At 37.6% G+C, this 231422-nt stretch overlaps 2 protein-coding genes and 3 pseudogenes across 7 annotated transcripts; 3 read left to right on the forward strand and 2 right to left on the reverse strand.

Moving 5' to 3' along the window:
• Positions 1–19242: 19242 nt before the first annotated feature.
• On the reverse strand, positions 19243–20232 carry LOC306639523 (small ribosomal subunit protein uS2-like; annotated as a pseudogene). Its single transcript has one exon. The product of its transcript is annotated as a small ribosomal subunit protein uS2-like (transcript).
• Positions 20233–23395: 3163 nt separating this feature from the next.
• On the forward strand, positions 23396–202102 carry ACER3 (alkaline ceramidase 3). Of its 3 annotated transcripts, XM_079103995.1 has the most exons (12): positions 23448–23581; positions 47792–47901; positions 73513–73623; positions 112872–112924; positions 142274–142326; positions 150017–150098; positions 157127–157162; positions 173499–173557; positions 192199–192300; positions 195352–195456; positions 199122–199167; positions 199650–202102. In XM_079103995.1, the coding sequence occupies exons 3-12, from the start codon at positions 73536–73538 to the stop codon at positions 199701–199703; spliced, it is 678 nt and encodes a 225-aa protein (XP_078960121.1). In that variant the 5' UTR covers positions 23448–23581; positions 47792–47901; positions 73513–73535; the 3' UTR covers positions 199704–202102. The 3 variants fall into 3 exon arrangements, with proteins under 3 accessions (XP_078960120.1, XP_078960121.1, XP_078960122.1); XM_079103994.1 differs by lacking the exon at positions 47792–47901 and having other exon boundaries at positions 23396–23581; XM_079103996.1 differs by lacking the exons at positions 23448–23581; positions 47792–47901; positions 112872–112924.
• On the reverse strand, positions 50863–59941 carry LOC306638566 (transcription factor IIIA-like; annotated as a pseudogene). The gene is made up of 2 exons: positions 59930–59941; positions 50863–52942 (listed from the first exon to the last, which is right to left on the reverse strand). The product of its transcript is annotated as a transcription factor IIIA-like (transcript).
• Positions 127572–129754, forward strand: LOC306639524 (small integral membrane protein 15-like; annotated as a pseudogene). The gene has a single exon. The product of its transcript is annotated as a small integral membrane protein 15-like (transcript).
• Positions 202103–206052: 3950 nt separating the features above from the next.
• On the forward strand, positions 206053–213778 carry B3GNT6 (UDP-GlcNAc:betaGal beta-1,3-N-acetylglucosaminyltransferase 6). The gene is made up of 2 exons (XM_079103990.1): positions 206053–208991; positions 212368–213778. The coding sequence occupies exon 2, from the start codon at positions 212368–212370 to the stop codon at positions 213511–213513; it is 1146 nt and encodes a 381-aa protein (XP_078960116.1). The 5' UTR covers positions 206053–208991; the 3' UTR covers positions 213514–213778.
• The last annotated feature ends 17644 nt before the right edge of the window (positions 213779–231422 follow it).

Here is a 231422-nt window from a genome sequence, read left to right on the forward strand (position 1 = left end):
GAGAAATATGTTTTTGTTGCTTACAAGCCACCAAGTGTGCAAGTATATATATATAATATATAGCAACGAGAACTAAACTAAGACAAGGGCCTTGGAGTAGATTTTACCACTTGTTCAACAAACATGTTGGTCTTCTGGACCTGTGCAGATCCCACAGAGGAAAGGATAAAGACAAAGCTGCCCTCAGGAGGCCACAGCTGGGAGAGAGAAGCAGGCTCACTCCTTGGACAGGAGGACTTGGTCTCCTTTGAGCACCAGCTGCGCCCAGTCGCTTTATATCCAATGTCTAGTTTAATGCCTCCTCTAAGGTAAGTGTCATCACCCCACATCACTGCAGTGATGCTCCGCTCAAGAACTTAGGAATCTGCATCGCCTCCGCAGCTAGCAAGCAATGGGAGCTGGCATTCAGTCCAGGTCTGCCTGCCTCCAAGAACCAAGATGGTTTCCACTTAAACTTGACAGTTGCAACACCTTGATTTAATAATTTAAAGAAAGATTCATTCAGGAAAATACATGATCATTTCCTTCCTTAGAACTGGGCTTTTAGTAATTTAAATTTTAAAAAAACTTCAGGCTAAGGAAATGGATAAATCTTATTTCAGATTATCTATCCATAAAAAGCTGAAAGATGACTCACTCCTTCATTTATTATTTCATTCAACAAATACTCACTGGGTACCATCTACTATGACCTGACCACGCCATTCTTGGCACTGGATATGTCATGGTGCACAAAGACAAGGTCCCTGTCTTCATGGCACTGACATTGTATTAAGAAGACAAAAAGTATAAGCAACTAAATAAGATGATTTCAGTTTATTAATAAGATGATTATGATTTACTAAAGTTCTAGAAGAAATACAAACTAGCAGAAGTGATATGGTGTGATTGAAAGAAAGTCTATGCATCTTAACATTTTCAGAAACAATCTCCATGAGAAAGTGAAATTTAAGTGGAGACCAGAAGGTTGAAAAGAATCTGGTCATGGAATTATCTATGGAGAATGTGTCTTAGGTTGTAGGAATAACAGGTGCCAAGGCCTTGTGGTTGGAACAAGCTTGACTATTTGAGGGATGAAAAGGAGGTCAGTGTGTCTGGGGCAGATAAAAGAAAGGGAGAATAGCAGAAAATGATGTGGAAGGAGTGGGGATCATATGAGGCCATGACATGAAGTCAGACAGCAAAGTCATTGGGAAAAATGTAAGCGAGTAATGACCTCCATCTTTAGAGAGGAGAGAAAACTTAAAGACACTTGAGCCCAACCACCTCGTGTTGGCCTTGCTAAAGAGACATATCCAGAGACCCAACAGGGTCAGTTACTGCTGAAGTCAAGTGGAAAACCCTGGAATCCCAGCTCTTCAGAGGGTTACACAGAGCTCTGAATCACAACTGTGACAAACAGATGACAATGCAGCCAGGCCACCACCCTCTCTCCTGATCAACGACAGCAATCTTCATCTGCCCGGCTCTCACCCTCACCTTGCTGTGGTTCTGCTGTCTAACAGTGAGCAGAATGGTCATATGAAGCCAGAATTCAGATCACATTGCTGCTCTGATTAGCCCCCCGCCACATCCCCTACTTCTGCCGGGTGTCCCCTCCAGACCTGAGGGCAGGCCCTTGTGTTAGGGATCTTGGATTCTCTGTGTGTTCAATCTTGGATTTGGCATGTAGAAATAACTGCTGAAAGAATAACGTGGTTATGAACTTGACCTTGGACCATCAGAGCCTGCTTCCCTGCCCAAGGGATGAGGATAATCCTATCCCATTTGACTATAGCTTTGAGATCAAATGAGATCATACCTATCAGTTTCTGGTACAGTACCAGCACCTAATCCAAGGGCAACTAATCTTCTTCCTTTCTCTCTTCTCCCCTCTGGCTGTTGAGCTCACTAAGCTCAGGATCTTGTTAACTGTACTCAAATCTGCCCACACTGCCTGCGCCCCGCAGAGCCTGGTGAACAAACAAACATGCACATGCTCAAGGCTGCCTTTGCAATATGTCACATGGCTGTCCCTTCAGCTTCATTCTCTCTGCCAGACCCTCATCTAGAGCCCGATCATCTCACAGTGGCCATGCCAATAGCCACCTGCTGGTATTTCCATTCAGGGAGGCTTGTCCCTTCCAGCTGTACTGAACATGGTACAAGATTTGTCTTTGTAAAGCACAGCTCAGGCATGCCTCCACCTTGCTCAGGAGGCTTTGTGCCCCCTGTGTCTGAACCAGCTACCCCTGCTTCCCAGGCCGACATCTGAGGCTCACCACAGTCCACACCTGGTTGTCCTGGCCATGTGTCTCTCTGTCCCCCTCTAACCCTCTGTCGGTACCCCCAAACCACAGTTCCTGGGGTTTTCCATCGTTGTGTCCTTGCTCATGCTGTTCCCCTTGCCTGAGGTGGCCTCCCTAGAGCATGACACACCTCACAGTCCAAGGTCCCTCCTGCCCCTGGATTCCCATGGCACTGCACAAAAGTGCTCCTTGCACACTTGCTGCTTTGGGCATTGTGTCATATTTCCTGTGTGCATGAGCCAGGTGGACACTCAGTGAACACATGGTAAGGGATGCACGTCCACCCCTCCAGTCCCCTGCATCTCCATCCCTCTCCTCTCTCTCACACTCCCATCTGTGTTCTTGAACACAGCAGGAGCATAATACATATTTCACAGGTGAGTCACTCAGTCCTACCTGCGTTCTTTTGTAAAGCTATCTTGAATGGGTCTTCTGCTCCCCAATCCGCTGCTACTGACCAGGGCCAGACTCTATGATCTTGCACTTGGGCTGAGAGAACAGCTTGCTACAGGGTCCCTCCTGTCTAAACCCTACAACAGGGCAATCTTGGTCAAATTAAAATCTGATCATGCCTTTCCTTTGCTGAAAATCTTTCAGGAGCTCCCCATTGCCACAAGATAAAAACTTCAACTGCCTTCCTCTTCAGCGGAATCTTCCCCTCACCCATCAGCAACCCCCCACAAAACCTCCTCCCACTTCTCCCAAGCTTCTCATAATGCCAGGCGACCTGTGCTGTTTCTGACCGCTGGATCCTGCCCCATACTCTTTCCTCCTTTCCAAATGATACTCCCACCTCCTCCCCACCCATCATCTGATGCACAGCTGCACAGTCTTCAAATCCAGTTCTGAGTTCAGCTGCCTCTGTAAAAGAAGAGAAGTAGACCCCAGGAACCCAACCTCCAGCACTAACCAAGCCTTCTCCTCACAAACCGGCATCCCTGTGCGCGCTGTCCCTAGGCAGCACAGTATGGCCAGATTCCTGTGATTGCAGCCATCATCCCCCCGCTCCCGGGGACATGAACTGTGCTCCCACCTGCCTCGTTACCTGGCCTAGGAGCCTGGAGGACAAGGGCTGCTTCTGGCTCTCCTGAGTCCACACACAGTGCTCACACATTTGGGAGACCTTTCAGTGAACCTCAGTGCATGCAGGGGACAGGAAGGGAGGAGGTCCAGTCAGGACAAACACAGACATCTGTGAAGATTCCGTCAGGCGGATCTCTCTTGCATCTTATTTTAGAGCCCAGGATCTTAATGACCAATGGCAAGATGATACTCCAGCTCCAAGCTGTCCTGCGGCTCCGCCTTAGGCTCCACCAACTGGCTCTCGGTGGCAAAGTCCTCTGGAAATTCCTGCAGTCTCCCAATGCCAAGACAACAGACAGGTTATACAGGCTGCTGGGAGGCCAGCACGGCTCCAAAAGCAACTTTGTGACCCCTGTTCTGGCCCTGGTGTTGTGTTGGAACCCTCATGTGCCCATTCTTCTCTAACGAAGCTTTGAGGATGCCAACTTTGCGCTTGGCACTAGGGAAAAAGAGATAAACTAAAGCCATTCCTGCCCGGGAGGAGCCCTGCATGGGGAAGCAGGTCAGTGTGCTCAGACACTTCCCTGAAGGAGCAATGCTCCCAATTTACTTCTTTTAACTTTCTAAAATTTATGGAGATTTTTCAGGAGGTGGGATGACTTTAACAGCTTTTTAAGATTTCGATTTGCTTTTCGTTGACTGGTCTACTTTTGTCCTGGTAACAGTATTTTGCGGTGCATGCCCGTTGTCTCGCTTTGTCCTTGGTTCTGAGCTGCTGCGACTGGAGAGAGCTGAGGTACAGAAGGACCCTCTGTTAGGAGGAAGACCGAGAGGGGGTCAGTGCCAGCAGACAGCAGGAACACTGGGGGCCAGGGGAGAGAAGATTGAGGGTCAGAGAGAAAGAGGGGTCAGAGAACAGGGAAGCAACAGGACAAAGAGAGGTGGAGGTGGAGGAGCAGAAAAAGAATATAAAAAAATAAAGAATAAAAATTCCAATATTCCAGAACATATTCTTCTAACATACATATATTTATTAAGAATATATTCTTAGATATCAATGAAGAATATCTCCTTCTACACACACTTATGAATAAACTGTTCATAAATATTTTCAGGAACGTTAATTTCTTGTGAATATTATGAATATATCCTTCTGATGCCCTTTGGTCTCCTCTTTTCTCTGCATCATCACACCAGAATTAAAGAGATATGATGAATCATATTTTCATTAATGATAAAATGTTCAAATCAACAGAAGATAAACCTATTTTAAATTAGTATAACCCAGTAGCATGCATATATATTATATAAATGTTATTAATTTTATTTTACTTATCACTAAGCAATGAATTTCCTTTTTAAATTTTTTATTTTTATTTGTTCCAACTAGTTATACATGACAACAGAATGCATTTCGATTCATTGTACACAAATGGAGCCAACTTTTCATTTCTCTGGTTGTACACGATGTAGAGTCCCACAATTCATGTGATCATACATGGACATAGGGTAATGATGTCTGTCTCATTCCACCTTCTTTCCCATCCCTCCTCCCTCCCCTCCCCTCACTCCTCTCTGCCTGATCCAAAGTTCCTCCATTCTTTCTTTTTTTTTTTTTTTTTTTTTTTGCGGTGCTGAGGATCGAACCCAGGGCCTTAGTGCTTGCGAGGCAGGCACTCTACCAACTGAGCTCTATCCCCAGCCCCCTCCATTCTTTCTTTAAGCAATGAATTTCTGTAAGTAGTTGTTCCATAAATGCTTCCTAGAGCCATTACCCAAACTATTTTATGTTCACAATTCACATCTGTTATTTACAAACAGAATTTTCATCATTTACATAGCACAGCTATCATTGAAGACTTCACATTGAGATACAACCTAACAGCCATAATCTGATGATTTGCAGCAGCATTGTGGGAGAGAAGTATTTTTAATCACCTTTCATCTGAATGAACTTACGTTAAAAAAAAAAAAAAAATCAGTAAATTGTAAGTTCTAAGTCTCCAAAAGAGATTTTCAAATTTTACACATAGGAAAGGTCACAGTGAGATTTTTAAGAAACATTCTCCATGTCACATCCTGTTGTACATTGCCATACCATGTTTTCTTCCAGCTGCTTCCCTTTGCCGTCATGAGAACAAGATGGATGTTTTGCTTGACTCCTTTGATGTTCTGAACTTTCCTCAGCTCTTTATTTTCCTCCAACCTGTTAATTATGAATTTAGCACAGCGTTTCTGTGTAGTCTCTTAGGCTCTCTTCATTGCATGGGTAGTTCTATTCCATAGCTCCTGCTCGTCTTTGACAGGGTCATTTCTACATTTTTCAAATTCAAATGAGCAATCCACCATTGGCCCTTTACCAGTTGCTTTCCAGAATGCTTTTGTCCACCTGAACTTGCAAGGATTTCACTTCTTTTAAAAGTTTTATAACATTTGTGTTTATAGAACCAGAAGATCTTGCAATCCTTGCCGACAAATGTCCTCCTGTGGCCAAGATAGATGGCACCTGAACATAAATAACATTTTTTGTGTAACATGTTGAACCCACAAAAGACCACAGGGGCAAAAGTTAAGTTCAAGAATGGGATAGTTTTTTAAATTGTTTGTATTAGTACTAAGCAGGTGAAAAAAATACCTACAAAATATGTATAAGGCATAAAGAATAATGATGCAACAAAACTCATGCACCTAAAATTTTTTTTTTTTTTTTTTTTTTTTTGGTACCAGTGATTGAACTCAGGGGTGCTTAACCACTGAGCACATCCCCAGCCCTTTTTTGTATTTTATTTAGAGATAGGGTCTCACTGAGTTGCTAAGTGCCTCACTAAGTTGCTGAGGCTGACTTTGAACCCATGAACTTCCTTCCTCAGCCTCCAGGCCGCTGATATCACAGGCATGCAACACCACGCCCTGCTAAATTCAGATCTTTAAAAGTGAACATTACCAGGACCTTTGCCGTCACCTCAGTGACTTCTGACTCCATTACATCTCCTTCCTTCTCATCCAGAGGTAACTATATTTGTGAATTTTCTGTTTTGTTCCCTAGTTTTTCTCTATAGTTTTACCATATATTTAAATCCTCAAAGGGTATTTTTTTTTAGTTTTTCATGTTTTAAAATTTTAGATAAAAAGTGTTAAAGTATATATGCTTTTCTGTGACTGACTTTTTTCATTCAACACTATGTCCCTGAAATTCGTTTTTGTTGATAAAGTGGAATCCTAATTCATTCATTTTCTTGGCTGTAGAGTATTCTGTTTTAGAAATACATTACAATTATTAATCCATTGAGTTGAAGGGCACTTAAGATGGTTCCAGTGTTTCTGCATTATACACAGCATAGTTAGGAATGTTCTCTTATATGCTTCTTGAGGCACAAGTAAGCGTTGATCTAATTCATTCCTTAAAACCACCATATGATGTTCATACAGTTAGCATCAGTTTATGAAGTAACTGAAGTTCAGATGAAGAAAATCCAGTAAATAGCTAAAGATTGGGTCTAATAAAAGTTCAAGACTTAATGCTGAATCTCCCTGAAGTGTCCTAAAGTGGTCTATCAACAAGGAAACCTACTGCCTGGCCCATACCCTATGAAAAAGGAGCTCCTCTCTGGATAATTCCCTTTCCCCAATCTATCCCATTCCTCATAGCATCCCAGCAGTCTCTCTCCCAACATCATCCCTCCCCATCTCCTTTCTCTAGATCCCTCAACCCACCAAGGTCCATGTTTCAAATTGATGTTGATACCCACTGAGTTAGAATGAAGGGCCCTTGGCCTTAATCTCCCACCTGTTGTTTTCCATCTTTCCTACTCTCCCTCTCTTGCCCCCAAGCAGGCATCTTCCCTCCACCTCTGGCCATCCACAGCTCTCCCTACCTCTGTGAGGATGCAGATCACTGCCCTTTTCAGCTATTGGTTCAAGGGTCTTTCATCCTATTTCTACAGCAGTCCCAGAGAACCCCGTCATACATAGCACCCTCTATCTCATATTCTAGAGGACTTGTTTCCTTTTCCTTTATCTCCCCAGGGCCCACAGCAGGACTTTTCAGAGAGTGAGTGACAAATATTTAATGAAAGGATCAATTCTCACCCAAACCACTTCCCATGGAGTGTCTGGATTAATTTCAGTTAATGTTTACTGATTTGCTTTGAAGTACCAAATACTGTGCAAAACACTTCTGCTCCAGTGGCGCCTAGCCAATCCCTCCCTCTCCTCTCCCAGGTGCAAGCAGAGGACTGACCCTGCATCTCTTACCTTGCTGGGCACAGTCTCCTTCAGAGACATCTTCAAATTCAAGCTCCCAACAACCACCATGAACATTTACATAGCTCTCTGAAGTTGAAGCGGCACTTTCAGACCTATCTGATCTGTGTAAGCATCCAGTGCTACAGGGATCATAAAGTTCATTTTTCAGAAAAGAAAACCAAGGACACAGATCATTGATTTACCCTGAAAGAATTAAGTTCAGCTTTTCTAATTTCAGAGCCCTTGCTTTCCACTACCTTCAGCACTTCTTGCTAAACAATTTCTTCAAGGCAATGGGTTTGGCAGGCAGCTTGGTAAGTCAGTTTTTGAGTGGGAGATTCAGCTTCATCGCTTAGTAATGGTGTGACCATCAAGTCACTCTGTATACAAATGGGGCAGTAATTCCTACCTCAAAAAATTATAGGACTGGGGATACAGCTCAGTTCATAGAGTGCTGACTTGTCAAGCACAAGGCCCTGGGTTCAATCCCCAGCACCACCAAAAAAAAAAAAAAAAAAAAAAAAAAAAAAAAAATAGAGATGCAATAGAAAAAAATGTGTATAAATTGCCCCAAATATCATCAGGGTTCAGCAAATACTGGTCCCTTACCTGATCCCACTATGTCTTCCACCTGCCCCAATCCCTGTGAAGACAATCCAAGAGCTCCACATTCCTTGTCCTAAACCAAAGCATGAGTAAGCACACACACGCAGGAGACTGTTTACCCACAGAACACAAGGACACTAAGTTCAGCAGAGATGAGTGCACATTAGCTTCCTCATTCCTGGACCCAGCTCTTTATCTTCCTCTGGTTGGTGGAGGCATGCGTTTTCTGGGACTTTTCAGAGCAGATATATCTGGGTTTGCTCACAGCCTTATGTGGCCTGCTTTAGCTACAGAGCTTAATCTCAGCCCTTCACTGCATCCCCCAGTCACCCAGTGACAGAAGAATTTGTGATTCCTTAAAGTCCACATCACCTTCAAGGGAATTTTTTATACCTACTTTTCATCTCAGAAATTATCCCCTGCCAAGTAAATGGATGATCAGCCCAGTGTCTAACAGACATTTCTGAAAAGTGCCAGTTCCTGTGACACATACCTGTAATAATAATTACCAGAAAGACTGCAGCTGGCATTTACTAGGCATCTGCATTCATGCAATGGCACCAAGTGCTTTCTACATATTATCTCATCTAATCTTTTTTTCTGATTTCTTTTTTATTCACGAAAGCAATTTTCTATTTCAATAATTAGTAAGTTCAATGGTAATTGAAATATTTCTAACTCAGAATTTGAGTTTCACTCAAACCCACAGAATTACCAGATGTATTATCTCTTATTCTGTAGTCCTGTTCAAAACATTTTGTTTTGCTCAATACATTCAGAGAAACTATTCTGACAGATAACCAGTAGCAAATATCTTGAATGTTGCAGATTGGCACATATTCAGAGGACTCAGTTCAGATAACCATATGGAACTTGAAAAAATGCATAAATGTGAATACAGAGATATTCATAAGAGCTTGCCCATTCTCTGTAGATCCTTTTAGCCCTAGACCAAGAATCAAGTTTGAAGACCCAGGACATAGCAGGTATTACTGCATGGAACAGTGCCTAGGAGGCATGAGGTACCCTGTGTGCAGCCCCAGACTGGAAGCGGGCTTTAGGCATTCACTTTCACTTTAGTCCACTATGAAGAGGCTAGTCCCACCTGCTCCAAAAAGCAATCATGTAAATTTTTCCTCCTCGTTCCTGCTGTGCTGGGTACAGTCTCAGTCTGCCTTTGCAATTAGTTTTGCTTGGTATCCCCAATCTACTTGTTGATACATTGTCCTCGGTACTACCCAGCATCAAAATTGCTATTGCATTCAGGCAAGGCACTTCTGGAGGTCCCTATCTTTATATCTGGATCCAAAAAAATCTCCTCCTACTCTGGCCAGGTTTGGCTTATTCTAACTGAACTAAGTTCTGCCAGAAATAGCTCTCAAAAATTTGAAGACTACACCACTCTGCCTGCACATCAGGTACCTTTGCATTTCTCAGTTCAACGTCTCTCAGACCTGGTCCCAGCTTGTACTCAGGCATTAACAGAGATCCGGGTGAATTTATGTCTTGATCTGCAGTCCTCCAGTAGGAACTTTTCTTTCACTCAATACATTCAGGGAAGCTAGTTTGACACCTAAGAGACATGGCAGGAACACTTTCGTTTTAGTTAGCTTTTTCTTCACTGTACCCCAAGGGCTCCAAAATCCAAGTCCAAAATCTCCTCTGAAATTCAAGGCAAACCTTCAAGTGAGCCTGGTTTCAAAGGTTCAGTCCATGGTCAGCTGACTCCATAGCTCTGGGCTCAAGATGAGGCAGAACTTCATGGCAGAAGGGCATGGGGGAGAAAAGCAGCTCCGGACGTGCCAACCAGGAAGCAGAGAGCCATCTCATCGAATCTTCACAATAAAATATTGGGAAGAGTGACAACTTCCATTTTTAAGAAGAGACAACTGAGAATTAGAAAGTCTTGGTGGCTTGCTTAAGATCACACCTAGCCATGCCTCTGGGGTTGAAAACCCTGATTCCAAAGTTGACTTCCTCCCCTTATCCTAAAAATCTCCAGTCTCCAGTTAATGGAACAAACCCAGGAACAAACATTCTATTCATTTATATATCAAAATGCAAATGTCCTTTTGTTTCAGTATGAAAATCTTCTGCTGGGGAGGAAGTCACGGAAGGGGGCAAGAGGAAGACTGAGTTTCTTTTGAACTTGGTGAAGTTTTAAACCTGTGCATGTGTTAAAACGTAGCTGTTAAAACAGTAGAAAGTTTAGCAAGTACAATCAGTCATAAAAATAATTCCTAATTCCATTTTACATACATACTCATTTCTGGCTTTTTTTTTTCCTATATGCACATTACACATACTGTTTTATAACCTGCTTTATGTGCTTATCAATAATCAAGCCACGTTTCATCTTTTCACATCAGATCTTACAGTAATAATGGACCTCGGGAGGTTCACAAGTTCTTGATGTTATAAAAATGCTGAGGGACTGAGGGTGTAGCTCAGTGGTAGAGCGCTTGCCTAGTATATGCAAGACCCTGGGTTTAGTCTCCAGCACTGGAAAAAAAAAATTTTTTTTTTTTTTTTTTTTTTTTTAATTAAAACAGGAATTTGCAGCGTCCTGCGCACCCCCAGTTTTTGGCTGAGGTTTGCAACAGGGAGGCCGCATGGCACAACTGGCAGCGGGGCCTCCTGGACCCTGGAAAGCAGCCACCGGGAACTCACCAGGCGGGCCAATTGGGGTGGTGCCTGCTCTGCACACCAGGCTCCTGCCATTGCTCGCGTCAGCCTTGGCTGGAGCTGGGCAGGGCAATGGTCGAGATGCGGAGATTTCTGGCAGGGCGCAGCTCCAGCGGGTGGACCTTAATACTAACCCCATTCTGGACTGGAGCAGGTGTCCCGATTGGGGAGGGAGTTGTGGGGAGCTGCAGACCAGGTCATGCTAGCGCCCAAGGCTTGCTAGACTCCAAATGGGTGGGCGCCCGTAGGCCTGCGCCACCAGTCAGTCATCGGCACTGGCCAAAGAACTTGTAAGGGTAGACTCCCAGGAAGCCAAGAGGCTTAGGAAGGCAGCAGTGGGCAGGCTGCAGGTGGAAGGGATGGCCCAAAGGAGATCTGGAACGTTTCTGGACCCCAAAGTCCCTCTTAAACGTGTTCTTAATGAAGCCTTTACAAATTATTTAAAGCACACATGAAAATGGGTTAATGTAACTAACTTCTTTACAACCATTACCCAGCTCGGTCACCTCGGAGTATTTTGCTCTACAGTTTGAGGATACGCAATGCTTCAGAATCCGAAACTCTGAGCAACGATAGGATGCCTCAAGTGGCAAAGTCCACACCTGAGCTCATCAGAGGGGTTGCAGTCAAAATGTAGATGCACTAAAAGTATTGCATAAAATGACCCTCAGGTTATATGTACAAGGTATATATGACATACAAAGGAATTTTAGGTTTACACTTGGGCCCTGGGTGAGTACTTCATTGTGTATATGCAATCTTCCAAAATCTGAAATCTATAACACTTATGAACTCAGGGGCATTTGATCACTTAGCCACATTGCCAGCCCTATTTTGTATTTTATTTAGCAACAGGGTCTCACAGAGTTGCATAGCACCTCCCTTTTGCTGAGACTGGCTTTGAACTGGTGATCCTCCCGCCTCAGCCTCCCCAGCTGCTGGGATTACAGGTGGTGCCACCACACATAGGCAGCTCATTTGTTAAGAGACAAAGTATTAGATACACCCATGAACGTCTCTGTGGAAGTCTTCTTAATTCCACTCTTTTTTTTCCCTATAGATCACTATCTTTCTTTTGTTTGTTTTTGTGATACCATTGAGTTACATCCCCAGCCCTAGGTTGTTATCTTGAATTTGGAGTTAATGAATTCTATGTGTGTTTTTAAAATCGGTGTTGTTTTGCATATTTTAAACTTGATATAAATGGTATCCTACTGTGGCTATTTTGTTTTTTTCTCAATGTATTTTTGAGAGTCATTCATTATAACTGGTGTATAGTGTTGCATTTTTTTATTATACTCCAGTTCATTTAAATATAATTCTGTTCAATAAGAAATCATGTGATAAATATTCTTATACATGTCTCTTCATATATAGGCATGAGAATTTTTTAGAATTTATCCCTAAGAGTCTATTCATTGAATCATGCAGAATGCACATCTTCACCATTGACAGACATTACTCTCCAAGGAGAGCACATATCAATTTACATTCCCATCAGCAATATTGAAAGTTCATGTTGTTCCACCTGGTTGCCAAACTCGATTAATCTTAAGTTTCCTTATTAACTAAATTCGAACTTTATCCCTTCCACTTGCTCTCTCCTTTCCTAATATGAATTATTTTGCCTCTCAGGGCCTTGGTTGTCTTAATGGTAAAATGAGAATAGTGATTGCTAGGTGACAGTCACCTTTTATTGCTAGTTGACTGTGTGAATTAAATGAAATAATGCATATAAAAATGTTTACTCAAATGCCTGCCTGCAGTTTAACAACCCTTCCATAAATAGTTGTAGTAATAATAGAAATAATAATAAATGGCCAATGTGTCTCAAGTTCTCACTATTTGTTCAGGCATTGTTTTACTCTTAACTGTATGCTTTAAAGGAAGTATAAATATTATCTTAAATTTTTAGGTGAAAGAGCAAAGGCATATACAGTTCAAACAAATTGCTCAGAGTCTTAGAGATAATAAGAGGCAAATCCCAGGTGTGTCATGGAGTTTGGACTTCATGCAGATATGGAGAATCACAGAAAGAGACTGGTTAATCAATTGATTTATACCGGTTAGTCAATTGATTGACCTATTTACCTACCTGACATCAAAGTCTGTGCTACCCTGTAACCAGTAATCATTATTTTATTTGGGTAAGACAATGTAGAGGAGAGGAAGGAGGAGGGGGAGTAGAGAGCTGATCCACTTTGTGTCTGGCTCTGTGCTAGGCACTAGGGACAAACTGGGGACCAAGATGCATTGCTAGTGCTGAAGCTGTCCAGAACCTGGTTCAGTATTTCTCAAGATGTGGTTCTTGGACCACTTGACTCACAATGAACCAAGCTATTACTCAGTATGAAGACTCCATCGGGGCTCTAGAGATTCTTCCTCTTCAGGTTTGTAGTGGAACATAACAAGCAGCTATTCTGATGTGAAGTTTGAGAGCCACTGATCCTGCTGCTGAGAAAGAGGAGTAAACAGATGATCAGAGACAGAGTGATCGGAGTTGCAATGGGAGATGGGGAAAGGAGATTCTGGAATAAGCCTGGTCTGAGCAGAGACCTAAAAGATCAGAAAAAGTTAGTGATTGGGGCAGAAAGGAAAGGGGACTTTCAAGCTGAAAGAACAATGTTCACAAAAGCTCAGGATCAAGAGAAGCAACTGTCATAGGGAATAGAAAGTATTTTAGGAATATGGTAGCAAGGTCTAAGAGGTGGGCAGGACCAAGTCAAAGACTCTTGCTGGTTGAGTCAGTGAGTTTGGGCCTATGGTAATGGAAAATCACTGAAAATAATTTGTTTACTTGGAGGGGGACAGTGATAGTTTTCAGTTGAAGAAAGAGTCCTTTGGCAGCCACAGTACAAAAACAGGTTGTGAGATGGTAAGGGCAAGACTTTCCTCAGGGCCATCAGTTAGAGCACAGGCAATGAGTACCTGGACTGACACAGTGGCTGTGGGAGAAAGAGGGAAGTGGACAGAAGAACCCACAGGTGTTGATAACTGATCTGATATGCCTGGATGGGGAGAAGGAGGAGTCAAGTAACGTTAGCAAACTGGGTCAATGGTTGTACATTTCACCATAGTAAAGAAACTACTGAAAGAGAAATTAGTCTGGAGGGAAAATGATGAAATCACTTTAGAACATATTGAATTTGAGATCCTTATGAAATATCCAAGCAGAGGTATTCAGAAGATAACTGGAAAGGCAGATCTGTGGGAGATCCCGTCAGTTTCTCCCTATTTCTTTCCTGACAGAAGTCAGTTTTGGCTTAGATGGCCATATGCCCAGTGAAAATAGTCACTCTCCTAGACTCTCTTGCCAGTCTTCCCAGACTCTACGGTTGCTCCTGAGAACCCTCTTCTGACCAAAGGGCTCTAAATGGATATCACTGGGTAGAGATTCTGGAGGGACTATTGTTTTTCTGATAAAAACAAACAGGCCCAGCTGGCGTTATTTTTTTACCCTTGCCCTTTCCCCTTCCTCCTGCCTAAACAGGATTGGGATGCTTGGGACAAGAATGAGCCATGGTGTGACCATGAGGATGAAGACCATATGCTAAGAATAGAAAGACAGGATTCTGGCACTGTGCTGCTGAGTCGTGGTCCTGGCTGTCTACCACCTGAGAAAAACAAAACCCTTATCTGGTTAAGGTACTGGAACTGGTTTTCTGTCCCCTGTAGCAAAACATGATCCTAATTGATTCAAGACCGAAAGCTCTGGAGATCTGGGTTAGAGGCAGAGATTCAGGTCATCTAGAGGGTAATGACAGCCCTGGGGTGAATAGGAGAGAACCAGGCACCCCAACAGGGCACGTGTAAATGACTTTCATGAGTTAGAGGACAGAGAGAGCTCTGTAGGCCATGTTGAAAGGAGTTTCTGTTCCAAGGGCAATGTCCTTAGATGACTTTTGTTATCGTTGATGTTTCCATAACCTCATTCAAAACAAAACAATCAATTTCGGGCTATTTAGTGAATACTCAATCCCCATGAAATTTATTTTGTAACAACTTTCCAGGTGTTTAAGCAAGGGCTGGTGACTCTCGTCAAACATGTGTTGTCACCTCCCAGGGTGGTGTGTCTTGGTCTCCGGAGCTAACCTGGTAAACCTCAGCCCTCTTGTTTCCCACAAAACAAGGAAACCTGGTTCTCTCCAGGAGGGCTAGTGCCAGGCCTGCCCAAGATCTGCGTTGCAATTTAACCTGTCTGTTCTTGCCTTTGCCAAGATTATTTGCCACAACCTCCTAGTGGATTTGCCTGATCTTTCTTTTCCTTACCCTGCCCCACTTAAAAAAAAAAAAAAACCCTAAACCCCCAAACCCATTTTCCTTCACACGTGGATTTGGACATTTTATTTCCTTCTTTGAACACTCCTGCTGTCACTGGATAAACCCCAAAGGTCTCAGTACAGCACATGAGGCCCCAACCTTTCCGTCCTCAGTTGGAGAGTTGTGCTTAACCATCCCCCATCTCCGACACAAGTTCAGCTGCTCTGAATGTCTCATTCTGCCCATCTTTCTCCTGCCCTTTCAAGTCCTTGCAGGTTGTTTTTCTGCCCAGAAACGCTTTCTCCACTTCATGCCCTGACCAACTACCCCATCCACCACTGCCACCAGGTTAATTTTCTGGTCTTTCCAATGGCTGGGAATAGCTAGAAACCCATCTCCTCCTTCTCCCTCAACTCTGTGTCCAAGTTTCTCTCCAAATCCTATTGACTCTTCCTGCTAATCACCTGTAAATTTGCCCTTCCTCTTCATCAACACTGCTCCTCACAGGATCGCTGTAACAGTCCTCAGAAAGCCTCCAGTTCAATCATTCTGTCATCCCTTCTGCAAACTCACCTGTGTCCTCACTTTCCCAAAACACCTTTACTCTCCTAATGCTACTGTCCCTGCAGACTCCTCAAGCCTCGTTCTTACACTCCAGGTGTTGGCCCTTCAGTTCGCCCTGCTCAGCACGTCCCCCTTTCTCTGGGCTTCTGCAAGGCCAGCCTGGTGCAGGAGATATGAATAGGACCTTGGCACCACACTCCCTGGATTCCAGCCTTGGCTCAGACCCTTAACTTGTTAACCGTGGGTGAAATTTCTAACTCGCTCCATCCATTTTATTATTTGTAAATGAGGATTAAAGATAGTACTGAATTCATAGGACTGTTAGAAAGATGTCAAAAGATAATTCGAAAGGCAGGGCAGTGCCAGGAAGAGTAAATACTAATGTTAACCATTATAATTGTCAGTCCATTTTGACCCTTGAGATGTATCTGTTCTGTCCTCTTCCATTACCTAGAATAATTTCTAACATGCAGTTGGAGGTTGTTAAATAATTTTAATAAATAAAATTAGAAAATGAATTTGCTAAGCTTGCTTGGTGAGTTGTTTTGTCCTATTTCATTTTGCCAGGTAAATTATCAGCAGGTTCAAAAACAGGAGCTATGTTCTTCCATTATGTATTCCCAAAACTAGACTTAAGTCTTGGTCTATAGAGGATGTCAATTCATTTGCTGATTCTTATGTGAACTGACTTTTACTTATTCAAATTTTGTAAGTGTTGAGGGGCTTCCAAAACCATGCCCAGAGTTAAGAAAGGTCAAGAAATATGGGCTAATGATACAGTGGATAATGTATTTGATCATGGATCAGAAAAAAGGTCAAGAAGAAACTTGTAGATCATAAGATTATTTAACCTGTGATGAGTCTGCACATTTGGTTTTAGATTTTCCTTTGCAGTTGTGACATGGCACAACGTATCATGTGGAAAAATGTTTTATAGGTTGGAGTTTTTTTGTCATTTTGGGAACTAATAAAAATAGTTTTCAACAGGAATCTGGTTGAAAGCTTTCAAAATTCGGGTTCTTGTTTGTTAGTTGAAAAATAAGTACAGATGCTCCTTGACATTCTAAATTGAGAATACCATAAGTGAAAAAATGCATTTACTATCCCTAATCTACCAAACATCCTAGCTCAGCCTGTGCTCAGAACACTTACATTCGCCTACACCTGGGCAAATAATCAAAACAAAGCCTACTTTGTAATAAGGTGCTGAATATCTCATGGAATTTATTGAATACTGTATGAAATTGAAAAACAGAATGGTTGTATGGGTACTATTCACACTATGGTAAAATCAAACCACTGTAAGTTGGGGACCACCTATATAGACACTGGAAGTGCCTAAATTTTGGGATAGTAAAATAGATACAACATAATGAAGTACACTGTGGTATAACTTTAAAAATGACTATGATAGATCAATTAATGATATTCATGAGGATTTTTTGTGATTTAACTGACGATTTAAGGGGAGCATTTTGATTGATCTGGAAATAGAGTCAACTATGACAGAAGAAAAAAATCTAATGCATGCGCCATCCAAACAAATAGCAAAGTAAAAGAAGAAATGTGTGATGTGAGTCTACATTTTGTCAGTAAAATAGATGAAGTTACTAGCTCATCTCAGCTGTGTTCAATATATTATACATAATACCTTTTTAATCAATGCATAGAATAAAGAGTCTAGTCAAAAGGATCTTTGCACATTTTCATCACTTGGCTTCTAGGTTAATAGTATTTTCTGGTTTCCTTCTGTTACATAGGCCATATCTTATTTATTTATTTGTTCTAATGAGTTATACATGGCAGTAGAATGCATTTTGACACATCATACATAAATGGAGTATAACTTCTTGTTCTTCTGGTTATACGTGATGTAAAATCACATCAGTTGTGTAGTCATATATGCACATAGGGTAATAATGTCTGATTCATTCCACTGTCCTTCCTCCCGCAAACCACCTCCCCTTCTCTTCCCTCCTCTCCCCTCTTCCTAGTCCAAAGTACTTCTCTTCTTCCCTAGTCATTCTCTATTGTGAATTAGCATCCATATATCAGAGAAAACATTCAGTCTTTGGTTTTTTGGATGAGTTTATTTTGCTTAGCATGATATTCTCCAGCTCCATCCATTTACCAGAAAATGCCATAATTTCATTCTTCTTTAAGGCTGAGTAATACTCCATTGCGTATCCATACCACAATTTCTTTATCCATTCATCTGTTGAAGGGCACGTATGTTGGTTCCATAGTTTAGCTATTGTGAATCAAGTTGCCATAAACACTGATGTGGCTGTGTCACTATATAATGTTGATTTTAAGTCCTTTGGGTATAAACCAAGGAGTGGGATAGCTGGGTCAAATGGTGGTTCCATTCCAGGTTTTCTAAGGAACCTCGATACTGCTTTCCATAATGGTTGCACCAATTTGCAACTCCACCAGCAATGTATGAATGTCCCTTTTTCATGAGGATTTTTAATGGCATAAGAAATGCTTACGAGTGCTGGGTTTGTGGTTCAGTGGTAGAGCACTTGCCTAGCACTTGTGAGGCACTGGGTTTGATCCAGAGCACCTCATAAAATAAATAAATAAATAAATACTTGTGAAGGAACGTGAAATTTAAGGATATTAGATCTGTTATGTAAAAAAATATATAGACAAAGTACTGTGAGAAAAATGTACTTAAACATTGACAATGGTTATTGCCAGTTGGTGAGATTCTGAATGGTTTCTCTTTTTTTCCATTTTCTTATTCTAAATTTTCCAAGATGAAACTTCAGTTTTTAAAGATCTGGCTCTATTAAGATATAATTTAAGGGCTGGGGAGATAGCTCAGCTGGTAGAGTGCTTGCCTTGCAAGCACTAAGGCCCTGAGTTTGATCCCCAGTACCGCAAAAAAAAAAAAAAAAAAAAAATTTATATACCACACAGTTCAGTCATTTAGAGTGTACAATTCCATGTTTTTTTCCTTTTTTTCCCATTCAGAGTTATGCAACCATTACTACAACTTAATTTTAGAACACTTTCATCACCCCCAAAAGATACCTGAACCCATTAGCAGTCATTATCCATTCCTGCTCCCTTCTCAGTCCTAAGCAACCACTGATTTATTTTCTGTTTCTATAGATTTGCCTATTCTGGATATTTCAAAAAAATGGAGTCATAATATGTGCCCTTTAGTGTCTGACTTCTTTGACATAGCATAAGATTTTCAAGGCTTATCCATCTGTATCATGTATGCATATTTCATTTCTTTTTATTACAGAGAAATCATTCATTTCAAAGATATACCACACTCTAACCCACCCATCAGTTGATGGACACTGGCTTGTTTCCAATTCTTGGCTATTGTGAATAATGCTGCCGTGAACATTCTTGTTCAGATTTTTTGTAGACTTATGTTTTAAATTCTCCTAGTATATATCTAGGTGTATAGAATTGCCAGGACATATGATAAGTTAGTTTAGCCTTTTGAGGAACTTAAAAGTGTTTTCAAAGCTGTTAGCCATTTTACACACCAGTGATATATGAGGGTTCCAATTTTTCTATAGCCTTGCCATTATTTGTGTTTTGTGCCATTATCTGTGTTTTTGATTATAGCATCCTATGTGTGAAGTGATATCTCTTTTTTTCTTAAGAAACTGCTGTTTATTTTCCATAACCTTATTTCCATTTTGCTTAATAAGTTTCTGCAAAACATCTCAAGACTACTCCGTGTTCCTACCCACTCAGTAGCCTGAGCAGTGGGAGCTGCAGACCAGTCTTCAGTGGCTGGCTGGGCACTCCATTCTTTAGTAGGGAACTGCTGGATAGGAACAGAGGGCACCTGCGCACCTTCAGACCAGTCTGCAACCTCAGGTTGAGTAGCAGTGAACTCAGGAGCTGGAGCAGTCCATTCACCCTGAAATTCCTCTTTGGTCACAGCTTTTTCAGCAGCAGCCTGCTCTTCCTTTTCAATCTCTTCAGGATCTCTGTAGAAGTAGAGATCAGGCATGACCTCCCATGATGTTCACGGGAAATGGTGCCACGCATGAGCAGAACTTCTCGGGCCAGCATCCACCGCATCAGACCCACAGAACGAGCTCCCTTATTGTTGCATGGAATGGCAATGTCCACATAGCGCAGAGGAGAGTTTGTGTTACACAGAGCAATGGTAGGCAGATTGACATAAGATGCTTCTGTAAGAGGTGGGTGGTCAGCCCTGGGATCAGTAACCACCAGATGTGGCTCCGGGAAGGCTGCCTGGATCTGGTTAGTGAAGGTTCCAGGAGTGAAGCGGCCAGCAATAGGAGTGACACCGTGGCAGCAGCAAACTTCAGCACAGCCCGCTGGCTAGTATTCCTGGAGGATATGACACTGACATGGCCGAGTTTTCGATGGCAATGATGGCACGAGCTGCCAGCAGAAGCTTCTCCCAGGTTCTCTTCAGATTTATGATGTATATGCCATCGCTTTTCCTTTTGTAGATATATTGTTCCATCTGGTGCCCACCTAAGTGGGTTCCTGCTGCAAGGAATTTGAGGACATCCTCTTCCTTCATTTGCAGGACATCAAGGGCTCCTGACATTGTGACAGTTTCTCTTTTAAGTTATGACGGGAATCAAGAACATTGCCATATGGACCCCTCCCTGGGTAGCGCGGAAAGGCTGATATCTTGTTTTGATTTGGATTTCTCTAAGGGCTAATGATGTTGAACATGTGTTTATTGGCCATTTTTATATCTTCATTGGAGAAATATCTATGCAGATCCTTTGCCCATTCTTTGAGTTATTTGTCTTTTCATTTTTCAGTTGAGTTCTTCCTGTATTTTGAATACAAGTCTCTTATCAGGTATATGATTTGCAAACAATTTCTTCCATTCTGTGGGTTGTCCTTTTGTTTTCCTGATGCTGTCATTTGCAGCAAAAAAGTTGGTAATTCTGATGAAATCCAATTATCTATTTTTCTTTCATTGCTGTGCTTTTGAGTGTTTTATATTTAAAAAATCATTTGCCTAGTCCAAGGTTACAAATATTTACTGAGAATTTTGTAGTTTTAGCTTTTGCATTTTAGGTCTCTGATCTATTTTGAGTTGAATTTTGTTGTGGCAGGAAGGGAGGGGTTCTAATTTCATTCTATTGCATGTGGATATCCAGTTGTTTCAGCACCATTTGTTGAAAAGCCTATTCTTTTCCTATTGAATTGTCTTCACACCCTTGTTTAAAACCGGTTTACTATAAATGCAAGGATGTATTGCTGGAGTTTTGAATCTATTCCATTGAACTATATGCCCACTCTTATATGTCAGTATTGCAATGTCTTAATTATTGCAGTAAATGTTCATATTGAGAACTTCGTTATTTTTTGTCTGTTTGTTTTCAAGACAGCGTTGTCTATTCTGGGTCCCTTACATTTCCGTGCATTGCTTTTATACTCAGTGTGTGTGGTGGGGGGAGATTTTTAGAAAAAGAGAAGAAAGGAAGATAGACATTGCTGAAGGAACTGTGTAATTTACTTTGATTTCTGAGTGATTGTTCTGCAGCACTGCTTTTCTCCTGAGTGGGGGAATTTCTCTCAAATTCTGTCCTTGTTATGGCAGTTTTCTATTTGTTTGTTTGTTGCCCACAGTTGATGAACACTGCATGTGTGTGGACTCAGACAAGGTTTATCTCCTGCCTTGAGTCACTTCCTACTCAGGGTTTATTTCCAAAGGAACAGGGGTGGGGAGCTTGGATCTCACAAACCCCTATATACTCCAAGCAAAGTATTATCATATCCTATTGTTGTGGTTAATACAGTTGATACACTGTTTTGACTACATATCTCTTCAGCAAAACACTTTTTTGAGTACATATTTTTTGCACATTCAGTTTAAGTATACAATTATATGTACATTGACTCATTTATAAATTATATACACTTAGAATTAATATATATTAAAATCATACATGCCAACATGGTGGCACATGCCTATAATTCCAGCCACTATGAAGGCTGAGGCAGGAGGATCACAGGTTTGAAGCCAGCCTCAGCATCTAATCGAAGCTGTAAGCAACCTGGTGAGACCCTGTTTCAAAATAGAAAATAAAAGGGCTGGGGATATTTCTCAGGGGTTAGGTGTCCTTGGGTTCAATCCCTGGCACCAAAAAACAAACAAACAAAAAGCATACACAAAATCAATTTTTGGATAATGAGATTTAAAAATGCTTAGAAATAGAAGTCTCCCACACTTCAGTGGCTTTTATTTCTCTCACTGTAAACTGCCTTCTTGGATCTTACTTCTTTACCTCTTTGTGTTCCCAGCATCCAGTCAGTCAGGTCCCAGTAAATAGCAGAAGCTCAATGTCTTCAAAAGAAAAATTTCAGGTGTTCTACTATTTTTTATTAAAACACACTACCTCTATTTGTAGGTTTTGCACCAAGCAAGTAAATGTTCTGCATTTATCATCTGTTCGGATCACTTTGTGGAGAGGTTGTATGTTCCTCATCTCTCTGGTCTGGTCTTTTACATATAATTGCACCTCATCTGTTTTATTTAGAAAACAATGATTGTATCATCTTTAATGTATTCTCTTCTTTTCATACCATGTTGGTTAAGCAGAGTCCTGCATGTTACCATCATAAAGAATTGAAAGCAATGTGTCTACTCAGGGTGGCATCAAAGGAAGCTCTTGGGTGTCAAAGTCAGGGAGGGCTTCAGGGAGCTGGATTTTAAAGGACAGGTAGAGAGTTAGCCAAATGAAGAAAGGAAGGCCATTCCAGCTGACTTCAGAAGCAAAGGCAGGAATATGGGAGGTGAGGGGAGAATTCGGTGCAGCTGAACACAAAAGACACTGGTGAATGGGGACTGAACCCAGGGCCTTATGCATGCTCTCTGCAAGTGTTGCATCATTGACCTACATCCCCACTACTGTTTTTGAATTTTATTTTTTATAAGTTTCGCATGATGGCCTTGAACTTGAGATTCTCCTGTCTCAGCCTCCCAAGTGGCTGGGATTACAGGCAAGAGCCACCACCTCCAAAGCATGATTTTTCAATAGATCACTCTGGAGTATTTGGGTCTTGAAGTTGGAAATAGAGAGAGGTTGTTAGTTGCCTGGAGAGTAGGGCACAATTACAGATAACCAGAAGGCAGAAACTTCTGCACTTGGAAGCCCAAACTGAAGTTGGTAAACTACTTAAGCGCTTTATCTAGTATGTTCTCTTTAGGATTTTAGCACCTACTTTTTAAATTTTTTTATTCCTTCTTCTTTTCCTTTCAGTTTCAGGGGTTGTTGCCCTTTCCCTTTGTCCCCATGACACTTTATACCTTTATTAGATAATTACGGCTTATTTCGTGGGAATCACGGGGGCTGGTTAGGGATGCGGTTCCTGGATTTCCGTTTGAGGCCTGTGGCTGAAGTTAGACCCTGAGGTGCGTCGCCGCACAGGTTTACTCAAGCAGGGGCTTGATAGAGAAAGCTTCATCATCTCTGCCCCAATTAAATCAAACCGCCCCCACACAAATACAGGCTCGGACACATCCTGACAGAAAAAAGCCTCCGGGGTATCGGGAACCCCCAACCTAGCGCCACAGGGGTGTCCAGGCCGGCAGGACAGTTTCGGTCTCCACCTCCCTTCGGGATCACAGAAGAAACACAAACCAGGCCACTGGGCGCCCCCAGGGTGGGTCCTGCGACCGCCACGCCCTCAGTGGGCGTGGCTTCCCTAGGGCAGCCTTAGTGACGGCACAGGCCCCGCCCTCAGGGCGGGGCGCGAGCGCGCGCGCGAGCTGGGCCAGAGCTGGCCTGGGAGCCGCCGATCCGAGCGCAGCTAGGGTGGCGGCGGCGACGCGATGGCTCCGGCTGCTGACCGGGAGGGTTACTGGGGCCCCACGACCTCCACGCTGGACTGGTGCGAGGAGAACTATTTCGTGACCCAGTACATCGCCGAGTTCTGTGAGTGTGGCCTGAGGCGGGGGGCGAGGGAGTAAGGACGCCGGGCTGAGTGGAGACGCCGTGTGGAGAAGGCAGAGGGCGAACCTGGCCGCGAGGGGAGGCACCAGGCCTGGCGGCCGCGGCCGCAGACAAGTAGGGGAGTGGACAGGGGTGTCCGGTGTGTCGAGTGAGGACTGCCCGAGTCTGGTCCGGCTGGCCTTCATATGGGGGTAGGAAGGGAAGTGGGTATCCCTGCCCAACCTAAGGGGGACAGCCTGAGAAGCGAGGCTGGGAATGGGACTTCCTACCTGTCCGCGGGGTGGAGACAGGCAGGGGGCAGCTCCAGAAGAGGTCGGGAGAGTGGAGGTCTCTGCTTATAGGAATGAGGGCCCAGGACACCTGCTCTACTGTTGTCACCACCTCCTCAGCAGGAAGGGCACGGGAGAAGGGGACGCTTCCTAGCTTTGTCTTTCCCCAAGTCTGTGAAAACTCTAAGGTCTTTCCCGTCCTCTTTCTCATTTCTAATATGACCCGCTCACTTACCTCCAGAGAACAGTCTTATGATCTCAGAGATCCAACTCGCTCTCCCATATCTTCAGGTACCAGAAATTATCCGCGCTCTGAGTAGGACTCTTCAGCTATCATCTTGCACCAGAAGTAGAAGGCAGAGAACCTAATCTATACCTTTCTGCTTGTGCCAGCCTTCCAAGAGCAGGAGGGACCAAGTCATTGCTTCACTGTGAATCTCACCCGACTTCCTAGGGGTCATCTGAGAACACTGCTTCCACTAAATGCACCTTCTGAGAACTTAAGAAAGAGTCCTTCTCAAGCTGTTGCTCTAACAGGCATTGCTGTCCAGGTCTGGGTTGTTGTTGTTGGTGGTGTGTGTGTGTTTTCCTAGATGGTTATTCCTGCCAGGCTTGGCGAAATCTGCCACTTTTTCTATTGTTTATTTTGGTCCAGTTTTAAGAGCACGGAGTTTCTTCCTTTCAGGTACCTACCTCTGCAAGGTGCAGAGACTGTTCTTTGGCTGTTACTGCCTTATTTTAATTGGATTCACTTGCTCAGGACATGAAGCAAAACTCTTCTTAGCTAACCTTGTTGTTGAGTCCTTCTCCCAGGCATGTGTGTTAGGCTTTGTAGAAAAGAGGCAAGAGGCCAGGCCCGGTGGCAGGCCTGTAATCCCAGAATCCCAGCAACTTGGGAGACTGAGGTAGAAGGATTGTACGTTCACAACCAGTCTCAATAATTTAGCAAGGCCCTAAGAAAATTAGCAAAAAAAAAAAAACCAAAAACCAAAGAGGCAAGAGTTTCATACTAAATGATCCTTTACTCTGTTCTAGTAGTTGATTGTTGAAAAAAAGAAAACGATGTTTTTTGCAGCTTTTGAGACTTTCATACCCATTCCTTTTAGACCATGATTTGTCCTGGGTCATTTTTCCTGAACTACTAGTTTAATGACTTTTACATAACAATGGAGAAATATGGGCAAAGGGATCATTTGTAGTGCATTTACTTGGCAACTCCAATATAGGCAGAGGAAACATTTTAGCAAGTTGTTGTTAGATTGCTTTGGTGAGTCCATACCTGGTTCAGAGGACCATGGTCACAAGGGAGAGGACTTAAAGCCATGCTGTCTGAGCTGGAAATGTATAATTTTTTTTTTTTCCTTTTACTTGGAGATCTTCAAATATTGGATGGGCTCTCATATAAAATAGTTAACGTTCTCAATTTCGCTAGAATCTAGAATTGGGACAATGGATGGAGGAAACTAACATAAGGAATAATTTCAACATAAGGAAAATTTTTCTAATATCATCATGGAACAGGTTGGCTCAAGGGTAAGAGGACTTTCATTAAAGGTGTTAAAGCAGACATTGCTCAACTAACAAATGTGAGTATCCGAGGAGGAATTAATTACTAGAGGAAAGGAAACTTCATTGGCCATTAGAACCCTTACAGCCTTATTGGTCTACATAGTATAATGATTTTTAGTTTAGAACCAAGGCTTTGGATTAGAATCAAAAGACAATACTGGCAGTTGAGTCATGTGAATTATGAGAGAGCAAGATAATAACTAGTATTCTGGCAGAGAGCTCTGAGAAATAGGAAATAGCCAAAGTTCTCAATGTCCTCAGAAGAGGAAACTGAACAGACTGCAGGGAGGTTTTGACATAGGAATCGTAGGGGTTACAAGAAGAGGATGAGTGAATATGTTGGCAGCCCTTTGCGCATGTACCTTGGGAGAAAATGATCTGAAGGAAGTTGAGGTCAAGTTGTCTTACCACAGCAAGTGGTGGTTGTCTATTGTAACTTGAAGTAAGAGAAATGGATCTTTGAAAAATATACTGATTACTAATGTTTAAAATATGTGTTCAAAATAAATAAATGCCATTTTATCATTATATTAATGGCATAGTTATAGTTATCTGTGTTTGTTGTGCATAGTTATAGTTATCTGTATCATGTGCCACAACTCGCTAAGCACTTCATATAATTTCTCTTTTGATCTTTACAATAATTTCAAAAAGGAGGTATTATTGTCTCTATAACAGTTTAGAAAATTGAATCTCTGAGAACTAATTTATATACAGTCACAATAAATGGCGTAGAGGTAGTATTCATGCTGAGGTCTGCCTTTAAAACTTATGCTGTATTGCTTCCCCCATCATTATTTCCATCACACATCCAAGGGAGAGAGGACAGACAAGAAATCCTATACTATCACAAAAGATAAATTGAACAGTGATTCAAGTTATTCAGGTATCTTTTAACTATTCAACTGTGTTTCAGCATTAGGGTATATATTTTTGGGTTATAATGATGAGTTTGGGCAATTGCTTGTTCAGATATGGTTCTTAGTCACTTTCAGCACCTGAAAAACTATCGTTTTAGCATGACTCACATCAATTCAAATTCTTTTCATTTAAGCAGATTATAAGAACCTGGGAAAAGGGTAGCTGTCTCTATTTGTGAAATAAGAAGACAGTTAATGCCAGAACTTAGAGGTATAGGCAGTCCTCATTTTGTGTGGTAGTGTGGAACCATATAAATAACCATGCACAATAAAACCAGACAAAGCAATCTTCATAATCAATAGGAAAAGTTAGAATTATTCTGTAACCTTTAAATTTTTTTTGTCAAATGTTGTAAACCCTCTTACTGTTGGTTATAAATATGTAGGGGAATGAAAAGAGTAAAACTAATATTTATTTTGAACACTGTAACTTAAATAATTGAAAACATCAGGTATTAAAGTGTTTTATTTCTTTGTAAAATAGCTTATCAAGAGTAGTTTGTACAGTGCTTGTCTGCTCCTCACACAACTTATGGCTTGGAATAAGTATCTTTGCTGTGCCTCAGCGAATCCTTTCTTAATTTAAATTGGCTTTCAACATTTTATTCTTTTTGAATATTATTAACTATCTCCATGGGTTCCTTTAGTTTGAAGGTTTTGCTACTTTCACTTCTTCTGGGACATCTTCATTCTTTTCACCACAACTGTTGTGTTCATTTATGTTAAGTTAGCCTTTAAGTTTCTCAGGCTGCTTATCTAGTGTCATGTGTTAGCAGTATCAACATTTCCATGGTTAGCTATTTCTTCTGTAACTCTGTTTATGTTTAATAGAAATTTCACACACTTTGGGTTTCTCTGCTATTCTTTTCATCATTGTTGGCTCTTTATTTTATTCTTTTTTATAAAATAGAAGTTTATTGCCAAGAGACAGGAGGCAAGTTGACTACTTTCTCTCTGTACATGAACTGAATAACAGATCCACAGTGATTAATTAGCAGCAGACTTTGAAAGAAGTGACTTGGTCACTGATCATAATGTTCTTTTAGTGTTTATGTAATAATTTATGGAATGAAGATCTAGCAGCAAAGTTTGTACTATATTGTATTAATAAACAGTGATAATTGAAATTTAAATTGTTTTGTTGGGAGATGGACATTATTTAACTAAAATCTGGTAACTGAAATCTGTGCCTGTTGAAACCCTACACAGTAAAGATTGCCTATGTATTAAAAATCTTCAGAACATTCCTATTAAGTAGGTTAATGCTATATCCCCCACCCTCCCACTTTTTGGGCTTCTAGGAACTGAACCCACTGTAGCTTACTCTACCACTGAGCTACATCCCCAACCTTTTATTTTGAGATAGGGTCTTGGATAAGTTGCCAGGGCTAGTCTCAAACTTGACATCTGCCTGCTTCATCCTCCTGAGTAACTGGAATTATAGGTGTACAACACTGCTTCTGGCTGTTAGCCCATTTTAAGGAAGAGGAAATTGAGTCTCAGAGAAGTTAAATAACCTGCTTAGTGTCATACAGCTATTGAGTGGCAGAAATGGTATTCAAATTTAGGGTCTAACAAGTCTTTCTACCAGGACAAACAGTCTTTCCAAAGTGGAATTTCAAGTGCTATTGGCTTAATGAAAGAAATATTACCTAAAAGTAGATAAAGGGGAATTCTAATTACCTGGTTAAAATTATTTAGAATGTTTCATTTGCCTTTCCCAAGCTCACACCAAACCAGTTTTTAGACTCAGGTCTGTAGTTAGCAATTAGAGATAGTAGGCACTTGAAGATGGAGTATATTTTGAAGTCTTATCTTTACTTAGCATTTATCTAGATCTTCCAAAATATTAGCTAGGAAGAATTGTCGTTTGTTAGCATATGTTGGGAAAAGATTGATTTAAAAAAAATGGAGCAGTAATTGGCATGTGGGTAAATAAAAATAATAGAATGATTACTCAAATGGCAATTTGCGGAACTTCACTGAGATGGGATACATAGAATAATGGACATGAAAGTCTTTCCCAGTACATTATTTTAGGTTAAAATTTTAAGTTATTTCTTTGGTTTTTGAGTTCTGTCCTTTTCCTTTGCTAGGTGTTTCCTAGTCAATAGGGAAACTTAATGTGAAGAGTTTTAGGTATTGCAGAAGAGCAAAGGCATGAAGAAACATTTTAGAACCCAGCAAAATGATACAGCTCACTAGAGATAACAAAAGTAGTTTATGGTGGCACAAAAATTCTAGATGTTTTACTGTGGGACAAGTATAACAGAAAGGTTGCTGCCCTTCAAGTCAGAATCAAATTTCCTACCTGGACTTTGCTCCATTTAAGGCTTGTGACTTTGGGCAAATCACTTAATTGTACTCTGTATCAGTTTTCTATAAAATGAGAATTTTTTTTTCCCCTTTCTGTTGCTCAGGATTGAAACCAGGGCCTCAGGCATACTAGACAAGTGCTGCACCACAGAACTGTATCCCTAGCCCTTGATTGGCTTTTAGGTGAAACTCTTCACCCATACAACAAAGTTGGAAGAATTCTGCAGTGAATGTTCATTTACTCACTACCTAGATTATACTATTAAGATTTTGTTGTAGTTGTTTTATCTTGTACCTATTAATCTATCCCTTCCTGTCTCTATCAATTTATTTTTTGACACACTTCAAAGTAAATTGCAGACATCTGTATTCTTTCCCTTAAATTTATCAGCATTCGTATCATTAACTAAAGTTCAGTTCTTTATGTTCTTTTCTTTTGGTATAAAATTTACATTCAATGTAATGCTCAAATCTTAAGTTTTTATTTGCTGAATTTTGAGAAATGTGTACACCTATGTAACTGAACCTCTACCAAGGTATGATACTTTGGGCTGGGGGTACAGCTCAGTGGTAGAGCACATGCTTAACATGCTCAAGGTCCTGGATTTAGTCTCTAGCAGTAAAAAAAAAAAAAAAATAAATAAATAAATTTTAAAAATTAAAAAAGGTAAAATTGCTATTAATCGGGAATATTCCTCATGCCTCTTTTCTGTTAATTCTCACCTTCCCTTTCCCCTTCCCCTTTCTCTCCAGTATAACAGTTGTTTTCTGAAAATTTCCTCTACAATAGATTAGATTCACCTGTTCTAGACTGCATATAGGTGGAATCATCTTATTATTTTCTATTTGGTATAAGGCTTGTTTCAGAAGATTGTTTTTGAGATCCATCTGTGTTGCTATTTGATAGTATTCCATTGTATAAATCTAAAACAGTTTGATAATCCATTTTCCTATTGATGGAAAGCCACCTGACTTCAGGTTTTGGCAATTTTATAAATAGAACTGCTATGAAAGTTTTTGAACAAGTCTTTTTGTGGATATATATGTTCATTTCTCATAGGTAATGCCTGGGATTATAATAATTGGATCATAGGGTGGGTGTATTAGAAAAGGCCAAAGTGGTTGTATGGTTTTACACTCACAGCATTTGATCCACATCCTTGACAACACTTGATGTCAGTTGTTTTAATTTTGACCATTCTGGTGGATGTGTAATTATATCTCATCGTGGTATGTAGTTTATTCTTAATTCTTCAGTCTTTCTTCTTCCCTTTTCTTGCCCTACATTGTCTTCTTGTCAGAATAGCCTATTTATGTGTACATTATTACCCTGTGCCCCTTTCAGTGTTTGTATTGTACTCATGAGAGATTTAATAAACTTTTTTAAAAAATTGCGAAGTTTGGGGTAGTTATTCAGCAATAAATAACTGAAAACAGTGTCTTGAGTTCTAAGCAATTTTGATTTCTTGTTGTATAAACTCTGGGTACACCAAATTACACTATACCTTTTAGTCTTGGAAGATGAGGCTTTAAAAATAATAATAATAATATTACTTTTATAGACCCTTCCATCTGAAAATTTAAGGAATTTTACAAGCTGCTTCTGTTTTTTTTTTTTTTTTTTTTTGGGGGGGTGGTACTGGGGGTTGAATCCAGGGGCACTTTACCCCACTGGGCTACATCCCTAGTCCTTTTTAATTTTTGTTTTGAGACAATCTTGTTATGTTGCTGAGGCTAACCTCAGCCTCCTGAGTCACTGGGATTACAGGTGTGTACCACTATGCCCAGCAAACATCTTTTCACTTATCCTTATAATGTACTCATAAGGCTCAAAAGAGTATTTTATCCAGTGAAAACAAAGAAGTACCTCAAAGTTGAAGTAATTTTGTTGCAGAACTGGGAAAAAAATCTTTGGTCATGTATATGGACTCTTGCACTTATATATGTTCTTTGATTTTTCATAGTAAGTGGCTTTTTAGTTGTTGCTCTTGTTATTACTAGGGATTAAACCCAGAAGCACTTTACCACTGAGCTTTGTATCCCCAACCCTTTTTACTTTTTATTTTAAGGCTGGGTCTCAGTAAGTTGCTTAGAGCCTGACTGAGTTGCTAAGGCTGACCTCAAACTTCCAATCCTCCTGCCTTAGCCTCCCAAACTGCTGGGATTATAGGTGTGTGCCACTGCACGCAGCTTTAGAGCAAGCTGCTTTTAATAGCAAGTGGAATGACTGGATAGAGTCAGAAGACAAAAACCAAACTCCAGAATTATATGTATTAAAATAGTAGTATAAAAACTTTTTATGACTTCCATTATTTATACATACAAAATGATAGTCTAGATAAGATAATGCTCCTAAAATGAAGCCTTAACAGTTTCTAGACTACAGTTTTTCCTTTTTTTCCCCTCTCTTCTCTTTAAAAAGCGGACATGAGAATAGTCTAGCTTTGTCACTTGATAACCTTTTGCTCACTGAAGTTCATTCAATTAGTTTTGTCATTCCTAAGCTATCTCATTGTTATATGCAGATATTCCCAAATCTGAAAAAAATTTAAATGAAACACTTCTGGTCCCAAGCATTTCAGATAAAGGATACTCAATCTGTGTAATCTTAAACTATTGATGCTTTATTTCTGTGAAATGTCTTCCCTTTTCTCTGGTAGTGTTTTCACTTCTAAAGTCTGCTTTTCTGACATTAAAGTAGCCACTCAGCTTCCTCGGAGTTTGTATTTGTATGGTTCTTCTTTTCTACCCTTTTAATTTTAACTTATTTATGTCATTACATTTATTGTGCTTTTCTTGTAAAATCTGTGGTTGACTTTTTTTTTTGGTCCAGTCTGTGCCACTTAGCTGGCCTATATCATCTATTTTTAGATAATATAATGTCAGTATGATTGGGTTATTGTCTTACTATTTATCTTATATTTTTTATATCTCTTTTTTGTTTTTTTCCCTCACTCTTCTCTGGCCGCCTTTTAAGTTAATTTAGAAGAGTGTGTATGCCGCTAATGTTTTGATTTTTTTCCAGTACTGGGGTTTGAACCTAGGGTCTTCTGCATGTGCCCTCCCACTGAGCTACATCTCCAGTTCTTTTATTTTTTATTTTAAGACAGGGTCTTGCTAAGTTACAGGGCTGGCCTCAAATTTGCTATCCTCCTGCCTCAGCCTCCTGGGTAGCTGGAATTACAGGTATGCACCAACTCACCTGGCTGCATCTAATGTTTCATTTCATCTTGTCTAGTATATTCTCTGCTACCTCTTTCTTATTACTTTAGAGGTTGTTACAGAGTTGTATATATTTTAAATTTACTGTAGTATATTTTTAAATAATTACACTATTTCATGTATAATGCTAGAACCTGAAATAGTATACCTGAACTTATTATAGTTTTTCTAGTGATAAATCTTGTCAGTTGTTTGAAATACCTTTATTTTACCTCTGAAGCATCTTTTTGCTGGGTGTAGAATTCTTGTTGGACAGTGATTTTCTCTCAGCACTTAAAAACTTGCTCAATTGTCTCTTCTTGCAGCTTTTGTTTGGAAATTCATCATTTTTAATTATCTTTTACTCCCTTGCCTTTTTTTCTGTGCTCTTAAGATTTTATCTTTATCTTTGGTTTTGAGTAGTTTTATTGTGATGTTCCTTGGTGACAGGGTGGTAGTATATACATGAATATCTCCCTTAAATTTTCTTAATCTTTGATCTCTGGACTGATTTTTTATTAAAGAAATCAATCTGGAAGATTATAAGTAGGCTGTCTTCATTATTTATTCTACTTTGTTTTCTGTTTCCTCTTTTTTTCTGGTACTTCAGTTATACATGTATTAGCATGTGTTAAGTAGTCTGGTATTATCAAATCTGTCATTTTGTTCCCTGCCCCCTCACCTTATATCAGTGTGCTTAAGTTTGGATATTATCTGTTCCCTTGGGTTCAAGTTCATGGATCATCTTCTTTCTTCTTCTTCTTTTTTTTTTGTACCAGGGATTGAACCCAGGATTGCATAACCACGGAGCCCCATACCTCACCCTTTTTTATTTTGAGACAGGGTCTTGCTAAGTTGTTTAGGGCCTTGCTAAGTTGCTGAGGCTAACTTTGAACTTGTGATCCTCCTGCCTCAGCCTCCGAAGCACTGGGATTACGGGCATTTGTCACCATGCCCAGACATGGATCTTTTTCTTCTGAAGTGTCTAATCTACTGGTAAGCACATGCAGTAAAATTTTCATTTTAGATACTGCATTATTGAACTCTAGAAGTTTAATTTTTTTATTGTTTATATTTTTCTCTGTGTTGTATTCATGTTTTCCTTTAAAGCCATGAACATATTGATAAGAGTTTTTTAAAAATCATTATCTGTTAATTCCACCCTTTCACTCATTTCAAAATCTGATTTTTTTTCTTCTGGAAGTAGGTTACATTTTCCTGATTCTTTGCATGTAGTTTACATGAAAAGAATAGTTGTGGTACACTTCAAAAAATTTTTTCTGAATCATTTCAAAGTAAATTGCCAACATAATCTTCTGTTACGCTTAATACTTTATTATATATTTTCTTCAAACAAGAATATTGTCCTAGTGGGCTGGGGATATAGCTCAGTTGGTAGAATGCTTGCCTTGCATGTACTGGGTTCAATCCCCAGCACCGCAAAAAAAAAAAAAAAAAAAAAAAAAAAAAAAAAAAAAAAAAAAGAATATTGTCCTATATAACCACAATACAATCATTAAGATCAGGACAGTGATTGTATTATTACCACCTAATCCTAAAATTCCATTTAACTTTTCCTAAGGATTACATTATACATCTTTAATTTTTATAGTCTACTCATGGACCACTTCATGAAAAATATAGAAACTTGCAGGAAAAGGCAACAGTATATATCCTATCAACTTTGTTCTTGATGCTATGGTTGTTATATCTACATGTGTTATAAATTTCAAAACATTTATATAATAAAATGTTAGGGACTGGGGTTGTGGCTTAGTGGTAGATACATACCTAACATGTATGAGGCACTGGGTTTGATCCTTAGCACCACATAAAAATAAAGGTCCATTGGCAACTAAAAATTTTTTTAAAAAAGTAAATGTTATAAATAAGAGACAAAGTAATTGTCTTTTGCAGTTTATCAATTTTGATGCTTTTCACTGTTATCTGAGTATCTGAATTTCTCTCTGGTGTCATTTCCCTTCAGCAGGTTTAACATCTTGTATCTATACATTTATTTCATTTTGAAAAACTGGTCAGCATACATCTATTTTGCCTCATTTTGTTCCTCTTCTATTCTTCTGCTTCAGTTTCAGGGTGTTAGAAAGTTTTATATAATTTAATGGGTTCCTTAGGATCTGGTTTTTTTTGTTGTTGTTTGTTTGTTTTGGTTTCAGGGAATGAACTCAGGGACACTCACCATGGAGCCACATCCTCAGCCTTATTTTGTATTTTATTTAGAGATAGGGTCTCACTGAGTTGCTTAGCACCTCACTTTTGCTGAGGCTGGCTTTGAACTTGTAATCCTCCTTTCTCAACCTCCTGAGCCGCTGGAAATACAGGTGTGTGCCACCAGGTCCGGCTGATTTTTAAACAAAAAATTTCTCTTTCTCTCTTTCTGTACATGTACAGAATGGGCGGTTTTGATTGATCCGTCTCCAAGTTCACTTACTTTTTTTGCATTTGTCTAGTAAGTCCATCTAGTGGACACCATATTTCAGATATTATATTTTTCAGATCTAGAATTTCCTCTTAGTTCTTTTTTTATCATTTCTGTTTTTCTTCAGAGATTTTCTATCTTTTTATTATTGTTATCATATTTTGTTTTAATTCATTGAGGGTAGTTATAAAAACTTTAAAATTCTTATTTCCTTTTTTCCAACATCTGGGTGATCTTGTGATCAATCTTAGTTGATATTACCTATCTCTGGAGAATGTGTTTCATTTTCCTGGTTCTTCATGTGTTGGATATATTTAAGCTTTATTCTGGACATAATGAATGTTAATTTTGGAGATTCTATTTTTAGGTAAGCATTATTTATTTTGTTTTTACTGACAGTCATCCTGACTGACTCTATTTGACCTATAAACTTTCTTGGCCAGCATTTCTGATTCTAGCATCTCTTGGCCAGCTTCTCTTCTATCTTTAGCTGAACATCTTTCAGTCTAGACACATGTGTAGTTCAGGGTTCAATCAGGGATATGGGTAGACAGAATTTGGGGATCTCTTCTTTTCTTGTTGCCTTTCAGGATTTTTCCATTCTCTTCAGTAGCTATGTTTTTTCTGGCTTCACTTTTCTGGTTTCCTAGACCAGAAAGCCTGTGGTGTTACTTTTCCCTGCTTCTGTGCTGTCAGCTGCACTTGACCAAAGGCTACAAGTTGTGGAAATGGGAACTTTGTGCACCTAGGTGTACTCCTTATTAAGAGTCTGTCTGCTTCTATTTTACTCTCCAGTGCTTCTCAGTAACCTCTTTTTGTGTTTTTCAAGATTTTACCATTTTTTCAGAGAGGAAATTAGCAAGTATTATCTTATTACTGGAAGCAGAGGTGTGTTTGGTCCTTTGAAATAAATGTTCCATTTGTCTCCCTATTATGTTGATGTTTTCCTTTACATTCTTGATTGTAGTTAGAATAATTGATGTGAAATCTTTTCCAATTTCATCATCACTATCATTTCTGCAAGTTTCTTTTATTTTCTTGTTTTTTGGTACCTGGGATTAAACCCAGAGCACTTAACCACTGAGCCACGTCCCCAGCCCTTTTAATGTTTTATTTTGAGAAAAGATTTCACTAAATTGCTTAGAGCCTTGCTAACTTACTGAGGCCGGCTTTGAACTTGTGGTCCTCCTGCCTCAGCCTCCCAAGCTCTTGGAATTACAGGCATGTGCCACCATGCCTGGCTTTGCAAGTTTCTTTCAACTGATTTTCTTGCTTTTTAATTTGTTTGGTAATTTTTGTTTAGATGCCAGACATTGCAACCCCACATTGTTGAGTAACTGGATTTAATTATCTTCTTTTAAAGAGTTTTGGACTTTACTCTAGCCAGCTATTAAATTTCTCACCAGTGGATCCTTTCAAGGATTGTTGTGAAGCACATTTTTTGGGTGAGTCTAGAGTTGTTTTTACTTCTTTACTAGTTTTGCTTCTTTATTAAAACATGGTTTTTCTGGGTTCTCTACTGAATGCTCTAAGTGTTCAATATCATCTCTGTTCTGTGCAGTCATAACTTGAAGATCTCCAGGACTGTGTGCTATTATAATTGTTCAGTTTAGAGCTCAACTGCAGTTACTTTTTTTCCTCCAGTAGTTTTTTGTTTTTGTTTTGTGTTGGGGTTTGAACCCAGGGCCTCATGCATGCTAATCACAAATTTTATCACTGAGCAATACCCCCAGCCCTTCTCTAATAGTTCTTTTTCAGCCTAATGAAGTCTTAACTCTGATCATGTGCAATTTAGTGTTCAGCAATAGACTCAAGAGGATCCCTTGCAGATTTTCTGAAGCTTTCTCTGTATAGTTACCTCATTTGTATTCTTCCATCCTGTAATTCACTACTATTTCAAGCTTCTAAATCTAAATCTGCCTCCTCAATTTAGTGAGACTGTTCTGCTATAGATTCCTTTTCAATTTTTGGAAAGTGCCTCATCCAAAAAGCTGAAGTAATAATAGAGTTTAATTTGTTTCCTTTTCTCAGAGGTCACATTTCTCTGCTACCTAGTTGTTCAGTGTCTGTAAAGATGCACACACACACACACACACACACACACACACACACACATAATGAACATAATATATACAATATATGTACATACTCACACATTCATATATATGTATATGTATATAAATACATTTTGCCCTCTTTTCTACTATTAATGGAAGAGTCCAGTCTCAGTTAATCTATAATCTCTAGAAGTAAAAGTTCCTCAATTAAGTGTAGTGTTCTTGTATTTGTTTAGTTTTAATGTGTATTGGATCAAGCCAGTTGTGATGTTAAAATCTGTACCCACTGACTCATGAGATGGAGTGTGGGAAAGGTGCTTAATTTATCAGACATTAACATGGGCATGGCTATGTTAAAATCTTCCATTGTGGATTTATTTTGCCTATGTGATTGCTTGTCTTTGCTTTTGAAACTATGCAGTAAGGTGCAAATATATTTAGGATTATGAATTAGTGGTGAATTACATACTTATTTTATTTCCTCTGGTTAAATACTTAATAGCAGGTCTGTTAGATCATATGGTTCTCTTTTTAGTTTTTTAGGAACACCCATATTATTTTCATTTTGTTTAATTTTTATTTTTACAGACTGCATTTTGATTAATTGTACACAAATGGGGTACAGCTTTTCATATCTATGGTTGTACGCAATGTAGATTCACACCATTCATGTAATCATACATGTACATAGTGTTAGATACTTATTTATATAAAGAGTTTTCCTAATGTATTTAGGATTATGATATCTTCCTGGTGAATTAGATATTTATTTTATAACGTCAGACAAAATTCTTTTTATTTGATAGTATAATTGCTATACCACTTTTTCTCCATAGTACTGATATATTACAATTTTTCATTCTTTAACTTTTAGCCTTTCCACATTCTCAAATCTTAGTTGAAATGCTTATAAACAGAAAATAACTAATTTTTATTCTTCTTTGCATCCTTTGTACTTAGCTTGGTAGGTATAATTTATTGGGCAGAGAATATGTGTTTTATGAATTATTATATTAAAATCTATTGTGAAATGATATGAGTAAATACAGTCTATGCAAGAATTGAAGAGATAATTCTTCAGGTGATATATTCAACAGATGTTTGTTTAGCATGCTCTGTATGCTAGGCATGTATTTTAAAAGTATCTGGGATTTATTTTAATCAGGTATGGTAAGAGACACAGACACAGAAATGATTGACATAAAGGAAGAAGTTTTTTTTTTTTACTTTTTTTAAGACGTTGATACACCTTTATTTTATTCATTCATTTATATCTGGTGCTAAGAATCGAACCCAGTGCCCCACACGTGCTAGGCAAGCGCTCTACCACTGAGCCACAACCCCAAACTCAAGGAAGAAGTTTTTATACTCAGTTTCCTAAACAGAGGAGAGATATGACACACCATGCAGAGCCACATGGGGAAGCAGAAAAACACGGCAAATACCTTTATTGTGGTTTCTGCAGGACGGAATGGGTGAGGTGGCGTAAGGGTTAGGATTGGCTAGCTTGAGTAATTCCGTGAACTGGTGAGCTCACAGATAGGTGCTGTCTCTAATTGTCTGGTGCTTGGCCCTGGGGTGATTAAGGTTAGGAGAATAGTAGTCTGGACATAGGAGCTTGTTAAAGGGGTTAGGGAGTATGGTCTCTGGATTATTCCATTTCCATATGAAAAATAAAGTCTTTTCCTAAATAGGTGACCCCACCAGGGTCAGCAAAGCCCAGATATCAAAGCATCAAAAACTGAAACCAAAAAATGTGGTTATTTACAGCATTGTTCCAGGTCTTGTGATGTGGCAGTGAAGAAAACAAGCAAGAGTGCTATTATCATGAACTTGCATTCTAATGAGGGGAGATGACAAATAGTAAGCTAGTATATATAAATGATTCCTAACTGTAATAAATGCTACAAAGAAATAAAACAAAGCAATATGATACACAATGGCTAGAAGATTTTTATTTAGGTAGGGTAGTTAAGGACTGCTTTTCTAAGTTCATAGCATCTGGCATAAGTCCAAAAGAATGAGAAAGTATATGTGGTAATCGGGGCTAATGATGTTCCAGACAGTACTGCAAATGATCTTGAGGCTAGAATGGAGTTAGTTTCTTCTAGGAATATTAAGTAGCTTTGTGTTGATGGAATGAGTGGCAAGGACAGTAGTCAGAAGAGGTAGGCAGCATCTGCTTGTGTTAGCCTGGTAGACCATGGTAAAGAGTTTAGAGTTTATTTCCAATTGAAAGTCTTTGGTGAGTTTTAGCTAAGGGAATAAATCTTTTTATACTTATTTAGAACAGTGGAGTAGATATCAAAAGCTATAACATTTGGGGAGATATAGTACCATACTACAATTATATGATTTAAAAGGAAAATGTTGTTAAGTTGGGAAAGTTTTCATGAAACTCATGACTACCAAAGAGGATTTTGATCATAGTGGGAGACCAGGATTCATGATGAATGAGGGTGGAGAAGAATCCAACAAAGCAGACCTGTGCGCTCAGGTTAGGCATCATGGCCCTTTAAGTATAAGAACTTGCCATCAAGAAAAATCTAAAGTTTAAAATTTAAGAATGACCAGAATAAGAAAAAAGAGAAAGCATATAGATAATTAGCTAAAAGATCAGAGAAGGTTGTTCTCAACTTTCTAGAAAATACTTTGAGTAAGTGATTGGGGGACTAAAGTTAATTTGTTTTAATAGTGGGTAAATGTTAGAAGAATTGGTGATGAGAAACCAAAGAAAAATATAAAGAGATCACTTGAAATAAATTCATATGCCTTGCATCACATGGATTAAGAGAACCATCTTCATAAAGAAAATCATAATTGGTAGCTAGCATATTACAGCTTTAAACATTTAATCTGCCATAGACAGTGTATGCTTTTGTCAGTTAGAATTAACTTTTATTTCAGCAAAAGGAATAGGAATGATTTTTAGGATCCTGATTTCTATATATTTTTTAGATTATACCATTTCAAGAAAAGGATACTTATTTAGTGCCTTTAAAGATGAAGAGGAAAATTGTAAGTGAATTCAGAGGTATGACAGTAAGTTGATACATAAATTTTGCCTATATGAAATGCCCTTGTTACAAAAATCTTTAAGAGATTCAAGCCATTTGATTTGTCTACAAGTCTTCAGAAAAAGAATTAGTTAATGGGATTTCATCACTTGGTAAGTAATCTAAAAATTGTTATTCTTCAAAATCTTTCATGAAGAAAAAGCAGAAGTATTAATGTAGGAGTAAGAAAGTCTCTGGGATCTTAAGTCACTTTTTAAAAAAAGTGTTAGAAGCTGGGTGCCATGGTACACTCCTATAATCCCAGAGGCTGGAGAGGCTGAGATAGGAGGATCGCGAGTTCAGAGCCAGCCTCAGTGAAAGTGAGGCGCTAAGCAACTCAGTGAGACCCTGTCTCTAAATAAAACACAAAAAATGGGGCTGGGGATGTGACTCAGTGGTTGAGTGAATCTGAGTTCAATCCCTAGGACCCACCCCCCAAAAAAAAATGTTAGAAAAAAGACATAAAATATTTGTCCTGCCTTTGTAACAGGATTTTGTGAAGGTCAGTAAGGAAATTGATAAAAATTGATTTTATATTTCACAAGTGTTGTCACTTAGAAGTATATCTTAGTTTTTGGGATGCTTACACAAGTGTATACTTAATTGCAGAAAGCTTTTCCTGCATGTCTAGGCATTATCTAGTTAAGTGAAGCCATGTGGAGGCTAATTACTATTAGCAACATTTAAAACCTAAAAAAAAAATCCAGTAGTTTTCTGAGAGATAAACTTTTGATTTCTTGAAAATTAAAAATACTTCAAATGCTTCATATTTATGATCATCTAACTGGGAGAGTATGCCGATTGGTTTAAATATTTCTATCTTAAATATTAATTTAGTACTTCTGACTATATATTTATGGTCAAAATACTCATTGTATTATGCCATGACATTCTCCTGCAATTTTTTGCACCTGCAAAGAACTTTATGCTTTAAATGTGAGGGAGCTGTGGCACTTGCACATGCAAGTAAAATGATTTTCTCAAGTCATATAGTGAATCCTAACTTGGGGTTGGCAGGATACTCTGTACCAAGTACAGTGCTGTGCTCTGACAGTAAGGAGGTTGATGGTACAGTCTACTCTCAGGAAACAAGCAAAAAAACGTATTTATAAAGCAGTGAATGACAGTATGGTCAAAGTTATCAGAAAGTAGAAAAGAGAAAAATTGATTTGTCAGTCTTAGTGAAGTCTTCATTTAGGAGGTAACTTGAGCTGGGCTTTAAGAATTTGTAGAATTTTCTGAGTGCACAGGTATTATACACAATAAGCATAAAGGCAGAAAAGCATTGAAAATGGGAGATGAGTGGATCAGTCTTAAATAGAAGGTGTAATGGGAGGGTAGAAAGTGAAAATAGTGGGACATGAGATCTTGCCTAGCATGTATGAGGCCCTTTTGACCTTTGAATGTCATCTCTGTGCTTCTCCTAAATTTATAACACTGGTGAAGCCACTCTCTTTGTGAGAAAACCCTCTAGTGGTGTTTTGGAATCAGGCCTTAAACACCTTCCACACACTACACCTATACACCTATCCCCCAACACACACACGACTTTTTATGATTTCAGTTACTCTTGTTCAGTCTCAGCCTTCTAGAGCCCTCCTTAAATATTGCTTGCTCCTTGAAGCATTCACTGATTCTTCTAGATGGAAGCCCTTCTTGAGGGCTCCCTCAGTTCTTCATATATAATGTTTTATTTTCTGACTTGTTTGTGTTCCTAAGAATTTTTCAAAACTCTATTCATCTTTGTATTATCTTGTACCGACAGGCTTGACACACAGTAGGAATTCAATGAATATTTACTGAAAGATTATATGAATGTTTTTGCTTTGCATTTCTCAATTTATTTTAAAAACTTTGACATATAATAAACCATACACATTTAAAATATCATCTGATAATTTTTGATGCATGTATTCCCATGAAACTGTCACTAATCAAGATATTAACATCACTCCCATGAATCTTATTATTTCAATATTTTGTCTTTCTTGGATGTTTTAGGTTAGAGGTTGACAAGTAAATCTGGTTTCTGTTACTCCATTTTGGGTGGAAAGACTGTGCTTTACTTTTAATCCTGTCGTTTTTACAACCTACCTTGCTTTGTTATGGTCTTCTGTCGTCTTTATAAATGACATGGTAAGCATGCTATGTAGATATCTTCATTAAATTGCTTTACCAGCTGTGAGACAATTACAAAGCCATTGTGTATAATCAGTAAATGGTTTGCTTCTTCACCAAACATGGTATTAATTTAAGGAACTTCAAGCTAGCCAAGCAGGCATGGTGGCACATGCCTGTAATTCCAATAGTTTGGGAGGCTGAGGCAGGAGGACCACAAGTTCAAAGCCAGCCTCAGCAATTTAGCAAGGCCCTAATTTAGTGAGACCTTGTGTCAAAATAAAACATTAAAAGGACTGGAGATGTGGCTCAGTGGTTAAGAGCCCTTGAGTTCAATCCCTGGTACCAAAAAAAAAAAAAAAAAAAGAAAGAAAGAAAGAAAGAAAAAGGTAAGTTTAAGCTAACGACATCTTTAAACTTTATACCGAATTTATGCCTTAAAATTTTCAATTAAAATATATTTTTGGTACTAGGTATTGAACCCAGAGGCACTTAACCACTAAGTTATATCCCCATCCCTTTTAATTAATTAACTAGGACCATATTGGAACTAAAATTAATTGATTTTTGGTACCAAAGATTGAACCCAGGGACCCTTAACTCTACTGAGTCACATCCCCAGCCTTTTTTTTTTTTTTTTTTTTTTTTTTACATTTTTTTTATTTTGAGACAAGTTCTCACTAAATTGCTTAGGGCCTTGCTAAGTTGCTGAGCCTGTCTTTGAACTTGCCATCCTTCTGCCTAGACCTCTGGAGCTGCTGGAATACAGACATGTGCCACCACACCCAGTTTTTTTATTTTCTATTTTGAGACAGGGTCTCACTAAGTTGCTTAGGGCCTTGCTGAGGCTGGTTTTGAAATTGTATTCCTTTTGCCTCAGCCTCCCAGAGCTGCTGGGGTTATGGGCATGCACCACCTTGCCCAGCTTAATTTATAAATTTTTTCCCTAATCTCTTACCTTTAGCAATTAAAAAAAATTATATATTTTAAGTATTTCTTTTGTAAATAACATGAATTTGTTTTTTTCATCCAGTTTCATTTCTTTGACTTTCTATTACATTTACTGATTACAAATTTTTTATTTCTATCATTTGTAATGCTTTTATTTATCTTACATTTAGAAGAATTTTTCTTTCCTGTATTTTTTGCCTTCTTTTTGTATTGGTTAACTTTTCCTTCTATTACTTTTTTCTCTTGTGGTTTGGAAGCTACTGTTTTGTTCTAGTTCTAGTCTTTTAGTGGTTACTTTAAATTGGTTGATTGAGATGGGGGTCTTAATGTTTTGCCCAGTGAGCCCTGAGTTTTCAGTCCTTGCCTCAGCTTCCTAAGTGACTGGGATTACAGTGTACTACTGTGCCCGACTTTAGAAATTTTTAAAATGTATATTTGACTTAAAGCTTAAAGTTAGTATCTTTCCCCTTTATAAAAACAATTCAAGGAACCTACTTTAACCCTGATGACCCTCCTCCCAACTTCATGCTACTATCCAGTTTTTAGTTTTACCTTGTATTAGTCATCTTTGTTGCATAAGTTAACTACCCCAAACTTGGTGGTTTAAAGCAACAGACATTTATAATTTCAGTTTCTATGGATTAGGAATCTGGGTTTAGCTTAGTTATGTCCTTAGTTTAGAGTCTTAAAGGCCTGCTTTGCCATCAAGGTGTGGGGCTGTGGTCTCCTCTGAAACTTTAAGAGGGAGGACTATATTAGCAATGTTCAGTTTCCTGCAGTTGAAGGACTGAGGCTTCAGTTTTTTGCTGGCTTTTGGATGGAAATTGTCCTTAGCTTCTGGAGGTTGCCTCCAGTTCCTTCCCACTTGGAACCAGCAAGATGTACAGCCCACAATATGGTAGCTTGCTTCTTCCAAGCTAACAAAGGAGTGAGAGACCCCAGCAAGAAGGGTACTGTATTCTCAGTAGTATCATGTACACATAATCAGTTATGTCTTGTCACCTGCTGGATTCTTGCTTTCCCATATTTTTATTGGTGCATTATAGATGTATATAATGATGGGATTTATTGTTACATATTCACACAGGCACACAATATAACAATACAATTCTGCCAATATCACACCCCAGCACTTCCCCGTCCCCTCCTCCTACTCCCTTTCTTCTACTCAGCTCCCTTTGACTTCCATGAGATCCCCCCTCCACCTTTTCTCTATCTAGCTTCCACATATGACCTTCTGAGTTTGACTTATTTCACTTATCATATGGTCTATAGTACCATCCATTTTCCTGCAAATAATGTAATTTCATTTTTCTTTATGACTAAATAAAACTCCATTATGGGGCTGGGGATATAGCTCAGTCAGTAGAGTGCTTGCCTTGCATGCACAAGGCCCTGGGTTCAATCCCCAGCACCACAAACAAACAAACAAACAAAAAAACTCCATTGTGTATATATGCCATCTTTTCTTTATCCATTCATCCATTGATGGACACCTAGGCTGATTCCATAGTTTGGCTATTGTAAATTGTGCTGCTGTGAACATGGGTATGCATGTATCACTATATATAGTATGAGAACTTTAATTCTTAAATACCAAGGAGTGGTATAACTGGGTCATATAGTGAACCTTGTTGGATTCTGCTGGTTAGCAGAAAGTCACAGGTTTTGTTTATATCCACAAAAGGAAGGAATTACAGAATGTTATGGATACCAGGGTCAAGGAATATGAAGGCCACTTGAATCTGTTTGTTATATACCTTGTTTTAATATTCTCAAGTGAGATAATTATTGTCTTTATTTTTAATTGTTACCTGTAATCAGGTCAGTATAGACCAGTTTTCTTGTTTCTCTGTGCTAGTGAGTGGTTGCTTTTATATTTCATTTATCTGTTGAGTAAGTAGCACCAGAAGCATCTCAGCTTTCTCTCGGGGATTTCAGATCCAGCGTACATTCATGTTTGGTTCAAGGTCTCATCCCCCTGTGTGAAACCCAACCTGTGGTAGAGACAAGCAGTTTGCTGCTCTATTATTTGCCCTCTTTGGGGTAGTCATAACCCAATCACCATATTAATTTTCAATTTCCTCTGTTTCCTCCACACAAATCGTTAGTTTTTTTTAGAGCTAAGCTGTGCACTTAAAAATTAATTACATTTCCCCAGCATATCTAGGTATTTATAGTGAGAGGATTTAGGGGTTGTCTGTATATTGATAAATAACTTTATTTTCCTTTAACCAAAGATTTATATATTTCAGAATAGAAATATTTTTTACTACATATAAATATTTATTATTAAGGCTTAACTAGCCCTGGTTTAATCACCAGTACTGCCCCCCCCCAAAAAAAAAGTATGTTTTCTCCACTATTTTATCTCAAGATAAACAACTCTTTAATTTTAACTCTATATCCCTTGCATTTAACAGTATCTAATATAAATTGAGTTTTTAGTGAATGTTTGTTGACCAAACATCTTATTAAAGTAGAACTGTTTTGCAGACTAAACTCCAAAACAACTTTAAATTCAGTAGCATTGAAGACTAATCACATCAGCTATTCAAATACTTATGATTTCAAGGCATTGTGAGTATACAAAGTATTCAAATATGTACAAAACAGATATGTACTAAATACTTACTATATATATTTTTAGTGTTGTGCAATGGATTTTCTCCCTTGTGCTATCTAGGGTATAAACTTAAAAATACAAACAGGTAAATAGCGTAGAATATAAATGATTCAGTATGAGAGTGAAAGAATTGTCTTGAAATAGTATTTCCTTAATCATATAAAATACAAATGAATAAATTTTTGTAGAGGTTCAGATGAGTGCATTATAATTGCCAGAATTATATAGTTTTCTTGCGTCTTAGGAATTATTAATATAGACTAACACTCATGATTATGTCTTTTCTGTCCTGTTTCTTCTTTTTTTTTTCCTTCAATTTTTTAGCTGATGTGGTCAGAGGACACAGCTTATTGTCAAGGAGATAACGACAGGAGGTTAAATCCAGACATTCTCATTTAGGAGCTATATAGTACTGAGCAAATTCCTTAGTCTTGCTGGGCCTCAAGTTTCCCTATATGTAAAATGAGTATAACTCTCAGCTCACAGATGATATTTTATATGAAAAGACATTGTATGAATAAAGTCATCAGTCTGATTCCAAGTATATAAACTTAATAGATGTTAGTACCCTACTGTTTTATTCTTTTTCTTTTTACCTAACTTGTTTTTTCACTTTTCATTCTTTTTATTAAAAAAAAAATAGAATGACTATCAAGTTTTAAAATAACAAACTCATTATCTAGATTAAAGCTTAATGAGAAAAACCATAGAAGTATTCTAGATATATGTGTGTGGGGGCTTAACAATACTGCTGTTTCAGTTGGATCACAGAGAAACCTCTGTTTGGTACCATGACACACTTGTCTTGGCTGACCTATTCCATTTTTTCTGGTTTTCTTCAGAGCAGTCTCTGCCTGCCTGCCTGACTTTCTTTCTTTTTTTTTTCCCTCTTTCTTTCAGCCTTTAAAAGCTTACACTTGGGCAGTGAATACACTGGAAAAAAGTTATCTTGTTTCAGTGCAACTTAGCTTAAAGAATTTTGGTAGAACTAGCATAATTCATTTCGAAAAATGTGGGAGTTTTTTTAAAAACTTAAAACTTGAACTTTAGAGTCTTTCCTTTTTTTGCTTACTGCTTAGGAATTTGATTTAAATTAAACACTGTTAAAGAACTTAAATGAATTCATAAACCTATTTTTTATTTAATATATTCTTTATTTAACATATTTAATGTTGAAGAATGAAATACTGATAACCATAAACAAATAATTACACATTTGCAATAGGAATCCACAACTCAGATTTTATGTTTAAATATATCTAAATTATTTGTTTTCAGTATTCATATTGACCCAGAGACTGACTAGCAGAAATTACTGATTTTTATTTCATTTGCTAAAACACTCTTTGAAATATATTTGAAACTATAAGAAGGCTAATGATCTGTAATTCAATAAGTTTTTAAGAAATGTTTTTATCCATCAATTAAGAAGAAAGTAAAATCATCATTAAGACATTTAAGTGTTTAAAATTCTAAATTAGTAGTTATTATGATAACATAAGCAAATCTTTTACTGAAATTTTTTCATTTTCTGGATTTTTAACCACAAATTTTAAGATATTTAATCTAGATCAACATAAGAATAAGTAGCTTTTAAAATGGAAAGAAAATAGAGATTTTATAATCAATATCCTTGTATCCAAATCCTGACTTTACCTTGAGATCTTCCATATATAAAGATAAATTGCCTACTTTTTCTTTAGATGTCAAATTGGATTGAAAATAACTCATAGGTTTGTTTTGATAAATTAGATAAAGTAATGACTTCTAATTACTTTAGAATTAGAAAGTATTCAAACTTCTAACGTATTGCATAAATGCTTGTTAATGGCTTTCTTAGAATTTATAACATCAGATTATGCAATTAAATTAAAACTATCTTCCTTTTTCGTGAACTGAAAAGTTATTTTTCTGCTTTAAAATGTCTGGCTTTTTCACTAAAATTGTAAGCTTTACTTAACACAGTGCGTAAACCCTAAAACGTGCTTATATGGTTGTGGAGTGAAGGAACAAACATATTCAATCTATTGATCTCAACATATCGTATATTACTATTAAAAACAAATTGTCTCTTTGATAGATACGGATAACTTTGTGACTTTGTTTCCATCAACCTCATCAGAATGCAAAAATATTAACTTAAACCCTCAAAGTTATTGTAGAGATATCCTGGGCAAAATGTTGCAAATATTGGAGACAGCATAGTACAACTAATATGATTATAGCTAGATTTGAACCCAGTTCTGCCCTTTCTGGCTGAGCAACTATGGACAAGTCACTTAATCTTTTAAGCCTCAATTTCTCCAGTCAGTGGTGAAGGCTACCTTCTTTACAGGGTTATATTGGAAATTAAGTGTAAATGGATGTGACAGTATTTATAAATCATAAAGTAGTATGAAGTATAGATTTTTTAATTTTATTGACAAGAATTTGAGCTGGACATGGGACTGATTTTTACATTTATGAAAGTGTTTAGAAAATATTATTGTAATGATTTTACAGTTTGAGTATTTTAAAAGACTGGAGTCTCTTCCCAGAGCATATCTAAGAGTGAGTTTTATTTTAAAGGCAGAGAATTAGGTACAGCAAGAGAAAGACTAGACAGGCAAACATTGAAAATGTGAAAGACTTCAAGGGACAAACTTGCTCATAGCCTAATTTGTACACAGGCCTGCTTCATCTCTGAATGGAACCACCAGGATCTGTGCAGTAAATCTTGTCTCTACCAAGAACTTAAGGTGGAAATTCCTAGTGAGGTGTTTTATGTTGCTCTGATCAGGTAGTTTTTTTTCTCCTAGTATTTTTTAATATTTTATCCTTATACATTAAAAAAATATTTGGACTATAACATTGTGTTTGAAAAGTAGAGAAAGAATTCAATAAATTTTTTCCAAGATGGTTTTACCCAGTTGCCTCATTATCATTTACTAAATATTTCCTCTACTTCCAATGATTTGAAATGCCAGCACTATTATATACTAAATCCTATATGCAGTTGGGTATATAGCTGAACTTTCCAGCCTGTTGTATTAACTCTCTCATTTCAGTATCATATTGTTTTAATGATTGTGTATGTGTGATGGGGCTGCCAGGGATTGAACCCAGGCCCTCACTCATGCCAGGCAGCCATTCTACCTCTAAGCTACACTCCCAGCCTTATTTTAACAAATTCTTATATAACTTCATGATTCTTTATATGTGGTTCACTTTCTACACCTCTCCTGTACCCAGGTTCTCTATGTTACCATAGAGATTGAAGCCAGGGACTGTCTATCACTGAGCTACATCACCAGCTCTTTTTTTATTTTATTTTGAGGTGGGGTCTTGGGAAATTGTCCAGGCTGGTCTTGAAATTGTGATCTTCCTGCCTTACCTTCCTAAGTAGGTGGGATTACAGGCATGTACCCCACTGTGCCTGGCACTTGCAGTTTATCTTAAAAGCTTTATTTCCTAAAACAATTTGCCCCTAGGCATAATATAAATTAATTCTCATGATTTCCTAGGCACACCATGTTCCTTCTTGCTTTTGAACATGCTTACATGATCTCTGTTTTGAATACTATTTTCTGCTGTTGTCTAATTTCTAGTTACCCTCTAAGGCATATTCAGATATCTCCTCTGTGAAATTTTTACCAACTATACCAAATCAAGTGTTAATTATAATACCATTTTAAATTTTTATTGGTGCATTATAATTATGCATAATATTGGGAGTCATTGTGCCATATTTGTATGTATATGACATAATTTGATCAATCTCATTCCCCAGTATCTTCCCTTTTTCCCTCTCTTTTTTCTCCCTCCCCCTAATCAGCTTGCTCTACTTTACTGATCTTTCTTCTGATAATATCATTTTATGTCAATCTCAATTATGGTATGCTGTATTTTTTAACTGATGCTATATTTACATGGATTTCCTTTATGGTAATATAGCTTCTATTGTTTTTCTTATTTAAAAAAGTAATAACTTCTTTATTGTAAAGCACATTGAATTAGTCAGCAAATACTGATTGGTTGCCCTCAGTATGCCAGGCATAATTCTAAGCCTGTGAGACATAGGTAAAATCTTCATGGAGCTCATAGTTTAGACTTGAGGAAGTACTTAAGTAAATTTCATCTCTTGAGGTTGGGGAAGGAGAAATATAGAAAATATCCAAGAAGCAAAAAAGATAATGAAAATTGGTAGTATTTTGCCCATTATAAAATGCTTGTTTCTTAGATTTCCATTATAAAATGAAATTTGTAAAATTAGGACCTGGCCTGAGCAGGACTGTGAGGCATAATTAAATAGGACAGGCTGGTGGCTAGACTCCATGATACTGGCTCTTACTGTTCATTGCCTGTCCCTCCATCTACACCTGAAGCCTCATGGAAAATTCCTTATGAACAGTTAATTATTTTTTATATATACTCCAAACTGTCCTCTTGATATATACATCTAAATATACATATATTTTAAGTGAAAATGTGATTATGCATTATACAATATTTTGTGCTCTTTCTCAATGAACATAATAAACACTTCCATGTCTTTAAATGTAATTTAGAAGATAAACTTTTTATTGTATATGAACTTACCTTTAAATTAAAAATATATTGAATTTATCAAAAACATTTCTCTATTAAAAAATGAAACAATATCTCTTGACAACCCCTCATGTAAAATAATACATTTAGCATGCATTTTTGTTTTTTCTTCTTATTTACTTTTTATCATGCAAGTCAAGGTTGGAAAGATCTGTAGTAGGGCAGTAATAGTTGGATGAATTTAAGCAACATTACTCCAGTAAGTATTTCTGTCCCTTTTTGTTTGACCTTCTGCCTCCTGTGATAGCACAGATCACTTTTCATCTCTTATTCTTTTCCTTTCCTTCTCTAACTTAGGAATACTCTTTTATATGCATGCAAAGCAAGACACTTGTGTAAATGTACATAGAGACATATAAGCAAGGATGTTCACTGCAATATTGATTAACTGAAAAAAACATAGGAAATAATCTAGAATGTCCAGGAGTATAGGAATGGACAAATAAAATGTGTTTTATATTCCAGTGATAGCATAATATATGAAATGAAAAGGAATGAACCTAAAGTATCTATTTACCAAATGGATCTCTTAATTATAATTTTTATTGATAAAAGCTGTTTGCAGAATATGTGCAGAAGCTAAACTCATTTTTAAATGAATTATAGTGACATACACTGTATAAGTCTATCTCATGTTGCTATAATAGAATACCTGATACTGGGTAATTTATAAAGAAAGGAAGTTTATTTACCTCACAGTTAAGGAGGCTAGAAGTTCAAGATCATGTGTTCAGCTTCTGGTGTGGACCCCCTGGCTACGTAACAACATAACAGATAAGTAGAAAGGGAAATGGATGTGGGCAGAAGGGCCAAAAATGAGAGGTAAGCTTGCTTTATAACAACCCCCTCTTGCAATAACTCACTCACTCCTTGAGACTAGCATTGATCCCTTCTGAGGGCAGTACCCCCTTGATTTGATTACATTCCACTAGGCCTCATCTCTTTAAGGTTTCACCACTTCCACACCACCACACTGGAGACCAAGTTTCCAGCACATAAAACATATGGGGAATAAACCATATCCAAAATGGAACACACACAAATTAACACTATCACTTCTGGGTATGTATGAAGGGAAACTGGACTAGAAAGATGGATGACTTTGACTTTTTTATTTTTTTGGTACTGGGATTGAACTCAGGGGCACTCAACCACTAGACATATCCCCAGCCCTGTTTTGTATTTTATTTAGAGACAGGGTCTCACTGAGTTGCTTAGTGCCTTGCCTTTGCTGAGGCTGGCTTTGAACTTGCAATCTTCCTGCTTTACTTCCTGAATGAAAATAAGAAACTTGATCCAGACATGACAAAATGTAAACAATTATCAAATTCTAAAGTGCTGATGTATTTGCTACTTTTTTCTTTTTACTGAATTTTAGAGGTTCTCAAATGTTCATGTTGTATAGCAGCAAAAGCATATTTTAATGAATTCAGTTTTCTACTGTTTTTTTCCCATTTTCTACAGGAGTGGATCAGTAATTTATATTAGATAGCTAGTTAATACCCCAGTGATTTAAGACCTCCCTTAGCATTTAAAGTGACTCCACCGTAGGTACAAATTCAGGAAACAAACATTCTATATAATAGATAGATGATATATAGGGCCTTGAAACCCGTTCTTAATTCATTTTATCCCATAGTCCTAGATGTAGAATAGCTATAAACATTTTAATAATAACATAATTATATATTAATATGAGGTATAGATTATGATTTCCAATGTATTTTAGTGTATCTGTTGAAATATTTGCAGAATTGAACACTTGAGACTGAATGAGTTAAAAGGAATATCATTAACTCCTATCATTGCCATTTTCCACTGGTATTTGTGTTCTTACCTGATTATCATTTCTACGCTTGAAAGTCTTCTGTAGATTGCAACTCTGTAGGCATTATTTCAAATGAATTTATTGTGAAACCCGTGTTATTTAGCTAATTTGTTCTTAGTGGACATGCTATTGGTGTTATTATATCTGTTTCTGTGGTTCTTTCATATTCTTGGCAACAAGGATGACTATTAAACTCATATGGACATTAAATGATGTACATGTAGTGACTTTCTTGAATGGTTTTATTTTATTTTTTTCTGCATCAGTAATTTTAATAAAGACAAACAGGCTTCTGAGCAAGAAAAAACTCAGGGTCTAGTCCTTCAGCAAGGGTTCGGTAGGTGCCTAGTGGAGGGTAAGCACTGTGACTGTGGAGAGCACCTTGTCTTCCACACAGCTCCCCAACCCTCTGTGTTTAGGCAAAGATGAGTCTTGCTCTTGTTTTCCTTTTGGGAAGGATTTAGCCACTGAGGTGAGAGGCCAGACTCCGTTTTTCCCGAGATGGTTTTTACTTTAAGCTTCATTTCTTCTTGTTCACAGCACAACCAGCATGCCTCATGCAGCTTTGTTTCGTTTGCAAATGTTTGCCACAGCCAGTGTGTTCACACACAAACGGGCGCTTTACCTCACAGAAATAGAGAATATGGCTCTGGAGACTGAACACAGTTGTGTAGGTTCTACCACAGCCTTCTCTTGGGCATTGACATACATGCTGTTCTGGGGCATGAGTTTTCATGTGTTGCTTCAGGTAATCTTTGTGTTTAAATGTATTCTGACATACTTCACATGATATTTCCTCTTTGTGGGTTTCTCTCACGTGTTTTAGAAGTTCTGTCCATGTTTTTGCCACAAAGGAACATCCCTTTTGACATATATAGCCCTCATGGACCTTTCCGTGCCTTTTCAGCCTACTGGGACAGGTAAAGTGCTTCCCGCACCCTTCCTGGGGACACCCAAATGGAGGGTCATTGGTATGTTCGCACTGAGAGGCCTACTTGCAGCCTTTAAAATTACATACGTACTTTTTTGCTGATTTTCATGTTTGTGTTCAAAAATGTTAGTTTCTTTAAGTTTGATTTTATGTTGAATTTCTGATCACAACCATTAGCTGTACAAACAAACAGTTTTTCTCCAGTATGAATCAGGATGTGGCGACTCAGATGGTTGTCCTGGAGGAAGGCCGTGCCACAGCCTTGGTAGTCACAAAGCAAAACCGTCTTCCCCGTGCGCTTGCGGTGTGCTTACACAAGTGCGCATCTAGCTTCCAGGCCTTGTTGTAACTGGCGCTGCAGACGGGGAAGGAGCTGATGAACCGCCTAGGGAGCGCAGGGGACGGTGAGGGAGCGGGTGGGGCTGGCCGCTGGCCTCGTCCGGGCTGCAACCAAGGCCGACTGCTCCAGGGTGCCTGGGTCCCCCGCCCACGAGGTCAGGCTCACAGTAGACGCTCCCACCCGCTGCCTGGAGCCTTTAATGGTTTATTTGATTTCACCTTGATCTCTGTTAGAATCACCAGATTATTTTTGAATTGAATAAAATAAGCCAAGAGATTTCAATTTATGACACTATTGCTGCTTGTCTTGGTATACAAGGCCAAAATTTTCAGATCTTAGAGTAATTATTTCTTACTGCCTTTTTTAAAGACACAATTCCAAGGAAATCTGTTATATTTTGTAACAAATGATCCTAACTATGATATAATATATTTTTTCTAAAATATTTCACTTTATTAGACTGGAATAAAATCTTAAAAGAAATAACATTTATTATTCATTTGCTCAATTTACTTCTTTTAAGATTTCATCATCACAAAAATAGAGATTGTGTCTGATCTACACATGAGAATTCATGGCTCAAAGTTGCTAAATAACCTTAAAACATTCCATAAAACAGAATATACCATTAATACACACAAAGAAAAAATTAATAACCATAAAAATAGTTCAGTAACTGAAAAATATATAAATAAAATAATAATGATATATAATTTACCACCCTTTAAATAAGGCATTATATTTTGAGGTATGAACCAGTCAATAACCCTTATACACTGCTAATGGAGTATTATTGGTCTAGCCATTTGGGAAAGCAGTTTGGTTATATTACATAATGTACCCACAAATAAATGATTAAGTAAATTATTATTATATGGTGGAACATTACGCTGGCATCAAAATGTTATTTTCAAAGATTGTTAAATTACATGGATGAATACTTGAGATTACATTAAGTGGAAAGATCATTCATTGCTCTACATGTTAAAATATAATCCTAAATATTTTAAATACTAGGAGGAAAACTATGAGTGTATTAATGGTATTATGGAGGGCTAATGGATGACTTTGATTTTATATTTCTGTGTTTTCAAAATTTCTTTAATGAGTACATAGTGCTATTAAACTTATAAAAGCAAAGATGATTCTTAGATCTGGAAAATCATAATTATTAGTTACTCTCTACAGTCTCAGCTACCTACAGTGTTTCATGTCTGCCACTCTCTGCCCCATCTGGCTTTTTCTTCTTTCTCTGCAAAACAGCTTTCTCTGATTCAATATATAGTACACTTGGCCTAAATATGGATGCTTCAGCTTTATCATTGTACCACCTTCCAGTACAAGTATCCAAAGAGTGTTTTAAATTTGAGTCTTTTCAGACAAAGATTCTAGGATTAGTGTGAGAATTGGCACACTAATGTGGGAATGTGGAAGATCTTCTAACTTGCTACCCATTCCAGAGAAGGAGAAACTCTTTCAAAAAAATTTTTTGATTAGTGCATTATAGTTACACCTAATATTTGGGTTCATTTTGGCATAATTATACAAGCATGGAATATAATTTGCTCCAATTTCATCCCAGGTACTTCCCTTTCTTTCTCCCTATTCCCTTTCCTGTATCCTACCAGTCTTTCTTCTATTTATTTATAGTTTTAAAATTAGTAATAATTAATTTATAATAATATAAAGGTGGAATTCACTGTGGTATGTTCTTGAAGGTACATAGGATGGTTTGGTCAGTTCCACTCCACTGTTCCTCCCTTTTCTTATCCATTCTCCCTCCATATCAATTCTCTTCCTTTACTTCACTGAGCTCTTCTATTTTCATGGAATCCCCTGCTTTTTTTTTTTTTTTTTTTTTCCTTATTTACTCAAGCTTCTGCATATGAAAGAAAACATTCAGCCCTTGACATTTTGAGTCTGGCTTATTTCACTTAGCATGACGTTCTCTAGTTCCATCCATTTACCAGCAAATGCCATAATTTCATTCTTTTTTTATGACTGAGTAAAATCCCATTCTATAGATACAGCACATTTTCTTCATTCATATGTTGACAGGCATCTGGGCAGGTTCCATGAAAGCTATTGTGAAGTGTGCTGCTATGAACATTGAAGTGGCTGTATCCCAGTAGTATGCTGATTTTAGATCTTTTGGATACCTATCAAGGAGTAGGATAGCTGGGTCATATGGTGGTTCTATTCCTAGTTTTTTGAGAAATCTTAAGGAAGAAACTCTTAAAATTAAACTGTTGGGTAATTTTCCCAAGAGAAATTCTCTCAGAAATTCATCCTGTGAACTTAATAAAGTATATGAACAAAAAATTATGTCCACACATGTTGTAGTGATTGAATGTCTCTTCAAAGCCCATGTTCCACCTGAAACCTCAGAATGTCACCATATTTGAAAATAGGGTCTTTGCAGATATAATTAAAATCTTGAGATTAAGTCTGTAGAATCCAAATGACAGTAATCATTGAGGATCCTTGAGAGAATTTCTTTTGGACACAGGGTCTTGCTATGGTTGCTCAGGTTGTTCTCAAAATTTGCACAGGTTGTTCTCAAAATTTATGGGCTCAAATTGACTTCTGCCTCCACCTCCTAAAATAGCTAGAATCATTGGTGTTTGCCACTTCACTCAGCTAAATTTTTATTTTGCAGTGCTGAGGATCAAACCCAGGACCTGACACGAGACAAGTGCTCTACCACTGAGCTAAACCCACATCCCTGAAGAGTCTTGATTGGAGTAATTTAGAGGCAGTACTATAGTCAGAAACTTTTTTTTTCTCCTGTCTAAGAAAGAGCTCTTGGGCTGGGGATGTAGCTCAGTTGGTAGAGTGCTTGCCTAGCATGCACAAGGCCCTGGGTTCAATCCCCAGCACCACAAAAAAAGAAGAAAAAAAAAAAAAAAAAAAAAAAAAGAGCTCTTTAGTGCACTCCAGCTACTCAGTCTGGACAACTTAGCAAGACCCTGTCTCAAAAAGGTCTAGTAACTCCGTGCTTGTGCACCCGTAGGTTGGAGCCCCAGTACTACTCCCGCAAAAATAAGAAAAACCTCTTAGCTTTTAAATATCTTAACCATTTTGTAAATTTGCTACTAGTTTAATTTGCATGAGAGCAGTCTGTCTGATTTTCTTTTGTATTTCTTCATAGTGCTTTTCAGTAGAAGATGCTTAGTGTTTGTTATTGAATGAGTGAATGAATGCAAGCCCACTGCCCTAAATGAGGAGATGAAACATAAATATCTATTGACCTAATTTAGTGAAAAGAGAATTCTCTGTGCAAGGCCATCTGTGCTGAGTACCAGCAAGAGGTTCCAACAATAGTTTACTATAAGAAGAGTATCATTTTCAGTAGGGTGAGTAAGAAAATCTTCATCAAATATAAGTAGGATTTGAGTTGGGCCCTGAAAGGAAAGTTTCAGTTAAAAATGGAAAGGAAGTAGGGGTTATCGAAATAGTTTGTCATTTTAATACCTCTACATCCTGGGCATGGTTTGGAAAATTTTTTTTCCCTTTTTGCTGTTTGGATAAATCTGAAATCTTCATTTCATCAACTATTTCTCCAAGGAGTTCAGGACCATCTTATTTCCCTTGTTCTTTGACCCATGCATCTTTGTCATGCTTCTCTATTAAAAGACTGTTCAGTGCCTGTCTTTGGACCTTCAAAGCAGCATCCTACATCTGCAGTGCTCTTCTTTCTGAGACTTCCCTCTCCTATAATCTCCATCTTGTCAGAGTTAACCTGAGCTGTAAATGATTTGGAGTTCCCAAGCTCTTTTCTCTTTACCACCATGTACTTTCTTTGTACCCAAGTCTAAAATGTACTTCCTTTTGAATTTAGTGTGTGCATTTTCATTTTTACAATATGTGCTTTAAAAATATTTTTAGTTATAACTTACATGTAATAAGGTGAAAGTATAATGTATGTTTTTTAAACTAATTTTTAAGCTAATAAACAATATTTACTTTTAAGCTACTGAATGCACTCCAAAGAAAATACAATGACTCGTATTAGTAGTGAAGAAAATCCTGCATCTCTATCTTCAAGGCTCAGTTCAAGTGTTACCTTCTTTCTTATGACCATCTAGAGTTCCCTGGCTACCTCTCCCTTGAGTACTGTTGTTTATGCTCTTTAGACCTGTCCTCCTTCCTTGCTGGTTGTTTACCCATCTTTTATATACACTTTTCAGAATGAAAACCAATGTTATTCACTACTTAACTTCCAGCTTTGCTGCCCTTGTCTATAGAAAATGCTTAATAAATGTTTGTCAAATGAGCTGAATTTGTGTTTATCACTTTTAAAAGCAAGAAAGAAATACCTGTATTGGTTTCCTGTTTTTATTGTGATATTTGCCTTAATTAAAAGTTACTGTAAGGAGTACTTAGTATGGTAAAATGCATTTATAAGATGTTTGTTTCTTTTTAAATTTAAGGTGAAGCAGAGTATCCTACAGCTTTCTCTGCTACTGGTTTAGATAGAAAGGTAAATTACCTCTTCCTTTGTGATAAGTGTTTTTGAGCCTGTCCAAGTACCAAGACTATTCTCAGGAGTGCCTAATTCTTCACATAGCAAGATTGTACAAGTTCTGTATAATAATGGTTTTTTCTCATATCAAAAATTATCTAAGTATTGTTTGATCACATTTATTATTTTCACACTTAATATTTAAATAATTTCAATATTGCTTTTTCCCTTCTATGGTTGATAAACTTAAGTATAAATAAATTACCTACCACTAAAGAGTGATAATGAATATGAACAAAATGTGGCTTGATATAATTTCGGGTGATTAAATTAGATAATCTCCCTACTTCCAGCACTGAAGGCTCTGAAGTTCTGTGAATGTTTAACTGTTTGACCATTTGCATAGTCAGTAAAATAATCTGGCAAAATGAACTTTCTTTGGGAAAAGTGCTGGGTTACTTTCAGGCTCAAACTGTTATAACTTCTATCTAGCTCATTTGTTGTCCTGCAGGAGGCTCTTCACAGTGGCAATGAAGCAGCATAAATTAATTTTTCAGCTTCACCAAGTTTTAATGCTTCTATTTTGATCCTTAACTCTGGGTAGTGATTACATGGTTGTAAATACAACTGAACTCCAAATTGTTATCCAGTCACCTTAGGGTTCTACATATTCTGCCAAACTCCAGAGAACTGTTTAGACTGCTGCACATAATGGCTCCACCTGCTGCCATGCTGAGGCAAACATCTTCCTTCTGTATCTTCATTCCAAGTTCTTCTTAATTTTATCCATTTTTACATTGTGCTTTTCCCCGACTTTTCCATATTTTGATATTTGAGTTTGCATTTTTTGCCGAAAGATGATTTTACCTATTAGGAAATCTTGAAATCACTAGAATGTTATCAACATTGCCTGTCGTTTGTATTATATAAATATGAGAATGTGTTTGGGGAGTGTAAAAATGTTATACTTTTCAGATTTTTCAATCCCTTAAATCTATATTCAAATAGGATCACCCTCAAGGAAAAAATGCTTTACTTTTGTGGTGTATGGATTAATTTCTAGTTTTCATTTCCATAAAATCTGTTTTAATTAGATTTACTGAGAGCAGTTAATCCCAAATCCAATAAGTAAAAGTAAGTTTGCCCTTATTGCTTATCATTTATCTTTAAGATACTTCAATTATAAATTATAAAATAATAATAGAATACACAATGAAAAATTTGCACATCTAGTCATCTGATTGTTGACAAAATAACCAAAAACATACATTGGAGACAAGACATCCTCTTTCAAAAATACTGCTAGGAAAACTGTATATCCATATGTAGAAGAATGAAACTAGATATCTACCTCTCACCCTGTACAGAAGTCAACTCAAAATGGATCCAAGACCTAAATATGAGGGCAGAAACTTCACAACTGTTCCAAGGAAGCATAGGGGAAACACTTTGACTTACAGGCACAGGTAATGACTTCCTGACTATGACTTCTATAGTTCAAGAACTAATAACAAGAATTGATAAATGGGATGATATCAAATTAAAAACCTCGTGTACAACAAAGGGAACAACAGCGTGAAGAGAGAGTCTACAGAATTGGAGGAAATCTTTGCCAGCTACTCTTCCAACAGAGAATTAATATCCAGAATATATAAAAAACTAAAAAAAACTCAGTACCAAACAACAACAAATAATCCATTTACTAAGTGGGAAGATGAACTGAACAGTACAAATTGTAAACTATTATATGAAAAAATGTTCAATATCCGTAGCCATCAGGGAAATGCAAATTGAAACTACATTGAGATCCCATCTCACCCCAAAGTGGCAATCATCAAGAATACAAATGAGAATAAACAGTGGTAAGGATGTGGGGAAAAGGGACTCGGTATATACTGTTGGTAAGAATGTAAATAGGTATAGTCCTATGGAAATCAGTATGGTGGTCCCTCAAAAAACTAAAATTAGAACTAACATGATCCAGCTGTAATACAGCTTCTTGGCATTTATCTGAAAGAATTAAAGTCAGTATACTTTAAAGATACATGCATACCCATGTTTATTACAGCATAATTCACATAGCCAAGTTATGAAATTATCCTAGGTGTCCATCAGCAGATGAGTGAATAAAGAAAATGTGGCATATATATACGTAATGGAGTTTTATCTAGCCAAAAAGAATAAAATCATGTCCTTTGAAAGAAAATTGATGGAAGTGGTGGAGAATATCATGTTAGGCAAAGTAAGCCAGACACAGAAAGACAAGTATTGTATGTTTTATTTTATATGTGGAAACTAGAGGTGGGAAAAAGGACATCATGAAAGCATAAGGTAGACCATTAGGGAAGGGAGTTAGCCAGAGGCAGGAGGAGAGAGTAAAGGAAGGGGTTGAGGAATGAAATTGTTAAAATTACATTATATGCGTGTACAGATATGCCACTCTGAAACCCACTATTTATAATTAATATGCACAATAAAAATGCAAAAAACCCCAATATGACCACATTGTACAAAGTATGAAAAAAGAAAAAAAATTCACCATCTTAAACAATCATCATTATTTAGATGATTAGGGAACCTTCACCAGTCATAGTTTTGCCAAGTTATGATTGGTAAAAACATAGTCTTACAGTCGTGCTAGTTGTGAACTTATTACCTCTTTCCTCATAGTCACCATCATATAATACTCTGCCAAAATGGGTCTGTGACTTTTAATTTTTCCTTTGACAGCTAGCAGGATATTAAACCTTGTCGGTAGAGGGCACTAGAGAAACATTGCAAGAGGAAGGGGTTTTCCTTCCCGGTTCTGGTGTGCTAGCTGGGCAGCTTCTTGGGTGCCAGTTTCCATGTGGCTTAAGAGTGTATGACTCCTACAATGCACGAGGCTTTCCTAGCCCCCAACTCCTACAGTTTGGTCAGCAGCATCATACCTTTATGTGATCAGCTTTTTCTGGCACATTGGAGGGCAGAATTCTGACAAGTTCTGAAGTGTGGATTTTCAGCAAGCTCTGCAGGCATAGGAGCACAGCAGCTTCTCCACTGTTCAATGAATCATGAGTGATGTCCTTTCCAGCAAGGTCTGCATCTCAGTCCTGGGGGAACCTCCCTCTTCCTTTAGTCCTCTTTTCACAGTTTAGGAGGTAGTGACTTCCCTTCACACCTGCTATTCTTTTATTCCCTTTACTTTTTACTGGTTCCAGTTCCCTCTTCTTAGTTAATAATACTTCCTGTTCAGATGACTCTATGGCTTACCTCTTTTGATGGAAAACTATTTATACCAATTTAAGTCACTAATCATTTTATGTGTATTATTATTATTATTAGAGGTGCTAGGAGTTGAACCAAGGGCCCACACATGTAAGACAATCACTCTACCACTGAGCTGCATTTGCAGCCCTGTGTGTATAATATTATTTTTAAGTAAATTAGCTATTATTTATATTGCCCCTTAATTACAAAATAATTTTATATCTGTTCTTTAAATCAGCTTTTTAAAAACAGCTCTTTATTCTTTTTGACTTTCTATTCATAGCTAATTTATTTACTTATTTATTTTGGACCTTTTTGGTTAATCCTTTTCATATATTTAAAAAATCATTGCCATTCTGAGGTCAGGAAGATGTTTTCCAATATCTTCTTCTAAAAGTTTTATTTAACTTTTTATATTTAGATCTGTAGTACACCTGGAATTATTTTTGTGTAAGGAATAAGAACTTAGAGTCTAGATTCATTTTTTTCCCATGTAAACATCCAGTTCATCTAGTACCTTCTACTGAAAAGACCATCCTTTCCCTGCTACACTACAGGATCACATTTGTCATAAATAAGGTGATTGTGAATGTTAGTTTGTTCTGGGAATCTCATCTTTGCCTAATTTGTCTTGATAACCAGTAGTGTAATAGTCCTTTTTTTCTGTTGTTGTTGTTACTCAAGATTGGCTTGGCTTTTCATGGTCTTTTGCATTTTCATATAAACCTTAGAATCAACTTATTAATTTATACCCCAAAACCTGTTGAGAGTTTTGATATGTCTTGCATATGGGTTAGATTTATTCCTAGGCATGAGACATGCTTTGATATGTTGTAAATTATTTTTTCAGTTTTAGGTTCAAGTTGTCACCCTGACTCAAGAGTGAAAAAATGTTCTTAGAGTAATCCCATGTTAGAGAGACACAACCAGTGTAGCATTTCCATCTGATCTGGAAAGCCCATTAGCTACCCAAATATGTAGCATTAAGTATAAAGAAAGACCCAGAAAGAAAAGCAAGACATCCATCCAGAAGAGAAAATTCAGACTACTTCGGACTTTTCCTTAGTCACAATTAGTTTGGAAGAAACAGAACTTACAAGCTGTTGAAGGAAAGAGGGACCACAACATTCATAGCTAAGTCAATTTTTTAGCATAAAGGCAAAAGACAATAATTTTCTTGAGAACTCAGGGAATGTAGCACCTATAAATCCTTGAAAAAAACTATATAGCTTGATTGACAGGCTATCAAGTAGAATTTCTTTTTTAAAAACAACTAGAACAGGGAAAGAAAGCCATGGAGATAAAAACTGCTGGTAGGTACTCAATCCATGTAAAGTACAGAACTGAGGCTAAAAACAAGGATGAAATACTGAGGCACTATCTGATCCAAGAATTCTACCCTGAGGTATATACCCAAGAGAACTAAAAACATGTATCCACAACAAAATCAGTGTAGCTATACTGTGAACTTTTATCCTACAATAAAAAAGGGAATGAAGTTCTGGATATGTTCTACAGTATGGATAAACCTTGAAAATGTTGCACTAAGTGAAAGAAGCTTGAACACAAAAACTATGTATTGTATGCTTTCATTTATATGAAATGTCCAGAAGAGCCAAATCCACAGAGACAGAAAGTAAACCGGTAATTGCTGGGATGTGGAAAGGAGGGAATAGGCATTGACTGCTGATGGGTAAGAGGTTTCTTTTGGGACTGATAAAAATCTTCTGAAATTACAAACTGTTTCAAGATGGTTGTACAAGTCTCTTTGTTAAAAGTCACTGAATTGTAGCCATTAAAAGAGTGAACTTTATGATATGTGAATTATATGTTGATGAAGTTTTTTTAAAAAAATACAAAGATAGAAAATGTGATTTTTTTCAGAACAAAATCATCCTTGATGTGAAATATTTACTCTTCACTAACATAGAAATGATTGCTTTAGTCATCTTTTTTACAGCTCTGACCAAAAGACCTGACAAGAACAATTTTAGAGGAAAAGTTTTATTTGGCTATCTTGGTTTCAGAGGTCTCAGTCCATAGACGACTGACTCCAGTGCTCTGGGCACAAGGTGAGGCAGAACACCATGGTAGAAGGATGTGGAAGAGGATAGCAGCTCAGAAAATGGCAATCAGGAAGCAGAGAGCTCAAGGCATACTACCAGTGACCTGTCTCCTCCAGCCATACCCTACCTGCCTACAGTTATTGCCCACCGAAAGTTGGTCAGATTCATTCCATTGTTCTTCCCTTATACCAACCCCAACCCCCTTCATCTGTTCCACCCATCTTCCTTTTATTTTGACAGAATTCCCCCACCCCTTTTCTCTTTCTCTTTCTCTTTTTTTCCTTCCTTATTTTGGACTAGCTTCCATATATCATACCAAATACTTCTGAGTTTTTTTCTGAGATTCAGGTAAGCTACTTGGAAAGAGTTGATCCTTTTGATTTTGCCTATATGATTTGTTAGGTATGGCTGGAAGAGAGCTCAGGTAAGTGCTAATTAATTCTCTGTTACTGAGAGAAAGGCTATCTTGGTTATCCAATGCCAGGGAAATAAGAATTCTGCTATTCTGGCTTATGGCAATAGATGCTGTTTCTGCCCATGTGTGAGTACCATGTACTGTTCCCTCCAGTCTTTTCAGATTGTTCTTACTGGCTGTAGGGTAGTTTCCTCATATGTGTACGTTGATCAGTCTTCTGCTGAATAGGTAAGGGGTGCCTTTATAGATTTCTAGAGTTCTTTCTCCATGAATCTGTCTCTAAGCTACTGTCTCCTGTGAAATCCAGTCACCTTGATCTTTCTGAACTCTAGGCTCTTTTTCCTCAACTCTAGGAGTCTGCCAGGCTCCCTCCCCTTGGGTATTCCCTTCCTATGCTATGACCTGAATACTCTAGGCAGTGGGCTAGGGCAGTCATAAGAGTCACCATTTGTTTCTTGTTTCTCAGGAATGGTTGCCTTTAATGCATTTATGTTTGTTATCTTGAAAACTGTTTCATATATTTTGTCCTTTTTTGTCGTTATTTTACATGAGAAGTTATATCTGGTTCTTGTTTCTTTATCTTATGTGGAAATGGAAGTCGAGCAATATCTGTTTTTATTTGTTCTATTTAGTTATACATGACAGCAGAATGCATTTCAACTCATTGTACACAAATGGAGTACAACTTTTCATTTCTCTGTACACGATGTAGAGTTCCACCATTCATACAATCATACATGTATATAGGGTAATGATGTCCATCTCATTCCACCATCTTTCCCACCCCCCTGTCCCCACCCTTCCTCCCATTCCCCTCTGCCCAACCCAGAGTTCCTCCATTCTTTCTTTACCTGCCCCCCTCACTTGTTATGTGTCAGCATCCACTTATCAGAGAAAATACTTGGTCTTTTGTTTTTTTTGGATTGACTTATCTTGCTTAGCATCATCTTCTCCCACTCCATCCATTTACCTGAAAATGCCATAATTTTATTCTTCTTCAAGACTGAGTAATATTCCACTGTATATATATATATATATATATATATATATATATATATATATACCACAGTTTATCAATCTATTGAAGGGCATATAGGTTGGTTCTACAATTTAGCTATTGTGAATTGAGCTGCTGTAAACATTGATGTGACTGCATCACTGTAGTATGCTGATTTTAAGTCCTTTGGGTATAGGCCAAGGAGTGGGATTGCTGGGTCAAATGGTGGTTCCACTCCAAGTTTTCTAAGGATTCTTCATACTGCTTTCCACAATTGTTACACTGATTTGCACCCTCACCAGCAATGTATGAGTGTACCTTTTCCCCCACATCCTTGCCAACACTTATTGTTACTTGTATTTTTTATAATTGCCACTCTGACTGGAGTGAGATAAAATCTTAGAGTAGTTTTAATTTGCATTTCTCTAATTGCTAGAGTTGAACATTTTTCATATATTTGTTCATCAATTATATATTGTCTTCTGTGAAGTGTCTGTTCCATTCCTTAGCCCATATATTGATTGGGTTATTTGTATTTTTGGTGTTAAGTTTTTTGAGTTCTTTATAAATCCAGGAGATTAGTGCTCTGTCCGAAGTGTGTATGGTACAGATTTTTCCATCTTCTAAGGTTTTCTTTAATTTCTTTCTTTAGTGTTCTGTAGTTTTCATTGTAGAGGTCTTTCACCTCTTTTATTAGATTGATTCCTAAGGTGTTTTTTTTTTTTTTTTTTTTTTTTCCCCTGTAGGCTTTCCCTTCCCATTATTGTTTCCTTTGCTGAGAAAAAGCTTTTTAGTTTGAATTCATCTCATTTATTGATTCTTGGTTTTATTTCTTGCACTTTAGAAGTCTTGTTAAGGAAGTCTGAAATTAAGCCAACCTGATGAAGATTTGGGCCTATTTTTTCTTCTATTTGGTCCAGGGTCTCTGGTTTAATTCCTAGGTCCTTGATCCATTTTGAGTTGAATTTTGTGTAGGGTGAGAGATAGGGGTTTAATTTTATTTGCTGCATATGGATTTCCAGTTTTCTCAGCACCATTTTTTTCCATTGTACTTTTTTTGGCACCTTTGTTTAGTGTGAGATAACTATACTTATGTTGGTTTGTCTCTGTGTCTTCTATTCTGTACCATTGGTCTACCTGTCTATTTTGGTGCCAATACCATGTCATTTTTGTTACTGTAGCTCTGTAGTATAGTTTAAGGTCTGGTATTGTGATGCCTCCTGCTTTACTCTTCCTGCTAAGGATTTCTTTGGCTATTCTGGGTCTCTTATTCTTCCAAATGAATTTCTTGTGTGCTTCTCTATTTCTATGAGGAAAACATTGGGATTTTAATTGGAATTGCATTGAATCTGTAAAACACTTTTGGTAGTATGGCCATTTTGAAAATATTAATTCTGCCTATCCAAGAACATGGGAGATTTTTCCATCTTCTAAGGTTTTCTTTAATTTCTTTCTTTAGTGTTCTGTAGTTTTAATTGAAGAGGTCTTTCACCTCTTTTGTTAGATTGATTCCTAAGTCTTTTTTTTTTTTTTTTTTTTTGAGGCTATTGTGAATTTGGTAGTTTTCCTAATTTCTCTTTAGAGGATTCATCACTTATGAATAGAGATGTATTAGATTTATGGGTGCTGATTTTATATCCTGCTACTTTGCTGAATTCACTTATTAGTTCTAGATGTTTTCTGGTGGAATTTTTGGATCCTCTAAATATAGAATCATGTCATCGGCAAATGGTGATAGTTTGAATTCTTCTTTTCCTATTCATGTCCCTTTAATTTCTTTTTTTCTCTCTGATTGCTCTGGCGAGAGTTTCAAGGACTATGTTGAATTGAAATGGTAAAAGAGGGCATCCTTATCTTGTTCCAGTTTTTAGAGGGAATGCTTTCAATTTTCTCCATTTAGAATGGGCTTAGCATAGATAGCCTTTAAAATGCTGAGGTATGTTTCTACTATCCATATTATTTTTAGTTTTTTGAACACGAAGGGGTGCTGTATTTTGTCAAATACTTTTTCTGCATTTATTGAAATGATCAGAAGATTCTTAATTTTAAATCTGTTGATATGATGAATTACATTTATTGATTTCCGTATGTTGAACCAACCTTGCATCCCTGGGATGAACCCCACTTGATTATGGTTCACTATCTTTTTAATATGTTTTTGTATGTGATTTGCCAGAACTTTATTAAGAATTTTTGTATCTATGTTCATCAGGGATAATCATCTGAAGTTTTCTTTCCTTAATGTGTCTTTGTCTAATTTGGTATCAGGGTGATTTTAGCTTCATAGAATGAATTTGGAAGGGTACCCTCCTTTTCTATTTCATGGAATACTTTGAGGAGTATTGGTATTATTTTTTCTTTGAAGGTCTTGTAGAACTCAGCTGAGACTCCATCTGGTCCCAGGCTTTTCTTTGTTGGTAGGCTGTTGATGGCATCTTCAACTTCATTACTTGAAATTGATCTGTTTAAATTGTGTATGTCCTCCTACTTCAGTTTGAGTAGATTGTATGCCTCTAGAAATTTGTCAGTGTCTTTGAGATTTTCTATTTTATTTTGGAGTATAGATTTTAAAAATAGCTTCTAATTATCTTTTGTATTTCAGTAGTGTCTGTCATGATATTTCCTTTTTCATCACGAATTTTAGTAATTTGAGTTTTCTCCCTCTCTTTGTTGGTGTGGCTAAGGGTTTATCAATTTTGTTTATTTTTTTCAAATAACCAACTTTTTGTTTTGTCAATTTTTAAATTGTTTTTTTTGTTTCAATTTCATTGATTTCAGCTCTGATTTTAATTATTTCATGTCTTCTACTACCTTTGGTATTGATCTGTTCTTCTTTTTCTAGGTCTTTGAGATGTAATGTTAGGTCATTTATTGGTTGACTTTTCATTCTTTTAATGAATGAGCTCAATAAGCAGTGAACTTTCCTCTTAGTACTGCTTTCCTAGTGTCCCAGAGATTTTGATATGTTGTATTGATGTTCTCATTTACCTCTTAAGAATTTTTTTTTAATCTTCTTCCTGATGTCTTCTGCTGTCCATGTATCATTCAATAGCATATTATTTAGTCTCCAGGTGTTGGAGTAGCTTCTATTTTTATTGTATCATTGATTTCTAATTTCATTCCATTATGATCAGATAGAGTGCTGGGTATATCTCTCTCTTTTTTTATTTGCTGAGATTTACTTTTTGGCATAACATATGGTCTATTTTAGAGAAGGATTCATGCGCTGCTGAGAAAAAAGTGTATTTGCTCATTGATGGATGGAATATTCTACATATGTCTGTTAAGCCTAAATTATTGATTGTATTATTGCATTCTTTGTTGTTTTTGTTTGGAAGATCTATCCAGTGGTCAGAGAGATGTGTTGAAGTCACCCAGTATAATATTGTCTGTTTGATTCCTGAAATTGAGAAGGGTTTGTTTGATGTACATAGATACTCCAATGTTGGGGGCATAAACATTTACATTTGTTATGTCTTATTGATATGTGATTTCCTTAAGCTGTATGAAATGTCCTTCTTTATCCCTTCTGACTAACTTTGGCCTGAAGTCCACTTTATCTGATATGAGGTTGAAAATCCCTGCTTTTTTAGGCAGTCAGTGCATGACATGTTTTTTCCCCATCCTTTCACCTTCAGTCTGCGGATGTCTTTTAATATGAGATGAGTCTCTTGAAGGCAGCATATTGTTGGGTCTTTTTTTTTTTCTTTAATCCAATCTGCCAGTCTGTGTCTTTTTTTTTCTTTTTTTTTTCTTTGCAGTGCTGGGGATTGAACTCAGGGCCTTGTGCTTGAGAGGCAAGCACTCTACCAACAGCTATCTCCCCAACCCCAGTCTGTGTCTTTTGATTGATGAGTTTAGGCCATTAATACTCAGGGTTATTATTGAGATATGATTTGTATTCCTGGTCATTTTGGCTTATTTTTGGTTTTTAACTTGACTTGGTTTCTCCTTTGATTGACATTTCCTCTAGTGTAGTTCCTCCCTTTGCTGACTTTTATTGTTTTTCATTTCCTCCTCATGAAATTTTTGCTGAGAAGGTTCTGTAGTGCAGGCTTTCTATTTGTAAATTCTTTTAACTTTCATTTATCATGGGAGGTTTTTATTTCATCATCAAATCTGAAACTTAGTTTTGCTGGATATGATTCTTGGTTGGCATCCATTTTATTTCAGAGCTTGGTATATTTTGTTCCAGGACCCTACTAGCTTTTAGGGTCTGGATTGAGAAATCTGCTGATATCCAAATTGGTTTCCCCCAATATGTAATCAGATAATTTTCTCTTGTGCCTTGGTGTGGATATGTTGTAATTTTGTACATTTGGAGTCCTGTAACCCTCTTGTATTTGATTTTTTATTTCATTCTTCAGGTTTGGGAAATTTCTCATATTATTTCATTGAATGGATTGCTCACTCCTTTGGTTTGTATCTCTGTGCCTTCCGGTATTCTGATAATTCTTAAATTTTGTCTTTTCTTGTTATCCCATGATTCTTGGGAGTACTGATCATGATTTCTTACCATCTTCTCTGTGTGGTCAGCTTTATTTTCAGGGTTAAGTATTTTGTCTTCATTGTCTGAGGTTCTGTCTTCCAAGTAATCTCTTCTGTTGATGATGCTTTCTGTTGAGTTTTTAATTTGGTTTATTGTTTCCCTCATTTCAAGGATTTCTGTTTTTTTTTTTCCCCAGAGTCTCTTTCTCTTTAATGAAGTAATCTTTTGTTTCCCACTTTTGCTCTTTTAACTCTTTATTGAAGTGTTCTTTTGTTGCCTGCATTTGCTCTCTTATATCATCCTTTACTTTGCAGATCATTTTAATTATGTACATTCTGAACTCCTTCTCTGACATTTCTTCTACTGTGCTGTCAATGGATTCTTTTAATATAGCATCTTGGTTTGTTTGGAGTGCTTTCTTCCCTTGTGTTTTCATGTTGTTCATGTCTTCCCCTCTAGCAGTGCAGATCCAAGGTATTACAGTTTCCACCCTACAGATTTATAGAGTCCCTGTGGGTTTCCAATACCTTGCCTTTAAGGGGGAGATTAATATTAACAGCACCCAATGCAAATAATATGCAACCTTAAACCAAATAGCCCCTTTTAAGATGTCAACAGTTTTGTCAAAATAAAACAGAGATGATATGTTCAATTATTATACATAAATAACAGGTTTGCAATGAGGTCTACAATTTCTAATGGTAGACAGAGAGAACAGGGAAGGGTGTGAGATGTGATGTTAATAAGGTAGGAGGTGAGAATATAGAGGTACTAGATCATAGGAAGTGTGAAAGAGGAATCAAAAGAGGTTGATTGTTAGCAAGAGAAAAGGGAGAAAGAGACTCCAAGGAAACAGATAAATAGGAGGAAAATAGAGTGAGTAAAAAAAAAAAAACCAGAAAAGAAAAGAAAAAACATGTAAAAAAATAAAAGAATCTACAACAAAATTGTAATATATTATTTAAACCTCCCAGTCCTCAGTGGCCTGATGCATGAAAAGTACTTGATTTAAAAAATGTTGGGGTTGTGAGAACAGGAAATGAAAAAAGAAAAAATGAAGTAGGGGAAAAGTCTTGAAGGAAAATTGAACAATTGTTTCTATTGGAGTTCAATATTTTCTATGCTTCCCTTCTCATTTGATAGGTAAAGTTGTCTGGAGTTTGCTGCTAACTCCACGTGGAAGTTACTAAGGTTGGAGGATTAGACTTGGAGGAGGGACTCCTGGAGGCAGGGTATACCAATTTCCAGTCCCACTGGAAGACTGTGCCCCAGGACTCTCCTATGGGGTCTACTCATGTGACATAGGAACCTTGTCTTAGCCTCTTACCTTGCTTGTGGACCACACAATTTAGTCTCTAAATTATATATCTCCTGCCCCCACCCTTTCAACATCCTAGTCAGGAACTTCTCTCCCCAGAGGTCCTAAGGGCTGAGCATCAAGACATACAGCCTGTTGCAGAATACTGTTCTGTTTTTGGCAGATCAGGATCAGGCCTTGAGAGCTGTGAGCCAGCCTTGTAGCTGTAAGTACTGAACAGTGGTGGTTGGGAGAGTGGGAATTGAGGTGCCGGAGGTCCCTGTTGATTGCCAAACTGGGACAGACCAGGTGATCAGTGGATGCTCTATTTGGGAAGGAGTCATCTACCAGGCTGATGTTGGGTCCTGGCACGTGCTGCCTGAGTTGTCTTGGATCCCAATAGGTGCCAGACTGGTTGGCTGGATGAGCTGAGTTCAAGATACCCTTTCACCCTCTTCCAACCTACCCACCCCTTGCAAGATCTTTTCCTGCCTCTGCAGAAAGATGGTGGCTATTAGCACACCTAGCAGGGATATCTCAGATGTAACCAAACCTGCAGGGACATTGGTGAGTTCTGTCAGGTCCTAGCTGTTATCCCTAGATGGAAGTGACTATGTCCCTAGTTGTTGTTGGTGGTGGCGGCTAACCTGTAGGTACCTTGATATTGGGCTACTAGTCTCCGGCCAGTGCCAAGATGGAAGCTGTCCCAACTAAAGATGGTGGTGGTGGCAGCAGAAGTGTCCCAAGATGGAGACAAGGGCTTTCAGAGATAGGACAACTAGGACAGGCCATGCAGTGGCATTGGGCATCCTGTTTGGAGATACACTTCTGTGGCAGGAGGTACTGTGGCAGGTGTTTGTCTCCCAGCCCTGTCTGGTGTCCCACATTGGAGACTATCACATGGAGGGAGGTTTGGGGCGGCTTCAGTGTCCCAAGATGGAGGCTGCCACACATTGATACCTAGGGAGCTGCAGTGTGGCACTTCCACATGGGACTGTGGCAGTGGATCCATGGGGTGGGTGGGTGCAATAATCATTTAACACCTTTTTTTTAGAATTTGTCTCCAGATTTCTAAATAACTTGCACATTCTATTTCTGGATCTGTAAATTTAAGATATCGTCTGTTCATTTCTAGTAAATGGATGGATCTGGAGACCATCATGCTTAGTGAAATGTCAATTCTCCAAAATCAAAGGTGGAGTATTTTCCTTAATACTTGGAAGGTAAACCACAATAAGGGGGTGAGGGAAGAAAAGTGCAGTACATTAGACAAAGGGGAAGGAGTCCAACTAGAAATAGGAAAGACAATAGAATGAATCTGACATAATTTTCCTATTTACATATATGAAAAATCCTAAGTGAATCCCACCATTGCATACATCCACAAGAATGTATCCTAATTATAATAATATATAAATGCATGTATAATTTTATCAGAACTGATTCTACTGTCATCTATAAAAGAATCAATTAAAAAAAAAAAGATACTGACTCTTGTCTCCCAGTTATAGTGGTTGGGGATTTAGTTTTCCTATGCCATCTGCTTTATCCCACTACATTTTCTCATTAAAATCAAGGCATAACATTTTTATTAAATAAGTAGTTAGGATGTAACATCAATAATAACAGTGTGACTATGTAAATAATAGTGCACGTTGGTAACAATTCTTTATATGTAGGCATTTTTGTTCTTTATAGTTAACAATTACATCCTGTTGGCACAACTATGTAATCATTGGAAAAAGATACAGTTGAGTGATATTTCTACAGCATACTAGGAAAAAATTTTAAATTTAAATATTTAAAGACATGAAATCATAAAAGGAGAAGAAAATAAGGGTAAATTAATTTCTCTGTAGCCTTAGCGAAGGCCTTTCTAAAACCATAACTAAAAAAATCTAAAAGCAATGAGAGATTAATAAATTCTATTACATAAAACAATTAAAAATTATAGTACAAGATGTCATAAGTAAAAAAGAGAGTTTGCAACTCATAATGTAGGCTAATATTTCATTTACAAGAAGGGTTCCTTCTTATAGAAGAAGAAAAGACCAGTAAAGAAAGTGACAAATGACAGGAATATTCATTTCATAGGCAAAGAAATGTCCCTAAGCATATACAATGATCCCTATGCTCATTCATGAGAGAGAGGACAGTGCATTTATATATTCTTTTAATCCTTTTTTGCTCAATATATTGATTCACTTTGACTTGACAGTCTCATTTTTTGGGAGTCTGTTTTACAGATGAAACTATACATGTTTACACAAACACACAGACATGTATATACATAGTAGTTTTTGGTATTTAGGGAGATTGGATCCAAGACCTTGCCCCAGTGAATACTAAAATCTGCAGATGCTCAGTTTCCTTATTTAAGATGGCATGGTATATGCATATAATCTGTGATACTATAATCCCACATATTTCAATCATCTGTTACTTGCAATACCTAATATAAATTCTGTCTAAATAGTTGTTATATTGTACCGTTTGGGGAATAATGACAAGAAAAAAGTCTGTACATGTTTAGTACAGACACAAATTTTTTAAAATATTTTCAATCCTTGGTTGGTTGAATCTACCAATGCAGAGTTCATTAATATGGAGGACTAATACTATATGGTCATTCATTACAGTATTGAATGTAATGGTAAGAATTGAAAATAAACTATTCAGCAATAGAGGTCTGGTTCACTAAACTATAGTACAGATTTTCCAACACTTTTATACAGTACCCAACAACATTTTGTCGCAAACTTTTTAATATATAAAATTGCCTATCTTTTTTTGTCTTTTTCTTCCTATAAATTTCCTGCAGTTCTTGGTTCTCCTACTTTGGCTTGAACTGGGTGGTCTGTTTCTTTTGTACAGCAGTCATCTTGGTCCTTTTCTTTACTCTCTCCTTTTTGCAGCACGTGTTTCTTAGATCTTGTTGTCTTTACAAGTATAATTTTTTGATTTTTGTTTGTTTTAAAATGCCTTTATTATACTTTCAATTGTTAATTTGTCTTGATATTAGAACCTATGTTGAAAATCATTCACTTGGAATTTTGAAGGTATTATGCCACTTTATTCTACCAACAGTCAAATTTATAAAATACCCTTTAGCCATTTCTTTTCCCATTTTACCTACTTATTTCTGCCATTGGGGTTTATATTTTCCCTTTGCTGTTCATATTGAACTTTGTTTTTGCAAAGAAGAAAGTAAAAATCAAATAAGGTCCATTACCTTTCATGTTTTACTGGGAACTAAAAAAACTTACCAGAAAAATGAAATCTTAAAAAGTCATGAAAAAAATAGACTCCAGTTTGTTGCTTTTCAATTCCATATACAAAATTAGCTCAGGTCTGTGTATTTTCATATCACTTTCATGAACCACACTTTCAGCATCATTGATACAGGCTGCCTTCTCTAACTCATTTATTATTGTATCTTCTTTCTGAGATCCTTTTCTTGCTTACTCTTAGAATTTAGAATCTTTAGTGGATGTGCTATGGAAAATTCTTAGTTTCATTTGTCAGAAAGTATCTTTGTTTTACTTGAATTCTTGTAAGAAATTTTTGTTGAATACAGAATTATTATTTTTTGGTACCTTGAAAATAACCTTCCCACTGTCTTTTTGAGATGTTACCCATTTAATTATTGGTAAGGGCCAAATGAATGTGTCTTTCTTTAAGTGTTATTGATTAATCCATATATCCTCTTGTGTTTTTCTCTTCTAGGGAATACAGTGAGTAACCTGATTATGATCATACCTCCAATTTTGGGTGCAATTCAGAGTATTAGAGATGGACTGGAAAAGCGGTACATTGGTTCTTATTTAGCACTCACAGGTATGTATAACATTGCATCTGAAAAAAAATGTATAATGTGCAGGTGGGCTGTTTTTCATTTCTAAAAGCTGTTTTCAGCATTGTGTTATTACACAACATATCCTGAAACTTAAAAACTTAAAACTCCATAAACTTTGCCAGTGAATTGAACTACATGTTGAATGAACTTTTTTTTTAAATTACATAATATTTCAGGCAAACATCTCTTAAAACCCAACTTTGTCAGATCTTAACATTTTGTAATATTTGTTTCAAATCTGAACTTTTTCTATTTCAAGGGACTATATTAGAGCAGATAAAATTGGGACTTCTTTTGTATTTCTGCTTGATTCCCCCTTAGCCTCCCAACCCCACCCCCAAGAGCTAACCTCTATCCTGAATTCTATCCTTATAACTTTTTTTGATTCTTATAACTTTCTCAGATGCTTTTATGTACATACTACACACATGTATCCTTAAATGTATACATAATATTTTTAAAGTGCATATAGTATGGTTTTGCATAGTTGTATACTTTTGGAAATAATGCCCTACTATATTTAACCTTTTGCAATTTATTCATATTTCTCCACTTGCCTGTGAGGGAGACATTGTCTTAGTTATCTTTGTACCCCCATGGTCCTCAGTAAATGGTAGATGGATGGATGAATCAACTTTCCCAGGGCCTAAGGTGGGAAAATCACTTCTGTCATGTTCTTGCATCATCATGATAAAGAAAAAAAAAAGTGAAGGAAGGGGGTTCTAGTTTGTTTTATTAATATAACTCTCTAAACATTTGTTTTATATAACTCTAAACACAATTTTTTTTTGTTTTAGCTCACTTTGGGTATTATTAATACAAGGACAGAAAGGACTTCTAATTATCACAAAACAGTAAACTAGTATATCATGTCATATTCTACTGTAAATAAATTAATCATTGAATGTGAGAGACTTCAGAATCTTTTACTCATATGATGGAGTTTTTGATTTATCTCAAAAAGAAGACACCCATAAATAGGCCTTAACTTTGTATCTTGGTTTAAGAATGTTTATAAAATACAATCAAATCATATTAAAAACTTTATTAGTCTGACCAAAGGGAGCGGTCTTGAATTAGGAAACTTGTAAGCCACCCAAAATCTTTACTCTGTACATAAAATGGACAGGCAAAAAAAAAAAAAATCATACAAAATTACTCTAAATGGAAAACAGAATCAAAACCTTTTGGCCAATGCAAATTCTTTCCACAACTAACTGTGAAACAGAAGGAAACCATAACACAATCCTCCTAATTGAATTAAATAGCCTTAAGCAAAGAAACAAATAAAAAATTTAAAAGGTAGAGCTGCAAGATGATAGAATAAAAATGGTTACCCACTCATATGTCCCTATAACACCAAGAATTCTGCATCCACCTACAGACAAAAGTACCTTTGTGAGAGCCTCAGGATTCAAGTAGGAGATTTGAATGGGATCCTGGTGGAGCCTAAGACCCAGGAGAGTCTTTTGAGACTGAGTGCAGAACCAAACCCAGGTGGCAGATATACTAATTTTGCTCCTGAGTTTAAACCTAAAAAGAGCCCTGTTCCCCTAAGGGCTCGACTTAAGCCTTGAATCTACAATCAAAATCATCTGCCAAGGGGTCCAGGAGGAATAATACATACTAGTGCCTTGGCAGAGAAGTTCAGTTACCTGCTGACGTTGATCTTGGCAGTGGACCTGAAAGCTGCCCTGTTGTGTCCGGTCCCCCTCAATTGTGGTCCTAACTTAGTACTACTCACACAAGGACATAGAGGGAGACTTACCCATCTCTAACAGTGTATCACCTACCCATCTGTCAGAACCTCTGTCACATGCTTGCTAGTCTCCATCTCACAGCAGATACTGAGGTGGCCTGCTGTTAGCTCTGGTATATCTCATTACAGTCAGGGAAATCACTTGTCTCTGTTAGGAACTGCTGAGAGATGCATACCTTCTGCTCCACTAGGATGAGCTTAACAGCCTCTGTCCCATAGCAAATCCTGAAGGGCCATCAGCTCCATCCCCTGTTGCTGTAGTTGGGCATCTGTCACACCTATGTGGGGAACTGGAAAGCTTTCTGGACTTGAGTCCCTGGCAAGTCAACATAGCCCAGGCAACCTCCTTGGTTCTTCCATAGACCTAGGTGGCTGGGCTCTGTATAAACCTTAGGCAAACCTGGTCTTCAGGCACTCTCTAGTACTAAAATGGCTTCAGTGGTCACAGGCTTACAGAATCCCAATCAGTTTGCCTAGAACTTCTGGACAGGATCAGTGAAGAAGAATGGGTACAAACAAAGCCAAGACTATGAAGACTAAACTCCCAGTTTCTCAGTGTGGAAACATTACACATCCAAAAGCATTATAAACAAGCAGGAGAATATGACTCACCAAATAAAATAAAGTGTCAGTGACTGACCCCAATAAGATGGAGATATGTAACCTGTCAAACAAATAATTCAAAATAGTTTATTATAGCAAAATTCAGTAGACTAAGAAAATACAGAAACAATTCATAAATTTATCAGAGAAGTTTAACAGAAAGATTGAAATAGTATTTTAAAAATTCAAGAAATCCTGAAGTTGAAAAATACAATGAATGAAACGAAAAATGCAGTAGATCAATCAACAGCAGGATTGATCATGCAGAAGAATCTGTGGACTCAAAGACAGGTTATTTGAATATATATAGTCAGAGTAGAAAAACAGAATGAAAAAGAATGAAGAAACCTCAAGGAATTTATGGAATAACATCAAGAGTAAATATATGGCTCATAGGAATTCAGGAGACAGTAGAGAAAGATAAAGGGATAGAAAGTTAAAGAATTTATTATTTAAAGAAATAATAGCATAAAACTCCCAACCTGGTGAAAGGTATATCTTTCTAGTACAGGAAGATCTAAAGTCACCTTTCAGGTTAAATCTAAGTAAAAGTACTCCAGGAATAATTATAATCATATTATTAAAGGTCAAAGCCAAAGAAGGATCCTAAAAGCAGCAAGAGGGGACCAAAAATACCCCAAATAACATAAAAAGGACTCTCAATACACCTAATTTCAGACTTCTCAGCAGGAACCAAATAGACTGGGAGAGAGTGGAATAGTATATTCAAAGTACTAAAAGAAAAAAACCTGCCAAGAATATTGTACCCAGCAAACGTATCCTTAAGAAATGAATGAGAGAGAATGATTCACAGTCAAATAAAAGCTGAGAAATTTGTCATTACTAGGCCTTTTTTACAAGAAATCCTGAAGGGGTTTTCCAAACTGATAGAAAAGAATATCAATGAGTAACATGAAATTACCTGAAGGCATATAACACTAGTAAATAGTAAGTATGGAATCAAATGCAGAATGTGTTGGTAGAATGTATTGCTAAAGTAATGTAATGGTAGGGTATAAACATATGTTTAGAATGAAGGGTAAATGACAAAACCATTAAAATAGTATTAACTCATAGTTAAATAAATTATAAAATTATGTATACTGTGACAAATTCAAAAATATGTCAAGGAAAGGAGTAAAAGTATTAAGGTTTTTTGTTTTATGTTATCAAACTTAAGTTTATTATTTTCTTAATATAAACCTATAACTATAGAGTGCTTTTGGTAAACCTCATGGTAACCACAAAACAAAAACCTATACTTGATACCCTGAAAATAAAAAGCAAGGAATCAAAACATAATACTAGAGAAAAACAACCACAGAGGAAAACAGAGAAGAAGAAAGGATATACAAAACAACCCCAAAACATAACAATATGCAGTAGTAAGCCCTTACCTAACAATAATTATCTTGAATGTAAATGGATTTAAATTCTCTAATTAAAGGACGTAGAGTGGCTGAATAGATTAAAAAAACAAAACCCAACTATAGTGTGCCTTCGAGAGGCTCACCTCACTTTTAAGGACACACAGAATAAAAATGAGGAGATGCAGAGTGATATTCTAGTCAAATGGAAACCAAAAGAGAGTAGTATCAACTACAGTATGTCACATTAAAATAGACTTAAGTGCAAAACTTGTAAAAAGAGACAAAGGTGGTAATTATATAATGATAAAGGGGTCAATTCAGAAATTAAAAAATTGTAAAATATATGCACCCAACATCAAAGCAAATGTTATACATTTAAAGGAAGAGATATACTACAAGACAATAATAGGAGACTTCAAAACCCCACTTACAGCAATGGACAGATCATCCAGACAAAATCAACAAAAAAATAGCCGATTTAAACTGCACTCTAAACCAAATAGCCCTAACAGACTTTTTTACAGAGTATTCCCCAAAACAGGTGGACAATATACATTTATTTCAACAACATATGGAACATTCTCCCTGATAGTTTATGTCAAGCCACAAATCAAGTCTTAACAATTTAAGAAGATTTATATAATTTCAAGTATCTTTTCTGACCAACAAAATATAAAACTAGAATCAGTAACTGGAGGAACTTCGAAAACTGCAAATACATAGAAACTAAAGAACATGCTCTTGAACAACCAATGAGTTAATGAAGAAATCAAAAGGGAAATTTAAAATGTTCTTGATGTGAATGAAATTGGAAACACAATATACCAAAATTTTGGGGATACAAGGAAAGCAGTCAAAGAAGGAAGTTTATAATTCTAAATATCTACATCAGAGAGGAAGGATAATTGCAAATAAACAACCTAATATTGCAAAGAAATAGAAAAATAAGAACAAACTAAAAATAATAGAAGGAAGGAAATAATAAAGATCAAAGCAGAAATAAATGAACTAGAGACTAAAAAACACAAAAGATCAATGAAATGAAGAGTTGACTTTTTGAAAAGGTAAAAGAAGCTCAGAATCTGAAATGAAAAAAAAAAAAATACAGCTGATACCACAAGAATACAAAAGACATGAAGGACTACTGTAAACAATTATATGGCAACAAATTGGATGAGTTAGAAGAAATGGCATCAATTCCTGAATACAGTCAACTTACCAAATATTGATAAAGATAACACCTGCAGTCACTGGGGCAAAGGTGAAATATTTTAATAATTGACACTGGAATAAAAGAATGTGTGCCTTATATAATCAAAAGAATAAATTCAAAATTGATCAGAAACCTAAATGTAAAATCTAAAATATTACATGTACTGAAATAAAATAGATGTAATGTATTTATTTATTTATTTTTCAGGAGAGACCATTGTGATTGTTTATCAAGTGATTGATTCCATTTTCAAACCTAATCCTAAATTCTGTACAAATACATCCCTAGAACAAAACAGAATTACTATGGCAACTGTCTATTTGCTGTCGTATAACATTCGAGCAGCCTGATTGTTCATCAACCTAAATTAGGCGAACCACTGATGAGAAATGACAATCCTTTAGGAAATATGAATCTACATCAGAATCAGACATCAATTTGTGAGTTGTAAGTCCCATATTAATATGAGCTCTAAAGGACTCCACAGTGATTAGTAGTTCTCAAAATGTGATCCCTGGACCACCAGCAGTATCCCCTGGGAAATTATCAGGAATGCAGATTTTCAGGGCTCGCCTCTGATCTACTCAGAGACTCAATCTGTTTTGTATCCAGGTGAGCCTGATCCAACATCCTGGTGATGCTGATGTGTGCCCAAATTTGAGAACTACTGACTAATGTGTCACATTGATTGATTCAAAGATTGGTCCTACTCTGGTGGTAGTACAATGAAAAGAGGCATTCCTGGTATATCATAACAACTTTCTGGTCTCCTGTCCCCAAGCCCCCTGAAAACCTAGTCCTATGAATGTACTTACCATTTCCATGTGATAGATTTGTATATCCAGTGTTTGGGGAAAGACTTCCTGTGATTCAAAATCTAGATGTGTAAGGAGAGAAAAGGTTAGCCATGCATAGCAGCATATGCCTGTAATTCCAGCTCCTTGGGGGAGGCCAAAGCAGGAGGATCTGAAGTTCAAGGCCAGTCTGGACAAATTAGTGAGACCCTATATCAAAATAAAAAAATAAAAAGTACTGGGGATATAGCTCAGTGATGGAGCATCCTGGGTTCAATTCCCAGTATTACAAAAGAAAAGAAAAGGTTGACAGATTGAATTATATAAAAATAGAAATTTTTACATGATAAAAAATCATAAGCAAACTTAAAAGCAAAAGGCCAAATGGTAAAAGTATCTGTGATTCACCACAGTAAAATGTCTAATGTACAAGTAGAAACAACATGTATCCCATTTGTTTACAATAAAAATAAATTTTAAAAAAGACAAAAAGAAACTTTAAAAATAAAAAAGCCTAATATTCTTAACATAAAATGATTTTGAAATATTGAATATAAAAAGGACCAAATATCCAGTAGGAAAAAAATGGTCAAAGAAAATTCTCCAAGAGAAATATGAAAGTCACAAGTATAAGACAAAATACTTAGTGTACTCATAATAATGAAATTGCAAATGAAAACTACACTGATACATATTATTTCTCATTTATCAGATTGGCAATAAATCAAACACTTAACAAATGATCTTTTAAAAGGTGATGAGAAAAATAGGCATTCTTCATATCTCATCTTCAGTGAGGATGCAATATTTTTGTGGGTGAATTTGGCAATATTTAACAAAACTATATATGCATTTATCCTTTGACTCAGCATTCACACTTCCATGTAACTTTTGACATAGAATTCTAATTACATATCCCCAGTCTATACACAAAAGAAAATTCAAAGAAGTCATGAATTTAAATTTGCTGAGTTTACTTACTACATGTTTATTGGTAATAATAGAAGTACAGCAATTCTGAAGCTGCTATTATATGTATTTTAGGACTGAGAAAATGAGAAGCTATATTGATATTGTTAAGAGCTAAGGTTCTCACTGTGAAGGAGAAAGATTTGGGAGGGGATAGGCAAAGAACCCGTAGTATTGGGCTATAATGAGAAGTATCACCATAATTTCTTGAAACTATTTCAGATGCTCTATCTTTTGATAGAATCTGGAAGCAATGACTCTTTGATAGCAATGAACACACCTAATGCCCAGGTCTTGTTTATAAAACTCTTTCTCACTAAAAGAAATGAAAACTTTTTTGAGAAGTAGCTAATTTCTGAACTGAGGCAGGGAAAGTACAAAATGAATCTGGAACATCTTGTCCCAGAAAGTAAGAAAGTGCTTAAAAAAATAAGAAGGAATTAATGTCAAAATGGCATAGAAGGCAGTTTTGAAAAAATAAAACAATCTGCGCTTTAAAATGAAAAATTAAAGTAGTAGATTTTAACATGTAGTTTAAGAAAAGAATCTCTTAAGTTCAGGTGATTCTAAGAAACGAACAGCAAGAAATGAAAGCTTTAAAATAGATTGTCAGCTAATAAATGAGAACAGAATGATAGAATAATGGATAATAACTGACTCAGGCAAGTATCACAATCAATGTTAAAACTGTTGAGTGGATTAAGAAAATGTGGTATAGGCAAGACAGTGGTGCGTGCCCCTTATCCCAGCAGCTTGAGGCAGGAGGATTGAAAGTTCAAAGCCAGACTCAGCAATTTAGCAAGGCCCTTAGCAACTTAGCAAGACCCTATCTCAAAAGAAAAAATAAAAAGGGCTAGGGATGAAGCTCTATGGTAAAAGAGTAAAGTCCCCAATACCAAAAAAAAAAAAAAAAAAAAAAATGTGGTATATATACACAATGGAATTTTACTCAATCATAAAAAAGAATGAAATTATTGCATTTGCTGATAAAGGAATGGAAATGGAGAACATCATGCCAGTATAATAAGCCAGACTCAGAAAATCAAGGGTCACATTGTTTTTTTCTCATGGGTGGAAGCTAGAACAAAATAAGGGAAAGAAGGAGGAGAGAATCAGGTACACAAAAATACAGGGAAGATCAGTGGAGCAGGAGATTGAGAGGGAAAGAGGAGGGACAAAAAAGGGAAGGAAATGATAAATTAACAAAATCATATTATATGCACATGTAAATACACCACAGGGAATTTCACCTTCATTTCAAAAATAAATAAATGAGCAAAAGGAAGATCAGTAGAGTAAAGGAAGGAGGACAGGGGGAGGAAGAAAGGGTGGGAAAATGAGGGAAGAGAAACAAATCACATTCCATGCATGAATTATTTTGCCAAAATGAACCCAACTATGTATAACTATAATGCTCTAATTTAAAAAAATGAGTATGTACTTATAGTTGTGATAAATATGAAAAAGGAATTACCACAGGCTGGGGATGTAGTTTTGTGGTAAAGCATGTGTGAGGTCTTGAGTTCACTCCTCAGCACTGCACATGTGCGTACACACACACACTAAAATAAGCCATATTACCAAGTATACTGAAGGGGAATTGGGGAAATACTTTCTTGTAGTGTTTTCTCCTACATTGTATCCCTGAGAAAATGCCAAAATTTCAGGTAAGCCTGACTTCAGTTTAACTTACCATGCCAGTTATAGCTGCTTTGGAACTGATTCCTTTGTCTTAAAATTTATTTATTTGTTTGTTTGTTTATTTATTTATTTATTTATTTTTTGGGGGGGATGGGATACTGTGTTCCCCAGGCTAGCCTAGAACTCTTAGGCTCAAGTGATCCCCTCCCTACCTGCCACCTCAGCCCTCTGCAGGCATACCCACTGTACCCAGCTTCCTTTTGTCTGATATATTTCTCTTTCTCTTTACTTTTCTACTGTTTATATCCCAAGTGTACAAATTTTATGAAAATAATTCTCATAACAGGTCAATAGAAGAATCAAAGTTTTTGTCTTCACTGATTATTTTTCTAATTGGTATCTTAGTAAAAATCACTATTATTAACTTGAAGGGGGAATAAGAACCTATTATTTGTTTTAAGGAAACATTTCTAAATCAGCAATATTATTTCTGCTTGTATCATGAGAAAGACGATAGAGAATTCAGATGAGTTAAGTACTCCTTGTTCCATAGTAAAACTAAGAAAATAAATAGAAAACCAAGAACAAATTATTTGAAGCTAAATTCTGCCTGCCTATTTGGTTTTCAGTATTTGACATTAGTACTCTTAGAATTTTCCAAGATTTATGTAATATTGGATGATACTGTCTTTCATTAATTTTTATGAGGTCATAATATTTGCTGTTAACATTGAATTTTGAAAAGATAATATTATTATTCAAAGACCCTTTATTATATGCCAGGCTGTATGGCAAGTACATTAATTTATATTATTTCATTTATAACTTACCACAACTGTTAGCACAAAAGGACTATGCCAGACACAAACTTCACGGACCATTTAGCCTTTTATTCAGGAACAAAGTTTCATTCAGGAACGGGGTGGGCAGGAATGGGGTGACATCATTGGATCCATTTTCCTAGTGGAAAATGAACCCATAACAAAGGAGGGGACTGGGCTTATATAGGTAATACTGAGAGGTGATTTAATGAGCATGTCAGCTTGGGCACTCAGGAATTTGGGGTCTATTTTTTCTGGGCAAAATGGGAGGGTGTCTGGGATTTACGTTATTGGACCAGACGGAGGGTCTGAAGTCAGTGGTTGGTATCTGGAAAAGATTTGTTTAGGGAAGGATCAAGGCTTTGGCCTCTTCCCAGAGACTGCCTTTCTAGGGTTGATGGATACCTCCTCCTCCCCAGGGTTTGTTTTATCACTGGGAAAGAATGTATTGGGAAAGGATCAATGCTCTTAATATATGACTTTCTCATTCCCCTTTTCTCAGGTCTATTTTGGGAGTTTGTCATTTTCCATATTTAATAACAACCACTAACTCTTTTTAACCCATTTTATAAAAAGTGGTATTATAGAAAAGGGGAGATAATTTGCCCAAGACCACACAGCTAATATATGGTAGAGGCAGTCATGCCAGAAGCCAGTATATTAAAACTGTGCATTATTAAAAATAAAACCAAACTAAAACAAAACCTTTTCCATGAGATTTTTCTTTATCCCAAAGTCACAATTGTGATTTCTCTTATTCCTTTAAAATAGAAATATCTTCATTTATTTGTTCCTTTACAAATATTTTTGAGGCCATACTATGTATTAAAAAAAAAAAAATTGTAAGATCCTGAATTCAAGATGGTGGGCTAGAGGAAGGCTGCATTCCTTGTAGCTGCATGATCCAGATTCAAGCAGAGGGTATAGTGATCTGTGAGGTGGGTAAAAGAGGAATTTCACTAAAACTCAATATTGGACAGAGTGTCTTAGAGACCCAGAAATTTGGGTACATTAAACAAAAGAAAAAAGAATATACTGGAACCAAGCTGGTTGTGGCAGCAGTGGTTCAGCACAGAGGAGAGAACGCAGAGAAACACAATGGACAGATTTAGTACAGAAAATCCTGAAGACAGGAAAGCAGCCTGCCCTTAGCTGATTCAGAGACTGTACTCTGTATACTGGTGCATGAAAAGTTTCCCATGTTTCACAATTGGCCTGGAGAGCTGAGGCAGGAGCCATTTGAGGCAGCATTGCAGCAGCTCCTGCTGCAGTAACCTGGAGATCTGAGCAAAGACAGCTTCACGGTACCTAGCAATACAAGAGTGAAACAGGCACAGAGAATATTTTACCCAGGGAGATTCAAGTTGGAAAAGGGAAGGGGAGCCCAACTCACTTCCCCTTTGAGTCTGGCAGCTCCCAGGACCAGCTGAAGCAGGTGGAGAATCTGGACAGGAGTGTACAAATACACTCAGAGATTAAGTTTTGGAAACCTGGCAAGACTGTGTTCGTGGGCAGCAAAGGAGGGTGAAGGATTGGCTCCTCTGCCCCAGGAGTAGAATCCTAGGGAGACTCCTAAGATCCAGACTTCCAGCAGAAATCTGCAACTGCCAGGCCCTAGGGGTGTGTTGATCTGACCTCTCCAGAGTAGTCTCCACCCACCAAATCCCCTGAGGCCTAATTAGACCTAAGCCCCACCTGCAGGAACACCACTGATAGAACTGTGCAGTGCCCCACCCTGGAAGTACTTGGACCTGGTCTGTGAAGACAAAATTCTAGCTGACAGAATTTCCCATCCCATCCTACCTCATACTGAGAAGAAAAGCTGAGAATTTTTGAACTCCAGCTGGTAACTTGGTGAGTAATACAAAAGAAGGAAGAAGGGTTTAACAACCCTTGGCCCTTATTCTCTCACTTAGTATATAGCTCAAGAAGAAAGGGAAAAGGGAAAGAAAGATGGCTGGGCATAGACAGAGACCATATATTCTCATGTACTGTTTTGACCACCTCACTGAAAATTTACTCAATTTTTCATTAAGAATCTCTTTTTTGGACTGGGGTTGTAGCTCAGTGGTAGAGTGCTTGCCTGGCACATGTAAGGCACTGAGTTTGAGCATCAGCACCACATAAAAATAAATAAATTAAACAAAGATACTGTATCCATCTACAACTAAAAAAATTGTTTTTAAAAATCTTTTTTTTTTTCTTTGTGTGTTCTGATTGGTTCATGGTCATATGTACATGTACATATATTTTTTTCTCATTTGTAGCATTTTTAAAAAATGTAGTTTTTGTCCTTGCCTTGTCTTTAGAGGGTTAGGGTTTTTAGAGGGTTAGGATTTAGAGGGTTAGGGTTTAGAGGGTTAGTATATTTTGGTTTTGTTTCATATTGTTTTTCATTTGTCTGTTTGCCTTATTTCTCTTTTTTTAGTTCTGCTAACAACCAAATTCTATTGTTCCCTCTTTCACTTTTCCTTTGATTTTTCACTTGTTTTTCTCTTTTTTTTAAGGACAGCTGTTTATTTATTTATTTATTTATTTTTTATTGTAAACAAATGGGATACATGTTGTACATGGCGTAAAGGCATACCATTTGTGTAATCATAAATTTACATACGGTAATGTTATTTGATTCATTCTGTTATTTTTTCCCTTCCCCCCACCCCTCCCACCCCTCCCACCCCTCTTTTCCCTCTATACAGTCCTTCCTTCCTCCATTCTTGCCCCCCTCCCTAACCCTAACTCTAACCCTAACACTAACCCTTTCCTCCCCCCTTTGTGTGTCCTCATCCACTTATTAGCAATATCATTTGACCTTTGGTGTTTTGAGATTGGCTTATCTCACTTAGCATGATATTCTCCAATTTCATCCATTTGCCTGCAAATGCCATAATTTTATCATTCTTTATGGCTGAGTAATATTCCATTGTATATATATACCACAGGTTCTTTATCCATTCATCAATTGAAGGACATCTAGGTTGGTTCCACAATCTGGCTATTGTGAATTGAGCAGCTATGAACATTGATGTGGCTGTATCCCTGTAGTATGCTGATTTTAAGTCCTTTGGGTATAGGCCAAGGAGTGGGATAGCTGGGTCAAATGGTGGTTCCATTCCAAGTTTTCTAAGGAATCTCCACACTGCTTTCCAGAGTGGCTGCACTAATTTGCAGCCCCACCAGCAATGTATGAGTGTACCTTTTTCCCCACATCCTCGCCAACACCTGTTGTTGCTTGTATTCTTGATAATAGCCATTCTAATTGGGGTGAGATGGAATCTTAGGGTGGTTTTGATTTGCATTTCTCTTATTACTAGAGATGTTGAACATTTTTCCATATGTTTGTTGATTGCTTGTACATCTTCTTCTGTGAAGTGTCTATTCATTTCCTTAGCCCATTTGTCGATTGGATTATTTGCATTCTTGGTGTAGAGTTTTTTGAGTTCTTTATAGATTCTGGAGATTAGTGCTCTATCTGAAGTGTGATTGGCAAAGATTTTCTCCCACTCTGTAGGCTCTTTCTTCACATTGCTGATAGTTTCCTTTGCTGAGAGAAAGCTTTTTAGTTTGAATCTTTCCCAGTTATTGATTCTTGCTTTTATTTCTTTTATTTCTTGTGCTATTATTTCTTCTTCCTGTTGAGGAAGTCTGGTCCTAAGCCGACATGTTGAAGATCTGGACCTACTTTTTCTTCTATAATCTGCAGGGTCTCTGGTCTGATTCCGAGGTCCTTAATCCATTTTGAGTTTAGTTTCGTGCATGGTGAGAGATATGGGTTTAGTTTCATTCTATTGCATATGGATTTCCAATTCTCCCAGCACCATTTGTTGAAGAGGCTATCTTTTTTCCATTGCATATTTTTGGCCCCTTTGTCTAGTATGAGAAAATTGTATTTATTTGGGTTTGTGTCCGTGTCCTCTATTCTGTACCATTGATCTACCTTTCTATTTTGGTACCAATACCATGCCGTTTTTGTTACTATTGCTTTGTAGTAGAGTTGAAGATCTGGTATTGCGATACCCCCTGTTTCACTCTTCCTGCTAAGGATTGCTTTAGCTATTCTGGGTTTCTTATTCTTCCAGATGAATTTCATAATTGCTTGCTCTTTTTCTGTAAGGTACGTCATTGAGATTTTAATTGGAATTGCATTGAATCTGTATAGCACTTTAGGTAATATGGCCATTTTGACAATATTAATTCTTCCTATCCAAGAACATGGGAGATCTTTCCATCTTCTAAGGTTTTCTTTAATTTCTTTCTTTAGTGTACTGTAGTTCTCATTGTAGAGGTCTTTCACCTCTTTTGTGAGATTGATTCCCAAGTATTTTATTTTTTTGAGGCTATTGTGAATGGGATAGTTTTCCTGATTATTCTTTCCAAAGATTCATCACTTATATATAAAAATGCATTAGATTTATATGCATTGATCTTATATCCTGCTACTTTACTGAATTCACTTATGAGTTCCAAAAGTTTTCTGGTGTAATTTCCTGGTTCCTCTAAGTATATAATCATATCATCAGCAAATAGGGATAGTTTGAGTTCTTTTCCTATTTGTATCCCTTTAATTTCTTTAGTCTGTCTAATTGCTCTGGCTAGAGTTTCAAGGACGATATTTAATAGAAGTGGTGAAAGAGGACATCCCTGCCTTGTTTCAGTTTTTAGGGGGGAATGCTTTCAGTTTTTCACCCTTTAGAATGATATTAGCCATGGGCTTAGCATAGATGGCCTTTACAATGTTAAGGAATGATCCCACTATCCCTATTTTTTCTAGTGTTTTGAGCATGAAGTGGTGCTGTATTTTATCAAACGCTTTTTCTGCGTCGATTGAAATAATCATGTGATTCTTGACTTTAAGTCTATTGATATGGTGAATTACGTTTATTGATTTCCTGATGTTGAACCAACCTTGCATCCCTGGGATGAAACGCACTTGATCATGGTGCACTATCTTTTTAATATGTTTTTGTATGCAATTTGCTAAAATTTTGTTGAGAATTTTTGCGTCAATGTTTTTTAAGGATATTGGTCTGAAATTTTCTTTCCTCGATGTGTCTCTGTCTGGTTTAGGTATCAGGGTGATAATGGCTTCATAGAATGAGTTTGGGAGGGTACCCTCCTCTTCTATTTTATGGAATACTTTGAGAAGGATTGGAATGAGCTCTTCTTTAAAGGTTTTGTAGAACTCAGCTGAGAACCCATCTGGTCCCGGACTTTTCTTTGTTGGTAGGCTTTTGATGACTTCTTCTATTTCATTACTTGAAATCGGTCCATTTAAATTGTGTATGTCCTCCTCGTTCAGTTTAGGCAATTCATATGTCTCTAGACACCTGTTGATGTCTTCGAAATTTTCTATGTTGTTGGAGTATAGATTTTCAAAATAGCTTCTAATTATGTTTTGTATTTCAATCGTGTCTGTTGTGATATTTCCTTGTTCATTTCGAATTTTAGTGATTTGGGTTTTCTCTCGTCTTCTCTTTGTTAGTGTGGCAATTTTGTTTATTTTTTCAAAGAACCAACTATTTATTTTGTCAATTTTTTGTATTGTTTCTTTAGTTTCAATTTCGTTGATTTCAGCTCTGAGTTTATTTCCTGTCTTCTACTACTTTTGGTGCTGGTCTGTTCTTCTTTTTCTAGGGCTTTGAGCTGTAGTGTTAGGTTGTTTATTTGTTGAGTTTTACTTCTTTTATTAAATGCGCTCCATGAAATAAATTTCCCTCTAAGTACTGCTTTCATAGTGTCCCAGAGATTTTGATATGATGTTTCTTTGTTCTCATTTACCTCTAAGAATTTTTAAATTTCCTTCCTAATATCTTCTGTTATCCGTTCATCATATAATAGCATATTGTTTAATCTCCAGGTGTTGGAATAGTTTCTGTTTTTTACTCTTTCATTTATTTCTAACTTCAATCCATTATGATCTGATAGAATACAAGGTAGTGTCTCTATCCTCTTGTATTTGCTAACATTAGCTTTGTGGCATAATATATGGTCTATTTTAGAGAAGGATCCATGTGCTGCTGAGAAGAAAGTGTATTCACTCTTGGTTGGATGGTATATTCTATAAATGTCCGTTAAGTCTAGATTATTGATTGTGTTATTGAGATCTATGGTTTCTTTGTTCAATTTTTGTCTGGAGGATCTGTCCAGTGGTGAGAGAGGTGTGTTAAAATCACCTAGTATTATTGTGTTATGGTCTATTTTGTTTCTGAAATTGAGAAGGATTTCTTTGACATACATGGATGAGCCACTGTTTGGGGCATAGATGGTTATGATTGTTATATCTTGCTGATTTATGCTTCCCTTAAGCAGTATGAAATGTCCTTCTTTATCCCTTCTGACTAACTTTGGCTTGAAGTCCACACTATCTTAAATGAGGATGGATACTCCAGCTTTTTTGCTGAGTCCATGTGCATGGTATGTTTTTCCCCATCCTTTCACCTTTAGTCTATGAGTATCTTTTTCTATGAGGTGAGTCTCTTGCAGACAACATATTGTTGGATCTTTCTTTTTAATCCAATCTGCCAGTCTATGTCTTTTGATTGATGAATTCAGGCCATTAACATTCAGGGTTATTATTGATATATGATTTGGTTTCCTGGTCGTTTGGTTCATTTTTAAAATTTTATTTATTTATTTGTTTATTTATTTATTTATTTATTTGACACGACTTGTTTCCTCCTTTATTTGACAATTCCTTTAGGATAATTCCTCCCTTTGCTGATTTGCTTCTTTGTTTTTCATCTCTCCCTCATGGAATATTTTGCTGAGAATGTTCTGTAGTGCTGGATTTCTTTTTGTAAATTCTTTTAGCTTTTGTTTATCATGGAAGGATTTTATTTCATTGTCAAATTTGAAGGTAAGTTTTGCTGGGTATAAGATTCTTGGTTGGCATCCATTTTCTTTCAGGGCTTGAAAAATGTTGTTCCAGGCCCTTCTAGCTTTTAGGGTCTGATTGAAAAATCTGCTGATATCTGTATTGGTTTCCCCCTGAATGTAATTTGGTTCTTTTCTCTCACAGCCTTTAAAATTCTGTCTTTATTTTGTATGTTAGGTATTTTCATTATAATGTGCCTTGGAGTGGGTCTGTTGTAATTTTGTGTATTTGGAGTTCTATAAGCCTCTTGAACTTGATTTTCCATTTCATTCTTCAGATTTGGGAAATTTTCTGATATTATTTCGTTGAATAGATTGTTCATTCCTTTGGTTTGTTTCTCTAAGCCTTCCTCAATCCCAAGAATTCTTAAATTAGTCCTTTTCATGATATCCCATAGTTCTTGGAGATTCTGTTCATGATTTCTTACCATCTTCTCTTTTTGTTCAACTTTGTTTTCAAGGTTAAACATTTTGTCTTCAATGTCTGAGGTTCTGTCTTCCAGGTGTTCTATCCTATTGGATATGCTTTCTATGGAGTTCTTAATTTGGTTTATTGTTTCCTTCATTTCAAGGATTTCTGTTTGGTTTTCTTTCAATATCTCTAACTCTTTATTGAAATATGATCTTTTGCTTCCTGTATTTGCTCTTTTAACTGTCGACTGGTGCGATCATTCAATGCCTGAATTTGCTCTTTCATCTCATCGTTTGCTTCCCTGATCATTTTAATTATGTACATTCTGAACTCCTTTTCTGTCATTTCTTCTGCCATGCTGTCATTGGGTTTTATTGATGTAACATCTAGATTTGATTGGGGCATATTCTTCCCTTGTTTTCTCATGTTGTTCAGGTATCAGTGGACCGCTGAGATATTGCAGATTTCCTCTATTGACTTATAATGTCCCTGAAGATTTCTACTATATCCCCTCTTAGCCTTCAGCAGGCTGAAGTCTTGGAGGAAGTTGATAGTGCAGTGCTCCACAAGGAAGCTGCCTCTCTAGGGGTGGTGGCCTTCAGGTGGGGTATATTCCCTGCTAGTGGGCAGAGGTGTCTCCACTTGTTGACCAATGGTCATCCAAAGGGTAACTAGGCTGCGGGCTGAGGCAAGGCCTGTTTGGGCCTGTGTCTCTGGTTTTACCGCCCTTGTGGGAAAACCTCACCCGGCAGGGAAGACTCACCTGGTCGGGAGTTCTCGCTGGTCGGTTCCCCTCCTAGAGGTTCCCCTCAATCTACAACTACTGCCTGGGCTGGGCTGCCTTCCTCTGCAACGTTCCCAGGGGCCCGGTCCTACCTCCAGGGCCTGGGAGCCTCACCCTTCGCAGATGAGTCTCCTTAGGCTGCCTCTCCTCAGAGAATCTGCCTGCAGGCCTGGAACCTTTGCTCTGCCCTAAGCGCGTCTCTGTGCGGCTCTTCCACCAAGAAGACTCCTAGGTCCTGGGACCCTGCTCTGCCCCTAATCGCCTGGCTATGCAGCCCCTCCTCTGAGCAGCCACCTGGAGCCTCGTACAATCGCTCTGAGTCCCAGAGACCCGCCACACGCCTCTTCCTCCAGACAGCTGCCCAGTGTTCCGGTGCGGTCACTAGGAGTCCAAGCAACTCACTGCGAGCCTCCTCCTCCCGCCAACCGCCCGTAGCCCTGGGCAGTCACTCCAAGTCCAGGTGACCCGCCCTGTTCCTCCTCTTCCTCCAGGTAGCCCCCCGGGTGTTCAGGAGCGGTCTCTGTGAGTCACTCTGAGTCCACGTGACCCGCTGCACGCCTCCTCTGGGCAGCTGCCCGGAGCTGTGGTGCAGCCACTGGAGCCCAAGCAACCCACCACACTCCTCCTCCAGGCAGCCCCCTGGTGTTCAGGAGTGGTTGCTTTAAGTCCAAACAACTCACCACTCGCCTCCTCCTCTGAGCAGCCACCTGGAGCTCCAACGCAGTCACTGCAAGTCCAAGCGACCCACCGCACTCCTCCTCCTCTTCTGGGCAGGCCCCGGTGTTCAGGAAAGGTCGCTTTGAGTCCAAACAGCTCACCACACAGTTCCTCCTCCGGCAACCGCCCGTAGCTCTGGTATAGTCACTCCAAATCCAAGCAGCCACGCTTCTCCTCCTCCTCCTCAGGGCAGGCTCTGGTGTTCAGGAATGGTCGCTCCAAGTCCAAACAGCTCACCGAGCAGCTCCTCCTCTGGCAACTGCCTGTAGCTCTGGCGCAGTCCCTCCAAGTCCAAGTGCCTCGCTGCACTGCTCCTCCTCCTCCTCCTCCTCTGCTCAGGCCCCGGTGTTCAGAAGTGGTTGCTCTGAGTCCAAACAGCTCTCCTTGCAGCCCCTCCTCTGGGCCGCCGCCCGGAGCCCCAGTGGTTGCTCCGAGTCCCAGCGCTGTGCTGAGCGGTCTCCTCTCCGATGCTCCCAGTTGTCCGAGTTCACTGCTCCAGCGGGGGGAGGGGTGTCTCGCCGGGCAGCTCTACTTCACAAAGTTCCCTGCGTTCGGGGACTACCGCTCCATCTGGGACGCCTCCCTAACAGGAGAGAGTCACCCGGCTGCTTTGAGTTGGTCCCAAGTCTCTCAATTTCTCCTCTTTTGAATCCTGAGTCCTGGAGCAACATGAAATGCAGCCACCCTCTAGACCGCCATCTTGAAATCCCACTTGTTTTTCTCTTATTCCTTATAAACATCACATCTTACATCTCTTCTGCATTCTCTCTGTTCATTTGTGAAATTGTAAACTCTTTTCTACCTTCCTATTACATTTTCTTTTCTTAATTAACTCTAGTCTTACCATGTTGTAGAACTAATTGGTTTATATGACACTGCCCCTACCATTAATGCTGTTAAAATTATTACTGCCGTGGACGCCATTGTTGACACCTCATTTGATTTAATGCCAGATATAATACATGGTTACTTATTTGTGCTGATGGCAATTGCTGAACCTACCATTTCTGGTTTTTTTTTAATGGCAATTAACATTGCAGATGTTGTAGAAGGAACAAAGTATTTAATTTAACGCTGTAAACGGTATTGGTTATTGCTATTATTTGTTTGCCCCTAATCTATGAAGTACTGGAAACCTACAGGGACGCTATAAGTTCACTCTGCTATTGAATTAAACTCAGCCAAAAGACAGCACTCCTTGCCTCACACACAAATTAATGACAGTCTTCAGCTGTATTTTAATACAAAGAATAAAAGAGACAAAACCCCAAACTAATGACTGGGCCCCAAAAAGAAACAACTAGGGTCCATCCTACAGATATTCAGTGGTATAACAGAAACAGTAAAATAACACAAAGGTTGTGGACACCACACCTATGAGGGAATCTCAGTCCAGATCACTCTGGGACACTTTAGCAATGGAAGACTGTCCCCTAAAAAAAAGAGGTAGAGGCATCCACTTCAATTGATGTGCAAATCCAAGTCCTTTGAAAACATGAAAAAACAGGCAAACAAATCCTCTCCCCGCAAAATGCAATACCCAACAAATGAACCCAGTGATAATGAGGTAGATGAAAACACAGAGAAATAGTATTAAAAACTGATTATCAGAATGTTCAAGGAACTTAAGATCTAAGGAAGGAACTAAGAGGGCAATTAAAGCAGATAAAAGACCATTTTCATAAAGAAATAGAAAAAAGAAACTAAGAGAAATTTTATAAATGAAAGACAAGATCAAATTACAAACTCACTTGATGGCATCAATAACAGACTAGATGGTATAGAAAATAGAACCTCAGCCCTTGAAGAGAGGCTGTATGATCTTGAATACACAGAAGGCAGTAAAGTGATAAAAATTAATAGAACATTATCAGAATATATAGAACTCTGGAACTTTAAAAGACCAAACCTATGAATTATTGGTATAGAAAAGAACATGGAGAAACAAACTAAAGGCATAAAGAACATTTTCAATGAGGTAGTAACTGAAAATTTCTCCCATATCAGAAACAAGATAGATGTCCAAATATAAGAGGCTTACAGGACTCCAAATAGACCCAACCAGATGAAAAGCTTGCCAACACATAGAATCAAAATGCCTAACATAGAAAACAAGGAAAGAATGTTAAAAGCCATAAGAGAGAAACAACAGGTCACATTTAAAGGCAAAGCAGTAAGGCTCACTTCTGATTTCTCTGCTCAGATCTGAAAATCAAGGAGAGCCTGGAATGAGATATTCCAAACCCTAAAAGAAAACTGTCAGCTAGTTACTATACCCAGCAAAACTGTTTCAAATTTGACAGGGAAATAAAAACATTTCACAAACAAGAATAAACTAAAAGAATTCATGAGCACCAAACCAGCACTACAAAGAATACTCAAAGGTAAACTTAATCCAGAGGAATGGCAAAAACAATTCCTGAAACCCACAGAGGAAGTTACATAGAAGAATAATCCACTAAATAAGAATTCAAGACAGGATAAAATGTAGTAAAAAAACCAAAATGGCAGGAAACCACACACACACATATCCATACTATCACTGAATGTTAATGGTCTAAATGACACAGATTAGCAGAATGGATCAAAAAACAAAATCCAAATATATGCTGTTTACAAGAGACCCATCTTATAGGCAAAGACACCCATAGGCTGAAGGTCAAAAGATGGCAGAAACATTCCAGGCTATGGCCCAAGAAAACAAGCAGGAGGATCTGTTCTGTTATCTCATAGAGTAGATTTCAAGCAAATATTAATCAGAAGAGACAAAGAAGGACATTACATCCTAGTAAAGGGACCAGTTCAACAAGAAGATATAACCATAGTAAATATTTACACCCCAAATGTCAGTGTACCTAATTACATGTAAAAATACTCCGTGACATTAAATTCCACGTAGATCTCAACACAGTAATACTGGGGGATTTAAGTTCACCCTTATCACCAATCGAAGGTCATCAGAACAAAAAAACAACAAAGATATCTCCAACCTAAACAACAGTATAACTCAAGTGGATCTAAAGGACATCTACAAAATATTCTACCCCAAAACAGCTGTTTAAGTCAGCTTTTTCACTGCTGTGACTAAAAGACCTAACAAAAAACAATTTTAGATGAAGCAAAGTTTATTTGGGATCTCACAGTTTCAGAGGTCTCAGTCCATACACAGCTGACTCCATTCCTCAGGACTGAATGTGAGGCAGAACAACATGGCAGAAGAGTATAGCAGAGGGAAACAGTTCACATGGTGATCAGAAAGCAGAGAGAGAGAGACTTCACTAACTAGATACAAAATATGTACCCCAAACTCATGCCTCCAGTGACCCACCTCCTCCAGCCATACCCTACCCACCTTTAGTTACCACTCAGTTAAGCCCATCAGGAAATTAATTCACTGATTGGGTTCAGGTTCTCATGACCCAATTATTTCTTCTCTCAACCTTCTTGCATTGTCTCACACATGAGCTTTTGGGAGATACCTCATATCCAAACCAGAACAACAGCTGAATTTATCTTCTTCTCAGCTGTGCATGGAACTTTTTCCAAAATAGATATAAAGCACACTTGGCAAATATTAAAAAATGATATAATCTCACATATCTTATCAGATCAAAATGGAACAAAACTAGAAATGAACAGCAAGAAAAATAGTAGAAATCACATATACTTTTGGAGGTCAAACAATATTCTCTTCAATGCAGAATGGATTCAAGAGGAAATGAGAACAGAAATCAAAAAATTCTTAGAAGTGAGTGAGACACTACATATCAAAATCTCTGAGACAGTATGGAAGCAATTCTGAGAGGAAAATCTATAGTACTGAGTGCCTACATTAAAAAATTAAAGCCCAAATAAAAAAGTTTATGCTCCATCTCAAGACCTTAGAAAAGAAGAATAAACCAACCATCAAATCAGTAGAAGACAGGAAATAAGATCGGAACCAAAGGGCTGGGTTTATAGCTCAGCTGGTAGAGTGCTGGGTTCAATCCTTAGCATCACAAAAAAAAAAAAAAAAAAAAAAAAAAAATCAGAACCAAAATCAATGAAATTGAGAATAAGAAAGCAATACAGTGGGCTAGGGTTGTAGTTCAGTGGTAGAGTACTTGCCTGGTATGTGTGGTGTGAGGCACTGGGTTAGATACTCAGCACAACATAAAAATTTATGAATAAAATAAAGGTATTGTGTCCATCTATAACTTAAATTTAAAAAAAAAAACAAAATAATACACAGGATCCTATTTTGATCTGATAATCCTCCAATAAACTGGAAAATATGGAAGACATATTTTAGACACATATGACCTGCCCAAATTGAGCCAGGAAGATATAGAAATCATAAACAAACCAATGTCAAGTAATTAAATTGAAACAAAAATTAAAAGGCTTCCAAGAAAGAAAAGGCCTGGACCTGATGGATTCTTAGCTGAGTTCTGCCAGACCTTTACAGAAGAACTAACACCAGACTTTCTCAATTTATTCCATGAAGTTGAAAGAGGGAACACTCCCAAATACTTTTTATAAAGCTTGTATTTCCCTGGTACCAAAACCAGGTGCATCAAAGAAAGAAAACTATAGACCAATATCCCTGATGAGAATAGATGTAAAAATCCTAAATAGAATATTAGCAAACCACACTCAAAAACACATCAAGAAGATAAAACACCATCATCAAGTGAGTTTCATTCCAGGGATGCAAGATTGGTTCAATATATGCAAGTCAATAAATGTGATTCAACACTTAAAATTTAGAACAAAAATCACATGATCTTTTCAAAGCATGGGGTCTGGAAAAGGAGCAGGCACCTTGTTTCAAAACCTGAAGTTTACTCAGGATTGAAGTCAAAATCTTAACTGCCATAGATAAAGGGAAACTTTTTTGGCTTTAATTGTTCATCTGCATCAGAAAGTTCAGTGTCCCTGAGATAGGAAGCACTGCAATAAGAAGGGAGTGATAGGTTCTACCAAAGTAAGGTTGCTGCTTAATTAGGACAACTTGCCCTGATCATTGGTTGTAAACTTTTGTGTTTCCCAACCTAATGCTTCACAGCATCAAGACATTTCAATAATGGTTCATCATAAACCCAGCATTCTCCATCTTCATGGAATAACCTTGTCTCCCACTGAATTTCCTTCTCTTTCCTTTCTCAGATTTCTGCTTTTTGTCTTTCTTCAAGTCTGTGCTTTGCTTTAGCTGCTGCATCAGTGTCTCTGATTTTTACGTCGAAAGTGACAGCCTTCCAAAGGCAGCAGGACTCATACTTATTCTGATCTTCCAACTTCCTCACTTTCTTCTTGATTATAGGCAATTTCTTGATATCTACAAAGACACCCAGTACTTTGAAAAGTTTCACACTCTGCACTCTTGCTCTGCTGTTAAGACATGACATACAAACTTACTTCCTAGTTCATATAATCTCTTGGGTTCTATATATACAAATATACACACAAAAATATACCTGATAGCAGATTTTTCATAAATACTCCATCTATTGTAAGTAATGGTTCCTCAGAGTTTTAGAAAATTAATGCAATGTGTTAAAATCAAGTGTTAGGAAATTTCATGGTTTCACCTATGATAACTTTTATTTTGGAAATTAACTATTATTAAACTGTATCTAAACCTGGATTACAGTTGAATTATACTCAGTGCTTCTTAAGGCTTCATAAAGTAATTTTTCCAACCTTTTTTTAAAAAAAGCATTTGATCTTCTCAATGCAGAAGATGCAGACATGGTCTTTGATAAAATCCAACATCCATTCATGTTAACAACACTGGAGAAGGGCTCAGGTTGTGGCTCAGTGATAAAGCACTTGCCTAACGTGTGAGGCACTGGGTTTGATCCTCAGCACCACATAAAACAAAGGTATTGTGTCCATCTACAACTAAAATATAAACACACACACACACACACAACCCTGAAGAAGCTTGGGTTTGAAGGAACTTAGCCCAATATCATAAAAGCCATTTATGACAAACCCAAAGCCAACATTATACTAAATGGAGAAAAACTAAAAGCATTTCCACTAAATTCAGGAACAAGAACAAGGCTGTTCACTCTTACCACCCCTATTCACTATAGTCCTCAAAACATTGGCCATTTGGGTAAGAAAAGAAAATCAATGGATTCAAATAGGAAAAGAAGTAGTAAAACTCTCTCTGCCAATGATATGATCCTATATCCAGAAGATCTGAAAAATTCCACCAGAAGCCTTCTATAACTTATGAATGAATTTAGCGATCACAACATACAAAATTAGCACCCATAAATCAATAACTTTCCTATACACCAACAGAGATTCAGTCAAAGAAGAAATCAGGAAAACTATCCCATAACCTCAAAAAAAAAAAAAAAAAAAAAACAACAAAAAAAAACACCTTGGGAATTAATTTAACCAAGGAAGTAAAAAAAGAGTTCTACAGTAAAAATTATAGAACACTGAAGAAAGAAATTGAAGAAGACTTTAGAGGATGGAAAGACATCCCATGTTCTTGGATAGGCAAAATTAAAATTGTCAAAATGGCCATACTACCAAAAGCTATATACAGATTCAATGCAATCCCCATCAAAATACCAATGACATTCTTCACAGAATCGGAAAAAAAAATCTTAAATTCATTTGGAAGAATAAGAGATCCAGAATAGCTAAAGCAATACTAAGCAAGGAAGTGAAGCAGAAGGCTTCACATTACCTTATCTGAAATCATACTTCAGAACTGTAGTAACAAAAACAGCATAGTATTGGCACCAAAATAGATACAAAGACCAATGGAATAGAATAGAAGACATAGAGATAAACCCACAAACCTGTAGTCATCTGATATTTGACAAAGGTTCCAAAAAATACGTATTGGAGAAAATACAGCCTTTTAAACAAATGATGCTGGAAAAACTGGATCATTTATTTATATGTGGTGCTGAGAATTGAACCCAGTGCCTCACACATGCTAGGCAAATGCTCTACCACTGAGCCATAATCCCAGCCCTTAATAAGACCTTCAAAGCACAAGAAATGAATTCAATAATCAAGTGGGATGCCATTATACTGAAGAGCTTCTGCACAGCTAAGGAAATGATTTAAGATCATGAAGAGAGAGAGAGCCTACAGAATGGGAGAAAAGCTTGGCCAGCTACTCATTCAATTAGGGATTAATATCCAGAATATACAGAGAACACAAAACACTTAGCACCCTCCCCCCAAAAAAACAGTGAATAAATGAGCAAAAGAACTAAACAGAAACTTCGCAGTAGGAGAAATACAAAAGGCCAATAAATGCATGAAAAAATGTTCAACATCTCTAGCAATCAAGGAAATGCAAATCAAAATTACATTTAGATTCCATCTTAGTTCAGTCAGAATGGCAATGATCAAAAGAATACAAACAACATTCTACTGCCGTATATAACTAATAAGAACAAATAAAAAAATATAAACAACAGTAAATGCTGGTGAGGTTGTGGGGAGAAAGGAACACTTGTACATTGTTGGTGGCACTGCAGACTAGTATAACCACTCTGGAAAGCAGTTTGGAGATTCCTTAAAAACTAGGTATGGAACCACCATATGACCCAGCTATCCCAATCCTGGATATTTTCCCAAAGATCTAAAATCAGCATACTACAGCGACAGAACCACATCAATGTTTATAGGAGCACAATTCACAATAGCTAAATTATGGAAGCAACTCAGATGCCCATAAATGGATTAAGAAATGTGGCATATATGTACAATGGAGTTCTACTCATCCATTATAAATTATGAAATTGTGGCATTTGCCATTAAATGGATGGACATGGAGAATATCATACTAAGTGAAATTAGCCAAACTCAGAAACTCAAATGTCGAATGTCTTCTGTCATATGTGGAAGCTAAAGTAAAATAAAGGGGAGGAGAAGGATAAGATTACGTAAAGAACCAATCAAATATAATTAATAGATGAGTGAAAGGAAGTCTAGTAGAGCAGAGTAAGGGAGGATAGGAGGGGACGTGGGGAGGTTAGGGGACAATCATGAATTGAAATTGATTTCCAGGCATGTCTGATTTTGTTGGGATGAACCCAACTACTATGTATAATCATTAAGATCTAATGAGAAAAAGATAAATTACAACTTACTTTTATCTGGGCACAGCAGTGCACACCTGTAGTCCCAGCTACTTGAGAGACTGAGGCAGGAGGATTACAAATTTAAGGCCAACCTGGGCAACTTTGAGATCCTGTCTCAAAATAAAATTTAAAAGGGCTGGGTTGTAGCTCTGTGGTAGAGTACTTGCCTAAGCATGCATGAAAACCTGGATTCAACCCCTAGTACCACAACAAATTCAAAATAAAAATATAAAGCACAATTTATTATTAAATATTTATTTATTGAGATGGGGGATCCTGCTATGTTGCTCAAACTGGCCTTGAAGTTCTGGCCCAAGTGATTCTCCTGCCTCGGCCTCCCAAGTAGCTAGAACTACTGGCACATGCCATCACACCGAGCTAATTAAATTATCTTAAACTGATAATGTTAAAAACAAAAATATCATGCACATTAATGGGGTAATGTGATGTTTTGTTACCTGTATACATTGCATTTGAATCAGATTACATATCTATCTCAAATATTTATTATTGTGGTAAAAAAAACTTTCAAAATCCTTTCTTCTAGCTTTTTGGAATGTACAGTATATTATTACTACTTTTTGAAATTACAAGTTTCATAAATAAAAGTCATTATTGAAATGCTGATATTGCTAACTTTGGTGGAATTTTTTATTGTTCTTTTCCTTTTGTGACTTTAGCAATTAGAAGGGTTTTAATTCACTCTTCCCCCATTAAAATGTGTAATAATTTTTCTTTGGATCTGGGTATAGTCATCATGATAAAACAATTTTAGAGGCTGGCCATATCAGTGTTTATCATCTTGTTCTCATTTTCTTTCCAATATTTTAATGTCTGGAGAGTGCTTGAGTTAATCACTGATTGGAGAGGAAGTGACCAAAATTCTTTCTGAACTCTTCTTTGATTACTTCTGAAATGCAGAGATACAGCTGAATTTCCTTCATCTGGTTTACATTAGAAAGCTGATTTCAAGTATCCTAGTTTATTTCTCTCTTCCCTTTGCATACCAACTCCTTCTTTTGCTATTGTTTTCCTAGATCCTGGGCACAAAACCAGTTTCATGCTTGATAGTTCTCTATCAAGGATCTAGAATACACATTAAAGTATTAATCAAAAAAGGAAATGATGTATCATAAATGGCTCAAAAATTTTATTTACAAATATCTGAAATTGAGACTTGCCTCCTCTAAATGTTGTTCCAGGCCCTTCTATCTGTTAGGGTTTGGATTGAAAAATCTGCTGATATCTGTATTGGTTTCCCCCGAATGTAATTTGGTTCTTTTCTCTCACAGCCTTTAAAATTCTGTTTTTATTTTGTATGTTAGGTATTCTCATTATAATGTGCCTTGGAGTGGGTCTGTTGTAGTTTTGTGTATTTGGAGTCCTATAAGTCTCTTGAACTTGATTTTCCCTTTCATTCTTCAGATTTGGGAAATTTTCTGATATTATTTCATTGAATAGATTGTTCATTCCTTTGGTTTGTTTAAGCCTTCCTCAATCCCAATAATTCTTAAAATTGACCTTTTCATGATATCCCATAGTTCTTGGAGATTCTGTTCATGATTTCTTACCATCTTCTCTGTTTGGTCAACTTTGTTTTCAAGGTTAAATATTTTGTCTTCAATATCTGAGGTTCTGTCTTCCAGGTGTTCTATCCTATTGGTTATGCTTTCTATGGAGTTCTTAATTTGGTTTATTGTTTCCTTCATTTCAAGGATTTCTGTTTGTTTTTTTTTTTTCAATATCTCTAACTCTTTATTGAAATGATCTTTTGCTTCCTGTATTTGCTCTTTTAACTGTCAATTGGTGTGATCATTCAATGCCTGCATTTGCTCTTTCATCTCATCATTCAATGCCTGCATTTGCTCTTTTATCTCATCGTTTGCTTCCCTGATCATTTTTATTATGTACATTCTGAACTCCCTTTCTGTCATTTCCTCTGCCATGCTGTCATTGGATTTTATTGATGTAACATCTAGATTTGTTTGGGGCATTTTCTTCCCTTGTTTTCTCATATTGTTCAGGTATCAGTGGGTCACTGAGATATTGCAGGTTTCCTCTATTGACTTATGGTGTCCCTGAAGATTTCTAGTATATCCCCTCTTAGCCTTCAGTAGCCTGAAGTCTTGGAGGAAGTTGATAATGTGCTCCACAAGGAAGCTGCCTCTCTAGGGGTGATGGCCTGCTAGTGGGCAGAGGTGCCTCCACTTGTTGACCAATGGTCATCCAAAGGGGAACTAGGCTGCGGGCTGAGGCAAGGCCTGTTTGGGCCTGTGCCTCTGGTTTTACTGTCCTTGTGGGAAAACCTCACCTGGCAGGGAAGACTCACCTGATGGGGAGTTCTCGCTGGTCAGTTTCCCTCCTAGAGGTTCCCCTCAATTCCCAACTATTGCCTGGGCTGGGCTGCCTTCCTCTGCAACGTTCCCAGGGGCCCGGACCTACCTCCTGGGCCTGGGAGCCTCACCCTTCGCAGACAGTCTCCTTAAGCTGCCCCTCCTCAGAGAAGCTGCCCGCAGCCCTGGAACCTTCACTCCAGCCCTCAGCTTGTCTCTGTGCGGCTCTTCCACCAAGAAGCCGCCTAGGTCCTGGGACCCTGCTCTGCACCTAATCGCCTGGCTGTGCGGTCCCTCCTCTGAGCAGCCACCTGGAGCCCCGTATAGTTGCTCCGAGTCCCAGCGACCCGCCACACACCTCTTCCTCCAGGCAGTCACCCGGTGTTCTGGTTTGATAGCTAGGAGTCCAAGCAACTCACTGCGCACCTCCTCCTCCCGACAACCGCCCATAGCCCTGGTGCAGTCATTCCGAGTCCAAGTGACCTGCTGCACTCCTCCTCCTCCTCCGAGAAGCCCCACGGTGTTCAGGAGCGGTCACTCTGAGTCCAAGTGACCCGCCGTTCACCACCTCCTCCAGGCAGCCTCCCGGAGCTCTGGTGCGGCCGCTCTGAGTCCAAACAACTCACCGCGCACCTCCTCCTCTGGGCAGCCACCCATAGCCCTGGTGCAGTCACTCCAAGTCCAAGCGACCCGCCACGCTCCTCCTCCTCCTCCGGGCAGCCCCCCCCCGCCGTGTGTTCAGGATCGGTCGCTCTGAGTCCAAACAGCTCGCCGCGCACCCCCTCCTCTGGGAAGCCACCTGGAGCCCTGGTGGGTTGCTCTGAGTCCAAGCGCTGTACTGAGCGGCCTCCTCTACAATGCTTCCAGTTGTCTGAGTTCACTGCTCCAGCGGAGGGAGGGGTGTCTCATTGGGCAACTCTACTTCACAAAGTTCCCTGCATTCCGGGACTACCGCCTCATCCTGGATGCCTCCCCAACAGGAGAGACTCACCCAGTGGCTTTGAGTTGGTCCCAAGTCTTTCAATATCTCCTCTTCTTGAATCCTGAGTCCTGGAGCAACATGAAATGCAGCCACCCTCTAGTCTGCCATCTTGAAACCTCTGGACTTCTTACCTCATGGTAGCATAGAACACTAGAGAGTCTTTCACTAAATAAAAGTTCTAATTTTTGGACACTCCCCCAGTCTTATCAAAATTCTAAAATTTCTTTGCTTCCAAGGGCAGTGAAACATAGAAAAGAGCATTAGGGCCAGACAGTCTTTGTTTCTAATCTTAGTTCTGCCTTTTACCAGCTATGTGACCTTAGCTAAGTAACCTTTTTGAACACTGGGTTTTTTCTATACAAAATGGGAATAATGGTGACTTTTATTGGGGCTTGTAGGACTTGTGGAAGGTTTGGAGATAGAACATATAAAGTACCGTGTCTGGTGCTAATATTTGATGCAAAAATTTTTAAAAGCACTATATATATGCTCTTTTAGGAATCTTAAAATCTAATAGGAATTTTTGGCTTTTGATGTGAGACAGAATCATTGACACACCCTTAAAATACAAGTAACAGGCACCTATTGAATCAGGATTTTCTGAATTGGCATAGCATTTATAAAGCTATGTGGGTAAAACCAGTGTGCACCAAAAGCTGATAACTACTGACTGAGCCATACATTATCTCTGACATTTCTTGTGTGATATACTTAACTAGAAAGGAAGCAGAAGAGGATTTGACTTAGGAGGTATCAATTAATATGGATACACACTGAAGTATTAAGGGGTAAAAGGATATGGTGTAGCCATCATATTCATAAATGGCTCAGAAAAAAAAATAACAAACTGTTAAAAATTGGTCAATCTGAATAGAACATGTTCAGAGTTGACATTGTGAGGCCAGAGATAGAAAGCAGTTCGATGTGATTGAGCTATAGGTTGCAGAAGAAGAAATGGGTGGGACTAGATGATGAAGTCCCACCTGTGCCTTTCAAGGAGTGTATTCTTTACTATTTAAACTAGCCAAATAAATGGTTCAGTAGCATATGCATAATTCCAGCATTTTAGGATGCTGAGGCAAGAGAATCACAAGTTCAAGGTCAACCTCAGCAAATTAGTTAGACTCTCAAAATAAGAAAAAGGGCTGGTATATAGCTCAGTGGTAGAGGGCCACTGGGTTCCATCCCCAGTACCAAAAATGAAATGAAATGAAAACCATCTAGGATGCTTACACCCCCAGGGGTAAGAAGGATTACCTGTTAGGATGTAGGAGCACCTCTTTAACTTCTATTTGTATATATCTCTCTTCTTTACTTCATTTTTCTAAATTTCTGTTTTAGAGGTTTTTAAGTATATATATTAGCACCCTATATATATACTTTGTAAATATACATATATGGATTACTTAAAAATATTTCTGTTATCAGGAAACTACCTCTTCAGACATTTTCCTGTACAGTAACAGGACTGATGTTTTTTAAATGCCAAACCGAGCATGTCAATCCCTAGATGTGTATAGATATGTGTTTAATATTCTGACAACTTTGCTTTATTAGGTAGGCAACTCCATAAAGACAGAAAGTATATTAATGATTGCCTAGGGCTGGAGAAGTTCATAGAGAATAAGGTATGACGTAAATGGAATTTGAGGGAGTTATGAAAATGTTACAGAATTAGTTGAGGTGATACTTATATAACTCCATATTAAAACCATTGAATTATACACATTAAACAAGTGAATTCTATGGCAGGCAAATATATCTCAATAAAGTTGGTAAACATCTTAAAATACCCTTAGATAATGAGTTGAATGAAAAATTGTGACCTTAAGTAGGATGCTCACATAAGCATAAGATGCAATATGCAGAGATCCTACATACCCTTTGTCCTGTTTCCCCCAATGGTAATGCCTTATAAAATTATAGTACAGTCTCACATCCAGGATATTGACATCAACACAATGAAGATAGAGAACAATGCCACTTCTATGAAGTTCCCTCATATACTTCTACTGTCACCTCCAGCCCCTCCTTAATCACAGGCAGTCATTATGTGTTCATTTCTTAATAGTATTTTCATTTCAACCATGTTAGGTAAAAAGAATTATATAGGGTATAACCTCTTCCATTTGGCTTTTCTTTATAACCTAACTTTCTGGTTAGGTTATATGTTATATGTTGTATGAATTAATAGTTTACATTTTTATTGCAAGTATGTACTATGCCACTTGGATGTGTCACAATTCAATCACTGTCCCCTTTGAAGAACATCTGGGTTATTTCCAGGCTACTTGTATAAATCTGTATGCACAATTCATATTTTAATCTAAATATGTTTTCATGTCTCATAGATAAAGTTTCCAGAGTAAAACTTCTTGATTTTAGAGGAAAAATAAAAGTTGGTAAACTTCAGCAAAAATTGGTGGATTGCTTTAAAGGGACAAAATATAAAATATTGTAAGAACAAAGGTAATGCTGTGCTATCCTATTATATCTCTTTGTTTTCTAAATGTACAGGAATGTCAGTTGTAGCAGAGTAATTTTTAAGAGATGAAAATAAAATGAAGAAGTAAACTTAGTGCTGCCCTCCCCTGCAAGGAATTTGAAACCTCAGAGTATCCACCAGAATAGATTTTCTAGCAGAGTACTATTTTATGTGTTACCCAGATTACTGAAAGGAAACAAATTATAGAGATCTAAAAAATTGGACTTTTAATGATACATACTATAACAGTAATGAAAATACTTCAAAAGGGTTAAGATAAAAATAGTCCTTGAGTGGTACATGATAAAGTGTGGCCATTGTATCTTTCAGATGAATAGTTACCTTTCTTTATTTTTTATTGCATAGTATTTTGTATGACTTTAACTCACAGGGTTTTTTTTTCCCCTACAATTAGATAATTTATCCACCTTTGCACCTTCTAATTTCTCTTTCAAATTAAACACTAACCAGCCTATTTCATATCTCTAGTGAAATGAGTATAGTAACTGTTTCCCTCATCTCATTTTGAGAAAAATAACATGATAGCATTGTATATAATGACATTTTAAAAAGCAAGAATAGTTTGAAATTTTCACAGATGACCTTATACAGATTATTTAATGAAACACTGTTCAGTGTGTTCATTGAGCTAACTCCTGTGTATCCTTAAGTGTTAACTCTGTCATTGGTTCTTGCATTCTGATTTCCTTCACAAGTGTCTCTCCTCTGTATTCCCCTGATACTCTACACATATCATCTCCATGTCCTGATACCTTCTGTGTTTCTGTCTTCTCCACTAGACTACATGATTCATTAAGGTCAACGACTGGATCTTCTCTTTGTATTTAGCATCTAGTAACTGTTTGGCAAGTAGGAAGTGCTCAGTAAATGCTGGACTGAACTTCTTCAGAGAACTCCTATTATTAGATGTTATAGGGGCAGATATTTATTTGGTCAGTTCTTTTTTTAAAAAATTGAAATGGAGAATTACTGAAAAATGCAAAATCTCAAAGTTTCGTTTTTGTCAAGACATATAGTTATATAATCTTTTTTCATAGCTTTATTGAGGTAAAATTGAAGTACAGTAAAATGCACGTATTTGAAGTATGTAGCTTTCTTATTTTTGACATGTATGTAACCAATACAATCAATATAAAAAACATTTCCATTGCTTTTTTAAAATTTGAAATCATGCAGACTGTGTTTCTTGCATGATTTCCTGCATGTCAACTATTTCAAAATTAAATGGCACCCTTATAAATATCTCAGAGGTCAAGGAATAAAGTGCAAGCAAATTAAATAAAAAGTGCTTTGAACTAAGTGATAATAAAAGCTTAAAATATCAGGATCTCTGGGATGAAACAGTCCTCAGATGAACATTTATAACTTAAAGTGCTCACATCAGAAAGAAGCTAGAATAACAATCAAATTATTTTCAAACTATGTAGTTTGAAGGAAAAAATAAGAGTAGGAGCAGAAATATGAAATAGAGAAGAAATAATACAGCTAAAATTTGATAAAAATAAGTAAGTCTAATCAAGAAAAAAGCAAGAACATAAAATTTAGTATCAATGGAAAGGGAGCTATCAGAATAACCCTACAGATATAAAAATATATTAAGGTAATATTACAATTGTATGCCAACATATGTGATAGTTTATATAACCTGGTCTGTATTAGAAAAGGATCCCTGTGCTGAGATGAAAGTATATTCAGTCATTGATGGATGAAGTATTCTATATATGTCTGTTAAGTCAAATTATCAATTTAATTTTTTCTTCTATAGCTTCTTTATTTAGTTTTTGTTTGGAGGATCTATCTAGTGTGTGTTAAAGTTACCCAGTTTTATTGTGATGTGGTCTATTTGATTCTTGAAATTGAGAAGGGTTTGTTTGATGTACATAGATGCTCCATTGTTTGGGGCATAGATATTTATGATTGTTATGTCTTGTTGATGTGTAATTCCCTTAAGCAGTATGAAATGTCCTTAATTGACCCTTCTGATTAACTTTGGCTTAAAGTCCCTTTTATCTGATATGAGTATAGAAACCCCTGCTTGTTTATGTGATCCACACAAGTGATATGTTTTTTTCCCATCTTTTCACCTTCAGTCTGTGGATGTCTTTGCCTATAAGCTAAGTCTCTTGGACATAGCATATTGTTGGGTCTTGTTTTTTAATCCAATTTGCCAGTCTGTGTCTTGATTGATGAGTTTAGGCCATTAATATTAAAAATTATTATTGAGATATAATTTGTATTCCCAGTCATTTGGGTTTATGTCTAGTTTTTAATTTGAATCAGTTTCTCCTTTGATTTGCTATTCCTTCAGTGTAATTCCTCCCTTTGCTTATTTTCACCTTTTTTTTTTTTCATCTTCATGAACTATTTTGCTGAGACTGTTCTGTAGTGCAGGCTTTCTGGTTGGGAATTGTTTTAACTTTTATCATTGAAGATTTTTATTTTATCTTCAAATCTGAAGCTTAATTTTGTTGGATATAAGATTCTTGGTTGACATGCATTTTCTTTCAGAGCTTGGTATATGTTATTCCAGGACCTTCTAGTTTTGAAGGTCTAGGTTGAGATATTAGTTGAGATCTGAATTGGTTTCCCCCATACATATCTGATTTTTTTCTCTTGCAGCCTTTAAAATTTTATTTTTATTTCGTATGTTAAGCATTTTCATTATAGTGTGTGTTGGTGTGAGTTTGTTGTAATTTTGTACATTTGGGCTCCAGTAAGACTCCTGTATTTAATTCTTTAGGTTTGGGAAATTTTCTGATATTTTCATGAAAAGGTTGTGCATTCCTTTGGTTTGTATCTCCATGCCTTCATCTATCACAATAAATCTTAAATTTGGTCTTTTCATGTTATTCCATATTTCTTGGAAGTTTTGATCATGGTTTCTTAACAGCTTTTCTCCATGGTCAACTCTGTTTTCAGGATTATATATTTTGTCTTCATTGCCTGAGGTTCTGTCTTACAAGTGGTCTAGTCTGTTGAATTTTCAGTTTGGTTTATTGTTTCCTTCATTTCAAAGATTTCTACTTGGGTTTTCTTTTCAGAATCTCTGCCTCTTTATTGAAGTGATCTTTCATTTTCTGTATTTTTTCCTCTGATTTCATTTCTTATACTATTCTTTACTTTGCATATCAGTTTAGCAACCTACATATTGATTTGTTTGGGGCAGTTTGTTCCCTTGCTTATTGTTTGTCTGCCCATCTAACAGTATGGATCTGAGGCAGTAGAGTTTCTACCCTATGGACTTATAGTGTCCCTAAAGCTTTCCAGTACCTCACTGTTTAGGGGGAGACAAATAACAACAACCACCAAATGCAAACAATATATAGCATTAAACCAAATAGTTCCTTACTATGACATCTACAGTGTTAATTATCACATAAACAGAAATGATATGATCAGTTATTATCTACAATAAAAACAGCAAGTTTGCAAAAGGGTTTATAATTTCATATGGTGGACAGGGTGAGAACATAAGTGATTCTGAGGGAGGAGGGGAGAATAAGTAAAAATTAAAGGAAGAGTAAAAGGGAGAACAATGGAGACTGACTTAGCAGAAGAAAAGAGAGAATCAAGGGAAACGGGTAGGAAAAAAATATATAGGTAAAATAAAAATTTTTAAAAACAAAAGAAAAGAATATAAAACAAAACTAAAATATACTAATCAAACATAGGTTACAAAAAAACTAAACCATGAAAAATAACTGGATTCAAAAATGCTAGAAATGAGAAGAAAAACAGATATAAATATGTATAAATGTCCATGTGCCATTAGGGTCACAATTAAACAGAGAAAAATAATTAAAAAAAAAAAAGATCTTGATGAAAAGGTAAAGAATTCTTTCCATTAGAGTTCAAAAGATTTTTAGTTTCTTTTCCCAGCAGTTTTAGGTCGGTTCTTCTGGAGTGTGATGCTCCACCCTCTGGATTGCTGGAATGAGAGAGGTAATCCTGTAGGCAGAATTCCTGGAGTCGGGGTTTAGGCCACGGTGGGCTACAGGCTCATTGCTGGATGCCAGTTGGTCTGGAGATTTTAAATCAGTGCACCTCCAACACCCAGTATTTGCTGTCCGTACTTGAAGACTATCACAGAGATCTCTCCTGGGTTCTACTTGTATGGTAGGGTACCCAATTCTTAGTCCCCTATGACACCTTCAGACCCCATGTTTTCTGGTCTCAGGTTCAGTCTGCAATCTCTCCTTCCCCCATTCTTCTGAGTTCCAGGCCAGATGCATCTCTCCCAGCCTGTCCTGCACACAGTTGGATTGAAGTGAGAGGGGTAGAGTCATTTGGGTTTCCAGGACCAGTTGCCCTCTGTGTAACCTCTCTCCATGTTTAATTTTCTCCTGGTCATATAAGCACACTCTGTGTCACGCATTGTGTGTTTACTGGGCCTGTATTTTGGGCCAAACTCACGTTTGCCAGGAATTAACCACCTTAGCTGCCCTTCTGCGTGCAGCAACTGCAAATGTTTCCTTCCTTTGTCCTCCACATGTGGCCTGGAGAAGATGGCAGCTTCTTTCCCCACACAACAGATATTGTGCAATGCATCTTTCAGGTTTGGGCAATATCCTTGATCTCTAAATGCTCTGTACCCAGACATGCCTCAGGCCTCCCAAAAATGTAGCTCCTTTAATTCCCTTACCCTTCCACTATGCTTGTGGAGGGAAGGGACCGTTCTGGCTTGTGCTTCAGGCCATCCGCAGTAATGGCTGTGCTGCTGGGGATTTCTTCCTTATTTTATTATATTGAACCTCCTGAGTCCCCAGTATGCTTTGAATGTTCAGTTTAAATTCCAGTAAAGTCCCCCTGCTTTTCTTTTGTTGTTGTTGTTCGCCCACCTTGCTGAGAAGCTGCCTGTCTGCTTTCTTGGTTTCACTCCGTGAAGCAGCCAGGAAAGCAACCTTCTCTATTCTGCCATCTTGAAAACCTCCTAGTTGTATAATCTTTGACAATTATTTGATGTAGGGCACGACCTTTGAATATGGAACTAAATTTAGTTCTACTTAGTCTTTGTTATTAAAAATTGAATATTTAAAAAACTCTTAACATGAAAATAGTTTATTTAAGGAGAAGAAACTTCAGAAGAACTTGAGACATGAATATAGTATCTTTTCAGATTATTACCATTTTTTCCCAATCTTTGTCAGGTATCTAACACATACCCTCTCCAATGGTAATTTTAATTAGCAACTCACTTTTATAGAATCTGTTTTTTTAAGGTATGCATAATCTTTATTTTATGCCTTATCCATGTAGTTTTTTTTTTTTTTTTATTGTAAACAAATGGGATACATGTTGTTTCTCTGTTTGTACCTGGAGTAAAGGCATACCATTTGTGTAATCATACATTTACATAGGGTAATGTTTGATTCATTCTGTTATTTTTTTCCTTCCCCCCACCCCTCCCACCCCTCTTTTCCCTTTCTACAGTCCTTCCTTCCTCCATTCTTGCCCTCCTCCCACCCCCCATTATGTGTCATCATCTGCTTATCAGTGAGATCATTTGCCCTTTGGTTTTTTGAGATTGGCTTACCTCACTTAGCATGATATTCTCCAATTTCATCCATTCGCCTGCAAATGCCATAATTTTACCCATTCTTTATGGCTGAGTAATATTCCATTGTATATATATACCACAGTTTCTTTATCCACTCGTCAATTGAAGGGCATCTAGGTCAGTTCCACAATCTGGCTATGGTGAATTGAGCAGCTATGAACATTGATGTGACTGTATCTTTGTAGTATGCTGATTTTAGTGCATCACGATCAAGTGGGTTTTATCCCAGGGATGCAAGGTTGGTTCAACATTTGGAAATCAATAAATGTCATTCACCATATCAACAGACTTAAAGTTAAGAATCACATGATTATTTCAATAGATGCAGAAAAAGCGTTTGATAAAATACAGTATCCCTTCATGCTCAAAACACTAGAAAAAATAGGGATGGGGGAACATTTCTTAACATTGTAAAGGCCTTCTACACTAAGCCCATGGCCAATATCATTCTAAATGGTAAAAAACTAAAAGCATTCCCCCTAAAAACTGGAACAAGGCAGGGATGCCTTCTTTCACCACTTCTATTCAACATTATCCTTGAAACTCTAGCCAGAGCAATTAGACAAACTAAAGAAATTAAAGGGATACGAATAGGAAAAGAAGAACTCAAACTGTCCCTGTTTGCTGATGACATGATTATATATTTAGAGGAACCTGGAAATTCCACCAGAAAACTCTTAGAACTCATAAGTGAATTCAGTAAAGTAGCAGGTTACAAGATCAATGCTCATAAATCTAATGCATTTTTATACATAAGTGATGAATCTTCAGAAAAGAAGTTAGGAAAACTACCCCATTCACAATAGCCTCGAAAAAAATAAAATACTTGGGAATCAATCTCACAAAAGAGGTGAAAGATCTCTACAATGAGAACTACAGAACACTAAAGAAAGAAATTAAAGAAAACCTTAGAAGATGGAAAGATCTCCCATGTTCTTGGATAGGCAGAATTAATATTGTTAAAATGGCCCTACTACCAAAAGTGCTATACAGATTCAATGCAATTCCAATTAAAATCCCAATGATGTACCTTATAGAAATAGAGCAAGCAATTATGAAATTCATCTGGAAGAATAAGAAACCCAGAATAGCTAAAGCAATCCTCAGCAGGAAGAGCGAAGCAGGGGGTATCGCAATACCAGATCTTCAACTCTACTACAAAGCAATAGTAACAAAAACGGCATGGTATTGGTACCAAAATAGAAAGGTAGATCAATGGTACAGAATAGAGGAACATGGACACAAACCCAAATAAATACAATTTTCTCATACTAGAATCTGTTTTAAGCATTTAATTTTTTTTTTAAGAAACTTTCTTTTTGAAGTTGTATTTCTGTTAACTCAATACAGTATTATTAGCAGGTTTGGGGGCAAGCATAAATGACTGGCACTTAGTGTAAGCATACAGCTCAGCTATTTGAATCAGAAGTGCAAAAGAATGCTAAAAGGTACTGAACTAGTTGTGCACATTAAAGCTTATCCTGAGCATCCAGTAACATATTTCATAATATTCCATTTATAATACTCCATTTATAAATAAAGAGATGTTGTCAGTCTAGTAAATCACTTTGTGGAGGGAATTTTAAAGAACTTATATTGTACTCATTTTCTTCTACATGAAATTTCAATTATAGAACATGCCCAGAGTCAGCTATATCTTACCACAAGATTTTATAAACTTTGTTTTCCTTAAAACTCAGTGCTATGAATTATTTTATTGTCTTAAATCACTCTGGTCAGTCCCAAGGAATTTCATGCTAATTTTTTTTATTTGTTTCTTTACATTTCAGTGGTAGGAATGGGATCCTGGTGTTTCCACATGACTCTGCAATACGAAATGCAGGTTAGTAACAAGAGAATTAACTAAGTGCTTACTTTTCTAAATCTAGAGACACTTCAGATTTGAGAAAAAAAAGTACATAAATAAAGGAAGATTTGTGATTATTGGAGTTTCTTTCTTCAGATTGAAGAATCCAAATTGACTAAGTGAAGTAAAGAAGTGAACAGTTGAGTAGTCCATGAAGAATCTTTTTTTCTTTTACCACCTCTCTGCATGCCTTGTAATTTTAGTGCAGCATTCTAGAGTCATGTAGAGACATTTTTAAAAGGCATAATCAGTTCACCAAAACAATATATTCTTATTCTTAGATGCCTGCATTCTTCCATATCTTCTTGATATCTAAGTGAGTGGTATCATACCCCTCTAATTGGTAAAATTTTAGAATTATGCAAGGATTTTTAGTTCCTATTCTTTCACCAAGGAGGTCATATGTCTAGTGCTCAGACTTTTGACCATTTGGTTTCCCATCACTAACCCAGGAACTTCAAGAATATCACTGTCCAGTAGAAATAAGACCTGAAATTGAGACTTTCTAGATGGGCATGGTGGTACACACCAGTAATTGCAGCAACTTGGGAGGCTGAGACAGGAGGACTGTGAGTTCAAGGCTACCCGAGGCAACTTACTGAGACTCTGTCTCAAAATAAAATAAAAAGCACTGGGGATGTAACTCAATGGTAAAGTACCCCTGGATTCAGTCCCCAGTGCTGGGAGGTGGGAAGACTTTCTAGTAGCCACATTAAAAATGTAAGCAATGGGTGCAATTAACATATTAATATTACAAAGGTGTTACTTCAACATATAATCAGTACAAAAATTGTAATAAAGTACTTCACATTTAGAAATCTGATGCATATTTTGTACCTGCAGTACTTTTCAGTTCAGATTTGGCTTATATGATACATTGAAGTGGCTAGTGGCTATCATGTTGGACAATAACATTCTACATATGCAACAGTTTTATTTATCATTAATGATAGTTATTAAATGTATAATAATTCTTAGGACTGATTCTAATATTCAACAAATATTTGTAAAGGGTGGTGTGTTCTATGCAGCATGCTATGCTTGACTTGAAGAATACACAGATGGAAAAGACACAGGTCTAATCCTAGTAAGGCCTATAATGAACGCATATATTTTCACACTCTTTGGTTGGGAAAACAGTAGTGATAGAATGTAAAAATTATTTTGAAGGATGTGAAAACATGATTTTGGAAACATGGTGGGGCTTGGAAGAATCTATAAAGATTAAAGACATTACAACGGAATCTAAAAGAATTAGCTGAAATATTTTAGGTATTAAAAGAATGAAATTACTAGATTTGCATTATGGTGGAAGCAGATGTAGGGACTTATTACAATGTGTGGTGTATCTAGTAGTAGTTGTAAATATAGAATGTGAAATGTATTGGTAGAAATGATGTGTTAGTCACTTTTTTGTTGCTGTGACCAAAACACTTGACAAGAACAACTTAGAGGAGGAAAAGTTTTTGTGGGCTCAGTTTCAGAGATTTCAGTCCATAGTGGGCTGACTCCATTTCTCTGGGCCCAAGGTGAGGCAGAGCATCATGGTGGAAGAGCATGACAGAGGCAAGCAGCTCAGGACATGGAAACCAGGAAGCAGGCAGTGCAGGGGAAGAGGGTGCTATGCAGTGCTGCAGGGAAGATGAACCCTTCCAGGCCGTAGCCCTAGTGACAAACCTCCTCCAGCCACTTCACATAGCCCAGAGTTACCACCTAGCACAGTAGTTCTTTCAAATTAGGATGGACTGATTAGGCTGTAGCTTCCTTATGTAATCATTTCACCTATGAACATTCCTGCATTGACACAAGAACTTTTGGGAGACACCTCATATTCAAACCAGAAAGTAAGAAATGGCATCATTTGATATTCACAATACTTAACAATTGTATGGAAAGAGTACCAGTCTTAAGAATAGCCACACAAGTGAGCAACAGTAATTAATGATCCTGAAAATAGAACTTTGCCTGTTATCTTATTTAAAAATAATTGGAATTTTTTCAGCTCTTAAATAACCAGGTACTTTCTTATTAAAGCCTTAAAACAACTTAGTTCCTACTCATGTTTTACACGTTCTAGTACCAGAGATGAAAGATTGATTTGATAAAAATTACCTACAAGTTATAAATTCTAACCCCAAATCTGTTTTTTCTGATTTTAAATCCTGAAATTAATCCCCAAATTAATCTCCCTTATCTTTTGACAATGTAGGAAAGATAGGACCTTTCTAGAGACATTTTGGCAATATTATCAGAAACCTTAAAAATAAGGGAAAGGAGGTTCTGGCCCAGACTGAAGTATCAGAACCTGAGTGGGGTAAGGAGGGTGACCCAGAATCAAAGCCTGAGAGAGACACACGGGGTATCTGCATGGGTTGGGAGTCCACCACCATAGAGCACTGGTCCTTGAATTATGCAAGGCGCATGTCCACATAAGGGATAGTGTAGAGTATCAGAGCCTTATCCGGGATGAGAAGAGTGCTTGAACAGCAGGGCAACAAGTGGCAGGGTTTCAAAGACCATATTGAAAAGGATGTATAGGCAAAGGTGGCAGCTCAGGAAAGAAGAAGGTGTCCACCCAAACTGGGGGGATCATTGGGAGCATGGTTGAAATCAGAGTGGGATAAGGAGGGTGCCACATAGCAGATGCAGCTTTGTGCTGAGTTTCATTGCCCTGCAAGGATGAAGGTGTCTTCTACACAGCAGGGTAACCTAATGCATGATATGGAAACATGGGCAGGGTGAAGACATTATCTAAGTGGGGGTTCAGGAGTAGCCCAGCACAGGACAGTTGGAGCCTTCATAGAGGAAAGAAGGCATTGCTTTGGAGGACAGGTAGCAGTAATGAAATCCTAGTTATAGAAAGAGGAATTAATTAAATAAATAAATATATTAAGGATAACAGGAGTCATGTTTTTCACTGTTTTAGAGAACAGACTCACAAATACTGAAAAGATGAAAACTAGGATGAACTCTATGGTGATGAATTGAAATTGGAGGTATCAGAGTAAACTCATGGTTTCAATACACATAAATATGTAAAGCATATAACATAGATGTAAAAGTATATGTGATATGCATTTATTTTATATCCGTATACACACACACACACACACACACACACACACACATGCACACACATGCACACACACACACGTGCATGCACACATTCTCAAGCCCTATCTGAGAGAGGACCTGGCTGCAAGGGAAACTCAAAGCTTCAGAACTTGTTTTCTACAAATCTTATCCATAAAAGGCACAGGGCTAATTCCAGAGGCTGGGGCATACTTACCACAAGGGTGATTTTAGAGCACAAGTCTTGACTTCTGTTAAATTATTTCCTAAATATTTTATCCCTTTTGATGCTATTGTAAATGGAATTGCTTAATTTTGTTTTCAGATATCTTGTATCTAATGTGTAGAAATACCCACAATTATTACTACTTATTGATCTTGTGCCCATGTATTCTTTATCTTTAGCCCCACTACCTATAACTACCTGCTACCTGTAAAACCTCTTGATTCAACTTCCAAAATAACTCTTGAATTCATCTACTTCTCACTGCCTCCATTCCCATTACCTTAATCCATCACACCTACCATAAAATCCAGTCCAGATTGCTGTAATTATTTCCTGGTTGGTGTCCCTGACTCTCCCATCCATTTGTTCCACTGGAGAAGAATTTTTCCTACCAATAAAAACGAACCATTTTCATTCTTTGAGCAATATTTTCCAGTTTTAGGGATGAGGTGTTGGGGATGAGATATGCAAAATGCAGTGCCCACTCTTCAGATGTCTGATACTTTTATTAACCATTTTAATACTACCCATAGTTTAAACCCATAAATTTGAACTATAAGCTTTGTAATCTGGCCCCTGCCTATTTCTCCAGACTCAGCTTCGTACACATACAACACTTCACCCCAGAACTCTGCTTTTTCTACCATTCATAATTTTGTTAGTTATGGTTTTGACATAAAACTTTCATATTTGTATTTCTCAGATTTGAAAAATGAATGTCTTTTTAACATGTACTCAGTTCACTTTAGTCCTTTTAAACAAGCCACCAACATCTGGAGTTCAGACCTCACTTATTAACTGCAGATTTGTACTTCTGTTCCCTGATTGTCATTTCTACTTGTCAACCTCACAGGTACCTCAAACTCAAATGTTGAGAATTGTTCTTGTAATTTTTCTTTTTTTTTTTTCAGAATCTCAGTAAACTGAACTGTTATCACTGAACCTGTTTATAGCCAAGAAACTTGAGTCATCATTTGCAGTTTTGTCTCCCTCACCTTTCCATCAAGTTGACAACAAAGCTGTTTACTTCCTAAATATTGTTTAAAACCTGTTCACTTACATCCATTCCCATCCTACTACCTTCATCCAAGCAGCAACTTCCCTAACCCGGTCTACCTCTTAACCAGTTCTCCTACTTTTACACTTTTCTCCTTCAGAACACTTTCTGCACACACCAGACATGACACCTTGTATTAACTGTACTGTCTGTTTTTTGTGTGTGTAAAACACAGTAGTGGGTTTCATTTTAGAATATTCATACATGCATATAACATAATTTGACCAATTTTGTTCTTTAGTACCTCCACTTCATCTCCCTCCTCCTAGTCCCTTTCCTCCACCCTACAGTTCTCCCTTATACTTTTCACAATGTTGATTTTTTTCCCCTCATTTCCACATATGAAAGAAAACTAAGGACACCTGTATAAATGGAGATATAGCTTGATCATATGATAGTTCTATTTTTAGTTTTAGGAGGTTTGTTTGTTTGTTTTAGGGGGTATTTTTAGTAGTGGTGATTGAACCCAGGGGTACTTTACCACTGATCTACATCCCCAGTACTTTTATTTATTTTTTTCATGATTTTTTTCTTTTTACAGACTGCATTTTGATTCACTGTACACAAATGGGGTAGACAGGATCTTCTAAATTGCTGAGATTAACCTTGAACTTGTGATTCAACTGTCTCAGCCTCCTGAGTTGCTGGGATTATAGGTGTGCACCACCACACCCAGCTTAATGTTAATTTTTTGAGGGATCTCCAAACTGATTTCTATAGTGGTTATAACAATTTATGTTCCTAATGGTGAATGGTTCTTTTTGTCCCCACATCAGCGCCAGTGTTTATTGTTACTTATATTCTTTTGATAATTGCCTTCCTGACTAGGATGAGATGGAATCTTAATGTAGTTTCAGTTTTCATTTCCCTGATAACTGAAGATGTTGCACATTTTTTCATTTAATAGTTTGCCATTTGCACTTCTTTTTCTAAAATGTTTTTTAGTTGTAGAGGGACACGATATCTTTTTATTTTATTTTTATGTGATACTGAGGATTGAACCCAGAGCCTCACATGTAGGAGGCAAGTACTGTACCACTGAGCTACAGCCCCAGCTTCCATTTGCACTTATTTTGAGAAGTGCCTGTTCAGTTCATCATCCACATCCCATTTAGTGAATGGGTTATTGTTTTTTGTGGTTTTTTTTTTTTTTTTTTTTTTTTGGTTTTTTTGATATTGAGTTTTTTAGTTCATTTATATTCTGGATATTATTCTCTGTTGGAAGAGCCAACTGGCAAGGATTTCCTACAATTCTGCAGGCTATCCCACACTATTAACTGTATTCTTTGCTGTGCAGAAGGCTTTTAATTTGATGCTATCCCATTTATCAATTCTAACTATTAGTTCCTGAGCTATAGAAGTCCCAGTCAGGAAGTCATTACCTGTACCTATGTTTCCTTCTAGCAGTTGCAAAGTTTCTTCCTTTTTTTGTTTTCTTCCTCAGTGTTACATTTAAATAGTTGGAATTCTCCGTCTTTCAATTCACCATAGCATCCATGGTAGAGGGTTCTCATGCTTCACAGTGAGTCCACACTTTAACTTCTGCACAAGTGCATGCACCAAAGCACCAAGGGAATAGAACTATATTGCTGGAAAAATAACCTTGACTTTGCTCTTCTGTTACTTCAGTGGTTTATTATGGTACTTCTCAAATATGTAGTGAGGATGCTATGAGGGAACCTAGACCCTGGATCTTTATAATACACTTTTTTTTTTATTGGTTCTTTTAGTTTTACATGACAGTAGAATCTATTTTGACATAATTATACAAGCATGGAATATATCTTGTTCTAATTCAGACCCAGTACCTCTCCTTCTTCTTTGTTCTACCATATTTATTCTTTAAACAATTAATTAATTTTTAAAAAATTTAATTTCTTATGGATGTACATGATGGTGAGATTCACTGTGGTATATTCATGTATATTTATGGGAAAGTTATTTCAGATTTATTCCGCTGTCTTTCCTTTCCCCTTCATTCCCCCTTGTCTACTCCACTAAACTAATCTGTCACCCCTTCTTGTGGGATTAACTTCTACATATCAGAGAAAACATTCAACCTTTGATTTTGGGGGATTGACTTATTTCACGTGGCACGATAGTCTCAAGATCCATTCATTTATAGGCAAATGTCATAAAGTCATTCTCTATGGCTGAGTAATATACCTCTACGTATATATTCCACGTATATATTATCTGTTCATCTGTCGAAGGACACCTAGGTTGGCTCCCTAGCTTAGCTATTGTGAATTGTGCTGCTATAAACATTGATGTGCTGTGTCACTGTAGTACTGATTTTAAATCCTTTGGATATTTACTGAGTGGGATAACTGGGTAAAATGGTGGTTGCATTCCTAGTTTTTTGAGTAATCTCCATACTACTTTCCAGAGTGGTTGCACAAATTCGCAGTCCTACCAACAATGTATTACTCTTCCCACATCCTCTCCAACATTTATCTTTACTTGTATTCTTAATAATTTCCATTCTGATGAGTGAGATGAAATCTCAGTGTAGTTTTAATTCACATTGCTCTAATTCTTAGAAATGTTGAACCTTTTTTCATATATTTTTCAGCAGTCATATTTCTTTTGAGAAGTGTCTGTTTAATTCCTTTGCCCAGTTATCGACTGGATTATTTGTTTTTCAATGTTAAATTTTTTAAGTTCCTGGGTATTGATGCCTTATCTGAGGTGCAGACAGCAAAGATTTTCTTCCATTCTGTAGGTTTTCCCTTCAAGCTCTTTACTGATTCCTTTGCTGTGAAGAATCTTTTTAATTTGATGCCATCCATTTATTGTTTTTTTTATTCTTTTATTTCTTGCACTTTAGAAATCTTGCTAAGGAGGTGAGTTCCTGAGCCGATATGTCTGGCCTACATTTTCTTTTAACAGATGCAGGGTTTCTGGTCTAATCCTAGGTCTTTGATACACTTGAGTTGAGTTTGTGCAAGGTGAGAGATAGGGGTTAAATTTCATTCTTCTACATATGGATTTCTAGTTTTCCCAGCATCATTTATTAAAGAGGCTATCTTTTTTTCTCCAAGGTATGTTTTTGGCAACCTTGTCTAGTATGAGATAACTGTGTTTATGTGGGTTTGTCTCTGTGTCTTCTATTTTATTCCATTGGTCTTCATGCCTGTTCTGGTGCCAATACCATCCTATTTTTGTTACTATAGCTCTGCTGTATAATTTAAGGTGTGGTATTGTGATGTTTCCTGCTTTGCTTTTCTTGCAGAGTTGCTTTGGCTATTTTGGGCCTCTTTTTTTTTCCAAATGAATTTCAAGACCTTTTTCTATTTCTATGAAGAATGTCACTGGAATTTTTATGAGAATTGCATTGAATCTATGTTGCACTTTTGGTAATAGGGCTATTTTAACAATATTACTTTGGCCTATCCAAGAATGTAGGATGTCTTTCTATCATCTAAGGTCTTCATTATTTCTTTAGTGTTTTATAATTTTCCTTGTAGAGGTCCTTTACCTCTTTTGTTAAATTGATTCCCAAATGTTTTATTTTATTTTATTTCATTTTATTTTATTTCATTTCTTTCATTTCATATTTTATTTTATTTTATTTTATGCTGTTGTGAATGGGATAGTTTTCCTAATTTCTTTTTCAGCATATTCATTATTGTAATATAGAAATGTGATTTATGGGTGTTGATTTTGTATCCTGCTACTTTGCTGAATTCATTTATGAGTGCTAGAAGTTTTCTGGTAAAGTTTTTTGGGTCTTCTAAATATAAGGTCATGTCTTCAGCAAACAGTTTGAACTTTTCTTTTCCTATTCATACCCCTTTAATTTCCTTCTCCTGCCTAATTGCTCTGGTTAGATTTTCAAGGATTATGTTGAAAGTGGGCATCCCTGTCTTGTTGCTGTTTTAGAGGAAAAAACTCTAAAGTAGGCTTTTGATGGATTCTTCAATTTCATTACTTAAGTAAACTTTCAGTTTTTCTTTCTTTTTTTTCTTTTTCTTTTCTTTTTTTTTTTTTTTTTTTTCAGTTTTTCTTCATTCAGAATGATGATGGCCTTAGGTTTTTGTTGGCCTTTACAATGTTGAGATTTTTTTCCTTCTATCCCTAATTTTTCTAGGTTTTAAACATGAATGGAAGCTATATTTTGTCAAACGCATTTTCTGCATTAAGATAATCATGCGATTCATTTCTTTAGTTTGTTTTTGTGGCAAATTATGTTTATTGGTTACGGTATGTTGGACCAACCTTGCATCCCTGGGATGAAAACCACTAGATCATGGTGGACTATCTTTTTAATGTGTTTCTGTATGTGATTCACAAATATTTTATTAAGACTCTTGGTCTGAAGTTTTCTTTCCTTAATGTGTCATTGTCTGATTTTGGTGACAGGGAGATACTGGGTCTCATAGAATTAATTTGGAGGAATTCACTCCTTTTCTATTTCATGGAATAATTTGAGGAGAATTGGTATTGGTTCTTTTTAAAGGTCTGGTAGAACTCAATTGAGAATCTATCCAGTCCTGAGCTTTTCTTTGTTGGTAGGCTTTTTTAAAAAAATTTCATAACAATTTTTTATTCTAATTAGTTATACATGATAATAGAATGCATTTTGACATATTATACATATATGGAATATAACTTCTCCTGGTTGTACATGATGTAGAATTACATTGGTCATATAATCTTATATATGCACATAGGTTAGTAATGTCTGATTCATTCTATCTTTCTTATTCCCATTCCTCCTCCCTTCCCTTCATTTCCCTTTTTCTAATCCAAAGTACTTCTATTCTTCCCTAACCTCTCCATCTTATTATGACATTAGCATCCACATATCAGAAAACATTTGGCCTTTGGTTTTTTGGGATTGCCTTTTTTCACTTAGCATGATATTCTCCAGTTCCATTCTGATGGCTTCTTCAATTTCATTACTTGAAATTGATCTGTTTAAATTTTCTATATCCTCCTTGTTCAGTTTGGATAGGTCATGTGCCTTTTAGGAATTTATCAATGTCTTCAAGATTTTCTAGCTTATTGGAGTATAAATTTTCAAAGTATTTTCTGATAATCCTCTGTATTTCAGTACTATCTGTGGTGATATTTCCTTTTTGATCATGGATTTTAATAACTTGAGTTTATCCCTGTTTCTTTTGGTTAGCTTGACTCAGGGTTTATCAATTTTGTTTATTCTTTCAAAAAACCAACTTTTTCATTGATCTTTTTGAATTTTTTTAAACCTCAATTTCATTTATTTTGACTCTGACTTCAATTATTTCCTGTCTTTTACTGGCTTGGGTGATGGTTTGTTCTTTTTCTAGGCCCTTGAGATATAATGTTAAATTATTTATTTGATATCTTTCTATTCTTTGAATATATGAGCTCAGTGCTATGAACTTTCTTCTTAGAATTGCCTTCATATTGTCCCAAAGATTTTGATATGTTTTAAAACTATTCTTGTTTACTTCTAAGTATTTTTTATTTTTCCCCTGATTTCTTCTGTTATCCATTTATCATTCAAAAGTGTATTATTTAGTTTCTAGGTGTTATAGAGTGGTTTCTATTTTTTATCTGATTGTTGATTTATAATTTCATTCTTTGTGATCTGATAGAATGTAAGGCATTATCTCTATTTTTTTTATTTGCTAAGATTTGTTTTGTGGCCTAAAATATGTTCTATTTTAGAAAATATTCCATGTACTGCTGAGAAGAAAGGGTATTCAGTTATTGATGGGTGAAATATTCTATATATATCTATTAAGTCTAAATTATTAATTGTATTTTTTAGTTCTGTAACTTTTTTATTTAGTTTTTGTTTGGATGAGCTATCCAGACAGGCATGTTAAAGTCACCAGTATTAGTGGATTGTGGCCTATTTAATTTTTAACATTAATAAGGGTTTGTTTGATTTATAGAGATGCTCCTTTGTTTGGTGCATAAATATTTACAATCATTATTTCTTATTGATGTATGATTCCCTTAATCCGTATGAAATGACCTTCATTGTCTCTTGTGATTCACTACGACTTGAAGTCCCCTTTATCTGATATGAGTATAGAAACCCTTGCTTGTTGATGAGATCGATGTGAATTGTATGTTTTTTCCCATCCTTTCACCTTCAGTCTGTGGATGTCTTTGACTATGAGGTAAGTCTCTTGGAGACAGCACACTGTTGTGTCTTGTTTTTTAATCCAATCTGCCAACCTTTGTCTTCTGATTTTAGATCATTTACATTCAATGTTATTATGTTATTATGGAGAGATGATTTTTATTTCCTGTCATTATTATTTATTATTTTTAAATTGAATTTGATTCTCTTTCGATTGACTGTTCTTCTAGTATAGTTCCTCCCTCTGCTAGTTTTCATTTTTATTTTTCATTTCTTCTTTATGAAATATTTTATTGAGCATATTTTGTGGTACAGGCTTTCTAATTGTGAATTCTTTTAGCTTTTGTTTTTTGTGGAAGATTTTTATTTCATCTTCTATCCTGAATCTTAATTTTGCTGGGTATAGTATTCTTGGTTGGCATCTATTTCCTTTCAGAGCTCAGTATATATTATTCCTAGACCTCCTAGCTTTTAGGATTGGGGTTAAGAAATCAGTTGTGATCCAGATTGGTTTACCTCTAAATATGACCAATTTTCTCTAGCAGCTTTAAAATTCTGTCTTTATTCTGTTGTTAGGTATTGTCATAATAAAGTGTCTTAGAGTAGATCCATTATAATTTTATATATTTGGAGTCCTGTATATCTCCTGATTTGAATTCCTATTTCATTCTTAAAGTTTGGAAATTTTTGTTATTATTTCTTTTTTTTATTAAAAATCATAAATTTGCATAGGGCAATGTTGTTTGATTCATTCTGTTATTTTTTTTCCTCCCCCCCCACCCCTCTCACCCCTCTTTTCCCTCTATACAGTCCTTCCTTCCTCCATTCTTACCACCCTCCTTATCCCTAACCCTAAACCTAACCCTAACCCTAACGCTAACCCCTCCTACCCCCCATTATATGTCCTCATCCGAGTATCAGCGAGATCATTCATCATTTAGTTTTTTGAGATTGGCTTATCTCACTTAGCATGATATTCTCCAATTTCATCCATTTGCCTGCAAAGGGCATAATTTTATCGTTCTTCATGGCAGAGCAATATTCCATTGCATATATATGCCACAGTTTCTTTATCCATTCATCAATTGAAGGGCATCTAGGTTGGTTCCACAATCTGGCTATGGTGAATTGAGCAGCTATGAACATTGATGTGGCTGTATCTCTGTAGTATGCTGATTTTAAGTCCTTTGGGTATAGGCCAAGGAGTGGGATAGCTGGGTCAAATGGTGGTTCCATTCCAAGATTTCTGAGGAATCTCCATACTGCTTTTCAGAGTGGCTGCACTAATTTGCAACCCCACCAGCAATGTATGAGTATACCTTTTTCCCCACATCCTCGCTAACACCTATTGTTGCTTGTATTCTTGATAATCGCCATTCTAATTGAGGTGAGATGGAATCTTAGTGTAGTTTTGATTTGCATTTCTCTTATTACTAGAGATGATGAACATTTTTTCATATGTTGTTCATGCTTGTAGATCTTCTTCTGTGAAGTGTCTGTTCACTTCTTAGACCATTTTGTGATTGGATTATTTGTATTCTTGGTGTAGAGTTTTTTGAGTTCTTTATAAATTCTGGAAATTATCACTCTATCTGAAGTATGATTGGCAAAGATATTCTCCCACTCTGTAGGCTCTCTCTTCACATTACTGATAGTTTCCTTTGCTGAGAGAAAGCTTTTTAGTTTGAATCTATCCCAGTTATTGATTCTTGCTTTTATTTCTTGGGCTATGGGAGTCCTATTAAGGAAGTCTGATCCTAAGCCAACAAGTTGAAGGATTGGACCTACTTTTTCTTCTATAAGATGCAGGGTCTCTGGTCTGATTCTGAGGTCCTTGATCCATTTTGAGTTGAGTTTTGTGCAGGGTAAGAGATAGGGGTTTAATTTCATATGGTTTTCCAGTTTTCCCAGCACCATTTGTTGAAGAGGCTATCTTTTCTCCATTGCATATTTTTGGCCCCTTTGTCTAGTATTAGAAAATTGTATTTATTTGGGTTTGTGTCCATGTTCCTCTGTTCTGTACCATTGATCTACCTGTCTATTTTGGTACCAATACCATGCTGTTTTTGTTACTATTGCTTTGTAGTAGAGTTGAAGATCTGGTATTGCGATACCCCCTGCTTCATTTTTCCTGCGAAGGATTGCTTTAGCTATTCTGGGTTTCTTATTCTTCCAGATGAATTTCATAATTGCTTGCTCTATTTCTGTAAGGTACACCGTTGGGATTTTAATTGGAATTGCATTGAATCTGTATAGCACTTTTGGTAGTATGGCCATTTTGACAATATTAATTCTGCCTATCCAAGAACATGGGAGATCTTTCCATCTTCTAAGGTTTTCTTTAATTTCTTTCTTTAGTGTTCTGTAGTTCTCATTGTAGAGGTCTTTCACCTCTTTTGTGAGATTGATTCCCAAGTATTTTATTTTTTTCGAGGCTATTGTGAATGGGGTAGTTTTCCTGATTATTCTTTCTGAAGATTCATCACTTATGTATAAAAATGCATTGGATTTATGAGCACTGATCTTGTAACCCGCTGCTTTACTGAATTCACTTATGAGTTCTAAGAGTTTTCTGGTGGAATTTCCAGGTTCCTCTAAATATATAATCATGTCATCAACAAACAAGGATAGTTTGAGTTCTTCTTTTCCAATTCGTATCCCTTTAATTTCTTTGGTTTGTCTAATTGCTCTGGCTAGAGTCTCAAGAACGATGTTGAATAGAAGTGGTGAAAGAGGGCATCCCTGCCTTGTTCCAGTTTTTAGGGGGAATGCTTTTAGTTTTTCACCATTTAGAATGATATTAGCCGTGGGCTTAGCGTAGATGGCCTTTACAATGTTAAGGAATGTTCCCACTACCCCGATTTTTTCTAGTGTTTTGAGCATGAAGGGATGCTATATTTTATCGAATACTTTTTCTGCATCTATTGAAATAATCATGTGATTCTTAACTTTAAGTCTGTTGATATGGTGAATGACATTTGTTGATTTCTGAATGTTGAACCAACCTTGCATCCCTGGGATAAAACCCACTTGATCATGGTGAACTATCTTTTTAATATATTTTTGTATGCGATTTTGCTAAAATTTTGTTGAGAATTTTTGCGTCAATGTTCATTAAGGATATCGGTCTGAAATTTTCTTTCCTCGATGTGTCTCTGTCTGGTTTAGGTATCAGGGTGATATTGGCTTCATAGAATGAGTTTGGGAGGGTTCCCTCCTCTTCTATTTTATGGAATACTTTGAGAAGTATTGGAATGAGCTCTTTTTTAAAGGTTTTGAGGGAACTCGGCTGAGAACCCATCTGGTCCTGGACTTTTCTTTGTTGGTAGGCTTTTGATGACCTCTTCTATTTCATTGCTTGAAATTGAGTTATTTAAGTTGTGTATGTCCTCCTCATTCAGTTTAGGTAGTTTCATATGTCTCTAAAACTTGTTGATGTCTTCGAGGTTTTCTGTTTTGTTGGAGTATAGATTTTCAAAATAGCTTCTAATTATGTTTTGTATTTCACTCATGTCTGTTGTGATATTTCCTTGTTCATTCCGAATTTTAGTAATTTGAGTTTTCTCCCTCTTTCTCTTTGTTAATGTGGCTAAGGGTTTATCAATTTTGTTTATTTTTTCAAAGAACCAACTATTTATTTTGTTAATTTTTCCGATTGTTTCTCTTGTTTCAATTTCGTTGATTTCAGCTCTGATTTTAACTATTTCCTGTCTTCTACTACTTTTGGTGTTGGTCTGCTCTTCTTTTTCTAGGGCTTTAAGCTGTATTGTTAAGTCTTTTATTTGTTGATTTCTACTTCTTTTGTTGAATGCGCCCCATGAAATAAATCTTCCTCTAAGTATTGCTTTCATAGTGTCCCCAGAGGTTTTGATTATGATGTGTCTTTGTTCTCGTTTACTTCTAAGAATTTTTTTAATTTCCCTCCTGATGTCTTCTGTTATCCATTCATCATATAATAGTGTATTATTTAATTTCCAAGTATTGGAGAAGTTCTGTTTTTTATTCTGTCATTTATTTCTAATTTCAATCCATTATGATCTGATAGAGTACAAGGTAGTATCTCTATCTTCTTGTATTTGGCACAAAACATGGTCTATTTTAGGGAAGGATCCATGTGCTGCTGAGAAGAAAGTGTTTATTATTTCATTGAAAAGAGTATGCATTTAATTTGTATTGAGACCCTCATCTAGCCTAATGAATCTTAAATTTGGTCTTTAATGTTTTCCCATATTTCTTGAATATTCTGCTCATGGTCTCTTAACATTTTTTCTCTATAGTCAACTTTATTTTCAAGATCATATACTTTGTCTTTGATGCCTGAAAGTAGTCCAAGTAATCTGGCATATTAGTGATGCTTTCCATTTAATTTTTACTTTGGTTTATCAATTCCCTCATTTTGAGGATTTCCAATGATTCTTTTCAGAATCTCTTATCTTTCTTATTGAAGTATCTTTCACTTCTTGTATTTTCTATTTGATTTCACTCCTTACATTGTCTTTTACCTCATAGAGCAGTTTAACTGTGAACTTTCTAAATACCTTCTCTGACATATCCTCCACTGTGGTATTGGTGAAGTATATTGTTGAGGCATTTGGGGTTGTTTGGGATGGTTCGTTCCCTTGCTTTTTTGCATCATTTGTATGTCTACACATCTATCAGTATGGTTCTGAAGCAGCAGAGTTTCTACCCTGTGAACTTGTAGCATCTCTCCATATTATTAAATGAATATATAATGGCCATAATTACTATTCTTATTACGTTAATAATAGTAATTGTTATTTTTAGAGACAAACTATAGGGATTAATGAAATTATTTCCCTGGCCATTAATATCTCTTTTCATTTGTGGTAGTGGATGTTAAATCTGTTTAAGGTATTATAGTAAGGAAATGCAAAAGAATGGGCTCTATGTCATTTCTTGGAAATATGGTTTCATAGTTTGTGATACCAAGGCTGCCTTCCAGGAACAGTGAGTCAGGTATGCTACGTAGTTGTGTGCATTAGGACAGATGGCTGGATAACCTTGTTTGTTCAAAATCAACAAATTATACACAGAGTAAATTAGATGATGCTAAATATATAAATTAGTAAAAGAAATTAAGAGAAGCTTCCAGTCTGGCGAATTTAACCCTCTCAGAAGTATACCATGGAACTAAAGAAGGCAAGCCACCAAGGGCCATCTGAAATTCTGCTTGGCTTACTGATAATCCCAGACAAAATTAGAGATCACTACTTGAGCATAAGCCTACCCCCTAGTTTTCCTAAGACTGCTACAAAGATGTTTGACATAAAGGCTTGGGCTGAGTATATTGTGGAATAGGCTGCAGAAGACCCATATGGCTTCCTTACAACAGTTATTTTGGCCCTTACTCCACTGTTCCTAACAAGTGCTGTACTGTCCTGGAAATTGGCCAAGATGAGTAAAGCCAGGGAGAAGGAGCAAAAGAAGAAACAAAAACGTCAAGAAAATATTACAAAAGCTAGCCAACTGAAAAAGGACTGAAGGAATGAATAGGCTCTGCAACCAGAGAAAAATCACTTGGAAATCATGCAGCTTTGGAAGGACTCACTAAGGTTTCTTTGGATTTCATGATAGTATTATTTAGTAAATGAAATCTGACCATATGGAAGAATCATGTTAGTTTTGATCTCAATACTGTAGTTTTAGACTCGGGTATAGAAGTTTGTTGGTATCTACTGGCAATTATTATAAATAAGCATTTATTACACAGGTTGAATATCACTAATCAGAAAATCCCAAACCCCAAATGCTCCAAAATCCAAAACTTTTTGTGCATAAACATGATCCCCAAGCGGAAAATTCCACACCTGACTTCTTAAAGGGTTTCAGTCAAAACACAAGTACACTAAAAATATTGTATAAAGTTACCTTCAAACTATACAAAACAAATGAATTTTGTGTTTAGACTTAGTTCTATCCTCAAGATATCTCATGTATATGCAAATATTCCAAAATCTGAAAAAAATCAAACACTTCTAGTCCTAAGCATTTCAGATATGGGTTACCCAACCTGCAAATTCTTAAAAATTCTTCAAAAGTGACTAAGTCATTTGCCATTGTAGCTTTTGTACTGAAATGAAAACATCCTATGGAGAAAAATGAGTTTATATTATGAACTTTATTCAAATAGTGACTTAAAATCGGATCCTGTTCTAGACAAAGGATGTTAAGAATATAAAAGAATTATTCTCTCTGAGGTGAAAAGTTTGCTTTGACTTAAAGGAGATACAGTATATTAATCACATCTTTTATCATTATTGCTTATTCCTTGGAATGTAGTAATTTCTTTATTTCTCAAAGTAAAATAGAATTAATCAATGAGTATATAAGTCTGTTTTCTTCATTTTTTTCTGATTTTTAGCCTTATCAAGACATTCTCATTTTAAAATCTAATTTTATAAAGATTCTCTTGTCTTGATTATGTAGAAGAATACCTTTTTTTTAATTTATTTTATTGTAAACAAATGGGATACATGTTGTTTCTGTTTGTACATGGAATAACAGCATACCATTTGAGTAATCATACATTTACATAGGGGTAATGATGTTTGATTCATTCCATTATTTTTTTCCTTCCCCCCACCTTAGCCCATTTGTTGATCGGGTTATTTGTATTCTCGGTGTAGAGTTTTTTGAGTTCTTTATATATCCTGGAAATTAGTGCTCTATCTGAAGTATGAGTGGCAAAGATATTCTCCCACTCTGTAGGCTCTCTCTTCGCATTGCTGATAGTTTCCTTTGCTGAGAGAAAGCTATTCAGTTTGAATCTATCCCAGTTGTTGATTCTTGCTTTTATTTCTTGTGCTATGGGAGTCCTGTTAAGGAAGTCTGATACTAAGCCAACAAGTTGAAGGATTGGACCTACTTTTTCTTCTATAAGATGCAGGGTCTCTGGTCTGATTTCAAGGTCCTTGATCCATTGTGAGTTGAGTTTTGTGGCAGGGTGAGAGATAGGGGTTTAGTTTCATTCTGTTGGATGTGGATTTCCAGTTTTTCCCAGCACCATTTGTTGAAGAGGCTATCTTTTCTCCATAGCATATTTTTGGCATCTTTGTCTAGTATGAGAAAATTGTATTTATTTGGGTTTATGTCCTGTCCTCTATTCTGTACCATTGATCTACCTGTGTATTTTGGTACCAATACCATGCTGTTTTTGTTACTGTTGCTTTGTAGTATAGTTGAAGATCTGGTATTGCAATACCCCCCTGTTTCATTCTTCCTGCTAAGGATTGCTTTAGCTATTCTGGGTTTCTTATTCTTCCAGATGAATTTCATGATTGCTTGCTCTATTTCTGTAAGGTACGTCACTGGGATTTTAATTGGAATTGCATTGAATCTGTATAGCACTTTTGGTAGTATGGCCATTTTGACAATATTAATTCTGCCTATCCAAGAACATGGAAGATCTTTCCATCTTCTAAGGTCTTCCTCAATTTCTTTCTTCAATGTTTTGTAGTTTTCATTGTAGAGATCTTTTACCTCTTTGGTTAGATTGATTCCCAAGTATTTTATTTTTTTGAGACTATTGCAAATGGAGTTGTTTTTCTCATTTCCCTTTCAGCTGTTTCGTCACTTGCTTATAAAAATGCTTTAGATTTATGCATGTTGATTTTATAGCCTGCTATTTTGCTGAATTCATTGATGAGGTCTAGAAGTTTTCTGGAGGAGGTTTTGGATCCTCTAAATATAGAATCATGTCATCCGCAAATAGTTACAGCTTAAGTTCCTCATTTCCTATTCGTATCCCTTTAATTTCTTTGGTCTGCCTAATTGCTCTGGCTAGAGTTTCAAGGACAATATTGAATAGAAGTGGTGAAAGAGGACATCCCTGTCTTGTTCCCGTTTTTAAAGGAAATGGTTTCAGTTTTTCTCCATTAAGAATGATGTTGGCCATGGGCTTAGCATAAATAGCCTTTACAATGTTCAGGTATGTTCCTACTATCCCTATTTTTTCTAGCATTTTTAGCAGGAAGGGGTGTTGTATTTTGTCGAACACTTTTTCTTTGTCAATTGATATAACCATATGATTCTTTTTTTTTTTTTTTATTGTAAACAAATGGGATACATGTTGCCTCTCTGTTTGTACATGGTGCAAAGGCATACCATTTGTGTAATCATAAATCCACATAGAATAATGTTGTTTGATTCATTCTGTTATTTTTTCCCCTTCCCCCCACCCCTCCCACCCCTCTTTACCCTCTATACAGTACTTTCTTCCTCCATACTTGCCCCCCTCCCTAACCCTAACTCTAACCCTAACACTAACCCTTCCCTCCCCCCCATTATGTGTCATCCTCCACTTATTAGCGATATCATTCGTCCCTTGTCTTTTTGAGATTGGCTTATCTCACTTAGCATGATATTCTCCAATTTCATCCATTGCCTGCAAATGCCATAATTTTGTCATTCTTTATGGCTGAGTAATATTCCATTGTGTATATATACCACAGTTTCTTTATCCACTCGTCAATTGAAGGGCATCTAGGTTGGTTCCATAGTCTGGCTATTGTGAATTGAGCAGCTATGAACATTGATGTGGCTGTATCTCTGTAGTATGCTGATTTTAGATCCTTTGGGTATAGGCCAAGGAGTGGGATAGCTGAGTCAAATGGAGGGTCCATTCCAAGTTTTCTAAGGAATCTCCACACTGCTTTCCAGAGTGGCTGCACTAATTTGCAGCCCCACCAGCAATGTATGAGTGTACCTTTCTCCCCACATCCTCGCCAACACCTGTTGCTTGTATTTTTGATAATCGCCATTCTAATTGGGGTGAGATGGAATCTTAGGGTGGTTTTGATTTGCATTTCTCTTATTACTAGAGATGTTGAACATTTTTTCATATGTTTATTGATTGCTTGTACATCTTCTTCTGTGAAGTGTCTGTTCATTTCCTTAGCCCATTTGTCGATTGGATTATTGTATTCTGGTGTAGAGTTTTTGAGTTCTTTATAGATTCTGGAGATTAGTGCTCTATCTGAAGTATGATTGGCAAAGATATTCTCCCACTCTGTAGGCTCTTTCTTCACATTACTGATAGTTTCCTTTGCTGAGAGAAAGCTTTTTAGTTTGAATCTATCCCAGTTATTGATTCTTGCTTTTATTTCTTGTGCTATGGGAGTCCTGTTGAGGAAGTCTGGTCCTAGACCGACATGTTGAAGATCGGGACCTACTTTTTCTTCTATAATCTGCAGAGTCTCTGGTCTGATTCCAAGGTCCTTAATCCATTTTGAGTTGAGTTTTGTGCAGGGTGAGAGATATGGGTTAAGTTTCATTCTGTTGCATATGGATTTCCAATTCTCCCAGCACCATTTGTTGAAGAGGCTATCTTTTCTCCATTGCATATTTTTGGCGCCTTTGTCTAGTATTAGAAAGTTGTATTTATTTGGGTTTGTGTCCGTGTCCTCTATTCTGTACCATTGATCTACCTGTCTATTTGGTACCAGTACCATGCCGTCTTTGTTACTATTGCTTTGTAATAAAGTTGAAGTTCGGGTATTGCGATACCCCCTGCTTCATTTTTCCTGCGAAGGATTGCTTTAGCTATTCTGGGTTTCTTATTCTTCCAGATGAATTTCATGATTGCTTGCTCTATTTCTGTAAGGTACGTCATTGGGATTTTAATTGGGATTGCATTGAATCTGTATAGCACTTTTGGTAGTATGGCCATTTTGACAATATTAATTCGGCCTATCCAAGAACATGGGAGATCTTTCCATCTTCTAAGGTTTTCTTCGATTTCTTTCTTTAGTGTTCTGTAGTTCTCATTGTAGAGTCTTTTACCTCTTTTGTGAGATTGATTCCCAAGTATTTTATTTTTTTCGATGCTATGGTGAATGGGGTAGTTTTCATAATTTCTCTTTCTGAGGATTCCTCACTTATGTATAAAAATGCATTGGATTTATGAGCATTGATCTTGTAACCTGCCACTTTACTGAATTCACTTATGAGTTCTAACAGTTTTCTGGTGGGAATTTCCTGGTTCCTCTAAGTATATAATCATATCATCCGCAAATAGGGATAGTTTGAGTTCTTCTTTTCCTATTCGTATTCCTTTAATTTCCTTGGTCTGTCTAATTGCTCTGGCTAGAGTCTCAAGAACGATATTGAATAGGAGTGGTGAAAGAGGGCATCCCTGTCTTGTTCCAGTTTTTAGGGGGAATGCTTTCAGTTTTTCACCGTTTAGAATGATATTAGCCATGGGCTTAGCATAGATGGCCTTTACAATGTTAAGGAATGTTCCCACTATCCCTATTTTTTCTAGAGTTTTGAGCATGAAGGGGTGTTGTATTTTATCAAATGCTTTTTCTGCATCTATTGAAATAATCATGTGGTTCTTAAGTCTATTGATATGGTGAATTACATTTATTGATTTCCGGATGTTGAACCAACCTTGCATCCCTGGGATAAAACCCACTTGATCGTGGTGCACTATCTTTTAATATATTTTGTATGCGATTTGCTAAAATTTTATTGAGAATTTTTGCGTCAATGTTCATTAATGATATCGGTCTGAAATTTTCTTTCCTCGATTTATCTCTGTCTGGCTTGGGTATCAGGGTAATATTGGTTTCATAGAATGAGTTTGGGAGGGTACCCTCCTCTTCTATTTCATGGAATACTTTGAGAAGTATTGGAATGAGCTCTTCTTTAAAGATTTTGTAGAACTCGGCTGAGAACCCGTCTGGTCCTGGACTTTTCTTTGTTGGTAGGCTTTTGATGACCTCTTCTACTTCATTACTTGAAATTGATCTATTTAAATTTTGTATGTCCTCCTCGTTCAATTTAGGCAATTCATATGTCTCTAGAAACCTGTTGATGTCTTCGAAATTTTCTATTTGGTTAGAATATAGATTTTCAAAATAGCTTCTAATTATGTTTTGTATTTCAATCGTGTCTGTTGTGATATTTCCTTGTTCATTCTGAATTTTGGTGATTTGGGTTTTCTCTCGTCTTCTCTTTGTTAGAGTGGCTAAGGGTTTATCAATTTTGTTTATTTTTTCAAAGAACCAACTATTTATTTTGTCAATTTTTTGTATAGTTTCTTTTGTTTCAATTTCGTTGATTCAGCTCTGAGTTTAACTATTTCCTGTCTTCTACTACTTTTGGTGTTGGTCTGTTCTTCTTTTTCTAGGGCTTTGAGCTGAAGTGTTAGGTTGTTTATTTGTTGACTTTTACTTCTTTTATTGAATGCGCTCCATGAAATAAATTTTCCTCTAAGTACTGCTTTCATAGTGTCCCAAAGATTTTGATATGATGTTTCTTTGTTCTCATTTACCTCTAGCAATTTTTTAATTTCCTTCCTAATATCTTCTGTTATCCATTCATCATGTAATAGCATATTGTTTAATCTCCAGGTGTTGGAGTAGCTTCTGTTTTTTTACTCTTTCATTTATTTCTAACTTCAAACCATTATGATCTGATAGAATACAAGGTAGTGTCTCTATCTTCTTGTATTTGCTTACATTAGATTTGTGGCATAATATATGGTCTATTTTAGAGAAGGATCCATGTGCTGCTGAGAAGAAAGTGTATTCGCTCTTGGTTGGATGGTATATTCTATAAATGTCTGTTAAGTCTAAATTATTGATTGTGTTATTGAGGTCTATGGTTTCTTTGTTCAATTTTTGTTGGAAGATCTGTCCAGTGGTGAGAGAGGCGTGTTAAAATCACCTAGTATTATTGTGTTATGGTCTATTTGGTTTCTGAAATTGAGAAGGATTTGTTTGACATACATGGATGAGCCACTGTTTGGGACATAGATGTTTATGATTGTTATGTCTTGCTGATTTATGGTTCCCTTAAGCAGTATGTAATGTCCTTCTTTATCCCTTTTGACTAGTTTTGACTTGAAGTCCACCTTATCTGAAATGAGGATGGATACCCCAGCTTTTTTGCTGAGTCCATGTGCATGATATGTTTTTCCCCATCCTTTCACCTTTAGTCTATGTGTATCTCTTTCTACGAGGTGAGTCTCTTGCAGGCAACATATTGTTGGATCTTTCTTTTTGATCCAATCTGCCAGTCTATGTCTTTGATTGATGAGTTCAGGCCATTAATATTCAGGGTTATTATTGAGATATGATTAGTATTCCCGGTCATTTGGTTCATTTTATTTATTTATTTTGAGACGACTTGGTTCTTCCTTTATTTGACAATTCCTTTAGGATGGTTCCTCCCATTGCTGATTTGTTTCTTTGTTTTTCATCTCTTCCTCATGGAATATTTTGCTGAGAATGTTCTGTAATGCTGGCTTTCTTTTTGTAAATTCTTTTAGCTTTTGTTTATCATGGAAGGATTTTATTTCATCATCAAATTTGAAGGTAAGTTTTGCTGGGTATAAGATTCTTGGTTGGCATCCATTTTCTTTCAGGGCTTGAAAAATGTTGTTCCAGGCCCTTCTAGCTTTTAGGGTCTGGATTGAAAAATCTGCTGATATCCGTATTGGTTTCCCCCTGAATGTAATTTGATTCCTCTCTCTTGCGGCCTTTAAAATTCTGTCTTATTTTGTATGTTGGGCATTTTCATTATAATGTGCCTTGGTGTGGGTCTGTTATAATTTTGTATATTTGGAGTCCTATAAGCCTCTTGTACTTGATCTTCCATTTCATTCTTCAGAATTGGGAAATTTTCTGATAGTATTTCATTGAATAGATTGTTCATTTCCTTTGGTCTGTTTCTCTAAGCCTTCCTCAATTCCAATAATTCTCAAATTTGGCCTCTTCATGATATCCCATAGTTCTTGGAGATTCTGTTCATGATTTCTTACCATCTTCTCTGTTTGTTCAACTTTGTTTTCAAGGTTAAATATTTTATCTTCAATGTCTGATGTTCTGTCTTCCAGGTGTTCTATTCTATTGGTTATGCTTTCTATGGAGTTCTTAATTTGGTTTATTGTTTCCTTCATTTCAAGGATTTCTGTTTGGTTTTTTTTCAATATCTCTAACTCTTTATTGAAGTGATCTTTTGCTTCCTGTATTTGCTCTTTTAACTGTCGATTGGTGCGATCATTCAGTGCCTGCATTTGCTCTTGCATCTCGTCATTTGCTTCCCTGAGCATTTTAATTATGTACATTCTGAACTCCCTTTCTGTCATTTCTTCTGCCATGCTGTCGTTGGGTTTCATTGATGTAACATCTAGATTTGTTTGCAGCATTTTCTTTCCTTGTTTTCTCATATTGTTCAGGTATCAGTTGACCGCTGTGATATTGCAGATTTCCTCTATTGTCTTATAATATCCCTGAAGATTTCTGTTATATCCCCTCTTAGTCTTCAGTAGCCTGAAATCTTGGAGGAAGTTGATAATGCAGTGCTCCACAAGGGAGCTGACTCCCTAGGGGTGGTCGCCTTCTCGTGGGGTATATTCCCTGCTAGTGGGCAGAGGTACCTTCACTTGCTGATGAATGGTCATCCAGAAGGGAAGTAGGTTGTGGGCTGATGCAAGACCAGTTTGGGCCTGTGTCTCTGATTTTACGGTCCTTTTGGGAGAACCTCACCCAACAGGGAGGAGTCACCCGGTGGGGAGGTCTCGCTGGTCGGTTTTCCTCCCAGAGGTTCCGTTCAATTCACAACTACCGCCTGGGCTGGGCAGCCTTCTTCTGCAATGTTCCCAGGGACCCGGACCTACCTCCTGGGCCTGGAAGCCTCACCCTTCACAAACGAATCTCCTTCGGCTGCCTCTCCTCAGAGAAGCTTCCTGCAGTCCTGGAGCCTTCGCTCCGCCCCTCAGTTTGTCTGTGGGGCCCTTCCACCAAGAAGCCGTCTAGGACCCCTGCTCTGCACTTTTCGCCTGGCTATGCGGCCCCTCCTCTGAGCAGCCACCTGGAGCCCCTTACAATCGCTCCGAGTCCAGTGACCCGCCACACGCCTTTTCCTCTGGCAGCCACCTGTTGTTCCGTGCGGTCGCTCTAAGACCAAGTGACCCACCACGCACCACTTTCTCCACCAGGCAGTCACCCAGAGATCTGGTGCGTCACGAGTCCCAAGAACTCACTGTGCACCTTCTTGTCCCGACTGCCTCCCGTAGCCCTGGTGCAGTCACTTCGAGCCCAAGCACCCCCGCCGCGCTCCTCCTCCTTCTCCAGACAAACCCCCTATGTTCAGGAGTGGATGCTCTGGGACCAAACCACTCACCACGCTGTTCCACCGGATAGCCGCCCAGAGCCCTGGCGCAGCTGTTCCAATTCCAAGCGACGTGCCGAGCCCGTATTTCTCCTTCTCCTCTGGGCAGCCCCCTGTGTTCAGGGGTGGTCACGTTCAGTCCAAACAGCTCACCAAGCACCTTCTCCTTTGGGCAGCCTCCCAGAGCGCGGGTGGGTTGCGCCGAGTCCAAGCGCTGTGGTGAACAGCCACCTCTCCAGTGCTCCCAGCTGTGTGCGATCACTGCTCCGGCGGGGGGAGGGGCGCCTCGCCGGCAGTTCTACTTTGCAAAGATCCCTGCTTTCGGGGCTACCGCCCTGTCCGGGGGCTACCGCCCCGTCCGCCTGCCCAGTGGGAAACACTCACCCGGCTGCTTTGAGTTGGTCCCAAGTCTCTCAATATCTCCTTTTCTTGAGTCCTGCGTCCACGCTGCTCCTCCGGATAGCCGCCCGGAGCCCTGGCGCAGCTGATCCAATTCCAAGAGACGTGCCGAGCCCGTATTTCTCCTTCTCCTCTGGGCAGCCCCCTCTTCAATGCTCCCAGCTGTCTGCGATCACTGCTCCGGCGGGGGGAGGGGCGCCTCGCCGGCAGTTCTACTTTGCAAAGATCCCTGCTTTTGGGGCTATCGCCCCGTCCAGGACTCCTGCCCCGTCCGGGACGCCTGCCCAGTGGGGGACTCTCGCCCGGCTGCTTTGAGTTGGTCCCAAGGCTCTCTATATCTCCTCTTCTTGAGTCCTGAGTCCTGGAGCAACACGAAACGCAGCCACCCTCTAGTCCGCCATCTTGAATCCCCACCATATGATTCTTATCCTTAAGTCTGTTGACATGATGGATTATGTTTATTGATTTACCGATGGTAAACCATCCTTGCATTCCAGGGATGAACCCCACTTGATCATGGTGCACAAATTTTCTTAATATGTTTTTGGATACGGTTTGCCAATATTTTGTTAAGGATCTTTGCATCTATATTCATCCAGGATATTGGTCTAACATTTTCTTTCCTTGATGTGTCTTTGCCTGGTTTGGGTATGATGGTGGTATTAGCTTCATAGAATGAATTCAGTAGGGTACCCTCCTTTTCTATTTCCTGGAATACTTTGAGAAGTATTGGAATGAGTTCTTCTTTGAAGGTCTTGTAGAACTCGGCTGAGAATCCGTCTGGTCCTGGGCTTTTCTTGGATGGTAGATTTTTAATGGCTTCTTCTATTTCATTGCTTGATATTGATCTGTTTAAATTGTGTATGTCCTCCTGGTTCAGTTTGGGAGGAGCGTCTAGAGCGTCTCTAGAAATTTGTCAATGTCATTGGTAGTTTCTATTTTGTTGGAATACAGATTTTCAAAGTAGCTTCTCATTATGTTCTGTATCTCACTGGTGTCTGTCGTGATACTTCCTTTTTCATCACGAATTTTAGTAATTTGAATTTTCTCTCTCCTCTTTGTTAGTGTGACTAAGGGTTTGTCTATTTTGTTTACTTTCTCAAAGAACCAACTTTTTGTTCTGTCAATTTTTTGAATTGTCTCTTTTGTTTCAATTTTATTGATTTCATCTCTGATTTTAATTATTTCCTGTCTTCTACTACTTTTGCTGTTATTCTGTTCGTCTTTTTCTAGGGCTTTGAGCTGTAATATTAGGTCATTTAGTTGTTGACTTTTCATTTTTTTCTGGAATGCACTCCATGCAATGAATTTTCCTCTTAGTACCGCTTTCATAGTGTCCCAGAGATTTTGATATGTTGTGTCGTCATTCTTATTGACCTCTAAGAATTTTTTTATCTCCTCCCTGATATTTTTTGTTTTCCATGTTTCATTCAATAGCATATTATTTAGTCTCCAGGTGTTGGAGTAATTTATTTTTTATTTTGTCATTGATTTCTATTCTCAGTCCATTATGATCTGATAGAACACAAGGCAGTATCTCTATTTTTCTGCATTTCCTAAGGGCTGCTTTGTGGCATAACATATGGTCTATTTTCAAGAAGGTTCCATGTGCTGACAATGAGCTTCAAGCCTCCAGCAGGCACCTTAGGATGGGATTTGCCCCACCTAAAGATCGTAGTTATGGCTTCCAGGATTATCCAAGATGACCGCTCTGGCTTCGAAATGTGTTGGCAAATGGGGAGCTGCAGCTCAGGGTGTGGAGGTGGTCAGCTGGAGGTCCTGGAGGCAGGATGCGGTTGGTCAAATTTTAGTTTTCACCTCAAACTTGTTGGATTGATATGCTGGCAGACTGCAGGTCATCACAGCAGACAAATGGGGTACACACCAGGGGATCGATAAGCAGCAAAAACCGCCTCGCTGAGAAACAGGTATCCTCTGCTTGAAACGGAAGTTACAGAGCAACAAGGAACCTACCTTCTGTTTTTAACAGTTCTTGTACTTATGAACACTGCCATTTTCTTAAGAGATGAGTTGTTGAGAAGAATAACACTGATTTAAAACTTGCAGTAAAAATGCCAAATGCTGTAGTATCTTGGAATCAGTTTATTTTTGTGTTAACTAGAACAGTGAAGTAAGTAAAAAGTTTTATCAGATTATTTGTTGATTTATAGATGGCACTTTTGATTTTATTCCATTCTTTAACTCATATGTAGTGATGTCCTATACTTTTTGATCCAACAAGTTTGAGGTGAAAACTAAAATTTGATATTTCTTTTACAAAGTTAACAACTAAGCCATAACTTCTTGAAAGGTTAAGAAATATGGGAAGACCCATCACCGCCGTGGCAACCGGCAAGTGGGAGGCGGCGCTGCCTCTGTGGCCTGTGGAGGCCCGGTTGCGGTGCAGCTTCCCGACCTGCTGGTCTTCAGGAAGTCCCCAGAGACTGGAACCAAGGTTGCCCGGCCCAGGGCGTCTTCCTAGGTGTCACTGTGATGGGTTTTACAGCATTAATGGACAGGTTCAGCCTGACATGCAAGTCAGAACATGACATGGACAAACTGGCCCACATCTTCAGTCATTACATTAGTGACATTGTGGAGCGTGAGTGATCATTGTAGGAAAGCAAGGAGATGTGCCCAGTTTTGGAGGGGATATCCTAAATATCACAGGGAATGTGCTCCTGACACTCCGGACAGTGGAGAAAAATCAACTGAGTGACATCATTACCCTGGTGGCAAAATGCAGTCCAGAGATATAGGAGAAATTTGAGATCTACCACACCAGAGAAGGCCAGGATCTGCGGCTAAAGATAGGTAGTAATTCCTAGAAGAGTGTTCCAAGTGGAAAAGAAAGAACAATCTAAAAGTTTCAAAAGATAAATGACAAACTGAGGAAAAAAATATTTATAACTCATATAGACAAAGGGAAAATTTCTCTGATATTGAAACAGCACCTGAAAATTAAAACTAACATGAGAGAAAAATGGGCAAAGACATGAACAAATGCTGCATAGACAAACACATGTATTTAAATCTGTATAAAAGATGATCATCTTCATTCACATAGTAAGAAAAATGCCAATTGAAAATATACTGAGATACTATCTTACCTGTAAATAGGCAAAAATTCAGATGCTGGAAAATACCAGTTCTTGGCAAGATATAAGGAATGATTGTTGTCATACTGGTGAAATGAAAAATGGTCAACTTCTATGTAAGGTGATTTGGTAATCTTTATCAAGAGTAAAAGTGCATGGTTTAACCCAGCAATTCCACTTCTGAACATTTATCCTACAGGTATACCTATAGGTATGTGAAATGTTATATGTACAAGGTTATTAATTGCATATGGATTGTAATAAAAGATTGAAAACAGCCTACAGGGAACTGATTAAATAAACAATATTTCTACAGTGACATTCTCTGCAACTTTAAAAAACACACTCATTACAAAAAATTTTCTTGTGTCCTTCTGTACACTCTTTCTCCCACCATTCCCCTCCCGTATCCCCAAGCAACCACTGATCTCCTTTCTGTTGCTAGATATTATTTGCTTCTTAAAAAGAATGTTACAGACAGGAGCATATAGTTCTGCACATGTGGGATCATGGGTTCAATTCCCAACACGAATGTAAAAAACAAACAAAAAAAGAATGTTATATAACAGGTAGAATCATACCATATGTACTTTTGGCTATTTTCATTCGGCATAATTAAGAGTTTCATCAATTTTATAGTGTATATCAATAGTTAATTCCTTTTTTGCTGGGTATTGTATTGTTTTCTATTGTATGGCTATATTATACTACAGTTTATTTATCTGCTAATTTATGGATGAACACTCATGCTGTTGTCAGTTTTTGACTGCCACAAATAAAGCTATTATGAAAAAAAAGAAAAATTTGGGAAGATTTCGTTGGGCATAGTAATAATGCACAATAGGATAAATTGTATTCAAAATGAGAGTTGTATAATTGGAAGTACAGAGCTAAAGGATCTTTCAGTTAAGAAGTATAACTGGGAACTTCTTACCATTAAACATGGCTTTTTCTACATATACGAGTAATTTTATTCACTGTATTTAATAGCTTATTAATGTTCCTGCACCTCTGAGAATGAATTTTAAGTTAAATAATTGTTCAACAGCTCTAATTTAAAAATGAAACAAGATATTGAAATAAATTTTATACTTCATAAGAAAGAAAAAAAAATTAAGAGAAGACAGCAATCTTATGTGTGTGGGGAGCTGGGGATTAATCCAGGGCCTTGTGCGTACTAATCATGCATTCTACCACTGAGCTACATGGCTAATCTCACTATTTATCTGTTATCTCTCTTTGTTTCATATAGCTATTGGATGAACTCCCAATGATTTACAGCTGTTGCATATTTGTATACTGCATGTAAGTACTTATATTTAAATTTAAGTTGTTTGATATACTTTTGAATTCATATTTTTTAAGGAATTAATATAACTAACCCAGTTATATTGCCAGGAGATTATAATAATGTAGAAGATTATAAGTTTTATGATATCAATTAAGAGTATAATTTCTTAGAAGTATTAATAATGTTATTTATTAACTTTTGTGATTTTAAACCCTGTAGCCAATTTAGATAAAATCTTAATTGTACTTAAGTTGTATAATTTTCATTTCCTTATATAAAGGATGTGTACAAACTTAGATATATTTGTTGTGCTGTGATATATACTATCATATTAACAATTTCTTAACAGAAGCTTACCAGAAAATGAAGTACACTTCTAGTTGTATAATGATTGTGTCATTTTAATTTCTTTGTTTTGAAGTTACTTACTAAATAGTATCTGTTCTCCTTTAATTTTCTTATTCTAAATCACAGTAAAGCTGTCAAAAATGTGCTTATTTTGATTGTCTGTTCACAAATATGAATGAGAATATTGAATCCAATATTCCCTTCCTGGTTCATATTTTTTATTTCAATCTCAAGTTAATTTATATTTCCTGAGTGATAATCTTGAAAAATAAAATGATTTGGTTAAGAACATTAATAAGCAGTAATATCTCCTTGTACTGTACTAGGCAGCATGCTACACCATATCTAATTCTATACAGTTGTGCAAGATAAATGGGTATTGTCCTTATTTTATAAATAAGAAAGTGAAGCACAGAGAGATTTAGTAACTTAACTAAGGACTTAAGCAGAACTTGATTAAAAAGCATACCAGTTAAACCATCATCCAGGTAAATAATATCTAAGGGACATGAAAATATACCATGATAGAGAAAATTACAGTGGTCAGAATCCTTCTCAAGAAGAAATTGGAAAAACACTTTTTATTAGGCTGCCTGGGAATGTGGTATTAATAAAGATGTGGAACCCTTTCTGTAGTGTGTGATCATATAGCAGATGGACATTACCCATGCTTTCTAAGGACAGTAGGTTAAGTTAGCTGCAGATCTTTTGTTTTGCTGAAATATGGTATGCAAGTTTGGGCTCCAGCTAAATTACCAGAACAAAGAAGGGTCTCCCTGACCCCATGACCTTGCAGGATACAGCCTGTCTGAATGTTAAACAGATATATAAAGAACATATATTTGGAGGGGAAAAAATGACTAACCTGTGGAGGGACGCACATGATATAGCTGAGTCAGGCCTAGTAATAACAAGGCTAGAATTGAGGAAAACCTCTGTTCGAACTAGTTTGTATCCTTGTCTTCTATACCATAATGTTACAGGGCACTGGCCAGCCACAAAACTGAGGCAGCCACAGAGGCCCCATCTTCACCCGTATTCTTTTTTTTTAAGTTGTCAGTGGACCTTTATTTTTATTTATTTATATGTGGTGCTGAGAATCGAACCCAGTGTCTCATGCATGCTAGGCAAGTGCTCTATCACTGAGCCACAACCCAGCCTCCAACCTTATTCTTGTGATCATTCCATAAACTTTCATACATGTTGCTCAGAGTAGCAGGCATGAGTTTATTGAAAGAACAGGAAAGGGGAAACTCTCCAGGGGGAGAGTTTATTCTCTCAGAAAGGAGGATGGCATACCTCTCCTTGCCCACAGTTTTATTGGAGGTCCCAAGGAAGTTTCCTGAGAGTTCCACCCAGATCCACCTCTTGACTTCTGACTGACAGCAGGATGACATCAGACTTTCAAGTCCCCATTATGCATGACAAGTCTGTATATAACAACTTTAGCCCATGCTGACCAATACTAATTGGAACCTGTTCTTACAGATTTTATGGTTAGGGGTTATCTCCTTGTGTTCTGAGATCTGGTCTGTGTAATGGTCCCCAAATTCTCCCCCTGAAGGGTAATTTGTGTTCTCATCAGCATTTTGGGCCTGCATTTCTCCTGCAGGTAACAGGTTGTTTGCTGAGGAATGTAATATAGCCTTTCCAGTTAAGCCAGGTAGTGCTGTAAGTAAATTGCTTTAAAGTGAGAGAGAGAGAGAGAGAGAGAGAGAGAGAGAGAGAGAATGAATGTGGGGATCAACATAGTAGGCCCAGTTTATAGACTTATTCCCTTAACCTCATCTTCCCACTACTCATGTCTGTCTGTTCCTCCTCAAAGTTAGTGGTGCATACTAAAGTAACTCAAAGGGATTTTGGTCTCTTTTGTTTTTACTGAGCTGTAACAAACCATACTACCCTTAGTTCTTAACCTTTAATTACTAAAACTGATTTTTATCCAGAAATAATAAAAGGAAGAATGCCCAATTACTGCTTAGATTTGTATGACCTCAAATGCTATTGCCCTATTTCAAAGGTAGGAGAAAAGAAGATCAAGAACAGTGCAAAAAAAAAAAAAAAAAAAAGATAAGGATTGTCAAACTTTCTCTGTAAAGGATCAAAGAGTAAATAGTTTAGGCTTTGTGGGCCTTGGGCCTCTGTTGCAGCTTTTCAACCTTGCTATATTAGTCTCAGAACTGGTTAAGGTGGTACACACTTATAATCCCAGTCTCTCAGGAGACTGAGACAGGAGGATCAGAAGTTTGAGGCCAGCCTGGACAAATTAGTGAGATCTTATGTCAGAATTAAAAATCCATGACGAAGCTCAGGAGTAGAGTAACTCTGGATTCAATCCCAAGTGCCACCAAAAAAAAAAAAAAAAGACTCGAGCTGAGAAATTGGCTCTTAAACCATAGTTTGCTACCCCCATCTTAAAAAAAAAAAAAAAGAGTACTTGCTGATGAGTTCCTTAATAACATATTTTTAGAACTATTCTGATATTTTTGTATCTTTAGAAGAAAATGTTTTTGAGCTAGTAATGATGACCATATTGAAAAAAAACTAGATAATTATCATATAAAATGGGTTCAGAAAACACATGTGTATTAGATTAGGGAACAGAAGAATATTACTTAGAAATAAAGATAGGATGGGATTGGGGCTGTAGCTCAGTGGTAGAGCACTTGCCTAACATGCATGAGGCTGTGGGTTTGATCCACGGCCATACACACACACACACACACACACGTATACAGGCACAATAAGGATATTGAACTTATAGTTCAGTTTCTAGCTCTGGTAATTACAAACTGCATGACCCTGGGTAAGTCAATCTTCCATTTCTTCATTTGTTTTCTCATTGGAAGTTGTAGTACTTATAAATTTCTTATGAAGATTAAATTATTTATTCATTTATAATATAAAACTTGTATATTGTTGCTGTATCAGCCACTGTGGTGGGCACTGGAAATTGGAAAAGCAAGAAGTGAGATTTTACCTCAGAAAATCTGAGGTCTAGTAGAGGAAACAGAACCAAAAAACAAGCAGCCTTCCATATAATGTGATTAATATTCTACCTTAGACATATGCAAAGTTCAGTAGGGTAGGAAAAAGTAGAACTTGCCTCTATATGAAAATGAAGCACGATGTCCTGACTGTCATTTTGAATAGAACAAGTTTCAAAGTTCTACCACCTCAGTATGTAAAAAGGAATTTCTGTACATTTCTTCCTTCCTTTCTTTCTTTCATACTAGGGATTGAATCCAGGGCCTTATGCATGGTAGGCAAGTGCTCTACCACTGAGTCACATCCCCAACCCTTGCCCTAGTACACTTTAAGTGACTCCTAGAAGGAAATGGAAAGACTAAAATAACTTTAATCCATTTTATTGAGATATGATTAACATATAATAAAATGCACCCAGTTTAATTGTATAATTTGAGTTATGACAAATGCATACTCACACCATTACCTTTTATTAAGAAACAGAATATTTTGATCACTTGAGAACATTCCTTTCTGCTCTATTACAGTTCATCCTGATCCCTTCCCCTGCTTTTCTATAGATTAGTTCTGTCTGCTCTTAAACTTCATGTAAAAGTAATTATGCAATATGTACCTTTTTATGCCTACCTTCTTTTGTTCAATATGATGTTTTTGAGTATAACTCAAAATATATACTCATATGTTATTATGAATATCAGTAGTTCATTCTTCTTTTTTAATGCTACTAGTATTCCATTATATAGATGTACCATTCACCAATGATGGACATTAAGGTTGTTACCAGTTTGGGGCTCTTATGAATAAAATGATTATGTACATCTGTTTACAGGTCCTTAATTGGATATATGTTCTCATTTCTGTTGGGTAAAAACCTAGAAGTGGAATTGCTGGGTTGTATGATAAATATATACTTTAAAAGAAGTTGCCAAACTGTTGTCCAACAAGTTATATTTAATTACAGTTATACTAACAAATATATGAATAGTTTCATTGCTCGATATTCTTGTTAATAATTGGTGTTACCAGTCTTTTTATTTTTAGTTTTTCTAGGGAGTATGAAGTACTGTCTCTGGTGTTTTAATATGCATTTCTTTAAGAACTATTGATGTTATCCATCTTTTCACGTGCTAATTGACCCTGTGTGTATCTTAAGAAATATCTGTTCAAGCAGCTAGGAATATACCTTAGTGATAGTGCTTACCTAGCATGCACAAGGTCCTGGTTTTGATCTCCAGCACCACAAAAGGAAGAAAGGGAAAAAAGAAAAAAGAAATGTCTATTCAATCTTGTGCCCTTTTGCTAGAAACTGAGTTGTTTTTCTTCTTATTGAAGTATACAAAATTTTTTAGAGTCCTCTCAAATATTTATTTTAAATATTTTTTCAGAGTATGCATTATCTTTTCATTTTCTTAATGGTATCTTTTGATGAACAGAAGTTTTAAATTTTTATGAAATCCAATTTATTTTTTTTAATTTTTAGGTCTATTACCTTTTATGTCCTAAGAGATCTTTGCCTTCCTCAGGGTCAAAGAGATTTTGTTTTGTTTTGCTTTTTTCCCCCCAGGATTTTTATTAACTTTAGTTTTTATATTTAGGTCTGTGATTCATTTTGAGTTAATTTTGTGTAAGATAGATATGAGGCAAAGTTGAGGGGTCATATTTTCCCCTGGAAATAACTAGTTATTGCACACCATCTTTTGAAAGGATTATTCTTTCTGTGTTAAATTGTTTTGACTCTTTTTTTCTCTGGTCTGTTCTATCCTTGTTAATTGTAGCATTATTGTAAATCTTTTTTTTTTTTTTTTTTTTTTTTTTTTTTGGTACCAAGGACTAAACCCAGGGGTGCTCAATCACTGAGCCACATTCTGAGCCTTTTAAAAATATTTTATTTAGAGACACTCAGTAAGTTGCTTAAGCCCTTACTAAATTGTTGATGCTGGCTTTGAATTTGGAGTCCTCGTGCCTCAGCCTCCCAAGCTGCTGGGATTACCCAGAACATTATTATAAATCTTGAGATCAGTCAGAATAGTTCTCCTATTTTGTTCTTTTCCTATGTCATTTTGGAAATCCTAGGTCCTTTGCAATTTTGCATTAGTATTAAAGGCCACTTGCCAACTTCTACCAAAAAAGTTGGCTAGAGCTAGGTAGGTAACTCAGTGGTATACTAGTTGCCTAGCATAGCATACATGAGGACTAAAGTTCAACTAGTCCCTAGTGCTGAAAAAAAAAAAAAAAGGAAGAAGAAGTCTACTGGAATATTGATTATGATTACATTGGCTCTATAAACCACTTTGGACACAACTGATATCTTAAGAATATTAAGTCTTAGCCAGACATGGTACCTGTAATCACGATTTCAAAACCAGCTTCAGCAATTTAGTGAGACCCTAAACAACTTAATGAGACCCTGTCTCTAAATAAATAAAAAGCACCTGGGACATGGCTCAGTGCTTAAGCACCCCTGGGATCAATCCCTAGTACCAAAAAAAAAAAAAAGGGAGGAGGGGAAGGAGAAGAATATTATTCAGTCTTCCATATGACTGGCATAATTCTCCATTTGTTTAGGCTTTTAGAGAGATTTTATGGTTCTCAGTGCATAGGTGTTGCACTACTTTGTTAGCTCTAACTCTAGGTTTCTATTGATTTGGGGTACTATTTTAAGTTGTATTAGAATGCTAAAACTTTATTTTCCAGTTGTTAATTATTAGTATTTAGAAATGCAATTGATTTTCATATATTGACTTTTTATTCCATGACCTTGTTAATTTCACTATTTAATTATTTCACAATAATTTCTATTGGTTCCTTAGGGTATTCTTTGAACACATTAAGTATACAAAGCAGTCTAGACCACTAACCATTTTAAACCTGCCTTGCCTTCTAGGTTCATGTTCTTGTTCATTTGTGAAACACATACTTGAAAAGTTCCTTTGTGTTAGGTGTGATACTGGGTCCTAAAGAAATAGTCAAGGAACTCGTTGTCTAAAGAAGGGGACAGATAAGAAACTGACTGTATATGATAAAGTAAGATGACCATGGCAATAAATATAAGCCAGGTCTCCCAAAGACCTTTGGTTTCTTAGTATATAATCTGCTTTGAGGACATCAGAAATGATGAACAGTTTCTAAGCTATTGACAGAATGAAAATGCTAACTATAATTCACAAATATCCTACCTAACTTTATCAATCACCTTTCAAGCCATAAAGTCATATAATTTAAAAGAAAAACAAATATTCACTAAATCCTAACATTTTCCATCATCTTCCATGCCATGAAGTCATAGAATTTAAAGGCAAAGGGGAATTTAAAAATCAGGTATTACTAAGGAAGTAAGAATTGGGTTCAACTTTGCAACCAATTAGTAAACTAAGAGAATATTCCTACTGCCTCTACCAAGACAATCCTCAAAGGCTGGGTACTTACTGATAGCCAATTATTTGTTTATGTTTCCTTATTTACTGATTATCTTCTGGGCATCAGATGCTATCCTAGTGACTAGATATATTAAAAAGTAAGAATAAGGGGGGAGGGGCAGGGGTATGAAAGATGGTGGAATGAGACAGACATCATTACCCTGTGTACATGTATGATTACACGAATGGTATGAATCTACATTATGTACAACCATAGAAATGAAAAGTTGTACCCCATTTGTGTACAGTGAATCAAAATGCAGTCTGTAAAAAAAAAAGTATGATTGTATACCTGCCTACTAAGAATTCACAGTTTAGTTGGGGAAACAGATAAAAAAAGAGACAATTATTAAAAAGGGATTTTTTTAATAGTTTTTTTTAAAGAGATCATTAGTTACAAAACATAGAACCTTACTAAAGCTAGCTTGAGTTAAGAGAGATTTATCTTGAGGAGCTTGAGGAACGTATATGAAACAATAGTAGGAAGTACAGACTCCCTTCACTAGTAAACTAGATTTACTAGTGAAGAAAGGTTGTTTCTTCCACTTTCCCTCTTTTCTGCATTCCTTCCTCTCAGTTTGTCTTCAAATCTTTATATCTGTTTTCTTTTTCTTCCCTGAGGATTATTTTTCTGTTCATTCATCAACTTGTTCATTCATTTTGCCCACAAATATCAGCCTCAAACCTTGAGTTCATTTGACTTCATACTTTGAAGTCATCTCTATATTTATTTAATTGATTTAGCTTCTGGATCCTCAAATCCAAACTTTTCAGGAGAGAAGCTTTGTATCTACTGAAGTATGAGGCTGTGGGCAGTGCAGTTTCTAAGAATGTGGGTGAGAAGAAATGATGGGTATTACTAGATCACAAAGGTATGTGGGTAAGTGGTAAAGTCCCATCCTATTTATTCCTGTTATATATTCTAAAGAAAGTTTCTTTCTCTCTTTTTAAGGTTTGAATGTTTCAAGATGAAGAACTCAGTAAACTACCATCTAATTTTTACCCTAGTTCTATTCAGTTTACTAGTAACCACAGTAAGTCATATTTTATCTCTAACAGATTAAGCATGTAAATTTGTCATTTATGGAAGAAACATTTTGCTTCCTTTATTTGCTTGACGCTGTTCAAACTGAAATGTTTCTACATACAACTGGAATATCTCATTTTCAGATATTGCTTCTTTGTTTCCAAGTTTTATTTTTCCTTGTAATTGAAATAACTTTTTTAATGTGTAATTTTTTAAAGGAAGAAAGGTGAAAAAGTAAGTATTTGGTTAGTAGCAATGGAAAAACTAACTTTTATCATGGATGAACATACTACCTCCTATTTCTTAAAGAAATTGTCTCCACTCCATTGGACCTAGTGTGACTATTTTAATTGTTAACCTTTTTCTAATAATTTGAGATAGTCAGTTGCTTCTGATCCTACCCTACCTAGTGCTTTTCTTCCTCAAGTGAATTGCATTTTGTATTAAGAAAATATTAATTTAAACAAACACTTCAGGAAAACCTATCTGTCAGGCACAGGAAATACAGAGCTGCCTAAGAAGCAGTTACTATCCTTAAGGAATTTATTCTATTAGGAAAGTAAAATATATAAACAAAGAAAAGTATCAAAAGATAACTGAAATACTAGAAGTAAACGTTAATTTTATGGTGATAAGGTAAAAAAAGGTCAATCAAGACTGCTTGAGTGTACATTGTATCCCATAAATATGTGTGTATTTTTTATGTTTTTATGTATCAATTAAAAAAACTACTTGAGTAGGTTAAGGAAAAGCTTCAGAGAGGAGGCAGTTGAGTTAGATTTTGACTAATAATTGAAAAGTTCATCAGGCCCCTGGGCAACAGTGTGGTGAAACATTTTGAAATAGTCTTTCATATGTCCATAGGTATAAAACTCTGGAACCACATTGAGAATTACTGTTTTAAATTATTTACTACATGTCAGCTGTGGTGCCATATACTTTACTTTTATTGTTTTATTCATCACCAGTAGAATTGGGAGATATTTTATATAGTTGTACATTTAAGTGGGGAGTAGTGAATGTGCTTAATGAATTAGGTTATAAAGCTCATTGTATACCATGTCTTGCAATTTGAATTTTTATACTCAAGGCTGTGTAGAACCATTAACTGGTTTAAAGTAGAGAAAAAATGTAACCAGATATGTCTTAGAAAGATTACTGTGGTTATGGAGGGTGAGGAGGAATATGGGGCTAGACCCCAGGGATCTTGTATTTAAAGATATGAGACTCACACTATAAAGTAACATAGCTATAGGGATGAAAAGAAACTGACATAAGTACCTATCTGTGGGACCCACTGAGTAGAAAAGATAGAAATAGAGTTAAAAAGGAGTTATTAGGCTGGCTCTTCAGTTTATGGCCTGGCTGTCAGCATATGCAGTATGCCCTTAACCATGATAGGAAACTTGGAAAATGGGCAGCTTTTGCAGAAATTTAATGAATTAAGTTCATATCATGGCATAGAGGTAGATAAATTCAATTTAGAATATGTTGGATTTGAAGTGCCCAGCATTTATAACACCTGAGGCTTAACAAGTAGTCTAGTCTAAAGATGTAGATTTGGGAGTTTGCAGAGTATAAGTAGACGTGTGGGGATAGATGAACTGGCACAGAAATAGCACAGACCACTATGATGACTAAAAATAGAATGCTACATCTACAGATAGAAGAGAGAGAGCCAGCAAAGGAGACTGAGAAAAGTAATCAGAGATACAGGAAAACCAAGAACCCAATGTCACAAGAATTTTTAGAAGTGAAAAGTAAATAACAGGGCTGGGGATATAGCTCAGTTGGTAGAGTGCTTGCCTTGCAAGCACAAGGCCTGGGTTCAAATCCCCAGCATCACAAAAAAAAAAAAAAAAGAAAAAAAAGAAAGAAAGAAAAAAGTAACAAGTATTAGTTGCCTCTGAACAGTTGTGAATAAAATGAAGTTAGAACTAATAGAAATTTTTAATTAGAAAACCAAGTAATCTTAATGAGAATACTGTCACCAGTAAATTGATGAAGACAGAAGCTATATTCCAGCTTGTTAAGATGTTAAATAGAAGATGAAGGGGCACATATGCAGTATTTTCTTGAGTTTCTAAACTTTGCTTAAAGTGCATGCTAGCTAATGATGAAAGAATCCTAGAACCTTAGAAGTGAAAAATAGTCTTGTTACTGTTCAAAGAAGAGAATAAAGTAAGTGTAGAGTGTCAGTGACTTGCCTTGCCAACCAAGTTTATATAAAGAGTTAGTAGCAGAATCAAGATTGGACCACTTTGTAAGTTAAGAGATGATGTAGTTAGTTAGAAACAGGCTTTGGAGTTGGGCATGGTAGCCTGGGCCTATAATCCCAGCTATTCCGCAGGGTAAGGGAGGAGGATCACAAATTTGAGGTTAGCCTAAGCAACTTAGGGAGACTATGTCTCAAAATAAAATTTTTAAAAGGGTCTGGGAATGTAGCTTACCTGGCATGCACAAGGCCCTGGGTTCCATCCCTACTACTGCACAAAAAAAAAAAGGCTTTGGAATCGATCAGATCTCAGTTTAAGATCTAACACTGTTACTTAGTAACTGTGGGACCTTGAGCAAATTACTTAGTCTCTTTCAGCCTCAGTTTTCCTTACCTATAAAATGTAGATAACAATAGTATACATTTCATATTGTGAAAATTAATATTGGCACATAGCAAGGGCTTCATAATTCTCTGCCTTTAAAAAAATGTATCTTTTAAGAGACATGCCCTTTTGCATTTCTTTTATTAGTTAGCAATACGAATCTGATATCATTAACCATATATAGGGAAATTGTTTTGTTTTGTTTTGTTTTGGTACTGGGGGATCAAACCCAGGTTCTTGTTCATGCTAAGCATGCAGTCTATCACTGAACTACACCCTATAACCCCCAAAATTACTTACTTTAAAAAAGGAATTCAGAGATTAAAAGCATTCTCCTTTGCCAAGTTTAGAGTTACTGATATAATGTCTCAGACACATTATTTTCAAAGCCCTGTGGCTGCTCAGAGGAAATAATCTGATCATTTTGTAGCTAGAAACTTACTCCAGAAATAAACTTGGTAGACAAATTGAATGAAAGTGTAAAACTTTATTAGATTGCTGCATTAAATGAGAATATAGAGATGTTTACAACCAGTCCTTTCTATTAAAGAGATTCTTAACTTGGGGCAGAGTGGGGCAAGGGAAGAGAAAATAAATGCCATAAGTTAGTACATGGACAGTGATGGTAGAAAAGGGGTGAATAGTTGCTTCTGAGATACAGAGGAAGGGATCAAAAAAGGCTTTAAGAAGGAGGCATACTTTGAGTTAAATCTTCTTTTCCTTTGTTCTAATTAGTTATACATGACAGCAGAGTGCATTTTGACATATCATACATAAATGGAGCATAACTTCTCATTCTTCTGGTTGTACGTGATATAGAATCACACCAGTTGTATAGTCATATATGCACACAGGTTAATAATGTCTGATTCATTCTACTCTCCTTCCTACTCCCAAACCCCCTCCCCCTTCCTAGTCCAAAGTACCTCTGTTCTTCCCTGGCCACCCCCTTTTGTGATTTTATCATCTGCATATCAGAGAAAACATTCAGCCTTTGGTTTTTTGGGGTGGGTTTATTTTGCTTAGTATGATATTCTCCAGCTCCATCCATTTACCTGCAAATGCCTTAATTTCATTCTTCTTTAAGACTGAGTAATATTCCATTGTGTATACATACCACATTTTCTTTATCCATTCACCTGCTGAAGGACACCTAGGTCAGTTCCATGGTTTAGCTATTGTGAATTGTGCTGCTATAAACATTGATGTGGCTGTGTCACTGATTTTAAGTCCTTTGGATATAAACTAAGGAGTGGGGTAGCTGGGTCCAATGGTTGTCCCATTCTGAGTTTTCTGAGGAAATCTCCATATTGCTTTCCATAATGGTTGCACCGATTTGCAGTCCCACCAACAATGTATGAATGTACCTTTTCCCCCACATCCTCGTCAACATATATTGTTGCTTGTATTCTTGATAATTGCCATTCTGACTAGAGTGAGATGAAATCTTAGAGTAATTTTGATTTGCATTTCTCTAATTGCTAGAAATGAACATTTTTTCATTTATTTGTAGATCAATTGTATTTCTTCTTTGAAGTGTATGTTCAATTCCTTAGCCCATTTATTGATTGGGTTATTTGGGGATTTTTTTGTTGTTTTTGTTGTTGTTTTTGTTTTTTTAGTATTAAGTTTTTTGAGTTCTTTATATATATCCTGGAGATTAATGCTTGTCTGAGGTTTCTGTAGTAAAGATTTTCTCCCATTCTGTAAGCTCTCTTTTCATGTTATCGATTGTTTACTTTGCCGAGAAGAAGCTTTTTAGTTTGCATCTATCCTGTTTATTGATTCCTGATTTTACTCTTGTGCTTTAGGAGTCTTGTTAAGGAAGTCAGATCCTAAGTCAACATGGGGAAGATTTAGGCCTACTTTTTCTTTTATTAGGCTCAGGGTCTGTGCTAGTGCCTAAGTCTTTGATCCACTTTGAGTTGAGTTTCATGCAGGGTGAGAGATAGGGGTTTATTTTCATTCTGTTAAATTTGGATTTCCAGTTTTCCCAGCACCATTTGTTGAATAGGCTATCTTCTCTCCAATGTGTGTTTTTGGCACCTTTGTCTAGTATGAGATAACTGTATTTATGTGGGGTTTTCTCTGTGTCTTCTATTCTGTACCATTAGTCTACTTGTTTGTTTTGGTGCAGTACCATGCTGTTTTTGTTACTCTAGCTCTGTAGTATGATTTAAAGTCTGGTATTGTGATGCCTTTACTCTTCTTGCTGAGGAATGGTTTGGCTATTCTGGGTCTTTTATTTTTCCAAATGAATTAAAATAATTTCTTTTTCTAGTTCTATGAAGAATGTCATTGGGATTTTAATAGGAATTGCATTAAATCTGTATAATGCTTTTGGTAATATGGTCATTTTGAAAATATTAATCTGCCTATCCAGGAGCATGGGAGATCTTTCCATCTTCTAAGATTTTCTTTAATTTCTTTCTTTAACGTTCTGTAGTTTTTATTGTAGAGGTCTCTCACCTCTTTTGTTAGACTGATTCCCAGGTTTTTGTTTTTGTTTTTGTTTTTGAGGCTATTGTGTGGGGTAGTTTTCCTAATTTCTCTTTCAGTAGATTCATCACTGATGTATAGGAACACATTTGATTCATGGGTGTTGATTTTATTTGATTTATGGGTATTGATTTTATATCCTGCTACTTCGCTGAATTCATTTATTGGTTCTAGAAGATTTCTGGTGGAATATTTTGAATCTTCTAAATATAGAATCATGTAATTGGCAAATATTGATAGTTTGAGTTCTTCCTTTCCTATTTGTATCCCCTGAATTTCCTCTGTCTGTTGCTCTGGTTAGAGTTTCAAGGACAATCTTGAATAAAAATGGTGAAACAGGGCATCCTTGTCTTGTTCTAGTTCTTAGAGGGAATGCTTTCAATTTTTCTCCATTTAGAATGATGTTGACCTTGGGTTTAGCATATATAACTTTTACAATGTTGGGGTATGTTCCTATGAATCCCTACTTTTCTACTGAACATGAAAGGGTGCTGTATTTTGTCAAACGCTTTTTCTGCATCAATAGATTTCAAAAGAAATGATCATATGATTCTTGGTTTTAAGTCTGTTGATTTGATGAGTTACATTTATTGATTTCCATATGTTAAATCAACCTTGCATCCCTGGGAGGAACCCCACTTGATCGTAGTGCACTGTCTTTTAAATATGTTTTTGTATGCAATTTGCCAGAATTTTATTGAGAATTTTTGCATCTATGTTCATCAGGATTGTTGGTCTGAAGTTTTCTTTCCTTGATGTGTCTTTGTCTGGTTTTGGTATCAGGGTGATACTAGCTTCATAGAATGAGTTTCTGTTTCGTGGAATAATCTGAGGAATATTGGTGTTAATTCTTCGTTGAAGGTCTTGTAGAACTTGACTGAGAATCTGTCTGGTCCTGGGTTTTTCTTGATTGGTAGGCTTTTGATGGCATCTTTGAGCTGAATCTTAACAGATGAGTATTTACCAGAAGGTGAACATTTCTGAACAAAGTAAGGAGAAGTACGTTTAAAGTTACAAAAACATGAAATTAGTACATCTGAAGAAGCACAGTACTTTCTGGCACTCAGGATGAGAAGGAGACAAGAAGACAGCAGTAATGCCAAACAGAAAGGCAAAAACTGTGGGAGACTTGGAAGGTCAAACTAAGAAATTTGAAACTTGTCTGTAAGTGATGAGAGTCGGTGGAATTTTGGTTCCTCTGTACCACATCATTTAAAAATTGTGCTCCCCAGATCAATACATGCATGTTAAATATTAAACAGGCATTGAGCTTAAAGAACCCATGTGACACAGGATCCTAAAACTAGAGATTATATAATTGGGAATGCATCTAGGTGAGTGAATAGATTGAATACAAAAGAATGAATAAGAAGTTTGTTTTTAATTGTCCTCACTTATTGAACACCTACTGTATGCTAGACACTTTCATGTATGTTAGCTTAGCATTCCTCTCCACTGTTACTCTCTATTACCCAGATAAGATAAAATGGGTCTTTGGGTTCATTGACTGCTCAAGGCCTGTAACAAATAAATGGTAGAGTTTGAAATTTGACTCCTATCTCTAAATCACTCAGTGTTCTTTCTACTGTAGAATAGACATAGTATAAGAGTTACCAGCATAACTTCCTCACTCATGAGTCTTCATGCATTCTTCTATCTCCTTGATGGTGACACAAAGGCCAAGAAGTGAGAGTAGTTCACAATAGATTTGAAATATTTCATTTACCATGGCAAGGTTAGCACTGGGAGAGAGCCATCTGTATGTATTAGCCCTTTTGTGGCATGCTACCTAATCTGATTGGCTTTACATGGTTGGAGTCAAGTCTGAATAAGAAGAAGTAAGCAGGAGAGGTTTGGGATCTACTGAATAAGGAATAGGTTTTTATTCCCCCTCTATAATATACTTCATTCACATGTGTTTTCTAATATTTTGCAGGTTTACCTTCATGTAAAAGATCCCATATTTCATCAGGTAATTATTTTAAATTATCACACATTTGATTGTTTAATAGTACTTACCTGCTTTGTGTTTTACTTTTCTGGGAATTATATGTAGATATAACTTTTGAATATGAAACAGTAGATAGCCTATAAAAATTCAATGTTTAAAACAAGAGATTGCAAACATCAGTGCTTACGGGAACCAGGCTTAGGTAACAGGAGTATATCTAAGACAGCCAAAGCCCAGGTCCAGCTGTCTATTTGTATTCAGTAATGCAAGCACAGGATTGCTCTTACAGGCAGAAAGAACCAAGGAGCATCATAAAGTCTTACTTTATACTTACACACATAAAGTCTTATGCTATTATGATCTAGAAAAGATAGACTGCGTGGACTGAGAGTATATAACTAAGTCGTAGAGTGCTTACCTAGCACATGTGAAGACCTGTGTTCAATTCTCAGCACTGGAAAAACAGGGAAGAGGGGCAGGGGACAGGCTACAAATTCTTTGACTATTTCCCCCTTAATATATTTTAATACATTTTGTTGAGGAAGAAGGTTATTTACAATGAAGGAAGCAAACACAGGAAACTTTGTTGTAGGAAACGATGATTTAAACATATCCCATTATGAAACCAGAGTGAAATAAAATTGCAGACCTTAAATAAAGAGAATTGTTATTTATTGAGTACAACCAGGTTCCTGGTACCATGCTCATTACTGTATAGACTTCTAAACTCAGCAGCTAACCTACAAATCAGAGATTTTTATGCACATTTTAAAGGAAATGTGCTCAGAGATATTAAGTCATTTGCCCTGGGGTGATGAACTTATTAAGGAGCAGAGCCAAGATTGTAACCTTAGATTTGTTTAATTCATATCATCATTCTTTTAATAAACTGACTAACATAAGTAAATAAGTAAGCAAACAAGCATACTTTTCAGGAGTGTCAGAGGCCTTGCAGTTTTTAAAATATTTTGTGCTTATATAAAAAAATTAATGCCTATAACTTTTTTAACTCAAGTTATACACTAATCGTCTAATCAAAATCTCTTTGTTGAAATAAATTCTATAACCTCCTTACTGGGCCTTGCTTTTCTTCAGCAACTGAAAGCATATGTACTATGTACTGCTACAGGGAAGGACATCATCACCTTCTTATTTATTGTAATTTGAAATGCTGTCATTATTACACTTTTATTTAGAAAAATTTATTTACACAGTGAAAAACATGAAGTTTATATGAAAAATCTTCACTTTTTATAAATTTTGTTTGTTTGGCATTATAAGAGAGAAAAATCATAACCACAAAACAAAAATTGGAAATTTGGGATTAATTTTTATAATTTTGTGACCACCAATTTTCCATTTTATGTTTTAGATCTATTTGACCCATGTAATAAAAATGACAGACTATTAATGTAGCTGCCCCTGCTCCTATATCCATTATCCAGTAATAAATATTTTCTTCTCTGTATATAGCAATATTTGCTGATGAGAAGGCAACAGGATGTAAACTAGATCTGTCCATGTCCACTGTGGTTTATGTGCTAGTCCGAGAGTTTAAAAAGCAGGATCAGAGGGGCTGGACTGGTGGGGGTTCTCAGTGATAAAGCTCATGGTTAGCATACACAAAGCCTTATTTTTGACCACAGCGGGGGGAAAAAGGCAAGATAGGGGTTTTCAAATAGCTGAACACATGAAGGTCCTGAAAGGTGGCACACCTAGATAGGACATGGGAGCTATGTGCCCCTTCTTCCATACTTCACCTTATTTATCACTCCATCTATATTTTTTGTAATATCCTTTATAATAAACTGCTAAACAATTGAACTAATAAGCCTGATTTCTTAATATTGGAGAAGGAACTTAAATATGGAAAGAGGAAGGGCTAAAATGAACTTTAGGGAATTTGATTGAAATTGGACATTCTTATATGAACTCATGGTTTGTATACCATATTAAGAAAAATAATGTGGAGAAATTTATGATCAAAGTTAACATCACCAGTAAAGGAACAAATATATACGGTGTTTCTCCTAACATGATGCACTGGGAAGGACACATGATTTGTCTGGTGTTTGTATCAAAAATAGATAACCTGAATTAATCAGGAGGAAAAAAATCAAACAAACCTAAACAAAAGGACATTCTACAAAATAACTTGACTATAACCTTTAAAAATGTCAGTAATTTAAGACAAGATTAAGGAATTACTCTGGAATAAAGAAGAAATATGACTGGTAGAGCACTTGTCTAGCCTATGTGAAGCCCTAGGTTTAATTCCCAGCATCATGAAATAGAAGGGAAAAAAAGACTTAAGATTTGACAACTAAACATACCTCATGGGTCCTATATTTTCTTTGCCTACAATGAATGTTATTAGATAATTGTAAAACTTGAATAAAGTCATTTAGTATTATAACAGTGTCAATTTCCTAGTTAACAATATTTATACTTTGCTTATATAATAGAATGTCCTTGCTTTTAGGAAATATACACCAAAATATTTAGGGATAGATAAAGAGAAGTAGATAGAGCACGTGTGTTAAAATGTTAACTTCTGAGGAATCTAAGTGAAGGCTATATGGGAGTTCTTTATAGTATTCCTGAAACTTTTCTGAAAACCTGAAATTATTTAAAATTAAAAAGTTTAAAAATTGGGATGTATTTAGATTTCTGGTAATTAAATAGCATTAGAGTATCATATTAATTGTATTTTAAAATGTCAGTATTTATAGTATTCGAGAAATGATATCCATTGCAACTATTCAACTTACAGTGAAATTTTTAAATTTCAACCTACAAATGTGTGAGACCTTTTAGGGTAATAAAATTACTCTGTATAGCAAATGGTAGATACATTTATCCAGACCTATAGGATTGTAAACACCAGGAGTAAACCTTAATGTCAGCTATGGACTAGGGTGATGATGATGATGTGTCATGCAGATTCTTTGTAACAAATGTACCTCTGTGATGCAAGATGTTAATTATGGGGAAAGCTGTGCATGTATACACAGGGGCTATGAGGAAACTCTTGGTATTTCTGCTGAATTTTGTTATGATTGTAAAAATGCCCTAAAAATAAAGATTATTATTCTTTAAAAATCAGAATATAGAAATGAAGAAGTAGGAGGATGTTAAGGTGAAGCACATAAGTAATCTGAGGGTGAAAGACTTCTATTAATGTAAGTAATCTGAGGGTGAAAGACTTCTATTAATGTAACTACTCCTGCTGAAATATCCATGTGTTTTCCAGAAATAAATTTCATTCTTTGTGTATAGAAGTAATACTTGCTCACAAGGGAAGCAGGATTAAAGTAGGTCTGTCCATGTCCACTGTGGTTTTTGTCCTAAACCTAGAGATTAAAAATCAGCATAGGAGGGTTGTGGGTGTAGCTCAGTGGTAGAGCATGAAGTTAGTATTCATTCAACAAATATCCACTGTGTGCCTTCACAGTACCAAATTCTGAGCTGGAAGCTGAAAATAGGCAGCAGAGCAGACTTTAAGATCTAAAGTCAAACAGACCTGGATTCATATCTAGACTCTTCTACTTAATAGCAATAAGCTATTTTGTTTTCATGATTTTTTTGTGTGTGTGCACATGTGTGTGTTGCAAATATATTTGTCTCCCCCATGCAAAGCTAGAATGCAAGCTCCATGAAAGCAAGGAGCTGTATCCTCAGAGTCTGATACAGTGCTGAACAAATAATAAGTACTGTTTAAATATTTGTTTTGTGAATGAATGGAATATACCATGAAAGGCAGGGTAGGGAAAGATGATAATGCACCATTTTTTTAAAAAAGTGAAGGAAAAAGATGATTAAGAGTGAGGAAATATAGACAGAATATTGAAGGGGTCATTTGATGAAATGCAAGTTATAATTATGTGTAAAGAAAAGTAAATGCAAAGACGGTTTGCCTAAGTATTCCTGGGGTAAGGCTTTAAGATGTGATTAAGAAGATAAATAGGAATTTGCAATGAATCCAGACTGAGAGAGGATGTTCAAAATCAAAGAAGAATGAGAAATTCATGCTTAAGTGCATAGACTTTGGAGTTAGATTGTCTGAGTTGAAAGCTTGGGTTTACCATTTGCTCCTTAGATAAATTATTTAATCCCCTGTGCTTCAGTTTTCTTACCTATCAAATGACATTAATAATAATAATACCTACTTCATAGGATTGTTGTAGAATTAAATGAAATCAAGCATGTAACATGCTTGTCACTATGCCTTACTAATATACATTAGCTATTAGTAATTGAGCTGAAAAGAGATGTGATCATGTTTGTATATTATAAATTTGCTGTTCCAACAAAGGATGGGTTAGAGGAATGAGAGCAGATTAAATTAGGAGAAGACACAATTTAGTATTTACGTAAACACTGCTTTCATAACCAAGTACTTACTAAATTCTAGAATGGAAAAATAGATTAGAAACTTTCTTAACCTAGCAGAAAAATAGGGCTTGGATGATAGAGCATCCCTAGATTCAATCCCTAGTACTGCAAAAATTGTAATGATAATAATACAATGTATGGCTTGCTGTTCATTCTATTATACTGTTGATTTACCTGTAGATTTAAATTTTTTCAAAATAAAATGTTGGGAAAATTAGGTAACAATAAAAGGAAAGAAAGTGATGAAATAATTATAAATACATGCTTCTAAAGTACTTACCAAGGAAGAGGATTTTATGTACTTATTATGAAATTATTTATTGTATAGTCTGTTTAAAAGTCTTTGTGAAACCAAACTCTTGAAAGTTAATATCAAAGAACTTTGTTCTATCACTAAAAATTTATTTATATTGGTAATTTAAAAAATAAAGAAGTAGCATGATAGAATTACTGCTCCAAAGTATATTTTCAGAGCCAGACCTAACAACATGGTAAAATTATTATTCTAATCTAGTCCCTCTTTATCCAATATAAAGATTTATTTCTCTATCATGGCTTGTGTGCTGCCAGTTTATATTAAACATAAAAAGCTCAAACTCCTACATAGATTGTCTTGATAATACCTTAAATATTCTTAATGAGCATTTTTGCTCATTAAAATATTTGATATTTTATTATTTTCCAACTACTGTAATCTTTCATTTTAATAAATATCTATTTCAATGCTGATGTTTTCAAAGTCTAAAAATAATGGAAAAGGAGGGTGTTATCTAATATAAGGGAGCACTGGCTTAAGAATTTAAAATCTTGATTTCTTGCCATTCAATTACCCATGGACAGATTTCTTCTGTCTCTGTATTTTAACTTCCTCATCTGTAAAAATGCCCAAAACAAGGAAAAGTATTATTTTACAAGCATAATATAAAAATATAAGATAATGTAAAGTACAAGTCAATAAACATAATACAGTGTGATATTTAAAGTACCAAGTCATGCACAGTGGCATGTGCCTGTAATCCCAGTAGCTCAGGAGACTGAGGTAGGAGGATCATGAGTTCAAAGCCAGCTTCAGCAACTTAGGCCCTAAGCAACTTAGTGATACCCTGTCTCTAAATAAAATATAAAAAGGGATGGGGATATGGTTTAGTGGTTAAGCACCCCTGGATTAAATCTCCAGTACCAAAAATAAAAAGATATAGGATTTATAAGTTTTTGCCTATGATAATCATGGAAAGCTTCTAAAAGGAGGCATTTCAGTTGGGCCTAGAGAGATAAATAGTGAAATAAAATTAGGAGAAAAGGGTTAATAAACACTCAAAAAGTATCTGCTGCAGGTCAGGCATGGTGGCACACACCTATAGTCCCAGTTTGGGAGGCTGAATCAGGAGGATCACAAGTTCAAGGTCTGACTGGGTAACTTAGTGAGACCCTGACTCTAAATAAAAAATAAAAAGAGCTGAGGATGTAGCTCAGTAGTAAAGCACCACCCCCACTCCCTGGGTTCAATCCCCACTGCTGCAAAAAAAGTATCTGCTACAACCAGAATTCTTTGTCTTGTTAAGCCAGATTAGCTTCCCAGATGGAGAAAATACTGATAACAGTTCTACTTTACTATATTAAGTCCAAGGTGACCCAAATATCTCCAAATAGGAGCCAAATGCCATTTATTTAATTGGATGACTTGTAAAGTATAATACATAACATAGCTGTCACATTCAGTAGAATCACAAGTGTATTTTAAGGGGAAAAAAAAGAAAGCATACATAAAAGTAGATAAAAATAATGCTTAAGGAGTCAGTGAACACTATTTAAACAACTAATTAACAAATCAGTAGTTGAATATCTCAGATGAGATATCATCAGATGTCTTAGGGAGTCCTGTTGCTTAAAACTCCCTGCCAAAGTAGATGTCTCCTAAAGATTGTTTCTAGACATGACACATCAGTGTATTAATATTTGCACTTCTCATTTGACCCTCAGGGTTTGCAAAAAAGAACAACGTGAAAAACAAAAATCTAAGTAGCTTTGTTTAAATTTTATTGTTTCATTTGTGGCATTTTATTACAAGTTAGGAACATAAAGATATCATGGTGTAAGCCCATTTGGAATAAAAGGAAAGGAAGCTAGTAATTTTTTATCTGTTATGTGCTAAATATTGTATATCTAATCATATAGCTTATATAGGCTGACTTAATTCTTATCTTGATATCTTTGTTTTATAAGTGAGATAACTGATAAACTGTTAACCATCCCACTGCTTCTTAGTTAGTGGCAAAACTAGAAAATGAACCCAGCTCTTTTTCATTCCAAAGCTTATAACCCTATGATACTATGATGCTCCTAAAGCAGATTACTTTGGAATCTAATTTGTTTTCAGAAAGATCAAATTTAAAAGAATAGGGAATTGAGGCTATAGCTCAGTGGTAGGATGCTTACCTGGCATGCATAAGGCCCTGGGTTCTTTCCTAGCACTGTAAAAAAAAAAAAGTGTACACACATACATATATACATATGAACAAATAGAATGACCAGATGTGACGGCACATGCCTATATTCCCAACTATGCCAGAGGCTAACACTGGATGGAGCCCATGAGTTGGGGCCAGCCATCTCTTAGAGGGGGAAAAAAAGGTGCAGAAAGGTTGAAAGAAAAACTATAGAAAAATATGTCCCATGCACATACTAAGCAAAAACAATATGGCATCATTATATTTACATCAGATGAAATAGACTTTAAGAAACATTTGTGGTGGCACAGTGGTACACATCTGTAATCTCAGCAGCTTGGGAGGCTGAGACAGGAGGATCACAAGTTCAAAGCCAGCCTCAGCAACTTAATGAGACCCTGTCTCAAAATAAAAAGAAACATTTCTAGTGATAGTGATTACTTCACAGTAAAAGATCCAAATCATCAGAAAATCATGATTTAAAATTTACATATACCTTTAATATATAATGTAAAACTTGATAGAACTAGAAGGGAAAAAAAGACAAATTCTTAATACTAGGTGACTTTAATACATTGTTCTCAGAACTTGACAGAAGATATAGAATATGTGAGCAACATAATTTTTAAAGCTTGATCAAAAAGGCAAATGTAAAATATTGCAGCCAACAATCACAAAAATCCTTTTTTTTCTAATATTCAGAAAACATTCACAAAAATCAATCACATATTGGGTTGTAAATCAAATATTAACAAATTTCAGTTGGAATCAGAATACAATTTCTGATTGTATTGCAATTATATTAAAATATAGTTATTACGATTCAATAGCTCATGGACCCAAGAAATCACATAAGTTAGAAAAAGTTTTCTGGTCTTTTTTCTCTCTCTCTTCTCCTTCTGTGACTCCTATAATGTATGTGTTAGTTGCTTGATTGTCTCCATAATTTCCTTGAGCTTTTTTCACTCCTTTTTATTCTTTTTCTCGAACACTAAAAATTGAATTATAATGAAAATATGTACATGTTAAAACTTGTAGGGCTGGGGAGATAGCTCAGTTGGTAAAGTGCTTGCCTTGCAAGCACAAGGCCATGGGTTCGATTCCCAGGACCACAAAAAAAAAAAAAAAAAAAAAAAAAAACTTGTAGGATACAGTAGAGTTAGTACTTGGAGAGAAATATGGTTAGCCTTAAAATATGTATATCACGAAACCAGACATGGTGGTGCACACCTGTAATCCAGCAACTTGGGAGACTGAAGTAGGAGGACTGCAAGTTCAAGGCCAACCTGGACAATTTAGTGAGACCCTGTCCCAAAATAAAAAGTAAAAAGAACTGGAGATGTAGCTTAGTGGTAGAGCACCCCTGGGTTTAATTCCCAGTATTTATCAGGGAAAGAGGAAAAGCTAAGCATATATTTTAAGAAACTAGAAAAGATAAAAACAAAGGAGTGACATTATCAAGATACTGGAGTAAAGCCTTGGAGTCTCCTTTTTGTCCACAAACATACCAATTCAGCAATAATTTACAGACAGAATCCCTTTGTGAAAAATCAGAAACTAATTGAATTGAAAGACTCTTGCATTCTGGGAGAGTGCAAAACCAGATTCACTAAAACTGCTTTGGAGATTCAGTATACCCTTTCTGGAGATTTTGCCCTGGTACAACACCATGCAGTCAGGAAGAAAGCTCTAGATCCCACCTTCACCCAGGAGATGGAAGGAGTTGGTTCACATATCCAATGCCCAAACTCTTTGGCTCCTCAGAGGACAGAAATCAGTCTTGCAAGTCTTGGAGCTCTGACCAGTTCATCACAATGTAGCCAACCAAGGAAGAACAGAGGCAGCACCTTAGACTAGTAGACACCATTGATCCTTTCAGCACAGAGCAAGCAAACAAACAAACAAAAAAAATTCCCAACTCTTAGCTTTTTGCTAAGGAGGATAAGAGTTAATCCTTCTATCTGGTGTCCCCAACTTCTCCAGGACTGCCCAAAGAAGTAACATCTCTTTGATGTTCACAAGTTCAGCTGTCTTAGTACTCAAGAGAATGGAGGTGGTGGCTAAGGTTGGTAAACACCATAGCTTTCCCTTACCCCAACTCAGCCTAGAGTGAACAGACAAAAAACATAACTGCCTGTTTCTTCCTGGGAAGGGAAAGCATCAGTAGAGTCCCCCAGGGTGTCTGACTGGGCCAAATAGTGAGGAATCTTTTCCTGTGAAGAGTAGGAGAGGTACCTGTTTTGACTAATGTTCAGACATGAACATAGTCAAGAAAAATGAAGAAACAGGCAAAGATGCTCTTAAAAAAGGTGCAAGAAATTCTCTAGAAACTGACACTAATGAAACAGATAGATAAATTACCCAACAGAATTCAAAATAACTCCGCTAAAGATGCTCACCAGTGTCAAGAGAACAAGGCAGGAACAAAGTGAGAATTTCAACCAAGACATAGCAAATATTTTTTAAAGTACCAAATAAAAATCTGTCACTAAAGAAGTCAAGCAAACTAAAAACTAAGTAAGCTGAGGGAAAGATCAGGGAACCCAAAGACAGGTCACAATACATAATTCAGTGTGAGGAACAAAGAAAAATGAAAGAGTGAAGAAAAGTTAAGGTGATTATAGATACCATCAAGCAGACTAATATATGCGTTATGGGAGTTACAGAAAGAGGAGAGAGAGAAAGAGAGAAAGAAGCGGAAAGCTTTTTCAAAGAAATACTGGCTCAAATTTTCCAAAAACTGAAGAAGACAAACACCAAGATTTAAGAAGCCCAAAGAATACCAAATGAGATGAATCCCCAAAATCCCATGCTTGGACACATTATAATTAGGATTGCCCAAAGTCAAAGACAAGGAGAGAATTTTGAAGCTTGCAAAAGAAAAGCACTTGTCACATTTACAAAACCTCTATCAGCAGACTTTTCAAATAATCTTACAAGCAAGAAGGAAATAGAATGAGATATTCAGAATGCTGAATAAAAAATACTATACATGGCATAGCTCTCCTTCAAAAAAAAAAGATTAGCAGGGTTCAGTGGCACAGGCCTGTAATCCCAGTGACTCAGGAGGCTGAGGCAGGAGGATCACAAATTAAAGTTCAGTCTCAGCAACTTTACAAGACCCTCTTTCAAAATAAAAAAAATGAAAAGAGCTGGGGATGTAGCTCAGTTATAAAGGGCCACTGGGTTCAATCCCCAGTACTGAAAAGGGGAAAAAAGAGCAGGGGTCATTGTTACAAAAGAAGAAAAATGTCAAGTAAACAACTTAACTTTACACCTCAAAGAACTTAAAAGTGAAGAACAAAATAACAAAGACTAGATCAGAAATAAATGAAATGGTAAAAGGAAAAAAAAAAGGAGTCAACAAAATTGACTTACTGTATTGAAAAGGTAAACGTGTGTATGTGTTACTAGGAATCAAACCAAGGGCTTCACACACACTGGTAAAATTGACTAACCCTTAAATAAAGATATGAAATAGACATTTTAACTGATAACATAAGAATGAAAAGGAGGGACTGGGTGGAGCACTTGCCTAGCATGTGTGAGGCCCTGGGTTCAATTCTCAGCACTGGACCTTGTTGTTGATGGACCTTTATTTTATTTATATGGGTCCATCAACAACTAAAAATATATATATATATATATATATATATATTTTAAAAATGAATGAATTCCAGCAGCTTGGGGAGACTGAGGCAGGAGGATCTCAAATTCAAAGCCAGCCTTAGCAAAAGTGAGGCACTAAGCAACTCAGTGGGACCCTGTCTGTAAATAAAATACAAAACAGGACTGGGGATGTGGCTTAGTGGTTGAGGGCCCCTGAGTTCAATCCCTGGTACCTCTCTCCCAAAAAAAAAGGAATAAAAAGGATGTTAGTAAGAGACTACTGTGAACAAAATATATGCTAACAAATTGGATAATCTAGAATAAATGGACAAATTCCTAGAAACATGCAATCTACCAAGACCAAATCATGAAAATAGAAGATCTGGACAGACCTCAAACTAGTAAGGAGATAGAATCAGTTATCAAAAATGTCTCAACAAAGAAAAGCCCAGAATTAGATGTCTTCACTACCAAATTCTACTAAACACTTAAAGAATTAATACTAAACTCCCTCAAACTCTTCCAAAAAATTGAAGAGAACACTTACAATATAATTCATGAGACCAGAATTACTCTGATACCAAAGCAAATATTTTTATAAGGAAAGAAAATTATAGGCCACTATCCCTGATGAGCATAGATGCAAAATCCTCATCAAAGCATTTACACAAATGGTATGCCTCTACTTCATGTACAGAGAAACAAGATGTATCCCATTTGTTTACAATAAAAGTAAATTTTTAAAAAAAGCATTTACAAACCAAATTCAGCAGCACATTAAAATGATCAGATACCATGACCAAATGGGATTTATCCCTGGGATACAAGGATAGTTGAGTATATGAAAAGCATTTTAATATGATACATGAGATTAACAAAATAAAGGGTAAAATCATGTTGTCTCAATAAATACAGAACAAATGTTTGACAAAATTCAACCTCTTTAAAAATTAAAGGAACTCAACAAAGAATAAAAGGAAAATACTTCAATTTAATACAGGTCACATCTGAAAAGCCATCAGCTAGCTGGGTGCAGTGGTGCATGCCTGCAATCCCAGTGACTGAGGCAAAAGGATGGCAAGTTCAAAGCCTACCTGGGCAACTAAGCAAGGAGTGGGGAGCCCTCAGCTAACATCATACTCAATAATAAAAACAACTTTTCCTCCAAAATCAGGAACAATGCACAATGTTCACTCTTACCACTTCTATTCAATGTAGTATTAGAAGACCTAGCTAGTGCATTTAGGCAAGAAAAATAAATAAAGGTCACTGAAATTCAAAAGGAAGAAGTAAAATTGTTCCTATTTACAGATATGATTAATTTATAAAAACTCTGAAGAGTTGACAAAATAACTTAGAACTAATAAATAAATTTAGGGAAGTTACAGGATACAAAACCAACATAAAAAATCAGTCGCATTTTTATATTACCAACAATGAACTGCCTGGAAAAAGTTAAAATAATCCCATTTATAACAACACCAAAAAGAATAAAATATCTAGGAATAAACTAAGGAGGTAAAAGTGTATATTGAAACCTACCGAACATTGGTTAAATAAATTAAACAAGACACAAATGGAAGCCATCTGTGCTCATAGATTAGGAGACTTAGTAAAATATTCTTACTTCTCAAAGTGATCTGTAGGTTCAATGCAATCCCAATAAAAATTCCAAATGAATTTTTGTTACAGAAATAGAAACAGAATTCTAACATTCATGTGGAGCCACAGAAGACCACAAATATATAAATCCCGTCTTAAGAAAGAACAACAAAACTGGAAACGTCGCACTTCCTGATTTTTTTAAATATTTTTTTTAGTTGTATGTGGACACAATATCTTCATTTATTTAATGTATGTGGTGCTGAAGATCAAACCCACTGCCTCACATGTGCAAGGCAAGTGCTCTACCGCTGAGCTACAACCCCAGTTCCACGCTTCCTGATTTTAAGATATATTATCTCCACAGGTGTTGGTGTGAGCCTATAGTTTCAGCTATTCGGGAAGCTAAGGAAGAGGAATCATTTGAGCCCAGGAGTTTGAGGCCAGCCTGGGCAACATAGCAAGACCTCATCTAAAACAAAACAAAACAAAAACTATCAACTATTAGCCAGTACTAGAAAATCCTACCTAAAGGACAAAAATTATATAATTATCTTAAGAGATGCATAAGAAATGTTTGAATAAAGTATATCAATTCATGATTTTTAAAAATCTCTAGCAAACTAGAATTAGAAAAGGATTTCTTAATCTGATAAAGGTTATTTAAAAATATTAAAAACTCTAAGATTTTGGGTAGTGGTAGAACATATGCTTAACATACACAATGCCCTGGCTCAATAGCCATAGCAAAAACAAAAATAAAGACCTATAGTAAACATTACACTTAGTGGTGAACCATTGGTAGTTTTTTGTTTGAGATTTGACATAAGATAACAATGTCTGATTATTTTTGAGGGTTTTTTGTTTTGTTTTGTTTTGTTTGTTTGGTTTTGGTTTTGGTTTTGGTTTTTGATTTTTGGTTTTTGTTTTTTTGTTTTTTTTGTACCAGGGATTGAACTCAGGGGCACTCAACCACTGAGCCACATCCCCATTTATTTAGAGACAGGGTCTCACTGAGTTGCTTAGTGTCTCGCTTTTGCTAAGGCTGGCTTTGAACTTGCAAACCTCCTGCCTCAGCCTCCCAAGCTGCTGGGATACAGGCATGCGCCACTGTGCTCAGCACAATGTCTGTTATTAATGATTGTGTTTCTAGAGGTTTCAGTGCACTTCATTAGGCAAGAAAAAAATAAAAAGCATTGAATTGAAAAGAATGAAGTAGAACTTTAAATATTCGCAAATGACGTACAAATGTGTACATAGAAAAATCTAAAAAATCTACAGATGCTAGATTTAGAAAAAATTTTGAAGTAAGTCTACATGACATAAAAACAGTATACAAAAAGTGGCTGTATTTATTTAGAACAACAGACAAAATGACTTTTTAAAAAATATAGTTTCTAATAATCACCCAAAATTATGAAATACCTATCTAACATAAATGTGCAAGGTAACCTATACATGGAAGAAATTTTATATACTTAAAGACATTAAAGAATACCAAAATAAATAGATAGCTATGCCATTGTTATAAGACCAAACACACTAATTATTTATCCTTTTTTTTTTTTTTTTTTTTGCGGTACTGGGGATTTGAACCCAGGGCCTTGTATTTGCAAGGCAAGCACTCAACCAACTGAGCTATATCCCCAGTCCTAATTATTTATCTTAAAACTAAGAAGTTGAATTCATCAAAAGTCACCATTGAGTGAAAGTATATGATAAAGAGTAGAATAAGATGTTTACAACACATATAAGCAAGCCAGTGCTAGTGTATATAATGATTGCCTACACACCAATAAAAAGAAAGTGTAAGATTCAATAGAAATGGACAAGAAACACTAAGACATACTCCTCAAGAATATATTCAGATAGCAATAAACATGTAAAAAGTGCCCAGTCTCATTATTGATCATGGAAATGAAATTTTTAAACATGAGATATTACTACACACACACTGGAATGGCTAAAATCATAAATACTGTACAGGGCTGGAGGCTCAGCTGTAGAGTGTTTGCTTTGTGTGCACTCTCCCTGGGTTGAGTACCCAGCACCACAAAAAGGAAAAAAAGAAAGTAAAAGAAAAGGAAAAAACTACAGTACGAGCTACTGACTGGCAAGGATGTTGAGCAACCCTCTTACATTTTGGAAAACAGTCACATGAACTACTAAAGTTGAACTTACACATTATTTTATGATCCAGCAGTTTGACTCCTATATGCCTATATCCCTGAATATATATGTACATAAACAATAGAAATTAAAATGTTTATATCAGGGTCATTATAAATAGTTAAAAAATTAAACCCCCAGGTCCATCAGCAGTGGACTGGATATATAAAATATGCAAATAATGAAATAATAGCAATAAAAACAATACAACTCATATAGATTGAATGAGGCTAACACAAATATACTATAAGGTTCCATTTATAATGAGGCTGAAAAACAGAAAAATTTAAATTCTACCATTACAGAGCAGAATCTTGGGAAATCTTGGGGGAAGGATATAAGGCTAAAGATGTGTGAGGTAGACTTATGGTATGTTGGCAAAATTCCGAAGATGTTGTTTTATGATAATCATCCACTTAAATTTAAGCTCTAATTTACATTTTGAGTACTTTTGAGTGCTTTTCTTTGTGTGGATATGCGCATGTCAGCACATGCACTGTATTTCATAGCAACTCGAAAGGCTAAGGCAGGAGGATTGGACATTCAAGGCCAGCATCAGCATCTTAGCAAGACCCTCAGCAATTTAGTAAGACTGACTCAAAATGAAAAGGGCTGGAGATGTAGCTCAAGCAACCCTGGGTTCAATCCCCAGTATCAAAAAAACAAGAAAGAAAGAAAAGAAAATGTTTGTTATGAAAGTCAGGAAGGGAAAGGATTGGACTGGGAAGAGACAAACGCAACACTGCAAGGATGTAGACATGAATCTATTTATTGATCTGGGTGGTGCTTTCCCAACTGTACATTTTTATTATATGCACATTTTTTATTTAACATTTCACACTTTTAAAAGCTTTAATACTTTTAAAAGCTTAATAGTCTCACTAGGTTCAATTTTCTAGGTAATAATGCCCATCTATTGCTCAATATAGGAGATAAGGAAGGAACCAAGTCTAGAAAGATGTGGGAGCAAAGAACACAGGAGGATAGATAACCTTGGTCAAGAAGGAATGGGTACCGCTTTCTTTAGAGATGGGAGAAAGAATATAGTGGGGATGATACATAGGAACTTAGAGACCTTTAAGACAAGAGTTTAAAAGGTGAGGTTTATACTGTTGTTAAATGGAAAACAATGATTTTTCTGAAAGTGAAGCTAAAAAGAAAGAAAGGAGCTAGAAAATGTGAGTCCAGAATGTACCATTTCTTCAGAAAGTTTTGGCAGCTATTTGAAATTTGTATAACCATTTAGAATTTACATTGGCACCGGGCATAATAGCACATGAGTGATGGTGTATGCCTATAATCCCAGTGACTCTGGGGAGTAAGGCAGGAAAGATCACAAATTGGAGGCCAGCCTCAGCAATTTAGTGAGACTGTCTCAAAATAAAAAGTAAAAAGAGCTGGGGATGTGGCTCAGTGGTTAAGCATTCCTGGGTTATTCAATCCCTGGTACCAAAAAAGGAGAGAGAGAGAATTAAAATTGGCATTGTACTTCCGGTGTTGGTTATTTACAAGCATGTTGTTGCTTTTTTCCTTGAAGATTAGAATGACTTAATTACCTAATTGCACTTCTTTAAAATGTAATGGCAGTGGGTAGGGTGCTGGGGTTCTGGCTTAGTGGTAGAGCACTTGCCTGGCATGTGTGAGGCACTGGGTCCACTGGGTCCAATTCTCAGCATCACATATAAATAAATGAATTAAATAAAGGTCCATTGACAACTAAAAATGTATATTTGAAAAATGTAATGCCAACTGGGTACAGTGGCCCATGCTGGTTAATTCCAGCAGCTTAGGAGTTTAGCCAGAAGGATCCAGAGTTCAAAGCCAGCCTTAGCAACTTAGACCCTAAGCAACTCAGCAAGACCCTGTGTCTAAATAAAATGTTCTTTTTTAAATGGACTGGAGACATGGGTAAGTGCTCCTGGATACAATACCTGGTACAAAAAATAATAATAATAATAATGGGGGCAATGCCAGGCACTGGCAAGACAAAGGTGAATAAAAATTTTTGCCCTTGAAAAAAATATGAAAGATAATAGATTTGCACATTTAATTGGAATGGCTATTTTGGAGGGCAAAATATACTTTCTTTGCAAAGAATAATGATTATGCTGATTTCATTTTACTTTTCTGTCCAGGTCATGTATGGAATGTTGGTCTTTACATTAGTACTTCGATCTATTTATATTGTTACATGGTAAGTAGTTTGGATCATCAACTATAAATGTATTCAGACATAACAGCAAATCTCTTGCCTACATTGAAATAAATCACATAGCATAACTCCAACAGAGATAACTGATAGAAAACTATCACTCAACATTATTATTATGGTATAAGGAATACTAGTTCTTCAACAAGTTGTTAATGGACATCAAGTAATAACAAGAGTTCCAAAATTAAAGAAATTTGAGGAAAGCTGTAAATGATGGCATCCTTTTGAAAATATATAATGCTCACTAAGATATTAAAAATCTTGAAAAATTCTATAGTAAAAAAACAATTTTTTGTGTTTATTTTCCTCAAATTTATTTAACTGGGGAGCCCCTTTTATATAACACCTCTCAAGGAAGGATGTTAATGTCACAAAGAAATAGCATTCCATGGAAGATAGTTTGGGAAATGGGCACAATCTTTAATAAGAGTTCACTTCATGAAATTTTAATAAAAAATAACATTCATAAGAGTACCTTAAATAAGTCCTGGCCATACAACATATACTCAGTAAATAAGTAGTGTGATTTGTGGGTTTGTTCTCTGTTTTGTTTTGTTTTGTTCTTTTTTAAATAAACTTTTCACCAGGCACAATGGTGCATGCCCTATAATTCCAGCAGCTGAAGAGGCTGAAGCAGGAGGACCCATGGCAAGTTCAAAGCCAGCCTCAGCAACTTAGGGAGTTCCTAAGCAACTCAGTGAGACCTTGTCTCTAAAGAAAAAAAAAAAATAGGACTCGGGATGTGGCTCATTGGTAGAGTGGCCCTGAGTTCAATCCCCTGTCCAATTAAATAAATAAATAAACTTTTCATGAAAAGATAATTGTAGAAATACATGCATTTGCAAGAAATAATACTCTATCACTTTACCAATTTCCTCCATTGGTAACATCTTGCAGTACTGTAGTATAACATCACAACCAGGATTTGGTATTAACACAGTGCAGATATAAAACATTTCCATCATCACAAGGATTCTTATGTCACCCTTTTGTAATCACCCTTACATCCATCTCACACCCCGCCCCACTCCCTGTACTTAACCCTTGACAATCATTAATCTCTCCTCCATTTTTTATAATTTTGTCATTTCAGGAATGTTATATAAATGTAACCATATAGTATATGACTTTTGAGATTGTTTTTTGAACTCAGCATAATTTTCTAGAGATTAACCAAGTTGTCGAGTGTATCAGTAATTCATTCCATTTTATTGCTGACAAGTATTCCATGATAGAAGTGTACCACAGTTTAACCATTCACCTCTTAACTCTTAAGTAATGTCTAGATTGTTTCCAGTTTTAGGCTATCATAAGTAAAGCTGTTATGAACATCTGTATATAGGTTTTTCATGTGAACACAAGTTTTGGGTTTTTTTTTTTTCTGAAATGAAGGCCCAGAGTGGAATTGCTAGTAATTACATATGGTAATTATGTATGTTTAATTTTTGTCAAAACTGCTAAAATATTTCCGGAATGGCTTTACCATTTTTTATTTACCAGCAACAATGTATGAATGATCCACTTTCTCTGCATCCTCACCATCATTTAGTGTTATTGATATTTTTTATTTTCATTCATTTTGAATAGGTACCAATGTCCTATATTTTTAATTTGCATTTACCTAATAGTTAATAGTGTTAAATATTCCTTCATATGCTTATTTGTCATCAGTATATGCTCTGCATTGACATATCTGTTCAATTCTTTTCCCATTACATATTTGTTTACAACAAAGATTAACAAAGATAGTTTCTCTTGCTATTTACAGTTGAGTTTTTTTGTTTTGTAAGTATATTCTTTTTTTTACTAGAGCTTCTTTTTTTATGAAGCTTCATTAGAGCTTCAACTACTTTATGCATAGTAGTTGGGTTTACCATTGAGTTTTGAAATTGGAGTTACATGTCAAATATATGGTTTGCAATTATTTCCTCACAATCTGTACCTTGAATTTTCATCTTCTTTATAGGGTCTTTATAGAGCAAACATTTTTAACTTTGATGAGTTCAAATTTTCAGTTTCCCTTTTGCCAATCACGTAAGTCTTTTTCCTATCTGTAGACCCCAAAGATTTTTCTCTTATGTTTTTATAAAAGACTGAATAGTTTTAAATTTCACATTTAAGTTCATAATTTATTTTGAGTTAATATTGTATAAGATCTGAGGCTTAGATTGAATTTCTATTTTTTACCTATGGATTCCAACTGGTCCAAGATCATTGATTGAAAAAACTGTCCTTTCTCCATTGAATTGCTTTTATATCTTTGTCAAAACACTATTTGGGTGACTGGGCAGGGTGGCACTCTCCTGTAGTGCAAGCAATTTGGGTGACCAAGGCAGGAGGATTGCAAGTTTGAGAACAACCTCAGAAATTTAGCAAGACCCTGTTTCAGAATTTTTTTAAAAAGAAGAAGACTGGGAATATAGCTCAGTGGTAAAGTGCTCCTGGGTTCAATTCCCAGCATGTGTGTGTGTGTGTTGGTTTATATATTGTCTTAGCTATTCAAGTTCCTTTACCTTTCTTTACAAAGTTTAGAATAATATTGTTTATATTTGAAATCTTACTGGGATTTTGATAAGAGTTATATTAAACATGCATATCAGTTTGTGGAGTTGAGTCTTTTGAGTTCATGAACACAGAATGTCTCTTGACTTATTTAGATCTTCTTTCTTTCATCAACATTGTATAGAGTTCTCATTTTATTTATTTTTGTTTCTTTTGTTGTTGTTGTTGTTGTTGTTATGCTGGGGATTGAGCCCAGGGCCTTGTTCATGCTGAGCAAGCGCTCTACCATTGAAACACCCAAGCCCTATTCTGAATTCTGTGTTCTGTTAATTCTGGATTACATTGATTGATTCTCAAATCAGTGGTTGACTGCTTGCACAGAATGTGAGAGAAACTGATTTTGATCTTTGGCACCACAAAGCAAAACAAAAACAAAGCAATAATAATAATAAAAAAATCTCAACAAACAATATGGAAGAACTCAACACCATTGTGCATTCAATAATTAACTCAGTGGGCATGATGAGTACAAATATTACACATTCCAAAGAAAATTTTGGCCCTTAACTAGCTCATGGGAGATAACATTAATCTGAGTTCTGTGAAAATTCTATGAAGTAAAAGTATCTTTTTAGTGGGGCACAATGGTACACTTCTGTAATTCTAGCAAATCGGAGGCTTAAGGCAGGAGGATCACAAGGTTGAGGCCAGAATCAGCAACTTAGCAAGACCCTCAGCAACTTAGGGAGACTGTGTTTCAAAATAAAAAATAAAAAGAACTGGGGATGTAGCTCAGTGGTAAAGAACCCCTGGGTCCAACCCCTGTCCAAAAAGATAAAAATGAAGTCTTTGTATACCTGACACTTTGGGTCATGTCAGATACCTTATGCTAATAATATGATTTATGTTTGCTTGGGGTCCTTGGCCATGCTATATCAGTTTGATCTCTAGGTAACATATCATGGCCATGAGTATAACAGCTTTACTGAATTGTGTAAGTTCTAGTGAATCACTAACCTGAGGGTGGTTTGGGGAACCCTGATACCAAACCAACAGATATCTAATCAACATTTATAGAAAATTTCACTCAACAACAGCAGAATACACATTCTTTTACAGTTGGCATAAATTATTTGGCATAGCCTGATAAATTTAAAAGAAATTAAAACATAACAGAACAGGGCTGTTGATTTTCTGTCTAGTTGTTCTGTAGGTTGTTGAGGAAGGAATATTGAAGTCTCCAAACATGATTTTAGATATGTCTGTTTCTCCTTCATCCTATCAGTTTCTACCTCACAAATTTTGCAGCTCTATTGTTTGGTGCTTAGACATTGAGAATTTATGTCTTTTTGATGGATTGACCTTTTTGTCATTATGTAATGTTACTTTCTGTCTCACTAATTTTCCTTGCTTAGAAGTTCACTTTATCTAATGTTAATAAGCCATGCCAACAAAGGTTCCTTTAGAGTAATGTTTGCATGATATATATTTTCCATCCTTTTATTGTCAACCTGCCTGTATTATTAAATTTGAAGTGAGTTTCCTTGGGCATCATGTAATTGGGTCACATTTTTTAATCCACTCTTGCAGTCTCTTTTAATTGGTGTGTTTAGATCATTCACATTAATGTAATTATTACTATGTTGGGGCTTAAGTCTGCCATTTATCTTTTGTTCTGTATTTATGTTTCCCTGTTTTCTTTTTCTCAGCTTACTTTGATTTACTTAAACACTTTTTGGTATTTCCATTTTAGTATATCTAGAATGTTTGTATTTCTTTGTATTGCTTTTTAGTGGTTGCTCACAGTATTCCATTATATGTGTACACTCTGTTGGTGTCTAGTTTTCCACTGAAGTGCCAAAACCCTACCTCTCTTTTATGTACTTACACTTCCTGTGCCTCTGTTTCCTCAGGCTGCCATAACAAAGTGCTACAAGCTAGGTGGCTTAAAAAAAACACTGAAATGTATTATCTCACAGGACAAAAGTCCAAAATGAAGATACCTGAGGGCCATGGTTTCTCTGAAACCAGTAGGGGTATCCTCCCTTACCTCTTCCTTGCTTCCAGTAGTTTGCTGGCAACTTGACTTGCAGCTTCATAGCTGCAGTTGCTACCTTTGCTATTCATGGTCTTCTCCCTGTGACTTCATGTGACTATCTTCTGGCAAAGATACCAGCTATCTTGGAGTAGGCGCTAACCCTACTTCAGTATGACTTCATTTAAGTTAATATTTTGCAATGACCCAGTTTACAAGTAAGATCACATTCTGAGGTACTAGGATTAGAAATTAAATAAATCTTTTTTTGTTGTTGGCATGGGGGCTAGGGAGACAATTCAACCCATCATTGTATTATATATCCTGTGGTTTTATGCTCCAGCATGAGAGGCAGTGTGGGGAGACAAAATACCAAGCAGAATTTAAAAAAAAAAAAAGATGTACAACTATGTGGCACCTACAGAGTAGGTAAGAATCCAGTCTTCTTGGTGTCATTGCATGTATTCAGACCTGCCCTCTTCTTCATCATGGATCTTCATGCAAATCATCTCATGTTAAGCCTCCACTTCAGGGTGCGACTTGTACTATGCTAATAAAGGATATATTATAGGGTGTTCTTGTGACTATTCTATGCATACATTCACCCTTTGACTTCTTGAATTTGCCGTTATCAACTCATATTTTTACTCTTTCCATTGTTCTTCCTGATGTTTCAGAGTTTCTCTTTCATCAGTTCCTTTCTGTTTAAAAAAAAATTTCCTAGAGTCATTCTTTTAGGGTAGATTTGCTGGCAGTAAAATCTCTTAGCTTGCCTTTCCTTGAGAATGTCTTGATTTCTACTTCATTCCTGAAGGACATATTCATTGAATATATAATTCTGGATTGACAGTTCTTTCCTTTCAGATCTTGAAAAATGTTGTGCCACTTTCTTCTGATCTTAAAGTTTCCAATGAGAAATCCTCTATGTTTGAATTGAGTTGCTGTCTTCTGCAGTTCTAAATCTGGAATATATTGGTAAAAAGAAAACACATGGTGCTTGAACCTAGAGAACATTATGCTAAATGGAGTAAGCTAGATATCACATGTTCTCACTTGCATGTGAAATTTTAAAAAGTGGAACTCAGAAATATACAGTAAAATGGTAGTTACCAGAGGCTGGTGGGGAGAAGGAAAGGCATGAGGACAGGTTGATCAAAGGATGCACATTTTCAGTTAGACAAGAGGAATAAGTTTTTGAGATACATTGCACAGCAGTGTGAATGGTTAGTAATAACATGTATTTCAAAATAGCTAAAGACCCAGGCACAAGTGGCATATGCCTGTAACTCAGGTAGTCCAGAGGCTGAGGCAGGAGGGTCACAAGTTCAGGGCCAGCCTCAGTGACTTACCAAGACCCTGTTTCAAAATAAAAATGAAAAGGACTGGGGACGTAGCTCACTGTTAGAAAGCACCTGGTTCCAGTCACCAATACCACCAAAACAACACACGAAAACTTAGGAGTAAATATCTTACCACAAAAAAAAAAAAAAAAAAAATGGTGAAGGGCTGGGGATATAGCTCAGTTGCTAGGCAAGCACAAGGCCCTGGATTCAATCCCCAGTACCACAAAAAAAGAGAAAAAAAAAAAAAATGAAATATGTTAATTAGCTTGATTTTATTCCACATTGTATATGTATATAAAAACATCATATTGTACCCCATAAGAATATGGAGTTGTGATTTTATTTATTTATTTTTGTACTGGGGATTGAACCCAGGGATGCAAAACGCTGAACTACATCCCTAGCCCTTTTTATTTTTTGAGACAGAATCTTGTTAAGTTGCTGAGGCTGGCCTTAAATTTGCAGTCCTCCTGTCTCAGCCTCTCTGGGATTTCAGGTATACTTTACTGCACCTAGCTTCAATTGTAATTTTTCAATTAAAAATAATATTAATTTAAAAAGGAAATTCACCACTATATCATTTCTCAGGTCTCAAGGTCCCTATTCTGTCTTCTCTCTACGTTTTAGTATTCTAATGTTTACTTTTTATATATCAGGATTTTTGTTCTACTTAGTAGAAAGAAAGGAAAAGATGTATCTACTACATCTTTCTGGAATGAGACATTCCCAGTTTATTCTGTTTTTAATCTAGGAAATGTAAAGCCACCTAAAACACAGTTCTTGACCTAAATCAAATCTGATGGATGGGATACCAGTACTTTTAGAAATCCAAATGTTAGACCTTTAGAAAGTACTTAACAGGGCTGGAAGTATAGCTTCCTATCATGCACAAGGCCCTGGATTTAAGACCCAGCTCAGGAAAAAAAAAAAAAAAAAAAAAAAAAAGAGCGGCAAGCCTATGAAATAAAAACATCTTTTTTCATCTGCCTTGCCACAGCTTCTTTCTTATATCTCTGTTTGGTGATCATGCCACTTAGCATTGTTCCTTGTTGTTCATCTGTCTATCCAGCTACATTGTGACCTTTTAAAGTCTTAGTTAACTTGGTAATGCCTGGAATCCAGGATTGTGCTTATCCACAAAGTTTCTTAATATCAAATTTAAACTCTTAAACTTCTGGGGTTTTTTAAATATGTCTTATAAGATATCTGAAAGTTCTTTTTACAACAAACACCTAGGAATTCTGGATAATTTAAAATATAGCACACATCCTTTAAATGTCTAACTGAGTTCAAAGAAACAAAATTCCAAAACATCAATCCAAAGAAAAAATTGCAAGCTAGAGTGACAAATGAGTGCTTAGATCATAGTCAACTTGAAGGCATTGATACCAGGAGACCAGAGCCTTCAGTTTCAATAGCCTCAAAATAGAAGACAAAACTTTTGGCATGTTGAAGATTGCCGGTTGGAACAGTTTCCCCATTACCATACAGAAATACACATAAATCTAGAACCATCAAAGAAGTACGTGATCAGTGAAAGATTGTGCATCCCCACCCCCACCCCCGATTTTTTGTTTTTTTTTGTTTTTTTTGTTTTTTTGTTTTTTTGCCTTTCAATAAGAAGGTAACATGGCAATTTCTCTTTCAGCCTCAATTTTAGATGCGGGGGGGGGACACTTCTCTGAGAATGTGTAAGGAAATATACCATGGAGGTGCCACCATTCCTAGGTTATTCCCAAGACTCTCCTGCTTACAGATACCAGTTTTTCAGATTAACTCCAATTTCCACATTATTACATGCCTCTCCAACTTGAGCAGCTTAGTCCCAAGTCTGTGCAGGGAATTTGCAAAAGAACAGAATATCGATGGTACCTCTTTCTGGAATATTCATTTTATTGTGAAATTTGGAAGAAACATTTTTAAGCAATTTCTAAGAACTGGCTTCTCTTCCCAACAAACATGGGCAGAAAATCAGAGAAAAGAACTGGAAGGAGAAGTGCCCCAGAAAGCACAGTCCAGTCAAGTTTCCCCATTCTCAGTAAATGGCCTCAAGAATATACTTGGAGGACTGGAAATGTAGCTGAGTATTGCCTAGCATGCATGAGGCCCTGGGTTCTGTCCCCAGTACTGAAAAAGAAAGACAGAGAAAAGGCAAATATGAAATATAAGAGAAAAGAGAATATTAGGTCAAAGAATGGGAGATTATTAAATATTATAAAATTGAAAGACAAAATATGACAATCAAATTCTAGGATTAAAATAAAATCATTGAAATAAAAATCTAGGTGGATAAGTTAAAAGCAGATCGATACAGCTAAAGAGTGAATTAGTACATTGAAAGACAAGTCTAAAGAAATACATCAGAAAACCTCACAGGAATAATATACATCTAATTGTTTTTCCAATTAAAAAAAAAATAGTAAAAGTGAGGGAGGAAGAGTTATCCAAAAAGATAGTAGGTGAGAATTTTCTATAATTAATAAAAGACATGACTCCTCAACTTCAAGAACAACAGCAAATCCTAAGCAGGATAAATAAAAGGAAATCTCTCTCAGGTGCAGCAGATGTGAAAGATCAACCCACTCAGTATCATTCCAAATTTCTTCAAGTGTACCATCCTGTGCAGTAGGTGGTAAAAATTTTAAAGCTACATTTTCCATATTTCTTTTGCAGATAAGTTTCCAGATAGCATTCAGATTCTGCCAATCATGTGTATTCACATGAGACTTGAATTTGGAATCAAATTCAGTGAGGGAAAAAAGAAGTAATATGTAAGGCATCTACATAAGGTGTGGATCTAGAATGTGCTTCATGACTGGAGCAAACATGTGATGGTAGCTACTTAATCTGTGAATTATACTAAGATAGTGGGATGCTGGGTGTAGCAGTTGGTTCAGTGGCTTCCCAATTCTTCAGCATCCTAATGGTGACAAAAAAAGAAGTTCATTTTGCAAGATCTTTTCTGTGGTAATGGTCACAAGTCATTCCTGCAGAGACCTACATTTTGCTCATTTAGCATTTTTCTTGAAATTGAAAGTATAAAATTATTTTCTGCCTAAAATACAGTTATGATTAATACTCATAGAAAAGCATGCTTAAAAATGAAAAAGCATACTGATGATCCTGAAATCCAAAAAAAAAAAAAAAAAAAAACTTAAAAGCTTCCAGAAATATATAGCTCAGTGTAGAACATTTGCCTAACATCCACAAAGCCCTGGGTTTGATCCCCAACACTGGAAAAAAAAAAAAAAAACAGACATATTACTAACAAAGGAATAATAATTGGTTCATACCAGACATATGAATAGCAGCTATGGAAGTCAAAACACAATGGACTGATATCTACTAAGTGCTGAAATAAAATAATCATCAGCTTGAAATTCTATATCAGAATATCTTTCAAGAATAGGGTAAGGTAAAGACATTTAGAAACAAATAAAAATGAAAGAAGTTTACCAGTGCAGTAGTCCCCCCTTTAACCATGATTTTGCATTCCTTAGTGAACCACAATCCACAAATAGTAAGTGATAATTTCCAGAAGTAAGCAATTTTTATTCATAAATTTTAAATTACATATCATTCTGAGTAGCATGATGAAATCCCACATCATCCCACTCCATCCCTCTGGGATATGAATTAATCTTCTGTCCAGTATTTCCACACTGCATATACTACCCACCTGTTAGTCACTTAGTAACCATCTTAGTTATCAGATCAGTTATCCAGGTATCTCAGTGTTTGTATTCAGGTAATCCTTATTTTATTTAATAATGGCCCTGAAGTACAATAGTGTTGCTGGCCATTTGATATGCCAAAGAGAAACCATAAAGTATTTCCTTGAAGTGAAAAGGAAATGGTTCTCAACTTAATAAGGAAAAGGAAAAATTGCACACCGAGGTTGCTCAGATCTAAAGAACAAATTTTCTATTCATTAAATTGAGAGGAAGGGAAAAAAATGCTAATTTTGCTGTCACCTCAAACTGCAAAAGTTACAGCCACAGTACAATAGTTAGATGGAATAAGTGCTTAGTTAAGATGGAAAAGGCACTGTATCTGTGTATATATGCATGTATAGGAAAAAACATAGCACATATAGAGTTTAGTACTATCCAAAAGTTTGGGCACCCACTGGGAGTGCTTGGAACATTGCGGATAAGGGGGGCTTACTGTACACCTCACTAAAAGACCTTCAAAAAGATATTATAAATTTAGGAGCAAGAGCTGAGATGCAAAAAATGAACAGTAGAAATGATAAACCAAGGGGAATATTTGAACAAAATATTGTAACTTCTTAAAATACAAATGAATAATTTGAGAGATTGAAAATATGCAAAATGGTAGCTTGGAGGTAGAGTTCTTGTCTCACATGTGTAAGGCCCTGGGTTTAATCCCCAGCACCGCAGGGGAAAAAAGAAAAAGAAAATATGCAAAATGGGACTAAAATGGTGGGGTAAATAACTTGTAAAAAGGAGATAATCAGTTATGTAATTTCTAAAGTCCTTGTCATTTCATTTTTACATAGGTGCTTTTAGTAACTACTAAAAATAATAATTGATTTTACAATAATCCTCCAAAAGCATGGAAGAGTAAATGGAATACCCCTCCCCCAACCAGGTACTGGGAATCAAACTCAGGGTTAGTCAACCACTAAGTCACATCCCCAGCTCCTTTTATTTGGGGACAGGCTCTCCCTGTGTTGCCCCAACTGGCCTCAAACTTGCAATCCTCCTGCCTCAGCCTGCAAAGATGCTGGGATTTTAGACATGTGCCACATACCTGGCAGTAAATAGGATTCTGAAAACTAGATCCAAAAGAACCAGGTGTAATGGTGGACACCTTTAGTCCCAGGAGCAGGGAAGACTGAGGCAAGAGGATCACAAGTTCAAATCCAGCCTCAGCAACTTAGTGAGGCCATAAGCAACTTAGCAAGACCCTGTCTCAAAATAAAAAATAAAAATATAAAAGGTTGGGGATGTAGCTCAGTGGTTAAGCACCCTGATAGATTCAATTCCTAACACCCAAAAAAAGTTTTATTAGAAATTTTAATAACAAAGTTTTAAGACATTGTTTAAAACAAATGTGGCCTCTATAAGTAATAAAAATTCAGTTTACCAGAAAGAAATGGCAATTCTAAACTTTTTTTCAGAAATTTTTAAGCAAAAATTGACAAAATTACAAAGAGAAATAGAAAATTCTCCATCATGCAGATATTTTAATACAGTAATTCAGTAACTCAGACCAAAAAATGAATAAAGCTATAGATAAAATCTCACTAATACAATAAGAAAATGATCTAGTACTCTCAGAAATTAAAGAATGCAGTCTTCTCAAGCATGTATGAAACAAGTACAAAATCTAGCTTTAGAGCAAGGCTCAAAAAACTTCAAAGAATTAGTATCATATATAACATGTTCTCTGGGTATAGTGCAACTAGTTTAAGCAAAACAGAATTAGTTAAAATAGCCCATGGTTTTGCAAACCTAAAACCACACTGCCAGGTGCAGTAAAACAGAGCCTACAGTCCCAGCTACTCAGAATACTGAGGAAGAGAATCCCTTAAAGCCAGAAGTTCAGGGCCATCCTGGGCAAGATAGCAAGGCCCTCTCTCAAAAAAGGACAGCAGGGATATTCATGAGTGGAAAAGGAAATTATATTAGAGATTTTAAAATGCTCAGAATGGGGGGCTAGCCATGTAGCTCAGTGGTAGAGCACTTGCACAGTATGTGCAAGGCCTGCATTTGATCCCTAGCACTGGTTTGTGGGGAGTGCACTTAGAGTGGAATCACAATGAAAGCACTACAAATCAAAATAGAATGTACCTAAGGCGGTTCTTTGAAGAAAATCTATAATCTTAAAAGTTTGCATTAGAAATAGAGATGTTGAAAAATAATTAACTGAGTACTCAACTTCAAGAATTAGAAAACAGAGTAAACCTGAAGAGAAATGAAGAATAGAAAAAATAAATGACAGAAATTAAGGAAAACAGAGACACAATAATGAAGATCACCAAATATCTCATTTTGCTTCCTTTTAAAATTCTACCACGAGAAGATTGAGTAAAATTGGTTTGTTATCACCTTTTTAGTCTCCCTTTTTTGGACTCTTAAAAAATGAGTCGGCCTGGGGCTGTAGCTCAGTGGCAGAGCGCTTGCCTAGCATGTGTGAGGCACTGGGTTTGATCCTCAGCACTACATTAAAAATAAATGAATAAAATAAAGGCATTGTGTCCATCTACAATGAAAAATATCTTTAAAAAAACGAGTCTAGGGCTGGGCTTGTGGCTCAGTGGTAAAGCACTTGCCTAGCATATGTGAGGCACTGGATTCAATCCTCAGCACCACATATAAATAAAATAAAGGTATTGTGTCCATCTACAACTAATATATATATATTAGTTTTTATATATTATAGTAGTGTATATATAAAAAGAGCATTTGTGTGTGTGTGTGTGTGTGTGTGTGTGTGTGTGTATATATATATATATATATATATAGTATAGGATTACATTATAGCCTGGTGCAGTGATGCACGCCTGTAATCTCAATGACTTTGGGGGCTGAGGCAGGAGGATGACAAGTTTGAGGCCAGCCTGGCCAATTTAACAAGGCATTGTCAAAATAAAGAATTAAAAAGAACTGGAATTTTATCTTAGCGGTAAACTTCCTGGGTTTGATCCCAGTACCCCCCCCCAAAAACACATATACACAGTGAAGACAGTACCAGACATATGATAAATGCATCCAATATGAAAGAGTCCAAAACAAGTAATAATGAAAAAATAAACTTGGAGGAGCTAATTGATTCAGAAAGGAGAAAATTTCAAAAACAGTAAAAATCATTAATTCATTAATATTCCCACAGATAATATACCTATGATTCAAGAATAGGATGCTATAAAAAAGGAAACATTTGGAGAATCAAAAAATGTTAAAACTATAATAAAATGAAAAACTGAATTGAAGGGTTTGAAAGATTCAGTTAAGAATCTACTCTGAGTATGGACAAAAAAGAGAAAGAAATGGAAAACAGAAGAGATTCCAAGGGAATATTATTGAGTAGATGATGGTGAACCAGAATAGAAGAACTAACATTAAGGGCAGAGGCAGAAGCCAGACACAGTGGCACACACCTGTAATCCCAGCTAGTTGGGAGACTGAGGCAGGAGGATCACAAGTTTGAGGAGACCCTGAGCAACTTAGCAAAACCCTGTCTCAAAATAAAATATTTTTTTAAAAGGGGGGCTTGTGATCTAGTTCAGTGACAGAGTACAAGCCCCTGAGTTCAATCCCCAATACTATAAAAAAGTGGTGGGAGGGGAAATAAGACAGACAAAATGGAAGAGAGAAAAATCACCAAAATAATTCAATAAAAACATCCTGTAATTGAAGGACATGAGTTATTAGATTGAAAGAGCCCACTGGATACCCAGGCACAATGTATGAAAATAGATCCGTGCCAGTTTCAGAATTTTCTAACAAGGAAGATTCAACAAGTATGTAGAACTGGAGAGCAGATGGACATACAAAGGGTTACAAATCATAATAATTTGGACTTGCCAAAGCAACATTAGAAACTAGATAACAGTAGATCAGTGCCCTCAAATTTCTGAAGAAAAATGATTTCTAACCTAGAATTCTATGGAGAAAATGTTTTTTATCATAGATTAAAAAGTTCTCAAAACTTAAATCCCATAAATTGTTGCTCCGGAACACCCTCCTATTTTAGAGAATTTTTTCATCAAAATGAGAGAGTAATTCAATAAGAAGGAAGGTATGGGCTTCAAAACAGGAGTTCCAACCCAAGAGATGGCGAGGGCAGTTCCCAAGGTGAAGGTGAAGGGAAAGAACTTCTCAGAGAACAGCTGTACACCACACAAGCAGCCAATCCAGAATGAAGCAGTGTGACTCCAAACATAGATATTTTGAGGCCTTCTATATTTCACACTCTTGCACCTGATAATATATGAGTGGAATGTTCCTAGAATCTTACCTGTACTTAGCTTGCATGGACCATGTGCTGATAAAGTTCTTGCTCTCTCCTCCGTGCCCTGCTACCTGGATTACCAAAGACAATTCATTTCACCCCACAGAAGAATTTTGCTTTGAACTACTCCTGAGAGCTGAAGATTGGCCATGGTAAGTAAGTTTAGAAGCACAAAAAAAAAAAAAAAAAAAAAACCAGCATTCTCCTCCCCCCTAATCATATTCCTGTATTCCTGTCACATTTTTCACACTTAGCACAAATTGTCACCCTGCCAGGTACCTCCTTTGTATGAGCCCTGTTTCCTGGCACTCATTCTTGTCTTCCCCAAATTGGGGCTGTAATAAACTCTGAAAAGCTGAAACCTGTGATTCTCTTAAGCTCATCTTCTCTTGAGATTCAACAGTAGAGAAGTGCCTTTTATATACCTTGCCAGGTTTGTACTTTCCTAGGGTTTTTTTTTTTTTTTTTTATAATTTCAGCTGTAGATTGACACAGTACTTTTTTTTTTTATTTTTATGTGGCATGAGGATGGAACCCAGTACCTCACACATGCTAGGCAAGTGCTTTACCACTGAGCTATAACCCCAGCCCCCGTGGGTTTTTAAGTCCATCACCTTTTATATTCGCTTGTATATGAATATGTATAGTTAAAATAACAATATAGTTGAAAAATCTATTATTGCTATTCACTGTTTTAAAAATAAAGGAAACTTTTTTAAATGGGAAAAAGACTACTAAGAAGAAGCTATTTGATGACATATAACACTTGACTATTTTTTGCCTCATTCTGTTTATCAGTTCTAGCAATCTGTATAAATATTTTAGAACTGATAGTGAACTTAAATTTATCTTTAATAAAAATATATGCCATTGTACCTTCAGATATTATTTAAATTGGCAAATACAATGTTCTATATGTAAGGTACTGTATGTAAAACTCTACTAAAACTGTTCTACATATCCTAAAAAATATATTAAAATAAAGGATTAAAACTGCATATCAATAGATTTATAGAAAGTATTCTGTAAAATTCAACATCTGTTTATGATCCAAAAATAAATAAAAAACAAAAGACCTTACAAACTAGTGATAAAATAATTGTTTCAATGGGAGAGCACTTGCCTAATATGCACAAGGCCCTGGGTTCAATCCCAGCACCACAAAGAAAGGAGATTTCTTACCTTATTAACTCTGCAGCATATAACATACTTAGTCATGATATATTTTTAAAAATTTCTTTGAGTCAGTCATGGTGACATGCCTATAATCCTAGCAACTGGGGAGGCTGAGACGGGAATTACAAGTTTGAAGCCAGCCTCAGCAACTTAGTGAGACCCTGTCTCAAAATAAAAAATGAAAAAGACTTGGTATGTAGCCCTGTGGGTAAGTGCCACTGAGTTCAATTCCCAGTACCAAAAAAAAAAAGTTTTTTTCCTTGAAAATCAAGAATAAAACAAGGATCTTATGCCAATACCATATCTGTTCAGCATTATGCTGGTGGAAATCCTATCCAACATGGTATTTGCAGGTAACATGATTGTGTACACAAAATATCAAAGAACATATACCAAAAAACGACCCAAAAAACTAGTAGCAGTAATAAGTAAAATTTTGCAGTCATAAGATTATAGTCAGTATTCAAACAAAAAATCATATTTCTATATACTAGCACTGAATAAGTAGAAAATGAAAATTTTTAAAGTATAATTTATAACAATATCAAATGTTTAGGGTTAAATTATGTGCATGATCTGTACATTGAAAACTATACAGGTTTTTGCTAAGAGATTTATTTCTAAGCAAAAATACTCCATCTAAATACTTGGAGAGATATTCCCTTTTATGGGTCACACAACTCAATATTGCTGTTAATTCTTTCCAAATGTATTTGTAGTTTCAATATAATAAAAATCTGATTCTGACATTTACATGGAATTCAAAGGATCTAGAATAGCCAAACAGCTTTGAAAAAGAAAAAGATGTCTAGAGCTGGGTGTGTAGTTCAGTAATAAAGCACATATTTAGCATGCATAAGCCCTAGGTTCCAACTCCAGCGCTAAAGAAAAAGAGGACTTACCACCACTTGATTACTCAGTTCTGCACCAATCAAGACAATGTTGCATTGGTGATAAGGGTGAAATATAGATCTAAAGAAAATCCAAAAGTAGACATGTACATTCACACTACCTGATCTTTAGTAAACATCCAAGGTAATGTAGTGGAAGAAAGATCACTATTTAAACAAATTATGCAGCAACAGCTGAATAGTTTTATGGAGAAAAATGAACTTCAATTTAACACCATTATTAAAAAAAAATTAAGGGTGTCCTGGGACCCCCTACCAGAATACACCTGGAATGCAACCCTTAAAGAGCTTCCTTAAAAGCCCTGTTTTCCCTGATGGGGAGAATCACAGCTGTTGGGGCAGAAGTCCCCTGTGTTTCTCCTTTACTAGTAAAGCAGTAAATCTTCTTTTTACTTTTTCTCAAAAAAAAAATTTTAATCCACTCTTGGTGATGTATGCCTGTAATACCACTTACTTGTGAGGCTGAGGCAGGATGACCACTTGAGCCCAGTTTTCGAGCCAACCTGGGCAACATAGCAAGACTCCATTCCAAAGAAAAAAAATTTTTGCAAACTGACTCTTCAAGACAGTGTTCAGAAAATGAAAGGCAAGTCACAGACTTGGAGAAAATACCTGCAAAATATTTATCCAACAAAGAATGTGCATGTAGAATGTATAAAGGACTCTTGCAACTCAATAAGAAAACAAGTAATAAGTACTGCATCAAAGAAGATATATGACTATCAGTAAGCCCATGAAAAGGTCTCAAGAACATTAATGATTAGGGAAATGCAAATTAAAAGCAATGATCTAGGCACAGTAGCACACACCTATAATCCCAGCAAAACCAGAAGCTGAGGCAGGAGGATCACAAGGTTTAGGCCAGCCTGGGCAATTTAGCCAGATATGGTCTCAAAAAAAGAACTGGGGATGTAATTCACTGTTCTGGGTTTAATTCTCAGCATTTGGAAAAAGAAGAAGAAGAGGAAGAAAAGAAAAAACACATTGAAGTACCCCTGCTAGGATAGCTAAAATGAAAAGAATTGACATACCAAGTATTGAGGATGTGGAATAACTGAAACTGGTAGAAATGTGCATTGGAGTCCATCCCTTAAGAAAACAGTTGGAGACCTGGAGGTGCAGCTCAGTGGTAGCCACGTACAAGGTTCTAGATTTGATCCAAGGACCACAAAAAAAAAAAGTCAAACAGCTGCCATACAATCCAGCCATTTCTTTCCTAGCTATTTATCTGAGAGAAATGAAAGCATAATTCCATACAAGGTCTTAATTATGAATGTTCATAGCTGCTTTATTTGTTATGCTCAACTGGAAACAAAAATGTCCAGCATTTGGACAGATAAATAAATTGTGCTATATCCATGCAGTGGAGTACTACTAAGCAATAAAGGAAGTGTACTGATCCACATAACACCATGAATGAATCTCAAAATGTCAAATGAAAAAAGCCGTACAATAAAGACCATATATGGTATGATTCCATTCTTTAAAAAAAAATGCAAACTGAGCTTTTGAAGGTGATGTTATGTTTATTATCTTGATTATGGTGGTTGTTTCATGGGTATGTACAGATGTACTCATCAGATATATACTTGAAATATATATGTACAGATTACCTCATTGAAGCTATAAAAAACAAATAAGCTGTTATTATTTTGGGTAACTCATCAAGCTTTCAGTTTCCTCATCAGTAAATTAAAAAGAATAATACATGCTTCAAGTGTTTATTTAAAGATTTTAGAGTGTGTTTGTGTACACTCTGATAATACCTCCATATCACCCTCTTTCCCCTTCCCAGGCTTTTTTTTTTTTTTTCTTCAAACCAGTTATGTATTTATTTACTTATTTACCCTTGCACTTATACTGTAAGTTCCTTGAGAGCAGGGACTTTCCCTTATTCTCTGCCAACCTCTCAAATGCTGGTAACAATGCTAAGAAAATAGTGAGCACTCAGTATATATTATCAAGTGATTTAATGAATGTGTTTCTTTGTGTGTGTGTGTGTTTTTAATTTAGTGCCTAACAGAGCTTGTGACTTGATTCATATTAATTCTAATCCACCATTCTCCAGTCTCCTAAAGGACACTAATTTTCAGATTATCCTCCTGATATACTTAGCAAAGTCTTGGTGGACCATTCTCTACTGGTACCTTTTAATGGCTAAATATATTTGGGAAATGGCTGGGCATAGTATACACCTGTAGTCCTATCTATTCACAAGGCTGAGGAAGGAGAGTCGCTTGAACCAGGATCACTTGAGCCCTGGGCAATATAGGAAGACCCCCATTTTTAAAAATGGGGGGAGGCATGGTGGTACATCTTGTTTCCCAGCAGCTCTGGAGGCAGAGGCAGGAGGATCCAGGTTCAAAGCCAGCCTGAGAAATTTAGCAAGACTCTGTCTCAAAATAAAAATTAAAAAGGACTGGGGGTGTAGCTCAGTGATAAAGTACCTCTGAGGTAAATCCCCAGTGAAGGAAGGAAGGAAGGAAAGAAAGAAAGAAGGAAAGAAGGAAGGAAGGAAGGAAGGCCCTACACATCTTTGGCAAATGCATTAAATAATAGATTGGCTTGTAATACTAACAAAAACCTTTCCTTCTCAGAAAGCGTGACTCCAAGCTGTGTTCATTACATGACTTGAGAAATTTTCATTTTGCTTTTCTTTTTTTTTTTCCACAGGGTTTATCCATGGCTTAGAGGACTGGGCTATACATCTTTGGGTTTATTTTTATTGGGATTTTTTTTATGGAACATAGATAATATCTTTTGTGACTCACTGAGGTAAGATATATTTTCATCCTTGAGAAATATTTTTGGAAGCTTCCTATTAAACAAAATTTCATAGACATATAAAAATATTAGTGCCTTGAGCCACATGAGGTGAAAAGAAAAGGGCTAAAGATGTAACTTAGTGGTAGAGCACTTGTCTAGGATGTGTAAGGCCCTGGGTTCAATCCCTGGCAGTACCACAAATAAAAGGGAGGGAGGGAGGAAGAAAGGATGCTGTGAATGAATTTTAACCAATGTTGACATTTTTTAAATACGTACAAACCGGGAAAGGTGGCATATGTGTAATCTCAGCTACTCGGGAGGCTGAGGCAGGAAGATTCCAAGTTCAAGGCCAGCCTGGGCAATTTAGCAAGACTCTGTCTCAAACTAAAAAGGGGTAGGGATGTAGCTCAGTGGTAGAGAGCTTACCTAGCATATGTGAGGCCCTGGGTTCAATGCCCAGTACTGAAAAAATGAGAGGAGAAAAACAAAAGATGTATATGGCACTACAAAGTGCTGGGAGTACCTGCTAAAAATTACCTAAAAGTTTGCACCTGAGAATATTTCATAACCTCTGCAGACTTTGGGTTTTGTGTATGTGTATATTATAGAACTATACAATTAATCAAATGTTGACTGCATATTTGAGACCTACCTAATCTGCTTTGTTAAATAAACAAGAATGATTTGCAATAAGCAAATAAAAATTTGCACTTATATATGGTCAATGTTATTTTCTAAAATAGTTAAGTATTTCCTTTACCATCTTGTCAGCAGTTATGTATTGACAGAAGTTTGAATCTTAAACTTAGGTCTCTTGACTCATCTTTCACTAGGACACTATCTTTCTAGGCCTCTATTTCCATAAAGTGAGCATGTCAAATCGATCAAACTAGTGTATCATTCCAACTCAAAATTCTGTGACCTAACAATTTTACATAAATACAGAGGATGGGATATATTGAACAGCACCACAGGGAGACAGTCAGCAGAATTCAGACCTTGAGGAAGTTACAGGTTAAGTGACCTGGTCTCTGCAGCAAATAAATAGCAGAGGGTGGGAGGAAGAGGGAGGAATAACCTATAGATTAAGGAACTTAAGAGATATATTAACCAATACAATATGTTAGCCTTTTTTGGGGGGAGGTGAGTCTTTATTCAAACAAGCCAATTCTGAATCTTAAAAAAGATAACTTAGGAAAAATTTAGAACTCTGACTAATAATTGAATATATAATGACACTAAGGGATTTTTATTAATATTTTAGGTATGAAAATGGTATTGTAGTTTATGTCTGAAAGAGTTTTCATCTTTTGGAGATATATACTAAAATATTTAGATAAGAAATGCTCCAATATCTATTATTTGCTTCAAAATAATATAGGAGGGAGAAGTGAGTTAAGGTTTAAATGACACATTACTGAAATGGGTCTTGGAGATCAGAAACAGGTCCTGGTCTGCCCCTCCTCCCCCCTCCATGTTAAACACCTGAGAAATGCTGAGGCAAGCATAGAAAGCAAGTTTTATTTAAGAAAAGAGATAGCAACAGAGTTGTCTAAAGAGAAGGGGCCCCAGAACTGGGAGTCCGTGGGAAGTGGGTGTGTCTTGCTCTTTTATAGACCTCCCCTGCAATCTTTTAATCTTCTCGTATGTGCCTAAGGGCAGGAAGGAATGAGAATTTAAGGATTTACCTTGTGCCGGGAAGTGCTATCCCAGAGGTTAGCTGTTAACCCATTGACCTGGGAAGTATAGCTAGTGATAACCAGTCATTCATTATCTACACTGACTGCCAGACCTTCACCCTCTGCCTCAGTTTGTTAAAGAATGTGACATATCCTGTCCCCTCAGGCCAGGCATGACTGCAAGCAGATTGCTTTTTGTCAAAGAAAGCATGTGGGAAGTCAGTACAGTGAGCTTATTTTATAGAATTATTCTCTTAACCTTGTATTCCCATCATCCTACTCTATTTATCCTCTTTCATTACCACTAGTTGAAAATTACTCAAGTTGGATATTATTTTGCCTACTATTACACATTTGAAATTCTCCATAGTAAACCATTAAATAAGTAAACATAGACTTTAAATGTAGACAAGCAAGTAGCACACCTTGTTTAGAAAACTAAAAGCTAAGTGCATGGTTCTGAATCAGGAACACCCAACAAAACACCTGGAGATTTTACACTGCTTAAGAGGTCATCATCCCCCATTGAGAACCTACAACATACAATATGACTCTTAAAGATGGTAATTGTCTCAAAAATTGATAATATCTAGCAAAATAATCTGTTGTTTCATATTGGTTTTCTCTTCTAGTAAATACTAGTATACTCTAAACTGAATAGAAATATCTAGAGCTGGCTACAGTGGTATATACCTGAAATTCCAGCTACTCAGGAGGTTGAGGAAGTAGGATCACAAATTTGAGGCCAGCCTAAGGCAATTTAGTGAGACCCTGTCTCAAAACAAAATTTAAAAAGGGCTTGGATGTAGATAGCTAGCTAAGTGATAGAGCTCCCCCTGAGTTCAATTCCCCCTACCTTGAAAGGGGGGGAAAAAAATCTAGGATTTGAGACCCAGATGTATCACTGACTGACTTGGGCAATTCTCCAAACTTTTGTTCTTAACCTGCAAAAAGCAGATTATTAAAGCAAAGCTAAGAGTAAAACCTCCTCAAAGAATCACTGAATACAAGGTGAAATAATAGATCTTAAAGGGCTTTACATGGAGCCACGCCAAGGTGACAGGAATAGCATGTATGTATCCAGTTTCTTAATGGATAGACTCAAGGGAACTAACTCGCTAGACTAGCATTTCCCAAAGTGTGTTACAGAAAAGAAAGCAATAAATTATATGTTTCCCACATTAATCTGAGTAGAGTTACTTCATGGAACTTCTAGGAGTGCTATTCCTCAGAATACACTTTAGAAAACAATATGGCAGGCTTAAGGAAATTAAATGATTGCCATGTTTGCAAATGATATTTTAAGATGCTCTAACACTGTCAACACTAGTGCTAATAAATATTTTTAACTTTTAATATAATTTTCCCTCTCTCTACACAGGGACTTTCGGAAGGAGGTACCACCTATTCTAGGTGTTACCACACAGTTTCATGCATGGTGGCATATTCTAACTGGCCTGGGTTCTTATCTTCACATCCTTTTCAGGTAGGAAATAGAGACTTTTCAACCTAGTATTGAAGGATTGTTTCTTGTTGTTGTTGTTGTTGTTTGCTTAATTTTTTTGTTTTTTCCTCTTGGAATAGAATGATGTAAGTATGAAATGTTAAGAGATAGATCAGGAAATTATGTTCTAGTTTTGCCTCTGCCATGGATGACCTTAAGAAGTCCCTTCCCAGCTAAGGGCCATAGCACACATCTGTAATCCCAGTTACCCAGCAGGCTAAGGCAGTAGAACAGCAAGTTCAAGGCCAGCCAAGGCAACATAGCAAGACCTTGTCTCAAATTTAAAAAAAAAAAAAAATTTAAAAGGGCTGGTGATGTATGTAGCTTAGTCAGTGCTAATAGAGCACTTGCATAGCATGTACCATTCTTCAGGTTCCATCCTCAGCACCCACCACCAAAGGAAAAAATAAAAAAAGAAGTAGCAGGAGGAGAAAGAGGAGAAGAAGCTGAGCACAATGGCACATGCCTATAATCCCAGTGACTGGGGAGGCTGAGTCAGGGATCACAATTTCAAGGCCAGCCTGAGCAATTTAGTGAGGCCCTAAGCAACTTAGCAAGACCCTGTCTTAAAAAAAGAATAAAACTTTTTTTTGGCGGGGGGGGGGGGGGGGTGGTACTAGGGATTGAACTTATCAGGGTACTTAACCACTGAGCTACATCCCCAGCCCTTTTATTTTTATTTTTTATTTTGGTAATTTAGGAGAGTGTCTTTGTGACAGAACACATTGGAATATTTAGGGTGTGATTGAACATCATGTCAAAGACTCTATAGAATATAGATGCACATATATGTATATTTATTTGTATATGTATGTATATAAGCATATTCGTGTGTACATGTGTATATGTAGGTAGGTATGTGGGTATGATTGAATAAAGGTGATTAAATAATAATAGTCTGGGAGAAGGGGTTACAGGAATTCATCCTACCAATCTTGACTGTTCATTTGAAACTTTTTTAAATTTTGAAAAGGGAGAAGGGACCATGTGTTTTTGAAAGATTTGCAACAAATGAGTGAATAAAAAACTTCATCTCACTAAAAGGAAATGCCTTCTAAAACGATATGTCTATTTTTGTGAGAAAGCAAGTTTAGCTGGGCTCAAAATAAAATGGGCTGGAGATATGCTCAGTTGTAGAGCACCCCAGGGCTCAATCCCCAGTACCAGAAAGAAAGAAAAGGAAAGGTGGGAAAGAAAAAAAGATTAATATATGCATATGCTTATAAAGCATAAATTATCTGTATACTGGTAAAGAAACTAGTAAGTAACATCTGTTACCTCTGGGCCAAGGAGCTGAGAATTTGGGGGGTCGAGGGAAGAAGAGACACCTCCTTTTTACTGTGTACTTTTGCATTTTTTGAGTTGTTTTGCCAAATTATTACCTATTCAAAAATAACTTTAAAATAAAATAATGGGATACTTTTTGTAAAGTGAGCTATAGTGTTTTGAAACTCCTTTCAGCAGTCTTCATGTTGCAGTAAAAACGGTATGATCACACATTACTTGGCAGTATAAATTAATGTAAAGCATTTGAGAAGAAATTTGACAGTTAAATGTGTTCATAAAAATAAAATGTTGGACCAGGTGTGGTGGTGCACACCTGTAATCCCAGTGACTCAGGAGGGTGAGGTAGGAAGATTACAAGTTCTGGGCCAGCCTCAGCAACTTCGCAAGGAGCTGAGCAACTTAGTGAGACCCTGTATTAAAATAAAAACTAAAAAGGGCTGGGGATGTGGATCAGTGGTTAGAAGGCCCTGGGTTCAATCCCTGATAGATGTAGATATAGCTAGATATAGATATAGATATATAGATATAGATATAGATAAATAAAATGTTGCACTGAGGTTGTAGCTCAGTAATAGAGTGCTTGCCTACCATATATGAGGTCCCAGGTTCAACCCCCAGCACCACAAAAATATTTTTTATAATTTATATTACCCATTATTTTATTCCTAATTTACCCTTAAGAAATTACACAAAAAATAAGAATTTCTATATAAACACAAAAGTGCTTCTCACAGTGTTAATTAATTTAGAAGAATAACAAAACAAACTGCCCAATAGTACAGAATCATAAAATAAATTATAATATGTCCTTTATTTCACCATTTGAGATTAAAAATATGAAAAGTTTATAGCAACACAGAAAGATAATCTAATATTTACACCAGGCATGGTAGCACCTGCCCGCAATCCCAGCATCTCTGGAGACTGAGGAAGGAAGATCACAAGTTCAAAGCCATCCTCAGCAACCTAGCAAGGCCCTAAGCAAATTAGTGAGACTTTGTTTCAAAATAAAATATAACAAGGGCTAGAGATGTGGCTCAGTGCTTAAGTACCCCCTGGGTTCAAGAAAGGAAAGAAGGGAAGAAGGAAGGAAGGGAGGGGGAGGGAGGGAGGAAGGAAGAAAAATCTAATATTTAAGTGAAACAAACAAATTCATAACTTATAAAATTGTTAAACCTGTGGAAAAATTATATTGCATATGGGAAAAAAGTGAATGTAGAAAAATAAAAGTAACGACTAGATTTGGTGACACGATCTTTTTTGCTTTTTTTGCATTACAGGGCTCCTCACACATGCTAGGCTAGTGCTCTACCACTGAGCTATATCCCCAACCCTTTGAGTCAGGGTCTCACTATTAGCCCAGTCTGGCCTTAAACTTGAGCTCCTCCTGCCTCAACCTCCCAAGTAGGTGGCAGGGTTTTGAGTTCATTTTTTTTTTTCTTTTGTTATCTATTAATGTTTAAATTGTTTAATTTTTTTTTTTTTTTTTTTTTTTTAGTGCTGGGGGTCAAACCCAGGACACCTCTCACATTGTAGGAAAGCTCTCTGTCATTAAACAACATCCCCAACCCTCTTACTATCATTTTTTTTTTAAAGGCAGGAAAAATGTTTTAGAGACACTTCATTCTAAATAATTAAAAGAAGCTTAGATGTTTAAGTTTTAGTTATATGGAAATTTGGGGTATAGGGGTACCTCACTAACTGAAGCATCTGAATAAAAATACTTCAAAATAAAAAATAAAAAGGGTTGAGGAGCCAGGTGGGTGGCACATGTCTGTAATCCCAGTGGCTCAGAAGGCTTAGGCAGTAGGATTGCAAATTCAAAGCCAGCCTCAGCCTCAGCAATTTAGCAAGACCTTAAGCAACTTAGGAAGACCCTGTCTCAAAATAAAATACAAAAGGGGCTGGGGATGTGGCTCAGTGGTTAAGCATCCCTGGGTTCCATCCCTGGTACAAAAAAAAAAAAAAAAGGATGGAAATATAGCCCAGTGGTAGAGTGCCCCTGGGTTCAAGCCCCAGTCCTGGGGGGGGGGGGGGGGGCAAAAAAATATGGAACAGTTAATTGTGATATGAATCATTTCAAGCATTAGTGGGATACCCACTACTGAACTACAAACATTCTGATGTCATTATATACAAGTTAATCATTTCTCTGTCTTCCTTAGCATCTTGCCAAGTGTTAGATATGCCAGTGTTTTTTTTTTTTTTTCTTTGTATACACAAAGGCAGTATGGTTAACTTTGTCAGCAAACGAGTTCATGAATTAAAAATTATTAAGAGCTTTCCCATCCCCTTTTCTTCCAGTTTATACATGAATTAAAAATTATTATTAAGAGCTTTCCCATCCCCTTTTCTTCCAGTTTATACACTAGAACACTTTACCTGAGACACAGACCAAAAGTGAAAGTAAGTCCATGTCTTGGGGGTGGGAGGTGGTATGTGCATGTGTGTTGAGGGGGAGGGTATTAGGAGGATGGGATGGATGTAGGAGAAGAAAAGAGGGGCATGGAAAAGTAGTGGAGCACTGGCCTTGAAATCAAAAGACATTGGCTTTAAGCCTTCAGTTTATTATACACGATCTTGGGCAAGTCTTTTTTAAGCCAGTTTCTTCAATAATAAAATGGAGCTATTAATAGCTAGGCTGCAGTATTTACAGATTAAATGCCCATCCACTATTAAGTAGATGCTTAATACATTTGAATGAATTAAATGAAAATTATTTATGAGATCTGGAAGAATATGCGGTGCTCAGGCTACCATATCAGAACAGTCACTAGCAACCTATCATGCACTGTAGTCTGAGCCCTGTGGGTTCTTTCTCATTCTTTTTGGGGAATAACATGGAACAATCTTATCTTCTCTTGTTTTGTTCTAACTTGTTTCCACAGTTTCTCTTCGGAATCTGGCCAGTGATCATGTTTGAACCTCTCAGGAAGTACTGATGAGATTATTCCACCACTAAAACAAAAACCACTTACCATAGACCTGATTGGATAAATAAGAGATATCTAAAGATCTACATATTCAAATACATCATGACCATCACAACAGAGGAGTGACTTTCTATTTAATGCTGCAGCCACAGGGAGGATGAGGAAGGCACCTGTGGGGTGTTAGCTCCTGGCTTTATCTCATTTGTCCTCCTCATCCTCATCCTAAGATGTTTATAAAGAAACAGATATGTATTTATATTCTAGAATGCTGGGGAAATTGGGTTTTTCTTAACAGGTTAACAGTTTGTGCTGGTCATAGGAAATTAACCTTTTTTCTTTTTGACAGAGTTGCATGTGAATTATACCTTTCTTAATATTTGATTAAATAATGAAAATAGTTAGTTAGGACTGGCAAACCCTATATCCAGATGGTCAGCTGTGACACAGCACTTAGCTATGTCAGCCTTGATTTATATTATTGTCATACTAACCTCATGAATGATTTTCCAAGATGGGGAGGGGGGAATAGCTAACTGTTGGATTCTAGGTAGTTTTCACTGTCCGTCTCGGTGCTAGTCAGATGGAATAAGCAAATTCATATTTGCCAGTGTGTTAAATACTTGTCACCTCCCAGGATTTACCATGAGCTCTGGGATGTCCCTGGACCTGTCAAAATTGGCAGGTCATCTTGTATCCTTTCTGAAACTCCACCAGGACACCGACTGAATGCTGCTCCTCAGTTAAAGGTGGTTGCTCTGTTTCCTTCGATCTTTGCAGACCTTTAAATTCTGTCTGTTTTTATGGCTAGGCAAATATGATTGGTGCTCTGGCCCGCCCATGTCCCATCCTCTAAGCATAACTTATTTGAAGTTATCGTGGAATGTCATAAAATTCTGACCTTTTGCCTTATGCAGTATTCTCCAGTTCTCAGAGAGGCTATAGTTATGCCCAGGGAAGAATGTCAAGTTAACTAGAGGTTAAATGGTCAGCATTCTATTTACATAAAGTTCATTGAAAATATCTGCTCCTTCATTTTTTTGAGGAAAAGAGCTATAAGGGACAAGTCTCTTTTTAAAGCGAGTTTCTTCAACAATAAAATAGAACTGTTAATAGCTACACTGCAGAGTTTACAGATTAAATTTCCATCTGCTATTGAGTAGATGCTTAATGTATTTGAATGAATTAGATGAAAATTATTTCATTTGAAGTATACTTATAGAACATCCAAAGATTAGAATGCTAAGAAAGAGCAGTAAAATCTCATTGTAAGTCAACTAATTATAATTTGGATTTGAATATATAACAAACTGAATCACTTTTCATGATCAAAAAATGTGGGAGCAGATATTTAATGTCTAATGATTACATCTTGAGCTGTGGCTTAAAAGAAAATTTGGTTTTTCTCTTCTGCAAAGTTGAAAACACTTTTTTCCAGTATCGAATAAGTAACCTTGATACATATTTAAAGCCAAAAATTGTTGTCTTCACCTACTGGCCTTAGTTTTAGCCCAAGTACTATTTTCCTTCCCTTAGCATAGCCACATGCCACTGGGCAGATACTTCCACCTAATTTTTTCTCCCCCATCTACTTCTGTAGCAAGAATAATACCTGCCAAAACATAAATCTGAGAGTACCTTGGAAGTATTTAGGAGGATGTAAAACTAAGTAGTTCCAGTGCAGTCCATAAAACTTTTCTTTTGCCACAAGATTCTAACTTCTGGCTACATTCACCTCCAACTACCTTGGGCTATCACTTCATAAATAATTAGTTTTATACCGTTATATTTTTGTACTGCTCAAATATTCTTCTATATGAAGAATCCGTGTATGAGAACAAAAGCACATCCTTCGTGACTTTTGCTAACACTGCAAGAATGAGGTTCTGCAGTCATAAAGTCAGATTAAGAGGGAACCCCAAAACTGGGCCATTTAGAGCCATTTGTTGAATGTTCAATTCAGCCACCACCATTGGTCACTTGAATAAATTGTCCAGCATCTCACTGTAGAGGCATCTGCATCGGTGGATGACTTGTAAGACTAGCCAATTCTTCAAAAAAACTTTATTTTGTGAGGATAGACAGCATGAAAGCTGCACATAAGATATTTTATATGTGTTGAGCAGAAAGCAGAGAGAAAAGCCAGGCCCTTTAACTGACTTTTTAATTTTCCACGTCAGTTTGTTCCTCACACAGTGGCTGCCTTATCAGCAACAAGTGACACACTCAGTGCTTTGTATCCGTGCCAAATTGTATGCAAATGTTAAATCACCTTTATTTCAATGGCTTTATTTTTATCCTTCTTGGAATTTGGGTAGACATTACAGGGTTGGAGGCCTACCCCACTCACACTCCCTTCCCTTCATTTGCTTAGAAAACTTCCTATTAAGTAGAGCATACAAACGTACAAACACCTGTTCCCTACTGAGCAAATAATGGTATGTTTGCATATCACCTAATGTGAAAGGTGCTCATCTGTGAGCTCAGAGCAAATTACATTTTAGAAAATGTTAATACTTGGTGAGGACATGAAAGAAGCATTTTGCTCATTTGAAGATCTTGTGTTGCCATTTTCTCTTTAGAAAATTGAAAGCAATTTGACTTTTTTTGTTTTAAGGAAAACTAAGTGAAAAGTGTTTGTGTTAATCTGATTGAGCACTTGGCCTCTCCCCACCTTGGCACTTCCATGAATGTCCCCACAACCTGGAGGGATCTCATTTATCTTTATGATATGGTGATGATTAACCCTACGATCATTTGTTTTGAATAATCTTCAAGTGAGAACCAAAATAATGGTATTCGGTTTAATGGAAGTAGATCAGGTGTTATGATTTAGACATAATGCAAAATTCCAGGATGATCTGAACTTTCTCTACATAGAGGATTTTTCATATACTGAGGAGAGTGAGGTGTGAAGAGATGTGAGTCAAAGAAAATTAAGAGACCAAAAACTTCAGTGCACAGTGCATGAAATCTCTAGATGACTATAAGTTCTGTTGTAATACCAGCACCTTCTGAATTTAGCCAATGCCCCTAAAAGTGTCTAAAAACTTAAGGTTTTCTTATGTGTTCTGTAAGTTCCATATTACTTTGCTCCTGAAAACAATTATTTATTGCTAAAATTGACAGCATTAACTCCCAACCCCACATTTACATGACAGCAAATTTTTCTGGCCTGTGGTATATATTGTGGGCTGGATAAACATTTGTGTAAATCTGAGGTTTCATAGAGAATCAGTTACAATTGGAAGTGGCAACTATGTGGCTATTTGCAGATCTACCTCTGTCTTACATTTTGTGCCATGTATCAATGGTATAATATAATTAGTTTGATCACTTCATCTTGTTTTTCAATGTCTAAAAATACAACTTACTCACTGTGCTCTAACCATTTGCAAACAACAACTAAAATTTGGTGAAGTGTATTTAAACCCCTTTATGAAGGGAGCTATAAAATGAAAAGGGAAACCAAGTACACTCCCATGATCCCTGCGGCTCAGGAAGCTAAGGCAGGAGGATGGTGAGTTCAAAGCCAACCTCGGAAATTTATTGAGGCCCTGAGAACTTAGGGAGATCCTGACTCTAAATGTTAAAAGGGTGGGGATGTGGCTTAGTGGTTAAGCACCCCGGGTTCAGTTCCTGGTACAGAAAAATAAAAAAGAAAAGGGAAAAAAAGGATTCATGTTATCACATCTATCTAACTGGAAAGTTTCAATGCTGGTTTTTAAACTGTTGCACTTCCTTTAAGAACAGGAAACACCTTTTTCTGTTCTCAACATCTAATTGTAGTTCCACATGGGGGAGTTGCTGGGTTGCTGAGGTTATGTGAGCAAGCCACTGGACTCAACCATTTCTCCAAAACTCTCAGCCCAGTCAGTTGCGTAGACCCAAGTAAGGATACTACTTTACTTGACATTCACATTGAAGATTAACTCTGACTTTGGACTCTAACTTTTGCCTTAGGTATGAGACCTTGACATTATTGAAGGACAAGTAGAAAGTATGAGGAACAACAAATCCCACCAAAGCATAGTTCTTTCCTGATAGGTAGAGCAGCAAAGGAGAAAACGTCACTATAGAGTTTTAAGCAGTATTGTTCAGCTACAGAATTCCTGCTGTTGTTGATAAATAGTCAACCATTTGGAATAAAAGCTAAGCAGTACTGGCCCCATTTCAGTGCACTGCAAATATCTGTTTCTTGAGGTCTTCATTCATCATTAAGTCCAGTAAATTACTCTGTTTAGATTGTCAGCTGGTGTAGAAAAGTTGATCAGCCAGGCACAGTGGTGAATGCCTGTAATCCCAGCAACTTGGGAGACTAAGGCAATATTGAAAGTTCAAAGCCAGCTTCAGCAATTTAGTGAGGCCCTAAGCAACTTCAGACCCTGTCTAAAACAAAAGATAAAAAGGACTCGGGGATGTGACTTAGTGATAAATCACCCCAGGTTCAATCCCCAGTACCCACCCCAAATAAAAAAAAAAAAATTGATCACCATATTTCATACTAGAAAATCCCAAAACCCAAACAAGAAATTCTGTTACAGGTCTACAGATGTCCTAAGGTTCCCCCATTTTTTTCACTTGGCAGCTGTCAGTATTATAGCACTCAACCACAGGTCATGCTGTGTGCTGTGCTCATTGTGACCTGCTTTGTTGTTTGTAATAGCACAACGTTGATACTTGAACTAGATTTAGTCATTAGTAATGTTCACAGAATTGTCATAAAGTTTCTGAAACTTTTCTGGCAATTGTCACATCTGCAAATCATCACTTTAAAATTGAGTTTACAGAATTAATTCTAAGGATACAGCAGAGCACATTTATTAGAGAAATCTTTTAAGCATGTGTATATATAGTTCATTGTGAGATCATCTGCACCTAAAGTAAAATGATAAAAATGTATTATGTTATAAAAGACTATAGAGCAGGCAAACTGCAGCCCATAGACCAAATCCAGTCTGTAATAGTGTGACCTGAAAGGCAGGAATGGCACTTACATAATGAGCATTGTTTAAACAGAAAGAAAGAATATAAGACAGAAACTGCATTTTTTTGGGCTCAGGCTCTGGAAGTTTGCCTCCCCTGCTCTGGACCATCAGCAAATGAGCAGTGTGGAATGTGGAGGCACCGTAGTACCACCCGACAGTACTTCTCTACAAGATAATTCTAGTGTGTACTTGTCAGAATGAAAATATTCCATGCATTTCCAATTCTACTTACTTCTCTATTAAATGTAATCATAGGTCTTCTGTTTAATATTTACACCATAAAACTATTTCATATCAGTTTTACTAGATTGGCAACAGCCTGCTGCAAAGTGCCTAAGTCTCTGAGAAAAATTACCAAAAGCAAGGTTCATGATTTTGTTTTCTTTTTAAAAGGAATTCTAAACCAGGTGTGGTGACACATACCTGTAATCCCAGCAACTTGGGAGGCTGAGGCAGAAGGATCACAAGTTCAAACTCAGCAACTTAGCAAGACTGTGCCTCAAAGTAAAATTTAAAAGACCTGGGGATGTGGCTCAGGGGTAGAGTGCCCTGTGTTTAATCCCCAATATTACAAAAAGATTAAAATATAAAATAAAGGTGATTCTATTTTATACTGCAAACTCCAAAAATGCTAGTTGCATTCAGCTTTTGAGTTGACTTCCAGAAAGTTGAGATCTTTTGACCATTTTTATTCTTTTTTTTTTTTTTTTTTAATTTTCTAAAAAGAAAAGTTCAAGGTCCTTTCCACAATTAGTCCTGCTTTCTTGTTGGCTCTTCTTTTTAGAGCTAATGTGCATACAAATGAATAAGCAAGCCTATTTTTAAGAACTAAAAACTATTAGTTTCTGTTTAATATATTAATTGGGCATTGTTTACAATCAAACATTTCCATACTTTTCATATTTCTGACATCACCATGATCAACAGATAACCCATTCAAGTTAATGTTGCCTAGTTTCATATTTGTTACAGATGTTTGCTCTGCTAGCTGTTATTTAATAAACATATTGATTGTATTGAATCTTTACAAAGGAACTCACCATTTCCAGGTAATCTCAGATCTGCTCATTCTTTTTTTTTTTTTTTTCCATTTGATTTGCCAATGCCATAATCTTTTTTCTAGAAAAGAGTAGAATAATGTATTTTTATCTAATCTATAATCTAGGCTGTATTTCAGCACTCGTTACCTATTGAAGGTGAAAGTATTAAATGATACTGTTTCAAATAAGACTTCTGGTTATGTTTTATACCTGGTTTATATTTAAAATATTTATAAATTTACAAAAAGTACAGTGTAGTCATAGTGTTCATGCACTGCACAGAGGCACCAACTTGAGGAGAAGGGTCAGTGGGGACTAAAAACTAGCCTGTACTCATCTTGTCAAGATGCATGCTGTGGTAGGTGGCACCTCAGAAAACATACCTTTTGCTAATTTGGTTAAGGGAGCAGTACAGGGCAGTAGTGATCTGTTTGATGGGAAGGACATTCAGTAATTATGCTGGGTCTTTTTGCCATTAGACTCCTGACACTATACTGTAGTACCTTTCTACTTCAAGCCTAAGTTACAAAGCTAAAAGCTAACAATTTTATATTTAAACCTTTATGAACTACTGTTCATAAACAGTAGCGTTCTCAGCTACAGGAGCTCTAGAGTAAACCTACGATCCTTCCAGCTTTACAGTACAAGGGTGGGTATATCAGGAAGCCACATGTGTCCATGGTTTCCATCTTTGACAGTGACCCAAGTTCCATCTACAAGATGTAAAACAAATTAGAAATTCTCACAACTTGCCAGTTTGCCAGTTTGCTTTTCAAATATTAGCTTTCCTAGCCAAGCCTACCGGAATGCGTAGTTTCAGTCACTGCTGACCATATGGTTCATTCTCCAACTAGTCCTTCCTTTGTGTATCAGGGAGGGGCAGCTTGCCCAGATTAACAGATGGGTGCTGACGAGAGGTGAACCAGGAACCTTGGCCTGACAGAACACAGAGGTGGATTTACAAAGCAATCTGTGCTTTGTGAAGGTGATAACTGAAAAGGAGTTGGGATGTAGGATGGCTCTGAGTTTATCCCTGAACAGTACATACCCTCCTAAAGCTGCCCTGCCACACATACATCCTACATAGAGGCACCCATCATTTGATTTAGAGGTCTCATGAGCTTACTCTGGGCTCTTCTGTAGCATAGTCTGGGGTGGCTCCGCCCTTTCTTCCCCATTCCTCCCACTACTCATCCTCCCTAGTCTTCTGTCATCCAGACACCCACCCAGGCCCTCCAGGTAAGTGGGAGGAAACTGAAGAATGAACATCAGGAAGTCATCAAGCTGGGAGAATTCCCACCCCTGCCATTTGGACAGCCCTGCCCAGTCAGGCCTAGACCCCGCCAATCCCCTGGATCACTGGTCCACTTCCACTCTGGAGTCCCTGCCTACAGTGTGGGCTGCTACAATGGATTGCTAAAATGAATTTCAGAAATTTTCAAAAGATCAGGTTAAAACTCCAGGGATGACATTTAAGGCCCTTCTTAGGGTACTCTAATCTATTGCACATTCACCCCCAGTGTTTACCCTTTTGACCACGCTACACCTCGAATGTTTCCCAGGTAGATGCGTCCTCTTTCGTCGTCCTCTGCTGCTGCCCGGTGCACCCTCACTGTTTACACCTCTTCTAGTCTGCTGGGGAAACTCCTTACCACTCTCAAATCCCACATGACACATATTCCTGTGAACCTTTGGAATTCCTCCCTACCCCTTGAAGCTGGTGTGATCTTGTGATACTTTGGCCAACAAAATATGGTAGCAGTGGCCTTGGGCAAGACCTGGAGCCCAGAGTTCCCCACCTTGGAACACTGAGACCATTATGCCATGAAGCAACCTAGGATGACAGCATGAGTGGAGCCAGCCATCTCAGCTGAGACAGCCCAGGGCTCATCATTGGCTGAATAGGGATAGCCACATGAGCAATCCCAGGTGGGTCCAACACAAGAACCTCCCAGTGAACACACAGAATCTTGAGAAATAATGGACAGTGAGTGGCAAGCCATTGATGTTGTAGGATGCCTTGTTCAGAGCAATAGATACCTGATAGAGTGCAGATCTAATTAATGTGAAGTCTTTCCTGGCTCATTCAGGCTCTCTCCTCCATTTCTGTCTCTGCGTTTTGTGTATGTTACATGATTTTATAATCATTTTGTATCTGGCTCCCATCTCCCAAGACATGGTGAGCCCTTTGAGAATCAGGACTGAATCTTGATTCATCCCCGTGTCCCAAACACTCAAGTCAGGGGATGAACCCTTGACCACTTGCCAAATTCAGAATACTCAGGAGCTAGGGTATAGCTCAGTGATAAGAGCATGCTTAGAGCATGCTCTGGTTTTGATGCCCAGCACACACACACGAAAAAAATCACTATACTCAAAAGTCATTAATTGTGTTTAAAAAGTGCTCCTATAGCTGGGTGCAATGGCAGATGCCTGTAATCCCAGCAGCTTGGGAGGCTGAGGCAGGATAGCTCAAAGTCATCCTCAACAACTTTTGAGTAAGGACCTAAAGCAACTTAGTGAGACCCTGTCTCTAAATTATTTAAAAGAGCTGAAGATGTGGCTCAGTGATTAAGTGCCCCTGGATTCAATCCCTGGTTTAAAAAAAAAAAAAAAAAAAAAAAACCTCCTCCTATATGAACATTTTATACGCAACCTATTCAACAAAGATTTCAAAGCACATCCTGTATTAACAGAACAGGCCCCACACCCTCCAGAGTGGCTCTCAATCTAGCAAGGAAAACTGATTGACACAGCACATCACTAGAATGTTTCAGTACAGTCATGTCTACATTACTTGGAGAGCATTCAGCAGTTGCTGGGTGGAAAGGTCAAGAAGAGTCCCCTAGAAAAAAGACTTAAATCTAAGCTTAAAGAGCAAGCAGGCACCCAGCAGCTTGGGACGCTGAGACAGGAGGATCTCAAATTCCAAGCCAATCTCAGCAAAAGTGAGGTGCTAAGCAACTCAGTGAGACCCTGTCTCTAAATTAAAAAATACAAAATAAGACTGGAGATATGGCTCAGTGGTCATGTGCCCCTGAGTTCAATCCCCAGTACCAAAAAAAAAAAAAAAGCAAGCAGGCAGTCACATTGGCAAAGGAAGCTTATGACTGCCCTACCTCTGAGGAGGAGGAGGAAGGATGGTGTGGATTGGTCAAAGGCCAGGATATTGAACTTAGACAGTCCTTGGGGTGGAACCCAGTACGTGAGGCAAAGGATCAGCTCCAGTCTGGGGATGGCTTCTGTCTGTTTCTTCTCTCTCAACATGCAAGGTAAGATGGGACCTGGGTTTCTTCCTTTTGGGAAGGAGGTACCTTTTTACTTCTCCCCATTCCCTTCACCTTAGAGCACCAAGCAAGAACCAGAGGGAGGTCAAGGAGAAAGGAACCAGGACCCAGCACTGCATGAGTCCAGTGTAGCAGCCGCCAGTGGTTGGGGCTTCACAAGGTTTCTTTGCCTGCCCCATCTACTGTACAAATACTGCCCCGTGAATACCCCAGGGTGGTAGGGTGCTGGTGGGTGGCCCAGGAATTTGTGTCCAGCCATAAGGGCATCAAACCAGTGAAGGGAGTAACCAAAATAGTTCCCAGAAAAGAGAGGAATTCTAGGCAGAGTGAATAGCATAACAAAGCATAAAACAGTAACCAGAGTGGGAAACACCTGCAGAGGAGCACGACAAAGGAGCTTTATGCCATACTGTGTGAGACTGCTGGACCTTGACCCGTAACTAAATGATCTGCTCGGCCCACAAGCACTTCTGTGTTCGCCAGCTGCTAACATGGCTATGATGCTTACTTCATGTCAAGCACGGGTCTGCACAAATTAATTCATAATCCTGAGACACTGAGCTAAATAACCTGCCTAAGTTCCTACAGATAGGAGCCTGAATGAAGTTCAAAGGGGCCAAATAAATGGCAGATTTGTCTTCTTCCACCAACTTTGGCACCTGCAAGGAGACAGGATCTGTTGCCCTGGACTTAACTTGGAGGTGGTCTGAAGGAGGTGGTACTGGAGCTGAGTCCCAAGAGACAAGGGAACAGGACCAGCAAAGAGTAAGGCGTAGGGTTCCAGGGCATCTGAAGAGTGCTTAGAGAAACAAGTCCAGCAAAAGGAACCACAGAGGACACCCAACACTGCCCAGCGAGTCTAAGCCAGGGGGCTGCACAGCACAGCATCTAAGAACAGAGCTGAGGGAGCCAGCACTGCCCTCAGGAACAGGGCCTGGCCCCACACCTTTTTCTCATTTATATCAAAAGTTGGCTGCAATTCAGGTTCCGGAGTAAGGTTTATCAAAGTAAACGCATATGTCCTTAAAACAAGATTCAGTATTGCATTAAGGCTGAGCTGAGATATATCTGTCTTTCTAGAAATGATTTGGTGTTAGATGGGGGTAGGTAGGAGAACAATACCTAATTATTTTTAACTAGTATTTGTAAGGCACTCTTGCACCCACAAAATTAGTATTTCATTGAGAGAAGAGCATTCACTTTCTCAATTTTTTCAGATGAGGAAACTGAAAGGAGCTTGGACTCCAAATTCTATTTTCACTCATTTTTTAATTCCTTTATTCATTGAAAAAAATGCATATCCCCTGCCCCAAAATGTGCCAGGCACAGGACTCTGCACTGAGCACTATAATGGTAACATACATAGCTCATCTCGACCCTCTTCTCTTGGTGCACCAAACTCTGAAGCAGGACTCCAGTGTGTGAAGAACCATAGAAAGCTATAGCTAGCATTTCTAGCTTGGGCTCACTGGTGACACTGACCTATCCAGAAGGATCTCTCACTTGTCTTGGACCAGAGATGAGAAGGCACTGAGTAGGCAAGGGCTCCAGATAGTCAGTCCAGGCAGGTGAAGAGCAAGAAAAAGCTTCAGGGTCGGAAGGGGCTTGGCAAATACAGGCTTCAACTTGGCTGATGGTCAGGGCACATGGCACCCAGGGAAGCTGGGGAAAGGAGTGTGAGGAATGGTACAAACATCTGCACTGTTCAGAGACCACTGGGCAGCAGCCGGGGGTTAGGCTGAAGGGAGAAAGTGGGAGGAAAGACCATGCAGGAGGCTATGTCACTGCAGCAAGAGATGCTGGCATGCATTGGCCTGTTGATGGGGGAATGGAAAGATGTAGTTGATGAAATACTTACAAGTTAGAAATGACTGGGCTTGGTGCAGAGATGTGGGAAAGGGGAGAGTCCATCGAGGCTTTTGGCTTGAACAACACAGTGAAGGGGATCATGCTGAACAAAGGTGAAATGCTTGTCTAAGACAGCCCTGGAGACCTCCCAGTACTAAAGGTCACTAGACAGGGAACTGAGGAAAGGGACCTGAGACATGATCAAAGAGGAAGGAGGAAAGTCCAGAGAGTGTGAAGTCTGAAACAGGAGTGTGTTTTAAGAAGGGGGTGGCAGAGAGGGAGGAGGAGAGGGAAAGGGGAGGTACCGGGGAACCAAATTGACCAAATTATATTATTCTATTATGTCCATGTACAAATATGTATTCCACAATTATTGCATAATTGCAATGCTCTAGTAAAAAGGAGGGGAAAAGGAAGTGGCAATGCCCCATGCACGGCAGAACTCCATCTGAGAGTTCAACAGGACATAATTAAAAACAGGACAGACTGCTATGATCCAGGATTTGTCCTGGGAGGCCTTCAGGAAGACCCCACCCTGGCACACTGAGCAGGCTACATGCAGAACAGGCCCTGACCTCACAAGTTTAGAAGACAGCACATAATATCCTAAGTAGAAATAGAAACAGGTGGGACTGGAGGCTGACCAACGGTCAGAATATTGGTGTCATCCGGTGGCCACTTCATGCTCACTTAATGCTCACAACAGCCCTACAGGGTGGGAATTTACTCACTCTGTGTTATAAATGAGAACACCTGACCCAGAGATCTGAACTGCCTTGTTCTGATGATGCAGTTCCAAGTTGGGAAGCCTGAATTCTGTCTAATTCAGTGCGGTGGCCTCGTGCTTTCTTGACTGGCCCCAACGCGGGAAATAGATTAAAGATCCAGGCTGGACAGGGAATGGGAGGAGGGAATAAACATGAGAGGTGTAGGATGCAGAATCAACAGGATGTGGAGATTGAATGTAAGCTGAGGAGGGCAGAGGAGACAGTCAGGGCTTCTGGTTGAAGCAGTGAGGTACCATTGACTGAGGATACAGATTCACAGCTGTAAGATGGAGACTGACTTTGGATATGATGAGTCTGCCGGGCCTGGATGACTTTCAGGGTGAATCCAGGCAATGAGATACACAGAGCTGAAGGTCAGAAGAAAGCTCTGGACTGTCAGAGATCCGAGATACCTCAGTGCAATATTGAATTTTGGCTCCTTTTTATATCTTAGGAGAAGAGTTTAGAAAGGGCTCTGCACGCCTGTAATCCCAGCAACCCAGGAGGTCAAAGCAGAGGATCCCAAGTTCAAGACCCTGATTTCAAAATAAAAACTAAAAATAAGCAATACTTTTTAAAAAGGACCAGGAATGTAACTCTGTGGTAAAGCTCCCCTGAGTTCAATTCCCAGTACCAAAAGAAAAATGAAAGGGCTGGGGATTTGTGCTGGGAGAAACACAGCGGAGAGTGGCATCCCAGGTAATGTGGAAGACTCGCCGCTCATCTCTGATTTGGTATCCCCGCAGATGGCTTTTCCCTGCAGAAGATCCATGAATCCCAAGACTCTGGCCTTCCTTCTGGTGGGCGTGAGTTTCTTGGCACTGCGCATGTGGCTCCTCCAAGTCCCAAGGTCCCAGCAGGAACAGAAGGGGAAGGGCCCGACCAACCGTCGCGACACTCCCACGGCTGCGGCACAGCCCCCTGCGCTCTATCTGGGGCTCCCGTGCGTGGCCAATGCCTCCGCGAACAGCACAGCTGACTTCCAGCAGCTGCCGGCGAGGATCCAAGACTTCCTGCGGTACCGCCACTGCCGCCACTTCCCACTCCTCTGGGACGCGCCGGCCAAGTGCGCCGGCAGCCGCGGGGTCTTCCTGCTCCTGGTGGTGAAGTCGTCGCCTGCCAACTATGAGCGGCGCGAGCTCATCCGTCGCACGTGGGGACAGGAGCGCAGCTACAGAGCGTGGCGAGTGCGCCGCCTCTTCCTGCTGGGCACCCCTGCGCCGGAGGAGGCGGCGCAGGCGCCGCAGCTCGCGCAGCTTGTGGGCCTGGAGGCGCGCGAGCACGGCGACGTGCTGCAGTGGGCCTTCGCTGACACCTTCCTCAACCTCACGCTCAAGCACGTGCACCTGCTCGACTGGCTGGTGGCGCGCTGCCCACTTGCCCGCTTCCTGCTCAGCTGCGACGACGACGTCTTTGTGCACACACCCAACGTGCTTAGCTTCCTAGAGACGCAGTCGCCGGACCGCCACCTCTTCGTCGGGCAGCTCATGGACGGGTCGGTGCCCATCCGCGAAAGCTGGAGCAAGTACTTTGTGCCCCCGCAGCTCTTCCCAGGGAAGGCCTACCCATTGTACTGCAGTGGCGGCGGCTTCCTCCTGTCCAGCCACACGGCCCGGGCCCTGCGCACCGCCGCACGCCACACCCCTCTCTTCCCGATAGACGACGCCTACATGGGCATGTGCCTGCAGCGCGCGGGTCTACAGCCTAGCGGACACGAGGGCATCCGGCCCTTTGGCGTGCAGCTGCCGGGCGCCCATAAGCTCTCCTTCGACCCCTGCATGTACCGCGAGCTGCTGCTAGTGCACCGCTTCGTGCCCTACGAGATGCTGCTCATGTGGAAGGCACTGCACAACCCCGCGCTGAGCTGTGGCCGGAGACACAGGGTTTCCTGAGGCGGAACAGGATGCGCTGTGCCACCAAGGCCTCCACGTGTGATGAGAACACATCTTCCCTGCTCATACATTCTGTCCTGTCCCGCTGAATCTGAATCCCAAGTTGACATTGAAATCACGCGGGGGAGGGGTCTGGAAAATACGGCATCCTGGAATATTTTCCTGGCCCCATCTTCAGGGCTTCTGATCTGATTGGTCTGTAGTGGCCCAAAACATATACGTGGTTGTTTTGGTTTTGGTTTGGTTTGGTTTGGTTTGGTTTGGTTTGGTTTGGTTTGGTTTGGTTTGGTTTGGTTTAGCTTGGCTTGGTTCCCTGGGTGATTCTAATGTGCAGTCAGATCGAGGACCACAGGGTCAGGGATGTCTGTGTCTCCTCCCAAGCCCAGCACCGTTGCTCCTCGGCAAGCCCTCCAGGGTACCCATCTCCCACGTTCTGCTCATCGTGAACAATGGAACAAGGGAGGTGTGGGGGCCAGGAGCCATTTCACCTGTCAAGGGCGATACAAATATTCGTTGAGTTTCCTCCTCAAAATGAGTGAAGCCAGAGGTGGGCTGACGATCATCAGATGGCTCCCCGCTCCCAGAAGCCAGTCTACTCTTGGAACTGAGGGGCATCTGGCAGCATTCCTCCCACTATACCGGTGCCCTTGAGACGTCAAAAAAGGCCTCACAGTGCAAAGTGGAAACTGAGACCCAGTCAGAAGAGGAAGAGGCACCATCCAAGTGATCTCTCCCCAACCCCAATCATGGACCCACAGTAGCCACAGCCACTTACTTGACCCTTGCTGGCCTTGCTTATGAGCAGGACTTAGCAAGTATTTCCTAAGTACTTTAGGGATGAAGGAACTAGCCAATGAGGGCTCATTTGTTCTGTGGTGTGAACTGTATCTGTGAGAATACTGTTTTTGCTCCTGTAGCAGATCCCACAAACCTGACAGCTTAAAGTTACACCCATTTATTGTCCTACAGTTCTATCATCCAACACACGTCTCACTAGGCTAAAATCAAGGTGTTGGTAGGACAGCATTCCCTCCTGGATGCTGTGGGGGAGAATGCATAAGATAAGGGGAGAAAGTACAATACACTTGACTACTATATCATTTAGAGTTTCTGTTTATCAAAAGATGCCATAAATCAGGGGTGGTGGTACACACCTGTAACCCCAGCCACTCGGAGACTGACAGCTAGTTCAAGGCCAGCCTCAGCAATTTAATAAGGTCCTGAGCAACTACAGAAATCTTGCCTCAAAATAAAAAATAAAAAGGGCTGTGACTGTAGCTCAGTGGTAGAGCACCCCTGGGTTCAATCCCCAGTACCAAAAAACAACTACAACAAACAAACAAGAGCAATGCTGTGTCTGTCTGTTCTTTGCCTCCATAGTCAAATCTCTCTCCAACTCTTCTGCCCGCTCCTTCACTCCCCTGCCCCTGGTGCTAGGTATCAAATCCAGGCCCTGGAGCATGCTAGGCAAATTCTCCATTTCTTTCACTTTTAAAGACACAGTGATTTCACAGGACCCACCTGAATGGCTCAGGATTCTCTTATCTTAGAGGCAGTTAATTAGTAACCTTTGCTCCATCTACAACCTCACTTCCCTTTGCTAAGTAACCTAATAACGTGCATAGGTTTCACAGGAATAAGAACATGTAGGGAACCATTATTCTACCTATCACTGTGCCCAATAAATATTTATGGAATAAATGAGCCTTAATGAAACAACGAGCAAAAATGAGTGAAGTATTGTGCTTCCTTCGCACAGACCTCTCTGTTGCAGACTCTCATTTTGGATAACTGAGTCATCAATCCTGAATTCCCTGCTTCAGTACTTTAGAGAGACAAGAAAACAAGAAATCTGAAGACAGAAGGCATAAGAATCTTCTGGAAATTGAATATTGCTTCCATAATTTCCTCCCATTTCCCCAACCGGTGGGAGATTATCCCCATTTTACCCGTGGTAAAAATTCAGATTCAGAAACTTCAAGGCTTAGGTGTGTCAGAAAGCTGCAGTTATGAGTCTGCTGTGTGATTCTGGATCCTGGTCAGTCCGTCTCTGAAGCTGGGTTCCTAGCGTGGTCCAGGTCCGGGGTGGCCAAACGGCCACAGAACCCTCGTATGGCCTACCGTCACTTGGCGATCAGAGTCGCCTGGTGCCTCTGCCCTGCACATCCTGCCCGGATCCCTAAACTCATGCACCCAGCGACCGCCAGGGGGCGCGCCCCACACACCATGGGTCCTGGACGTTGCCCTCAATTCTAAACGGGATTGTCGGGCTCTTCTGTCCCTCCAGGCCTACAGGACACAAGGCTGGTTAACTGGGCTGAGACCTCTGGGGGCAATTCAGGTGACTTGGGTTCGGAACAAGGCTATGAAAAGCCAGAGCTCCCGACGCCCTCGTTAGACTTGCAGCTGGGTAGGACAGTCAGCTCAACCTCTACTCCCTGAGGTCACACGCCCTCAACCCGCCAGAAAGTATTCCCAACTCCCTTCATGAGTCAAACCTGACACCCAAACTTCCCAAGGACTCCACGAGTAGGGAAAAGGAACTGCCTTTCTCACTCACAAACACAGATGTAAAAATCCTTACATTAAAACGCTAGCAAACGAAATGCAGCACTAAAGGAGAATGTATCAGGATTAAAAGGGGGTATCCCAGAAAGTCCAGTTGGGTTTAGCATTACAAGATCAATCATGGGCTGAGGGTGTAGGTTAGTGGTACCAGAGCTTGCCCTCTGGAGGTCCAGGTTTGATCCCCAAGGGTGGGGGAATCACAATTGATAACACAGGAAGATACTTCTGTGATCAGTCACATCAAGAGAAAAATGAGCATCTATCTGAGATGCTCTGGGAAAGTTTTGATAAAATTCAACATCCAAAAACAGTTTGCAATTTTAAAGAGAGAAAGAGAGAGAGAGAGAGTTAGCTTTAAAAAAATTCAACATCCGGCCATTTGCCTGCCTCTCGCCTGTCCATCGCCTACCTTACCCCTATCCATCACCCAACGCTCAAGGTTCACCTCCAGATAGTCCAACAGCTGCCAGCAGACTGACCGCGGACCACCAGTGGAAAACCAGCTGCCTGCTGTTGCCTGGAAGTTCACTGTTGCAGTACCTGCAGGTTTGATTACACGTGGCTGCTGCCATTTTGAGACAACAGCCAGGCCCCGTAGGACCCCTGGCCAGACTGACCGAGTTCCGTCTCCAGGATCCCTCAGCCCGACCAATCACTCCCTGCCTCTGGGGCCCTCACATCAACTGACTGCTCCCTGCCACCAGGACCCCCAGACCAACTGACTGCGCCCTATCACCGGGACCCCAGACCGACGGATTGCACCCGGCCTCCAGGATCCCACAACCACACCAAACACACCGGACCTCCAGGACCCCTGCCGGACCAACTGCATTCTGTCTCCAGGACCTCCAGCTGACTACGTCCACCCCTGAGCTGCAGCTCCCCATTTGCCAACATATTTCGAAGCCAGAGCAGCCATCTTGGATAATCCTGGAAGCCTTAGCACCGATCTTCGGGTGGGGCAAATCCCATCCTGAGACGCCTGCTGGAGGCTTGAAGCTCATTCTCAGGTACCTCTCATACATCGGGCTACTGAACACTGGGAGGTTTCATTAGTATACGACTATTATACAGTACATTTTCTTTTTTCTCCTTTTTAAAAAAAATTTAAGTTTTTATTTCTTTACTTTTCTTACTTTCTTTTCCTTCTGTTTACCTATTCCCTCAGAGTCGCTTTCTCCCTTATTTACATGATGTTATTGTCCCCATAGGGGCTATTTGGTCTAGGATTGCATAGTGTCTGGTTTGGGCACTGCTAATATTGATCTCCCCTTAAAGAAAAGGTTTTGGAAATCTATAGGGCTACTATAAGCCTATAGGGGGAAATCTGCAATACCCCCAGATTGCAGTGCTAGAGGGGAAGATACATGAACAACATGAAAAAACAAGGGAAGAATATGATCCAAACAAATCTAGATTCTATAGTAATAGAATCCAATGACAGTATGTTAGAAGAAATGTCAGAAAAGGACTTCAGGTTATGCATGATTAAGATGATTTGCGAAGCAAAGGATGAGATAAGAGAGCAATTGCAGGCAATGAATGATAATACCAATAAGCTGAAAGAGCACCTGCAGGAAGCAAAAGATCATTTCAACAAAGAGATAGAGATTCTCAAAAAAAACCAAACAGAAATCCTTGAAATGAAGGAGACAATAAACCAAATAAAAAACTCAATGGAAAGCATCACCAACAGACTAGACCACTTGGAAGACAGAACCTCAGACAATGAAGACAAAATATTTAATCTTGAAAATAAAGTTGCCCAAACAGAGAAGATGGTAAGAAATCATGAACAGAATCTCCAAGAACTATGGGACATCATGAAAAGACCAAATTTAAGAATTATTGGGATTGAGGAAGGCACAGACATACAAACCAAAGGAATGAACAACCTATTCAATGAAATAATATCAGAAAATTTCCCAAACCTGAAGAATGAAATGGAAAATCAAATACAAGAGGCTTACAGAACACCAAATGCACAGAATCACAACAGATCCACACCAAGGCACATTATAATGAAAATGCCTAACATTCAAAATAAAGATAGGATTTTGAAGGCCGGAAAGGAAAAACATCAGATTACATATAGGGGGAGACCAATACGGATAGCAGCCGACTTCTCAACCCAGACTCTAAAAGCTAGAAGGGCCTGGACCAACATATTTCAAACTCTGAAAGAACATGGTTGCCAACCAAGAATCCTATACCCAGCAAAACTAACCTTCAGATTTGAAGATGAAATAAAATCCTTCCATGATAAACAAAAGTTAAAAGAATTTACAAATAGAAAGCCTGCACTACAGAATGTTCTCAACAAAATATTCCATGAGGAGGAAATGAAAAACAACAATGGAGGTCAGCAAAGGGAGGAACTACCTTAGAGAAAAACCACTCAAAGGAGAAACCAAGCCAACTTAAAAACCAAAAATAAGCCAAATGACTGGGAATACAAATCATTTCTCAATAATAACCCTGAATGTTAATGGCCTAAACTCATCAATCAAAAGACATAGACTGGCAGAATGGATTAAAAAGAAAGACCCAACAATATGCTGCCTGCAAGAGACTCATCTCATAGAAAGAGACATCCACAGACTAAAGGTGAAAGGATGGGAAAAAACCTACCATGCACATGGACCCAGTAAAAAAGCGGGGGTTTCCATCCTTATATCAGATAAAGTGGACTTCAAGCCAAAGTTAGTCAGAAGGGATAAAGAAGGACATTTCATACTGCTTAAGGGAAACATAAATCAGGAAGACATAACAATAGTAAATATTTATGCCCCAAACAATGGTGCATCACTGTACATCAAACAAATCCTTCTCAATTTTAAGAATCACATAGACCACAACACAATAATTCTGGGCGACTTTAACGCACCGCTGTCACCACTTGATAGATCTTCCAAATAAAATCCAACCAAAGAAACCATAGAACTCAATAACACAATCAATAACCTAGACTTAATAGACATATATAGAATATTCCATCCATCAACGAGCGGATACATTTTCTTCTCAGCAGCACATGGAACCTTCTCAAAAATAGACCATATGTTATGCCACAAAGCAGCCCTTAGGAAATGCAAAAAAATAGAGATACTGCCTTGTGTTCTATCAGATCATAATGGACTGAGAATAGAAATCAATGACATAGTAAAAAAAGGAAATTACTCCAACACTTGGAGACTAAATAATATGCTATTGAATGAAACACGGATAACAAAAAACATCAGGGAGGAGATTAAAAAATTCTTAGAGGTCAATGAGAATGATGATACAACATATCAAAATCTCTGGGACACTATGAAAGCGGTACTAAGAGGAAAATTCATTGCATGGAGCGCATTCCAGAAAAGAATGAAAAGTCAACAACTAAATGACCTAACATTACAGCTCAAAGACCTAGAAAAAGAAGAACAGAATAACAGCAAAAGTAGTAGAAGACAGGAAATAATTAAAATCAGAGCTGAAATCGATGAAATTGAAACCAAAGAAACTATTCAAAAAATTGACATAACAAAAAGTTGGTTCTTTGAGAAAGTAAACAAAATAGATAAACCCTTAGCCACACTAACAAAGAGAAGGAGAGAGAAGACTCACTAAAATACATAATGCAAAAGGAAATATCACAACAGACACCACTGAGATACAGAACATAATGAGAAGCTACTTTGAAAATCTGTATTCCAACAAAATAGAAAGTACCGAAGACATTGACAAATTTCTAGAGACATATGCTCCTCCCAAACTGAACCAGGAGGACATACATGATTTAAACAGATCAATATCAAGCAATGAAATAGAAGAAGCCCTTAAAAATCTACCATCCAAGAAAAGCCCAGGACCAGACAGATTCTCAGCCGAGTTCTACAAGACCTTCAAAGAAGAACTCATTCCAATACTTCTCAAAGTATTCCAGGAAATAGAAAAGGAGGGTACCCTACTGAATTCATTCTATGAAGCTAATACCACCCTCATACCCAAACCAGGCAAAGACACATCAAGGAAAGAAAATTTTAGACCAATATCCTTGATGAATATAGATGCTAAGATCCTTAACAAAATATTGGCAAACCGTATCCAAAAACATATTAAGAAAATTGTGCACCACGATCAAGTGGGGTTCATTCCTGGAATGCAAGGATGGTTTAACATCCATAAATCAATAAACGTAATCCATCATGTCAATAGACTTAAGGATAAGAATCATATGGTTATTTCAATTGACGCAGGAAAAGCATTTGACAATATACAACACCCCTTCATGCTGAAAACACTAGAAAAAATAGGGATAGTAGGAACATACCTGAACATTGTAAAGGCTATTTATGCTAAGCCCATGGCCAACATCATTCTTAATGGAGAAAAACTGAAACCATTCCCTTTAAAAACAGGAACAAGACAGGGATGTCCTCTTTCACCACTTCTATTCAACATTGTCCTCAAAACTCTAGCCAGAGCAATTAGGCGGACTAAAGAAATCAAAGGGATACGAATAGGAAAAGAGGAACTTAAGCTGTCACTATTTGCGGATGACATGATTCTATATTTAGAGGATCCAAAAACCTCCTCCAGAAAACTTCTAGACCTCATCAATGAATTCAGCAAAATAACAGGCTATAAAATCAACACGCATAAATCTACAGCATTTTTATACACAAGCGATGAAACAGCTGAAAGCAAAATGAGGAAAACAACTCCATTTGCAATAACCTCAAAAAAAAAAATAAAATACTTGGGTATCAATCTAACCAAAGAGGTAAAAGATTTCTACAATGAAAACTACAAAACACTGAAGAAAGAAATTAAGGAAGACCTTAGAAGATGGAAAGATCTCCCATGTTCTTGGATAGGCAGAATTAATATTGTCAAAATGGCCATACTACCAAAAGTGCTATACAGATTCAATGCAATTCCAATTAATATCCCAATGACGTACCTCACAGAAATAGAGCAAGCAATCATGATTCATCTGGAAGAATAAGAAACCCAGAATAGCTAAAGCAATCCTTAGCAGGAAGAATGAAACAGGGGGTATCGCAATACCAGAACTTCAACTATACTACAAAGCAATAGTAACAAAAACGGCATGGTATTGGCACCAAAATAGACAGGTAGATCAATGGTACAGAATAGAGGACACGGATACAAACCCAAATAAATACGATTTTCTAATACTAGACAAAGGTGCCAAAAATATGCAATGGAGAAAAGATAGCCTCTTCAACAAATGGTGCTGGGAAAACTGGAAATCCACATCCAACAGAATGAAACTAAACCCCTATCTCTCACCCTGCACAGAACTCAACTCACAATGGATCAAGGACCTTGAAATCAGACCAGAGACCCTGCATCTTATAGAAGAAAAAGTAGGTCCAAATCTTTACCTTGTTGGCTTAGGATCAGACTTCCTTAACAGGACTCCCATAGCACAAGAAATAAAAGCAAGAATCAACCACTGGGATAGATTCAAACTAAATAGCTTTCTTCAGCAAAGGAAACTATCAGCAATGCGAAGAGAGAGCCTACAGAGTGGGAGAATATCTTTGCCATTCATACTTCAGATAGAGCACTAATTTCCAGAATATATAAAGAACTCAAAAAACTCTACACCAAGAATACAAATAACCCAATCAACAAATGGGCTAAGGAAATGAACAGACACTTCACAGAAGAAAATGTACAAGCAATCAACAGACATATGAAAAAATGTTCAACATCTTTAGTAATAAGAGAAATGCAAATCAAAACTACACTAAGATTCCATCTCACCCCAATTAGAATGGCGATTATCAAGAACACAAGCAACAATAGGTGTTGGCGAGGATGTGGGGAAAAAGGTACACTCATACATTGCTGGTGGGGCTGCAAATTAGTGCAGCCACTCTGGAAAGCAGTGTGGAGATTCCTTAGAAAACTTGGAATGGACCCTCCATTTGACCCAGCTATCCCACTCCTTGGCCTATACCCAAAGGATCTAAAATCAGCATACTACAGAGATACAGCCACATCAATGTTCATAGCTGCTCAATTCACAATAGCCAGACTATGGAACCAACCTAGATGCCCTTCAATTGATGAATGGATAAAGACACTGTGGTATATATATATATATATATATATATATATATATATATATACACAATGGAATATTACTCAGCTATAAAGAATAATAAAATTATGGCATTTGCAGGCAAATGGATGAAATTGGAGAATATCATGTTAAGTGAGATAAACCAATCTCAAAAATCCAAAAGAGGAATGATCTCACTGATAAGCGGATGATGACTCTTAATGGGGGGTGGGAGTGGGACAAGAATGGAGGAAGGAGGGACTGTATAGAGGGAAAAGAGAGGTGGGAGGGGTGGGGGGAAGGAAAAAATAATGGAATGAATCAAACATCACTACTCTATGTAAATTTATGAATATGCAAATGGTATGCTGTTACTCCATGTACAAACAGAAACAACATGTATCCCATTTGTTTACAATAAAAATAAATTTAAAAAAAAATTCAACATCCATTCATGATTCTAAAGTAAACCTTAGTAAGAGGTGTGAAAGCTTTTCCTTGAAGGTTAGGAAAAAGAAAAAATGTGTCCTTCCTCACCTCGTGCATGGCCACTTCTGTTCAACATTGCCCAGGACTCAAGAATGCAGCATAAAAAATAAAGAGGGTGTGGGAGGAGTAGCTCAGGGGTAAAGCATCCTGGGTTCAGGCTTCAGTACCAAAAGAAAAACACAAACAAAAGAATGCAGCAAGACAAGGAAAAAGCATGCCACGTGGCACACGCCTGTAATCCCAGCATCGTGGGAGGCTGACGCAGGAGGGCTGCAAGTTCAAAGCCAGCCCCACAACTTAGCAAGACCCTCAGCAAGCTATAAGACCTTGTCTCTCAAAATAAGAAAATGAAAAAAAAAAAAAAAAAAGGGTTGGGGATGTGACCCAGTGGTTAAGCACCCCAGTGTTAAATCCATGGTATCAAATAAATAAAAAACACAAAAAGATAAAGACATTTTTCAATACCTTGTAAGTTTACAATTCTATCTGATCCAACTTCCCCTTTCTATACCAAATTAAGACACCCTCTCCATCCTGAAATGAAATTCTCAGATGATATAATCTGCCCCCACACATTTTTAAATCAACTTAGTGCTCTAATTCCAATATAAAAGAAAATACATTAAAATAAAATAGTATACATTTTGAAGCAGGATACAGTGGTGCAAACCTGTAATTCCAGCTACTCAGGAGACTGAGGCAAGAGGATCACAAGTTTAAGTCTATCCTGGACAATTCAGCAAGATCATATCTCAAAAATAAAATTTTAAAAAAGAGCTGGGGATGTAACTCAATGGCAGAATTCTTGCCTAGCATGCCTGAGACCCTGGGTTCAACCCCCAGTACTGCAACATGCATTTTGATGTGTAAGTTCTTGGGCTTAAGGACAAAAAAAAAAAAAAAAAAAAAAAAAAAGCCCCCTGCATGTTTCCAAAACTCCCTGTAAGGAACATTACACCTCCTTGAGATTTGTCAGTTCATAGAAAATCTACCACACACACTCAAAACACCTACAGAAATTGATTAAATTAGTAAGAAATCATACCAAATTTTCCAAATGAAAAAAATCAATACACAGAAATCAATTTAATTTAGTAAAGTAGCAACGAACAGTCAGGAAAAGTCATTTTTTTTTTTTAAAGTACCATTTGGGGCAAGTCAGGTGACTGAGGCAAGTTCAGAAGCCTGGGCAATTTAGTGAGACACTGTCTCAAAAAATAAAAAAGGGCTGGGAAAATAACTCAGTAGTAAAGTAGTTAAACATCCAGTACCAATAATAATAATAATAATAATAATAATTAATAATAAATAAAAAATAAAATAAAAAGGATTGAGAATTTAGCTTTTTTATTATTATTAAATATTAAGTGCCCTTTTAGCTGGGGATATAGCTCAGTGACAGACCACCTGCCTAACATTTGCAATTCAATTCAGCACCACAAAAATAAAAATTAAAAAATAAATAAAAGTACCATGTAGAATAGAAACAAAGGCGTATTTAGGACTGAATCCAAAAAAGATGCAAGAAAATAATTTCAAAGTATTTTAAGATTTTTTTTAACTGAGGCTGGAGTGTAATTCAGTGGTAGAGAGAGTGCTTGTGTGACATGTGCAAGGCCCTGAGTTTAGTCCCCAGCACACAGAACACATAAATTCATGTAGAGAGATGTCATGCCATAAAGCACCTCTAAGACCCTAATTCCCTTGGATCCTCACCACAACCAGAAAATAGGAACTATTTTCATCCCTATTTGGTAAATGTGGAGACTGAGGCCCAGGTTCAGGAATGACCTTCCCAGAGTCACATGAGTCTGCTGGCACTGAGGACTAAGGGCCCAGGCCTCCTGCGTGCCATTCCTGGGTCATGGCCACTGCATCAGCCACCACACTTGATGTCAAGTCTCCCCCAAGGCTGGAGCTACAAAAGCTAGAGGCCCAGCCTCCAAGTTTCAGAGAGAAGGCAGACAGCAATTTGACCATCTAGACCCTGAGGCGCCCCTGGAGTGTTCTATCTCCACAATGTCCCAGAATCCAAATTTCAATAAAAAACATTAAAAATTAAAAATGCGCATAGGAAGTGGTGAGGAGGAATGGCCACAGGATTTCCCATGCTGCATTGAGGGTATATATAGCTTAGTGGCAGAGCACTGGCCTAGCATGTGTGAGGCCCTGGGTTCCGTACACACACACACACACACACACACACACACACACACTTGGTCCATGCCTTCAGTGGAAAGAAAACCTCCCTGCTCTCCTGGCCATCTCGGTGGCACTTGGAAGTAGCTGCCCTTTGAGGAGATGGTGCTGGGGATCAAACCCAGGACGTAACCTCACCAGACAGAGTGGAGGGCACAGTTCAAAGGTGAAGCCACCTCAGTTTCCCCAACTCATACCACACCTACCCATTTCCCAAAATCCTGAAGAAAAGAGCAAATTTAGCTGGGGCATGAGGGTACACACTGTAATCCCAGCTACTCAGGAGGCCGAAGCAGAAGGATCACAAATTTGAGATCAGTCTGGGCAACTCAGTGAGACCCTGTCTCAGGGAAAAAAAAAAAAAAAAAAAATTAAAGCGGAAGGACCTTGAGGATGCAGCTCATTGGTAGAGCACTTGCCTACTAAGCATGAGGCCCTAGGCTCAATCTCTAGCACCACAAAATAAATAAATAAAAAGCATTTTGCTATCCCCAGGGGTTGGGGGGAAACAGCTAGAAAATGTCATTAAAAAAAAAGACAGATGCTGGATGTGACGGCACACGTCCACAATCCCAGCAACTAGGGAAGCTGAGGCAGGAAGAGCATAAGTTCAAGCCTGCTTTAGTGAGACTGTGTCTCAAAATAAAACATTTAAAGGACTGGGGCTGTATCTCAGTGTGGGAGCACCTCTGGGTTCAATCCCCGCCCCGAACCAAAAAACAAAAAGAAAGAAAGAGAGAGAGAAAAGAAAAGAAAAAAAAAAAAAAAAAAAAAAAAGACAGCATTCATGATATCTAGAACTGTTCAAAAGTTCAGGGAAAAGAGCAAATGTATGAGTGAGAGAAAGGGAAAGACAGAAAAGATGGCAAAATATTAACAATGGTAAATCCAAGTTAAAAGTAAAAGGATACTCATCATTTTATTCTTTCAACTTTTCTATAGGTTGACATTTTAAAGAATAAAAAGTTGGGAGAAAATATCACATACAATAGCAACCAAACTTCGAAGTACCTAGAAATTAAGTGATTGGATGAGACATCCATGAAGCCAGGTGCAGTGACACACACTTGTAATCCTGGACACTTGGGAGGCTGAGGCAGGAGGATCACAAGTTCAAGGCCAGCCTTGACAACTTATTGAGACTACTTCAAAAAAAAATTTTTTTAAAGGTCTGAGGGTGTGACTCAGCGGCAAAAGTTTTAATCCCCAGAAATGGGAGACATCCATGAAGAAAATAAGGACATAAACAATGGTCTGAATAAAAAGATTGTTTGTGTTTTTATATACAACCACAGAATATTACATATCTAAAGGAGATGAAATAAACATGTTGAAGGGATATCTGCACTTCCACTTTAACTGCACCATTATGCACAACAGCCAAGTTATAGAATCAACTTTAAAGTGTCCATCGATGGATGAATGAGTAAAGAAAATGAGGTACACACACAGTGAAATACTATTTAGCCTTTAAAATGGAAACCCTGTCATTTGAGATAACATGACTGGAACTAGAGATCAATCATGTTAAGTGAAATTAGCCAGGCCCAGGAATACAAGCATTGTAGGATCTCACTCATATGTGGAGAAATCATAGAAGCAGCCAACAGAATGATTGTTTGTAGGGACCGGGGATGGGAGGAGGGAAATAGAGAAATGTTGGTCAAAGGATACAAATTGCGGTTAGGAGAAATAAGTTCAAAAGATATATTATACAAAGATGGTGACTATAATTAATAACCATGTGTTGTATATTTGAAAATGACTGTGCGTAGGATGTGTGTTGGGAGGGGATGTGCTGGGGATCAAACCCAGGACCTAAACTGCTGCCTGCTAGGCAAGCACTCTTACCCTGAGCTGCACCCTCAGGTTTTTGTTTGTTTGTTTGCTTGTTTGTTTGAGACAGGGTCTTACTGAGTTACCCAGGCTTCCCTCAAATTTGTGATCCTCCTGCCTCAGCCTCCTGAGTAGCTTGGATTACAGGCTGGGCCATCATGCCCAGATGAGATTAGATTTTAAATATTCTCTCACCCACAACAAAAATGGTTAAATATTTTAATACATCTATTAATTAGCTCAACTTAGCCATTACACAATGTAAAGGTAATTTAAGACATAGTGTAAGTACATACAATTTTTATCAATTTAAATAAATAAATTTTTTAAAAGATTTTGGTACTGAAGCACTTTGTCACTGAACTACATCCCCAGCCCTTTTTATTTTGAAACAGGGTCTCACTAAGTTGCCCAGGATAACCTTGAACTTACAAATCCTCCTGCCTCAGCCTCCCCAGTCACTGAAACTGCAGGTGTGCCTCACCATGCCTGAGCCACAAAATAAAAATATTTTTTAAAGTAAACTATATAACATCACAATGATGTCAGAAAACGTTGATTCTTTCCAAATTCATCTTTAAATTCAATTCAACCCTAATAAAAATTCAATTTGGACTTTTTTAAAGAATTCAGTAAAATCTAAAATGCAAATAAACTTCTAACTCAATCTTAAGAACTAAGAGTTGGGGGCTGGGGTTGTGGCAGAGCGCTTGCCTGGCATATGTGAGGCCCTGGGTTCAGTCCTCAGCACCACATATAAATAAATAAATAAATGTCCATTGACAACTAAAAATTTTTTTTAAAAAAAGAACTAAGAGTCAGACAGGGGCTGGGGATTTAGCTCAGTTGGTAGAGTGCTTGCCTTGCAAACACCAGGCCCTGGGTTCAATCCACAGCACCACAAAAAAAAAAAAGAATCGGACAGGACCTTTGCCATACTAGATAGTCCCCCCAAACCTCAGCAATGCACATAGCATGTCACTAAAGCAAGAACAGATCAGCAAACCAAGTGCCCGCAGAGGCAGGCTGTGTGTGTGGGACCCTCAGTTGCCAGTGAAGAATGGACGTGCCCTGGTTGGCATAAGGAAAACTAGATTCATCATGGAAAAAAGAGAACCAGACCTCACTTAACACAACGTGAAGGAGGAACTCAAGCAGGCCAGAGACTTAAGTTTGACATGTAAAACTATCAAGACACTAGAAGAAACTATGGGTGAGAGCGTCTTGTGACCTGGGAGTGAGGAAAGACTTTTCAAACAAAATTTCTTTTTTTTTTTTTTTTTAACTTTTTTAGTTGTAGGTAGACACAATACCTTTATTTTATTTTTATGTGGTGCTGAGGATCGAACCCAGGGCCTCACACATGCTAGGCGAGTGCTCTACCTCTGAGCTACAACCACAGCCCCAAACAAAATTTCACACCCATAAAACATGTGATTTTTAAAATATTTAAATTTGAATATATCAAGATTAAAGAGTTCTGTCCAAGGGAAAATAAGACAAAGAAAATAAAGGCTGACTGTGGAAGAGAGATGTACACTGTGTAAAACCAACAAGGACTGATCAGAATATACAAACCCAAACCCAACCAAAAAGAGGACAGAGAGATCCCACAGCAGTCCACAGAGGGGAAGCACCCCAGCTCAGCAGCGTGGGAGGAAGTGCTCACCATTATTAACGAGCGGGATAAAAGCCAGAGTAAAACAGAGATGTTATCTACACTCATGGGTCAGCAGGAATTAGGAAGCCCTATACACACCAAGTGCTTCCAGGGCTGTCAGGCAGGGCCAGTGGGGGGATGGGCCACGCCATTCCGAGGAATGTCCTGCCTTCTTCTTCAAGTGGCACTCGTTTCTAGCCACCCAACAGTGGGGCTCTGAGATAAATATCCCAAAGAAAATCTCACAAGCTGCCTGACTCCAGGTGCTTGCGAGTGGGCAGCCACCTGAGTTCATTCGTCAGGGAGTAGAAGGTAAAACCGAGGCGTAAAACACTGCAGTTCGCAACTACTTAGACATTGTTGCATGGTGGCAAGAAGGATCTTAGGAGCCTAGGGCTGGGGCCAGTCCGAGTGCAGCTCAGTGGAAGAGTCCTTGCCTAACACGGACAGGCCTGGGTTCCATCCCCAGCACGTAGATGATAGCTGATAGCCGATAGGTGGGTAGATAATAAAACAACGGTAGTGTTCGGTTCAAAAAGAAACAGAGGAAGGATGCATTACCTAAAAACACATGTAAAAAAGATGTACATTAGACACCATTAGATCTGTTGCCTCTGGCAGGAGAACGGAAATAAGGATAAGGAGATCCGATTGTAACCAGGGCTGGTAGCAGCGTAGCCCAGCGGTAGCGCTTGCCTAGCATGCACAAACTCCTGGGCTGGAACCTCAGTACCGCGAAAAAACAAAAACCAGAAGAACCAGGTGCAGGTGACCCCCGGTGTAGGAGTGGGCGGACCTGCCTTTGCACCTGGGTCCAAACCAGCTCCAGAAGCCAGTTTGTAAGAGGCCCGGATGCTGAGGCTCGGGAAGCCCAGGGCTGAGATAAAGGAGTGAAGCAGCCCGGGCAGCCCTGCTCAAAGGCTCCCAAAGAGAGTACTGGGGGAACCGAAAGAAAAGCAGGTGCCTGGAGCGGGTCCTGGAGCCGGGCCTGACAAACAACCCGGGGTGAAAAGGAGACGCGGAGACCCTGCCCGCTAACTTGCTGTGCCCTAATATGACACCGGAGGGCAGTCTTCACGCGTCCCGCTCTCCTCGCTTGGCAGGCACCTGCCACAGGTGGCACAGACGCCCACCCCCCAGGCCTCCATGAGGCACTTGGAAGCATGACTGGCCCCTCAGATGGAAGAAGCACCCACCCCACTGGATTTTTTTTTTTTTTTAATTTGGGGAAAGATGAGCTGGGCTCCCCAGAGAAATTGGACACTCCCATACCCCAGGAGGTAGGGGTGGGTGCGCCCTGTTCGTTCCAGCCTGGGAAAGCTGGTGGCATCTATTGTATTGAGTATATCAGGAGAAGTGGGTCACGGTGGTCCCTTAGATGCGCCTCAACTTGGCAATGGAGACTAGCCACAGATCCTTTTCCGCACAGACGCCTGTGTGGCCCCCCATGCCCATGCCGAGTGATGACACAGGCCTCTCGCTCCCTGAAGACACCCCTGGCCCTCCTGCAAACCCCTACCTCACCCAAGACCCGGCCACCAAGAGATCAGAAAGCACCACCCGCTCGGCTCGGAAAGGTCAATCGTGCGGCTCGGTCGGCCCTCCCTTTGCCCTCTGCGGCCGGGAAAACTGCCAGTTTCTTAGCATTGAATCAAGATGCTAACAATTTCTTCAAAAATGGGCCCTCTCCACCCTGGGACAGTCATTTACAGAATAATACTGTCTTGGTAAAGGATCGCTTCCTCCTCCTCCCCGCCCCCCAGCCTACGTCTCGCCCGACCTTTGAATGACAAACAGCTCCATTAAAGCATTTTTCTCAACAGAAGAGCAGTCTGTCCAGAAGATTAATCCTGATGCGCCCAACAACACAGAAATGACATCAGTTTTTTAAAATGCCACTCTTGATCTTTACTCCCGCTCTCAACAGTTTGAAGCAGGAGTAAGGGATTGGATGTGGATTCGCGCAAGGGCGTCGGCTGCTGGACCTAGAGGGCTGAGGGCCGCAGCCAGGGCTGGGGACAGCGGGTTGGTGAGCTAGGAGCCAGGATGGCACCCGACCCAAAGGAGAAAGGGCGGAAGGTCTGGAGGAAACCAGATGGGAAGGGGCTTGGGGCCTTGGTGTGATGGGCGGGGTGGAGAGGGAAGGTGGTAGGGAGAAGGTGCCTCTGGCCTGCGGTGCAACTGGGCTGATTCCTGAAAGGTGGGGGGTCGGGGGAGGGGCGTTTGTCAGGCAAGGGATGAGGCTGGCTCAGTTCTGGCCCTAGGGTGCAGTGACAGGTACCCCGGGTCTGGCAGACAGGCTGTGAGCTGCAGCTTGGGGAAGTTCTGAACCCCTGTGCTGGAGAGTGAGGGTCTGGTAGCGGGTGGAAGTTCTTGAGGTCCCTTACATCCACATCTCAATGATCTCTGCTCTTCCTCCCATCTGAGGTCTTCCCAGCAGGCACTCAGGTAGAGGTGGGAGGAACTACCCAGACTTTCCTGCCTGCCCCCTGCTCTGTCCCTTTGTGCCCTCTGTGGAAGCGACCCCCAATCCTCTCTGTTGAGCCCAGGCTGATGTGTTCTGAAGCAATCGCCCACCACTGCCAGAGCAATCCTGCATGTAAGTGGAGAAGGGAGCCCCCTTGGTCAAGCTCTCAGGGATGGGGGACAGTTGCCTGGGTTGGAGACTCCTGCTGGCAGCCCCCAGCTCATAGGGGTATTCTAGTGGCCAGCTCTGGTGGAGCAGGGGCTTCCTTCCACACCTCAGAGCCTCCTGGTGTCAAAACACCTGAACCTTCAGTGAAACCCAAAAACTTCCTAGGCAAATGAGCTCCTGTCCCCAGGCCTCAAGGGACAGCAAATCTACTTCTACCTGGCTGCCCTCCAGACCCAATGTCTGAAGGCCCAACCAGGACTCCTTGTGTACCCCAGTCAGCTATGTTACACCCCCCACCACCACCACCTCACTGCTAGGTGAGCAGAGCCCAGTCAGTCAAATCCTGCAGCAGGGAGGAGGACAGTGGACCTCTACCTGCTGGAGGAAGGCAAGGGCAGGTGCTGCCTCCTCAGGGTCTCAGATGATACAGGGAGGACCTG

This window comes from Sciurus vulgaris (assembly GCF_902686455.1).
Source record: "Sciurus vulgaris genome assembly, chromosome: 11".
In the NCBI taxonomy this organism is placed as follows: domain Eukaryota; kingdom Metazoa; phylum Chordata; class Mammalia; order Rodentia; family Sciuridae; genus Sciurus; species Sciurus vulgaris.

Bases quoted from the DNA above. Each gene is read 5' to 3' on its own strand.
- ACER3 (XM_079103994.1), top strand. From the start codon at position 23,479: ATGGCTCCGGCTGCTGACCGGGAGGGTTACTGGGGCCCCACGACCTCC. The intron at 73,624-112,871 runs GTATGTATAACA...TTTACATTTCAG, and splicing joins TTCTTATTTAGCACTCACAG to TGGTAGGAATGGGATCCTGG. The intron at 142,327-150,016 runs GTAAGTACTTAT...TCTCTTTTTAAG, and splicing joins TGCATATTTGTATACTGCAT to GTTTGAATGTTTCAAGATGA.
- B3GNT6 (XM_079103990.1), top strand. From the start codon at position 212,368: ATGGCTTTTCCCTGCAGAAGATCCATGAATCCCAAGACTCTGGCCTTC.